General features: G+C 42.0%; 3 protein-coding genes across 3 annotated transcripts in view; 2 read left to right on the top strand and 1 right to left on the bottom strand.

Annotated features, from left to right (window-relative positions):
* Positions 1-188: 188 nt before the first annotated feature.
* CDKN2C (cyclin dependent kinase inhibitor 2C) lies at positions 189-6595 on the bottom strand. The gene is made up of 2 exons (XM_075832133.1): positions 4385-6595; positions 189-1463 (listed from the first exon to the last, which is right to left on the bottom strand). Exons 1-2 carry the CDS (start codon positions 4859-4861, stop codon positions 1086-1088), a joined length of 855 nt encoding a protein of 284 aa, XP_075688248.1. The 5' UTR covers positions 4862-6595; the 3' UTR covers positions 189-1085.
* A 33186-nt stretch (positions 6596-39781) lies between these two features.
* FAF1 (Fas associated factor 1) lies at positions 39782-237754 on the top strand. The gene is made up of 19 exons (XM_075832979.1): positions 39782-40080; positions 58584-58652; positions 79341-79387; positions 81366-81586; positions 83031-83122; positions 89920-90011; positions 98041-98146; positions 143875-143961; positions 163903-163998; positions 168782-168902; positions 169629-169692; positions 171500-171581; positions 176719-176873; positions 192989-193125; positions 197355-197443; positions 217564-217644; positions 217756-217833; positions 226574-226789; positions 237444-237754. The coding sequence occupies exons 1-19, from the start codon at positions 40036-40038 to the stop codon at positions 237525-237527; spliced, it is 1962 nt and encodes a 653-aa protein (XP_075689094.1). The 5' UTR covers positions 39782-40035; the 3' UTR covers positions 237528-237754.
* Positions 237755-274882: 37128 nt separating this feature from the next.
* Positions 274883-275026, top strand: part of DMRTA2 (DMRT like family A2) — a 4134-nt gene continuing 3990 nt past the window's right edge. The window contains exon 1 of the mRNA XM_075832132.1: positions 274883-275026. This exon is cut by the window's right edge and continues 1002 nt beyond it. The gene's annotated coding sequence lies outside the window, so the exon portion shown is untranslated.

The following is a 275026-nucleotide window of genomic DNA, read 5'->3' as shown; positions in this document are numbered from 1 at the left end:
TGCTACATTTGCATATTTGTGTATTTGCTGCTATCATTTAAAGTGAAACAATTTCCTTCGGCAAAAAAATATATAAAATCATGAGTATATAATTAAAAGTAACTTAAAAAAAAAAAGAGATAAAAAATAAGTGATTAAATTTGTTTATATTTGAGACATGAACCTGAGCACATAGGAGGACACTGCTGTTCTGATCATCGTACCAAGGTGATTTACTTACAGCAAAAGATACAGCGCATACAATGTACATAGACATTCCACATAACTGGATGATGAAGATGATGATGATGATGACAGTATAAGTGCAGATGACGGTGTAAAGTAGCATGGTCGCCAGGCTGCACGGAAAAAAATAGGGAAGAAGATATTGGGGAGGAGGGGTGCTGAGGTGGTTGAACTGTGTTTAACCATTTCTCTACCAGAGGCCGGGAGGATACAACGGGGCAGTTTCTGTGCATTTATACAGATTTGTAGACAAATCAATAAGTGCAACATTGAATCCGAAGTCAGATCCATCTCTGCCCAGTGACAATATGTCTTCATCACTGTTTGTCTAAAATAAAAGGGTGGGTACATGCAAAGAGGGGGCAACAGACATATCATACACGGGAGTACTAGACAGCAATGAAAGGTCTTCATGGACATTGGTTGAACATGGATTGAGTGCATATCTTAAGTAAATATAGCAAATAAGCCTAGCAATAGGACAGTCTTTGTGGGGATCCCTTCCCCAGCATAGTGCTTGCAGCCAGTCTGAGCCCTGGGACTGGTGTTCTAAGTGCTACAATTTTTAATAATATCCACCCCATTAAAAAAATAATAATAACAAAAAAATCACAGTAATATTTTATCAGGTGAAAGCAAACCCGATCAGCAGGTCCTTATTGAGGGCAGAATGATGACACGGTGACCCTCCCACATAGGTACCATTAATCCAGCAGAGGCCTGCAGCTTTCTGTCATTCAAGATAGTTATTAGCTTGATATGTCTCTGTGGTCCATGATATTTTTAGAAGGTGGCATATTGCTAATCACTTCCCTTCTCATCTGCAGGTTGGCTTCTGCGTTGCTGGGTGGCCCCTGACATCACTGTCCATTTCCTTGTTGGACCCTGGCATTTCTCTGCATCCACAGCACAACATGCTCCCTGTTGTACATCCTAGCCAGATCACAGGGAGTGTTCCCATTCCTGTTCCTATGGGTCACACAGGTGTCAGTGTGCAGGACCAGGTACTGCACCATGTGCAGGTGACCCTCTATGGCTGCCAGGTGCAGGGCTATGTTGCCATCGTTGTCCTGCAGGTTGACATTTGCATTGAAGTCCAGAAGGATCTGCATAGTGTCCTGGAAGCCGGCCCTGGCAGTATCATGAAGAACAGAGAAGCCGCTACTGTCCTGCAGGTTGGGATTAGCGCCTCTTCTCAGCAAAAGGCAGGCAATGGCAGGACATCCTAGTCTCATCACCTGGGGAAGATACACAGCCGGCCTATTAGAAAGTCTCCAGAAATATACACGTGTCTGTATATTGTAATATAACACACATACACACCTTATATTACTGTATAAAGTCTATACGCACATGTAGCCGCAGTAATTATATATATATATATATATATATATATATATAGATAGATAGATATAGATATATAGATAGATAGATATAGATATACATACACACACTGTGGTTACGTGTATGTATATATATATATATATATATATATATACACACATACATACGCAAATAAATATATATATATATATATATATATATAGAAACACACACACACATATATATATACATATATACATACACACACACACACTGTATGTAACTTCACTACATACTATATATCACATGCTCATCTAAAACATGTATACATAATTTATTTATGGAAGGCATGTCAATATAGATCTATAGCTATCTGAAAATATATACATAAATCTATATATTATAACGTTTCTAAAACATGTATCTATTGTATGTGTGCGGAATTAATGTACATAGAAAGAAGAACCTTTAATCATGTATCTCACAGGTTATATTTTTGTTTCTTTTTTTAAATATAACTATAAATAAATAGATTTTATTTTGATGAATACATCTATTATGTGATATATAAACGTTAGCAAAATGGATGGTTAATTTGCAAGAGGCCTTGATTTCAAAGGAGAGGATAATATTGGGGGCCTGTCCTTATAGATGAATACATGGCAGGTTTAATCCACATATAAGAATTATTTTTATATAAAATAAAAAGTTTGAAACTATATAAGATTGTCATATAACCGTGATTACAAAAATAAAATAGTGTGTACATCTATCTAATCTATCTATCTATCTATCTATCTATCTATCTATCTATCTATCTATCTATCTATCTATCTATCTATCTATCTATCTATCTATCTATCTATCTATCTAATAAAAGTACAACTTTTATAACTATTACTGGAAGATTGGAACTGGCACAGTCTCGGGTCCTGGATGAAGTCACCTCAGTAAACTAAGGAGTCTTATCTCAGTAAGGTGTGTCCTTGTGTACCAAGAAAACTGATGTCATTTACAATCTTAGGTAGACAATGAGATGCTCGAAGATGTTTGACAGTAAAACATTTCATAGTTTAATTCCCAGCGAACAAAGGGTTAAACAGACAGAGGGTTACACAGTGATGGAAATATATATTCTAGAAAACGAGCTCCCCCATCATTCATTATAACTAAAATTATGTTATTTACAGTCTGGAAAAAAGTCAACAAACGGCAACCATCAAGAATATGTATTCCAGAAAAGGGGGAAATAATCTAATAGAATCTTCATCTCACTCACATAGTAAAACAAAAGAACAGGAGAAATGTTGTGACTGAGGCTTATACTTAAAATGTTATAAATAACATCCACCATTCCCGATTCATAATATATGAAATATATCGAGATAGAATGAGCCGATCTCATCTGTCCAACCTTATCCACCTTAAAAATTAGCATGTGCTCAACGGGAAATAAAATACAAGCACTATACATTTCACATTCAGCAAATTGTACTCAGGCCTGTGTACATTCAATCGTATTATGTATAATAAAAATAATAAAAATCAAATATTTGCATCCTCCACCATACTTTACCTAAAAGACTGCAGCTGCTGCATAACAGGCAGACATTTTCTAGCTATAGTATATTGGTAACATCACATCTCTGCTGCTAGATGTGTGAGGCCTGACACACGTGGGCCCTGCTGTCACCTTCCCTCCCTTGGACAGAATAAACTGAGGCCTGTTTCATTCTTTTCTGCCCAGAGATATTTCTGGAGTAATAATTGAAATAAATTCTTACAAATCAAATAATAAAAATTCCGATTTCTTATAAATATCTATTATAAATTCTAATGCATGTACTTACATAAAAAGGTGGAGCACAGGCACTAGATCCAGGATACATTTATTTTGCTGGGTTTAATGTACCCAATTGTGCAACAAATGTATAAAAGTGATATGCACCAGTCACCAGCGTGTGCCCAATCAATGCCCACTTAAGATGGTGCAGGCATGATAGAAATGTAACTTTCCTTGTACTCTGAATACTCGAGATCCCTTTTATCATAGGTGTGTGATTCAGCTGACAGAAACCGATATAAAATAGAAACCGGACACGTGTGTGAACAGTGTGCAATCTTCTGCAGCATCCTGTATAGACATCCATTATACCCTGCGCTCTTCTAGAGAGGATTTGCTCCCTTTTTGCAGACCATTTATTATATTTGTGGCCTATGTGATACTTTTAGGAATCAGATCGTTTCTACTTCAAAAACGACATTTGCAGTAAGAAGAGGAGGGGTGGGAATAATATAACAATAATAAGGAGAATAAAAATCAGATAGCCAAGAAGTGATCAGGATCCACCCTGTCTGGAGCGCAGACTGCAGCAGACAGCAGAAGATTTGGGATGGGGTTTGCTCAGTGTGACTACCTGGCAGGGCACGTTAACCCCTTGTGCCCATTATCTCGGCATTAATAATGAATGGGGAAAATGCTGAATGAAACCTGGATTTATAAGATCTGTGGAATGTTTCGAGCTGCTGATCTTATATATAACAGAGGAGACTCAGCGATCTCCTCTACAACTTGCCCCTCTGCAGAAATTTTGGGGTTCTCATTTGTGCCAATTAGCTTTTTTTTTTTTTTTTTTTTTTCATTTAACCCTTCCGTAATACCTGAACGTGCGTTATAAAGGAAATGAGTGAGTGATACCTAAAGGTGGAGGCATTAACCCTTCATGTGCACAGGGCCTGCTATTATTATTGCATTGCATTATCTCACAATGGACATGTCATGAAGCCCCTATTGCCAACCTGCCCTATCCCCCCGATCTCCCGGGCTTACACCCACCTGTAAGGCTGTCCTGCCGAATCTGTTAAGTGCATCCACATTGGGCGTCCTCTGCAGCAGGTCCTCTAGTTGCTCCAGGTCCCCCCGGGCAGCGGCTGTTGACATCAGGTCCGCAAGTGGCTGTGCCATGCTGGGCTGGGGTCCTGGGCAGAGGTCCGGGGCAGGGCAGTGGGTTATTAGTGCATGGCATGAACAGGCTGACAGCCGGGGCTCTGAGCTAATAGGGGGATCGTAGTAAATACTCGTAAAACAGTTGTGCCAGGACCCGCCCCCGGGCACACGTGATGAGCAGATATTCCTGCAGCCTCCCCTCTTCTTCTTCTGTGCAGCCTCCCCTCTCTCCCTCCTCTGCAATATCCTCTCCCTTCCCTTATGTCTAGATCTCCTGCTCCATGCAGCAAAACTCCCTCTAGATCCAGACCACTCTCCTGCCCTGTCCTTCTCCATCTCCATCCAAACCCTCTCTCTCATAACCATCCTGCATCAACTGGCTCCATCAAAAGATCCCCAACCATACAGCCTCCCCTCTCTCCATACACTACCCCCTCATCTGCAATATTCCCTCTTTCTTTGGATCTCCAGCTCCATCCAACATCTCTGCCCTCACCTATCAACTCCTGCCTCCCCTCTCTTCTAGATCCATCCACTAAGATCACCCGTTCCCCCTCTTTCCATTCTCTATCACTCTTCTTGGATATCTTCAGCCCTCTGTTAAACATTCCTGGTAACTCTAGCGATGTATCTTCGGATCCAGATCTCTGTCCTCCTCAATTTCCCCTCCCTTATGAGATTTCCAATCCCCATCTCTGCAGTTTGACCACAATATCTCTGTAGGCCATGACTTGTATCCCCTTTCTAAGACTCATATTGTACCCCCTACATCTATGATCCTTCCTTATTATTGGCTGTCAACTCCACCTTACCCAGCAATGAATAAGGTGAGGTATTTGGAGATCTTGAAGCTGGCCTTGACCTTGGAGTAGGTGGATGGACAGGAACTAGAGCAGCATCCACGCTGCTAAATTGCATAATTCAGAGGGGATGCAGCCTCCATAAACTTTTGGTGTTGCTTGAAGCAGTTTGGCCACTACCGTCTCCAGTGTATTGGCCTCCAGATATGATGCAGCCTCCAAAAAGTACTTGTATGTTTGACAGAAGGAGCTCTTAATCCAGGGCCTGCATTATAGAGCAGGAAGGTCAAAGGTATAAACTCAAATCGTGCAGACCATACTCCACAAAAAAATCCATATTACACTATCAATAAAAATCCTCAACTGCATTTAAAGCAGTCTTAAAAACGGTGAGTAGACAGAACCTCCAAAAGAGTTGGTAGGAGACCTTAAAGAGGTCCTCCAAGACAGTGAAGAGATGAGAAAATGGCCTTGGAGGCAAGTAGACGTTTCCAATAGTCTCCAGGATTGACACTCAGAATCAGTGTAAAGCAGAGGACCCAGACGTTTGAGCTTCAGTCCAGGATGTCCTTCAAGGGACAAACTCCATGTGTCTCCATGGGGCAGGTATCTCTTCATTTATACTCACTTTCTATAACGTCCACAACCCTCTAGTCAGGACTTGTTCTGATTCTTAGTAGTGGCCGCTTCTTGTCCTCTTGCATTATTCCTGCATCCACCAAATGCAGACCATGTCATATCGCTGCTGTCACCTCAGCTGTCAGTGAATGCCCAGATTTCTAGTTACTACAGGTCTTCTACTCCACCTGTTCTCCCTCACGCTTTAATGCAAACCATGGAGTGACTGGATTTCTAGACCTCAAGTACATGCACGTCTACAGTCTCTACAAGTCTTCATATTCCTCCTCTGTTGCCTGATACATCTCTGCGCTCTCCTAGTGGCCACTGCATTATCCCCATAATACATGGGACGTCACACTGCACATTCCAATGCATGTCCCCAATCACTGCATCCTTCCCGCGTGCTACATCTCCTGTCACTGCTCTCCTTCATGTTATAGCATCTCTACCTCCTGTCAGTGCTTTTTCCTTGACGTCACTGTATTCTCTTCCATACTAACTACTCTACTGCAATCTCCGTCATGTCAACGCTCTTCTTCCGTATGTCCCTGCACTCTCCAGGTCACGACTTTCCCCCTCATAAATGCACTGTCCTCCCTTTACTGTCGCATCTCTTCTCCCTCCTGTCACAGCGCTATCCTCCAGGTCACAGCGCTATCCTCCAGGTCACAGCGCTATCCTCCAGGTCACAGCGCTATCCTCCAGGTCACAGCGCTATCCTCCAGGTCACAGCGCTATCCTCCAGGTCACAGCGCTATCCTCCAGGTCACAGCTCTCTCCCGTCACTGCACTCTTCTCAATGTGATAGATTTTCTCACTGCTCTTTTCAATCTTCCTCATGCAACAATTCCTCTCCGCCGTAACTATACTGCCCAGCATGCCACAAATCCTTTCTTTCCTATCGCTGCACTCTCCTCCATACAATCCTGCTATTGCTTTCCCTCCTGTCACTGCACAACCCCTCCCCCTCCTGTTACTGCGCTCTACATGCTACAGAAATTCGTGTTATTGCATTCCCCCCCACCACACAGTTACAACTGCTTTCCCTCCTTTCAGTACAATGCTCTCCCCTTAACACCTCCTCTCCCTCCTGTCACTGCACTCTCCTCAACGTCTCCTCTTCCTCCTGTCACCCCAAACTCCTCCATGTCTCCTCTCCCTCCTGTCACTGCACTCTCCTCCATGTCTCCTCTCCCTCCTGTCACTGCACTCTCCAACCTCATCCCGTCACTGCACTCTCCTCCAAGTCTCCTCTCCCTCTCTCCCTCCTGTCACTGCACTCTTCTCCATGTCTCCTCTCCCTCTCTCCCTCCTGTCACTGCACTCTTCTCCATGTCTCCTCTTCCTCCTGTCACTGCAGTCTCCTCCCTCCTGTCACTGCACTCTCCTCCATGTCTCCTCTCCCTCTTGTCACTGCACTCTCCTTCCTCCTGTCACTGCACTCTCTTCCATGTCTTCTCTCCCTCCTGTCAGTGCACTCTCCACCCTCCTGTCACTGCACTCTCCTCCATGTCTCCTCTCCCTCCTGTCACTGCACTCTCCTCCATGTCTCCTCTCCCTCCTGTCAGTGCACTCTCCACCCTCCTGTCACTGCACTCTCCTCCATGTCTCCTCTCCCTCCTGTCACTGCACTCTCCTCCATGTCTCCTCTCCCTCCTGTCAGTGCACTCTCCACCCTCCTGTCACTGCACTCTCCTCCATGTCTCCTCTCCCTCCTGTCACTGCACTCTCCTCCATGTCTCCTCTCCCTCCTGTCAGTGCACTCTCCACCCTCCTGTCACTGCACTCTCCTCCATGTCTCCTCTCCCTCCTGTCACTGCACTCTCCTCCATGTCTCCTCTCCCTCCTGTCAGTGCACTCTCCACCCTCCTGTCACTGCACTCTCCTCCATGTCTCCTCTCCCTCCTGTCACTGCACTCTCCTCCATGTCTCCTCTCCCTCCTGTCAGTGCACTCTCCACCCTCCTGTCACTGCACTCTCCTCCATGTCTCCTCTCCCTCCTGTCACTGCACTCTCCTCCATGTCTCCTCTCCCTCCTGTCAGTGCACTCTCCACCCTCCTGTCACTGCACTCTCCTCCATGTCTCCTCTCCCTCCTGTCACTGCACTCTCCTCCATGTCTCCTCACCCTCCTGTCACTGCACTCTCCTCCATTTCTCCTCTCCCTCCTGTCACTGCACTCTCCTCCATGTCTTCTCTCCCTCCTGTCACTGCACTCTCCTCCATGTTTTCTCTCCTTCCTCCTGTCACTGCGCTCTCCTCTTCCTCCTGTCACTGCACTCTCCTCTCCCTCCTGTCACTGCGCTCTCCTCCATGTCTCCTCTTCCTCCTGTCACTGTACTATCCTCTCCCTCCTGTCACTGCAGTCTCGTCACAGCCTAGCTGGATCTCTTGCCACTTTCCCAGCTTTGTTGCCCTTCGTCACTCAACCCATAATATGCCCAAATCAGTGCCCAGCACTCCATGCAAAAATTATCTAAGCACATTCATCTAGACCCTTTTTGCTACCCCCTCCTCGACAATCCTTCTCCCTCATACTCCCCAAACCCTGTACGACCATTACTCACCCCCCCCCCCCACTCTCTAGCAGTGACAGCAGCACCCAACTTACTAGTAATGACTGCGCCCAACTTCACGTACATGTCTTCGCCTCCCCTCCCTCTCCTGTGTGTAGTCCACCCCCCGGATCCGCACACATCTCTCCCCCTCTCTCTCACTCGCTGCCGGTTTTTCCTCTTCAGCTTTTTTTGAAAATAAAAAAAAATGAGCGCTCTTACAGGACTCCGCCCACACCACGCCCCCTTCAACGGCACAAATTTAAGGAAGATCGTGACAGATCCGCTCGTACTGTAATAAAACGTAACTTGCCGCTAGTAAATGTAACGCACCCCCCAGAATACTGACCACCATGCACGGAAGAAAAACGATTCTTCTAATGGGTCTTCATTTAACCCCTTATATTCTCGTAACTACGCTGCCGGTCTCTATGAAGGTGTGCGGTATCACGTTGTATTGGTAGTATCACCTTTAAAGACTTAACCAGCTCGTTACATAAGATCCCATACCTTCCAATAGATAGAATCCCGATACAATGTAATCTATCTGCTGTCAGTCAAGAAAGGGATACAAAGTATCAAGTCACATTCCGATCTCTATTAGTAGAAGTGTTAGATCAGCCCCCTGCTGTTTCCTGTGCGGCACTGCACCTGCTCCTGTACACAGCAGAACCTGACATTACACCGAGCACAAACACCTCGAAAAATGGCGGCAGATGGAGAGAAGATAAATATGGAGACTGATCCGGAGTGATAGAGACAGTTACTTCTATTAAAAAAAAAATTTAAAATGGTGTTTGCGAATTGTATTAGAATTTTGTGATTAAAAGAAAGGAGGTGGAATCCATTCAAAATGATTTTCTGGTATTATCTAGTATTTGCTTTCACTTTTTAATAGCATAATGATGGCACTTTTGATGAAGACGGAGTCCCCAAAATAAAAGGGGGAAGTAGCATGGCCTAATAATGCTTTTAGTGACCACCATGGCCTTATATATATATTAGCTACATAAATAGTTTACTGCGTCTTTAAAGTGTAGCTAAACGTTCGACAAACTTCTGACATGTCATAGTGACATGTCAGAAGTTTGGATTGGTGGGGTCCGAGCACTGAGACCCCCACCAATCCCTAGAATGAAGCAGCTGAAGTGCTCGTGTGAGCGCTCATCTGCTTTGTGTCTGTTCGGCTATTTCCGGAAATAAATGTATTGGTGTACGGACTCAATACAAAGTCTATGAGCCCGTACTCTGATACATTGGCTTTCCGGAAAAAGCCGAACAGAAACGAAGCAGATGAGCGCTCACACAAGCACTTCAGCTGCTTCGTTCTAGCAATTGGTGGGGGTCTCAGTGCTCGGACCCCACCAATCCAAACTTCTGACATGTCACTATGACATGTCAGAAGTTTGACGAACGTTTAGCTACACTTTAAGCGCTATTGTCCCGCAGTTATATTTGTTGGTGCGGTTATATTTTTATTCCTTCCACTACAGGTAAACCTTGTACATTGGTGAAACCGACCATTGTCTGACAAGTTGGGATAGAGCGTCTGCGATCAGGGCCGATTATAGCTTTTCTGCTGCCTGAGGCGAAAATTGAAATGCCCCCCCCCCCCCCCCCCCCAATCTTGATTGAGATCCTCATAGCTGTTCTACATCACTAGCAGCCTCACAAAAAAAAGGAAAATAAATCATACCACCCATTATCTCGCTGCAGATCATACAGTGACTACAGTACTGATTAGAGGCAGAATAAACATTTACATTGAGTGACGTCTCCATCCGGTCCAGACCTCTATGATGACTTCTCCCGGCAATGGCCCATTTCTGAAGTTTGACGCTCAGATGTCTTCAGCTTCCCACTTTTCAAACATTTCTGCACTTATAAACGAAGATAAAATCTCACGGTGCCACACACAACACCCGTAAATATAATGGCGCCATACACTGCAATTATAATTATAATAGAAGCATACACTGTGTACCCTAATTATAATAGAACCATAGACTGTGTCACACACACACACATACACACACACACACACACACACACACACACACACACACACACACACACACACACACACACACACACACACACCCCTGTAGATAGTGCTCCACATATAGCCCCCCTTTAGATAGTGCCCCACATATAGCCCCCCATAGATAGTGCTCCACATATAGCCCTCCCGTAGATGCTGCCCCACATATAGCCCTCCCTGTAGATAGTGCTCCACATATAGCCCCCCTGTAGATAGTGTCCCACATATAGCCCCCCATAGATAGTGCTCCACATATAGCCCCCTGTAGATAGTGCTCTACATATAGCCCCCACCCCCTGTAGATAATGCTCCACATATAGCCCCCCACCCCTTATAGATGGTGCTTTACATATAGTCATCCCTGTAGATAGTGCTCCACATATAGCCCCATCCCCTGTAGATGTTGCTCCGCATATAGCCCCACCCCCTATAGATAGTGCTCAACATATAGCCCCCGCCCCCTGTAGATAGTGCTCCACATATAGCCCCCACATATAGTCCCCACCCCTGTAGATAGTGCTCCACATATAGCCCCCTGCAGATAGTGCTCCACATTTAGCCTCCACCCCCTGTAGACAGTGCTCCACATATAGCCCCCACCCCCTGTAGATGGTTCTCCACATATAGCCCCCCCTGTAGATAGTGCCCCACATATAGCCCCCCCGTAGATAGTACTCCACATATAGCCCTCCCGTAGATGCTGCCCCACATATGGCACTCCATGTAGATAATGCTCCACATATAGCCCCCCTGTAGATAGTGTCTCACATATAGCCCCCCATAGATAGTGCTCCACATATAGCCCCCTGTAGATAGTGCTCCACATATAGCCCCCACCCCCTGTAGAAAGTACTCCACGTATAGCCCCCCGACCCTTATATAGTGCTTCACATATAGCCACCCCTGTAGATAGTGCTCCACATATAGCCCCATCCCCTGTAGATATTGCTCCACATATAGCCCCACCCCCTATAGATAGTGCTCAAAATATAGCCCCCACCCCCTGTAGATAGTGCTCCACATATAGCCCCACATATAGCCCCCACCCCTGTAGATAGTGCTCCACATATAGCCCCCTGCAGATAGTGATCCACATTTAGCCCACACCCCCTGTAGACAGTGCTCCACATATAGCCCCCACACCCTGTAGATGGTTCTCCACATATAGCCCCCTGTAGATAGTGCTCCACATACAGCGCCCCTGTAGATAGTGCTCCACATATAGCCCCCCTGTAGATAATGTTCCACATATAGCCCCCACCCCTTGTAGATAGTGCTCCACATATAGCCGTCGCCTCCTGTAAATAGTGCTCCACATATAGTCCCCACCCCCTGTAGTAGATAGTGTTCCACATATAGCCCCCTTTAGATAGTGCTCCACATATAGCTCCCAACCCCTGTAGATAGAGCTCCACATGTAGCTCCCACATATAGCCCCCACCCCATGAAGATAGTGCTCCACATATAGCCCCCACCCCATGAAGATAGTGCTCCACATATAGACCCCACCCCATGAAGATAGTGCTCCACATATAGCCCCCACCCCATGAAGATAGTGCTCCACATATAGCCCCTCACACTTTTAACAGAAAAAAACAAAAACTTTACATACTCACCTAAACCCGTTCTCTTGCAATGCAGACCTGCTCTTTTCTGAGCAGATCTTCTGAACGATGCAAGCTGCGCGATGACATCATTGAGACGCTCGTGCCGTTAAAGGCGCTGATTGGCAGGGCAAGTCATTCTGGGCTATCATTGTTACTATTGGGGGCCACTATTGCTAGTGGGGGCACTCTCAGGTAGCATTATTATTATTGGGGGCCGTTTACTAATGAGGCTCTCTGGGGCAGCATTATTACTATTGGGGCACTCTGGGGGAGCAGTGTTACTACTGGAGGCACTCTGGGATAGCATTATTATTGAGGGCCACTATTACTAATGGAGACACTCTGGGCTAGAATTATTATTATGGGGGGCCACTATTACTAATGGGGGAACTATGGGCTAGCTTTATTATTATTGGGGTTCACTATTACAAATGAGGGAACTCGGGGCTAGCATTATTACTATTGTCTCCCACTAATACCAATGGGAGCCCTGTGGGGGACCATTATTACCAATACAGGCACAATGGAGAGCACTATTACTAAAGGGGCACTCGGCTTCCCACAACAATTTTTGGAAGCATTGCTTGAGCAATGTTACTGTAAGGGGCACTATCTACTTGCCAAAATTATTTTCCCGGGGCACTTAGTGGCCATTACTACTATTTGGGGCACTATCAGCTTGGCATAATTATTTTTGAGGGCACTATGTGAGGCACTAATTACTGTAGGGGCACTATCTGTGAATTACTAGTATTTTCAGGGGGACTATTTGTATATCTCTATTATCTCTGCAGTACTGTATTTGGGGACACTAGGGAGCACTGCAGGCACAGTCTCAGGGGTAACAGCAGGGTGACACTGTTAGAGCACCAGGATGGGGAGTTTGTGTTGAGAAGGTAGGGAAAATGATGGAAGAGTGAGGAACCTAAGATATCTGGGCAGCAAACTCTGCCAAGACTAGACGTGGTTGTAAGAAGCATTCACGGCAGTCTGGGCTGGTGTAAAAGATGAGGAAAGAAAATGTCTACATCGGAGAAGACATCACCTGTGAGTCACTGGATGTCATTGTTGTATATTTTGCCTGTGACTGCATCTGATCAGTGAAGGATTCCCCTGTATGCTTGGTAGCACTCAATTTAATTAAAAAAGTAACAAAACATCATTAGACAGATCTCTGTACTGTCGCCCATTTATGTATTTCTACATAGTAATTAGATCGCCTTTAAGCAGTCTTTTTTTTCCAAACTGATTAACCCCAAGTTTGATAATTTTTCTTGGCACTGCAATAGACCGATTCCTGGTCGCCCTCCTCAAGACCCGCTCCAGTTCATCTATGTCTTTTCTATACACAGTTTATATAACTGTTTTGCATGTGCATCTAAGCCCTTTTTGATGCATCCCATGATCTTATTTGGCTTGGCAGTAGCTGCATGGCACGGGTTGCTCCAGTTCAGTTCGCTGTCCGCTAATATCCTCAATTCCTTTTCCATGCCCATTTTACCCAGTATTTTCCCGTGTAATATTGACAAAGGGGCTTTACTTGGCAAGCTAATATGTGCATACTCATGGTACAGAAGTCTTGAGTATGAGCATTTATTTAAAAAAGTGTAATATCTTTTTTTTTTAACACTTTCTGTACCATGAGCATGCATTATCCTTATAAAAAGAGAAATAGGAAGTGACCATAGAATTTACCATAGTTCTGAGTTGATGTCCGTTTCGAAGCCCATTCTGACATTGATCTGGATAACTAAGGCGGGATTCACACGACCGGGTCGTTCCCGAGCCCGAGTGTCGGCCGGTAAAATCGGCCATTTTGCCCGGCCGGTTTGCATAAAGTTATGCATCCGTGCCGGGCCGGGCAGATCCGGACAGTGACATCAGCGGCAGCTCCTGAAGGGGAATCCCCATGTGTTCGGGGATTCCGCTTCAGGAGTTTCCCCTGATGTCACTGCCCAGATATGGACAGAGACATCAAGCGCTCTGTCCAGGAGCGGATTCCCCGAAAACACGGGGATTCCGCTCCTTCAAGGAGCTAAAGTGCGGCTAGCACATAGCAGAGCGGGGAGATACCTCCCTGCTCTGCTATAGTGGCGTCGCTACAGTAGTAGCAGCCGCAGCAGCAGCAGCTGCTGCTACTACTACTACTAGCGGCGCCATCGAAGGTGTCGCCGAGCCAGGGTGCTTTTAACAAGCAGGGGAAGGGAGCCAGCGCAGCGCTCCCTCCACCTGCTGTACACCCCGGCCCTGCAACACAGTGTACAGCGATGCCATTCGTCAGAATGGCATCAACTCCTCCTCCTCACATGCACTCTGCGCTGTGAGGAGGAGGAGATAGAGCGCAAGCGCCGGGAAACCCGGCCATCACTCGGAACACATTCCGGTGATGGCCGTGTAATACCCGGCCCCATAGACTTGTATGGGAGCCGGGCGGCCGGGTGCCCGGGCAAAGATAGAGCATGTCCTATTTTTTGACGGCCGGATTTTCCGGCCGTCAAAAAATCGGTCGTGTGAATAGCCCCATTAGGGGTCTATCATTCCTAATGCAGCCGGGTGCCGGCCGATTTATGAACGGCCGGCACCCGGCCGGGAAACCCTGCCGTGTGAATGAGGCCTAAGTAGTATAATTTAACTGTACAAAACCTAGCTGCTATAATACTGCCCCCTATGGATAAGACTATGGACCTGAAGAAATAAGAGAATTGCAGCTTCAGAATGTTATTTGAGCTGCTTAAAAAGATGCTACAGACTTTAGTGATTTAATGGATGGCAGATCCAGACAATTTTGGTGTGATCTGCTAATATTGTACTGACTATGCCACTCTTGTTTGGTTTAAAGGGAATCTACAGAGCTATTTTGAGTACAGAGATTAATTAATATCCAATGAGACAATGAAAATGTTTAAAAATATGTCCTTGTTGCTCGAAGCAACCCCAGTTTAGCCGCTATATCCTATTGATTACTTTGGTTAACAAGGTCACTTTTTTTTTCTTCTTCAAGACGGCTTTAAAGGGGCTTTCCCATAAGGGACATTTATCGCATATCCACAGGATATGCTATAAATGTCTGATAGATGAGGGTCTCCCCTCTGGTACCTGCACCTATCTCTAGAACTCGACCAGTCGCAGAATGACATGCGAACTGGACGCTCCTCTGTTTGTGTAATTCCCATAGAACAGATTAGAGAGAGCCGCGGCCACCTCTTCATTCATTCTCCTCCTGGATGTGGCTAGATGTCTCATTTCTCCAGCTAGCTTTAGATTTCCTGATAATTAAAAAAGCACTTGAAATTAAGGGGATTTTACACTGGGTGATAATCGGGCAGACAAGCGTTCATAGAACACTCGTTGCCGATAATTGCCCAGTATAAACAGGGCAGTGATCAGTAGATGAACGACCAAACGCTCATTCATCTACTGATCGTATCGTTTTAAAAAAGTTAAATATTATCGTTGGCAACACATCTCCCTGTGTAAACAGGGAGATGCGCTGCTGACATGATAATGTATGGGGACGAGCGATCGGAGTAACGTGTGCTCGTCCCCATCCATAGCTCCGTGTGACCGGAGCAAACGAGCGCCGATCAACAATGTCTCGTTGATCGGCACTCGCTGCACCGGCCGATTATCGGCCGGTGTAAAAGGGCCTTAAGGCATTACTTAGAATGGAACTAAATGAAGTAAGATAATGTAATAATTTTGGAGTGGGTATAGTTAATAATGTAATTAAGTTATAATAAAATCTGGAAGCAATGAAAAGGAATTCTGCAGATTAGGTATGCACAGGTGTAGAACTATGTATTGAGACAGCCATTCATGAGGGAGCAGAGACCTTGCTTTAATTGTTTTAGGCCTGATTCACATGAACGCTGCGCATCTTGGACGTGAAAAACTACAGTTTTTCACGTCCGAGGTGCATCCACGCTCAGCACTGCGGGATGCGATGTCACGTAACCCCCATAGTTGAGAGTCTTATGGAGGGATACGTGATGCGTGAAAAGATAGGACATGGGACGGCCACTGTTTCAACACGTTCGTGTGAATCAGGCCTTACAGGCACTGGATGATGTGGTGGTTTCTTCTCTTCATTCTCAGAGGCTATAAAACATGGGGCTCCTACTGATTACTAGCAATGTCAAATGTCTAACCAAATCTAATTTCCTAGGAAAGACGAAATGGACTACCATGCTAGACAAAAAAATCCTAGGATAATTGGAGGTCATCCAGAAATCATACAGCGTAGAAACTTTGCTTAAAAGGTTATTCCTATCTGTAACATCCACTGGGCCTCTCTGCTGTAAGGGAGTAGCAGCTGGTCAAACAATATGGGAGAGTCACTAGTTGGTGGTACCTGGATGGCAGGCTGGTGCCAGATTATTGGTAGCTGGTTTGTGCTGGATTATTGGTAGCTGGTTGGTACTGGATTATCGGAAGCAGAACTGGTCTCGGACACTGGACCTAGATACTGGACTTGTCACCGACACTGGACTTGACATGGACACCGGACATGCATACTAAAGTCGTCACGGACACGGGACTTGACACGGACACCGTACATGGATATTGAAATCAGCTCAGGCACTGAGGAAGTGGGCAGAGTTCCTTATATAGTCCAGGATGTGCTGGGATAGGTTGGGAGCAATATTCCTGGTGCGCACGCTGGCCCTTTAAGAACGGGAACGAGCGTGCACACCCTACGGGCACAGAGCAGTGGTGAGAGCAGAACGCACTGGCGTCCCAGAGCAGAGAGACGTCGGTCCAGAGGGCATCAAGGCTGGCGCCAGCTGGGGTGAGTGAGCACCGCGGCCGCTGGTGCTAAACTATCTTAGACATTTATGTCATATCCACAAGATATGCCTTAAATGTCTAATAAATGCATGTCCCAAACCTATCTCGAGAATGGAAGTCATCAGACCCCTGCCCTATCTGTTGAGACAGCCACTGCATTCATGCGCAGAATGAATGTAGAGGTGGCTGCTTGGCTATTTCTGTACCCCCATAGAAGAGAATAGAGAAAGCTGTGGCCACATATCCATTCATTCTCCTCCTGGAGGCGGGCGCCTCACCTGGCTGGATGGGGGTCAGGTGACCGCCTTTGTGGAGATGAATGTGGGTTCCAGAGCTGGGATTCACATTTATCAGACATTTATGGCATATCCTGTGGATGTGCCATAAATGTCTAAGCTGGGACTAGCCCTATAATAATAAGTGAAGGAGGGGATGAGGGAGGTGAAGCTGCAGTTTCTCACTCAGTTTCAGTGAAACAGAATGCAGGGGAGATCTGGTGACATCTGATTGGCTCAGAGCAGCTAGCACAACTATATGTACTATACGCTTTTTCTTTCGCATTCCCTTTACATCTGTTTAAAGGGGTTGTCCAGGCACGGGACAACTGATGACCTGTCCATAGAATACGTCATCAGTATATGATCAGTGGGGATCTGACACCCGGACACTGGATGTTGTGCAGGGTATGCAGTATTCGGAGCCAGATGTAGATGCCAGATGCTCCGTACACTGCATAGCGGCCGTGCTGCAGAACAGCAACTCTGCTTCTATTCACTTGGATAGGAGCAGAACTGCAGCTCGGCCGCTATTCTGTGACCAGAGCCATCTGCTTCCGTTGCACATCCAATGCTCGGAGGCATCCAGAAAAGCTAATTGGTGCGGACCCCCACGATCATATACTGATCAGTGCCAGAACAACCCCTTTAATTTCTAGGAGGCAACAAAGGGATCACTATATGATTGCACAGTGGCAAAAAACAAACCATCTATGGATATTTTCTGCTATTCAGTCAAAAAAGGGCAATATGTGTGTGATAGCAGGGTTTAGCTATAGGAGATGTAGACGTAGTGGTCACACCTGGGATCGGAGGGCGCCCACAGGCCCCTATTCCACATAAGAAGACACCAGTATTATAAATGACACATGGTAGTTGGGGGGTCAGTTCGCACAGGTTTTTTAAGCTGATTTTGATTTAAAAAAACGTGTCGGAATCAGGGACAAAAAAACGTCCGAAATCGCCCCCATTGATTTCAATCGGAGGCAGAGGTGTTTTTTTCCACCTGCAAAAAACGCTGTGTGAACAGGGCCTTAGAGATTTTTAATTGGGGCCTAGGAGATTCAAGTTATGCTTCTGTGTGAAAGAGTGCATCAGCGATTCTAGCACCAGCCAACAAGCAAAATTCTGTCGTCACAACAGGCAAAATAAATTGTATGTATCCCAACCTTAAAATAGTTCAGGAAATGTGCAAATGTGTTTCAGGATGTGGAACCACCCAATTCTACAATCAATTGACAGCAAAAGATGGCAATCAGCATGCAATGGCCCGAGAATCACAATAATTGACAGTTATTAGGCCGGATTAATTCTAAAATCTAAAAGCAAATTAAACGTCAAGCTGTATTTGTTTTATTTAACATTTAATTTCAACATAATCCTTCTCTCTCCCTCTCTCTCTATATAAATATATATATATATGTGTATATATATATATATATATGTGTATATATATATATATATATATATATATATATATATATATATATATATATAAAATGCTCTTTAATATTACATATCCATTGCATGTTATTGCCAAATTGCATCCACAGAACAGTACCTCGCAGTGCCCACATACTATTATACTAAAGAGTGCCAACATAACGGTGCCATAAGGTGCACCTATAAGAGTGCCATACAGTGTGCAAATGACAGTACCATACAGTGTACACATAAGGGCAGATACAGACGAACGTTGCGTTTTTGCGCGCGCAAACAACGCTGAGTTTTGCGCGCGCAAAAACAATTTGACAGCTGCGTGTGTCATCCGTGTCTGATGCGCGGCTGCGTGATTTTCGCGCAGCCGCCATCATAGAGATGAGGCTAGTCGACGCCCGTCACTGTCCAAGGTGCTGAAAGAGCTAGCTCTTTCAGCATCCTCGACAGTGAATGCCGAACACAATATCGAAAAACCTGTTGAAAAAAAGAAAAAGTTCGTACTTACCGAGAACTTCCCGGCCGTTGCCTTGGTGACGCGTCCTTGGTGACGCGCCTCTCGACATCGGGCCCCACCTCCCTGGATGACGCGCCAGTCCATGTGACCGCTGCAGCCTGTGCTTGGCCTGTGATTGGCTGGAGCTGTCACTTGGACTGAATTGTCATCCCGGGAGGTCAGACTGGAGGAAGACGCCGGGAGTTATCGGTAAGTCAGAACTTCGTTTTTTTTTCTACAGCTTCATGTATATTGGGATCGGAAGTCACTGTCCATGGTTCTGAAACAGTTTAACTCTTTCAGCACCATGGACAGTGACTATCTCCTGACGTAGCGTACCGATAATTTTTTTGCCGGGTTCGGCCAAAACGAGTTCGGCCGAACCCGGTGAAGTTCGGTTCGCTTGTCCGGCTTCGCTCATCGCAAAGACACTCCGTTTGGATGTTCGGAAACAGAAAAGCACGTGGTGCTTTTCTGTTTACATTCATCCTTTTGACAGCTGGTGCGCTGTTTCAGACGGTTCGCAGGGAAGTGCTTCCGTGCAACCTGCGTGGTTTTCACGCACCCATTGACTTCAATGGGTGCGTGATGCGCGAAATACGCAGAGTTATTGAACCTGTCGCGCTTTTTGCGCAGCAGACAAATGCTGCGCAAAAAGCACGGACAGTCTGTACTGCCCCATAGACTTGTATCGGTCCATGCGTGCCGCGTGAAAACCACGCGGCCCGCACGGACCGAATACACGCTCGTGTGAATCCCCCCTAACAGTGCAATAAATTTCCCAGGTGACATAACACTCACTCCCACAAAAGAGCCCTATAAAGTCTGGAAATAATTCAATACAGTCTCCAAATATTTTTTTTCCAGATAATACCTCCCTACAGCCACAAATGAATGGCAGCGCCTTGTCCTCCATGAAATTGTGAACAGCATTTGGGGGGGGGGGGGAGGAGTTAGAGGGTGTGAAATATCAGGGTAAAACTCTCTGGCCAACAGAACAAAACGCAGAAAAGGAAATACAGGAACGTGACACCCCCTGGAGGCCCTGGTAAATAATGCACCTCTGATAAGCTTTTGTAGTATTCAACTAGGTAGACTATTATGCCGGGTTCCCAAGGGACGGATACGCTGCGTAAAAACCACACAGTGTATACGACCTGGAACACGTTGTGGTGCATTTTTTCTACCAGAATTTCCGCTGTGGAACGCAGCGGTAAAAACAGCTCATACATACGTAGGCCATTGTTAGGGCCTGTTCACATCAGCGTTGGCTTTCCGTTCCAGGATTCCGTCAGAGGTTTCCATTTTAACGACGGAATCAATAGCGCAGTCGACGCCGCTATTGATTCCGTAGTTAAAACGGAAACCTTCCGGAATGGTGACGAACGGAAACCATTAGCAATGTTTCCGCCACCATTGATATCAATGGTGACTGAAACGGAAGCTGTGGTTTCAGTTTGACTTTCCGTTGCGGGGTTCACCCGACGGAAACCTCCGACGGAACCCCAGAATGGAAAGCCAATGCTGATGTGAACAGGCCCTTATGGCGACGCGTCTTTCCTGTGCGGTCCGGTCCGGCCTCCCTGGATGATGCGGCAGCCTATGTGACCGCTGCAGCTTGTGATTGGCTGCAGTGGTCACATAGGATGCAACGTCATCCCAGGAGACCGGACTGCAGGAAGAAGGAGGGCGTTCTGGGTAAGGGTATGTTCACACGGCTTAGCAAAATACGTCTGAAAATACGGAGCTGTTTTCTGGCGAAAACAGCTCCTGATTTTCAGACATTTTTGTAGCAACGCGTGTTTTTCGCGGAGTATTTTACGGACGTTATTGAAGCTGTTTCAATGGAGTCAATGAAAAACGGCTCCAAAAACGTCCCAAGTAGTGACTTCTTTTTCACGGGCGTCTGTTTACGCGCCGTATTTTGACAGCGACGCGTAAAATAACACCTTGTGGGAACAGAACACCGTAAAACCCATTGAAAGCAATGGGCAGATGTTTGTAGGCGTAATGGAGCCGTTTTTTCAGGCGTAATTCGAGGCGTAAAACGCCCGAATTATGTCTGAAAACAGTGTGTGTGAACATACCCTAAGTATTTTTATTTTTTTCCCACAGTTGCACTTTTTCGCTGCGATTACGCCACAAGTCGCAACACTTAGCTTTCTGTTGCGGGTTTTGCATCCCCATTGAATTCAATGGGGAACACCTGCAACAGAAAATCAAGAAAAACGCAGCACAAATTGACAAGCTGCAGATTTTTTTTCCACACCACAGGTCTATTTATTAACGTTTACACTGCGTTTTTTTTCTAAATCTCATCCACTTTGCTGCTACTGTAAATGCTGCAGAATTTCCACAAAGAATTCCGTTGCGTAAATTCCACAGCGTTTACCCCACGTGGGAACCTGGCCTTAAATCTCACAGAAACGTTAGCGAAGTGTCAGGATTCTGAATAGACATCACGTCCTGGCTGGAGGTAATGTATATTCATTGTCAGGACACTGCAGTAACGTTATAGTGTGTGTGTATGTGGCTGCACATAGTAATATAGCTATATCGCTATGTGCTGTGTAAATGAATGGAGAGAAGTGTATGACGCTGATTGGTGACTGATTGGTCAGCATCATACACTCCTCTGTACAACGCCCACCTGGCCATATAGTAAAACACGCCCAGTTGTCCATTAAGAAAGTCATTAGCATAGAGCTAATATAGGTCATAACTCCGTCAAAAATGATCGTTTTTCTAAATAAAAAACACTGCTGTAATCTACATTACAGCGCCGATCACATCATGTACAATATAGGCCACTTATAATGTGGTGACAGAGCCTCTTTAAAGGAGTTTGCTGATCTTTTTTTTGCCTCCCTATCCTTGTCCTATGCCCAGAACACTGGGTACTTGGAATGCTGGGCTCTATATTATCCCATCACCAACACCAAACCACAGCATTAGTGATGTGAACAATTCCTGACTGCCTATATGGAGGTCAGCTACAGTTTTGTGGTGCAGGTTGGACAAAGAGGTTTGATGCACAATGCAGCCATTTTTCCATTAAACCGACTAATATGACGTGAAGCTTCCCTCTAAACTGTTACTAGAAGTCTCCAGAATTCTCCTCTTTTTAATGGTAACAATATGTCCCCAATAACAGTGATTCTAAAACTGTGAGGCGCCCCCCCCCCCCCCCCCCCCATTGTTGGTGAGGCCCAGGCATCATGGTCCCAGTGGAAAAAGGTTGAGAGGCCCTGTCCAAGTCATTTATTTTTTTTGTAGCATTTTTTTCCTCTCCAGTAATTTCAATAGTTGCTGCCTACTTCCAGTTTAGGTATTCCACAAGTTTCCTCACACTTACTCAGCATTCATCCTGACAAGCCTGAAGTCCAAAGTGCCTTCTCTTACCTCACTTCTCCTCATTAGCTTCCAGTTGTGCTCCACCTCTCACCTCCTGTCACTCAACTGGGTTGAGCCTTCTGATTGGTCACATCCCTCCCTCATGATTGTCCATGCCAACTTTTGCGACAAGGGAAGTGTGGCAGCTCAGACCTGACATGCTGGGGCTTGTAGTCCCACTTTTATTGTTTATACCTTTTATACACCAATTAATGTAACAATGTTCAGTACACTCAAAGAAAGATCACAATCGAATTTTTATGCCACGGGCAGTGCGACAAATCCGTGGCGAATCCACTCTAAAATCTGCGTGTTACATGTGCACCACATGCTCTGATTTCCGTACGGACATTTTCCAAAATTCTTTTTAAAACTTCATGCAAATCTATTGGAATACGCACAGAAAATCTGCAGCAATTCTGACGCATCTGAATGTGGGCTAAATGTCTGTCTCGTCTGTATTATGGATCTATGTTGTACAGATCCGTAAAGCTATATTCAGACCAGGTGCATTTGCTGTGGATTTTCTGTGCGGATTCTGCATCGAAAACCTGTTACAATTTTCAGTATAATACATGTGGATGGGATTTTCAAAACTTCAGCCGCACAGATTTTTAAGGCACTCTGTGGATTTTCAAACCCACAGCATGTTGTGGAATTGTTGCGGATTCCACTTTTAGCAATCTATAGGCAACATATTGCTTGTAGGGGAGACTATTGTGGCACACGACAGCTCACAGAGGGGTTAGTAATGTTGAACATAGAATCTACGGTGATCTAAGATCGGTTAGAGGGGGGGGGTCTTCTGGATGTTGCTACCGTTACAAGGACACTAAAATGCGTCCGTATTATGGCCATGTAAAGCTGGCCTTATAACTTATAATGTGTCACATGCCCAGCACGTTGCTGCCGAATTCTATTGTGCTGGCTGAACAAAGGCCATGCCTAAATGGATATACATTCTGAATTAATGCGAGTTAATGCTTAACTCAGTTATTGTTACTTATACGTGGGTCAAAAGAAAAATGTTTGGTATCGTGTTAGCCAGTTGAAAAAGGTTTTATTGTTTTTAATAACAAAAACAAAATAAAAGTTTTTCAGTTATAATTCCCTTTAATAGTTAGCTTAAATAAAATAAATTATGTTGAGACTATCTAGTTCTCTTCATCAGGCATTGTATAGCAAAGTATCTAAAGAAACACATATATCTGTGGGGGACACTAAGAGGACATCATTACTGTGGGGGGGCACTATGAGGGCACCAATACTTTAATGGAGCACTTAGGGTGCACCAATATTGTAAGGGGACACACCATTAGTGTGTGTGTTTGTGTGCGTAGGAGGATGGCACTATTACTATGTAAGGCACACAAAGGGGAGAAATTATTACTATTTGAGAGGGGAAATATGTATGTGGGACAAAGAGAGGAACTATTAGGGTATGTGCACACGATAGCTGCCTTTTACGTCTGAAATTACAGACTGTTTTCAGGAGAAAACAGCTCCGTCGTTTCAGACGTAATTGCTCCTCCTCGCATTATGTGAGGCGTCTTTGACGGCCGTAAATTTGAGCTGTTCTTCATTGAATTCAATGAAGAACGGCTCAAATTACGTCCAAAGAAGTGTCCTGCACTTCTTTGCCGAGGCAGTCATTTTACGCTGCGTTGTTTGACAGCTGTCAAACGACGACGCGCAAATTACAGGTCGTCGGCACAGTACGTCAGCAAACCCATTCAAATGAATGGTCAGATGTTTGCCGACGTATTGTAGCCCTATTTTCAGGCGTAAATCGAGGCATAATACGCCTCATTTACGCCTGAAAATAGGTCGTGTGAACCCAGCCATACTGTGTTAATGGTACTATTACTGTGCAGGGCACCTAGGGAGCACAAAGTGGGGCACTATTACCTTCTGGGGCACTATCTGTTTGCCATTATTATTTTTGGGGATACTATCTGTGTTGCACTGTTTTTGCAGCAGGAAGGCAATGGTAAAGGGGACAGTAGGATGAGGGGCTTGATAGGAGATAAAGGATCTGCTGGAAAAGCGAAGAGCCAAAGATATCTGCACAGCAAACTCTGCAGAGGCGAGTCATGCTCAAGAGAAGACATCATGGAGGTTTGGGTCAGATGAAGAGAAATAGTACAGTAAATGCCCCCAATCATAGAGGACGTCACCTGTGAGTCACTGGTTTTAACTGCACTGAACAGCGCAATTATACACTGCAGAGAGCCAGTGTAGAACTGATATTTTACCACTATTTGATCACCGTATGGGGATATTATTGGTCTTTATGCAAGCTATAAGTCATGGTGTGGAGGTATTGTTTGGTGACTGAGATATACTTCCTTATATACATTGTGCGTTATATGTACATTAGTGTTTCTTATGAGGAAAATTATTTGGGGGGGAGCAGGCCCTGATTTTCCAGGCTAATTTTCATTATACAGTAAAGGCTGGTTTACACAGGCAGAATTGGGCCCATAATAAGCACCGAGCGCCAATAATACCATAGTTTGGTCCCCATATAGTTTACATATTGTCAGCAGCACATCCCCTATTTACACAATGATTTTTAGGGCTGCATAAAAGATGCACTCAGCCAACGAACGAGTGTTTGCTCATTCCTCCCCTAATCCCTGCTTTGACAAGACAACGACGCACATTCGCCCGATCATTGGCCTGTGTAATAGCATGTCCTGTTGCGGGGGGGGGGGGGGGTGACGTATGGAGCAGGCTAACCGGGACTAACGGCCAGGAACAGCGATTGCATTGTTCCTGGCCGTTTAACCCTTAAATGTTTGACCGCAGCATCTAATGCGTTAGAAAGAGGGGGCACCCCCTCCAACATCAGGGTGCCGATGAGGGCCCCCAGGTCTGCCTTCTCTCTGCTTCTGTTAAGAACTGACTCCGGCAGGGCTTAATAGAAGCCTGTAAAAATGACAATATACTGTAATACCTCAGTATTTTATTAGGTGGACTAATAAAATGTGTAAGAAAAAATGTAATAACATTTTTAGTAGTGTAAAAAAAATAAAAAAAATATGAAAAGTTTAAAAAACCACCCTTTTCACATTTTTCCTCTAAAGTAATATAAAAAAAACAAAAATTGGTATCGCCGCGTCTGTAAAACTCCGCACTATTACAATATAACATGATTTAACCCGCACTGTCCGTAAAAGTCCGGACTGTTACAATATAACATTATTTAACCTGCACGGTGAAAATAAAAAAGTTATGGCTCTCAAAATATGTCCACAAAACACAAATTATATTTTTAACAATTCGTTTCTTCCTTGTAAAAGTAGTAAAACATAAAAAAAACAATATAAATTTGGTATCACAGTAATCGTATTGACCCGCAGAATAAATTTAACATGCCATTTTTCCTATTTCACCCCACAAATTTTTTTTGCCAGTTTTCCAATACATTATATAGTACAATAACTGGTGCCATGAAAAACTACAAGTCGTCCCGCAAAAAACATGCCCTCATACAGTTTTATCGACAGAAAAATAAAAAGTTATGGCTTTTGGAAGGTGGGGAGAAAAAAGCGAAAATGAAAATCCGAAAAATGGCTGCAGAGGGAAAGGATTAACATCCAGGAACAGCGCACTGCTGAGCTGATGTATCTAAATTGATGTTCGTTCAGAAAGCTGATGCCCCCACTATCTCTGGAGAAGATTCCTTAGATCTTGTAACATGACATAAATCCTTGCGACAAAGACCGTCATGAACTGTTATTCCCGGACTCTTCTGTCTATTTGGCATTTGAAATTGGCTTTTAATATATATATTATATATTTAATATTATAATATTGGCTTTTTAACAACTTTCATATATTTTTTTTCTTGCGTCCTGAGCTCCTGAGTAGAGATGAGCGAACTTATCAAAAGTTCGGTTCGGCTAGTTCGCCGAATTTCACAAAAAAGTTCGGTTCGGACCGAACTAGTTCTGACCGAACCTGTCACTTACGTGCGCCGAGCATGCTACTGTCCAGGGTGCTGATAGAGTTAATGGGCTGCACTAACTCTTTCAGCAACCTTCACAGTACATGCTCGGCGCGCGGAAAATACCATTTAAATGTAATAAAAAAATAAAAATTATACGTTCGTACTTACTTTCCTCCTGTCCGGCCTCCAGCGATGACGTTTCATCCCTTTCGCCGCTGCAGCCAATCACAGGCTGTAGTGGCGGTCACGTACGTCAGGATGACGCTTCATCCCACGTGACCGCCTCTGCAGCCAATCACAGGCTGCAGCGGCGACATGAATGAAACGTCATCGCTGGAGGCCGGACAGGAGGAAAGTAAGTATGAACGTATTATTATTATTTTTTGGCATGTATGTATGTTGGCATGTATGTATGTATGTATATCTGTGCATGTATGTTTGCATGTATGTTGGCATGTATGTATATATGTGCATGTTTGTATGTATATTTGCATGTATGTATGTATGTATGTATGTTTGCATGTATGTATTTTTGCATGTATGTTGTCATGTATGTATGTATGTATGTTGTCATGTATGTATATATGTGCATGTGTGTATGTATATTTGTATGTATGTATGTTTGCATGTATGTTTGCATGAATGTATGTTTGCATGTATGTATGCATGTTTGTATGTATATTTGCATGTGTGTATATATATATATGTATGTATGTATGTTGTCATGTATGTATGTATGTATATATGTGCATGTATGTTGGCATGTATGTGCATGTGTGTATGTATGTATATTTGCATGTATGTATGTTGTCATGTATGTATGTATATATGTGCATGTATGTTTGCATGTATGTTGGCATGTATGTATACATGTGCATGTTTGTATGTATATTTGCATGTATATATGTTTGCATGTGTGTATGTATGTTTGCATGTATGTATGTTTGCATGTATGTATGTTGTCATGTATGTTTGTATGTATGTTGTCATGTATGTATGTATATATGTGCATGTATGTATGTTTGCATGTTTTTATTTTTGCATGTATGTTTGCATGTATGTTTATATATATATATGTGCATGTATTTATGTTTGCATGTATATTTGTGCATGCTTGTATATATGTATTATGTATCTTTGCATGTTTGTTTGTATGTATGTTTTCATGTGTGTGTGTGTGTGTATGCATGTATGTATGATAGTTTGCATGTATATATGTGTGTATGTTTGCATGTATGTATATTTGCATGTATATATGTGCATGCTTGTATATATGTATGTATGTATGTTTGTATATATGTATGTATATTTGTATATATGTATGTATGTATGGCCATGTATGATACTGTCTGCTGGCGCCCTGTATCTAAGTCAACTTCACGGCAGGCTTCTATACATGGTATAACAGTCAGTATCACACATTAAACTGAATCTAAGCCTACGACATGTTTTATTTCATTATTTTATTTTTTTACAGGTTTGGTGTTTGGACTACGTCGGTTTCGAGGACTACTTCGATGACGTTTTTTTTTCTACAATAAAATGGTTAATGAGGGTTGTGTTGGGGGTGCTTTATTTCAATAAAATATTTTATCTATATCTTTGTCTTTTTCTTTTCAAATTTTATTATTACCACTTTAGTAATGGCCGCTGTCTGAGTGACAACATCCATTACTAATGCGAGGCTTAGTGTTAGCCGGTGCAGAGGCTAACACTAACCACCATTATTACCCCGGTACCCAAAACCACCAGGGGTGCCGGGAAGAGCCAGGTACGATCCAGTACCCGACCATCTGTTGTGATGGTCGGGCTCTGGGGCGGCCGCAGGCTGGTATTATGAGGCTGGGAAGGGCCAAAAACAGTGGACCTTCCCACCCTTGTAATGCTAGGCTGCTGCTGCTGTGTTGTATCTGGCTGGTTATAAAAGTGGGGGGGACCCCACGTCATTTTTTTAAATTATTTATTTATTTAAATTTTTTTTTTTTAAAAAGACATGGGGTTCCACCCAATTTATCATAACCAGCCACATACAACACAGTGTTATTAGCCTGGGAATGGACAAAACCAGTGGCCCTTCCCACCCATGTAATGCCAGACTGCTGCGGCCTTGTATATGGCTGGTTATTAAAAATGTGGGGGACCCGTCTATTGCTAAATTTGTTAAATTCCAAAAAAAAAACGACGTGGGGGTCCCCCCCATTTTTATAACCAGCCCGATACAACACAGCAGCAGCAGCCTAGCATTACAAGGGTGGGAAGGTCCACTGATTTTGGCCCTTCCCAGCCTCATAATACCAGCCTACGGCCGCCCCAGTACCCGACCATCACAACAGATGGTCGGGTACTGGATCGTACCAAGCTCTTCCCGGCACCCCTGGTGGTGGTGGGTACCGGGGTAATAATGGGTGGTTAGTGCTAGCCTCTGCACCGGCTAACACTAAGTACCGCCTTAATAATGGACGCTGTCAATCAGCCAACTGCCATTATCTAGGCACTAATAAAGTTTGAAAAAAAAACACAAAGACAATTCTTTTTTATTGAAATAAGAAATCCCCAACAAAACCCTCGTTAACCATTTTATTAAAATTTGAAAAAACGCAGATCTACGCAGTAGTCCAACGAATCGTAGATGTAGTCCAATCGGTACATCAAAATCTGCAACAACATAAAAAAACAGTTATCAATGTGAACAATACCAATACTTCTACTCTCCTACACACACATATATACACGCACACACACACAAACAACCATACACAGACACACATATATACACAAACACAACAAGATATACACACACACATAAACAGACAAACACATATACACGAACTCACACATATCCAAACACACACACACACACAGTTATACACACATACACGAACACATATACACAAACACATATACAAACAAAAACACACATACCCAAACACACATATACACAAACACATATACACAAACACACCCATATATACACACAAACACACACCCATATACACACATATACAAAAACACACACAAACATCTACACACAAACATATACACAAATACACCCATATATACACAAACATATACACAAAACACATATACACAAACACACCCATATATACACACACACATATAAAAACAAAAACAGACAAAGTCACATACCCAAACACACATATATACACAAACACACATACACAAACACAGTTTCTTTTAAATGCTGCTGGGGAACCCGCTCGATCCACTATATAAGGCTGCGCTACAGTGCAGCATTTAAAAGAAACAGGATCCTGACCTGTCCATAGAGTTTAAGGCAGCACAGAGTATTTCAGGAGATGAGCGTGCAGATTCAGTGCTGCTGCGAACTCTGCTCTTACCATTACGTAGCTCTCAGTCTGTTACCTCTCCTCCACTCCTGTCCTCCAGAACACCTTCACATGATTGGCAAGTCACCACGTAATGGTAAGAGCAGAGTTCACAGCAGCACAGAGTATTTCAGGAGATGAGCGTGCGGATCTTGTGCGGGGTGGTGACTTGCCAATCATGTGAAGGTGTTATTGAGGACAGGAGTGGAGGAGAGGTAACAGACTGAGCTACGTAATGGTAAGAGCAGAGTTCACAGCAGCACTGAATCTGCACGCTCCTCTCCTGAAATACTCTGTGCTGCTGTGAACTCTGTTCTTACCATTACGTAGCTCAGTCTGTTACATCTCCTCCACTCCTGTCCTCTATAACACGTTCACATGATTGGCAAGTCACCACCACGCACAAGATCCGCACGCTCATCTCCTGAAATACTCTGTGCTGCTGTGAACTCTGCTCTTACCATTACGTGGTGACTTGGCAATCATGTGAAGGTGTTCTTGAGGACAGGAGTGGAGGAGAGATAACAGACTGAGAGCTACGTAATGGTAAGAGCAGAGTTCACAACAGCACTGAATCTGCACGCTCATCTCCTGAAATACTCTGTGCTGCCTTAAACTCTGTGGACAGGTCAGGATCCTGTTTCTTTTAAATGCTGCACTGTAGCGTAGCCTTATATAGTGGATCGAGCGGGTTCCCTAGCAGCATTTAAAAGAAACAGGATCCTGACCTGTCCACAGAGTTTAAGGCAGCACAGAGTATTTCAGGAGATGAGCACGGGCAGCCGTTCGTTTTTCCGAGCCGTGCTCCCATCATGCACACGACCGTAAAAACACCCGTTATTGCGGGTCGTAATTACGACCCGCAATAACGGGCTCATAGACTTCTGTTACCCACGGGTACCTTTCCGTATTCTCACGGGAAGGTGCCCGTGCCGTTAAAAAAATAGAACATGTTCTATTTTTCTATTTTACGGGCCGTGCTGCTATAATTATAATGACAGCACGGTTCGCAAAAGCGGCCGGCTGCCCGTGGCCGGCCGGCCGTGCTCGTAGTTACGAGTCGTAATTACGAGCACGGCCCGTAAAATAAAAAAATAGAACATGTTCTATCTTTTTAACGGCACGGGCACCTTCCCGTGAGAAAACGGGAAGGTACCCGTGGCTAACAGAAGTCTATGGGCCCGCTATTTCGGGTCGTAATTACGACCCGTGATAACGGGTGTTTTTATGGTCGACTCGTGTGCATGAGGCCCCGTAATGACGGGTGGCTACATGTGTGCACCCATCATTACGGCAGCGTTGCTAGGTGACGTCAGTAAGGGTATGTGCACACACACTAATTACGTCCGTAATTGACGGACGTATTTCGGCCGCAAGTACCGGACCGAACACCCTGCAGGGAGCCGGGCTCCTAGCATCATATTTATGTACGATGCTAGGAGTCCCTGCCTCTCCGTGGAACTACTGTCCCGTACTGAAAACATGATTACAGTACGGGACAGTTGTCCTGCAGAGAGGCAGGGACTCCTAGCATCGTACATAAGTATGATGCTAGGAGCCCGGCTCCCTGCACTGTGTTCGGTCCGGTACTTGCGGCCGAAATACGTCCGTCATTTACGGACGTAATTAGTGTGTGTGCACATACACTAAATAGTCACTGTTCAGGGTGCTGAAAGAGTTAACTGATCGGCAGTAACTGTTTCAGTACCCTGGACAGTGACTACCGATCACAGTACCTGTAAAAAAAAAGACGTTCATACTTACCGAGAACTTTCTGCTTCCTCCAGTCCGGTCTCCTGGCCGTTGCCTTGGTGACGCGTCCCTCTCGACATCCGGCCCGACATTCCTTGATGACGATGCAGCCTTGTGAGCGCTGCAGCCAATCACAGGCTGCCGCGGCCTCTGCAGCCAATCACAGGCTGCAGAGGCCTCTGCAGCCAATCACAGGCTGCCGCGTCAGAAAAGGTCGGACTGGAGGAAGAAGAGGGACTCGTTAACAAGACAACGACCGGGTACGTATGAAATGCTTTTTATTTTATTTTTAATCAGCAGCCTCTTTTCTCTATCAGTGATTGATAGAGATAAGTGGCTGCCGATTTGTATAATGTTTTTGACCGGGTTCGGTCAAAACGGGTTCGGCCGAACCCGGTGAAGTTCGGATTCGCTGCGAACCGAACTTTACCGGAAGTTCGGACCGAAACCGGGTTCGGTTGTCCCGGTTCGCTCATCTCTACTCCTGAGTGTCAAATCGGCCGTGAAAAACTTCCATTTTTTACGGATCCCCCATAGACTTGAGTCTATTGAGGTATACAGGAAAACGGGCAAAAATAGGAAATGTCTTTTTTTTTCCTGGGCTGTTAACATGGTCCGTAAAAACAAAAATACGGCCGTGTGAATAGCCCCATAGACATGCATTGATTTCAATGCAGACGTGTGTTATATTTTATATTACCCTCGTACAATTTTATATATAATGTTAGAGCAATTAGATGTACACACTAGGTGTACACCACCAATTATTGATATATAAGTACAGGAAAGGGAAGTAGGAAAAGTAGTGTGTATTACCAAAATATAAAAAATACAAATAAAAAATATTTTATTGAAACAATGTTAAAAACAATGTTAGATGGAAATAATGTTGCACCAAGATCCACTAAATTGGCACAATAAGACAAATTATGTCTAGAATATACATGCTTCATATCAGTGGCGTAGCTATAGGGGTCGCAGCGGTCGCAACTGCGACCGGGCCCCGAGGCCTGGGGGGCCCGCGGCCCCCCGCACCACATCAATAAAAAGTTACTATAGTAACTCGGGCCGCGGGCCCCTGTTACTATAGTAACTGACAGTACTTACCTTCCTGGTTCCAGAGCGCAGCGGAGACCCTCACGTTACAGCGCTGTGCGCAGCTCATGACGTCACAGCGCTATGCGCCGCGCACAACATCGTGATCCTGGATAGAGTCAGGACAGAACTTCCGCCGCGGCTGAAGAGGAGGGTAAGATTAATATCCCTGTCTGCTGAAACTGATTGGCGGGGCCAGCCAATCAGCTGTTTTAAAGGGGCCGCAGAACTCGTACTGCCTCCCCTTCGTTCCGGTCACTTGAATGAAGCCACGCTGGGCTTAATTTTCAGCCCGTTGGAGAAACCTTTAGTATCAAATGTAATTTGACTGTCCCCTGACTATTTACTGTAGTTGACCGTCATAAAGAATTCATACAAACACACTTTCTGGACCACTGAAGGGATCATTTTAGATGTCCTATAATCATATCATCAGTGGAGGATAGGTCATTCAACTTCAATAAAACGGAGCATGTACAGTATATTCGAGACATCATTTGTCTTAGTGTGCCAATTTAGGGGATCTTGGTGTAATATTATTTCAATGCAGATGTGTGACTGCTTAAAAAAAACAGCAGTCACACGGCCGAGTTTCTCTGTCGTCTGAATAGGGCCTTACAGTAGATAAATGTGTCTTTCTGTCTTTCACCACTTTAGGGGACCAAGCCTATTTTGGTGTTTGTTTTTGCGTTGCCGCATTTAGAGAGCCATTGACTCAGCTGTTTGTGGGCTTAATTTTTGCAGGTTGAGATGTATTTTGCAATGGCACCATTTTTGGGGCTCTTATAACATTGATTTTGATCAACTTTTGGGAGGGGGGAATAAAAAAAAGTCCCAGGAATTCTGCCATTGTTTTTTGCAGTTTAAATTAACACAATTCATTGTGCGGCATAAATAACGTTACCTTTATTCTATGGGTCGTTACAATTCCAGGTCCCCGGCTGCCATGGCAACACATTAGTGTAACCACATAGATGACTGCGACATCTAATGGCTTAAACGGTCGCAATCAGAGGTTTCTCTGATCCCCGCCATTACAGAACTAGCTGTAGATCACACTGGCACAGCTCCTGTGCCTGCTCGATCACCACAACGTAACTGTACATCATGGTGGCTTTATACAAAGCAATTCATAATGTACAGTTACGTCATGGTGGTTTAACAGGTCAATTGTGTGGTGATGAGACCTCATCCTTCCTTTAAAATTCTGTCCTGTTTTCTCAACAAAAAGACCTCCAATAGGATATTTAATACACAGAGTCAGGTACACAACATTGGATATAGAACATGTTAGTGTCCCAGGAATCCTGTAGTCCTGTTGTGTGGGGGGAATCTGTATCCTGTCTGTAGTCATAATATGAGAACAGGTTTTGCAGCTCCTTACATTGCAGGAATAGGTTCCTTTTTGTGTATCAGAGGGCAATGAACTCGAATTTAGTGGTTGTCTGTAATATAGTAGGGGAGGGTCTTGGGATATTATTTTCAGATGGACATCTTTGTGTGGATATAGTTTTCCTTAGTACCTCTAGCTCTGAGTTGTAGGTCGCGACCAGAGGTACACGATTGTTTTCTTCTTTTTTCTCTGTTTTGGAAAAGTTGTCTTCTGAGTATCCCAGTGGCTCTAAAGATTTGATTGTCAATTGAAGTGGGTATCAAGTTTCAAAACCTGTTCTCATATTATGACTACAGACAGGATATGGATTCCCCACACTCCTAGGACATTTACATGTTCTACATCTAATGTCATGTACCTTATTCTGTGCAGTAAATGTCCTATTGGGGGTCTTTCTGTTAGAAAAACAAGACAGAAACTTAAAGCGTACTTAACCTTTCAGGAGACTTTTCAGAATAAGTTGTCATATGTGTGTAAATGAGGAATAACACGATTTCTATCCATTATATGACTTGTATATGGTATTTTGCAGCAGTTTTCCCCTCTGCAGGCTCTATTCCTAATTCTAAGTTTTTCCTGAGTTAGATGGTAGAGCTTGACTGCTATCGTGCCTTCTATACCATGCACACAGAGAAGAGAACATCCTGCTCCCCAAGCTCTTTGCAGCACACCCTTAGAAACAGCAAGGAGGGGATTATACAGCAGTAAAGAACAGTGCAGCTGTGAATCCAGCACTGGGGTGAGATATAACACTTACTAGAAGCTGCAACTGTGTCTCTGTGTGTGTGTCTCTCCTCTCTCTCTCTGCTCCCTCCTCCTCCTCCTACCCTCTCCATAGACTTCTTTGGGCAGCTGTAACTTGATCCCTCAGTGAGTTTATTATCCGTCTCGTCTTCAAGAGCCAGAAAAAGCTGAAAATTGAAAATCGTTTAGGGGTAGCGGAGAGAGGAGCCTGATAAGTGGAGAAAAAGGTATTTTTCTTTAATAAGATATATTACAATGTTTTCTATATTCACTTGTACTATTGATTTATCCAAAGTTTCTTGAAAGTTTAGTGACCATAATGAATTTCTGGGCTACATACCATCAAGGAGTCAACTCACCCCCATTACTGGGGGTAGGCAGTTTGTCAACAGAAAGCAGCAGGAGGGGAAGCAGTGGTGAGACGCAAACTAGCAAATGATATGTAGAGGGGCAAGGCGGAGATAGCAATGGGCATAGGCTTTGTCAGGGAACAAGACAGAGGGACTATGGCAAGGCTCCGTAGGGCAGAGGGCTGGGGAAACAGGAAGTGGCAGAGGCGGGAGAGGGGCCCGGAGAGATACATCTTGACAGGGGTTCTGTGGAGGGGGAGACAGGTAAGCAGGGACTTTGTGGGGAGTCAAGGGATGTGTGCAAGGGGGGGGGGGGCACATAAAAAACATTGCACTAAAGCTGCTGCCTGTACAGAGCACAGTCACTCACCAAGATGCATTGCTGGCTGCTACTTCTGGCTCCTGCAGGCTATAAGGTCTCACACCTGCGTAGACTTCAGACCAGATGCCAAGATTAATTCAGACCCATGACCAAATCCTTACATTAATTCAGACTCCTGAACAGACACCTAAATGTATTCAGACCCCAGACCAAACCCCCTAAATTAATTCATATTCACAACTAGACCTTTAAATTAATTCAGATCCTAGATCAGACCCCCGATTTGATTCAGACCCCAGACCAAACGCCTAAATTAATTTGGACCAGACCAGACACCCAAATTAATTTATACCCTGTACCAGACCCCCAAAAAAATTCAGACAACAGATCAGATCTGTATGCACTTACAGCTCCAGGGTCCTGCGTCAGGATGCCAGCATCAGGACCTTGTTAGCAGGGACCCCGCGGCAGCCATAGTTACTTCGGGACAGGAACGTGCCCTATTACATTGCAGGGCCTGCTTCTATCTCCAAAGTAACTACCGCGACGATGGACCGTACTGCCATGGTGTAAATGTGCTGTGTGCCTTCCCTACTCTGGGTAATGGTCCAAGATGTGTTGACAACCGCTTTGAGTGACATATTGTGCTCATAGTTGTCACTTCATTCCACTGTCACTGTCGTGTGGGGGAGTGGAAGTTTTCCTTTCCCAGGTAGTGTTGCAAAGCATCAATGTCCTGACTTTCAAAACAATGATAAAAGTATATGGGACAATTTTTTTTAAGCCATTTCCAAAAATGTGTTTACAGTATGTAGTGGTGAAGCAGTATGGGGTTAAGAGTTTGCAGTCATACTCAGGGCCTGATGCCTCAGGGGACCCAAAGCCCAAAGGGGTCCTGTAGATGAAGTGTGAAGAAGTGAGGTGTGATGACATTGCGGGATAATTGCAAAATTATGTAATAAAGTCAGACAGAGCTAAATTCCTATTGAAAAAAATTCTGAATTTAGAAAAAAGGTTCTGCTTTTTTTTTTTTTACCCCTGAAACATCGCCACTCCTGTCTATGGGCTGGGGCTGGTCTTGCAGCTGGGCCCCCTTCAGTTAAATTATAATAAATTGCAATGGACAAGTGTGGCAATGTTCCTGAAAAAAAAAAGTCTTTTTTTTTAATAATCTGATACAACCCCGTTAACCTTGTTGTTTTTTTTTTTTATAATTTAAAGAGATAGATATCTATCCAACGGGGGGGGGGGGGGGGCCCTCTTCAAGCTGCGCTTATGGGATGATGCATGCAGCCAAGCATAAGGTGAGGGCTGTCTTAGCCATCTTTATTGGAGCAGGGGGTAATACTTCACTCTTTAATAGAGAAGCAATGGAATGTCAGGTTAATGAGACACTAACCTTAAGGGCACGGCCAGACAGTGGCGGAATTGCTGTGGAATTTCTGCTGCGGACAGTCCGCAGTGGAATTCTCCAGCAGCCGTTTTTTACAGTTGTTTCAATACATTTTGAGGCAAATTAGTTCAGATGTTGCGGAAGGCTGGGTTCACACGTGGCGGAATTTCACTTGAATTCCGCTGCGGACACTCCGCAGCGTTAATCCGCAGCGGAGCCGTTTCTGCATTGACTTCCACTTCTATTTAGAAGTGTTCGTTTAGACGATGCGTAAAATTCCGCTGCGGAGCATAGGCTGCGGAGCGGAATTTGGTGTCCGCAGCATGCTCTGTCTGTTGCGGAGCAGTGGCGGACTGGTTGCGGACTCATGGCGGAATTTCTCCATTGACTTCAATGGAGATTCTAAGTTCCGCAATGAAGTCCACAGCTGTCATGCACATGTTATGTGTGCTGCGGATGCGTCTTGCTTTTTTGCCATATTTCTTCATTCTGGCTGGACCTATGTATTTCTAGGTCTACAGCCAGACTGAGGAAGTCAATGGGGCTCCCGGAATTACGGGAGCGTTGCTAGGTGACGTCAGTAAATAGTCACTGTCCAGGGTGCTGAAAGAGTTAAGCGATCGGCAGTAACTGTTTCTGCCCCCTGGACAGTGACTACCGATCCCAATATACAGCAACCTGTAAAAAAAATAGAAGTTCATATTTACAGAGAACTCCCTGCTTCTGTCTCCAGTCCGGCTTCCCAGGATGACGTTTCTGTCTAAGTGACGGCTGCAGCCAATCACAGGCTGCAGCGGTCACATGGACTGCCGCGTCATCCAGGGAGGTCGGGCTGGATGCTGAAAGAGGGACGCGTCACCAAGACAACGGCCGGTAAAGTATGAAATTCGTTTATTTTCACTAGGGAAAGTGCTGTCCCTTCTCTCTATCCTGCACTGATAGAGAGAAGGGAAGCACTTTTCCCGCAGTCCGCAGCAGCTAGTCCGCATCAATTTACTGCACATTTTGGGCAGATCCGCAACCCGGATTAGGTGCGGCATTGATGCGGACAGTTGCGGAGGAAATCCGCCACGTGTGGTCATGCCCGAAAACTCCGCTGCGGACCATAGACTGCGGTGCAGAGTTTTCCCTCCGCAGCATGCTCATGACGTTGCGGAGAAGAAGCGGAATTTCACTGCAGATTTCAGGCTATGCAATGCAAAAACTGAAATCTGTGGCAAGTCCGCTGTGATATCTGCAACATCTGAATTACCTGTCAAATATGCAAATGTTGGTGCCGATTCGTTGCGTAATTGCCCCAAATCTGCACCAACATTTGCAGCGGAAAAACTCTGCCACGTCTGGACGTGCCCTTAGGGTATATTCATACGCGGCAGATTTGCTGCAGAAATGTCTGCAACTGTATGGGGTTGTTTCTGCAGCAAGCACATGGATTTCTGCAAACCGCATTTAGATGAATTGGACAGTCGCAAAAATTTCTGCAACAAACCTGCCGATTGTGAATTCACCCTAAAATCTTATTCAAACAGTGCAGATTTTCCGCAGATTTTGAATTTTTTAAGTCAAAATCACAATTGTATCCAGGAGAGCAGACCTATAAGGTCCTACATTATATATTTCTTCTGTTTGGCTTTGTTCAATAAATACGCTGCGTAAAAGCACATAGCGTATTCGCCCTGGTCGCCGCAGGGAACTCCGGCCAAAAAAATGCATTCATCCCAATCACAGGCTGCAGCGTCACATGGGATGAAACGACAGAATTCTGGGTAAGAATAAGATTTTTTTTTCTGAGTTCCGATTTTTGTGGCGGAATCTCAGCTTTTCCGCCGCAAAAAATCTCAACATCTGCTTTTTGTTCTGGGTCTTACAGAAAACAGCGATTACGCAAATACAATTGACATGCTGTGGATTAAAAAACACGTACCGCAAGTCAATTTCGGAGCTTTTTTTCTACTTATCATTTATGCAGCGTGCGGATGTGGATGTATTATGCTGCGGATTTTCTGTAACAAGATACATTGCAAAAAAATCTGCAGTATTTCCGCTACGCGTGACCTTACCCTTTAGGTTCTGTTCTTGGCTTCAAAAATACATGCAAAATCTGCACTCTGTGAACAAGACCTTAATGTTTCTGTACTTAATTGGACCTAGAAAAAAAATTACACTATATTTATGTGAATGTTTATAAGTTTCACAACTGGAGATATAGAAGATAAGAGTGATCATAGGGTCAGGGATTTGTCTGGACTTCCTGCTAGACATCGTATTGAAGACAGCTTCTCCCCAACCTGAAAAGGGCTGATAGCAGGGAACAATAGATTGCACCCAACTGTATAGTAAATGTAGATATAATACTACTACGCACTGATCAGCCATATCATGACTACTAAAATAAAGCTATACCACAATATATACGGTTTTTTTGGTGTTTTTTACTGTGCCGCATTGCAGAGAAAAGCGTTGTATTTGCCGCTTCTCTATACGTTGAAAAAAAAAAAAGGTTTGCCAACGCTTACCGGCCCAGTCATTGCCAAATGGATAGTCTTTTGGCATACGCTTGGCACATACGGAAAACACTTCCGGCATATACCTCCAATGTGCCTCAAAACTGAGATGTTTATATAGTGATATATAACTCCAACAACTTCCAAAGCGGTTTACAATGAGGGGAAGCAGGAAATAATGGAGACAAATGAACAATGCAACAAAAAGAGAAAAAAACTCTGCCCCTAAGAACTTACAATCAAAATAGACTATATATAATAATGTACATAGGTTCAGGCTGGGTCACAGCTCGTCTATATACGAGGGGAGGCAGTGTAGGATATACCGCTCAATAATGCGCCTGTGGTTACCATGGTGATAGATGTAGCCAGGCTGGGACGGAGCACGTGACCACAGCGGCCGCAAAGCGCCCTCCTGTCAGCGCGACCGTAGTGACGAGCAAAATGTGCGACAGCGCCGTGCAGCGGCGGAGAGAGAGGAGACAGCGGTTGGGAGCGGAGACACAGAGCAGCTGCAGGCCTCGGATCTAACGAACGGGAGAAGTCAGCAGAACCCGGACTGTCCCCGTCACTGAAGCCTAGTACAGGCCCGGAGGGGCCCCAACTAGAGTCCATGATCTGCTAGCCGGGTCTCCCTTCACTGACACCCACAAAGCGGCTTCACCGGGGTGACATGGCTTCCAACACGGACAGAGAGATGATCCTGGCGGACTTCCAGGTACAAGGGGGCCGGGGATGTTGCTGGTTGTCACCTTTGGCCTTTCCCTGGTATATATATGATATCAGTGACATCTATAAGTTATAAGTCAGATTTTTGGGGGCTGGCAGTGACATTATATTAGTTGTGTTGGGTTATTTGGGGGGGGGGATTACATAGATTTTAGTCGTGGGGTCACACATGTGGTGATGTCACCGTTCATTGATCATTTAATGGTGCGATCTCGCTGTGATTGTGACAAGACCTCGGGGAGTCCGACCGCGTTGCGTTCCCAGCTATAGTTGTGTGAGGCGCGTCACAAGACTGGCGAGCTATCCCTCAGGCACAACAAAAGTTGCCCTGTCATGCCTGGTAGTTAGAATGGCAGAGCCCCCCCCAAGCTGCTTGCCTAGGCCTGAAGACGTCACTTCTGGGGGAGAAACCTTTGTGAGGATCGCATGCCCAAGTGGTTTAGAGCACCCCAAACTCCAGTTTCGGGGGCTGTGTTTTGTGCCCACTTAGGTATATACCACTATCATGGCGGTGTTAGTGGTTTTCCCGTGGCAGACTACTAGATATAGCCACTGGATAATAGTCTCATCAGTGGAGGTCCGATCAATGGGTCCCCGGTCAAAAACAGGATCGCCCGATTCCTGCTCCAAACTGAGAAGCGGTCATGGTCACTGACTGGACCCCTCGTTCCCCGTGTTGACCCCTGGGACCACCACCGATCAGGCATTTATGGCACATCTTAATGTCTGTCTATAAGATTTGTGATAAATAACTGATCTTTGGGGGTTTCATCACTGGGGTTCCCATATATTTGAAGAATGAGGGGGCTATGCTGCAAAATAAAGCACCGTGGCCGGCCACCCCTGCTTCTTCCCCATACAACGTCACAGAGCCGGTTTAGAATTACAACATAGACCCTCATACTCGGGATTGGTGGGTGACTCAGAGGAGGAACCGCCATTGATCAGACATCGATGACGTATCCTATCAGTATGCCGTCAATGTTATTGGCAGGAAATCTCTATAGAGTTAGGGAGAGATTTATCAAAACTGGGTGCAAATTAAAAATGAAGAAGTTTCCCTTTCCCAACCATTCAGATTGCTTCTTTTATTTTCAAAAGGTCCTGTGAAAAATGAGAGCTTGAACCTGGTTGGTTGATATGTGACTACTCCACTTTCCTTTTGCACCAGTTTTGATAAATCTCCACCATAGTGATTTTTTTGTGTTATATATTTTAAACGAATGTGATCCATAAAAATCCTAGAATTTATCAGACATGTATAATAAAGTTTGATTGATTTCCGATGGTACGGAGGCAGTCTGATGGGTCACAAATAATTTTGATATTCTACCCTGTAAGTATTGTTGCTAGGGGAAAGTATCTCCAATGTAAGTGAGGATGGAGCCCCCACATAGCAGCACAAAGGGTGCTTTTGCGGCTTTATAGTGCGGAGGCTCCATGGGTATGGGGCCAAATTCACATCATGGGCATATTCTGGTTTAATGTCAGTGAAACTTAGTTGTTCTATAACGTAAAGTTACATGGTGCTGGTTTTGGACGGAATGTCCACTACAGGAAGTAGAGGTGAATTAAAGTGGCTTTGCTGTAGTGACGCGTCCCTGCTCTTCCCGTCTGGTCCAATTTGCTGCAACTTTAGTACGCTGTAGATTTTGCCTTCCAATCTGCACCCCCTCCCCACTAGCTCATAGTGTCCTAATAAGGTACCTTACAAGAGATTGTCTGAACCAAACAACCCCCTGTAAGTGGTTTCCCCATCACAGAATATGCCATCACTTTCTCATGGGTGGGGGTCCACCTGCCAGGACCCCCACTGGTCTTGTAATGAAGAGGCAGCAGTGCTAGATTAGCATTGCGTAGACCCTTCATACTTTTTCCCTGCACATCGATGCTCCCGGCCCCCCGCTGTGCATGGAACTGCAACACCGCTCCATTTAAGTTAATACCCTTTCTTATTCAGGAGTTTATTATGAAAACAGAAATAAAGGGAAATGGCGCTCCTCTAAGGTGATCTCGTATGGATAATAAAGATGTTGAATTGAAAGGTGAATAGGAATGAACTCATCTGATTTAGTTGTGCAGTATCGTCCGCACAACTTCACTTTGTTGCTCGTCAGGTGTTTGAACACCTTCGGTCTCGTTCACACTGTGCTGGCCTCTGGAGCAGACCCACGGTTGATTTCTTCAGCACTGGAGCCTCTTTCTCGTGGTCTTGTATAATAAAGGAAAAATGCTCCTTGTATCGGGCGCTCTCGTGTGAATGATTCACTGAAGATACTAATTCCACACGGTCATGGATAGTATTAAACTGATTTATTGGTGAACATATAAAAAGGGGTTGCTGCAACGCGTTTCAACCTCGTACTGAGGTCTTCGTCAGGCATCTCTGACGAAGACCTCGGTACGAGGCTGAAACGCGTTGCAGCAACCCCTTTTTATTTGTTTTTATATGTTCTCCAATAAATCTGTTTAATACTATCCATGACCGTGTGGAATTAGTATCTTCAGTGAATCATTCACACGAGAGCGCCCGATACAAGGAGCTTTTTTCCTTCATTATTCAGGAGTGGTGGAGCTCCTGGCAGTCAGATCCCCGCCGATCGGAAAGTGATGTTGTATCCTAGTTTGTCATAGGAAAACCCCTTTATCGTGTGTTCACATAGCAGCTGCACTTCTTTTATAACCTTTGTGACTCATTGTCATCAAGATCGTGGAGGTTTCACACTTCTATAGATTATAGAATTGTTTTATGATGGTGTTTCCATAACATTCAATATTTAATTCTATGGGAGTTCTACTCAAAGAAAAACATTTAAGGGCCTGTTCGCATCAGCTTTGGGCTTCCGTTCATGGGTTTCCTTTCAACCTTTCTGTCGGAGGAGCCGATGAACGTAAAGCCAAATGGAAACCATAGCTTCCGTTTGCGTTCCCATTGATTTCAATCCTAATACTTCCGTTGCAATTGTTTTCCTTTTGTTTCCGTTCCATCTACGGCACTATTGTTTCCAATAAAAAAATGGAAACCTTACGGAACGAAAACCATTTGCAAAGGAAGCATTACCGTTGAAATCAATGGTAATGCAAACGGAAACTTTGGTTTCCATTTGTCTTTCCGTTCATGGGTTTCTCCGACAGAAAGGTCTAACAGAAGCCCAACGCTGATGTGAACAACGCCTAAGAAAGCCACATGCGACTGTTTAGGAAATACACCAGTTGTCCAATGGATTAATTATTGGGGGGCCATACACAGATGTTGTGGTCATGAGCGCCTGTCATCGTCCTACTTGCATAGATTTCGGTTAGCGTCAGCAGTACATTTCCGTTTCTGGTGATAAGAGTCGCTGTACGATCGTAGATACACAATACTTTTTCACGTTCAGGAAGTTCTACTACAAGTGAAAGCAATCCCAATAATCTTCAACTAACTGTTCATTTAGGGGTTTTTCACTTTGAAGAGCTCTTGTTCATTCACCACCTCCCCCGATGATGAGCTGATCACTGTGAATCTGCTGCTTGGCCGGTGATCAGCTGTTATGGGTGGGGGGTGTAAAGAAAACATTCATTCTACCCTGCAATGCCGATGACCACTCGTTGCACTGCGCCCATCGAAGTCCGAGTGTTATCTGGGTAATGTACAGATGTGCCAGGTCCTCCAGAGTACGGGCCACTATTTGTACTGGCTGCTCGTTCTGGCTAATATTATTAGAATGGGTGCTCAGCGTTTTGAATTAAGACTGCCCTGTTTCTCCTTCTTTTAGCGGTCGGGTTCTAAGGCCAAGTTCACACGTAGCAGATATCTTCGTTTGAGGAAATGCCCTGAACACCCTGAAAAATTGTTGTACATGCGGATTTGCACCATTTTTTATTGTAATGGGAGAAATCTGCAAAAGAGAGGACATTCTGCAGGTCTGAAATCTTGTAAAAGCCATTCATATACATTGTGCTTTTATTTTTTTGTATTTGTTTTTGAGGCTGTTCAGTGTGGAATCAATAAAAAAGACCGTGAAAGTGACCTCAGGAGCACTCTGCTGATTGGAGAGGGGGGGGGGGGGGTCTCATATGTTGTGCTCCTGGACATCCTTTTTAAACATTATGGGGGCAGAAATGATGAGCAGCTGCTATCACGTCTGGCACTTGTTATATCTGCGTTAAAGCGGGTGAACATAGTGCCAGGCCAATCACACTCAAGATCCAGCATCGTATTGTCATACATACACAAGTTCAGAATAGATTTCAATGGGAGTTTAGAGGCGGAAATCATGGCAAGGAAGGACTGGCCACCTTTTTTTTTTTTTCCCGCGAGCGCCCCAAAAGCCACCCGGGGAAAAAAACGCCTCTGCCTCCCATTAAAATCAATGGGGGTGATTTCGTCAGTTTTTTTAGCGTTTACTCCGACGCGGTTCCCGCGTCAAAATCCGCGCCAAGAAACTGTGTGAACTGACCGTAGGGAAACCTTTTTTTCTTTAAATGTATTCATTATTGAATCATATTAATTGTTTTAAACATCAGAATAACACCCAATTCCAATGTTATTTTCCTGTTTTATTGTAGTTCTGTGCACAGTGTGACATGACGGGTTGTGCTGACTTTTACGCCAGCGATTGCTATGACTCAGCTCGCTGTTCCCATGAGTAAGCAGAAAACAGCTTCATTTTCTGACTCTTTCATGAAACAGCTGCCGCTCCTTTTTCTTTTGTTCATCTTGCTTCTCAATGATCTATATTGAGCCGCGTCACTGACTAGTGAGGACTTTTCACTGCTGTTACAACCTTCATCCTAGGATAAAATAGTAACCGTGGATCAAAATCTGGGATCTCCAGTCCCTCCGTTTCCAGGTTACATTGTTTTACATTCTTGCTTGTAGTTCTAATTTATTTTATAATTGCTCCATTGTAAACTCCCCATGGACTACCTAGTGAGCTTGTATTTATGCACAGCAGCCATTCTGAACAAGCAGAGCTGCAGTGCAAAGCATAGGGGAGAGGCATAGCAGCAAATGGATTTATGGCCTCGTTCACATCGGCGTTCGGTTTCCGTTCATGGCTTCCGTTAGACCTTTCTGTCGGAGGAACCATAGCTTCCGTTTGCATTACCAGTGATTTCAATGGTAATGCTTCTGTTAATGGTTTCCATTTGTCTCCGTTATGTAAGGTTTAAGTTTTTTTTTTTTTTTTTTTACTGAATCAATAGCGCAGTCGACATGTAACCTGAGCCTACTGTGTATTACTTACAGTAGTATACCCCCGGACCCTTCCCCCACACAGTATAATTCCATCCGTAGCTACGCTCCACTGTTTAATGCCCTATAGCTGCCCCTTCACAGTATAATGCCTCATAACTGCCCCCACGCAGTATAATGCCCCCACACAGCCCCAATTGTACCCAATAAAGTACTCTCCTAACTCCATTCCAACTACGAGTGGAGGAGATCCCGTCTGCTTCTCCGGTTTGTGGGGCTCGGCGCAGACAGACGCGATGACGTCACTACCTCGCGCCTGTCTGTGCCGAGCCCTGATTGCTCAGCAATACGTAGTGAATGGCTACTATTAGATTCAACTGTATTTGTGTCCTGAAGATGCAGATACAGTTGCAACTGGGAAAAAGAAAAAAAAGAAATGTGAAAGATGACGTCCATTAATTGAGCTGAATTTCGGTTTCATTTTTTTCCCCCATTAATCGCCCAGCCCTACCATGTAGTATACATTATATAACTCTCAGCCGAATGCTCCTGATTACCCCATAAACATGAATGTTCAGCTGGGCCGAGCTTACAACCTTTAGGCCTTATTCACACGAACGTATTTTACGTCCGTGATACGGACCTATGTTAGGCTATGGGGACGTTCAGACTGTCCGTGATTTTCACGTAGCGTGTGTCCGCTGTGTAAAACTCACGACATGTCCTATACTTGGCCGTTTTTCGCGCATTGCGCACCCATTGAAGTCAATGGGTGCGTGAAAATAGCGCACGGCACACGGAAGCACTTCCGTGTGCCGTGCGTGATTCGCGCTACAGTTGTAAAATAAATAAATGACTGAAAACCTAAAAGCACCTACTGCTTTTATGTTTGTAAACCTAAAAACAGTGTCGTAACGATGCCATATGCGTGAAAATAACGCAGGCACGCACCAAATACTGATGCCACACGGAACTGCTACGCGCGCAAAACACAGCGTTTTTTGCGCGCGCAATGTGCACACGCTCGTGTGAATAAGGGCTTAGACACTGGACAACTTGGTGCCCCTTATCTTCCAAGGAAGAATCAGACTGGATATAATCCAACCGGGCTTAACTTTATGTTCCATACACACCCGGCTCCTCAGGATCTGCCTACAGATATCTAATGTGTATGACCGGCTTCAGTATGATCCCTGGTGCTGCAGATCCCAGTGACCCAGCAATACAAACCAGATCCTATGTATGACATACGACCCTCCGCTGTCCCTCTGTACATGCAGGTGGCTGCCAGGTGATCAGGATATTATTGGAGCAGCAGGATTAATGTCTGGTCTTTATGCTGCAAACATCCAGAAAGCAAGAATTGTCAGAGTGCATTTCCTGCAGATCTCCCGCTGATTATGTGTATAGACATCGGAATACGTAACATATGTGTTTAGGTTTCCAGTCGGTAAACATCTCGTGATGAGCTGTACACAAGCGAGACTTAAAATATCTCACGCACCTGCAGGATGTATTGTTCCTATTTTTATTCACCTACCCCATCACCAGCTCCCCAGCAAACGCCTTCCAGATGTGTTTTCCCACAAATCTCTGTAAATATAAATGTTTGAGCCGTCCTGGCCTCATGCACACAAACATATTTTTTTCCTCCCGTAAATGCGGGTCCTTGGTCACACGTATTCGACCCGTATTCACGGACCCGTTTTCTCTGCACTAATCGGCAGCCCCTTCCCTCTATCAGTGCTGGAAAGCGAGAAGGGGCAGCCCTTTCGGGCAGAGTTTCCACAGCGATTGAAAGTAAAAGAAGTTCATACGTACCATTGACTTGGTGACGTGTCCCTCTTTTGACATCCAGTCCGTCCTCCCTGGATGACGCGGCAGTCCATGTGACCGTTGCAGCCTGTGATTGGCTTGTGATTGGCTGCAGCAGTCACATGGGATGAAACGTCATCCCAGGTGGCCGGATTAGAGGAAGAAGCAGGTAAGTTAACTTTTAATACTATTAACTCCAGCGGTAGTCACTGTCCCGGGTGCTGAAAGCGTTACTGCCTATCAGTTAACTCTTTCAGCACCTTGGACCTGATGTCGCCTAGCAATGCTCCCGTAATTACGGGTGCACACACGTAGCCACCCGTAATTACGGGAGCCCCATAGACTTCTATGGGCCTGCCCGTGGCGTTATTACGGCCTGAAATAGGAATGTTCCATATTTTTCAACGGCACGGGCACCTTCCCGTAAGCAAACGGGAAGGTAACCGTGGCCAATAGAAGTCAATGGGCCCGTAATTACGGGCGTTTTTACGTTAGTGTGCATGAGGCCTCATAATTGGGCAGAATTGCTATTCTGGAGGTTAGAATTTAGAATTTGTTTTTGTCATTTCTTGCATTCCCAGAACCAAATACAGCTAAGAAATTTCTGAATATGATATTTACGCAAGTGATATTGATCTAAACATGGATGAACTGTCCCTAGGATATGTCATTGAAAAATTAGTAGGCTCCCTAAAGGCTCATGCACATGGTAAAACTGCATGCCAAAAACCTGTGGGGCGGAATGCCTACGGGTCAGTATCATGGAACTATAAGCACTCTCTGTGCCGATGTATGGCGCCTCGATCAGTCTTTGTTTCCCCCCTGTACAAAATCGGAGGCCGATTTTGACCTGCCTGCATTTCTTTTGCTGCGTTTTTTTGCTTCTTTTTTTGGTCATATCCATTGACTGCCACAGGCAAAAAACGCTGCGGAAACCGCTTTCTCTGCCTCCCATTGATGTCAGTGGGAGGTCAGAAGGAAACGCGGGAAGAAAGGGCATGACGCTTTTTTTTTTCTTTCCCCGCAAGGGTTTTTTTCCCCATTGAAATCAATGGGAGGCGATTTTGGATGGTTTTTGGTGCTGTCTACGATGTGGTTTCCGCACCAAAAACCTCATTATGCACTAGCTCTTGGAGAGTTTGTCTAACCTTACAACAATAATGTTGCTATAGGGGCTGAAAAGATTGCAGTCACCCAAAGGCCCCTCTGCCACATAAGAAAACACCGGTATTATAAATGGCACATGGTTGGTTGGTTCCCTTTAAATTACATACAAGTGAAATGGGTCCAGCACACGATGTAGTAAAATCACTGTTGCTTTATTGATCCCATGTTTAATATAAAATGTATAACAATCTCGGGTGAAGAATGTTTACGCGTTTCAAACCTGTTGGTTCTTACTCATAGCTGCCCTTCTAATGTGAAAGGTCCGATTTGTAGCACAAATGTGGGGAAACCACAAGACACATGATCATGAGGGAAACTTTAACGCATTAAATATTTAGATAAGTAATCCTCCCATGTGAGTGTATATAGTTGCATAATGTCTATATCGGTATATATCCAATCGCTTATTCCATAGTGATGGAGATTATGATGAAATAATAGTGTAGCAATTATTGTTGCGTGTACCGTCTTATTTAGGTTAAGTATCTAATATACCATCCTATTTGAGATGAGTATTATCTTATTTACTTAAGAAAGGGAAAAAAACAAACCCCCCCCCCCAAAAAAAAAAAGGCATATGCGTGAACGAGACCCAATGGTTTCAGTTTGTCTCCGTTGTGCAAGCGTTGTCGAACTGAAACCATTGGCACCGTATTTGTCACCATTGAACTCAATAGTGATGAAAATGAAAACCTCTGGTTTCCGTTTGTCAGTCAGGGCTCCGTTCCGACTGAAAATTTAGTCGGAACGGAGCCCTGACGCAGATGTGAACGCAGCCTAACTTTTTTTTTTTTTTTTTTTCTCAAGAATCTTGGAGTCCGTTTCAGCCACTAATTACAGCTGATCGCAGGTCGCAGCAACAAGAAACCCTGTGATCAGCTTATTTTCCCCAAAAAAAAAGAGATTGGCTAAAGCAGAAAATCTTTTTAATGACAACCAAACCTAGCTCAGCGTGTTTACCTACCGACCTTTGCTCTTCGTGAGGCTTTCTCCCTGATGTGATGGTATTTCATGTGTCCAGGGTCATTGTGAGGTACAGTGACCTCACAAACCGGAATCTACTGATGTGAAAGTTGCAATAATCCTGCAAGCATAGAGAGAAAAATAACACAATTTTTTATTAGGAACTTATAAAAGTTAATTTTTTTTAAAATTCTTTTTACCTGCCTATAATCACCGATATATGGGAACATTTATCAAGAGTAGTTGCACATTGCACCCAATCGGATTCCACCTCTTTTTTTCCGGAGGAAAATTAAATCTGATTGCTGAAGGCACTTTTCCTTTGCACTACTTTTAAAAAAAATAAAAATCTCCATAGCGTCTGGTATTCTGCTTTGAGAGGATACAATTCTGATCTTATTAACTTTATAATCTAGTAATGTAATGATGGTGACCATGACGTTCTATAGAGCCTATTCATTTATACAATACCCTTGAAGCTGCAATTCATGAATGTAGCAATTACCTTATTATCTGACGTACAGGCAACAAAAATAAGTTATATACAGGTTCAAATAGCGTACAAAGACAATTCTATTGTATAAACTAGGAATGCCTTAAAGGGTTATTCCATCTATTAATTATAGCGTTTCCCTAGGATATGACATCGCTTTATGATAAGTTTGGTTCCGTCCACTGGGACCTCCATCGATCCTGAGAATGAAGGGGCCGCAGCGTTGCGGCGCGTTTACTTTTTCTCCCTGCACAGCGGTCCCCTGGCCACCCACTGTGCAGGGAACATCAGCACAACCCCATTCAAGTGAATGGGGCCGGATGTTGTTCCCTACACAGTTAGAGGGCCGGGAGCGCTGCTGTGCTTGGAAAACTAAATCAGCGACTGCGGCCCCTTCATCTTCGGGATCGATGGGGGTACAAGAGGTTGGATTCCAAATTAATAGCATATCCTAGGGACATGACATCACTATACAAGATGGGAATAGCCTTTTGGCCTTCAGTATGGGATCTACTTTTTGTGCAGCCGGAGTTGAAGCGTAACCGTCATTTGACAAAACTTCTGACATATAGTGACATGTCAGATGTTTTGATTGGTGGGGGTCTGGTTGATAAGACCCTCACCGATCGCTAAAACGAAGGGGCAGAACCGCTCAGCTGAGCAATCTGCCCCTTCAGCTGTAATGGCATTACCTTTTGACGCTTCAATTTTTCTCAGAGAGGTAGAATTAGCTGAAGACGGGCTCATCGACTTCTGGAGAGGTGAGCCAAAATTATACCATTACAGCCGATGGGGCAGATCGATCGGTGGGTGTCTCCGTGCTCGGACCTCCACCTTTTAAATCATCTGACATGTCACTATGACATGTCAAAAGTTTTGTCAAATAATCGTTTCTCTTTTAAGTGATGTACCAGGGAGCGTCACACGTGCACAGAAGATGCTGCTGTAAACTTTCCTGCATGCATTTTTTGCAGATGCCCCAGTTTCCCCACCGTAGTGACCGCATTCCCAGTTACTTATTGCACCTGCTCCACAGCCATGTCTTCTTTATACGTGACCATGCTGCTGCTCTCCCTTGCCCTGTAGTATTGTGTATTATTATACTAGTGTCTTAGCCATCCATGAGTTTGTGAGATCCACTAGTGCAGACTCACTAGTCTCCATAGTATTAGCCAATGAGCCTTTCACAAGATATACACTGAAACACCAATCTCCGAGAAGGAAGCTTTCCATCTTCTCTGTTGAATCCAACAAAAAAAAAAACAGCCTGGTGGCCGAACCACAAGATTTACCGATCCCCACTCTGAGGTTTAGCGGTAGATCACATGCTACTATTTGGCCACCACTGGCATAGACTATATCTTCTGGTTTGTTTTTACCCATTTATTGTCTCTTTCTAGAGCCAATATAACAACGAGACCTCACTACTTGCCAAACAAAAGTCTATGAGGAGCCACCTTAGATTTACATGTAAAACTGCTACAATAATGCTGATCATTGGACTATTTGGTGACTTCTAATATCTTGCTGGTTGACAAGTTTGCGTGCCTTTATCTTGTACTATTCTGTTGCTTTCCATAATGAAACACTTAGAATGAGCCAAGTGACATTCCACTCCCCATTGGATGAATTGGAGATATCATTCCTTGGGAGAGGGTTGTCTAATAAGAATGGCGGTACCTATAGGTGACCATGCTTCAAGGTTGCCTTCCGGACATATGTGTGCTCTCCTGGGACCCCACTGAGGTGTTAGACATAGGCTGCTCTCTTTCCTGTAATATGTGAGCCCTTTTATTGCGGACCTGCATTTTTCTGTCATTGAAGTAGAGGGGCAATTGCATGCAAGTGTGGCTGGCACTAGTAGGTGGGTGCTGAGGCCGACACTATTAAGTAGGACCTAGCAATTTTCCTTGGGTTAACATATTTTTATGTATGCCCCTTAACTAGCATCCTAATAGCACAAAATATTGGAATGCTGTTGGATCAGGTGGAAATCTTCACGTGTTTTAGAAAATAGAGTCTATGATCCCTCATATTAAATTCAATATGTATGAGTTTTTTTGGGGGTGGCTATTTTATTTTCCTCTTAAATGCAATGAAAATGTGATCCAGTTTGTCATGAGTTGACCAATCTTTTAAAAGGTGACCTTTAAGGACCCAAGCACAAGGCAACGCTGTAGATGCCATATTCATCCTGCGTTGTATTCCCCTCTAGAGGCTATTCTGGGGTAGAAAACCTCCATAATATAGCGTACCGGGCTGTATAGTCACATGGAGCTACAGTATGGGCCCATTAGATAAATGGCAGCCTAACCTGCCACAGTGGGATTGGCGACAATTTATTGTGAATGGGGTTAATCCAACTTTTCCTTACATGCCATGCGGAGAGAACCAAATCTGGCATTTTCTATTTTTTTATAATATATATATAATTTTCTTTTTTACTTAATGTAATTTGAAAATCTTTCTATTAAAAATCAGAAAGTATAGGAACAAATATTCGCATAACAAAATATGCGTATGTCGACAGAGACAAACACAGAGAATGCAGATGAGCAAAAGAATGCACCAAAAAAATAAGCTTCTGAGCAATAGGAATAATCCAATAATGTGGCACATCGAGCAGATGGCATCAACTATGATATCAAAGCAGTATGTAAGATAGGTGTGCTACACAGAATAAGAAAAAAGAATGAAAGAAAGGAAGGGTTATAGGGTAGGTATTCCAGCTGCCAGATGGAGGACACAGTTCGGAGAGTAGCACTTACAGTAACATACAGGGGGGACAAATCTCAACGTAGCCATGTAGCGAAATGCGGACCAGACTTAAGAGGACAATGAAAGCCAGGGAAGCGTGACACAATCCGATTGGTCGTGATCATCAGCCATAATAGATTCCATTCTATGAGGAAGGTCCATCTCAACCACCCATTCTCTAATGGTGGGAGGCTCCGTGGACTTCCAATGTCTAGGAATGACCGCACGGGCAGCTGTCACTAAGCGCCTTAAGAAGTCACTCTTTTATGCCCGGTAGGAGACCAGGTATCGGGGACAAAAGTGCAATCTGAGTAGTGGGTAATACAATAGAGCCCATAACCTGGACGTAGATATAAAAAATAGCCTGCCAGAAAGTTTGCAATTCCGGACAGGACCATCAGACGTGAAGCGTTGTACCGGTCTCCATACCACAACCTCAACACAATTCGGACACCTCCATGTAAAATTTGTGTAAAATCTGAGGGCGGCAATAAAGGATCAGATTAAAATCGAAAAGGCATTGTTCCCTGGAAGATAAGCGTTGTCAGGCAGCCACTTATTCTCCTCTCACTATTGGAATAATTGTGCATGTCCGGCCATTCCATGCATGCTTATGGGGTAGAATGCTCCATATGCAGAGAATATCTTTCTATTTCACACAAAGTGGGTCATATAGAGGTGACTGGTAGTCATTTTTGCTAATTGTAACCTAGGTCTGAGTGCTCTGCATGTAGGTGTGCACCGTACAGAAATTAACTGTTACATTCCTTGATCAAACCACATTCCTGCCGCCACATCAGCTTCCTGGTTATTAACAAAATAAATCCTCCATATATATAATGTCTCCGTGTTGTTTTTGGATTGATGAATAAATAATGAGTCTGGTCGCATTCTAAAGAAACACCTCATACATGCCAGGCCTGCCAGACCGAAGCATTATTCTGGAAAGTAAGAATGTTCTGATAGGATAGTTATATATAGAGTACAATTCTCCTAATCCAACATCACCTGATAAATAAATGCCAGATTATCAGAGATCCGATTAACGGACTATCATACAAAAGTATATGGAGCTCCCTTATGGTAGAAAAACTTCAGGAGGCAGCCAAAAAGGTCACTGTGATGTATAATTCCCATGAATTCCTTTTAAAGGGAACCTGTCGTCACCTCTTTTTTGGCACTCAAACCACTTGCACTGGCATTTAGACCAAAGGAATGACGGTCAGTTCTCAGTTTTTCTATGTGCAAAACCATTGAAGTTTGATCTCCGTGTTCCACTTCGTATGTAAATGGGATCATATGTGTCCGCTGGCGTTTCATCCCGAGCGAGTCTGTCGTATTTATGTTTCAGCAAAGCAACCCCGCAAGTTGATTGACGTTACAAATCACTTCTGCCTTCAGGTTCTGCTCCAATAAATTTTGCACTACTGCCGTGATCATGGTTTTCGGCGACCGTGCAATATAACAACCCTGCGCACAAACCTAATATTCTCTGTGTGTTCCAGGAGCTCAGCCATGTCCCCTCCTCATCCTCATTGTCCTCTTTCTGTCAATAAGACAACTGGCTATAGCAGGAGCCTCCCCCTCTCTCCTGTCTGCAGTAGGACAGAAGAAAAAAAAAGCCATGTTCCTTGACTAAGCCCAACCCCTAGCCCTTCCACAGTTATATATTGAACAGATCAGCAGTAAATTAACCCCTGTGTTCTCTGCAGGATGTTTAGACTTTTTGTTTCAGGAACATGTAGAAAATCCTGCAGACAGAGAGCTTGTGGGCAAATATATCTCTTGTTTACTTTTATCATTCTTTTTTAGGTTTAGGCCTCATGCACACGACCGTGTTTTTGCGGCCGCAATTCCCCCGAAAATGCACGGGAGAATTGCGGCCCCATTCTTCTCTATGGGGCCGTGCACACGACCGTAGTTTTTGCGGTCCGTGCACGGCCCGGGAGCCCGGACCGCAGAAAGAACGGGCATGTCTTATTACGGCTCGGTTCTGCGGTCCGGGCTCATTGAAAACAATGGCCGCGGCCATGTGCATGTCCCACGACTTGCGGGCGGCCTGCGGCTGACAGTCCGCAGCCGGCTGACCCGAAAATCACGGCCGTGCACACGGCTACGGTCGTTTGCATGAGGCCTTAGTGTTCCAAGAAATTTCTTTTTTGTTTTTTTTCATTCCAAGAGTCATAATTTTCTTATGTTACTGTCCATGTAGCTGTATGAGGGCTTGTATTTGGCAGGACAAGTTGTATTTTTCAATGGCACTATTTTGGGGTACATGTAATTTTATTGATTAATTTTTATATATTTTTTTGGAAGGGAGGATGTGGAAAAAGCAAACGCATTTATTTTTTTTTTTTGCTGTTAAATTACGGGTTAACTTTATTTTACAGGTAAGTATGAATACGGCAATACCAAGCATGTATGTTTTAAAAAAAAAATAAATGTTTTTAGTACTGCACGTTCACAAGTCCTTTTCGTGTCGCTGCATTCAGAAAGCCATAACTTTTTTTTTTTTTATCCCCCTCGACATTGCTGTATGAGGAGTTGTTTTTTGCTGGAAGAGTTGTAGTAGTTATTGGCACCATTGTAGGGTACATGGCATTGTCTGTGTTTTTCTGTATGTTCTACGATTAAAGTGGGTATTTTTTTTTTATTTTTTTTATATACAGATAATGAAAAATCCAGTGTACGTGACCTGTGTACAGCATTACAAAACATGTTGGCACAATATAAATGCCCTCAGTCCTAAGAATTTAGTTAGTTTTCATATATTCTTCTCAAACTATACATATGTTAAAGGAGTTGACTCATCAGAGACTCATTGGAGAAAACCACCCCTTTCAATTTGAAGCCTTTCAGTCCCGCCACCCCACATCTTATTTTCCTGGGGAAGTCGCAGGTAGATGCAGGGTAAGGCCCCATGCACCCGACCGTGTTTTCATCTATTCCGAAATACTGTCCGTAAATAGGCATCCGTATTTCATCCGTATATACAGATGCGTACAAAAAAAGGGAGGTTGCAAATTATGTCATCAACATGTTGCCTAGCAATGCTTCCGTAAATACGGACGGTATACAGATGCACATCAGTAGCCGTCCGTATTTACGGAAGCTCCCATAGACTTCTATGGGATAGTTCTTGCCGTAATTACTGACAAGAATAGGACAGGTTCTATCATTTTTTTTTCAGCACTGACACCCATCAGTAAAAATACTGAACGGTGTCCGTGGCCAGTAGAAATGAATGGGTCCGTAATTACTGATGAAAAATACTGTCGTGCGCATAGAGCTTAAGGCCTCATGTACACGACCGTAGCCGTGTGCACGGCCGTGATTTTCGGGTCGGCCGGCTGCGGACAATCAGCCGCGAGCCGCCTGCAAATCGCGGGACATTCACATGGCCGTGGCCATTATTTTCAATGAGCCCGGACCGCAGAAGACGGCCGTAATAAGACATGTCCGTTCTTTCTGCGGTGCGGGCTCCCGGGCCATGCAAGGACCGTAAAAACTACGGTCGTGTGCATGGCCCCATAGAAATGAATGGGGCCGCAATTCTCCCGTGGATTTTTGGGGGAATTGCGGCCGCAAAAGCACGTTCGTGTGCATGGGGCCTAAATGTAGTATATATAAGCTGTATCTTGCTATCATAGCCGAGTCCGTCATGTCATCAGGACTTACTGCTTCGGAGAAAGATGGTCCTGCGTGTCTGTTATTGATCACATCTAAGTTCACACGTTGCATCCTATTGTGGTTTTTACAACTCCCTGCAAATTGTGGCAAAAAAATTTAAAAAATGACTGACGTGAATATACTCCCCAAAGAACATGCCAGTGAGTTTACTTGTGACATGGATAAGTGTAGAGGAGATGCTCGGTGCCCGTTGTTCATGTCTCCACCATGTGGTGTGGAAAGGGTAACTGCAGGCTCGCTTGGGTTGTGAGACAGTCATTGTCACCGGCTCTCATCTGTCTTTTCATAGGAGGTGTGAAATATCAGTTTTTACCCTGACTTGATTGACCGGTTGGTGGGACGGACGCCTGTTGTGACTTGGTCTCCTCTGATTAAGTGGGGAGTGGGGCTCAGGTTTGATTCTGACTCATTTCCAGCGTCTTGTAATCCTGATGAGGCTTTTTTTTTTCAGTCTGTGATGAGCTGCATTGGCTTCGTTGCGATGTCTACGTACAGTGCACCTTTTGTTTTCAGCATTTGGCAGCCCGTATTTTTCTCTGATTTGCAAAGTTTCTGCCAGAAAGGGTTTTTGATGTTTAAATCTAAAGAAAATAAATAAAATGTAAATGTCTTTTAAATTGTGTTGACTGTAGAGCTTTAGGCCTCATTCACACGGCAGGGTTTCCCGGCCGGGTGCCGGCCGTTCATAAATCGGCCGGCACCCGGCTGCATTAGGAATAATAGACCCCTAATGGGGCTATTCACACGACCGATTTTTTTTGACGGCCGGGAAAACTGGCCGTCAAAAAATAGGACATGCTCTATCTTCGGCCGGGTACCTGGCCGCCCGGCTCCCATAGAAGTCTATGGGGCCGGGTAATACACGGCCATCACCGGGATGTGTCCCGAGTGATGGACGGGTTTTCCGGAGCTTGCGCTCTATCTCCTCCTCACAGCGCAGAGTGCATGTGAGGAGGAGGAGTTGATGCCATTCGGACGAATGGCATCGCTGTACACTGTGTGGCAGGGCCGGGGTGTACAGCAGGTGGAAGGGAGCGCTGCGCTGGCTCCCTTCCCCTGCTTGTTTTAAAAGCGCCCTGGCCCGTAGACACCCTCCATGGCGCCGCTAGCAGCTGCTGCGGCTGCTACTACTGTAGCGACGCCACTATAGCAGAGCGGGGAGGTATCTCCCCGCTCTGCTATGTGCCAGCCGCACTTTAGCTCCTTGAAGGAGCGGAATCCCCGTGTTTTCGGGGATTCCGCTCCTGGACAGAGCGCTTGATGTCTCTGTCCATATCTGGGCAGTGACATCAGGGGAAACTAATGAAGCGGAATCCCCGAACACATGGGGATTCCCCTTCAGGAGTTGCCGCTGATGTCACTGTCCAGATCTGCCCGGCCCGGATGCAAAACTTAATGCAAACCGGCCGGGCAAAATGGCCGATTTTACCGGCTGACACTCGGGCTCGGGAACGACCCGGTCGTGTGAATCCCGCCTTAGATTTGTATACGTTTATTTTTAATTTAGTATTTTTGGAGATAATATATGGCCACATTCACACAAGTCTAATGCACAACTTCATGGAAGAGTCGAATATTGAGTAGCAAAAGCAGAATCTGACCCTTTAGATCCTGGCCATACATTGCCTATAAGTGACTGCCTTAGTCCCATACAGTACTCATAAGTGCTATTACTTTTCCCCTTAGTTCCACACAGTGCCCATAAGTATGATACAGTCCATTTCTCCATCATTAATTTACCTATTCTTACTCCCAAATTGGTACCAGGTTCCTAGGGCATCATCGTGCAAGTCCGCATCGGAAAATGTGGGTATTCTAACATCGGCCTAATGGGCACTCTTGCACTTGCCAAGAGTTTGTCTCTTTTTCAGAAACAGCACCACCTTTTGTCCATGGGTGCGGTTTGGTACTGCAGTTGAGCCTTATTCACTTGGATCTGAGCTGCAAAACTAGGCGCAGGCCGTGGACTTTTTTAAAAAAAAAATTTTTCCTGCTCTGGTTTGCCAAGTTCTCACATGACTGTACTGTAACTGTAACAAGCTGTGCACCTGTGTGATCATCACAGGACGGTTTTATACTCAAAGTAACCATTCAATGACTAAAAGCAGAGCTCTTGATGCACAGCGTATATTAAAAAATGACAACTTTTTTTTATACTGAAAATGGAAAACCCATGCACATAAACTTTTTTTATTTTTTATTAAAGCATGTAAAATATTTCTATTGTGCAGTACAACAGAGAAGGGCCGCCGCTGGCTGCATGTGGTTAGAAGAAAGTTCATGTGTAGTTCATAGTTTGGTAAAACATTACCTTGGACCACGCTGCGCAATAGAAGGTGACATAGTTACGAGTCCTGGTAATGCTGCCAGTCTGAAACCAGAGACCCTGCCGCTCTGTAACTCTTTGTATTCTTTTCCTCTCTTGTAGGCTTGTACCGGCATTGAGAATATAGATGAAGCGATCACACTGCTTGAGCAGAACAACTGGGACTTATTAGTAAGTTTATTTTTTCCTTTTTGTTTTCGGTTTGCTGTAATATGTGAAATAATAATAATTAGAATTTTTTTTGCTATTGTTTTGTCAGGTTTCTCTTTATACTGGGAAATGATGATAAGCATGTGGTGAGACTAAGGGGTTGCAGGAGCAGAGAGGGAGGAGACACAAAAGCTGCCCATAGAAGTTTATGGGGAGGACAAGATGGAGTAGGAGCAGAGAGGAGACAAGGATGCTGCTGCCCATAGAATTCTATGGTGAGGGGAGGGGGCAGGAGGAGGAGGGAGCAAAGTGAGAGCGACATATACAGATGTGCTGCAGCTTCTAGTAAGAGTTATCTCACTCCTGCTGCAGTTTTTTTTTAAATATATGTGATGATAGAGGAGAATCCGGCTTTCCTATGTGTGCAGTGTATAGAAGACATGATAGCAGTTCGGCTCCACCAACTAGCCCAGAGAAAACTGACAGTTAGAATTAGAGCCTGCAGAGGGGAAAACTGCTAAAAACAAATGCAGAATACGAGTCATATAATGGCCAGAAATAGTGTTATGTACACACGTATTACAGCTTATTGTGAAAGGTCACCTGAAAAGTTAGGTACACTTTTTAAATGGGGCAAATTGCAATACCGGTCACAATCCAGCGACAAGTTTGGCACGGCTTCTAGAAAAAAAAAAGTGCCTGAAGAAGGTCATTAAGACCGAAACGTTGCACTCTGCCACTGGCATTTAAAAATAAAAATTACATTTATTTCAATTTGTGTGCCGGATACTCTTTTTTCTTACCTCACTGCAATAGGCGGAAACAAATATCACTTTGAATCCGCCCATTTTAACCCCTCGATGCTGCTCTCAATCGCGACCAGATTGCGGTTTGTCGATGGTCATAATAATGGCAGCCTGGGGGCCTGATAAAGGTTTGCTATCTTTGTACACCTATAAAGCCTGTATTGCAGTATATAGTGGAAGCTATCCAATGATCACTGGTTCAAGTCTCCTAGAGATAATTTAAGACCTCACACCGCTAAATCGACAAAAAAATAATAGTTATGGCTCTCAGAATATGGCGATACAAAACAATTGTGTTTTAACCCCTTTAGGACGAAGCCTGTTTTGGCCTTGTGGCACAGCCGATGTCACTCTATGTGGTAATAACTCCGGAATGCTTTTACCTATCCAAGCGATTCTGAGATTGTTTTCTCGTGACACTTTGTACTTTATGATAGTGGAAAAATTTGGTCGATAAATTAAATATTTATTCGTAAAAACCCCCAAAATTTAGAGAAAGTTTGCAAAAATGTGCATTTTTCTAAATTTAAATGTATCTGCTTGTAAAACAGATAGTAACACCACACAAAATAGTCACTAGTTACCATTTCCCATATGTGTACTTTATATTTGCATAGTTTTTTGAACGTCCTTTTATTTTTCTAGTATGTTACAAGGCTTAGAACTTTAGCAGCAATTTCTCACATTTTCAAGAAAAATTCAAAAGGCTATTTTTACAGGGACCAGTTCAGTTCTGAAGTGGTTTTGAGGGCCCTATATATTAGAATCCCCCAATAAATCACCCCATTTTAAAAACTGCACCCTCAAAATATTCAAAACAGCATTCAGAAAGTTTCTTAACCCTTTAAGCGTTTCACAGGAAATAAATCAAAGTAGAGGGGAAACTTACAAACGTTTTTTGTTTTTTTTTGCCGAAATTCATTTGTAATAAAAAAAATTGTGTAACACAGAAGGTTTTACCAGAGAAATACAACTCAATATTTATTGCCCAGGTCCTGCAGTTTTTAGGAATATCCCACATGTGGCCCTAATGGACCGAAACACTGGCCTCAGAAGCAAAGGAGCACCTACAGGATTTTGGGGCCTGCTTATTTTTAGATTATATTTTAGGCACCATGTCGGGTTTGAAGAGGTCTTGTGGTGCCAAAACAGTGTAAACTCCCCAAAAGTGACCCCATTTTGGAAACTAGACCCCTCAAGGAATTTATCTAGGGGTATAGAACCCACAGGTATTTTGCTATATTTATTGGAATTAGTCTGTGAAAATGAAAAAACATAGACATTTTTAATATTTACAAGGAATAAAGAAGAAAATGCACCCCAACATTGGGGTGTAAAGCATCTTCTACCGATTACGGCAATACCACATATGTGGTAATAAACCTCTGTTTGGACCCACGGCAACGCTCGGAAGTGAGGGAGCGCCATTTGGATTTTGGAGCTCAGATTTTGCTGGATTGGTTTTTAGTGCCATGTCGCGATTGCAACCCCCTAGAGGGAACAAAACAGTGGAAACACCCCAAAAGTGACCCCATTTGGGAAACTACACCCCTCAAGGAATTTTTCTAGGGGTATAGTAAGCATTTATACCACACAGGTTTTTTGCAGAATTTAGTAGAATTAGGCCGTGAAAATGAATATAAACGTTTTTGTCCACTAAAATGTTGAATTTTTTCATTTTCACAAGGGATAAAGGAGAACAAGTTGCCCTAAATTTGTAACCCAATCTCTCCCGAGTGTGACAATACCCCACATGTGGTAATGAATTTTATTAATAGAAATTAATTAACCTTTGCAGGACTGATCCTTTTTTGCTTTTCCATTTTAGTTTTTCACTCCCCGCCTTCCAAACGCTATAACTTTTTTATTTTTCCATGAATTGAACGGTGTGAGGGCTTATTTTTGGCAGGACGAGCTGTTGTTTTTATTGGTACCATTTTTTGGTACATGCAACTTTTTGATCACATTTTATTTAGATGACCAAAAACAGTGATTTTGGCGGTTTAAATTCTTTATTTCTTACGGCGTTCATAATGCGCTATAAATGACAATTTTACTTTATTCTGCGGGTCGGTACGGTTACGGCGATACCATATGTATATCGTTTTTTATGTTTTGCAGCGTTTGCACAATAAAATCACTTCTTTATAAAATAACTTATTTTCTGTGTCACCATATTCTGGGAGCCATAACTTTTTTTTTTTCAGTCAAAAAAGCGGTGTAAGGGCTTGTTTTTTGCGGGACGGGTTGTAGTTTTTATTGGTACTATTTTCGGGTACATGCGACTTTTTGATCACTTTTTATTATATATTTTCAGAGGGGTGGTGACCAAAAAAATTGTGATTCTGGCATTGTTTTTAGTTTTGTTTTTTTTGCGGTGTTCACCGTGCGGTAATAATAACATTATAGTTTTATAGATTGGGTCATTACGAATAAAGTTAACATGTTGTTTTTACTGCACAATGAACGCTATAAAAATTTATTACCCAAAAATTTTGAAATTGCTGTTTTTGTTTCCAATCCACCTCACAAAATAATTTTTCAAAGTTTCCCGGTACATTATATGGCACAATAAGAAGTGCCATTGAATACTACAACTTGCCCACAAAATAAAAGCCCTCATATGGCTGTCAATGGAAAAAAAAAAGTTATGGCTTTTGGAAGGCAAAGAGAGAAAAACTAAAATGAAAAATGGCCTGTCATTAAAGAGGTTGGCCACTTTAAAATTTCTAAAAGCCCCTAAGTTGCTGTGCTCTGACACAGACGACTGTAAATACCCCCATCGTTTACCCCCTGCAACGGCTTAGTAAACGGTGGTCGGTGCGCTATTTTAGCCTTCTTAACTCCGCACCCCTGCTCAAGGTTGTTGTTGGCGTCCTATGCTTTGAATAAAATGCGAGCGGCGCAGGCTTGTGACGTCAATCCTGTGGAGCCTAAAATGGAGAGAATAGGAGCAATTGCGGGGGAAACGGAGCACCCGAAATGCATTTGCATATGGCAATAAAGTAGTTTATCTGGACATACAAGGTAATAAAAATCAAGCAAAAGGTAAGTGGGAACATAGTTTTACCAGACCTACCAAACGCTAGGAACAGTTTGGTAAGCAAATAGGAGATGACCTGTTCCCTTTAAGAAGTGAAACTGACCGCAGGAAATGTTCTAAAATCAAAAAACAAACATTACTCCTCTGCTAAATCCCTTCCGCGCCCATTCTCCGCCGGACACCGCCTGTCTCTGTTTACTTTCCTAGAGTGATGACGTGCTGTAGGTGTTAGGCCAGTGATTGGCTTCAGCGGTCACGTGCTTGTACCAGAAAAGTAAACAAAGACCGGCGGGGGCCATCTGCAGTGGGCGGCTTTAAAGCGCCGATCACATGCAATAGGAGATAGGAATTTGAGAATCTGGTGACCGAGCCTCTTTAAAGAGGCTCTGTCACCAGATTAGAAGTGCCCTGTCTCCTACATAATCTGATTGGCGCTGTAATGTAGATAACAGCAGTGGTTTTTATTTTGAAAAATTATCATTTTTGAGCAAGTTATGAGCAATTTTCGATTTATTCTAATTAGTTTCTTAAAGACCAACTGGGCGTGTTTTTACTTTAGACCAAGTTGGTGTTGTACAGAGGAGTGTACGACGCTGACCAATCAGTGACTAATCAGCGTCCTGCACTTCTCATTGTTCCAGCCCAGCATGATCCACAGCACAGTGTGATTGTGCAGTGAAAGAAGCTGGGCTGGAACAATGAGAAGTTCAAAATAAAAAACACTTCTCTACATTACAGCGCGATCACATTATGTAGGAGATAGGGCATTTATAATCTGGTGACCGAGCCTATAATCTGGTGACAGAGCCTCTTTAACAGACGTGTACGGTCGGTTTCTTAAACTTTTGGACAACCCCTTTACGGTGGCCATATACCTCTATAGCTGTTCGGCCGACATGCACGCTCGGCTCAGGACACCCCCATACACATTAGTTGCTCAGCCAGTCCCGCTAACGTGATGGGCACATTTACACCGGCAGAGCAGTAGGGGAGGGAGTAGGATGTAACTCATACATAACAATAAAGGACGGCCGACCCCGGTCACCGCTGTAATGTTGATCTCCCAGCATGAGGCACTGTGTACCAAGATAACTCAGAAATACGTCTCCTGCCGCCTATTTTTCTATTTATTTTTTTTCCTTGTTTTTTTTATTTTGTTAAAATGTGCTTTTACTTTTGTAACTCATATTAATAGCTTCAATCCTAATTTAATAATTTGATCTCCAGTTGCCGTCTGCAGGCTCGCACTGGATATCGTTCACAGCTAATTCATGAGTTACAATTCCCCCGCTTCGCTTTACTTCCTGTAGCTGTCATTGCCCTTTAATATTCCAGTTCTAGGTTTAATCCGTGATCCGAGTTGAGATACTGTCAGAAACAATAAACTGGGAAAGCTCAGAGAGTCCCAGGTGGTTGTGTAACACGTGACGTGGGTGTGGAAGGCTTTACATGTGTCTTGGTTTATAAATGACCTCAGCGTGTAGTGTGTGGCCTATTAGGGTGATGGTATCAGTCGTGTGATACGTGGGAGGAAGCATTAGAAGGCCGTCATGTGTAACTGTGTTTTCTATAGGAGTGCGTGCTCATTCACCCATGCAAAACAGAGACTCCCTATGGGCATTCTGCCCCATTTCTAAAACTTTTAACACAATGACTTAACTGCATGTCATCCTCTGCTCACCTGGATCTTACTTATTATTAATATTATTATTATTATTGTTTATTTTAAGCAGAGACCTTTTTCCTCTCTTTTTTTTTTTATTTTATTCAATGCCACCTTGTAGAAGTTGTGTATAGTTCTGCCAACAATTTTTTGCTTGTCGATAGAATATGTCATAAATGTATTCTCGGTAGACATCCGACCACTGGGACTCATGATTGCTAAAAAAAAAAGAGACCGTGACTCGCTCCGCTTCCCCACAGGCTTACACTTGACATTTTTTTTGGGGGGGGACGGGGACACACCAGTTCAGTCTAGATGCTGAAGGGCCACAGCACTCCTAAATCTTCTTGATATACATTCAGTTGGTTAGCAAGAAGTAGAGGGAAAATTGCAAGGAAGTGTGACTGCAGGATCAGGCTACACAGGGTTTGTATGTAGTTTTGAAGCGTTGACTCGTAGGAGCTGCAGATACAAAACGATAGATTTCTTATTTTTTTTATTTTTTTTTTAATGAAGACTATTGACAAAGTTGCATTTTTGTATCTCTTATTTACAACCTTTTCTTGTGCTGGTACTATTTCTAATGGTGTTCTTATTCTAGATTTGACCTTTTCGTACTTTCGGAATGAACAGTACATATGAAGAAGTGAAATATTACTTTTGTGTACGTAATACACAGAATGGAGATTTGCTGCTTCATTCAAAGTCCTCACTGCAGTCGAGCATTGAGGAGAACCGGGGCGTTCAGGATCTCTGTTCTCGCGAACGGTCGGGCCCCCCAGACAATTATCAGGTGATAATTGCCGATTCTGGTACAACCCCCAGTCTGACACTGATTGGATAGATTGTCAGACTGTGTATGGACAAGCCCCATTGATAAAAGGGAATTGCAATGCCCAGTTGTTAATTTAGTCATACATTTCCAGGCGGAATAACAGAGGAACAGCACAATACAGAGTAAAGAAAAGATGATCCAGAATTGCTTTTTTATTTCCTGTGTCAGAAGAGCTGACTAATACTCTTTAAAGCCCATTTTGCTTGTTATCCCTTTTGGTATACATTAAAAATTTATCTGGTTAGAGCTTTTTCCATGGAAAAAATATTTGATTAGGTGGCAAAATGATTATGAAAAATAGTGAAAGAAACACTTGAGCAATTTTTTTTTTGCCCACATCATGCTAACTAACCAGCATTATTCTAGCAGCGTCATTTGTTTCTTCCCAGTTCAGTTGCATCCATGTATTTTGAACTTTTTCAATATGGATAGCTGTGTCATGTGATCAGTCTGACCACCAGAATAGCCCATGCGCTCATGTGTAGACAGCAGGTCATTTCTCCTGTGTGCCTGACTTCCTATGAACTACAGGGGAACATAATCACCACTCTTTTGGCAGCTCTGAGACACCTCCCACCCCCCACCTGTTCCTTTGTATGTCCCCCCCCCTCCCAGGAGTGCAGTGATATTATATGTGAGTCCATACAATGATTCGCTGCAGAGTTGAAACCTCCCCTGACTCACACGGACTGTCTATATAATCTTTGTGTTGTGTGCAGAGAGTGCAGTGTATTTCTTTGAGCTGCTGCTCCTCACTGCATCCCGTGTAAGAACAGACCGAAAACTAACTAGCAGGAGGTAGAGGAGACAGGCTGAAGCTGCAGTTAGGGGACAGAAGTTCTGTGTCACCAATCCATCACTTGCAGCACTTCGATAGGGCTCCGAGCAGAGCGAGTGCAGTGTGATGAGGCTCCGCCCCCTCTTCCAAGCCAGAAGCATCATGGGAAATGTAGGCTGCATTAGGAGAACCATATATAAGAGGACGAATGGACCATGATGGCAAACAACCTGTAAATGGCACATCAACTAATCGAGCTATACACCGGAGCCTCTACATTGTTCCTGAATAATAGTCTATGCTGCACTTTATAGGCAAAAAACAAATCACAATTGCTGGAGTGCTCTTTTAATTTCTGGGATTCTCCTCCAAACTATCCCAGAACTGCAAAATATTTTATGAAGGAATAAGACTGTCCTAGTAGAAGTGATTAAGTCTTTATTGTATCTGGCAGAGAGACAGCAGAAAACAGATGGCAATGTCTTGTATTGGCTCGTGCGTTGTCAGGAGCACAGATAATACTGCGGTCTGTTCTTCTCATGTACTTGAATTACTCCTGATGCTGTGTACATTGGACCTAGGACAGGGACACTGCACAGATGTGCAGAACATGGAATATGTGCATCAGATGGTGAATAATCTCACTTCTGTTAGACTGAACGTATTTTACACTAAATTCGTAATTCTTCGTGCAGTGGACGTCTCATTTTGCTGCACAAGAAAAGGTTTAATTTTCTTGTTCCATACATTGCAATTATTAAAATGTACTTTGTTTTTTTACATGTCCTACAGTTACATTCATTGCCACGCTCCTCTTATGTGTGTTCATCCAGAACTATCTGATAAAAAAAAAGGGCTGTGCTGCCAAACTACTCTGATACTCCGTTATAGGAGTAGTTAGCAGGTCGAAATTGTAACTGCATAACTTTTCATGGATTGTGGTGCAAGAATGGCTGTCGTTGGCGCTTCTCATCCGGTATATGTTAGATCGAGGAATATTAAATGGATTTGTCTCATAAAGAGAACCTTTTTACCATAAGCCGGCGTCCTGGTGATCACTGGGAGAAGTTTTCGCCTGGCTACTGCGGGGGACATCTAGTATCATACTGTGCCAGATGAGTTGGGGACCATGTAATACATGACTGGATCGAATCCGACCCAGAAAGGGACTCTGGTATCCAATGTGCCTAAGATGTGCAACTGGTGCCTACCTTTTTAGAGTACTTTTCTATGAATGTCTATGTAAGGCTTCGTTCACATCTGCGTCAGGCCACCGTTATGGCGTTCCGTTGGAGCTTTCTGTCAGAACAGAACCCCGACTGACACAAACGGAAACCATAGGTTTCCGTTTGCATCACCGTTGATTTCACAACGGAGACAAACGTTGCACCGGATCAGTCACCATTGAAATCAATGGTGATGCAATCGGAAACCTCTGGTTTCTGTTTGTCGGTCAGGGTTCTGTTCTGACGGAAAGCTCCGACAGAACGCCAGAACGGAGCCCTGACGCAGATGTGAACGAAGCCTTAATTCTGATTACCCGGCTACTGAAGAAGTCAAATTGGCTCCTAAAGTCTACAGTATTTTTGCTAACTGGAGACCACCAATATGGTATCAAGCTGATCTTTACATTATGGTCTATCTGACTTTTTAATGGGGTTTTCCAGTTCCTAAAAATTGATGGCCTATCCTCGGGATAAGCCATCAATAGCTGATTGCTCGGGTCCTACTCCCGGGACCCCCTCTGATCAGCTGTTTTGAAGGGGGGCGCAGTGATCGTACGAGCACTTCTCCTTCATTTCTACTTGCTCACTCTCTAAATAGTCGACGCAGATGTAGCTTCAATTCACAGTATTGCGGCCTTCTTCTCTCATTCACTTCAATGGGAGAAGGCTGCAATACTGTGAATCGCCGCTACATTCGTGTCGACCTTTTACAGTGAGCAAGTGGAAATTAAGGGGAAGCATCGCTCGTACGAATGCTACATACTTCTCAACACGGCGGGGTCCCGGTAGTCGGACCCCAAGCGATCATCTATTGATCCTGAGGATAGGCCTTAGTTTTAGGGACTGCAAAACCCCTTTAAGCAGTATCAGCTGATCAAACATATTATACAGCTCGGCACAGAGTGATTTACATTGTACAGTCATTTCCTCCTTGGCAACAGCAGAATTATCTAATGTATGGTGTGTGATCTGTAGTACTCGGCTATTGTGAAGCTACAACTCCCAACATTCATAAAACTCATTCATACAGTGCTCTGTAATTTTTGGTAGTTGTAGTTTCACACCAGCTGTGGATCCGCTGGATGTGGACCATTGCTCTATGTGTGTACTCATGTGTATAGTATGTTATGAATATGCATGTCAAACCCGTGTACACATTCATGCGTGTGTTGTGTGTTTAGCTTTCGAGACACCGGAAACCGTTAGGTTTCTAACAAATATCAAAGTTCAACTCTCAAGATTTCTTTATGGAAATATCAGCAGTTTGGAGAGGGTAGAATTGGAGCTCCCCCCTCCCTCTGTTTTCTTTGCACGAGCGCCAAGAGAGCGAGACGTGAAAAAAAACAAAAACCCAGAACTGCAGAGTCATCGTTCAGGCTCCGAGTGATCCGATCGACTTCTTTGTGTGATGAGAACGGGTTTTATTTCTGGCCATAGAGAGCTCTTTGTCTCGTGTAAGAAGTGTCATCGCAGGTTAAGAACGCACACAAGGCTCGTATGATTACTGTCCTGATGTTACACGGGTGTGAGCTGCTCACCTGCCTGCTACATGGACTGTAATATCACATGCAAAGGTCTGAATGCGGCTCCACGGTGACCGTGCAAGTGACGTGCAATTGTACATGTGACTTATCGTTTTATGCACAAAATTGGTGAAACTAAAGGGTCAAAATATAGAACCCTTCATGATCCGACAAAGAAGTAGAGGAGATTTATCAAAACTGGTGCAAAGCAGCTAATCAAGTTGCTGCTTTTATTCTCGAGCCTCTTAAAAATTAGAGCTGATATCTGATTGGTTGTCTTGCTCCCTGTAAATGTTCAGAAACCTCCTCCGTCACCAACACATTCTGTCTGCATTAATACGCTGAATACAAAACGGAGGAGGGGGATGCTGCTGCAGTTTCTCACTGTCTGATGCTGCGAGTGGGGAGGGGGAGCAGAATTGAGGATAGGAGGGGCAATACTAACATCATATGAAAAGCCTATCTACTTAGCAGACATTGAAATAGGAATGATATCCAAAGCTCGGTCCACATATGTTGGAGGCTTCGTCAGATTTGACAGGTAGAACAGTGATTCATGCAGCGCTGATCTTTCTGTCAAAATGACAGACACCATGACTGTACCCGAAGGACCCCATTAAATGTCAATGGGGGTTCATCGGGCGCCGGTGTTAACCATTCTAAGACGGTCTGGGACTGTGTTGTGGCTTCTGTTATAAGCGTAAACCACGGCGGAGATGTGAACTTACGTTTTGCGTTTCAGCTGTACATTTTTTGCATATCCATACGGACAAAACGTGACTGTGGTGAAGTATTGTCATGACAGATGCGCTCAATTAATCTGCAGTTTGGTTACCAAGAGCAACTTTTGTACGACCCCAAAAATACAGGTTGATGGCATTTGTCATGCAATGAACAGGGGCACAAATTTTCACTTCTATGGGGATGTAAAAAATTAGATGAAACAACACGGGGAAGAAAATTTGCGCAACTCTCCCAAATGTCCCATGGAACACAAATGTTGCATCATCACAACTTACTGGACAAGTCATAGACAGGCCTCAACCTTAAAGGGAACCTGTCACCAGCATTTTACCTATTAACCCCTTCAAGACAGCCTGTTTTGGCCTTCAGGACACAGCCAATTTTTTAAAATCTGACATGTTTCACATGTTTCTATGTGGTAATAACTTCGGAATGTTTTTACCTATCCAAGCGATTCTGAGATTGTTTTCTCGTGACACGTTGGACTTTATGTTACTGGCAAAATTTGCTCGATACATTAAGTATTTAATTGTGAAAAACACCAAAATGTAGCGAAAAATTGCAGCGATTTCTCATATTTTCAAGAAAATTTCAAAACGCTATTTTTACAGGGACCAGTTCAGTTGTAAAGTGGATTTTAGGGCCTTATATATTAGAAAGCCTCTAAGTCACCCTATTTTAAAAACTTCACCCCTCAAAGTATTCAAAACGGCATTTAGAAAGTTTCTTAACCCTTTAGATGTTTCACAGGAATTAAGGCAAAGTAGATGTGAAATTTCTTTTTTTTTGTTGCAGAAATTCATTTAATATCTATTTTTTTTGTAACACAGAAAGTTTTACCAGAGAAACGCAACTCAATATCGCCCAGATTCTGCACTTTTTAGAAATACCCCACATGTGGCCCTAGTGCACTTATTGACTGAAGCACAGGCCTCCGAAACAAAGGAGCACCTAGAGGATTTTGGGGCCTCCTTTTTATTAGAAAATATTTTAGGCTCCATGTTGGGTCTGAAAGGCTCTTGCGGCACCAAAACAGTGGAAATCCCCCAAAAGTGACCCCATTTTGGAAACTATACCCCTTGAGGAAATTATCTAGGGGTATAGTGAGCATTTTGACCCCACAGGTTTTTTGCTGAAATTATTGAAAGTAGGCCGTGAAAATGAAAATCTACATTCTTTCAAAGAAAATGTAGGTTTAGCTAATTTTTTCTAATTTCCACAAGGACTAAAAGGAGAAAATGCACCACTACTTTTGTAAAGCAATTTCTCCCGAGTAAAACAATACCCCGCATGTGGTCATAAACGGCTGTTTGGACACACGGCAGGGCTTCGAAGGGAAAGAGCGCCATTTGGCTTTTGGAGCTCAAATTTAGCAGGAATGGTTTGCGGAGACCACGTCGCATTTGCAAAGCCCCCTAAGGGACCAAAACAGTGAAAACACCAAAAAAGTGACTCCATTTAGGAAACTACACCCCTTGAAGAATCCATCTAGGGGTGTAGTGAGCATTTTGAACGTACAGGGGTTTCATAGATTTTATTAGCATTGGGCAGTGAAGATAAAAAAAAATCCTTTTTTTCCAATAAGACGTAGCTTTAGCTCAAAATTTTTCATTTTCTCAACAAATAAAGGAATAAAAGAACCCCAACATTTGTAAAGCAACTTCTCTGGAGTACGGCAATACCCCATTTGTGGTCATAAACTGCTGTTTGGGCATATGGCAAGGATCAGAAGAGAAGGAGCGCCATTTGGCTTTTGGAGCACAGATTTTGCTGGATTGGTTTCTTGACACCATGTCACTTTTGTAAAGCTCCTAAGGTACCAGTACAGTGGAAACTCACCAAAATTGACTCGATTCACAAAACTACACCCCTTGAGGAATTCATCTAGGGGTGTAGTGAGCATTTTGACCCAACAGGTGTTTCATAGATTTTATTAGAATTGGGCAGTGAAAATAAAAAAAATCCTTTTTCTTCAATAAGACGTAGTTTTAGCTGAAAATGTTTCATATTCTCAACAAATAAATGAAAAAGAGCACCCCAACACTTGTAAAGCAACTTCTCCTGTGTACGGCAATACCACATATGTGGTCATAAACTGCTGTTTGGGCACAGAGTAGGGCTCAGAAGGGAAGGAGCGCCATTTGGCTTTTGGAGTACAGATTTTGCTGGATTGGTTTCTGGTCGCTATGTCGCATTTGTAAAGTCCCTGTGGGACCAAAACAGTTGAAACCCCCCCAGAAGTGACCCCATTTTGGAAACTACACCCCTCAAGGTATTCACCTAGGGGTGTAGTGAGCATATTAACCCCACAGGTGATTGCAACATCGAGTGCACACCAATTTCTGCCAGAGTGAAAATGGTTTATCAATAGATATGCCAATATGTGGCGCCCAGCTTGTGCCACTGGAGACACACACCCCAAAAACTGTTAAAAGGGTTCTCCCGGGTATGCCGATGCCATATATGTGGAAGTAAACTGCTGTTTGGGCGCACTGTAGGGTTCAGAAGGGAGGTAGCGCCATTTGGCTTTTGGAGCCTGGATTTTGCTTGTAGTAGTTTTTGTTTTGAGTCTTACTGGTGGTTCAGTTTATAACGTGGGGGTACATGTAAGGCGGGCGGAGTATATAAGGGGCATAGTCAGGTGGTATAGTGGGGTAAAAAAAACCACAATAAAATAATTAATAGATGTGTGTTACGCTGTGACACAATCCTTTCTGCACAGGCCGGTGTCGCACTAATAAATGGTCCTTTCTTATTCCCCTTTTGGTCCACACTCCGCACCTTTGACGTTTGGGGAATTTTACTGGGAAAGTGTTGTCCTGGTATAATACGGGCGCCCTCACTTCCAGCAGATATGTTTGGGCCCTCCCCTTCCTGGTTCCCTAATTTTAGGGGCCTTGATAATTCGCCACTTGAAACAGAAGAAACGTTCCCCTCGGGCCGGCACAACTGCATATTTTTATTTCCTGGCTTATTGGTGCCTTGACTAATTTTATTTTTTCATAGACGTAGTGGTATGAGGGCTTTTTTTTTTTGCGGGACGAGCTGTAGTTTTTATTGGTACCATTTTGGGGTACATGCGACTTTTTGATCACTTGTTATCCTTTTTTTTTGGGAGGCAAGGCGACCAAAAAACAGCAATTCTGACATTTTTTTAGTTCTTTTTATACAGCGTTCACCATGCATTATAAATTACATGTTAGCTTTATTCTGCGGGTCAGTCCGATTCCGGTAATACCTAATTTATAGCACTTTTTTATGTTTTACAACTTTTTGCACACTTTTTTTTACGGCGTTCACTGTGCGGAATAAATAACATAATATTTTTATAGTTCAGGTCGTTACGGTCGCAGCGATACCAAATATGTATGGTTTTATTATTTTTTCCAATAATAAATGACTTGATAAGGGAAAAAGGGCGATTTGTGTTTTGTGTTATTATTTGAAACTTTTATTGTATTTTTTACAACTTTTATTTTTACTTTTTTTACACTTTTATTTTACACTATTCTTTAGTCCCACTAGGGGACTTGAAGGTCCAACTGTTTGTTTGATGTTCTAATACATTGCACTACCTATGTAGTGCAATGTATTAGAGCTGTCAGTTGTTAGAGACAGCAAGCCGATCAGGCTCCGCCTCCGGGCGGGGCCTAATCGGCTAACATAATGGCAGATAGGAAGCCATTGTTAGGCATCCTTTTGCCATAGTAACAGTCGCCAGCCTTGCCATTGTTAGGCATCCTTTTGCCATAGTAACAGTCGGCAGCCTTGCCATCGTATGGCAGGGCTGCCGATTGCATACAAACCACTTTGATGCAGCGATTGCATTGAATCGCTGCATTGAAGGGGTTAATGGCCGGAATCGGAGCTAGCTCCGGTTCCTGCCGATAGATCGGGGTGTCCGCTGTAACATACAGCGGACACCCACTGCCGATGACGCCGGCTCAGCTTCTGAACCTGAAGATGAGCCGGCGCCATCTTACTGATGGTATCGGAAGCCTCCTTGGCCCCGCCGCCGACGGGGCATAGGAGGATTCCGTTACTGACGGACCGGGAGGTAAGCATTAGCCCTCCGATCGCCTTTGCAGCCACTGGCAACCCAGCGATCACGTTGCTGGGGTGCCGGCGGCTATAAACTCCTCACATGCTGCGATCTCTATTGAACGCAGCATGTGAGGGGTTAATCGGTCGGATCGGAGGCTAGCTCCGGTCCTGGCCGATACCTCAGGGTGCCATCTGTAACATACAGCTGTCACCCGGCGGTGATGTCGCTGGCTCAGCTCCTGAGCCAGCTCCATCTGTTTCACGTACAGTTACGTGGAGATGCGGGAAAAGGCTATCTCCCATCACGTAACTGTACGTAAAATGGAGGGAAGGGGTTAAACCAGCAATACCTGGTGGAAGCGGGTGAAGAGAATTTTTATGTAACCTATAATTGTCTTCTTAGTCGGCTCTGTACCTTTTAGTAATCGTTTTTTTTTTTTATTATTGTTCCTGCGCCGTAGGATAATGAGCATAAAAGAGTCATATCTTCATTTCTCAAGCCTTTCCGAGTTAACCCCGCCTCCTTACTTTTGATTGACAGCTCCTCGCCTCCTCCCAGCACGCATGAAATTCCACGCTTGTGCATCCATGTCCTGTTCTGGTGTGTACGCACAACGGGACACCATAGCGGCGCATGCGCAGTAACTAGATATGAGGCTCGGACGAAGCAGGGAAGGGTATCGGACGATACATGAAGAGATTTTGGCATTCAGGGTGGGCCAGTCTTTAGCTGTGGGCGGGCATAAGAAGAGGAACGAACAAGACTGCCGGATTATTACCATAAAAGGCGCAAAATGTTTGCAGACCGTTATTTACGGTCGGAGGAAGAGTTTAGGAGAGGGGATAACGGCAATGAACTTTTGACAGCAGCGGCCAGCGAGGGGTGAGGAGAGTTCAATAGGTGAAATGCTGGTGACGGGTTTAAAGGGAATGTGTCGCTAGAAATTTTTTGTAGTTTTTTTTTAGTTAAACTGTTAGTATATAAATGATTACACATTGTAATTTTTTTAAATTTTTTCAAAAGTCAGGAAATATTATAAATTAGATTATAATTTATACCATTTCCATGTGCTGGTCACTAGAGGGAGCAATTCCCAAAATTGCAGCATTGCCATGTGGTAAAGCAACCTCATTGCTTTATGCTGCAAATTGGATAAGACACACTTGCTCTAGTGTGCTCACACAATCCCCCCTCCTTTATCCTGGCTAGTGGCAGGAGAGAGGGGGTTGAATGTTCAAACCTCCTACACTGTGTGCCGCCATTTTTTGAGAGAATGTACAGTGTAGGAGGATTAGATACAGTGGTAATCAGACAGTATAACACGAACATACACAAACATAACTTACATGCTCCTGCTGCCGCTGCCTCCGCTCCTAGTCCTTTCTTCTGAACGTATGGACGGAAGTCATCATCTTACTGTCCGGCCGCGGCTTCCGGTCCACATGAAAATGGCGCCGGATGTCGCTCTGCCGAAGACCTTCCTTTTGGACTGTGTGGGAGCGGCGCATGCGCCGTTCCCACACAGACGGCGTACACCATAGTGAATGGAACGTCTCCCGTTCGCATTCACTATGGGGCTGTATGTGCCGTATTCCATCTCTGTATGTGTCGTTAATCGACACATACAGAGATGAAAAAAAAAATGGCAGCCCCCATAGAGAAGTAAAAGAAAGAAAAAAGTACAAAACAAAAACACAAATAAATAAAATTAATTATAATGACATACTAAAAGCAATAACATATAAAAACACTTTTTTTCGTGACAACTTCCCTTTATCGTGTGGTGGGAGAAAAGCTGTGCAGCTCCCCCCAAACGTCCCATGGAACACAAATGTTGCATCATCACAAGTTACTGGACAAGTCATAGTCTGGCCTCACCCTTAGTGGGGCTTCATCTACCGGAAGAAATTATAAAATATTTAGCGTTAAATTCCTTTAATCCAGCATCCAGTGAATGATCCGGTATTTCTATTGATCTGGAGCTACATGAAATCTAAAAATTTTCCTTAACCAATAGACTGAGAGAGAAACAAATAGGCCTCATTCACATGAGCATGCGCAAAAAACTGAACGTTTTTCATGTCCGTGTTGCATCCGTTTTTCTCGTCTGTGTTTCTCCTCTGCTGCCCTTCATGGTTTTATTTTGTTTCTCTGCTTTTCTTTAGCAACTGGTGCATGAAACACGGACAGCACATGGATGTCGTCCATGTTTTTCACGCACTCCTAGACTTGAATGGGCGACGGAGTTCACAAAAACTGACTAGAATAGGAGCAGTGAGTTTTTGATCTGTGAATCTGGAGAATATTTAGAGGGTAGGGATGTCCTCACTAACGCCTCATGCACACGACCGTGTGCGCCGTCTGAGTCCCGTCAGTGATCCGAGGAAAGATAGGACATGTTGTATCTTTCCTCGGATCGGAGACTCAGACCATTTTTCACGGACCCGATTCACCCGCTAAAGTGAATGGGTCTGTGAAGACTATCGGGTGCCACTGGGATGCCGCCAAAAATGGCCCAAGTGGCACAACGGTCGTGTGAATGAGGCCTTACACTTGTAGGGTAGCATTAAATTGAAGAAGTTGTGCAAAAAAACCACAAAAAAACAGCCCTTTTTTCTAATCTCCTGCAAACAGCGCCACTTTTGTTTATAGGCTACGTTTGGTATTGCAGCTAAGCACAATTCATTTGAATGCTGCACGATCTGAAACTGCCCTTGGACAAGAATGCCACAGTTTCTGGGGGACGGTCTGCTGTTTTCTAAACTACAAACCCTTGTCTGTCTAGTGACAAATACCACTGAACATTTTATAGAACTTGAAACTACAGTCTGCGACTCCAAAATATACTCCATTATCACTGTGTGTGAGTGTGTGTGTGTGTGTGTCGTTGTTAATGCTATGACTGGATTTATTCGCCACAAGTCACGGCTTCAGGGGGTTTAGAAGTTCCCTGTCTCAGAGCTGGAAGTCCAGGCGTGGTGGAAAAGATCAACATCATATCCTGATTTCCGATCAGATTATCAGGGAGTTTCTCTAAATAGGGAGAGCAGGCAAGTCTCCTGCAAAAGGCTTCTGGCAGCCGTCACTGGGGGGAGCTGACTGCATATGTTCATATATTGCTCCTATTGACTTCTGTAGGACATATACAAAAAATTTAAACCATGAAAAAAAAAAGTATAGATTTATTATGATTTAGGTGGCGGGGGCATTCTGCTGGCACGATTGTTTGCAGGGTTTTTTTTTAGAACATCTTTATTTTGGCTATGTTCAGTTTAGCTATGCTTGGGCATAGTATCAATGCATAACCGTCTGTACTCCATTCTCTAGTGCCGCACATTTATCCCACTAATTTTCATTCGTATGTTAAAGGAGAACTCCATTTTTAATTTTAATGACCCCTTTGAGAATGTAATCCTCCTTTCCTTAAAGCGTTCACTCTGGGAATATGTTGCTCATGTATTCTTATAGATGTCCCTACAATAACATACCGGTAGTATTGAGTAGTTTCTTCCTTCACTGGTTAATAGGTGAAATGAGGTCTTATTTACGCCCTCTTGTGGTTGTTTTTCAGTATTGCAGCACATTCAATATCTGAAACATGTTTGATATATATATATATATTTTTTTTTTTTAACTGATCCCATGCTTCCCTATGGAAGCCATTCTAGCATCAGTTGCATCCATTTTAATGCCAGATGTCTGCCTTTGCCAGACAGAAGAACGTTGCATGCAGTGTTGTCCTGTCCGGCTACAGACCGGAACGGTGAACAAAGTGCACAAAATGTCATCAGTTGTGTCCAGTTGAGTCTAATATCCAGAACCTATTGGGGACAAAACACGACCTTGTATAAACGATAAAAATATATATTTTATTGAATAATCGAGCTAAAATATACATTCTTGTACAGAGAGATAAAAATGCAACCTTCACAATGAAACCGAGAGAGAAAAGATGCAGTGGGCATAACAAAAGTACAGACTGTGTCAAGGTCCTATACAAAATCAGTACATAATAGAATAATTTTAATCCAATGTTTATAACGTATAGTTATAGAAAGAGGAAGGAACCAGCACGGTGTGCCAGGATATAGAAGCAATCACGATGGCAATAGAAGTCAATTGATGTAATCAGACATGGGGATAAGTAACCACACAGGACACCCCATAAATGAAAGGGTTTAGAAGGATCCTGATAGGAACAATACCTGCAAAATTCAGCTCGGCTGTAACACAGGGAAACCCAGAGAGGACCAGTCACGCACCACCACCGCGCTCCCAACGCGCGTTTCGCTTAGTCAGGGAATATATACTTTTAGAGTTTTTATACAAGGTCGTGCTTTGTCCTCAATAGGTTCTATAGATTTGTGTTACACGTACAATTATATCTAGGGTTGTTCTAGGTTCAGTCTAATATGCATTGCGTCCGGCCACTTGTTTTATGTGAACCCAGCCTTCTGGACCAGCTTATTTTGGGCCTTTAGGAGGCAGTGTTTTGTTTTTTCCGTTTACACAATAAAAGCATGTTTGTCTCTGCATTCCGAGAGACATCACTTCATCTTTCCATCGATGTAGCTATATTGGCTTGTTCTTATTTGTAGAATTTTGTGGTACATATAATTTATTGATTTACTTGTGTAACATTTTTTGTAGTGGAATAGTAAAACCACCATCATTTTTTGGGGATTGTTTCTTTTATTTATTTATTTTTTTTTCATATGAAATTTGCTTTGCAGTACAAATTATATGTTCTATGGTCATTATGATTGTGGCAATAGATGGTGTATTTTTTTTTTTTTTAGGGTTTCCTATTTTTAATAAATAAAAGTTTTTTTGTTTTTATTTTGGAGTACAATTTTTTTTATTTTTTTTATTTTTATTGCACTTTACAACTTCTTTTTGTATTATTCATTAGGGGACTTGACACTGTGATCAGTTGAACGTGAAGCCGGCTTTATAACTATTATATTGCAGGGCAGGAAGTAACGACATCATATTCTTCTTAATTAACTAAATCTTGGAGACTGTGTGTTTTTAATTTAACCTAATTTACTGAAACATTTCAATAGAGAGTGAAAAAACATCACCTGTAAAGTTGTTCAGTTTTTTTCATCGTCCACTTCACTAAATGCCCAGCGTTGTCTTCACGTTGAGGGGTTCCGTCGGAGGTTTCCGTCGGGTTAACCCCTCAATGGAAAGGCAAACAGAAACCTTCGCTTCCGTTTGCATCACCATTGATCTCAATGGTGACGGAAACTTTGCTAATATTTCAGCCTGGCCTTCCGTGGCCTTGTCCGTGGCATAATGCATTACCTTGGCTGATAGATGTTATGTATATACTTCTTTGTGGGGCTACCATTGCTCTGATACATTTCTCAATCCAGTGTATATTATTCCCTTTTTCTGGCGTTGTCCATTCACTCTGAATATACTAAACGTCTGATTTACACGCTGTATATGTACATTTTACCAGGGTGATCCATCCTCTCTTTATGTACTTGTGGGTCTGTGCGTATCTTTTCGTCTCGTGTATTTGATTCTTGGCTATTCATTCAAATGTTGATATTTGAAGCTTTATTTCTTCCTGATTGACTTATTGGCTTTATGTATTCATGCAATTATGGATTTCTATATTTGGGAACGTTAATTGGCATTGATTTAGAAAATGTGTAATAACTTTCTATATAGCAGGAAAGTTTTGTGCGCTTGTTAGTGACTGGATGTTCATGTAAAATGATTTGTTTAAGTAGCTGTGGATAATTTTCGCCTGTGCACCTGCAACCAGGATCCTCACTGCACCCCCATCATATAGACAGTCTGACAATCTGATTTGTAGCAGGATATGCCCAAAAACGACACCGAAGTAATGAAAAGGCGTTCTCACAACTGCAAGGCGCTTCAATAGGACAAATTCCAGTATATATATATTTTTTTTCTTGTGATTGGGAGTTGACATGTTACATTGGGATGAATGCGCTGCTGGTGTAGAAGACCATGTCACCTCTTCTTGCTTTACTGAGAAATGTTTTTTTTCTTCTTTTTCTGACAGGCAGCAATAAATGGCGTGATCCCACAAGAAAATGGCATTTTACAGAGGTATGTGTTTTATGGTCGTCCTCCCCATATACGTGGGTATTCAGTTTTGAATCCTAGAAGTTATAAATTATGATACACTTTACAACGGCTCCCAAAATGGCAAAGTTCAGGCCGCAACGCTAATTCTGCTTCACCTCGTTTTCACAGGGCTCCTCAGAGATGACATTTTGCGGTAGTGGTCTTCCTCTAGAAATCCTGCACTTGTGCACCACTTCTATAATTCACTTTTGCCTTTTCTTGATGCTCCTCTGACGCTCCACTCCCCCTTGTCCATTGGTGCCCTCAAGCCATCATCTATACCTTTTCTCCTTGATGCCCTAAAGGACTTCATTACCCACCTTCCTCGGTGTCTTATGGCTTGCCTCTGGCCTGTCCCTTGACTTTTGGTACTTTGAGCACTTGCCTATTCCATCGTCCCCTCCTGATGCTTTAAAGAAGACTTGTCACCTCTCCTGACGTGTCTGTTCTAGTAAATACTTGTATTCCCCATAAAATAACAATTCTGGATCATCTTTTCTTAGATCTCAACGTGGTGCCGTTCCTCTGTTATTCATCCTAGAAATGTATGAATAAATTGACAACTGGGTGTTGCTAGTTGGGGGGTGTGTCCCTACACAGCTGACACTGTCCAATCAGAGCTGACCGAGTGAGACTGTAGGGACACGCCTCTTTCACAAGTGGATTGTAACACCCAGTTGTCAATTTAACCCTAGATTTCTAGGAGAAATATCAGAGAAACTGAGAAAATATGTTCCAGAATTGTTATTTCAAAAGGAATACAAATATAAACTAAAACACGGCCCTATTCACTAGAATGGAGGTTTGTTGCAGTTCCCTGTGCGCTGGGGGCAGTGATGGGCAAGAGAGAAGCCTAAGGGACTGTTCACATCAGCGTCTGGTCCCGTTCAAGGGTTCCGTTAGACCTTTCCGCCAGAGGAACTCCTGAACGGAAACCATAGCTGCCATTTGCATTACCATTGATTTCCCTGATAATGCTTCCATTGCATTTGGCTTCCGTTTGTTTGTTTCGTAAGGTTTCCATTATTGTTTTGCGGAAACAATAGTGTAGTCAACTACCCTATTGTTTCCACGAAAAAAACTGAAACCTTACGGAATGGAAACCAATTGCAATGGAAGCATTACTATTGAAATCAATGGTAATGCAAAAAGAAGCTGTGGTTTCCGTTCATGGGTTTCTCCGACAGAAAGGTCTAACGGAACCCATGAGCAGAAGGCCGACGCTAACGGGAACACGCCCTAAGAGACCAAGGTCCCCTTGTTCATGTGATTGGCAGGTGTGCCAAAAGTCGGACCCCTACCGATTTTTTTTTTTTTTTTTTTTTTTTTTTTTTTTTATAATTTTGTGGCTTATCTTAGTGATACGTTATAGCACTAGAAAATGGGAATATTCCTTTGTTTCTGAAGAGGTCGTTTTGTTTGTTTCAATGCATCCGTAATGTCACAAGTGTTCTGCTTGAGGACTGGAGCTAAAAAACACTGCTCTAAAGGACTCCTTTATCCAACCTTCCTTGGGACTATTGGGCCTGCATAGACCTCCAGCCCAATCTACGGGACATTTTTGTCCCCCATCCCTTACTACCATCTTGATGTCCAAGGGCAAGTCTCTCCTTTCCCCTCCCTCCGGGGTATGGTTAAGATTTCCGTTGCCCTCTACCCCACAGTTCTTTGGGCTGGATTCAGTCTGCCGTCAGATAGTTGTTCTTCTTCCAATGTATGGCCCCATTTTCAATGTGATCTTCCTTATCCTCCATTGCTACAGCTTCTTGGTCTATGTAGTTATGTTGGTGTAAATTATTATTCCATCATATTAGGCAGGGTCATATGTTCTGAATGATAGAGGGTCATGTTATTAGAAGGACATCTATTGCTCAACCCATAGACTGTGACTTATAGAAGTGATGGATCTTTCGCTTGCTGTATATTTGCATTACTTTGATAATCTCTCTTGACATTTCAGTGAATACAGTTCAGAAACTATACAAAATCCTGTGTTTGGTCCAACTGCGTTGCCCAACACCTCTGCGTCCATTGCTTCCTCCTCTTCATCCTCCGGGTCAGCTTTTCGCCCAGTAGTTCCCAGCCGGCAGGTTGTGGAGCGTCTTTCCCGAATGTTGGACTTCAAAGTGGAATATAGAGATAAAACGGCGGATGTGGTTCTTGAAGACAGCCGCACTGTTGGTAAGATTTCCACGCATTTCACCCGGTTTATGACCCCCTCCTATGTTTTTTATATCTTGCTTTGCTTCTATTGGTATGTTTTAATACTTGGGAATTCTGATCAGAGAACTAGAGCTTGACATAAGCCTGACCACAAGCCAGTAACTACATATAGATCTCATACTCCGGGCCAGGCAGTAGCTGGTCCAAACTAGGAGGAAAAAAAAATTCTAGGAAAATATCTCGCTGGCATTTCTTGAAAGGAAAAAATCTAATTTATTTTTTGTTTAATTTTTAACAGCAATTGGCACAGTGCAGGTTTCCTTCCTGTTTGTATTGGGATATCATAAAAAGCGCTTTGTGTGTAAGCGAGATTAAAGGTTTTCTTTTCCTTTTAATGTGAAATAGAACTTTCCATTCATTTTGGTTGACTGATATAAATGACTTTTTTATCAAATAATAACAAAACAAGCAGCACATGCTTAATTTTGATTGATTCAAGCAAATTAGCTCTTCCCAGAAGAAAAAACTGCCTCTAGTCCCCCCTGTAGATAACTAACCTGTAAGCCAATGGCCGACCCTTCATAGAGCCCTGAAACGAGGCCTGGGTAAATAGCCAAACCAGAGACGCCCATTTGTAGAAAGCACTGTTTCGGAGTTGTTGCTCCTCATCAGTACAAAGTAGGGGAAGCTAAGTGAGATGCTACTTTTGGAAGGTACAGTACTGATTATCCTTCTACCTTCCAAGACCTGCTTCAAAGGCATCTCACCTAGCCACCCAGCCAGCACCCTACTTTGTACTGATGAGGAGCAAAAACTCCAAAATGGTTTTGGCCATTAACCCAAGTCGTGTTTCAAGGCTCTATGGAGGGTTGGACATTGACTTACAGGGTAGTCCTCTATAGGGGGCACTAGAGAGGCAGTTTTCTTCTTTCTGGAGGAGAGAGAATTTATAAAAAAAATTCCTCTTTCTTTGGTATAATTCACTGGATGTTTCTTCAAAGACTTTTTGGTTTTCGCCAAGGCTGATCAACGTATTCTTCATTGTGTCCTAGTATTTGATGTCTTGGTATATTGTACGTTCAAAAAGACAACGGTTTAAATATTGTCACTAACTAAAGGGTTTGCCGGCTGTATACAACTCCTGCCCATTTGCCCTCATAGTCCCCCCCCCCCCACTCCGTTATTAGACACGCAGCCTCTGGAGGGACCAGCACGTCCGTGTATTACATGAGTAGGTCATTGATTTTCATTTTCAAAACCTGAAAATCCAGTTGACCGCCAGTATTCGACCCTCTCATACATTTTGTGGGGTTATCTTTCCCTTTTATGATTTTTATTGTTTTTTTAATATGCAACTCTAAACCTTTCATTCTGGTTCGCTCTTCCTTTCTCTTTGTACAACTTCATAGTTTAATACAGTATTTGCTGTATATGTTAATATCGTATCTTGCTGTGTTTCTAGGGGATATAAAGCAAGTCCTAGAAAATGAGCTTCAGGTTCCTGCATCCAAAATGCTGTTAAAGGGCTGGAAATCTGGAGACGTGGAGGACAGTGTGAGTATACATCGCTATGGAAATAGTTTATTCTACTGAAGATTCCTTAAAGAGGCTCTGTCACCAGATTTTGCAACCCCTATCTGCTATTGCAGCAGATAGGCGCTGCAATGTAGATTACAGTAACGTTTTTATTTTTAAAAAACGAGCATTTTTGGCCAAGTTATGACCATTTTCGTATTTATGCAAATGAGGCTTGCAAAAGTACAACTGGGCGTGTTGAAAAGTAAAAGTACAACTGGGCGTGTATTATGTGCGTACATCGGGGCGTGTTTACTACTTTTACTAGCTGGGCGTTGTGTATAGAAGTATCATCGACTTCTCTTCACAACGCCCAGCTTCTGGCAGTGCAGACACAGCGTGTTCGAGAAATCACGCTGTGACGTCACTCACAGGTCCTGCATCGTGTCAGACGAGCGAGGACACATCGGCACCAGAGGCTACAGATGATTCTGCAGCAGCATCGGCGTTTGCAGGTAAGTCGATGTAGCTACTTACCTGCAAATGCTGATGCTGCTGCAGAATCAACTGTAGCCTCTGGTGCCGACACGATGCAGGACCTGTGAGTGACGTCACAGATCTGCACTGCCAGAAGCTGGGCGTTGTGAAGAGAAGTGGATGATACTTCTCATCAGAGCGCCCAGCTAGTAAAAGTAGTAAACACGCCCCGATGTACGCACATAATACACGCCCAGTTGTACTTTTACTTTTCAACACGCCCAGTTGTACTTTTGCAAGCCTCATTTGCATAAATACGAAAATGGTCATAACTTGGCCAAAAATGCTCGTTTTTTAAAAATAAAAACGTTACTGTAATCTACATTGCAGCGCCTATCTGCTGCAATAGCAGATAGGGGTTGCAAAATCTGGTGACAGAGCCTCTTTAAGGTAAGGCCCTATGCACATGACCCTGGCCCGTAATCACAGTCCATGATGACGGCCGCGGACAACCGTCCGCATTTGCGGGCCTTGCGCCCATTATAAAGTATGGGAGCACGGTCCATAAAATAAAAAGATAGGACATGTCCTATTTTTTTACAGAACGTACACCTTCCCGTAAATATACAGGAAGGTGTCCGTCGGCCAAAGAAATGAATGGGTCCGTAACTACAGGCGAAATCTATGGTCGTGTGCATGGGGCCTAAAGGTTAATTTTTTTTCCACTCAATAATTATATTTTTAGTTGCGCTATAGAGAACCTGGATGTTGAAAAGAGGTAATTTGTTTTTGCTTTTCAATCTTGATTTTTCTTCATGTTGCTCTTACTTCTACATTTTTGGGCTAGCTCCGCAGAAAAGAGCCCAGTAATACGTGTCGCACACATTCCCCTCAGTCCTGCCGTGTGGTCACTCTGCATTGTGGGTACATGCTACACACCATCCCCCTCCTGTGTGAGATCCTACACGGAGGGAGACACTTTTTCTTACTTCCGCTCGCCACTCCAGACTAATGTCTTCTCTCCTCTTTCTCTGCTGCTGAGATTCTTCTCGGTTACTGCAGCCTGCTGTGGGACATCTGAGGGAGGATGCAGCTCCTGGTTTAATCGCTAGAGAGAACATCCTGTATGCTCGAGAGCTTCTACTAATAGAGCCTGACTACATAGGCGACTGCTTGTAGTCAGGACCTACTATGGCCTATGTGCACACTTGAACCATCCATTTATTACATGACTGCCATGTAAAACTATATTTGCCGGTAGTGCCGAGGCGTAGCATGGTTTGTGAATGTATTATTTTTTTTTCGTGATGAGACAACCCCTTTAACCACCAGTAGCAAATACACCCAGGACTTAGGAGACACAATAGGTAATTAAGATATATTACAAAGTGGCAGATTGTTATATTTCATAGCTATTTTACAGATAACTTGTCTAAAAGGGAACTCGTGTTTCAAGCCATATCCAACTTTAAAATGCTTTCTTAACACATTAGGCAATTCTTTTTAGATTGAAAAATAAATCTTATCTCAAGTTTAGATGGCTCTCTAGGTTGGGCTCATATGACACAACGTCTATACATAAATAGTGTATTGTTAGGGAAAAGGCACATTCCCCGGCTTGGTACGTCAGAATAATTTATTTTCTTGCAAATCTGGAAATCCCCCTGAATTGACGTCCTTGATGTGTAAGACCTGCCTGAATGCCATATGTGCCCACAAGGCTGTGCCAAATCCTGTTCTGTCTGTGAATAGACCGTCAATAGGTCTTCCATCTGTCAACACTATTAGCCTAGGCCGGCGACCGTTGTATCTAGTCCTGTCCTCAGCTGAGTATTGGATATATGTATAGGTTTGCAGCCTATGAATGTAAATACGTGTTCCCATTCACTGACAGCAGACACATTATCTTGAAAATAATGAGGAACTGAAACACGAAGTATATTAGATAGTTGTAGAACTCTTCATGTGTACAGTGATTAATCATTATTTGCATAAAACGGGAAACCCCCTTTAAATTAAATGGAGGCTTTAAAGGGGTTTCCCCACGAGGGACATTTATGACCTATCCAACAGGATAGCTCATAAATGTCAGATAGATGCAGGTCCCACCTCTGGGACCCGTACCCATCTCTAGAACGGGGCTCCTAAACCCCGTTCTACCTCTTTGTGGCTGACTCGTGTGATTTCCGACCATGAAGGAGAAAATAGCGTAGCTCGCATGCTAAGCTGCTTCCGTAACTGCCATTCGCTGCCATTCCTGTGGATATGTCATAAATGTCCCTCATGGGAAAACCCCTGTAATGCAAATGTCTAGATATTCTTATACAGCTGGATTACCTGAAAGGGTCGACCCCATTATGTTCTCTGTTTGCAATAGATTAACACTAGAGTTTCTTATTTCTATAGCTCCCCCGTTGTGTTACCAGGATTGCATTGTAGACTATGCTTTAAAATTAGACCTGTCTGTGGATTGAGTCTTCTTAAATCGGTCCAGATTTAGGCTGGATTTACGCAGCGGTCTCCGACCTTTGTATCTCAGGCTGTTGTAAAATGACAACTCTCATCATGGAAGTTAGTTAAGCTGGACACTAGAGATTTCAGATGGCTGTTTTCAGAATGACTGGTCACTCAATAGCTGGTATGTGGCGGTTGATGTTCTGGACGACATTGCCATAAAATAGAACAATAAACATCCAATCCATCTCTGCCTTGATCTGTGACTCTATCGATGGAGCTCATCTAAACAGCCTTAATATATTGCCATAGAAAATACATGAAAAAATCCAGCATAGTAGATCGAGATCTCCACAGATTGTGACTCTTGGTCTGTGTCTATCCTGCTCATTTGTGTCACGAGGAGCCGCAGGAAGTCTTTAGAAAATTATCTAAATCTGCCTGTTTTTTTACCTTTTGAGACTTCTAGCATATGGCCAGCTTGATGATCTATTCTTTGTATGCCTGCCTGGGGTTGTATGCGAGCTGCACATAAAGTTTATACTTTCCTAGCAATGTGACGGGTCTCTGTGATCCGGCATTCCTCTTCTCGCTGGCTCTGCAGTAGGCAGGGGCTGGTGAATGACTTCAATAAATAATACAATTCTGGCTGCTTGCATCCACCACTAGGGGGAGCTTATTGCATACTTGTTTAAACATCTGACATTAAGTTCACTATCACACCCACTGAACCATCCCTGGTCCATAACAATGTGTGCTGTATTTAAATTAGTCTGGGGTGGACAGTGGACTCCCCCAGTGGGAGTTACCTGCCTATCAGTAGGTTTGTAGGCAACTAAACCCCTAACATGCTATTATGCAGCTGGGGTTTAGTGTTGCAAACTTTTAGGGACTAGATAGTACAGTAAATGACAGCTTACAAAGATTGGATCAGCATCGGGCGCAATTCACATGCACCCAAAGCCGCCGGACTCCTTTTCTAAGTTGTAATTACTTTGCTAACTATTCCCTAAATGTCAGTTTTTGGAGGTAGGCAGGTCTGGAAGACTAAAACCCAGCCGCATAACGGCATGCCAGTGGTTTAGTGGCTCCAAACCTACTGACTGTTTCCCTTTTGAGTTTCATCCGGTTACTCTATCTCCGAGCGGTCAGTTTATAATTCTTGCCTGTATCCCCCTCTCTTCTAAAACTTTAAGCTGTGAATTGGTTAATGAACTCTTGGCGCTGCCCCCACCGTTCGTGGCATTTCAGTGCGTGTGGAGGAACAGAGGCTTAGTGTGCAGGCCTATCATTTGAGCGGACAGTTGGACTATTTTTGGAAGGTGCGGGCTTTAAATAGCACCAGGCTAGTGAATAAAAACGCTGTTCTCTGCTAAGATACATGCTGTTCCTGAAGGCTTCTCTTCTCAGCACTGAACTGGTCTTAAGTTACCAAAAGAAAGAAAAACACTCATCGGGAAAGGCCCTTGAATACAAAATATATGAGCGGAAGCCCCGACCTAGTCCTGGACCTGAGATTCCCATACATTGTGTGTTCTGCTTCGTGCACAGAAATCAACAACCAGTCGTTTCAGCTCCTGTTTTCAGAATTTTACAATGCAAATGGACCCAAGTTGTCATTTCCCTTTTCAGTAAGCAGAACTTTGGTTTTAGAGCAAAAAATACCCTGTAAGGCGCTGGTCTGCGTAACTCACCATCTGCTGGGAAACTGCAGCCCGCTGGGAGTTGTAGTCGTAACAGCTGAAGAGTCTAAAGCAGATTCAAACAAGACCTGAAAACACAAGTCCATGATCAATAAGCTCGTGTGACACCTTTTATTATTCTATTTGACCCTTTGCGTTACCTTGGTCTCCAATGGTGGTCATTGCATTGCTCTATGTCGGCGATCACACGTATTGACACACATTCTTATACAAAGTTACATTGTCTTCCTTTGTTCTACTGCTCTGCCTGTGTAGGTGTCAGTCTGTTCTGTAATCCTGGATTTCTATTCATGAGCTAGGAAAATCACTATAAGTACAACACACACAGGTGGAGCGGGGTGCCCATGTACAGAGCTGAGTGGCATGGCAATGTGTACATGCAAGTAATAAATAATTGAAAAGTCCTCCTTGGGAAAAAAAAAAAAAGGCCCGCGGAATACCTTTAAGATAATAACGGAGGTTTTCGACATGGATAGACATTTCTGCAACAGTTTAAAGTGACTTTTTTTCTTCTCCATAGACCATAATAAAAGTTGCATGACTGTAACTATCATGCCAAAGCTACTTGAGTCACATTCGATTTTAAGGTCCCATGTACCCCTAGCCGAAACATTATTTTTAATATGTAATGCTCCTCCTAGGTATTCTGCATATTTAGATTGAGTTCACACGGGGTGGATACGCCGCGTAAAAGCGCCCAGTGTATCCGCCCTGTGCGCCGCAGGGAATTCCAGGCGAAAAACCGCACCAAACTGTGGTGCAGCTTTTTGCCAGGATTGTCTGCTGCGGAAAACTGCAGTATTAAAGCTGGCCTACTAGCGGGCCGGCCTCCTGGGATGACGTTTCATCCCAGGAGACTGTTGCAGCCTGTGATTTGCTGCAGCGGCGGTCACATGGGATGAAGCGTCATCCCAGGTGGCCGGCCCTCTGGTGTCATCCAGGCCGGCCTCCTGGGATGATTTATCCCATGTGACCACCGCTACAACCTGTGATTGGCTGCAGCGGTCACATGGGATGGAACGTCATCCCAGGAGGCCGTGCTGGAGGGCGGAACACAGACTCCTGGGTAAGTGAGTTTTTTTTTTGTTTTTTTTTTTGTCCTGAGGTGCATTTTTGTGCGGTGGAATCACTGCGAACCCGCCGCAAAAACCGACTGCTATTTGTGGCGGGATTTACCTCCCCATTGAATTCAAACCCGCAACAAATAAGCAGCGTTTACGCAATTACAATTACAGGTCAATTTCTGAGCGTTTTTTCCCGCTCCGTATTTACGCAGCGTGTGGAGGAGATTTGTTTTATCTCATACACTTTGCTGCTACTGTATTTGCTACGGATTTTCAGCAATTAATTTTGTTGCGCAAAAACTGTAGTATTTATGCAACGTGTTAATCCAGCATCTGATAATCTAGAAAGGTTCATAATTTGGCAGTAGTTTCTAGCACCGAACTACATTACCTTGAATTTCACAAAGCAGGAGACGGAGCCGAGAGAACCAACCGTTCTACCTCTGATTAAAAAAAACAAGTTTATAGAGGCCAATTTTGTGTTAAAATTAGAAAACAAGGCTTTTGTTTTCCATAACAGCGCCACACCTGTCAATGGGTTGTGTGTGGTATTGCAGCTCAACTCTATTAAAGTGAATGGAGCTGAGCTGCAATACCACACACAACCTGTGGACAGAAGTGGCACTGTTTTTCTAACCTTGGACAACCCCTTTGACATAATATTTTTATGCTTCGTTCGTGAAAGGTTCTCTACCCTTACAAGTGAGTTTTATATGCATTTATTTGACCTTCCAATAATCCCGAATATCTGATCAATAATAATAATTTATTATCAGGTGTGTGTGCGACTTATCATCTAGCATTGGCATAAAGGTGGCCATACACCTTAGACTAACGTTGGCCGAAACTGTCGACAATCTGTGTGTTAGATGTTCAGCAGTCATTCAGGAGATGTCGGAGGGAAAAAGGATCGGCATTACTGGCAGCGACTTATTCCCCTCACCAAGACTGCGCGTGTTTGGGAAGGTTGGGAGGAATAGCTGTCGGTCTAACGGTGTTCTTTGTAAATATTCCGTCTTGACTGGCATGTAATAAACATGAATTCTGTGTAGAGCTGATATCCTGGTCTGATGTAGTGTTTGTATTATATACGTGTACTGATGTTTTACTGATGCACTTATATATTTTCACTTTTTAGACCGTCCTAAGGACTCTTCACTTGCCAAAACACAATAACCTTTACGTCCTGACCCCAGACTTACCGCTTCCATCTATGTCCAGCCAGTCCAGGTAATGCGTTCTCTTCTATTATTGTCTTTTTACCATTCTGTCATCTGTTTACTGTGTTGGTCTGCACACATCGTTTTGTAGGCGATACACCAGCCTTTGGATATTGCATGGATCACCTTCTCTCAATGAATTTGGTACGTAGATATTTACCCAGAAGAGTTGTGTCCTACCCAGAGGCCACAATATTAAGAGAATCTGCCTATCTGTTATATTCCATAAAATACATTAGAGGGAATGACTCAGTAACTATAAGTCCTCGTGCGGGAAGTAAGCTCCCACGACAACGTATAGTTACTGAGTAGTGCGGCTAGGAGTTAAAGTGGTTGTCTCCTAATAATCATCACCTATCCACAGGATAAGTGATAAATGTCTGAGCAATGGAGGTCCGACTTCTGGGACCCCCATTGATTCACACTTTGTGGTCGAGTGGCTTTTTTATTTATTTTTTATCCCTGTGATTTTCACAAAATAGAGGCAAAACACACCGGCCTTGCTGCTTTATTTTCAAAATCTCTGCAAAGGAAAATAAATAAAAGATTTTATTGTGACTTGTGAACATACCCTTAGGCCAGGGGTCTCAAGCACGCGGCCCACGGGGGCTGTCATCTGCGACACGCGGGACACAGAGCGCTAGTATAGGCTCTGCTCCGGGACTCTGTGGAATTCCCTGACATCGCTGTCCATATATGGACAGACAGTGTGTCATGGTCTTCCCTAGAGCGGAGTCCCGGGCAGAGCGCTAGTATAGTCTCTGCTCCGGGACTCTGTGGAATCTTCTGACATCGCTGTCTACATATGGACAGCGATGTCTGGGGGCTTCCCCCTAAGCTGGAGTCCCGGGCAGAGCGCTAGTATAGTCTCTGCTTTGGGACTCTGGGGAAGCCTCTGACATCGCTGTCCATACATCGACAGTGATATCAGGGGCTTCCCCAGAGCAGAAGTCCCAGTGATGTCAGGACCACAGCTGGAGTCCCAGGAAGAGCCTACTAGCGCTCTGCCCGGGACTCCAGCTCTGGGGTTGCCCTTGACATCCATGTCCATATATGGACAGTGATGTCAGGAGCAGAGCTGGAATCCCAGGCAGAGTGCTAGGCACTGTGGCAGCATCTACGGAGGGCACTGTGGCAGCATCTACGGAGGGCACTGTGGCAGCATCTACGGAGGGCACTGTGGCAGCATCTACGGAGGGCACTGTGGCAGCATCTACGGAGGGCACTGTGGCAGCATCTACGGAGGGCACTGTGGCAGCATCTACGGAGGGCACTGTGGCAGCATCTACGGAGGGCACTGTGGCAGCATCTACGGAGGGCACTGTGGCAGCATCTACGGAGGGCACTGTGGCAGCATCTACGGAGGGCACTGTGGCAGCATCTACGGAGGGCACTGTGGCAGCATCTACGGAGGGCACTGTGGCAGCATCTACGGAGGGCACTGTGGCAGCATCTACGGAGGGCACTGTGGCAGCATCTACGGAGGGCACTGTGGCAGCATCTACGGAGGGCACTGTGGCAGCATCTACGGAGGGCACTGTGGCAGCATCTACGGAGGGCACTGTGGCAGCATCTACGGAGGGCACTGTGGCAGCATCTACGGAGGGCACTGTGGCAGCATCTACGGAGGGCACTGTGGCAGCATCTACGGAGGGCACTGTGGCAGCATCTAAAAAGGGTTATAGTAGATCAAATAACTAATTGATTAACAATAATTTTGTATTGTATCAAATTTTAAAGTAATGTGGCCTGACAACTTCCCATTTTTTTTCTATATGTGGCCCACTTACCCGGCCGAGTTTGAGACCCCTGCCTTAGGCTATGTTCACACTGAGTTTTTTTGACGAGTTTTTTGACGCGGAAACCGCGCCGCAAAACTCGTCAAAAAGGGCCCGAAAATGCCTCCCTATCTTCGGGCGTTTACGCCTCTGACCCCCCATTGACTTCAATGGGAGGCAGAGAAAGCGTATTTCGCTGCGTATTATGCCCGCGGCGCTCAATGGGCGCGAGCGAAAAACGCAGTGAAAATCGGCGTGCAGAGAGAGGAAAATCTGCCTCAATCTTCCAAACAGAATTTGGAGGCAGAAATTCCGCCTGTAAACAACTCCCTGTGAACATACCCTAAGGCTGGGTTCACACAGAGATTTTTGCAGGTGGAAATTCTGCCTCAAAATTCAGTTTGGACGTTTGAGGCAGATTTTCCTCTCTCTGCACGCCGATTTTCGCTGCGTTTTTCGCATTGTCTGCCACGGGCAAAAAGCTCAGCGAAATACGCTTTCTCTGCCTCCCATTGATGTCAACGCCCGAAGATGGGGCATGACGCTTTTTACCGCAAGACATTTTTTCCGGACTTTTTTTTGCGCGGTTTCCGTGTCAGAAAACGTGTAAAAAAACTCCATGCAGTCCATTTTAAAACCGTGCTGATCTATATGTTGGTTGAGTTTGGACGCGTGGTGGGCGCACCTCGGCAGTGATGCGTCTGCAAGATGAGAACCCGGCCTAGGACTCCTCTCCTGCCTGAGGCTGAATTATTTACAGTGGCAGCTGGGAATCTTTTGGGGCTCTGATATTCCCTATAGAGCAGTTTAAGTGAAAAGTACCAGATTTTTCAGGCTAACAAAAGCACTGGAACATCAGAAGCACCCACAGTCCGTAGCATAAAAGAGGAGAAAAAAAGTTGGTTTTTTTTCTGTATATTTCCTATTGGTAATATTCAGGCGATGTGGTGCAGATACATCACCAGCCACAGTAATACATCATATTGCCAGCTATAGAGCAAAAATGATGATCTGTGACCGCCTAGGATGTAGATGTGAACACCGTCCTACTGTGTTCAGTGAGCAAACAGCAGACGGATGTGTCTAGGATGTGAATGTTTAGTGATCAGATGACACAGAGATTCTTTACACTCAGGACATGCTGCTTCCAGAACACTGCGCATCCACTGAGCTCAGAGCGAGGCCCCATGCACATGACCGTATTCTTCATCCGTAATTACGGACCCATATTTTACTGATGGGCGTCAGTGCTGAAAAAATTATAGAACCTGTCCTGTTCTTGTCAGTAATTACGGCAAGGACTATCCCATAGAAGTCTATGGGAGCTTCCGGAAATATGGATGGCTACTGATGTGCATTCGTCAACCGTCCGTATTTACTGAAGCATTGCTAGGCAACATGTTGATGACATCATTTGCAACCTCCCTCTTTTTGTACGGATCAGTGAATACGGATGCAATACGGACCATATTTACAGGCACGCTTCCGTATGTACGGATGCCGACTGATCCGTATTTACGGTCAGCATTTCAGGATAGATAAAAATACGGTCGTGTGCATGGGGCAATAGAAATGAATGGGTCTGTAATTAGTGATGAAAAATACTGTCGTGTACATGGGGCCTCACCTGCGTCCCTGATTACAGCACGGACGAACCGAGGAGTGGCATCTGCGGGCTGTCAGCAGCGTATCCGTCCTCGAAGCCGCAGGGTATTCCGCCCGACAAACTGAACCAAATTGTGGTACAGTTTTTCGTGCAGAATATCCGCTGCGAAATGAAGCTTTAAAAAAAAAAAAAAACTTAAGCCTGGCCTTCTGGGATGTTGCTGCAGTCCATGTGACCGCTACAGCCTGTGATTGGCTTCCGCAGTCACATGGGATGAAGCGTCCTCTCAGGAAGGCCAGCCTGCACTCAGAACAGACAGAGGATCTCGTCGCGATGACAATTCCCGTGGTTATGTATGAATGGTTTTCTTATTTTTTTTTAACCAAAAATAGCTTTTTTTCGTTTTTGTTTTTTTTTTCTTCTGATTTGCAATTTTTTGGCGGAATCGCAGCTTTTTTTCCACAAAAATTGCATCATTTGCCTATTTGTGGATTTACCTCCCTATTGAATTCAATGAGGAAAACCCACCACAGAAGAGCAGCAATTAGGCAGCATAAATTAACATGCTGCGGATTAAAAAAACGCACAGCGGGTCGATTTCTGAACATTTTTTTGGCAGATTTTTTTTCTGCTGTGTTTGGATGAGGTTTGTTTCAATCTCTCCCACTTTGCTGCTATGGTAATACGCTGCGGATTTTTCGCAAAGAAATCCGTTGCAGAAAAATTTCCGTTTTTACGCTATGTGTGTCCTTACACTGGCAGCCGCTGGCATTTGGGTTATTAGATGCACCACAGGATTACAACCGTTTTTTGCAAAACAAAATGTGTGTCCGTAGTCTGAAAAATATGTCAAGTTTAACACAATCCTAAAATAAATAAAACAAATCGGAGAATTCTGAATGAACACAAAACATTCGGCAACATTTATATAATCTCATGGACGTGTTTTTTCCCTCCTCAAAATGATGTCCACGATGTGAAGAAACAGAAGGGAGCGAGAGGATCGGACATTTCCTCTTATATGGACTTTATTTTCTGTCCTTTTGTCTTTTTGTCTTCCACAGTTTTTTTTTTGTTTTTTTTTTTGTAAATTGTGTATTTTTATTAACGTTTTCCAAAATTATAAATACAATCCCCAAATAACCCACCCGCCCCTAACAAAAGTCCCTGCAAACCGAGAGAACGACCAGCGTGTGCACTGCAATGTCCATAAGAAGGAAAAGACTTCACATATTTTCCCACCTGCAAGAAAAAAATTGACTGTGCCGGACGGGTGAGAAGAAATACCCCAGACCACGATCACAACCCTACAACGGAGCGATATCCGTTCTTCCACAGCGAGGGTAGGTGCACACACAAAATCAAAAATGTCTGAAAATACGGAGCTGATTTCAAGGGAAAACCGCTCCTGATTTTTGAACGTTAAGCCACTCACGATTTTCACTGCGTTTTTCGCGACTTTTTTTACGGCTGTTTTTTGGAGCTGTTTTTCTATAGAGTCTATGAAAAACGGCTCCAAAAACGACTGTAGAAGTGACATGAGTTTCTTTTTCACTGCCGTTTTTTTACGTGGCCGTTTTTCCCATTGATTTCAATGGGCAGATGTTTGGAGGCGTTCTGCTTCCATTTTTTTCAGCCGTTTTTCGGGCGTTTACGGCCTGAAAAACAGCTGAAAACACTCCGTGTGAACATACCCTTACTCAGATTCTACGTCGATTTCCATATCCGTGTTCTGTACTATATAATATTTCTGCTCGGAAGGCTATTTCAACGCTTCTCTTTCTAATTTCTCATGATTTGTGATAGGCGGAGGATGACATGAATGAAACCTTCTGCTACCACCAGGGGGAGCACTGTATATATAAACTGAATAAGAAATAGAAGTTTATGCAATTCAGGTAGTTGCTGCTCGTAACGGATTTATTCTCTCTTTTCTTTTTTCCCCTTATTTAGCACATTTTTACGATCCGTCTCGTGTGTGTTTGTTTGTAGATACTTTTCCATACAATGGTCCACTGTCCCGCGGCCGTGAACGTCTGAGCTCAGGGATAGAGCTGTATACAGAATAGACCATGAGAGCTCAGCATGACTTGGTATCCATATTTATATGGTACCCCCAGTGAATAACTTATAAAAGCAAGCAAGCAAAACCTGATGAGAACCCCAAAAAAAGTCTGTGGCCATATATTGTCACCTGTGGGATAGCCTCTGGCTCACAGCAATGTGTCACCTGGAATCGCAGTGAACTTGTGGCACACAGTAATGTGTTTCTATGGGCCGGGACTATATGCTTGTTGTTATTACACATTAAAAATGTAAAATAAATAAGCAAAGCTAAAAAAAAATTAAACCACTAAAAAGCCATTTTACCCTGAATTCATTTGCGTTCCTATTGGATATTGGACCATATGGTAAAATATCTGTATCCAATGCAGTAATTCTAGCAGCGCAGGCGGCGTCCCATTGAATTGTTGCAGTATAATTTGAGTCGTAGTCTTTGTCCCATTCCATCATTGGGATTAGAGCCCCGTATTTGCTTTGCGTCTATAAGTCGGGGCTGGCGTGCTTCCGTGCTGCACAGGCTTCGGAGATTTGCATACCGTCCAGGTTTTTAAGTGGCGTCTGTTTGCAGCAAATGCGAAATCTCCGGCAGCATTAGCTACAACAAACATTACATCTACATACTGATTTCTTATTTTGTGTTAATGTAAATAAGCTGTAATTACTGTAAATGTGATCTGTAGCTGACATGAGCCGCTATAAATCTGCAAGCTTAAAATCGGCAGATTTAATTGACGACAGGGTTGGCAGTGTTTAATTTGAAATCCCATGACTCTTCTATACGGAAATAAAAAGCGAGTTTTCATGCGCATTGTTGCAGATGAGGCCACGCAGCCCCTCCAAGAAATGTTCCGGGATTTAGAGCGCGGAAACCAATTTTTTATTTTTAAAGCCAAGAATCGTATGAAAGGTTAAAGGGAAACGAGTCCTAAAGTGTTAATATTTCCTGCACGTAATGGAAGTTCACAAATGGCGCACACTTAAATAGAAATCTATACCCAATGTCTTTATCATAAGCATTAAATGAGTTTGCCCATCAGTGATATTTATAGCCGATATGGGACCTCCACCTATCTCTAGAACGGGGCCACCTAAACCCTGTTGTACCGTTCTCGGCTCCTCCGGCCACTTTGTAATTTCAGACCATGTAATCAGGAAATCTGCGTCGCTCGCTGGGCTATCCGGTTTCCATATCTGCCGTTCGTGTCTGCGGGAGTTACGAAAACGGGGTAGCTCAGCGATCTGCGCCGTTTTCCTGATTACATGGTCTGAAATTACAAAGTGGTCGGGAGGCAGCAGCAACCAAGAAAGGTAAAACGGGGTTTAGGTGGCCCCGTTCTAGAGATGGGTGCGGGTCCCATAAGTGGGACCTGCATCTATTTGACATTTTTGGCATATCCTGTAGATATGCCAAAAAATGTCCCTGATGGGAAAACCCCTTTAAAGCAGAGGTGAACCCGTGCATGTGTGTTAGTAATTCACCTAATTCAATCCTATAAGGCTGAGTTCACACACACTATTTACGGACGTAATAGACAAGTGGAAGATGTGGTTGGTAGAACTCGTCTGCTCTGAAGTCACTCATACAGCCTATTGCTCTCATAATGGACAAGACATGAGACTAAATTGTCCCATTTATCCAAGTTATTTTTTATCTCCTTATTGGAACAGCGGGGCAGATTTATTAAGACTGGCATTTCAAACGCCACTTAATAAATGTGTTGCATCTTTCCGCCACACTGTTAAGACTTTACGACCGGGGCTCATCCATCCCCCCCCCCCCCCACATCATCTAAATTAAAAAATAAATACATACTCTCCGCTCCTTTTTTCTTCTCCCCACCGGGTCCCCTACGGCTCCCTCTTCATGCCGCGGCTCATTCAAGATACTGACGCAAGTTCAGCATCAGTACCTATGTAAAGCAACACTGAAGACATAGTGGCGCGTCGCATTGGTACTGACGCTGCCGTTACCTCGCTACACCCCACAGCCTGAACCTATGCCAGCTAGGAGCTGGCGTAGATTGCTGCTATGATTTAGTTTTCTGGTGTAAATTATAATTTTGTTGTCTTTGGCAAAGCCCTATCCCCTCTTCTCGCCAATTTCTGAAAGCGGGGAGAAAAATTGTCGCAATTTTTAGCTCCACTATGGCGTACGTCTGATGTGGTTGGTAGAAATTCATTCTTATGTCGTACATGCTACAATTGCATTCTTCTTACTTTACAGGATCTATGCTGGTGCGTTACTGTAGAATAACACAAGTCGTTGAGGGCTCCTCCTCTGGGTGCGGACATTGTGCTGTGTGTGTTAGCACTTCTTGGTTGATTTGTGTTGTCACGGATTCTGTGGAGATGCTTCTTGTACGTGTTTAACTAATTTGATATAATAATGATGGGAGTGTTCGCTCTGTGTCTGTAAAGTAACCGGCTCGTAGGACACGTTCTCAATGTTTGGTCAGTACAGTCGCAGCTCCGGTGATGGGGGTCAGGTGTGCCCGGGCTTGTCTGTGGGTCTCCCAGAAGGATGAGCGCTCTAGTGGAACATGCGACTACTTGTCTTCACTGACTCTCTGTCTCTATTTCTATTCCCTCAGCTCTCAACAGGAGTCATTAAACCAGAACTATATGCTGATCATCACTCACCGTGAGGTCAAGAGGGAATACAACCTACAATTCTCTGGGAGCTGCACTATACAGGAGGTGAGAGAGCAGTAACCAAGACTTGATAACGTTTATTGTAAAATTAGTAAGTGTTCCAGCAAAAAGATCTGTTGGGCTTCGTTCACATAATGCATCAGGGCTCTGTTCATGGGTTCCATCGGACCTTTCCGTCAGGGAAACCCATGAACTTGAACCCTGACTGAACCATAGGTTTCCGTCTGCATCACCATTGATTTCAATAGTGAAGGATCCGGTGCAAATGGTTTTCGTTTATCACCGTTGTTTAAGGGTTCCATTGTTTTGACGGAATGTATAGCGCAACAATATTGATTCTGTCAATGCGATGGGACCCTTGCACAACAGAGACAAACGTAAACCGTTTGCACCGGATCCTTCACTATTGAAATCAATGGTGATGCAGACGGAAACCATGAACGGAACCCTGACGCAGATGTGAACGAAGCCTAACCAGTCATCTACGAGTGAAGCCTTGTGAGTCTCCTGCATTCACATAGGCTCCTATGACTATGCACATAGGCGTCATGGGGTTCTGTGTAATTTAGTACCTAATACTCAAATAGTGAAGTATTTCTAGTGCTTTAATGTCCTATTATTATGCAGCAGATTTATTGGTGTCACAGCTGAAAAAGTAGCATGGAAGTCCTGAAAATTGTCACAGATGAAAAACATCATGTTTACCAAAGAGCTCAAAAACGTATGATTGTTTTTTCAGAACGGCATCTAAGGCCACGGCTACATCTAGACTTTTTGTGGTGCTACTGATTGATTTTAACTCTTGAGTGACAGCTGCAGGTTTGAATGCAACTTGATGTATTCATTTGGACTGCAGCTGTAGCTCAATAGTTAAAATCAATCCGTAGCACTACAAAAAGTCTAGATGTAGCCCTGGTCTAAGGGTCGGGCTTGGTAGTCACAGCCATGCAACATATTTATTAATGTCTAAAGAGACTTAAGATCTTCTGAACTATCACAGCCTGTACTGTTCCAGCCGCATAGTCTCGGGACAGACATTGATGGCATATCGCTAGTATATCTAATAGGCAGGGCTTCGCTTGGCTTTTGCATGTTTGGCCTATTATAGTCTATGGCTGACCATCCATTCTCCTGAGGAAGTCGAGTGGAGTTGACCGGAGACATAGTGACACGCCACTTGCATAGCGCCGCTGCCACTTGCATAGCGCCGCTGCCACTTAGTTCTAGAGATCACAGTGATTGTACCCCGGCAGATCGGACACTGATGGCATATCCTAGCGATACGCCATCAATGTCTGTCCTGGGACAACACCTTTAATTACCATTTTTCATTGGAGGGAGAACGTGTTCGTGTGACAGTGATGATAACTCGGTAAAACTCTGTCTTCTAGTTCTCCGTTCTGGGAATGGTACTTGTTCTGAGTGATCGTAGTAGCTTCTAGTCAATAATACAGTGGGGTAAACTTATTAAGCAATCAACGACAAAAAATGTTGCGACTTTAAGTTTTTCCCACCACTTTTTAAAAAAGTTACACCAGAAACTGGAGTAAATATAGCGGAAATCTATTCCATCTCATGGATTTCCCTTTCTGGCGCACAAACAGTCGAAGAAGCGACAAATTAATAGGAGTGCACCTCTTAATACATTTATTGCGTTTTACCTCTGCTCCATTTATTATAGACTGTTCGCCAAGAGCAATAAATCTCCCCAGTGTGTATTGATGTATGAAAACAATCTGTGACCCCCCCCCCTGCAACAGTGGTTAACGTATCTAGCTCTTGGCACTTTTTTGTTTTTGTCCCCCCCCCCCCTCCATAATCAAAACAAAACTCCTGCTCTAAACCAGTCCATCTAAGGCCTTGTTCACACAGTTTTTTTTACATGTTTTTAGATGCAGAAATCATGTCGGAAAATGCGCCAAAAAACGTCAGAAAATGCCTCCCATTGGTTTCAATGGGAGGTGGAGTCGTTTTTTTCCCACGAGCGGACAAAAACTGCTCGCGGGAAAGAGAAGCGACATGCCCTATCTTCGAGCGTTTACGTCTCTGACCTCCCATTGACATCAATGGGAGGCAGAGAAAGCGCATTTTGCGGCGTTTTTGCCCCTGGTGCTCAATGGGCGCGAGCGAAAAACGCCATGAAAAACGCGGCAAACAGCGTGCAGGCAGATCAAAATCTGCCTCAAAATTCCAAACGGACTTTTGAGGCGGAATTTTCTGCCTGCAAAAAACTGTGTGAACAGGGCCTTATAGTGAGATGCTCTGGTCTAATGGGTCTCGATCCAATGACATTTCACCCATCACTGAATTTTCTCATGACCACTTCCTTTTTTGTTGTATAAACTGTTCTGAAGGAAAATCTAGTTTACCAAAATGAATCCTGGTTAAATGACAATTATTTGACTATAATACCATATTGCAATTTTTACTAAATACATTTCTTCTATCATTTTTTTTTTTTATGCAAGTACACAGCGTTTATAGGGATTGTCCAGTCTCCTGTAAATAAAGCTTAAAGAAGTTCCCCACTTTGGACAATCCCTACTTGTTTTAGAAGGGCCCCTTGACAATAAGTTGATCACAAAGTCTCCCCCTGCTGAGACCATCAGTGATCATCTGTAATCGGTGGGGAAACCTGGCAGTAAGTGTTTAATTTCCCTGCAGTGCCTCCATAGGGGAAATTAGGCATTACATAGTGTCAATTCATATGAATGGGTTGTCTGTGTAATGCAGGACCGGACAGGTCCTCCAAAGCAAGAGACGTTCTTTGTGACCACTTTTTAGTTTTCTGAACTAATCAACCCCCTTGTTCTTTGTATAAGAATTAAGCAAATTTCTAATGTATTTTGTATTATAAAATGTAACTATTTTTCTCATCTCTGCTTACACCTCTTGCACAAACAAAATGCACTTAATATGATACAGTACGGAGCAGCAGTTCCATGGGGTGACAGAGACTCCTAGCATTAGAAATGTCTATGATGCCAGGAGTCCCGTTCACCTGTACCGCGGTCAGGCCAGGAAATCAGGCCGACACACGGACCGTTTTTCACGGCCCAATCTCGGTCATGTGCAAGAACTGTAACTGACCGTGAATGAAAATATTCTTGTTTACATCCAGAAATAAAAAAAATAAACCCTGATCTAGTCCTGCTTTACACGTCTGCCGGTTGTTACAATGTGTCAGTGGGGATTTTGAAATGAAGTCTAGCACAGGAGAGACATTTGTTTTTCTGCTGTGTTTAGCCCATAGAGGATTAATTGGACTCCTACATTTTTGCAAACCCATCACCTGTGTGAACAGGACCAATTCAGGACTTTTTATACTGCATATGAATGAACCGTATGTTTCTACTGACCGCAGGCAGGTCTCTTGGAAATGATGAAGAACTGAAACACTAAAAATAGTTATAAAGAGGTCGTCCAGTCCGCTGCAAAGTAAACCCCAATATGATGCATCTCTACATTGCTGCGTGTTGTCGACCGTCGCCTAATCCTATTATGAGTGCATTTCTTACGCTCACTATGGACGTGCACAAAGCAGTGACTAGGAGCACACGTGATAGGGACTTCTGAGTAGATGGTCCTGTGATGGAAGAAATTCAAGCACCTATAAGGTTTACGTTCACATTGGTGTCATGGCCCACATTTAGGACAGAAGCCTTGACGTTGTGCCCGATCCCTCGCATGACGGACCCAAATGGCGCACAACAGACCCCATTGACTTATAATTAGGCATATAGGGATTTTGTCACGTTTTCCGTAGTTTTGACACAAGGATAGTGATGCACGCAGCGCTATTCTTGCCATCAGAAGTGAAGGGACCCCCTACTGTGCTCCGAACGCCTGTGTGAACCAGAGCCTTTCTGTTACCATCCCAGGATATTGCTTCTCTGCAGCGAGAAACTTCTGCCTGCCAGGGAGTAAGGAGGAAACTCGTGACATATTCCTCTCTCCTGGGAACGATGCCTCGTATACAAAGCAAAGCAAATATAGTAAGGATCTGCTGACAGGTTCACCTGAAACACAGCGCAGAACACCTGCCGCTGAGGCATGGCTGGAAAATGTGCAGGAGTGCGAACTAGCCAATAAAAAGGCATCCAAACCGGGAATTTTTGGTCTTTTTTTTTTTTTTATTTATTTTATTTATTTATTTTTTTTCTACATTGTTTTGGAGAATTTTGCATTACCATATTATTTATACATCCTTGTTCATACCCACAGTTTTCATTGGGGCCTCAGGCACACAACCGTAATTTTCATCCATAATTACGGAAACCTCAATTACGGATGAAATTGCGGATTCATTCATTTCTATCGGTCACGGACGCCTATACACGTGTGTAGAAATGATCCGCAAAATATAGAACATGTCCTGTTCTTGTTGAGACCTGGACTCCCCCAAAGAGGTCGCAATGGCGGACGGCTGCGGATGTGTATCTGTAGCCGTCTGATCCGTATTTGTGGACCGTAAAAACTATTAGTTGTGTGCACGAGGCCTCATCCTTTTGGTAACACAGATCACCCCGTTTTGCAGGTAGATGACTATTGGGGCATTTGTCTATATAACAGTCGGCATACTGCATAGACAGAATTCATAGCCTTTTATTCACATTTATTTTTAGTTTTGTTTTATATCCCTCACACCGGGTGGACACAAATGCAGAATATCATTCTTTTTTTAATTTTTCCTCCCCCTTTTCTTCTTATTATAATACTTACTTATCCATGGAGTTTTCCCCATTGACATGTCTATAAATAATTTGTATAAACCTCACATGCTGACAATCCTGACTAGTATATACAGATGTGCGGTGCTACATAGACACTACTTATCTCTTCCCGCGTAAGTGGTCTGTCGCAGATACCTTTTCTACAAAGTTCCTTCTCATGTGTTAGGCCGTGTTTACAAAGGGCGGATACGCTGCCTAGAAGTACACCGCGTACTCTCCCTGGAACCCGCAGGGAATTCCGGCCCAAAAACCGCACCAAAACAGTGTTTAAAGTATAAAAATAAAAAACAAATACGTATACTTACCCCGTTCTCTATAGTCATGGCGACGCGTCTTTCTGTTGTCCGTGCAGCCCAGATTCCTGGGATGGCGTTTCATCCTATGTGACCTCTGCAGCCTGTGATTGGCTGCATCAGTCACATGGGATGAAACGTCATCCGAGGAGACCTGCCTGGACAGAGAACAGAGGGACGCATGGCCATGTCTATGGAGCACGGGGTGAGTATAAGCGTTTTTGGGTTTTTTTCAGCGGAATCGCAGCTTTTCCGACGCAAAAAAAGGCAACGTTTGTTGCGGGTTTTACCTCCCTATTGAATTCAATGCTGTTCCCCAAAGTGTGTCTAGCTACTTGTCAAAGACCTGCTTATATGGTTACACTACCATATTGTATTGATGAGAGCAGGAGAAGCATCTTCTAAGACAATGCCGGTGATCAGACTAAAAGCATAGGAGTGGCGATCCTGTATGATTTGCTGTTTTTGTGACTCCTAAAATGATTTATTTTTTATTATGATAAAAAACGATGATTAAAGTAGGCATATTAGTTTGGCCATAATTAATAGGAATAACTAAAGATTTCTTAATCCATTCTCCCATTTCTATTCAGTTAAGTCACAATTTGCAGACATTCTATTGAAAGTTCTGCGTATGCAATACATATTTCAACCACAAGAGGGCAACATTTGACATTCTTTTACAACTCCTGCAGGGCCCATTCTGCAACTCCAAATTAGCTTCTGAAATACAAACAGACCGCGGTATAATGGCCGGGTTATTGTTTGATCAGGAGATAATTGGCACATTGCTGGAAGGAGACTTAATTTCACCCTTTTAAATTAAACAATGAGATTTAAAAAGATATAAAATATTCATTAATGTTTAGTGATTATAAAATAGAGGCACATATTTATTTTGCCATTATTACTGTTTCGACGGGGAAATACTGCAAATATATCAAAAATGGAGTTAGCCATTCTGACAAGTTGAAATGTTTAAGCAGTGTTAATGCAATCCACTCACACATGATATTCTATGCAGAAAGATTCAAAATGACTACATCAATTATTAAAAAACAAAATTAATATTCCACAAATGTCTTCTGGCTCCTCTCCGTTCTGCGCTACTGTCTCTCGGCACAGATCTGTTTGCATAGGAAAATATACACGGGGAAAACACAAGGCAACAAATATAACGACCATTATATTTCATGCCGACTGCAAAATTGGCTTATAAACCCTTTAATTGCCAATTGCCATTTTCCACGTATATCATCACCCCCCCCATCCTTTGTCCTGTAGACTTACTACATCTGCTTTTGTTAGAAGTCAAAGATTGAAGTGGATTTGCTCATAATAGAAACGATCAACTTGTCTGCTTCAATACTCAGTCCATAAATTGACAAGACTCTATATAGATCTAGTGACTATAAAAAAAATAATAATAATTTTATACATATAAATATATATAAAATATAAAAGTATTATATATTTTTTCTAAAATGTATCTATACATGAAAATTTGCTTTGGAAACATCATTAGCTTTAATGATTTAATTCTAGTGCAAAAAAAAAAAAAAGTATATGAAAAAAACTCTTACTTGTTGCTATCTGGGGAACCCCCCCCCCCACATATAGCCATATGTGTTCATAGTATTCGCAACGTGCTGAAAGTGATAAAGTAGGGTGTGTATTACAGGAATAAAAGAGTTTGTCATAAAAAAAGAAGAAAAAAATCTGCAAATAGATAGAAAAAGAGAATCGAAAATAATTTTCAGGAGGATAGTGTCGGTGTTTATTAGTCAGTTTTAACTTAGTACTCTGATATAATAATACAACGGGCTACATCAGAGTTTGATCAATTTAATAGCGTGCACAATTAAAGTGTAATTTGGTCCTACGAAATTTTTTCTGTATACATTTTGATGCCATATATATTGTACGTAGCTGTGGGGTGTGTATGATCTAGATAGAAAGTATATACTGGTGTGTGTATGTGTGTATATAATAACTATTATTTATATATAATATTTAAGCACACAATTTAGTATATGCTACAAAAGTGGAAAATGTAATTTAGAATTTATTTTTTAAATAAAAAATTTTTTTTTTTTTTTTTTTTATTATTATTTTTTTTTTTAGACCTACTGATGTGGGATAATGGATTATTTTGCTATTATAAAATAAATTATAATCAGCAAATGTTTAAAAATTACATATTTTAGTCATTTAGTTGGTTTAGACGTGAAAAATATTTGAAAGAAAAGGTTAATTTCTGTTTTGTATCTTGAACAACAACGTTTTATCTTCTGTAAGACCCTTTACTATAGACCAGGTTTTTTTATTTCTCTCGTATTAAATAGTGTTAAAATGAAAATACTTCAATTTTTTTTTTGGGGGCAATCCAGTTTAAATAATAAACAAATAAATAAAAAATAAAATAATAATAAAATAAATATATATATATATATAATTTTTGAATTAATTTTTTATACATTTTTTACAAAAGATTTTTCATATTCCAAGAATAGAAAACACAATAATTTTTTTTTGTTTGCATATGTATCAAAAGCATTTTTCGTTTACATTTTATCAGCAATTTGTTTTAATAATTGGATTGTCCATTTTTTTTTTATTACATTTTTTTATTTTTATAATCACGTAATCCACGTACAAGTCCTGAGAACAAATATGAACACTTGCAAATCCACTGATGCCTTCCACATTCTTAAAATGACTGCCTGCAGGAAAACCACGTTCAGTTATGACATCCCGGACTGTAAGAAGAGTAAAAACCTCTGCTGGAATAATTGCAAAGACCAGTACTGTAATAATCCCACTTAACAATATGTACTTGACAGGTTGTAATCGTGCTAATTGAAGAGGCTAATTCACACTTGCTTCATTCCATTCAGAGACAGAATCAGCAGCTTGTTTTGCCTTTGACCAGATGGTCGTGATGAACACCTACTGAGCACTTTAAGTGCTTTTGCTGGGATTACAAAGGCGGTGGGCTGAACTCATCTCAAAATGATTTGAGAATAGCGAGGAGAACAGGAGAAGGGGGGGGGGACGGGGGGACCAGGCGCTCAATGGATTTGGAGAAGCTAAATTAATTCTGGAGGAACCATTGCACACGGAGCCCCCTTTTGATAGCACTCTTCCCCCTTGTTTGTTCTGTATCAATGAGAATGTGAAGGCAGATTACAACAAACAGTCGTAGGCGCTGTGAAAAGGAGAAAAGGCCTGAGAAGCCTTTCATATCATGTGTTGATTTTTTTATTTTTTCCCAAAAAAGTGCATTATTGTGTGAGAATCGCAAGTGTGGAGAAAGCCAATTGGTGTGTGTGTTTTTTTTTAAAGAGCGCAATTAAAGAGGTATGAATATTTAAGCAAGAGCAACAGTTGACCGAGTTTAGTTTGGTGAGGCATTGTGCCCAGGGACGAAATGCGTTGATTAAAAGTGGCGCCCCCCATTTTAATATGAATGTGGCCGCAATTTCTCCAGCCGGCTTCTGTTTACTTTGGATAATTAGAATATACTTTTTCTGTTCAACTCTATTATTACTGTAGATGCTTAAAATTTTAGCAGAAGGCCGGGTCCCCCCTCCTCCCTTCCTTCTGTGTAATGCTTTAGATTCTTCACTCACCAGGACTTCTGCTAACATGAAACACTTGCTCTGAAAGAATGCGGGAGGCTTCAGATTGATAAGTGGCAAATTGCACCCGGACATTGACCGTGTACACGTTAGAGTGGCCTGAGTTAGTGGCTGTATGGATAAAAGCAGTGGTAGCCAACTTGTGGCTCTCCAGCTGTTGCAACACTACAGCTGCCTGCGGCTGTGAGGGCATGCTGGGAGTTGTAGTGTTGCAATAGCTGGAGAGCCACAAGCGGTTAAAGACCGCTACTTTAAAGTGGACCTGTCGCCTCTCCTTACATGTCTGTATAAGTAAATACTTGCATTTCATCTTTTATTAGAACTCTACCTTGTACCGTTCCTCTTTAATTCCTCCTGGAAATGTATGAATAAATTGAGTGTAAAGGCTCATGTAAAGTCCTTCGTACTGAGACGTGTTTACGGAGATATTTTAGCATTTCTTCTAGAGGAGAATATATCTGCACATACAGCATCCAATAGAACATGCCACTATATTATTTTTTATAGAATAAAACCCTCTGTATGCCTCCGAATAATATTGTTGGTGCAGGAGAGAGGTCTCATGTACCTTTACAGAAGCTCTATTACGGTTCCATACAAAACAAAGCTGTCATTCGGCCTTGTGTGTGTATTTACTCTCAAGTCAGTGGGATGTGTCCCCATACAGTCCAACACTGATGAGACACAACCTGTTGGCATAAACACACTATAACATTACTGCAGTGTCCTGACAATGAATATACATTACCTCCAGCCAGGACGTGATGTTTATTCAGAATCCTGACCACTTCTCTGTGATTTACAGCATAGCAGGCGTAGTCTCACACAGACGCTACAGAAGTGGTCAGGATTGTGAATAGACATGACGTCCTGGCTGGAGGTAATGTATATTCACTGTCAGGACACTGCAGTAACGTTAGTGTGTTTATGTGTCTGCACATAGTGATATAGCTATATCGCTATGTGCTGTATAAATTAATGGAGAGAAGTGTATGACACTGATTGGACAGCGTCATACACTTCTCTCCACAACGCCCACTTGGCCAAAAAGTTAAACACGCCCAGTTGTTCCTTTCAGAAACTCATTAGCATAAAGCTAAAATTGGTCATAATGATCGTTTTTCTAAATAAAAAACACTGCTGTAATCTACATTACAGCGCCGATCACATCATGTACAATATAGGCCACTTATGTGGTGACAGAGCCTCTTTAAATAGATTTTGGGGGGTATTGTAGCATTTGATTTACACAATACCCGTACCACTTTTGAAGGTTCAAAATATTTTTTAGTATGACACAAAAGGCCAAAAACAGACCTTTAACCCCTTAACGACCGCCAATACGCCTTTTCATGGTGGCCTTTAAGGGCGGCGCTGTGTCATAAGCCCGGCACAGGTATCCTGTGTCAGCTAAAGCAGGTGTCGGGCAGTCTGAAGACAGCCGGGCACCTGCTCTAACAGGCGGGATCGATATCAACATTGATCTCACCCGTTTAATCCCTTAGATGTGGCGCCCAATAGCGAGCGCCGCATCTAAGTGGTTTTGGAGGGAGGGAGCTCTCACCCCACCGGGACCCTGCAATCGCAGGGTGCCGATAGCTTCTATGGCAGCCGGGGGCTTAACAGTAGTGGTGCCTGTAGTGGATGCCCGCTAGGCCACGCCAGAGGCATGACCTAGCAGGTGCCTGTCAGTTTTACTCTGGCAGGCAGTAATACACTGCAATACAGAAGTATTGCAGTATATTATAAAAGCGATCAGCAGATCGCATAGTGAAGTCCCCTAGTGGGACTAAAAATAAAGTTTTCAAGAAGTTTAATAAAGTTTTCCCTTCTAAAATACCTTTTAATATGAAAAAACTTTATTTTGTATTTTTTAAAACCTTATACATTTTTAGTATTGCCGCGTCCGTAAAGACCCCACCTATAAAGCTATTACATTATTTAACCCGCACAGTGAACGCCGTAAAAATTAAAATAAAAAACAATGCCACAATTGCTGTGTTCTATTCATCCTGTCCAAAAAAATGTGATTAAAAGTGATCAAAATGTTACATGTACTCCAAAACTTTACCAATAAGAACTAGGAGTTGTCCCTCAAAAAATAAGCCCTCATACAGCTGCATCGGAGTAAAAATAAAAAAATATTGGCTATTAAAACATGGCGACACAAAAACAAATAATTTTGGAAAAAAAAGTGTTTTTACTGTCTAAAAGTAGTAAAACACACAAAATCAATATAAATTTGGTATCGCCACAATCGTAATAACCTACTAAATAGAGTTATTTATACCACACAGCAAATGGCGTAAATCTAAGACGCAAAAAAGAGTGGCAAAATCTATGGTTTCTTTTTCCATTGCCCCCCCCCCCCAAGAAAAGTTAATAAAAGTTCATCAGTCAATAATACGTACCCCAAAATGGTGCTATTAAAAAATACAACTTGTCCCTCAAAAAACAAGACCTTATACAGCTATGTTGACGCAAAAATAAAAAAGTTCTAGCTCTTGGAATGCGACGATGGAAAAGCTTAAAAAATACCTTGGTCATTAAGGGGTTAATGTGTATTCACCCCCTGAATGTCAATACTTTGTGGACCCCTCATTTGCTGCAATTGCCGAAACAAGTCTCTTGAGGTACGTATCTATTAGCTCAGCACATCTATCTACACCGTGTTCCAAATTATTATGAACATTGGATTTAAGTGTCATAAACATTTAATTATTTGTTTTTCAATTAAACTCATGGATGGTATTGTGTCTTAGGGCTCTTTGGATCATTGTAATCAATCTCAGACACCTGTGATAATTAGTTTGCCAGGTGTGCCCAATCAAATGAAAACTACATAAGAAGGACGTTCCACATTATTAAGCAGGCCACAGGTTTCAAGCAATATGGGGAAGAAAAAGGATCTCTCTGCTGCCGAAAAGCGTGAAATAGGACAAAGTATGAAAACATTGGATATTTCAAGAAAACTTGGGCGTGATCGTCGTACTGTGAAAAGATTTGTGGCTGATTCAGAGCACAGATGGGTTCGTTCAGATAAAGGCATAATGAGGAAGGTTTCTGGCAGACAAATTAATAGGATTAGGAGAGCAGCTGCTAAAATGCCATTGCAAAGCAGCAAACAGGTATTTGAAGCCGCTGGTGCCTCTGGAGTCCCGCGAACCTCAAGGTGTAGGATCCTCCAGAGGTTTGCAAGTGTGCATAAAGCTATTATTCGGCCACCCCTAAACAATGCTCACAAGCAGAAACGGTTGCAGTGGGCTCAGAAATACATGAAGACTAATTTTCAAAACGTGTTGTTTACTGATGAGTGCCGTGCAACCCTGGATTGTCCAGATGGATGGAGTAGTGGATGGTTGGTGAATGGCCACCATGTCCCAACAAGGCTGCGATGTCAGCAAGGAGGTGGTGGAGTCATGTTTTGGGCTGGAATCATGGGGAGAGAGCAGATAGGCCCCTTTAGGGTCCCTGACGGCGTGAAAATGACCTCTGCAAAGTACGTAGAGTTTATGACTGACCACTTTCTTCCGTGGTACAAAAAGAACCGTGCCTTCCGTAGCAAAATTATCTTCATGCATGACAATGCACCATCTCATGCTGCAAAGAATACCTCTCTGTGATTGGCTGCTATGGGCATAAAAGGAGAGAAACTCATGGTGTGGCCCCCATGTTCCCCTGACCTCAACCCTATTGAGAACCTTTGGAGCATCCTCAAGCAAAATATCTATGAGGGTGGGAGGCAGTTCACATCAAAACAGAAGCTCTGGGAGGCTATTCTGACATCCTGCAAAGATATTCAAGCAGAAACTGTCCAAATACTCACAAATTCAATGGCTGCAAGAATTGTGAAGGTGATATCAGAGAAGGGGTCCTATGTTAACATGTAACTTGGCCTGTTAAGTTTTTTTTTATTGAAAGAGCTTTTGATTTCTGTAAATATGACCTCCTGATGCTGCAAATTCAACAAATTACCATTATAGTTCTCTTTACAACCTTTAAAATGTTTTGATCTCTGTTGTGCATAATAATTTGAAACAGTGCATTTTGAGTTTTTTACTTCTAAAAAAAAAATCTGTTATCATTAGGAGATTTGTTCAATAAAATTTGCATTATACTCCAACGGTTGATGACTTGAAGATTATACTGACTGTCATTTGCATCGACTATTTAGGAAAATCAGCAAAAAATAACATTTGCATAATAATTTGGAACACGGTGTAGACACTGGGTTTCTGCCATTCTTTCAGGCAAAACTGCTCCAACTACTTCAAATTAGATGGTTGTGTTGGTGGACAGCGTCTTCATGTCATCCCACAGATTCACATTCGGATTGAGGTCTGGACTTTGATTTGGCCGTTTTAAGAAATTTTAATGTTTCCTTTTAAACCACTACAGTGTAGGTTCAGCAGTAGATTTAAGGTCATTGTTCTGCTGGAAGGTGAAACTCTGTCTCAGTCCTAAAGGATACAGGCCCTCTTTCCTAATTTTGGACAACACCTTTATGCACCATTTACATGACCGTAAAAATCGTCCGCAATTACGGACCCATTCCCTTCTATTGTCCACAGACACCTTCCCGTATATTCACAAGAAGGTGTCCGTGCCGTAGAAGCCTTCCGCAAAAGATAGGACATGTCCTATCTTTTGCTTTTTACGAACCGTGCTCCTATACTTTGTGTGTGTGTGTGTGTGTGTGTGTATGTATATATATATATATGTGTGTGTGTGTGGGTAGGTATATGTCTGTGTGTATATGTGTGCGTGTATGTAGGTATATACATATATATATATATATGTGTGTGTGTGTGTGTGTAGGTATATATATGTGTGTGTACATACATACAATTTGGAGGGAAAACCCATGGAGGAAAGAAAACTTGTAATTTCATTTATCTAGTACATTTTGTTATCCTTTAGCCATAGATGCGATTGATGGGAGACCCATGACCCAAACTCACTCGCCCTTTGCCCGACTGCACTTAAGCCATGTGAAAATCTTCATCACTGGTTGGAGGTTCACCTTACTCTCTGATACAATGTTCATATGGTAGTGCAAATGATTTTATGCATTTCTTATGTAAAGTGATGGCCAATTTTGGAATCCCCCATTAAGTGTCTTGATACGTACGGCACTATTAATTAAGACCAGACTAATTATGGAGTAGCTCCTCCTGGTTTTGCTTGGTGCTACAGCTGTCAAAGGCAGGGGAATGTGTAATGTATTGCAGGTGTAATCCCTGCTTCCGGTTACTACTCTTGTTTGAGGGGGGGGGGGTCTCACAATGTCACCATGACAATTCTTGAAATCAAGCTGACGATCAGCGGATCACCACGGGTCCAGCTTTTGAAAACCCCCAGCGATCAGCTTTTTGGTTGTGACCTGCTATACATTTCCCCTACTGCAGCCTCTGTAGGGGAGATGTAGTATCGCATGCCAGCCATTCAAGGTATTGTAATACATAGACGGGCCAGGTTCCCCTGGAGAGGGAACTACTGATACTTAGGGCCTTTTTACACCAGCCAATTATCGGGCAAACGAGCATTCACAGAACCCTCGTTCCCGATAATTGCCATGTGTAATCAGGGCAACGATCGGCCGATGAACGAGCAAGCGCTCCATCGTCGGTTTGTATCGTTTTAAATTACCAAAGTATTATCTTTGTCGGCAGCACGTCTCCCTGTGTAAACAGGCAGACGTGCTGCCGACATGACAGAAATGTATAGGGACGAGCGATCGGAGTAACGAGCTCTAGTCCCTGTACAAAGCTCCTTGTGAAAGGAGCAAACGATCAACGAGCTGTCTCGTTGATCGGCGCCCGTTTACACGGACCACGTCAGGCCGTGTAAAAGTACCCTTAGTGGCTCTCTGCTTTGGCTCATAGAGAGGGGTTCTGCTTAGTGGACACCATTCTGAGATCCTTATGCCCTAATAGGTCATATGGTCTGACAAGGTACATATAGTTCAGGGGAGCTTTTCAGTCTCTGTAATACCAGGATCAATGATGGGGAGCAGGGTACACTTTGAGAACTAGCGAGCCGAAATTCTATAGAAGGAAAATATTATCTGATTTTCGTTGTCCATAGATGGGTTGTATTCTTCTTTCAAAAAGGGTCCACTGAAAATGTCATTGCTATGTATGAAATAAAATGTTATTGTAAGCTCTGTGGACTCTTAGGATCTTCTGTTGTATTAAGTCGCTCATACTGCACTCTAATAGAATTACATGTCTCTTTCCCTATCTAAATAAATCTCCCTTAGTGTTTCAGGCCAGCATATGAGTCCGCATTGAACACAACTGCAATGAGTGTCAAATCATATGCTGGGATTTGTGTAGCTTCCGTGACCAGACACAACCGACTAGGATTTTTCCAAGTTTTTACAGCTGCAAGGGAAAAAGCATCTGCTACCAGCAAAGACGCTATTGTTCCATTCTTGATACTTGCTCTTCTCTCCTCCTTGTACCAGGCTCAGGATTAGATGCAACAGTGATGAAGTGCGGTTTTAACTTGTCCCCAGTGCAGCTGTTCCCATGCAAGGCCTGGGTAGCTTAAGTCTATCAGACGGACCCAAAAGGACATCTATGATCAGAGGTCATCTAACTAAACCGTCTTCTCTAGGGGGAGATGACTTCTCCATGTGTTTAGCAGCTTCAGGCTGGAAGGTCTTCTGTTTGGAAAGGACTACGATTTGCATAGTAATGGTCAGCTCTTGTCCTGCTCCTGTAGTAACACTCTTCCTAATTCCAAACTTTTCTTATCTATGTGAATAAAATATAAGACTAGTCCCTGGACCTGCAAAATATACGATGATTGATCTGGCAAAATTAGAAGACTTCTCACAAATTTTCCTCTATGGTAGAGTTAACTTTTTTGAATTTTTGCGACTCCGCCCTCATGGGCCCAATATCTTTCCTGCTGCCGATGCAAGTGATGCTTATACAGTAGGTGTCCCAGGCATAACTCCTCTTATCCTATTTGTCATGAGCTAATGTATTCCACATTATCTGTAGGATTACTTATCTGTCGGAGAATGGTACAAATAACACCCAGTGAAGGCCATTTCTGTGAGCATAAATTCTATGTTAATAGTTTGTCTAGTTTAGAAAACCCATTTTTATATACCCTATTAGGGAATTCTAAATTGAGAGGGGTTCCTCTGTTCATGATCCTCATTTCTTGACCAGAGTGGAGGGTGGTTACAAAGAGCGTTTCTTGCTCTGGAAATCCTGTCCGGACTTGAAAGAATTTATACAGAAATCCTATTGATAAGAATGAGCACTGTGTAATGCTTAATTTCCCCTGTGATGGCGCTGCAGGGAAATTGAACACTTACTGCCAGGTTTCCCCACAGATTACAGTTCATCGATGGGGATCTTTGCTACGGGACACCTTGTGATCTGCTTATTGTCCAGGGACTCTTCTAAAAAGTAGGCGTTGCCCAAAGTCGAGAACCCGTTTAATGAGAGACGGTTCAAGCTTACAAAAAGGTGACAACTCAAATACATATCTCCCAATTGTTCCGGTTTTCGCTGGATTGTGCTGCAAATCCAACCACCGAAGGGATGAAGCTTATGCAAATGTGAACCAAAATGGGCGTTTCTGTGATGTTTTGTGGCGTTCCTGAGTTGATTGGGGCAGGAGTTGGGCGGTATGAAAAACAAAATTGTGTTACCTCAGAGATATGCTGAGGAGTATCTCTTAGGACCTGGAAATGGATTGTCATTCGCAGTACAAGACTATGTCGGGTTTCACACTTGTCCGCTAAGAACAGGAAACTGAGTCTTCATCCAGCACAAGCGCAACAAAACTAGACCCATTACAAAAACATCCTCTGATCTAGTGAGCCTTGATGTCTGCTGCACGAGATGGTAGGGATAGAATTTGTCATAAACTAGATGAAGTCATTCTGCTGTTGTAGCCCATCCAGTGTTACGTTTTATTTCGTTTTTATCACAGTTGCCTCAAAAATAGTTATACGTTTTGAATTCATTTGTTGGATCTTTTTGCCTTTTTTATTCCCCAGATGGATCCAAAACAGGAATGTGCAAATTAATGCCATATCTTTTGGCTCTGTTTTCCTGTGATTTTTTTTTTTGTTTGTTTTTTTGCTCGTGAAGGTAAATCGTGTAATATGCTGTGCTATTCAGTACCTCCATAAGAAACTACATACATGTACATTGGATGTATAGGACCTTAGGTTCCAGAAGGCTTCCCAGACCAATAATGTCTTCATCACTAGGGCATGCCATCAATATGTCACGGCTGCAACCATTTAGTTTTCAATGAGACACAGAGCCATCTTCACCAGTGTGTGGAGTCTGGTATTGCTTCCCAGCCCCTTTTGATGGCGCTGATCTGCAATACAAGACACAGGTCAAAGGTGGCGATGTGTCGTGTAAAAACTGAAGAGGTTGTGACCATACTAAGATCACAGTGGCCCCTTCTCATGATTTCGGGGGGTCCTAGAGTGAACCCACGCTGATAACATATTGATGGCATATTTAACAATGTATTTCTCCCACAGAGCTGTTGTTCACTGGATGGTTTTTGCTTTGCTTTGTAAACTCAAGAGATGGCTATGCATCAAAATCCCAGGAGAGCATCAGCCTCTGAGATACTTAAACCATCCCGCCTGGCATCAAAAATCAATCCGTGTTCAAAGTTGTCCTAAATACATGTCGTTCCTCATTGTGTTGTTTGGTCTAATCAACTCAAAGGGGTTGTCTACTTTAGATAATTCCCTTCTTGCTTGAAGAGTTCCCTGATGACTATCTTGCTACTGGGACCCCCAGGAATTAACTTATCTGTCGGGCAACCTGGTAGCAAGTGTTCAATCCCCCTGCAGTGCCACTTCAGGGGAAACAAAGCATTACACTGTTCTCACTGAAATCAACGTGATGTGCATGGATGATCCAGCTCCTCCAGAAAGAAAGACACTTTTTGTAGTCGCTAATGGATGAGGATCCTAAACAGGGCACCCCTTTCTATTAACGCAGAATTCCCTAATAGGGTATTTGAAAATGGGTTATTCCACTATAAAGTTCATTGCTGTGACCAAGAAAGAGTTACTTGGTGAGAACGGCACGTGTATATTGCTCTTGGTTTTCTGATAATTGTGGCATCGCTGTGTATTCTTGATCATGTTGCTTTTCCAGGAACGTAGTCCGTGCCGCAGGTGGAGTTTGTCACATGTAATATTAACTGCACATTTATTTGTGTTTGTTTGCATTGACAAAGCTAATGAGAACTTGCTCTTTGTGGGTACTGCGTGTCATCGGATCTTAATGTAATTATCTCGCGCTGCATAAAGTGACAGTTCATCTGCTGTAAAGGTGACTGAGACGGCGAGATGCAGATAACTGTTAGCATTCACTTAGCAGGGATCACAGCTGGAGAGGGTGTTATCAAGACCTTTGTGTCATGTCTACATCATCATGTACCCACAAAATGTTGATTTTACTTAAGTCGTCAATTTTAGTTTTCGGTCCAAAATTAATTCCACAGAATACAGACAATGTACTGACTTACTGATGTGAACGTACTTGGGGCCAAATGCACACAAGCATAATTTTTATTCGCAATTATCGATGCGTAATTCTGGATCAAAATACTGATCCATTAATTTGTATGGCCCATGGACACCTTCCCGTATCGTTACGGGAAGGTGTTCGGGCCATAGAAATTACTCGCAAAAAACAGGACAGGTCCTATTTTTTGAATTTACGAACCGTGCTCCTTTACTTTATAATGGGAGCACAGCCCGCAAATGCGTCTGACAGCCCGCGCCCGTGATTACGGTTACGGCCATGTGCAGGAGGCCTTAATGCGTTACAATTTGGGAGAGAGAAATGGAAAGATGCCATCGCTCTTCTTGGCTACATATGTAGCGAAGGTTTAGAAGACGATCCACTCTTCATTAAAGCGGTGTCACGATGATGAATTTAATTTCACCATAGGGGATGTCTGAGGTTCCCCTTCCTCCAGAAACAGCGCCACTCTTGTCCATGGGTTATATCTTCTATTGCAGCTCTGCCCCATTCGATAATGACTTTATGTAGAGACAAGTTAATACAGCAAGGTGCACAAAGTTCTGCACAATTCACGTTTAGTGACAGGCCCCAGTAACTTGCTGCATGACAACACTAAGAGTCCCCTTACAGAGCCCAACCTGGACCGTGTAAACAAGCACCGATCAACGAGACAGCTTGTTGATCAGCGCTCGTTTGCTTCTTTCACAAGGATCTATGTAGGGTGACGAGAGCTCGTTACTAGGATCGCACGTCCTCATACATTTCTATCATGTCGGCAGCGCGTCTCTCTATTTACACAGGGAGATGTGCTGCCGACAACGATAATATTTTCGGCTACAATCAGCCGATGAATGGGCGTTTGCTCGTTCATCGGCTCCCTGTTTACACAGGGCAATGATCGGGAACGAGCCTTGTGTGAAAGCTTGTTTGCCCGATTATTGGCCCAGGCAAAAGGGCCTTAACTCTGCCATGTTTTAAGATTTATCCTCCAACTACGTCTTATTATTCCTAAAGTGATTACCTGAAGTGAGACAGGAGACGGCGGGTGGTCTCACGTTCTGTGACTTGGTGTCTATGGGGTTGGAGAAAAAAAATCTTGTATACCCCTTTAAAAAAAAAAAAAGTATATATCGCTAATTATTGCCTCAAGGATCAGCCAATAATTCTTATAGGCCAATGGGAATAGTGTGAATGTTTGTGTGTATATACTGTATGTTTATTTTTATATACATTAGCAGCCTACTATAACTTCTTAGTGGTCTACAAATTGGAGAATTTTTGCAATAGGTTTTTATCATACACCATACTAAAATCTGACTAAATATGTTCCACTTAACAAATCTACATCATATTACCTATTTTTCTTTTCATGATGAAGATATAAATAATGCACATTAATTTAATTTCAATTTTTTTTTGTTGATATAGGGTTAAGTCCATATATTTCTTTACAGGCTAAAATAATCGGCCCAGGGGGGAAAATGTGTTAAACCGCAAAAATCTTTGGATGTCTGTACATTCGTATACCCATTTCCCTGGCTTTCTTTGTGTTTCTCAAGGGGGAGGAGGGTCCCTAGTTAAAGATGTAAAACATGAATTTCTTGGTCCCAGTGCACTTACACAGAGCCTTGCTGAGATTAGAGGAACCCTGTTGAGCTACAAATGCTTCGGGGCATCCCCAGCTCGAGAGGCATGTGAATCTGGGCATGGGAGGAAGGAAGGATCTGCTTTACTTTTAGTTCTGGGTCAATGGCTCCTAATGATAGATTAAACGGAGGCCCCCGAATAATGAAGAGGTTTGTACAGTGAGTAGGGCAAGCACCAAAAGTCCATGGTCTAGATTGGTTGCTTAAACTTCTAACACCTCGGAAGAACATGCCAATTACTTAAAGAATATGTGAGTAACTTCAAAACACATATATAATATCTTACCAACTTCTCATTGTGGACCGACAACCAGAAAGTAGTCATCGAGAATCCTAAATGTAATAAAGACTGAATGGGCTGCAATCTACCGACAAGAATTAATACGGTTTGTGGGTAAATTCTGTTTTTTATGGACAGAAAAACTCTGGTTGAAGTTTATTAAATTTAATTTATAAGATGTTCAATGTCAAGTTTTTCCTTAAGAAAAACAGTCGGGAAAAAAAAGTGGGGAGGCTTAGATTTAGATTTTTTTTTAAATTAAAATAATTTACCAAAATTTTTTTTTTGCTTTCTATTCTTAGATGCAATAATAACTGAGATGTCACTGCACATTTACATTTCAACAATGAATTTGCTGGACTCTCTCCCCCCCCCCCAACAAAAAATAGTAATGCATCTCAGTGCCTGCAAATTGTTACGGGTGCCGTGATGCCTCCAATCTTTAAATGTCTACTCCCTTTGGCCTTTCAAAATAAATGGCTGTAGGAATGTGATTTTTAGGATGAGTTTTGAATGCCCCTTTGGACTTCACGTAATCTGTAACAAGCTTTTCTGCTGGAAGTACATAATGATTTGGTGTGTTTAATGGATGATACAATTCAGAGTAGGTAAGCAGAAGTTAGACTTTTCCGTTCATAACGGAGCCATGACAGCTGTGGTGGATATCCTGACAAACCCCATTAGCCCCTAATCAGCTCCGTCTGCTCTTCGCAAGTGCGTACAGAGCGTAAGGTTGCGTTCACACTGCGTTTAATGGTATCCATTTGAAGTATATTCTGGGTAAAGCTCCCAACATATACGTTAAACGGAGGCTTTGACGGATGTCTAAAGGCACTTTTACGCTGGCGTTGCTCGATCATCTGCTGGTCGTATAGTTTTAAAAAAAATTAGAAAAATTATCGTTGTAGGCAGCACATCTCCCTGTAAACAGGGACATGATGTATGGGGATGAACGATCGGAGTCCCCATACATAGCTCCGTGTGACAGGAGTAAAAGAGCGCCGATCAACGATGTATCGATCGGTGCCCGCAGCACCGGCTGAATATCGGCAGGTGTAAAAGGCCCTTAACAGTGGCATTCGTCACCCATAATAATAGATACGTCATAAACTCTCATGACCCTTTTTTATGACCTATCCATTAAATGGATACCATTATAGCGTATGGGTTACACATTCCATTGGTAGGAATCTGTTTAAAGAATCAGTCACCCTTAAAGAGGCGCTGTCACCACATAAGTGCCCTAAATCTAAAATCGATCATAATTCCGTCAAAATTGATTTGTTTTTCTAAATACAAAAAACACTGCTGTAATCTACATTACAGCGCCGGTCACATTATGTAGAAGATAGGCCACTTATAATGTGGTGACAGAGCCTCTGTAAGTTATAATGGCATCTGTTACGTCATGCAAAGCCCATGACATATCATTTTAAACGGATGCCTGTGACGAATTCCATACAGTGGCATCTGTCACCCATAGGCTACCATGTTAAAAGTATACGTTTAACGTATACATTTTTAGTATTTTTTTTTATTGAATGCTTCTGGATAGAATAGCATAGTCTACTACGCTATGCTTTCCAGCAAAAAAATTGTATGCCCGACATATGTACCACCCAAGAGAGTCCAAATGAATACTCTAATAGGAGCCTAGGGGTATGTTTGACGTATGTGCTGGGACCTTTTTCTGATGCACATGTCAAACATGTAGCTAAAACTCAGTGTGAAAGGTGCCTTATTTCTTATGCACACGACAGTGTGCCGGTTGGGTTCCGTCTGTGATCCGTGGAAAGATAGGATAAGTTTTCACGGACCCGATTCACCGACTAAAGTGGGTCTGTGAAAGCTATCGGGTTCCTCTCGGATGGCGTGAAAAATGGCCTGAGTGTTACTCGGTCGTGTGCAATGGCCATTACAGTGTTCCTTCATACAGGTAGGTTGTGAAACACTTGTGGACAATTGGGAGAAAAAAAATTGTGCAATTTCCCAATTTTTGTTACCATCCGACCACTTGCCTAAAATTTTACTGAGATATGTCTATAGACCTCATTGTATAGATCTTTTTAAAGTGGCAGGTGAATGGAAGAGAACTTGGATTACAGAAGTGACATGTCTATAGACTTATTGAATCAGTTTTTATTGAAATTCTCCCCCGAAAAAGTCACCTGTAATTTTTCTAAACGGCTCCCAATAAATTTTTGACACCACTTTTAGGATTTGATGAGTAATCTGCACCTATTTCAGACGTCTTTCAGTTGCAGCTTTGTGCAATTAGCCGTGTCATGTAATTGTACTGATTTGACAAAGGAGCCCCCAAGGTTAATTATTTTGGCTTCACTTGATACTTTTTATTTTTCTCCACATGAAAACTGGGCAGGGATTAATTCCAGGACACAATCTTGAGCGTATTACGAATTTTTCTATCCCAAGTTAAAATTCCAATCGATATAAAATAGTAACTGGTCACCTTAAAGGATAATACATGATCAATAAGTGGGGTTCATTTCTTTTTTTTTTTCTGTAGATATTATTTTTAAGTAAATACATTTTTTGATTTGTCTCCTAGACCAGGTGGAAGCTTTGATTGATACTTACGATTGTTGCAATAGGCCAACATGTGTTATATATACTTCAATGCCACTTTAAAAAAAATAAAAACATTTTAGATGGTAGAATTTGCCCCATATTTAATTTTCAGATAAAATATTTTAACTATAAAACTATCCATGTACAAGTCTACTTTAGTGGCTTCCTCTGAGTGTCGAGCATATGATATGTATTATGTCTTAACCAATATGTAGATAGAATAATGTAGATGTATCTGTTGATACTCGGGTAGATTGTGTTATTTAGAAGTGACTGCAAGTGCCCCCTCTACCTCACCCCAAATGTTACACTCTCCGGGGTGCTGAGAGATAGGAATCCTCTTGGCAGGGTCCTTACTTTGGAGAGCATTTGGATGTCCGAGCCTCTTAAAATCATTCATGTTTTTGTCTTTTGGCAGGTCCAAGTAAAAAATGTTTCCACCACCAAGAAAAAGGAAAATTTTTTAAAAGAATTTTCAAACACTTTTTCAGCTTCTTTATATTAAGATTTAAAAAAATAGAGTAATAAAATCTAAAATGAAATAACTCCTAAAATCCGATATATATATATATATGTGTGTAATCAATCAGATCTGCGCTGTTAAATAAACTCCCTGAAGAAGTGTGTAAAGCCATGTACATTTACGACATTGTTAAACCGTCATTCCCATCTTGTTAAGTGATGGCATATTGCTAGGACTTTGTGATCGGTGTAGGTCCGCTGTGGCCCGTTCATTCTTAGGATCGGTAGGGGTCTCACAGGTCGGAACCCAACCAATCAAAAAGTGAGGGCATAGCCTAGCCATATGCAATCACTTAAGAAGGGAATTCCGCTATAAGCCAGCCAGAGATCTGTCAATACTGTCGATCCAATTATTATTTTTTAGAGTTGAGTCTCACGGCAACATTTGGTTGTCTATCATTCGCTGTAAAACCCAATGTCCCAATGGCAAAGTTGCAATCTACCTAACAACCATTGTACAGAATCAGACTACGGGCTGTAACTTTCTTCTCCTTAGTGTAACATTGCAGTCACACGCAAGTCATGGAAATGCCACAATTGTACAGAAAGGCCGTTGGTAAAAAAATTTTTTGCTGTGGATCCCATCGTAAACATCGTTGATAACAATTCATGAAAACAATTGATCATATACGTCATTTTATTAGACTTGATGGTTTTGGTTTTTTATTTTCGGTATTACTATTTTGATTTTATTGTCTAGAAGGATGAGCACAAAAATATTTTGCAAAGGTTTTTCTTTTGGGGGGATGGGCGGACGATAAAACCACAAGTAGTTAAACAGGAATGTATGAGAAACTTCTCCTCCGGCTCCATCACTCATCACTAACCATACACCAGAGATTTTGGACGGCCGATTTAGAACGTTTGCTGTCGAACGTGACAGATGACTCAATATCTGTGGAAAAGTTGATCTGCCATGTTGTATTTGTTTAGTCGTGTTGGGTGCAATACTGTAAAGTCGTTTATGCCAAACAATAGAAGCCCAGATCATGCCACAGATCAAGACCGAGATCGATTGGCAATTTTGTCATTTTTTATTTATGGCGTTGTCATCCAGAACCACAACCTTGGACCAACCATAACCAACAAGTCATTCAAAAAACGGCCCTCTGAAATTCCTAATGGATGGCCGGCTTTACTCCTCTGTGATCAACCACATCCATTTTTGCTTAAAAACCCCAAAAGATGTTATCAGTGTCCGTCCTTCCAAAAACAAACCATGGGCAGTGGAGAACCTTTGTGATAGCTGTAGTCTAGGTAGATGTGTGTTGTCCACTAGGTTTTCCTCCTTTACTTTTTACACCACTTTTACCTGTACAGCAGCTTCCATAGTATTACTCTTGTGGTCGCACGCTGTTCACACCTGTCTCTGCGAGACCAAGAGTCCAAGATCAGATCTATCATTGCCGTTCTCACCAGGTGCTCATTAATGCTATCCTGAATGATATAATGATAGGTTAGAAAACCACTGGATTAGTGTGTAATATCGTGATGCTTTGGAATGACGAGGCTGAGACCCATCCAGATCTCGCTTCCCACCACAGGGATGAGGAAAAAGATCTCAAGTCGTCTAAAATGACAATTTGGCCTATTAATTGTTGTACGTTTCTCGGGGCTGGTATTAATATATTAACAAAATTACAGTGTACTGCCATTCTGTCCATAGCATTCCTCGGGGGCTACCTTAACTGCTGAAGTTTCCGTATTTCTTTAATTAACATGTAATTAATCAGCTTAAGGTTTAGCAGTACCAGTAGCAAGCCCAACTAATTACCTGCATGCTAATTAAAGAAATCCTTAGTCTGAACAGTCAGCGCTGGAGAGCTGGTTTGGCAAGCTTTGTATCCAGTAAGGGAAAAAAGAATGCCCTAAGGGTATGTTTACATGCGTAGTTTTTTGTTTTTTTTTGTGGCGATTTTTGCCGCAATCTCAGTAATAGGCACGGTTTTCCGCTATTTTTAGCTAAACTGCCTCAATTGCCCTAAAAAAAAAGCCACATAAAACTACTCATGTAAAAACAACTTTAAATATTAGTCTGGGGGGCACATATTTTCAGGGGATCTCTTTTATACCCTTAAGAATAAGGCTGGGTTCACACTTGTGTCGGTATTTCCGTCGTTCTGTTCTGCTTGAGGAGCAGAACAATGGTAATATCGGACGTGCCGGTTCCGTTGTATTACGAACACCAACCGCAACCGACAGAACCCAGGTCTACAGGTTTGCTGGAAACAATAGCACAGTGTTCTGCGCTATTGTTTCCGGTATTTTCGTTCAGATGCTTTTAGCAGATGTGAATGAGGTCTAAGTTGCAGCTTCAGACCTTCCATGTGTTTGTATTGCACATCTGCAGTCTTATTGGGATGTATGGTGTGTGAAGAGACCAGTATGGCGGCATTTAAGGTAATGATTGTCCTGTAGCGCAAACCCTGATTTTTAATATTAGGGCCTGTTCTCATCAGCGTTGGTTTCCGTTCGTGGGTTCCGTTGCGGCTTTCCGTCTGTCACGTTAATTTATTGTTGCAGATTCTACATGGAAAAGCCGAGAATTAGTGACACATCCGCAGCCGTAACATGCCATTCTTTAAAAACGTATGTATGTATTTGTCATAGGCAAATCCTGAGCGTGTGAACACAGCCTTATAGTGAATGGGACCAAGCTGCAATACCAGACAGGAGTACCGCCAATTATGGACACAAAAAGCGAGACGGGATTTCTAATTTCAGTAACTTTGCAAATACTTTTCTGTACTGAGTTTTCAATTGTTTTTCTCCATTTTATATACAAAGCGGTTTCAAAATTCTGATGGTGTACGGTGCCTCAATGCAGTGCACGGAGCCCTCTGCTTCCGACTCCGTACATAGCGTTATGTGCAATAACATCCGGTGCCCACAGGCCACCGGAGCAGCTTTTGCGTGGTTTTATGTGCCGATCAATCTAATGATAGTGGCATCCATCTGTGCATGTATGTGATCTAACCGTAAATGACCTGAAGTTCGAATAATGGCGCAATATCACAACGACTTGGGGATCAAGGTTAATTTTTTGCATCTAGTTAGCATGTGCTTACATTGTTTTGCTCTTGTCTGACTTTATTAGGTCCTTGTTAATATAAATATATATATATATATATATATATATATATATATATGAGAGAGATGTGTATATAAAATATAATTTCTATTTCTTTTGTATTTTCTTCGTTTTTTTTATACTGCTCTATAGCTTAACTATCTTTTTGGTAGTTTTGGGCTGTGTTCATTCTAGCGTAATTACTTCCATATATACGGAGCTATTTTTTCCGTCAAAATATCTGAAAGTTTATTGGAGATCTCGACAGAACCCACAACAGATGATTCTGCACATGGTTGACTACTATCCATACTTTCACCAGTCCTGTCTAAGAAGAAATAATAATAAAAAAAAAACACAACAACCTAAAACCACTTATTCTTCAACGTATCTTAACTTGCAATGAATAAAGGGCCAGTCAATTTGATAAGAATCTCTCCGGGTACCAGGGGGTTAAGGATATTCCAGGGTTAACCATCACCAATTAGTACGCTCTCCGCATCGTGTCAACCTGCGCTAATGTTTTTCACCAATAATTTCTTAAAAAAACAAAGTTCTTTGGGAGAGCGTTGCATTAAGGGGACGTGAATGAGCATTGGCATAGTAAGATAGTTCTATACCCCCCTCCTCCGCTCTCATTCACCACTCAGAACAGATAAAAGTTTAGCCTTTTGTTATGATTGAATGAAGTCCTCCGATATCTGGGCACGTTTCTCCAATTCATGCGCAGCAGCAAGGCCTCTTCCAAGTTCTTTCACTTTGACCAATTGGCCATATAGTGTGAATTTGCAGTTTTGCACTTCAGATCGTCGGATAAATAATACCGCTGGACTCCATTTTCTGGCACTGAAACAGGAGCCGCAATTAAAACAACAAAACAAGCCCAGGTCGCTGTAATTTAGAGAGTTTACCGTAGTCCAGCTCCGAGCCTTCCACGAATCATTAAAGCCCAAGTATTGGAAGAGAAGGCTTGTAAGGAAAAAAAAAAAAGTTGCATGGCAATACTGTCCTTTTTGGTCTCCTGAAGGTCTGGGAGCACAGATGACCACATGGGGGCAGTAATAGGCCTAATAAAGCAAGTTGTGGCTTCCTAGAATAAACTTAGATTTGTTTGGTTTTTCTAAATTGTAGCTTTTTTTGTTCTGGGCTATTACTAAAGTATTTTTTTTTTTTATAACGATTGTGAAAATTCCTTCGAACTTTCTTTCATTGTTCAGATTCCAGCTGCCTTTTAGTTTCAAGCATTTGTGTGTAAAGACTGTATGACAGAGCGACTCTATAGCACCGTTCACACCTTCCATAACTCTTTAGGTCACGTTCGCACTTGACTTTTTACTTGTGTTTTTTTTTTAAGTGATCATTTTTTATAACTGGTTCAGTACCAGGCACCGTTTAACCATTTTTAGCACGCGTTTAATAAATGGTGATAACTTTTTTTTATGTGACTTTCGTGATTTTTCCGTTATCAATGCAGGTTTCTTTTCTTAGCATTTCTATGCACATCATTTTTTATTTTTTTTTATAGCAAATGAAGGTCCTGTTCACACAGAGTTTTTTGCAGGCGGAAAAATCTACCTTAAAATTCCTTCAGGAATTCTGCTTTCTCTGCCTCCCATTGATGTCAATGGGAGGTCAAAGATGGAAATGCCCGTAGAAAGAGCATGACTCTTCTTTTTCCTGTAAGCGGTTTTTTTTCGCTCGTAGGAAAAAAACGCCTCTGCCTCCCATTGAAATCAATGAGAGGTGTTTTTCGGCACGGTTTGTGTGAACAGGGGCTTAGGCTTATAGTTTGAAAAATAATGGGGGGAAAAATGCTATCGTTACATTTTAGCTAATTTTTTTCAGGTAACATAGGGTTACCCTAAAATACTTTTTATTTGTGATTGTCATTGTCTACCGTAAATTTAGATATTTCATGAATATTGTAGGATAATTGTGTTAGGGCTATCGTTACAACAAGGATTGGCGGAGGGGGTGTTTTGGTGGGTTATTTTATGTCATTTTTATTTTATGTCATTTTAGTTTGGCCTGTCCCTTAAAGGTCAGAGAAGATCTTTTGGGGGACTTTATTATTTCGAAAAAAAAATGTACACTAAATTTTTCGACTAGAACTGCAGGGAAATCAGCCCTGTTATAGTGACTATTGTAATTGTTAGGGCTGTGCCGGGGTCTAGTTAGCGGCCTCTCTTCCATACACTGCACTCATTGAGCACTGTGTATGTGAGTACAGAGAAGTCAAAAGTTGTGACAATCGCTTCTGTCTTTTCTCTAGGGTTCCTTACAGTCTCTGACGGCCGGGCACACGACATTCAGCGGACTAATCGCTCAGACAGCAAGCTTAAAACTGCTCCGTCCGTATATATACAGTAGGCAGTACTTAACTGGTTAATAGTCCTGTTCACATTACTTTTACCTTATTACAGTGCCAGTATAGCTTTGAGCGGAACAGTCATGTGATGGAGATTGATTACTAGAGTTACGTTATTTTAGAAGGATTGGAATTGCTGCAGATTTAAAGGTGCATTTGCACACAGAAAATCCCATAGCGGATTATAGTACCAGTCGTGTATGAGATTTGAACAAGTCTCATCCTCGTGCTGCTGATATTCAAATTGCTGCAGATTTTACCCTATTCAATGTAGAAAGGGTGAAATCCGTTGCAAAATTTGCACCAAAAGCTACACTTGGCACTTATGGGTTTTGCTGCAGAAAATCTGCAAGAAATTAGCCACGTGTGTGAGTACCCTTAAAACCAATCTGCCCTGGTGTTCAGCTGATCACTTCAGGTCCGACGGTTAATACCCCTGCGATTGCCTGTTTTTACCTGGAAAAACCTGAAGGTGGCCGCACCATTTTGCTGGACTTGATGACGTGGTTTAAGTGGATCTTAAAGTCTACAATTTGTCCACCACTGCCCTTGCCATCGAATGAGGTTTTCAAAGTGGTCTGTCAATAGGGTATTATCATCCCAGACATTTTATAGCAAATCCACAAGATATACCATAAATATATGATGGGTGCGGGTGCCGCCTCTGGGACTCGCAGCTATTTGGAGAATGGGGGTTCCTTGGCCGCCACATTTAAGCGGAGAATAAATGGATAGGCAGCTGCACATTTTCTCAGACACCATTCATTTCTATAGGGGTTATAGAAACAGCTGGGCATGCTGTGGACCCCCATTTTTTTTATGAGTGCGGGTCCTGGACCCACACCTATCAGCCGTTTATGGAATAGCTTATGGATTTTCAATTTTTAGGAAATGGATACGCCATAAATGTTTGAGATGGAAATACCCCTTTACCTTGCAGCACTGAGGTCTTGGGCTTATACCACACGAAGGTCAACATCTGCATGGAGTCTGTCATGTGTCTTCAGTTCAAGTGTGTGTGTGTGTGTGTGTGTGTGTATATATATATATATCTGTTCAAGGAGACTTGACTGGCCTCAAACCAATCTTGCTGGCCGATGACAGGCCACCATTGGTGAAAATAAGAATGAACTTCTCTTCGCACATCTTTTGACTACTTTTCTCATAAGCCGTAGATGATACAGTGTTCATGAGCCGGCCGAGCTACAGCTGTCTCTCTGTTTTGCACCTGAAGCAATTTTTCATACTTGAACACACTGTAGAGATGTAAAATTACTTTTCATGTAAGTAAATGTATATACCTAAAGTATGAAGAAAATGTCTACAACGCCTATGGGACAGTAACACTGAGGTCTTTGACATGTGTGGCGTGATTATCACATGTTCTTCATATGAATTGGGGGGCAATTCCTCATGAGCATCCTGTGGATAGATACTGTCATCTCTGTTTCATCTAAAAGTTACTGTTGCAGATGAAATGGTGGTGAGAGTTTTCTTGCTGCTTTTTGTTCATCTGCCTTTTTTTATTTTTTATTATAATGTTATAAAGTTGTTTAGTGTCGTATACGAGATCAAATGCACCATATAGGTCTCCTCCAGGTTTTATATTTCATAGGGGAGGGAGGTGCTGACGTATTTTTGATTTGCGAACTGTACCAGTGTCCTCCTTCACCATGTATGCAGCTAATACTCCCAATGCAGCTGATTTCAGGATATATATTAGGACGGAGTATAAGGCTCGGTTCACATTGTGCGTTTTTAAAATGCTGGAAAGAAAAACGCATTAAAAAAACGCAAGTATTTTTTTTAAATACCCATGCGTATTTACTAAGCGTTTTTCAGTTATAATCTGGTTTTCAATTTACTAGTCATATGCTTACAGCTGAAAGTTTGTAAAACGGATGGGTAACTAAAAAAAACGTGTGTAAATACGGGGTAGAAATTACCTAGTGGGGGAAAACCCACGTGTATCGCCGCGCAAAGTCGACTTTTTGTAAATTTTTTTTATGTATGCTCGTTTTTTGATTAAAATACATTTTGAGATTACTCTTGAGGTTAAGTGCCCTGTTATTTGAAAGTCCACGTTCTCTTTTTACCTTTCTTTGCCCAGTCTACGTAAAGTCCGATGGTGACGACTTTATTCGTCTATTATTCGTTCATCATCCAGTCGTATGATGGCTGCTTTGCTTGATCTTCTTACTTCATCTTGATATTGTCAAATCTTTCACTTGCTGTTCCATCTAAGCAGCAGGAATGTCTGGGAGATCTTGGATAAGGTGTCAAATTCAGTAACGGGGGTCTCCTCTGGTCATTGGAAAAGATTAAACTTAGAATATGTTGTGTGGAGGGTAGCAGACATGAAATCCAGTTTTCATTAAGAGTTATACTTCAGACTCTCCGGTTTCCTCTAGAACTGTTTACTGAAGTTAAATATATTTGTGTAAAAAATACTGTCCATATATGGACGATGACGCCGGCAGAGCAGTACTGGAGTCCCCGGGCAGAGTATCAGCTGATGCTTTGCTCGGGGACTCCAGTACTGCTCGGTCGACGTCATTGTCCATATATGGACAGTGACAATGACGTGGGCATCAGTTGTGGAGTCCCCAGGCAGAGCATCATTTGCTCGGGGACTCCTGTAGTGCTGCTTACATCATTGTCCATATATGGACAGCGACCGTGACATCAGCAGAAGTTGGGGAGTCTCCAGGCAGAGCATCAGCTGATTCTTTGCTCAGGGACTCCAGCGATCAGAAACCCCTGAATTGAACAAATATGGACGTCGGGAGCAGTGCTGGAGTCTCCCTAGAAAAGCGCTAGCTGATGCTCTGCTTGGGACTCAAGCAATAGGCAATGTGACAGCCCCTTGCGGTCATGTTCATGAACAGCACATGAAGCAAGAGCTCAGTCACGTGGGTCCCGTGTCGGAGCGTCATCATTATTAGAAAAGCTCCAGCACTTACTGAATAATTCATGAGGTTTGAACTGCACCATTTAGTACAGAGTTTTTAATTCAAGTATATTAGTAAGTTACTTAGTTTCACATAAATATATTATTGCAATGCAATTTTTGTTCCCCGGATAACCCCTTTAATGTATCAATCATTGTCCGAGAATCTAGCAACGATTCATTTAAATGTCTAGCTTTGGTACGTCTTCTGCCCTTTGCTGCATCTTCGCAATGACTGGAAGGGAAAGATGCCGTCTCTGACTAGAAGCTGTGGATTTTGATCCCCTTCTTCCCCTGGAATTTTCTGGGGGAATTGTGCTATGAAGTAATGGTTGTACAGGTGAGGTTCATTTTAGATGATCTGAACCACCATGCGACTTTTAGATTTCCGTCACTTATTGTAGGTATAAAGTTGCCTGAGTTGTTAAATATCTTTAAAACTTGAACTGATTGACAAGTTGATTTTTCAACGAAGAAGACGCCTTTGTCCTCTCTTGTGTCCTCTCGAATATTTTCGACACGTCTAGAACCCTCCAGCAAATGGATACATGAAATTCCCATCCTTAATGCCGTGCCGTACCCCTGAATCCGGCAACAATAGCCTGTTTTCTTTAGTAGGTGATAAATGTGAAGCGAGAGCGGGCAGTGTTGGCATCTCCTCAAAACAAACTAGTTATCCTCATGAATTGATTTCATCAAACGTTACCTAAAATGTTGTCGATGGCATGCTCGCAGCGGGGGCCGCCTGTGATAACTCGTTTTCTTTGAGATAAGCTGTTAAGCAGGGGTCACTGTGCTAGAATAAGCCCGGAGAATACATGTTCGCTGGCAAACATGAGTGAATCTTTGATCACTTTTGTGCGGCACATCAGTCTGGCATTGTGCTTTATACCAACACAACACTATAACAAGATGCGGCCTCTCCGCTTCTCGATAGACCAGGAATGTTATTGAAATCCGTGCAGTTGCCGATAAGTTAATAGAAGAAGCAAACACTGTTCATTTCATAATACGGCGTGTTGTGATTTCCAGCTGAAAGGAATGCGGGGAATCCATGCTTCTTGGTGGTGGTGTTTTAACTCTTCCATTGCCAAATTGAATATTAAGGGGTAGCTTATCTTATCGGACCCCAGTACACATTTTATAACTTGTCCCTGGATAGTTTATATAGATCCTGTAGAGCACAGCGTCATTGGACAAGTTCTGCATGAAGTTTGTAGGCTCTCCTCACGTGGGGTTTTTCCACACTCCAAAAACATACTGATTTTAGGTTTGTTGGCTTTCTATGAAATTGGCCCCGGTGCGTGTCTGGAATAGGGAAATTAGATTGTGAGCCCTTTTTGGGGACAGGGATGATCGGAGTTATTGCAATGTGTTAACAGCACTGCAGAATATTTTGCCACTAAATCCATATATATGTAATGAGATATCTTTTTGGAGCTATGATCACGCTATTGTAGAATGATGTCACTACTGATTGCCGTGATTCCCAAAAGCACCCCCCCCTCCAAAAAAAAAAAAGTTTCATCCTTTACTGCCATTCTTGCCCCCAAGTAAGTTTGGTGTGAGACCTAATGCACCATGACCATAGTTTTTTGTTCGTGAGCTATCCGCAATTTTGCGAATTGTACACTGACCCATTCATTTATATGGCCCCATGCTCACGACCGTGACGTACACTGATCCGTATGGGGGATGCGATTCTGGTTTGCGAAAACTCAGAACATGTCATTTTACGAACCATATTTGTGGATCATGTGACCTACTCAGGATGTTGGGACCTGTTCCAGCCTTCCCTTTTTTTTTTCTGCGAATATGTTAATACTCATGACACACGGATGCACCACGGAAGTTTTGTTTTTTTTTGCTGTCAAATGGACCGCAAGGGATCCATGGTTTTGCGTACAGCAAAATCACTACGGTCGTGTGCATTCGGACTAAGGGTGGGGAAAGCAATCTATATTGCTGTTATTATTGCCAGATTTGTTGGTTGATTTATATTTTTGACTGCCCCCATGGCAATCATCCGAGCAGGTTGAAATCATTTTGCCTCTCCTACAATGCCTGCTGCTATCTTGTGGCCAACCCCTGACCAGTTCACAAAGATCCCTGGGGAAAACTCTAACCCCTCCTATGTCCTCAATTTAATATGAAAAACTTCAAAGTATAATTCCTTGGTCTGGAACTCCTTCTACGCCTCCTTCAGCACGAAGTAACTTATCAAATAATTCATCTGGTGTTGTCAGAGGGTCCTGACATTTTTAGCAAACCCAATGTAAAAGCAAAAATTTGGTAGAATGCAAAAACGGACTGGGAGGAGAAATATAACCAAATTATACTACTCTTCTCTTAGGGATGTGCTTCCAGGCAGTCCGCAATGGTGCATGGGGTAAATGTGTCCTAAGGGTATGTTCACACGGCCAAATTTCAGACGTATACGAGGCGTATTATGCCTCGTTTTACGTCTGAAAATAGGGCTGCAATACGTCGGCAAACATCTGCCCATTCATTTGAATGGGTTTGCCGACGTACTGTGCAGACGACCTGTTATTTACGCGTCGTCGTTTGACAGCTGTCAAACGACGACGCGTAAATTTACTGCCTCGGCAAAGAAGTGCAGGACGCTTCTTTGCCACGTAATTTGAGCCGTTCTTCATTGAAATCAATGAAGCATGGCTCAAGGTTTACGAGCGTCTCAGACGCCTCGTAAATTACGAGGAGGAGCTTTTACGTGTGAAACGAGGCAGCTGTTAACAGTCTGTCTTTTCACACGTAACTGCCTCTCAGCGTGTGAACATACCCTAAGAGTCCTCTGGAAATGGCTTGTAAAAAACTTACAACAAAACTGCGACCTTCAGAAATGGTCAACTCCTACCGTTTTAATAAGATGCCACATAAAATTTACAGCAATCCATCGTTTTATTACCTCTAAACTAAGCTTATCCCCTTCCCCTTTATTTTATATAATGTGGTTTTATCTCCTTAATAGTCAGAGTAGATGAGATTGATATTTTTACCAGTGTCTTCATTTTCGAGCTTCATTAGGGGAGTTCTGCAGCGGCGGGAGCAATGATTGGTGATCATCCTTTTCTCTAGTCCTGATTTCCCAAAGTTAATGCAATAATCACGGATGACCCAGGAGGGAGCTCACAGGTGTCTGCTAGGGAGAGACACAGTCATATTGCGTTGCTACTTTTTGCACTTATCATTTTGTTGGTGGATACGGTATGAACGTTGCTCACCAGCCTATGATGAGCTGCAGGACAATCTCCGAAACACTAACCGCACCATAGATAGAAACTGGGAGGTCTGCTATTGCGTCGACTGCGCTATTGATTCCGTCAAAACAGAACCCTGTCACAAACGGAAACTATTCGCAAAGTTTCCGTCACCATTGAGATCAATGGTGATGCAAATGGAATCTAAGGTTTCCGTTTGCCTTTCCGTTGAGAGGTTCCCCCGACGGAAATGGAAAGACAACGCTGATGTGAACACAGCCTTTTAAAATAGTGGGCGCTGGGAGGAAGGGCCGGTCTTAGGCCTTATTCACACATTGATGTGCACCCAGTTAATCCGCTATGGTGCATGGTGTGAATGTACCCTGAAAGTCTTCTGGTAATAACTTAATTCACACATACACTCCAGATTTGGTCAGTATTTTGCGTCTGTATTTTGAAGCCAAAAGTAGGGAAAAAATAATGAAAATATATATATATTTTTTTTTCCATCCACTCCTGATTTTGGTTTTAACCCCTTAAGGACACCCTGTTTTCGCTTAATGGACCAGGCAATTTTTTTTAAAATCTGACGTGTCATTTTATGCAGTAATAATTTTTGGATTGCCTTTTAATATTTTTTTAAGCGATTCTGAGATTTTCTCGTGACACGTTGTACTTTAATTTAGTGGGCAAATTTGGTCGATACATTGTGTTTATCTGTGAAAAACACCAGAATTTAGAGAAAATTTGCAAAAATGAGCATTTTTATCAATTTAAATGTATCCGTTTGTAAAACAGATCGTAATACCACACAAAATAGTTGCTAGTTCACATATCCCATGTGTCTACTTTATGTTTGCATTGTTTTTTTTTTTTATTATATATTTTTATTTTTCATATGAACAAAAACATACATGGTATCAGTTCAATACAATACAGAGTATAAGTCATGACAGGGGTAATGCGAAGTTACAACATGCTAAACATCAAGAATGTCAAGAATATTATACATTCTACCTTGACCCTAAGGACAATCAGTCCTGCAGATAACAAGTACTTTAGTACAATGTAAACTCCTTCTTTTTTGCATCGTTTTTTGAACGTCGTCCTTATTTTTCCAGTTACAAGGCTTAGAACTTTAGCAGCAATTTCTCACGTTAAGAAAATTTCAAAAGCCTTTTTTTTTTTATGGACCAGTTCAGTTGTGAAGACTCTTTGAGGGCCATATATATTAGAAACACCGTATAAATCACCCCATTTTAAAAACTGCACCCCTCAAATTATTCAAAACCGCATTTAAAAAGTTTTTTTTTTAACCCTGAAGCATCGGCCTCAGAAGCAAAGGAGCACCTAGTGGATTTTGGGGCCTCCTTTTTATTAGAATATATTTTAGGCACCATGTCAAATTTTGAAGACGTCTTGTGGTGCCAGAAAAGTGGAAACAACCCCAAAAGGACTCAATTTCGCAAACTACACCCACAAAAAAATTATCAAGGGGTATAGTGAGCATTTTAACCCCATAGGTTTTTTGCTGAATATAGTAGAATTTGGATGTAAATATTAAAATCTAAATTTTTTCCAATAAAACAACACATTTTCAATTTTTACAAGGCATAAAGGAGTAAAAGTACACCAACGTTTGAAAAGCAACTTCTCCCGATTTACGGCAATACCCCACATGTGGTAATAAACTGGTGTTTGTACACACGGTAAGGCTTAGAAGGGAAGGAGCGCTACTTGGCTTTTGGAGCTCAAGTTTTGCTGGAATGGTTATCAGGTGCTATGCCTCATTTTCAATGCCCCTGAGGGACCAAAACAGTGGAACCCCCCCAAAAATGACCCTATTTGGGAAACTGAATTTATTGATGGGTATAGTTAGCATTTTAACCCCACAGGTGTTTTGCTGAATTTAGTGGAATTAGGCCGTGAAAATGAAAATCTACGTTTGTTTTTTCTAATAAAATGAAGTTTTAGCTCAGATTTTTCAATTTTCTCAATAGATAAAGGAGTAAAAGCACCCCAACATTGTAAAGCAAACTCTTCTGAGCACTGTGAGGAGTACATCAGGGTATATGTAAGCTGTGCAGAGTATATCAGGGCATATGTAAGATGTGAGGAGTACATCAGGGTATATGGACAGTTTTACTTTATTCTGGGGTGGGGGCGATACGATTATGGCGATACTAATATATAGTGTGTGTATATATAAATATTTTTTTTATGTTTTGCAGCGTTTGCACAATAAAATAACTTTTTTTTTTTACTTTTATTTTAATTATGTATTTGTTGTCACCATATTCTAAGAGCCGTAACTTTTTTTTTTTTTCAGTCAAAAGAGCTGTGTAAGGGCTTGTTTTTTGCGGAACGGGTTGTAGTTTTTATTGGTATATTTTTGATCACGGGAAAAATAACATAGTTTGGGTTGTTACGGACGCGTTGATACCAAATATGTGTACTTTTTTTAACGTTCATTTGTTTCCTACAACAAAAAGGCAGTTTTTGTTTTTATTAACGTGAAACTTTTATTTTTACACTTTTATACAACATTTTCCTAAACTTTTTTTTCACTTATTTTTTTTTTTTTTGTCTCACTAGGCGACTTGAAGGCCTGAAGCCCTTATCTTTATTCTAATGCATTGCACTTCCCACCAAGTGCTTGGCATTAGAGCTGTCAGTTATTCACTCTGGGCGGGGCCTAACAGGCTTCCGTACTTGGCAGACAGGAGGCCATTGTTAGGCCTCCGGTGTGCTAAAGCAGCTATGCGATTGCATCGTGGGGTTCTGATTTGCTAGTAAACCCCATAGATGCAGCGCTCGCTTTTGAGTGCTGCATCTAAGGGGTTATTTGACCAGATCGGAGGCTAGCTCCGGTCCTGGCCTTGCCTCAGGATGTCCGCTGTAATATACAGCTGACACCGGCTGGCGATGGTGCGGGCTCAGCTTCCCAGCCCGCACCAGTAACACTATACGTTGTGTTGCGTTAAGTACTTAACGACAACAACGTACTAGTACGTTGGATGTCGTTAAGGGGTTAAAATACTGAACATATCTGCACTGTGTGAATGAGGCCTCAGGGGGTGACAAACTGGGAAATAGTCCTGGGCCCCTATCTCCTAGAGGACCCCAGGATAAAACTAAAGCCACACAGTATTATTGAACGGTGTATGGTAATTATTTGGGAATTAAATTGTAGTATTATGTGGTAACCTATCACCTCTATGACATTGTGGGCTGTTTAAGGGAGTATTATTTGGGTGCTGCGTATTATTTGGGTTCTATATGGTAGAATTATGTCGGCTGTATATGGCAGTATTATCTTGGCACTATATGGTAGTATGTGGGCTGTGTATGGCAGTATTACGATGGCACTATATGTTAGTATTATGTGGGCTTTGTATGGCAGTTTTATCTTGGGACTATATGGTAGAATTATGTGGGCTGTGTATGGCAGTATTATGTTGGCACTATATATTCGTATGTGGGCTGTGTATGGCAGTATTATCTTGGCACTATATGGTAGTATGTGGGCTGTGTATGGCAGTATTATCTTGCCACTATATATTAGTATGTGGGCTGTGTATGGCAGTATTATCTTGGCACTATATATTAGTATGTGGGCTGTGTATGGCAGTATTATCTTGGCACTATATGGTAGTGTGTATGGCAGTATTATCTTGGCACTATATGGTAGTATGTGGGATGTGTATGGCAGTATTATCTTGCCACTATATATTAGTATGTGGGCTGTGTATGGCAGTATTATCTTGGCACTATATATTAGTATGTGGGCTGTGTATGGCAGTATTATCTTGGCACTATATGGTAGTATGTGGGCTGTGTATGGCAGTATTATCTTGCCACTATATATTAGTATGTGGGCTGTGTATGGCAGTATTATCTTGGCACTATATATTAGTATGTGGGCTGTGTATGGCAGTATTATCTTGGCACTATATGGTAGTGTGTATGGCAGTATTATCTTGGCACTATATGGTAGTATGTGGGATGTGTATGGCAGTATTATCTTGCCACTATATATTAGTATGTGGGCTGTGTATGGCAGTATTATCTTGGCACTATATATTAGTATGTGGGCTGTGTATGGCAGTATTATCTTGGCACTATATGGTAGTATTATGTTGGCTGTGTATGGCAAGATTATCTTGGCACTATATGGTAGTATTTGGGCTGTGTATGGCAGTATTATCTTGGCACTATATATTAGTATGTGTGCTGTGTATGGCGGTATTATCTTGGCACTATATGGTAGTATGTGGGCTGTGTATGGCAGTATTATCTTGGCACTATATATTAGTATGTGTGCTGTGTATGGCGGTATTATCTTGGCACTATATGGTAGTATGTGGGCTGTGTATGGCAGTATTATCTTAGCACTATATGGTAGTATGTGGGCTGTGTATGGCAGTATTATCTTGGCACTATATGGTAGTATGTGGGCTGTGTATGGCAGTATTATCTTGGCACTATATATTAGTATGTGTGCTGTGTATGGCGGTATTATCTTGGCACTGTATACTGCTTTACTTGTTGAGTAGGGCCCCATTTTATGTAAAAATGTCCCTACGGGGAGGGCCTGGGTGTGCTCAATAAGACGGTATGGTGTATCGGGTGTAGATATGCTAGAGAAGCTGTGGTGTGATGATGGATGATCCCCTTTGTGTCTCATTTGTCTCGAGGAACTTGGATAATTTATTTATGTAAACTTCTGAAGATGTAATCACTGGCGTAGCTATAGGGGTCGCAGCGGTCGCAATTGCGACCGGGCCCCGAAGCCAGGGGGGCCCACGGTCCCCCGCACCACATCAATAAAAAGTTACTATAGTAACTCGGGCCGCGGGCCCCTGTTACTATAGTAACATACTTTACTTACCTTCCTGATTCCGGATCGCAGCGGAGGTCCTGACGTCAAGCGCTGTGCGCAGCGCATGACGTCACAGCGCTATGCCGCCGCGCACAGCATCGAGACTACAGAACTCCCGCCGCGGCCGAAGAGGAAGGTAAGGTCAGCACTCAGCCCTGACTGGCAGGGTCCGACTCCCGGGACCCGCCAATCAGCTGTTTTGAAGTGGCCGCAGCACTCGTACGAGGGCTGCTCCCCTTTATTCCTGTCACACTGTGAATCCGTGTCGGCGATTCACAGTGTGGGCGAGTAGTGAAATGAAGGGGAAGCAGCTCTCGTACGAGTGCTGCGGCCCCTTCAAAACAGCTGATTTGCGGGTCCCGGGCGACACATCAGCTATTGATGGCCTATCCTGAGGATAGGCCATCAATGTTTAGGGACTGCACAACCCCTAAGCCTACGATGTAGCAGGCTTAGGGGGCCCATGAGACAGGATCACAGATTGTGTGATCCTGTCTGCTGGGCCCTGTATCTAAGCCAATCACATGGTAGGCTTAGAAACATGGCCCATGCGAGATCCTGTCTGCTGGGCCCTGTATCTAAGCCTACCACACTGTAGGTTTAGATACAGGGCCCCAGCACACAATAATCTTATACTGTATAAGATTACTGTCTGCTGGACCCTGTATCTAAGCCTACCTTGTGGTAGGCTTAGATACAGGGCCCAGCAGACAGGATCACGCATGGGCCCTGTATCTAAGCCTTAGGGTATGTGCACAGACACTAATTACGTCCGTAATTGACGGACGTATTTCGGCCGCAAGTACCGGACCGAACACAGTGCAGGGAGCCGGGCTCCTAACATCATACTTATGTACGATGCTAGGAGTCCCTGCCTCGCTGCAGGACAACTGTCCCGTACTGTAATCATGTTTTCAGTACGGGACAGTTGTCCTGCAGCGAGGCAGGGACTCCTAGCGTCGTACATAAGTACGACGCTAGGAGCCCGGCTCCCTGCACTGTGTTCGGTCCGGTACTTGCGGCCGAAATACGTCCGTCAATTACGAACGTAATTAGTGTGTGTGCACATACCCTAACACATGTGTTACTAATCGTTTTTCTTGTGTGTTTTCTTACAGGTTCGGTCGTTGGACTACGTCGGATTCCAGGACTACTTCGATGACAGCTTTTTTTTATTATCAATAAAATGGTTAATGAGGGCTGTGTGTTTTTTTATTTCAATAAAATATTTATTCTATGTCTTTGTGTTTTTTTTTAAACTACATTATTACCGCCTTAGTAATGGCCGCCGGCTGATTGACAGCATCCATTGCTAAGGCGGGGCTTAGTGTTAGCCGATGCAGAGGCTAACAATAACCGCCTTTATTACCCCGTTACCCACCGCCACCAGGGGTGCTGGGAAGAGCCGGGTACGATCCAGTACCTGACAATCTGTAGTGATGGTCGGCCACTGGGGTGGCCGCAGGCTGGTATTATCAGGAGGGGAAAGGCCAAAAACAGTGGCCCTTCCTACCCTGGTGATGCTGCCTGCTGCTGCTTTATTGTATCTGGCTGGTTATGAAAATGGGGGGGAGCCCACGTCATTTAAAAAAAAAAAATAATAATTGGAAAGAACGATGTGGGGTCCCCCCCAATTTTCATAACCAGCCAGATGCAACACAGCAGCAGGCAGCATTACCAGGGTGGGAAGGGCCACTGTTTTTGGCCTTCCCCAGCCTAATACTACCAGCCTGCGGCCACCCCGGTGCCTGCCCGTTACTACAGATGGACGAGTACTGGTTCGTACCCGGCTCTTCCCAGTACCCCTGGTGGCGGTGGGTACCGTGGTAATAATGGGGGTTAGTGTTAGCCTCTGCACCGGCTAACATTAAGCCTCGCCTTAGTAATGGAGGTTGCCAATCAGCCAGCGGCCATTACTAAGGCGGTGATAATAAAGTTTAAAAAGATACAAGCACATAGAAAAAATATTTTATTGAAATAAAAAAACACAACCCCCATTAACCATTTTATTGAGAATAAAAAAAACGCCGTCATTGAAGTCCTCGTATCCGAAGTCCAACAACTGAACCTGTAAAAAAACACAAACACACAAAAATAATCAGTAAGACATAAAGAAGCAAAATTATTATGCTTACCTGTCCTGGGTCCAGCGCTGGAGACGCAATGTCAGCGAGCTGGGCCCTGTATCTAATCCTATCATGTGTGATAAGGTCTGCTGAGCTGTGTATCTAATCCAACCATGTATGATACTGTCTGCTGGGCCCTATATCTAATCCGATCATGTGTGATACTGTCTGCTGAGCCACTGTATCTAATCCTATCATGTGTGATACTGTCTGCTGAGCCACTGTATCTAATCCTATCATGTGTGATACTGTCTGCTGAGCCACTGTATCTAATCCTATCATGTGTGGTACTGTCTGCTGAGCCACTGTATCTAATCCTATCATGTGTGATACTGTCTGCTGGGCCAATGTATCTAATCCTATCATGTGTGATACTGTCTGCTGAGCTGTGTATCTAATCCTATCATGTGTGATACTGCCTTCTGAGCCACTGTATCTAATCCTATCATGTGTGATACTGTCTGCTGAGCCACTGTATCTAATCCTATCATGTGTGGTACTGTCTGCTGAGCCACTGTATCTAATCCTATCATGTGTGATACTGTCTGCTGGGCCACTGTATCTAATCCTATCATGTGTGATACTGCCTTCTGAGCCACTGTATCTAATCCTATCATGTGTGATACTGTCTGCTGAGCCACTGTATCTAATCCTATCATGTGTGGTACTGTCTGCTGAGCCACTGTATCTAATCCTATCATGTGTGATACTGTCTGCTGAGCTGTGTATCTAATCCTATCATGTGTGATACTGCCTTCTGAGCCACTGTATCTAATCCTATCATGTGTGATACTGTCTGCTGAACCACTGTATCTAATCCTATCCATAGTTTATAGGGTCGTAGTGCTATAGATATGCTATGCTGTCTCATATACACACTTTTTTTTGGGGCGGACACATATGTATTGGGGCTATTTCCCGGACATTTTAAGCCCTGAGGGTATGTTCACACGGCAGCGTCCGTTACGGCTGAAATTACTGTGCTGTTTTCAGGAGAAAACAGCACCGTAATTTCAGCCGTAATGGCATGTGCAGGCGTCTTTCACTGCGTCCATTACGGAAGTAATTGAAGCTGGTTTTCCATGGAGTCCATGGAAAACGGCTCCATTTACGTCTCAAGAAGTGACAGGCACTTTTTTACGCGCCGCCTTTTGACAGCGGCACGTAAAAAAAAATGACCGTCGGCACAGAACATCGTAAGACCCATTCAAATGAATGGGCAGATGTTTGCCGACGCTTTTGAGCCGTATTTTCGGACGTAATTCAATGCTAAAACGCCCGAATTACGTCCGTAAATAGGGTGTGTGAACCCAGCCTTAGTGACGCCCGGCTGCTAGTGCTGTATTGTTGGGTTACTTAGGAGACCCAGCGATGCAGCTGAAAGCGGACCGTCGGCCATGAGAAGTTTGCGGGGGGGGGGGCCCAGTAAGAATTTTTGCATCGGGGCCCATGAGCCTCTAGCTACGCCCCTGGATGTAATAGTTGTTTTCTAACCTCTATCCAGCCCTACAGCTCAGGCAGGATATCAGACTTGTATGATCTTTCAATAATGAACACGTTACTATTCCTTATTCCTCTAAGCAGGTGAATCCTGTAGTATTCTGGTATAGTCTCTCGCAATGAATTGGTCATGTAATTTCTGTGGTGAATGTCCCCTGGCTTTTCTTTATTCTCCAGAGGTCAAGCAGGACCATATTGGTTGACCTTTCTCTATATACATGGACTCCATTGAACTTGCCTCTGTCAATACACTGGTCAGGAAGGTTTATCCGCAGCAAAGGTCAATCCGCACATATCCACAGAAGCGCGCCCGCTCGGCTGTAATTGTGTTGTCCACCACAGATAGTGTTAAGCATACTACTCCTCCATCTAAGGTGACCTTCCTCATTTTCCATGCATCCAATGAAGTGCGTGTATGTGTATATACAGTCGTGGACAAAATTGTTGGTACGCTGCCGTTACTTAAAGGAAAACCCACAATGGTCTGTGAAATAACTTGAAACTGACAAAAGTAGTAATATATTTTAATTTACTGGAAATCAACTAATGTGAATCAGACATGGCTTTTGTATTGTGGTTCTACTGAAAAAACTAACAAAAAACATGAAACTGTCCTGGACAAAAATGGTGGTTCCCTTAACTTAATATTTTGTTGCACAACCTTTTGAGGCAATCACTGAAAATAAACGATTTGTGTAACTCTCAATGAGACTTCTGCACCTGTCCACAGGTATTTTGGCCCCCTCCTCGTGAGGACACTGCTCTAGCTGTTTCAGGTGTGAATGTGCCTTCTCCAGACGGCAGGTTTCAGCTCCTTCACAGATGCTCATTAGGATTTAGATCAGGGCTCATAGAAGGCCAGGTCAGAATAGTCCAATGCGTTGCTCTTAGCCATTCTTGGATGTTTTTAGCTGGGTTTTGGGTAATTAACCTGTTGGGGGACCCATGACGTGCGACTAAGACCAAGCTGTCTGACACTGGGCAGCACATTTAAGTTGAACCAGTTATCTGACTTGAATAGCGCTATCTCCTTGATTCCAGTTCTGTTTTCTTTTCCTGGACCCCCGTGTTGGCTTCATATACCCTGATTTGCTGTAAATAGCCGACAGGGTAGAGCTAGCTTCTCTGTCTCTGATGCTAACCAATCGGAGCAAGGCAGCTTGAGGGTAGCTCACGCCCTGTTGGCTAACTACAGCAAATTAGCATAGAGGGAGCCAACACAACAGTGGGCCATATCTCTGAAATGGGGGGGGGGGGCAGGATAAAAAGAAAAACAGTTCTGGAATCAGGGAGGCAACACTATTCATATCGGATAACCAGTTTAACATATATGACCTAGTGACCGATCTCTAGTATTCTAGTTTCAGAAAATTCAGTGTATAATGAAATGTTCTGCAATTTTCGAATATATTCGGGGGGGGGGGGGTTATTGAGAATGGCGTTTCCTACACCAGATTTAATATACAGAAAGTTCGAGTAAGATACGATAAATTTATTAAGTGGCGCTCATCTCGTATTAAATTTTTTCTTTTTCGGCTTTCCGTGTGTGACAAAGTCAAATGTACGCCAGCTAGGAGCTGGCATAGATTTTTCTCTCTAATTTACACCAGTTTCTGGCGTAAACTATAGTGAATGTGTCGGGCCGTGGGTGGTCCCATCCCCTTCCACTAAGCTCCATTCACTTTTTGTCGTGAGTGGTGGAAGCAGCACAAAAGTTGCAATTTTTCCCACAAATTGTGACTTTTGTGCCATTTGTGACTTTTCTATGCTAGAGAATTAATTCCCTCCTTTGGCATGGCTTTCAAGATCTCTGCTTGTAGTCATTGAATGGGAACCTTCCTTGTTTACTTCTGCACGGCTCGTTACAATTTTATCCTCAAACGAAACAATTAGGGTGGATTCACGCGCTGCCGATTTTGACTTTGTTTCCATTGGAACATGCAGAAATCCATGTAAATCCTGCTGCCGAAACAACCACATTCAAATGAATGGAACTGAATTTCAGTCGCAGAAATTGTTGCAACAAAATCCGCCAAATTTGACTGCACCCTTAAGATTCCCATTCAATGAGTACAAGCAGAGATCTTTAAATTGATGTGGATTTGATAAACAATGGGGGAGATTTATTTAGATTGGCGTTTCATACACCAGTCTTAAACTGAGGTTCGTCGGAGTGAAAAGCGCCAAGCTTATTAGAAGGTGCACGCCTCTTCATAAATTTGGGGCTTCTCAGGCAGTCCTAAAGACAGAAAATGAAATTTGCGCCTGCCCAAAGCATTTGCGCCATTTTCCGTCTTTAAAAGAATGCTAAATCACTTGCAATCTTACAGGCCTCACCCTGACACCACTACTCTGCTCCAATGTTTTCTGTTTAAGTTGTGTATCCGTTGTGTCATTTGACTATTTTTGTTTTATCCACTAGGTAAAAAGAAACGTCTATGATCTCACCAGCATCCCTGTCCGCCATCAAGCGTGGGAAGGTTGGCCTCCGTCTGCTCAAAGTGACAGTGTAAGTTGCCTGCGAACTGCATTATAGGTTTGATCGTGATTCCCAGATCAAATTACATGTGATTGACAGCAGGGTATTTTTAACCTTTAGAGAAATAGTAAGTGTTAATGTCAAGTTTATGCTTGTTCGCTCCCTTCGTTACACAAATATGAACTGTATCCTACGTATAGTAGAGGCCGTGCCATATGGGCCTGTAGCCTAAGAGAAAGGGGGTTGTATGAGCGGAGATTAAAAAGGTCACTCTTGTTCATGGGCTGTGTCTGGTATTGCAGCTCAGCCCCATTCAAGCTCATTATTGATGGCCAACTTCGTTATTTGCTTCCAGTAGATTGAGAGTCTTTTCGGCTCATGTGATGAATGGTATTTAGTCTTGTAATGAGCTATATACCTGTATAATCATCACATGACCAAGGCAATAATAAAGTTTCTGTTTCTGTTTAGTAACAGCAAGCAAAAGTACTTAAAGGGGTTGTCCAGTCCCTAAAAATTGATGGCCTATTCTCAGGATAGGCCATCAATAGCTGATCGCTCGGGGTCCGACAATAACTTGTACAATAACAGGAACTTGCAAAATTAAATATTTTTTTTTATCCATTGGAACAGTAAAGAAAAAAATGGTTGCAGTGTAAATAAAAATAAATAATGACGTTTTTAATTTAAAGTATTCTTCCCATTGCTAGGTAATGCCATTACTTAAAGAGGCTCTGTCACCAGATTTTGCAGCAGCATCGACTTACCTGCAAACGCTGATGCTGCTGCAGAATCAGCTGTAGCCTCTGGTGCCGATGTGGCCGTCACGATGCAGGACCTGTGAGTGACGTCACAGATCTGCACTGTCAGAAGCTGGGCGTTCTGAAGAGAAGAGGATGTTACTTCTCATCAGAGCGCCCAGCTAGTGAAAGTATTAAAAACGCCCCGATGTACGCACATAATACACACCCACTTGGACTTGTACTTTTAAACACACCCACTTGGACTTTTGCAAGCCTCATTTGCATAACTACAAAAATGGTCATAACTTGGCCAAAAATGCTCGTTTTTTTAAAATAAAAACGTTACTGTAATCTACATTGCAGCGCCGATCTGCTGCAATAGCAGATAGGGGTTGCAAAATCTGGTGACAGAGCCTCTTTAATGATCGGTCGTGTGTGACATCTGGGAACCCCCTACAGTGAAGGGGACACCGTGCTAAATCAGCGCTTCGGCCCCTTTTATTCTTGGGATCGTTGGTCCCAGAGGTCAGATTTCCACTGATGAAAAAGTGATGGAGTACCCAAGCGATATGTCATCACCTTATAAGATGGGAATATCACTTTAAGTTAGGAAATACATTACAAATTATGGACTCCTGCCCCTCTCCTCTCAGCAGTATTTGCTTAGTCCCTTCTCGGGGTCTTCCGCATGCTTGCGTCTGTAAACTGCCCAATCACCACATATTTAGCAGATCTTGTTTGAATAAGACACAAGCCTTGTTTTTCATGACCACATTCTATGCCGGACAAACATAGAAGAGCGTTTTATGTGTTATATCTGTTCCGCACGAGAGCTTCTCTAAAGCCACAGCAGCCGTGTACGTCCAAGTAAGATGTAGCTAGCCCCGGGGGACATTGTTACTGTGCAAAGTACTTACGTTTCTTATGTCGAGTGCGTTGTGGAAATAATAGTTCTTAATATGTCTAGTTTGTGTGCGATTTATAAGATTTAACTTTTAGGCTACATTCACACGAACGTAGCCCACCTTGGACGTGAAAAATGGCAGTTTTCCTCGTCCGAGGTGCACCCGTGCGGGACGCGTTATCACGGATCCCCCAAAGACTAGGGTCTATGGAGGGATGCGTGACATGCAGTAAAACAGGACTTGTCCTATTTTTCAACGGACCGTTCACACGCTGTGTTGAAACAGCGGTCGTGTGAACGGCCCCATTGAAATAAAGAGTCCGTGTGACGGCCGTTGTTTTAATGGCCAACACATGGACGAGATTCACGTTCGTGTGAATGAGCCCTTCTAAAGTACATTTTTTTTTTACAGTCATGCAGACAGGAATTTTCCAAGCTAACTGGATAGTGTAGTCACCTCTGCACCCCATTTTACAGTTTGCACGTAGTATTAATCTTTTATCTTGTTCTGATCCTAAGTTACAGTCTGTATTATAGTACAGGGCTGTATTTACAATTCTGCCGGCTTCAGAGCTGAAATCTCCCAGCAGCCCGTACTTTCTCAATGTTTGCAATATGTTTCTCTGGTTAATTGTAATCTGCGATGTGCACTCTTTGTACCAGGCACTGTACAGTAATCTGATGTAGAAAACAGTCCCACTACATTAAAGGAGCTAAACTGTTAGGGATGTGTCTGTCGACAAACTTGTTGTCGGTTTCTAATAGCAACTAGCAGAATTGTGAATGCAGCTCAGGTCTCTACTACAGGCTATAACTTAGGCCCAGTTGATTAAAAAAATAAATACTGCAAGTCGCACAGTTTATAATAATTATAGCATTCTGATAGAATTAGTTCACATTTACATCTGCGTTCTTGCGGTTAACGGTTTTATGTTGGCATAGCTCAAAAAGTGTTTTGCCTGTGTGACTATAGGACTGGACTTGTTCACTCTGTGCAGGCAACTTGTATAATTATTTTTTTCAGTCGTATGTAAATAAAGCTTAAGCATAGTATAATAAGTTGTGCTCATTTTTTTATATAGATTAATTTTGTTTCAATTCCTCACCATTTTTAACAACTGCATACTGTCAGTGAATAGAAATAATCTTGCTTCCATCCAGAGGATAAAAACCTCCCTTTACCACCGTGTCCAACTGACCCATGTACACCTCTCATTACAAGAGATAGTTTGGATGTACTTTGTGAGCCATGTAACTGTGGAAGTCGGACAAAATCACGACTGGTTTTCAGCCTCTGGGTTATTTATATTCACTAACAGGAAGCAGAGATCTTGAAAATAGTGAGTCATTTGAATACAATTCTAAGTCTACCAGAAAGTTTCATAAATATGCAATGAGTGTGCTTTATTAACACAAAGCTAGAAACCCCCTTAACTCCTTAAAAGGGTGGTCTGCTTTGGATCTCATTTTTGTTACAAAGCTCCCCCAGAAAATTAAGCAGATTACTGGATTTTCTGCTGCTGGAACCCCCAGTTATCAGCTGGTACTTGCAGGCGAACCTGGCTGCAAGTGATTAATTTCCCTACAGCGCCATCGCAGGAGAGGTGAAGCATTACATTGAGTCCTCCAGCCAGAGAGTCACTCTTTGTTGCTGCTCTCCTCTTCTCTGGCTATATTCCCTTCTACGCTTTTATATTAATATATACATTTTTGTTGGACTAAGTCGTCATATTGTCGCTGCCTACCTATCATGGTGTATAGCGTTGTGCTCTGCTGTACGCTCACACTGTGAGTTGGGTGCGTATTAATATTAAGCAGGTCCTTAGGTCTGACAGTATGTAATAAACCGCCTGATATATAATTCATATATTGTTATAAATCATTTAAATAATAACTGTGACTGCATTTCCCCGTGGACATGACAACCTACCTTCCCTTCTACAGTGAAATCTGGTGCTGTGCAAGACTTGTCAATAGCACGTCTCCTCGGGGGGGAGGGGGGCTTCGTCGAAAGAATATTTTCAAGCTGTGGTAGTGAAGCTGAGATTCACACAGAGGACAAACCCCCAGAAATCTCATTTTGCACATTAACAGGGGCACTTTTTGGTTTATTTAGTAAAGGAATAATTTTAACACTGTGAATTAATATGCCGGGTCTAATTAAAGAAGATGTTTATTTTAATCCCCGCAGATTCATCGCTGTTTGTAACCAACTACGTCTCGGGACAGAGCGTCGTCTCCCGTAATGCAGTTTTCCAATTATTATTCTCCAAAATCCAGTGGCTGACGTTATTGTTGCATGTGTTCTAATTATCGGGGGTTGCTTAAATTGTTTTCAGGACTTTTTAAATGTATTTTATTTAACCTGATCCCTTTAATCCATGTTTTTCATCCTCTCTCAGAACATTGTGTTACTTTATCCCATAAGATCCCTCTTTATTTCAGAAGAAAATGCAGCTATTTCACCTGGAGAGGAATGGAATATAATTGTATCTGAACATGTTTGTATTTGCGCTGTCGCCGTGGTAGACTTTATTCTTATTTTTTTCATTCTTTAAGGGGATGTCTCACTTAAGACATTGATAGCGTATCATTCGGTTCAGTCATCATTGGAGGGTGGTCCCTGATGATCGGGTTAATAAAGTGTCAGCTCTGCTAGGAAAGCCTTTTTCGGAGGCCGCATGGTTGACCGTCGACTATAATAGCCACAAAGCCTCCATAAAAAGCTAAGCCGAACCATAGAGAGTGTTTTTCTAGCCGATCACAATGATTGACTCTGACCGATCCGACATTGATGCGAAGTTAAAAAAACCTGAATGCAACCTGCAGAACATACTAATTGAAGGCCATGACCACAGCCTATAATATATTCACCCTCTATATTGTAGTGTAAGGCCCTGTTCACATTAAGTTTTTTCCCTATGTTTATGGAAAGCTCCCGTTGTACACACTAAACGTGTCCATATGACTCCATTAGCCCGACAGAGACCAATAGTGTCTTTTTGACCTCTGTCGGGCTGTTATACGCCGTTATACCTTTTTTTTTTTTAAGGTATGGAATAACGTAGTAGACTGCTATTCCATACAACCGTATCTCGCAGAAATCGTGTACGTTTTGTTTTGTTTTTTTAACATGGGAGCCTATAAGTGACCTAATCCACTTTATGGCATACATCCAAGGTATCTATTTACACGTACACGTCATTACCTTTTCAATAGCTTTTAATTACGTGTACATTAAACAAATGCCATAAGAGATAATGGGTAACAGTGGCATCAGTCATCCGTAGGATACTATGGTATATGTCATGAATAACGCATGCGTCATGAGGTTAACGGAAGCCGTATTAGCCTATGGGTGAGGGATGACTCTTAGGCATCCGTCACAGCCTACACTTAATGTATAAATCAGGAGCTTTTCCCTGCGTATACGTTAAACGTAGGCGAACGTTTTAAACGTACACCCCCCCACTTCTTGTGAACTGCGTGTCAGTCTTTACTGAAGTCCTGTAATATTTTCTCGTACCAATAAACTGAGAATGAGCTGTGGTATACGTCTCGTCTAGGTAGAAGCAGGGGCGGACATACCGCATGTGCAGCCGGTGCAGCTGCACAAGGGCCCCGCGTGGGAAGGGGGCCCGTTCCTCTGCTGGCCGACTCAGTTCTCAGCTGCGCGATGCTGAGGACTGAGACAGAGGCCCGTGGACCACTGGCGTAGCTATAGGGGTCGCAGCGGTCGCAATTGCGACCGGGCCCCGAAGCCAGGGGGGCCCACGGCCCCCCGCACCACATCAATAAAAAGTTACTATAGTAACTCGGGCCGCGGGCCCCTGTTACTATAGTAACATACTTTACTTACCTTCCTGGTTCCGGATCGCAGCGGAGGTCCTGACGTCAGGCGCTGTGCGCAGCGCATGACGTCACAGCGCTATGCCGCCGCGCACAGCATCGAGACTACAGAACTCCCGCCGCGGCCGAAGAGGAAGGTAAGATAGCCCTGACTGGCGGGGTCCGACTCCTGGGACCCGCCAATCAGCTGTTTTGAAGGGGCCGCAGCACTCGTACGAGAGCTGCTCCCCTTCATTCCTGTCACTTCATTCCGGTCACACTGTGAATCGGTTTCGGCGATTCACAGTGTGGGCGAGTAGTGAAATGAAGGGGAAGCAGCTCTCGTACGAGTGCTGCGGCCCCTTCAAAACAGCTGATTTGCGGGTCCCGGGCGACACATCAGCTATTGATGGCCTATCCTGAGGATAGGCCATCAATGTTTAGGGACTGCACAACCCCTAAGCCTACGATGTAGCAGGCTTAGGGGGCCCATGAGACAGGATCACAGATTGTGTGATGCTGTCTGCTGGGCCCTGTATCTAAGCCAATCACATGGTAGGCTTAGATACATGGCCCATGCGTGATCCTGTCTGCTGGGCCCTGTATCTAAGCCTACCACACTGTAGGTTTAGATACAGGGCCCCAGCACACAGTAATCTTATACTGTATAAGATTACTGTCTGCTGGACCCTGTATCTAAGCCTACCTTGTGGTAGGCTTAGATACAGGGTCCCACAGACAGTATCACACATGGGCCCTGTATCTAAGCCTTAGGGTATGTGCACAGACACTAATTACGTCCGTAAGTGACGGATGTATTTCGGCCGCAAGTACCGGACCGAACACACTGCAGGGAGCCGGGCTCCTAGCGTCGTACTTATGTACGACGCTAGGAGTCCCTGCCTCGCTGTGGGACAACTGTCCTGTACTGTAATCATGTTTTCAGTACCGGACAGTTGTCCGGCAGCGAGGCAGGGACTCCTAGCGTCGTACATAACTATGACGCTAGGAGCCCGGCTCCCTGCAGTGTGTTCGGTCCGGTACTTGCGGCCGAAATACGTCCGTCAATTCCGGACGTAATTAGTGTGTGTGCACATACCCTAACACATGTGTTACTAATCATTTTTTGTGTGTTTTCTTACAGGTTCGGTCGTTGGACTACGGCGGATTCCAGGACTACTTCGATGACAGCTTTTTTTTTTATTAATAAAATGGTTAATGAGGGTTGTGTTTTTTTTTTTTTATTTCAATAAAATATTTTTTCTATGTCTTTGTGGTTTTTTTTAAACTATATTACTACCGCCTTAGTAATGGCCGCCGGCTGATTGACAGCATCCATTGCTAAGGCAGGGCTTAGTGTTAGCCGGTGCAGAGGCTAACACTAACCCCCTTTATTACCCCGGTACCCACCGCCACCAGGGGTGCTGGGAAGAGCCGGGTACGATCCAGTACCTGACCATCTGTAGTGATGGTCGGCCACTGGGGTGGCCGCAGGCTGGTATTATCAGGAGGGGAAAGGCCAGATACAGTGGCCCTTCCTACCCTGGTGATGCTAGGCTGCTGCTGCTTTATTGTATCTGGCTGGTTATGAAAATGGGGGGGACGCCACGTCATTTAAAAAATAATTGGAAAGAACGATGTCGGGTCCCCCCCAATTTTCATAACCAGCCAGATACAACACAGCAGCAGCAGGCAGCATTACAAGGGTGGGAAGGGCCACTGTTTTTGGCCTTCCCCAGCCTAATACTACCAGCCTGCGGCCACCCCGGTGCCTGCCCGTCACTACAGCTGGTCGGGTACTGGTTTGTACCCGGCTCTTCCCAGTACCCCTGGTGGCGGTGGGTACCGGGGTAATAATGGGGGTTAGTGTAGACTCTGCACCGGCTAACATTAAGCCTCGCCTTAGTAATGGAGGTTGTCAATCAGCCAGCGGCCATTACTAAGGCGGTGATAATAAAGTTTAAAAAGATACAAGCACATAGAAATTTTTTTTATTGAAATAAAAACACAACCCTCATTAACCATTTTATTGAGAATAAAAAAAACGCCGTCATTGAAGTCCTCGTATCCGAAGTCCAACAACCGAACCTGTAAAAAAAACACAAACACACAAAAATAATCAGTAACACATAAAGAAGCAAAATTATTATTCTTACCTTTCCTGGGTCCAGCGCTGGAGCCGCAATGTCAGCGAGCTGGGCCCTGTATCTAATCCTATCATGTGTGATACAGTCTGCTGAGCTGTGTATCTAATCCAATCATGTATGATACTGTGCTGGGCCCTATATCTAATCCGATCATGTGTGATACTGTCTGCTGAGCCACTGTATCTAATCCTATCATGTGTGATACTGTCTGCTGAGCCACTGTATCTAATCCTATAATGTGTGGTACTGTCTGCTGAGCCACTGTATCTAATCCTATCATGTGTGATACTGTCTGCTGAGCCACTGTATCTAATCCTATCATGTGTGGTACTGTCTGCTGAGCCACTGTATCTAATCCTATCATGTGTGGTACTGTCTGCTGAGCCACTGTATCTAATCCTATCATGTGTGATACTGTCTGCTGGGCCACTGTATCTAATCCTATCATGTGTGATACTGTCTGCTGAGCTGTGTATCTAATCCTATCATGTGTGATACTGCCTTCTGAGCCACTGTATCTAATCCTATCATGTGTGATACTGTCTGCTCAGCCACTGTATCTAATCCTATCCATAGTTTATAGGGTCGTAGTGCTATAGATATGCTATGCTGTCTCCTATACACACACTTTTTTTTGGGGCGGACACATATGTATTGGGGCTATTTCCCGGACATTTTAAGCCCTGAGGGTATGTTCACACGGCAGCGTCTGTTACGGCTGAAATTACTGTGCTGTTTTCAGGAGAAAACAGCACCGTAATTTCAGCCGTAATGGCATGTGCAGGCGTCTTTTGCTGCGTCCACTACGGAAGTAATTGAAGCTGGTTTTCCATGGAGTCCATGGAAAACGGCTCCATTTACATCTGAAGAAGTGACAGGCAGTTTTTTACGCGCCGCCTTTCGACAGCGGCGCGTAAAAAAAAATGACCATCGGCACAGAACATCGTAAGACCCATTCAAATGAATGGGCAGATGTTTTCCGACGCTTTTGAGCCGCATTTTCGGATGTAATTCAATGCTAAAACGCCCAAATTACGTCCGTAAATAGTGTGTGTGTGAACCCAGCCTTAGTGACGCCCCGGCTGCTAGTGCTGCATTGTTGGGTCACTTAGGAGACCCAGCGATGCAGCTGAAAGCGGACCGTCGGCCATGAGAAGTTTGCGGGGTGGGGGGGGGGGTGGGCCCTGGCACATTATCTGCACAGGGGCCTTTTGCAGTCTGTGTCCGCCACTGGGTAGAAGTATGTGTAATATTGCTCATCAGTGTTTTATAACCTGACCCTATAGTGGTAAATTTAGTATTCCTCCATGATGCTGCTGGATCTGCCTGGCTTTTGAGGTTGAGTTCACACATCGCAGATATTCAATGCAGACTTTATCCTTTGCCATGCAAAAAGTTGAGATCCCGGTCAAATCTGCAAAAAATGTTCGACGTGTGGGTTAGGCTTATTTACATGGCTGTATTTGAGCTGTGGGTTTGCTGCTGTGTTTTAGCATTGTAGTCGTTCTATAACATACCGCGAGTTTCCAGGTTTCGTGCGGTTTTTGGGATCCTGCAATAATGGGCTATAGAATAAGTTTAGGCTGTGTACACGGGGTATAGGCTGCAGCATGGCCATGCGGGCAATGTGGGGGGCCCTTTATTGGGTACGGTAAGCGGTTTACTAAGTCATTGTTGACAGCGCTCTCCCCTATTGCTGTTCATAGCCACTTGTCAGTCAGTAGCAATGTCCTCGCTGTTGACACAAGCGTGGGAAGTATAGACCTCTCCTCTTACTGTCGCTTTTGTTGACCATTGTGATCAGCATAGAATGAGCAGCCTCCGACTTTATTACTTTTCAAAGTACAAAATCCAAAAGCTGCAAACCAGGGCGTCCAAAAGAGATAAAATTACCGAGAGGCTTTGAGTGGCAGACGCACATCAAACCTCGCGGGGGTTTGACAGGCAATGGATAACGTTATTAGACGCTTCTCGCCATAATTGCTGACATTTATCCAGTGTTTCACAGTATTTGCTAATGTATTAATGCAGTCAATCTCTGCCAGGCTTCACATGCCTCCTTAGCCCCGGCTTCTATGGGATCCGCCAATGCGTGGATACGGGATGCGTTTCATCGACTGGTTGCCGTAGTGACAGAGCCCAAAGATAAGCCAAGACAGAGCCCTTTTGTGATTGCTTTTCAGGTGACATTCAGCGGCAGCTTGTGTAGAGTGTCCTTTTATAGTTCCAGTAATTCAGAAAATGGTAACCACTTTCGACTTAACACTTTCTATTCTAGAGGAGAGGCTTTTGTTTCGAGGGTGGTGAAGGATCAGTCTCGTATCCGCCAAATTGCTTTTCATGAACATTTCAAATGAGTTGTTCTTGTTGCAATTTATTTTTTAGCTCGTTCTGTATTGGGCTCCATTTACAGTCGTTAATAAAATGTTTCAAGTGCTTATTGGTACTACGATGGCGTTTAGAGGGAAAAAGGCTTCACGGTTTTTGTTGTTTTTTCCAGTATTTTATTTAGGCTAACCCTGGATGAAAATTATGTACGTAGATGATGAGAATTGTAGTTACATGACAGAAACTGATCTGAATAGGCTCTGTTCACACCAAACGTATATCCGGACAGCATCAAACATCTTCCCTAAAAAACGGTATACAGCGCGGTTTACTGCAGGATGCTCTTGCGTTGGAAATTCGACTACATTTTCTAAGGCCTAGTTCACACAGTTTTTTGACAGACAAACAGTTATTTTTTTTGCCTGTGGCCCTTGAATGTAATGCAGAAACCCGGGCAAAAAAAATGCTCCAAACGAGTGCTGCATGTTTTTTCTGCCTCCTATTGATTTCAATGGAAGGTCAGAGGTGGAAACCGCTCAAAGAGAAGAGCATGCTGCTTTTTTTTTTTCTCCGTGAGCGCCCAAATTAAATGAAACCAATGGGGGCAGTTTGGGGCGTTTTTTTGGTACTGATTCCGACATGGTTACCGCATCAAAAACAGCACCAAAAAACTGGCCTTAATACAGTGAAGAAAAGGTCACGCTTTTGACTTTCGTCCGTTGCATTATAGGCTATGGAGACGGTCAGTGTACATGTGGGAAGCATTCACTAGCGTATGTGCTGAACGTACATTGTGAACCGAGTGTGAACATAGCCTTAGGATTCATGTACTCGAGTGTATTCCAGCTCCATACCAACTCCTATACAAAGTAGAAATACAACAGCCATAGATTCCTATGGGGCCTTACTGTGACTCTGTGCCTCTGATTTCAGGTTTTTCTTGTCTGATAGGATATGAAAAATTGTGGAAAGGGAGAATAGATCCGTTATATGGATTTTGATGGCGCATGGCACATTTTTTGTTGGTTTTATACCGAAAAAGCCTCTGTATGAAATTGTATGCGCACAGAAGGGCCTGGTAGAAGTCATAGAGCCGCAATACACCCGTGTGCCGGAGGTCTCATCTAAAGATTAGGTCAAGAATTCTTCATACTGGTGTCTCTCGACACATACCAGCTAGTCGAGCACTATAGGATATCTCCATTCAGCATTACAAAACAAACGTGCCATTGCAGAACATAATGAGCATGAAAGGATTATACTGATTGCAGGTAACACTGATCCATTTACATAACACGTCCTTTTTGCAGCAATATATTGGGAAAAATTGGTAAAGATTGAGCTAGACAATAATTTCCGCCATGTGCTAGTTGTGTCTCATGCATCGTGTCGCGTCATTTGCGCAGCTTCGTGTATGTGCCATGCAGTGACAACCAAAAAGGTGCAACACCAAACCTTAAAGGGTAACTAAGCTTTTAAAAACCTTTGACATGTCCTAGTGGCATGTCAGAAGTTTTGACTGGTGGGAGTCCGAGCACTGAGCCCCCCCACTGATCGCTAAAACGAAGCGGCAGAAGCTCTCGAGCGAGTGCTGTGCTGCTTAGTTTCTGATCGGTTTTCCTCGGAGCAGTGTACGGGCTCAATAGAAAGTCTGAGTCCGTACACCGCTTGCTCGGCTTTTCGAGGAAACTAAGCAGCACAGTCTTTGCCTGGGCGCTTCTGCCGCTTCATTTTCGCGATCGGTAAGGGTCTCAGTCCTCGGACCCCATATATGTCAAAAGTTCTTTAAGAGTTGTTAACTTTTAATGCTTAATATTTATATACACGTCAGTACCTCTGGATTATGCTCGCCTGCTATTCCGCTCCATTAAAGCACATGTATGATATTCAACTGCAGCTTTTCTACATTATCTAAAGGGAGTCTGTGGTATACCTGCCACGCTTCATAGTGAGGAAAAAGGGGCAACGGTATTTGATCCATGTAGCACTGTGCAGTAAATATTTAGACATTAGCCCCACTTTAGTAAATATGTTGCTATAGGGGCTTTGGCCTAAGGCTCTGTTCACAACTGCGTTGGGGTCCTGTTCTGACGGAAACCTCCGACGGAACGTCAGAACGGGACCCCAACGCAGATTTGAACAGAGCCTTATTCAGACTAAAGTTGAAATCGACCTTGTGATGGACTTTTTTTTTTTGTAACGGCTGTCGCACGTCTACATAAAAATCAATGCACTTCTATGGAACTATTCACACGGCCGTTGTTTTAACTGACTATTTGAACGACCTGTGAAAAAATGGGACATGTCGTATTTTTGTCTGTTTTCCCGGATCCCTCAATAGACACCAGTCTGAGGGATCAGTGAAAACGGGCCCCGCGCGGATTTAAATCGGCCGTGAAAAACTATTTTATGTATAAATAATGTTTCATTTTTTATTTTGTTGAGAGTAAAATTCTTATCTGGCTTGAAAAAGGAATCTTACTCTTCTAGTCAGGAGATATGATTTTGGTGATACTTCATTAAATATGAGGAGGGGAACATACTGTGCCAAAAATGCTTCTGGTAAGGGACGGCAGGTGCTCGGCATCTCTGCTAAGCTCCTGCTTTCTGTTGTTAATTGTTTCTGTCAGTACATCCACTGGAGGAACACAAAGCCAAACCACTCTAAATGTATTTACTTTAACAACCGAGCACATCGCCAGCATCCATGTTATACGTGCAGCCTAAAAGTAATTATGACAGCTAGCATTTTTATTATATTGCAAGCGAGCTGAAAAGAAAAGTTTTAAACTGTTCACTGCTGCTTCAGGGTTTCCATTGTTCTGCTCTGTCATAGGAGCCAAACACGAAATAACCAGAAGCGCCGGACATAAACGCAAACCGTCCGAATTCTTTGACTTTAAAGGGCTTGTCCGTGCACGGGACGTTTTTTCATACAGTGTATGATCGATGGGGGTTCAACACCTGGATCCTGCACCGATGAGCTGATCCGGCTGCCTCCAGATGTTATGCATTGTATGTAGTGTTCGGTGCCGGAAGCAGATGGCTCCGTAGACTGTAAAGCGGTTGTGCTGCAGTACTGCAGCTCTGTTCTTATTCACTTGAATAGGAGCAGACCTGCATTACTACAGCACGGCTGCTATACTGTGACCGGAGCCACCTGCTTCCGGTGTCGCACCCCCACCGATCATGTACTGATAACCTATCCTAGGTCATCAATATGAAAAAACGTCCTGTACCCGGACAACCCTTTTAACGGGTTCCATCATGGTGTCCGTGTTTTTGCCGGAAGCTCCTAACCGAGCCTCCGACGCAGATGGGAGCACAGCCTTACAGGCCACTTGTAAGTGAAGGGATTTACCAAACCCCTTTCACACAGTTTGAAAAAAACCTGCATGGATTTTAGGGAATGCTGTAGATTTGGAAATCTATTGCATGCCGTATAGGTTGTAGATTGCTTGCTGCAGATTTTATACTTTGCAGTGCAGAGGGTAAAATCTGCATATAACACACAGCAGATTTTGCTGCAGATTTAGGACTATGGGGGGGGGGGGAATAATGTTAATGGATGTACTCCTCTTTTATGGCGTTAAAAGTTCACAAATGATGGCACATGCCATATTTGCACAATAATTTGTGTTTCTTTGCTGTTTTTACGCTATTTTTGCAACTTTTGAAAAGTGATAAGAGTGGGTGGGCTTTAACAGGAGGGTGCGTGGCCGGCCTGTGGACCAACAGATTTACTAAAATTTAAGCCAGAAATTGGCATACATTTTAGCTCAAATCTACGCCTGCTCATAGCAGGCATATATTTGATCATTTCTGGAGCACGGGCAAGCAAAGATGCACCAAATTCATTTGGAGGTGGGGTGCCTTTTTCTCCAGCATATGAAACATCAGTCTTAAAAAATTCCTCCCTGTATTTGCAGTAGAAATTTTCCAGAACTTGTGAACGTGGCAATAATGGCCTCTTCATGGTCCTGAAATTTGCGACGTTGATACTGAAAAAGAACAAACTTCTGTGCTTAAAGTGAAATCTCCTCCTTCAAACCCCACCTTTTTAAAAAAAATCTAATTAGGTCCCAATTCTGTGCTGATTACTTTTTTTTATATAACTTATTGTGTAGTGGTTGGAGCTCCTTTATGATTTTTTTTTTTTCTTCCTTTTTAAGACCTGTAGAGAGGCATGTCCCAATCAGAATTCCCCTCTACTTGCTACGGCATCTCTGGAGGACCACCATCCTGTAATACTTCATTTTTCCTGTTGTTGCACTGTAGGGAAAATTGGCAGTTTAATGGGGTTGTCTCGCAACAAGAACCTTCTGGACAAGGAAAACATCATAGAGGGGGGGGGGGTCATCACAGTGGTCGGGACCAACAGAGGCAGGTGGAAGCGGGCTAGAACAGAGTTTTAAAGAGTAAGTATATTGCAAAGTTTTATTTTATTTTTTCTATTTGGGGGATGCTTTAGTATGTATTCAGATGTTTACGAAACACCCTGAAATGGTTGTAAACAACAAATTGAAGAATCTTAGGCTGGGTTCACACAGCGTTTTTTGCAGGCGGAAAATCTGCCTCAAAATTCAGTTTGGAAGTTTGAGGCAGATTTTCCTCTGCCTGCACGCCGATTTTCACACCGTTTTTTGGTCGCGACCATTGAGCGCTACGGGCATAAAACGCAGCAAAATACGTTTTCCCTGCCTCCCATTGATGTCAAAGGGAGGTCAGAGGCGTAATCGCGCGAAGATAGGGCATGTCTCTTCTTTCTCCCGCGAGCCAGTTTTACCGCCTCCCATTGAAATCAATGGGAGGCATTTTCGGACGTTTTTTGGCGAGTTTTGCGGAGCGGTTTCCGCGCCCAAAAAATAGTCCAAAAACTTTGTGTGAACCCAGCCTGAAGGGACCATTGCCATGTTGTATTTTTTTTTTTATGGTTATCCTATGAAGAAGACTGCTACAGTAAAATATAGCTATACGTATGATCCACCTCTACACGTTGGCAAACTATGGGCTGAGAATAAGTGTGTCAGTAACCGTTACCACAAGACATGATCGATCACTTCACGCCTCCTGGAGAAAGATGAAGAGTGACAGCTATGGAGAATGGGTGGATATAGGTGTGTTCTGGACACATTCTGCTGGATTTGATATTTTCAGTAAACATGCTTCTTGCTTGTATTCACTGTATATATTGGCAATCTTCCATAGATATTTGAAGTGAACATATCAGCTTGATGGTTAGACAATTCTATATTCCTTATGTGAACCAGCGACGGCTGTAGCTTCCGCAACAGCTGGGGAGCCACATGAAGGGGGCACGGGAGCCACATGTTCTAATCTATTCACCTTTGGTAATTTGACAGAAGAGGACAAGTTAGGAGCGTATATTTTCTAATTATTTTATCGGAGCTGGTATTTTAACCTGCCCTTGAATCAGTATGACTTTTTTTTCAGTGATATGTATTTAATATTTTCTAAACTATAAATGCCTGACCAAGGAAAAAGGCTCTGTGCCGGACTTGTCACTGGTAGATCGCCCCCTTACATTGAAAAATCAGGGTACCCAAGTGAGGAAGGACTTTTCAGAGAAACCATAATTTATAGTTTTTCTGAGCGCTATGTTTTATCAGGGAACATAATACTTTTTAATTTTTGTAATGACTGGGGTTTACTATACTGACATCTCAGCCATGAGGCGTTTACATTTATGGGATAGCTACATAGAGTGCCTCTAAAGCAAGCTTATATTAGTGCAGCATCGGGATTATATGGTTCCTGCAACATGTCGAAATATCAAGGCGCGAAATGGTGCGGACAGAGGAGCAGCTGACCTCCTGCTGCAACAGCCAGGATCGGAGTGGACTCAGATTCCGGCCATTTAACACCTCCGATAATGTGGTCAATAATGATAATTATAATAATTATTGACCGTAAAACCTAAGTGTCTTTACAGAGGGAGAGGGCACCCTCTGTAAGCCCATCCTCGCCCACGTTATGTGGTTGCAGGGTTGCCATGGCAGCCAGTGGCTAAACAATGGCCCCCCAGGTTTACCATGTCCCAGATCCTATTAGCCCTGTGGGTGGCAAAACTTAATGGGCTGCCTGTAAGTGTAACACTGACAGGCAAAATGCATTGCAATACATAAGTATTGCAGTGTATTATTTGGACGATTTAAAGAATCATTGTTAGTGGAACTATAAAAAAAAATATGTAAAAACTCAAATGAAGTTTACAGAAAAATAATTTAAAATAATCCTAAATGAAGAACTTTTTTCCCTGACGCAATATTTCATTATTGAAAAAAAATTACACAATTGGTATCGCTGCATCCGTAACAACCCATACTTTAAAATGACCTGGAATGTGGCATAACAAATTATTTAAAAAATAAATAAAATGATAGTTAAAAGAAGTACAACTTAAAACAAACTATATAAATTTGGTATCGCTGTAATCATACTGACCCGAACAGTAAAGTTATCATATTATTTATAATGTAAGGTGAGCGCCATAAAAATCCCCAAAAAACAATTGGTGAAATTGCTGGGTTGACTTCCATTCCCTTCCACCCCAAAAAATTAATAACTTCTTTAAATCATTATGTGTACCCCAAAATGGTCCCAATTGGAATACAACCGATTCCGCTAAACAAAAAAAAGCAATCTACGTTGATGGAAAGAATAGAATAGTTATGGCTTTCAGATTGTGAAGATGAATGAAACGGAAAAACGCTGGTTTCCACAGGATATGTCAAAAATGTCAGATAAATGCGGGTCCCTCCTCTGGTACCCGCACCTATGTCTAGAACGGGGCCCCCCCCCCAAACCCCATTCCAGCTTATTCTGCTGCAACTGCTTCCCGGCCACTTCCTGACTATATGGTCGGGAGTATAAAAACGCGTAACTAGCTGAGCTACGCTCTTTCCCTAACTACCATTCAGTTCCATGGGACTTAAGAGAAATTTTTTTGTTTTCGTACTCCTGACTATATAGTTAGGAAGTGGCCGGGAGGCAGATGCAGTAGAACAGGGTTTAGGGGGCCCTGTTCTTGAGATACGTGCTGGTCCCAGAGGTGGAACCCGCGTCTATCTGACATTTCTGACATATCCTGTGGATATGTCATTAATGTCCCTGATGGGATAACCCCTTTAAGGGGTTGAAATTAAAAGATAAGTTGCCCAATTTCAGCCATGGTGCCCAGGAACCTAAAACATTGCACTTCTTTAACTGTTCAGATTCTGTGTCTCCAGCCATTCGATGTATGGCATTCCTTCAGTAGCTTAGCCCAGATCTGCTCCGCACCTCTCCGGATTCTTCACGCGGCCTGTGTTAACAAGTTCGGATTTCCTACTCTTGACACTGTAGTACAGGCTAAATTAGAAACTTTTTTTTTTTCTTTACCTCCCTTTAAACCTGTGATAAGTAATTGCCACTGTTATCGACTCAGCACAGCGCTAATTTGAAGTGACATGCCCAAACTGGCCTGTAACATGAAGAGCCACAACAGGTGTGAGAGGTGCGGCTTTGGGGACCGGCTGAACCCTGAGCTGGAGAAAAATAGCACAGTGAAATGAACCTTAAGTAAAGCTGTCAGGAGCAATTATCATCGAATTGGAATAATGCTGGCTTTATAACCTCCCGGAGATACGCCCAGCTCCTTTTATCCGTTATTCTGCACAACTAGAATCCCTTCTACCTACTGGAAGTAGCTGCTCAGGACTGTCAGACGTTCCAGCAACATTAAGCCACAGTGCAGGTGTTTACTAGTTGATGGAAAAGACAAAAATGCAGAACAAAAATAAAAAGTTATAAAAAAAATCAAAAAAACAATCATACGCTTTTCTTTTTTTGTAAAAATCTTAACGTAGTACAAGTATTGACATAAGGCCTCAAATGTACTATGGCTCCATACAAGCTCTGAGTTATACTTGGCCATAATTTGGCACCCATAGTCTTCAATAGGGCCCTACTTCTATCTTCGGATGCCTCTCATTTCATATTGAAATCTTGATGTGTTCCATCGGATGCCGTATTATGAAGGTCTTATCCCCTAGACGCATTGCATGCCTTTGTACACATGCAGGAGGCCTACCACAAAATGTACCTGCCGCCATTTTTTATATAGTCTGCTTACTAATAGAGATATTGCAAAATATTAATGGGTAACGAAAGGTTAACATTTTTTTGAGAAGTCATCGTGACATGTCAGAAGTTTTGATCGGTGAGGGTCCGAGCACTGAGACCACCACTGATCGCTAAAACAAAGCAGCAGAAGCTCTTGAGTGATTACTGCGCTGCTTAGTTTCCGATCGGCTTTTTTCGGAAAGCTGAGCGATGTGTACGGGCTCAATAGTCAATCAATACGTCTCACAGAATTGGGGAAGCATGATGGCTCCGGGCTTAGCATTATTGCCTTGCAGCACTGGGTTTGAATCCAGACAAGGACCATATCTACATGAGGATGAGATATTCTCCTTGTGTTTGTATAAGTTTCCTCCCACAGTCAAAAAATACAGACGGGCCAATTTTATAGGCCGCTAATTAACCTTCGTGTGTGTGTGCATGTCTGAGATCTCTGCAAAATATGGTGGCGCTGTATAAAAGAAACCGGAGTCCCGAATGCAGAGCTGCCTAGTTGTCCAGCCATATGGAAGCAGCGGGATGTAACATGACATAACTAGGCAGGTTTGCTGTGGTAACTGGCATTAGAAATGGTGGCCATATTGGTTGTAACCCAGCTTTTCAGCAACAGAGATATAACCGAAATGGCTGAATAGAATTTTTCACAACTTCACAGAAGTGCGAAATTTGGGAATTTTTTATATATTTTTTTCTAATGACGCACCCATTTCACAGAATGTCGTAATGTAGGTTTCCTGCAGCATTTGTCTGCAGTTCTTGGTCCATAAATCAGGAGTGTTTATTGCTTGTGATCTGCATCAGTTTTAATTCCCTGTTTCCGTGACCAGTTAATAGATCTTGTACCGCTGAGTTGTAATTAGGGAAAGCGAGAGGAGCGCTGTGCGCCCGCTGGAGGGTGAGCCTTTACACTGGGCCAGTTCTAACAGGTCCTGCTCTAGCTTGTAACCAGAACTGATAATCTGCCTGTTTCGACCTGTAAAATGATGACATCCTGTGATTTCCTTCTTGCCACAAGGCATTCATATTACGCGGTGGTAAAACCTGTCCATATTCTGCATGTCCGCTGTATCATCAGCTGTGGGTAATCGGTACTGATGGCTGCATGGGATCTATTGGCAGTCTTCAGATAAATTTGTATATTACAATATTTCATAGAAATATTCGTTTTACCAATTGGGATGTAGTTTCAATAACCTTAAAAATCGACAGTGTTGTATATTAGAGAGAATGTCCCTGTAAAATCAGAGTATCATTATTTCAACTCATTTCCAAATGTCCTGTTAGGGCGTTTGGACATCATATATAGGGGGTCGCTCCACTTGGGATCCCCCTATTAGAGTGAAAAAACGCTCACAAAAAGCGTCCATCTCTGGCGGACTCGGCTCGTCTATGTATTACATGGGCAGCCATTCATTTGAATGCCGGCATGTAACGCTGCAGATTAAATGTATGGCTGGCTGTGGCTATGACAGCTGATTGATGGGACGGTTTCAGTAAAAAAAAAAAAAACTATTTGTATTGCCTATATGTTGGGTATATTGTTTTTATTTTATTTTTTATAAAAAAAAATTTGGCGGGGGTGGTTAAGCTGGGTGATTTACCATATGGTTACTTGTACAGTTCACACAGGGTTTCGTCATCAAGCTTTTACAGAATCCTTGAGGTCTTCCAAGTTATACCATGATACGTTTTAGACTTTGTAGATTTGCAGTGGACAGCGATTAATGAGGATTACCTGGCGTAATGGAAACTACATTCTGCAAATGATATAATAAATAATAATAAAATGCTGAATCTTGGAGATCATGTCAACTGCAATTCTTGGGGATGCATGCGTGATCATTATATTCTCTCATTGCCTTTTTCTTCTGTCTCTTAGATGACACTGGCATCTTCAGGACTTACCTTTCCATGTCACCGACTAACAGTGGGTAGAAGAACGTCCCCCGTGCAAACCAGAGAACAGTCAGATGAGGTAATGGCTTTATCAGAAACCAAATTCTACAGGCGCTCAGCCCTTCAGATACTGAGGATTTTGCTCAGCCAAGTCTTCTTGAACCATACAACTTCAATGTGATGAATTACTTAAAGAGCACCCCCAAATCCCCACCATCCAATGAATTGTCCTCTTGTCAAGTTGTGAAGAATTCTATTCAGACATTTCTTAATTACGTTTGTTTGTGTTAAAGCTAGGTGACCACTCTTATGGCCGCCATAACATTTGGCTTTCCCAGATTTCTTAATGGTGTTGGCATTTATCACTACATTATTAGATTTCCCAAGTGTTGTATAGTACAAATCACAGCTACTGCAGAACCTGCTTGTTCATGGGTACATCAGTGTCTGACATGAAGCCCCCCCCCCAATAGTGCCTGCCTTAAAGAGAACATTGACCTCCCCATAAATGTGCAGCATGTAATGGGGAGGGCTGCATAAACCCTGGGGCACTTTACATAATTTTTCTACCTCCCTCCGTTATTTAGATATCAGTGCCGTTAGATTTGGCGCCCGATATTTAAATAGCCCCCTGGACAGTCAACGGGGCGTGTACTGTCAAGGGGGAGTGTTACTATGGCTGTGAGACTGTCCAATCAGATATGGACAGTGTTAAAGCGAAAGAGAGGAGAGTGTGTGCGCGCACGCTGTCTCACTCTTCAGCTTTGAAGCTCAGTATTCTGCCGAACTGGCAAGGGGGCGTGTCACTGCTACGGACGGTGTAAAGAGCTGTGGAGAGGAGTGCGCGCGCTCCCTTCTCTTCAGCTCTTGTGAGAGATCAGTCTTGGACTTTGTCTGCCGTACTGGCAAGGGGGCGTCTCACGGCTACGGACAGTGTTAAAAGAGCTGGGGAACGCTTACACTGTCCGTAGCAGTGACACGCCCCCTTGGCAGTTCGGCAGAAGACTGTTCTTCAAAGCGGAAGAGTGAGAGAGCGGGCGCGCGCACACTCTCTCTCCTTGCTTTTGATGTAACACTGTCCATATCTGATTGGACAGTGTCACAGCCATAGTTACACACCCCCTTGACAGTACACGCCCCGTTTGTGCAGCCCTCCCCATTTCATGCTGCACATGTATGGGGAGGTGAAAGGTTCTCTTTAAAGGCTATGTATTCCTCTTGCAGTGATTTTTTTTTCACAATTCATTAAAATTGTCCTACCATTTTGCTGTTGTACTGTCTGTGCAGCTTATTCACCTAGCTGGTTGTCCTGCTGCTTCTGACATTGATCCGATGGCCCACTTTTCCTGGCTGTGTTGGCTCTCTGCTGTCAACTCCCTTCTCCCAGTGTTAAAGAGAGTAGCAGGGATGGGAAAGAGATTGTATGTACACAGCAGATCAGAGTTTGGAGCGTGAGGAAGACAACCAAGTGCTTAATGGAGGGCAGATCACAGAAGTTCTACTGTATAAGGCCCCATGCACACGGCCCTAATTTTGATCCACAATTTTGGACCGTAATTGCGAATTAAAGTATGGACCCATTCATTTCTATTGCCCATGGACACCTTCCTGTATATTTATGGGAAGGTGTCCAGGCCGTAGATAAGCTCCGCAAAAAATAGTCCTATTTTTGGATTTAACGGGCCGCGCTCTCATGCATTATAATGGGAGCACGGCCTGCAGATGCGGGTGTCTGGGTTTAGGGCTACGGGCGTGTGGAGGGGGCCTAAGAGTGTGGATAGTGGGGGGGGGGGGAGAGCAAACAGACTGTATATCTTTGTAAAGCAAGAGGAGATCACCCATGGCAGACTATGCAGGGGGAGGTGGACATCACACACACACACACCTTCGCATCCGTGTCTGTCAGCACAAGAAAGAAGAGATCCCTTATGGGCTGTAGAAGGAGAAAGCAGTACAGGAATGAAGCTGTTCTAATACATGAGATTAGTGAAGGCAGCAGCATCCTGGACACACAGACATTAAATGTAGGATCTATTATGGGGTGGGGACACATGAGAAAAAGTCTGAAACTACGAGCAGGTTGGAAACTGCATTTACAGGGATCTGAAAATGAATAAAGGAATGAAAATTACCACCTGAAACTTGGTGAAAGTTTTCTTTTAACTCTGGGTAACCAATAACATGTAAAAATTATTTTTTCCATGTCAAAGGTTTCAACAGCCTTTAATGAACTCAACACATCGTCAGCCAGTGCCCCAATAACTGTTCACCAAAAAGTGCCAGCCTTGGTGCCCCCCTTTTACACTATACGCCACAAAATCTAGCCAGCCACCAATACGCCACATTCCCTTGCTGCTATTCTCCTACATGTAAGCAGCAGCTGACATGAAATGTTCTCTTCTGTGCTCCAGGTCAGTGTGGAAGATCAGATCTGCGGGAAACGATCTGCTTATGTATGGTCACACATCATTGTATAATCAGCAGCTTCTGACATCCGATTGCCCTTATTATTCCTATTTTCACATGTCAATGAAAATTTCCTCTGCAATTTTATATATAACACACACTATTATGTGGCAGAGTAGAAACATGATTCATTCTTTTTACTGTACACTTAACACTTACACAGGAGTGAACTGATCCTCCATTTACTCGAGGTGCTTATATTCCTCCTGGCTTGAATCACATTGCTCCGGTTGAATTATTCTTTGTAAATAACAGGAAGTAACCTGGCCATTTTATCTACAGATTATTTCTCTTCTGTAAATGAGCACTGTAATTTTTATCCTATTACTTGGCATTCTTCAGTACTTAAAAAGGAATTAGCATTGTCACAGTGAACATTACATTAATGCAATCACACATGAGCCAAAGACGCTGAGAGCTAAGATGCAATATAAAACCTTTTATTTGTTTTGTAAATGTTTTAACCCGTCCCGCGCTGTATATTGTAGTACTGCGGTGAGCGAGCACAGCAGGTTTGAATTGTGTAGGAAGTAGAAGTTGTAGCTCTGTTACAGTTGTTTTTTAGAAATTTTTTTTTTTTTTTGGGGACTTGAGAGATTCCATTATTAGACTTGATTCATCAAAACTTTCTAACAGAAGAACTGGCCTTGTTGCCAATCATTACTTCACTTACGGTAAATTTTTTAAACTGCTCTTCAAAAATTATTGCCCTGATTGTCAACGATCAGCCGATGAACGAGCAAACGCTTGTTCATCGGCTGACAGTATTTTTGGCTGCATAAATGATACAATCGTTCTGGGCAGCACATCTACCTGTGTGAACATAGAATGTATTGTCGAAATGATTGAAATGTATGCCGACGAGCAATCGGAGTAAAGATCGCTCGTCATCCTACATAACCGATCATTGCTCCTTGTAAAAGAGGCAAACGAGCGCCGATCAACGAGTCTTGTTGATCGGCATTCGTTTACACAGCCCACGTTGGACAGTGTAAGAGGACCCCTAGACCATTTCAATAAATCAGACCTATTGTTGGTTTGATATGTTATTTATTTTCTTAAGCGTTTTTGTACGAAATTGCTCCGGTTATTAGTGGAGACACCAAATACATTTTATGTACATACAAAATAGTTGGCATTATTGTATTTTTGTTCTCTGTACATATTGTGGCGGTTTTTTTTTTTATTTTATTTTTTTTTAGACTTTTGCTAGGACTATATGTTTGTGTGCCCTAACAATAGGCTGTCTGTAAAAACAGCTCTGTCCGTTCTTTGTACCCAAGGTTGACTGTATGGGGTTCCTTGTTCCTCAATCATGTAATTGGAGTGCCCGATCACAAGGGGGAGATCACTATTGACAAGTGGGACCAAGGCTGTCCCTCTCTCCAGGGCTGCATGGAACATGCAAGGCTCAGACTACATTAAAAAAAAAAAAAGTGTATTGGTTTTAAAACAAAACCCATATTGTATCATTGGTCATTAAGGGGGTTAATGGTTTTTCCATATGTAAAGTGTTTTTGTGGGCGGTAGGGTTGGAGGAGGCTGTGAGCAATCCTGTATAGATGCATCATTTAGAGCAATTCAAAATTAATATGTAAATACAGAAAAGTAAACAAAGCCCCCAATTCCTGTGATTCTTAACCGCCACAAAATGGCAGCCAACATGATTGCCCTTTTTTTTTAGGTTTTAAAGGGGGAGTTCAGTTTTAGCAGTTAGGACATATGGATGCTTCGGAGCCCCCTCTATATGCCAGCGCAGAAGTAGCTCCCGCACTCATTTGAATGGCCAGCATGTAATTCTACATCTCCCCTGTAGTGGCCGCCGGGGAGGGGTGTGAGAAAAGGCTGTCCCGCAGCGATCAGCTGATCACCGCACCAACTTCTTTTTGAAAAGAGGGCTGTTTTCATGAATCAACCCCTCTAAATCTATTGTGTAGTGAAAAGTTATGCTGTCTTATATCGTTTTTGTATCAATTCCTTCCTTTTTTTAAGATCTTTGCTTGTCGTTATTGAATGAAAATTGGATGAGATCATGACTGAGAAATTGATTTTAGAAAACCGAATAGCTTTTCAATATGCGATCAATAAGCTTTACTTGCTGCAAGCTTGAAAACTTGTTTACATTGGGGTGTCTTAGTTGCTGCTAAGAAATGGAGGTCGCATTGATTCTGCACGATTTGCTTTGTGGTGAAAATCATGCAGCTGGTAATTGAATGAAAGTATGCTGATGTAGCAAAGCAGAATTTGTCGTTGAACTGTTTACTCAGCTCCGCTACATCCATCAAAAATTTTTGTACAGGATTGCGGCAGCCAAGATCAGTTTCTGCTGGTTTCTATAGAGCTGTTAGGATGCTGAAGTCCGATTGTTAAACCTGTTCTCCTTATTTTCCTTACAGTGTACAGATATTCACATGATCAGTGACAGTGATGGGGATGACTTTGAAGATGCTACAGAATTTGGAGTGGATGATGGCGAGATCTTTGGCATGAGCAGTGCACTTAGAAAGTCTCCAATGAGTAAGAAATTGGTTTATGAAACTGGACATTCACAAACGGAGATTTATTTAATGAAACCCTAAGCTTATCATTTCCAAGATCTCTGCTTGTTGTGGTTGAATTGAGACATTATTGACGTCTATGTTTTGCTGACACAGGTACATGGCGCATTACAAGACAGAGCTCTGATATACTTTACAAGCTGTGCGCTTGTGTCAGACATCAGGACATTATTTTCTGCCTCTGGATGTAAATAATAATGTACCAATTTAAGGAACGCAAGCAGAGATTTTAAAAATTAACAAAAATTACATCTGTATGTTACGTTACTTTACTTACATAAAACCATGATCTCTAGGAGTCTTGTTCTGGCGGACTTGAGCCGTGCATGTTTTTACGTGGATGGCCATTTATTTAATTGGTCACATCTTAGTACTACAATTCCTCTGTAGCGGCCGCAGAGAAAATATCTGCATGGCCGCGACTTTCCCTGGCAAAATCGGCTGCGTGTCTGGGGTGTGAGGAGCTAGATCTGTGGTGATCTGCTGATTCAGCACATTGATGCACTATTTCCCATATTAGAGGGGGTTGGTGGTGGTGAGACCATCCCTTTAAGGATCAAATAATTAATAATCAATTAATACATATATTTTAGGCCCGTATAAACATTTAATGTAATTTATTCAATCTCCATGTTGTTTCTCATGTTCTTCAAGTTGAAATTTGTATTTCCTTCCGTTTTCACAGTGCCTGAAAATGCTGAAAATGAGGCTGATGCTTTGCTGCAGTTTACGGCAGAATTCTCCTCCAGGTAGGTTAGAGCATGATACCGCTTTAAAAATCATTTCACAATTATATCTATGTAGCTCTTTGCTTCACTGTTTTTGCACTGATTTTGAGTTTCTTCATATATAATATAATACACGTAGCTGATATCCGAATTCTCTTGAAACACCCTTGGAAACAGACAGCAGATTATCTTCACTCTGTTGTCAGACATGTGACCTTTTTATCTAAATGCACTGCTCTCAAACTAGAAGAATTCTGAATTTAGTTTTAGCCACGAATAGAGAAGAGAATTTGATGTGACTTTGGAAGAAGTTGTTGAGTAAAGAAAAGTTGCGCAACTTTGCAAGTGGATTTTAATTGTGGAAGACTGGTCAAGAGCAGACTTTTCCTCCAAGGGCATGTCATATTATAGGGGTGTTCTTAGCCTAAATATTTATGGCATATCCACAGTAACTTCTTGGGACTTACGGAAACAGCCGAGTATAACCAGCTCAGCTGTTTCCATAATTCCCAGCAAACTCTACATTGGTTCTATCATTGGCCATCTCACCAGGTGGGACGGGGTCAGAGGACCCCGTACTGGAGATGAATTTGTGTTCCGGAGTTTGGACCCGCATCTATCAAACATTTATGGCATATCCTGTGCCTATGTCGAATATGGGAATACCCCTTGAAGCATTTAGACGATTCAGTTTATCCATGTTACGTTCGCTCTAGGAAAGGTTTTATCCCCCACCAAGGATATAGAATTAATGTGTTTTGATCAGTGCGACTCCAGACATGGTTTTATCAGACACAACGCCACTCTTGTCCATGGTACTGCAGGTCAGCCCAATTCACATGAATGTGTCTGGTTAAATTATGAATGGGCCACAACACTCTACCGAACGTTGCAGCCCTTTTGTTCTAGTGATTGTGGGGGGTCTCTGCAGTTGGACCCCAACTGATCACATATTGATGCTATAACCATGGGAATGTGCCATCGATTTTAGGGCTACTTACAAAATTTTTCTTTATCAACCACCATTTTTAAGCGGTTGTCTACTTTGGACAATTCATTTGTGTTAAAATGGTTTGATCGCAGATTGCACCTCAGCAATCCGTTGCAATTTGTGGCAGAACCAGATGTTCATTTTTACTTCAGTGCCACCGCAGGAGAAATGAAGCAATTACACCGTTCCCATTGAACTTGGTGAGCTGTCTGTGTAATGCATAGACATTCTAGGTCCTCCAGATCGAGAGAGACTCTTTGTAGCCGCTCTCTACTCTGGTTAATAGATGAGGATAGTGAATGGGAGACCCCTATTTAATAACTCAGCATTCCCTAAAAGATTATTTGAAAATTGATTTTCTAAATCCGACAACACTTTTAAGTACTGAAGGCTTTTTATAAGGCCCCATTCACGCGGCCGTAATTTTGATCCGCAATTACGGACCGTAGTACAGAACCATTCATTTCTATTGCCCACAGGCACCTTTCCGTATATTTACGGGAAGGTGTCCGGGCCGTAGAAAGGTTTCGCAAAAAATAGGACCTGTCCTATTTCTTGATTTTACGGACCGTGCTCCCATACTTTATAATGGGAGCATGGCCCGCAAATGTGGGTGACTGTCCGCGGCCAGCTGTAGCCGTGACTACGAACCGGAATTATGGCTACGCCTATGTGAAGGGGGCCTAAATTTGTAAACCGGACCAACGCTTTTCACAGTTATTACCAGTGTGCACAGTAGAGCTTATTCAGTCATAGCACATCAAGGCAGCTCATAGATTAGATGGAATATTATGAGGATAATTATTGATAATGATCGAAATTCTCTTACTATTTTAGATATGGTGAGTGCCATCCTGTTTTCTTCATTGGTTCACTGGAGGCCTCATTCCAGGAGGCATTTTATGGGAAAGCCAGAGAGGTAAGTAAAAGTTACTATAAGAAGTTCTCATTTAATGACATGTAACCTGGTTCGGTCGTGTGACTGTAGTTGATCTGAACTTTTTACTGATCCATAAGCTTCACTTTTGGTGAGCCTTTGTTCATAAATTAGGGAATAATATGGATACCTACTTACTGGTTCACTCATTTTGCAAGTAGAAGCAAACCGGTTAGTAGGTAAGAGGGGGAGCGGCAAAGTCAAACAAGTTTTTTACCCACTTAATTTTCCCCCTGAACTCATTTGTTTCATATTTGTTCGTTGAAAAACAAGAGCATTTTTTTTTATATACTAGCTATCTATTCCCCATATCCCAGGACCATATTGTTATAATAACGGATCTGTCATTGGACTTTTTTTTTTCTGTTTGTTTTATTTTGTATGGTTTACCCCAACATAGGATTTGATGTTCTCTTGATAGACCAGATTACAAGTGTCACCATAATTAAGAATTTTTACATCACTAACATGAACCAGCTCTAATTTAGGAACATCTTCATTTGCCTTCTTTTTGCTGCCCACGTTAATCCTTAAAAAATTTAATTATTCCTTGAATCTGGGATTGGGAGTAAAGTGAACAATAATACAAAATATCACAGTTTACAGATTCATATTATTAAATTCACCTAGCACATTCATTCTTATCGGCTACTTTTATTTACTTGGCTCAGACGGGCTACGTATCGACTTCTCCAGCCACTGACACAAGTCGTCAGAGAATATTTGCTATTTCAATGCCCACAGCTTCATATATGTTGAGGCTAGACCAGAAGATTGATCACTTCAGTCTCAGATTGCAAGATATTTCCCGCTTGCAAAATAGGTTTTGTTCTACCTACTAAGATCATTGCACTCTCAAGGTCTTATTAAAGGGGTTCTCTGCTTTTAACAATCCATATTTGCAAGAATGGTCCCTTGACAATAAGATGATCACAAAGTGGTCCCCCTGCTGGGACTTCCTGCGATCAGCTGGGATCTGTGGGGAAAACAGGCAGTATGTGTTCAGTTTCCCTGCAGCGCCACCACAGGGAAAACTTAGCATTACACAGTGCCCATTCATATCAATGGGTTGCCAGTGTAATGCAGGACAGGAAAGGTCCTCTAGAGCGAGAGACTATCTCTGCTCTCCACTCTGTCCTAAAGAAGAGGATCCTGAACAGAGGATGCCTCTCTATTAACTTAGAATTCCCTAATAGGGTATCGAAGTGCGTTTTCTAAACTGGACAATCCCTTTAAGCTGGTCATAGAGAAAACTATTTCCAACTACCTGGAGAGTCTTGTGATGGTTTTCATTATCTGAAGGCTTGTTAGGAAGGCATTTACCTACAACAGATATTTCCAGTTATTTAAAATGACCTTCAATACACATGGGCGCACTTTTACGTTCTCCGCTATTCGCTTTATAAACGCAACAGTATTCTTAAACGGATAATAAAAGGAACAAAAGAAGAAGCTGGAATGATGTTCTGACAAATGGATCATATAACTATTCAGTTACTCATTGCATATATAATAATCACCTAAACTATGGGTGACTTTGGTGAAACAATAGCGCTCATATAGTCCGGTCATCTGTTCATTGGTGCTCAATCAACACGCTCCACCTATTATGGTCCGTTACTAATTGGTTTCTTGGGCAAAAGGTTTTTTTTCTGGTAACGCTTTCAGAAATATATATTTTTCTCTGTTTTTAGCAATTCAACCAATGTTTTAAATCTTTCAGAAAAAAATGTTAACGCAAAATTGAATTCTATTCAATATTCTCCATTAATTATGCATCGGTTGTCACATGTTGTTCGTCACTGTACGTCTTCGCAGCCCCTAGTTATCTCACAGCAGGCATTTTTATTTGTCCTTAGGTCTATTTCTATCCATGTAGTTTCACACTTCTAACGTTTAATATAAAAATCTGGAGAATCGGCAGAGCGCAGATGAATCGGAGTTGGAAATTGAGTTTCCACAGTCAATAAAAACAAGATTGAAGGTTTAAATCCCCCGCCAGCCTTTTTGAACTGCTCTGCTCATTAAATGTTTATTGGAGTGCCTGGATTAGGGGGGATTTGGAGACTTCGTGAACTGGTATCTTCTTAATCACTAAGTAAAACACTCTATTTGATAACGTGTTTCTCACGATATCACACTCTGCCCCAATTTAATGAAATCCCTTCAAGACCAGCTCACTGGGGGCCACTTTGCAGTCATAGCCCTGCATTGCGCTCATTGAGTTATTCCCCTCCACATCCTCACATGTGATCTTTTCATACGCTACGTGTGCGCTGTAGATAACTGTAGAGCAATCGACACTGTGATGGACAAAATCAAGATTTTCTAGTGAATACATTGAGGTAAGTATTTTGCAATATAAGCCAATGGAATATGGCGGTTTTTCTCATCATGCCTATAAATATTTAAGGATTTAGCCAATTGAGACAACTAGTGGCCTGACCTATTAGTATAGGACATGTAATTGGCAGCAGATTTACATGATGTCCTATGGTAACGTACACGTAATGTGATGTCCCATAATGTTAGATAGGGACGGATCTCAGTCAAGTAGTTGGACGTAATCCATCCCAAACAGTGGTTTATCCTATCCTTCTTTATAATTATATTCTAGCTCAAGTGAACAGATGAGTCTAAGAGATACCTGAATACCACTTAGGCTGTTCTGTACTCGAGTACTGAATCAGAATTCTGCAGCATTGCTGGAAGTGGGTCTAGGTAAAATCTAGGCTTATTTCCCTACTTTGCTTACACACTCATAAAGGAAGTCTCTGGGCCTTGAGGTCCTGTTCTAGGCCTAGCACAGTGTATCAGTTCTGCAGTGTGTTCCTCTAAGGAATCATCTGCCATAAAACCTGTTTGTTTTTGTTTTTTGGATTTGTTTGATTAAATAATATAATAAATATTTTTATGCATATGAGGGCACTTTTACATACAGTGTGGTCAGCCTGAATTATTTCAGAAGTTTTTGTTATCACAGCATGTGAATGTATTTTTTCCCTCCTGTAAATACTGGCGTAATTACGGGTCCTTGGTCACGCGTATTCGACCCGTATTGCACCAGTATTTACGTGCCCGTAAATACGGGTCCGGTGTCGCCAGTATTCCACCTGTATTTACGGGCACGTTTTCGCTGCAAAATTGCACTGCAGTAATCGGCAGCCCCTTCTCTCTCTCAGTGCAGGATAAAGAGAAGGGGCAGCCCTTTCCGAGGTAAAAGAAAAAGTAATTCATACTTACCCGGCCGTTGCCTTGGTGACGTGTCCCTCTCGAAATCCAGCCCGACCTCCCTGGATTACGCGGCAGTCCATGTGACCGCTGCAGCCTGTGATTGGCTGCAGCAGTCACATGGGCTGAAACGTCATCCCGGGAGGCCAGACTGGAGGAAGAAGCAGGGAGTTCTGGCTAAGTATGAACGTTTTCTTTTTTTACACGTTGATCTATATTGTGATCAGAAGTCACTGTCCCTGGTGCTGAAAGAGTTACTGCCGATCAGTTAACTCTTTCAGCACCCTGGACAGTGACTATCCACTGACGTCGCCTAGCAACGTAGTCACCCGTAATTACGGGAGCCCCATAGACTTCTATGGGCCTGCCCGTGCCGTAATTACGGCCTAAAATAGGACATGTTCTATATTTCTTTAACGGCCCGGGCACCTTCCCGTAAACATACGGGGCGGTACCCATGGCCAATAGAAGTCTATGGACCCGTAATTACGGGCTATAATTACGGCCCGTGATTACGGGCGTTATTATGTTCGTGTGCATGGGGCCCAGTTAGCATGTAATAACGATCCCTCTCCTCTCCTTATTCAAACAATTGAGGCGCCTATATTCTGCTGACCATGCCGGGAGAGCATGCAAATTGTTCCGTAATATTTTAGGAGATTTAGTAAATGAGGACCTTCACTTTCACCTCGGGCTGCGTTCATCTCGGGCTGCGTTCACGCGTTGTGGTTGTGGCTGTGTTTTTGTTGCAGTAATGTGGAAAAAACAGCAATGCTTCTGCCATATGTGAACACCGCTCAAGACTAGTAAACGCATAATGGTACTTATGCTTCCTGTAATTCTGTAATTTGCTTGCTACAATTTTCTCATTGTATAGGATAGGTGCTTGATTTTTTTTAGTCTGATTTTATAGATAAATACACTGACTATTTGGAATTACTGAAAGGGAATCAAATTGTTTGGCCAATGCATCTTAATGGTGGGCAGAGGGAAAATCCAGTGATACTTGAAGCAGGCGGACATCTCTTATGCAATAAATTGTAATATAGCGAAGTTCTAGGAAGTACCACATTGTCACCGTAGGGTTTCTCGACATTAAATCATATATGTATGTATGGTCTGTGAATTCAGAAATCCCCATGTTTGGGATGTGAGCTTTTCTCTGTCTATAGGTTTCTTTCACACTTTATATTTTGTCATTATTTTTACTTTTTTATGCTCTTAAACAGCATGGGGGGGGGGGTGGAAAATGCCAGCCCCCGGCCACAAAGCGAGTCTATGACAAAAGACAGATTAAAGGGTTTAGAGCAAGGTCAATGTGGGTTTTTCTCTAACTAAACACTTTTCTGAGATTTACTCGCAGGGGAAAATAATGAAGGGCGCGCAAGGGGTTTTCAAGGAGTTTCTATCCTCTTCACCAGCCTGCATTCGCCTGTCCTCTCAGTATGGGTGCTTAATATTCACCAGCTTTGTGAATTGGTCCAGATGAATAATTGTTGGGCTCTCACTGCAGGAGTTAGGAGCTTATTCTAAGGGCCTAATCATTGTGTAAACAGCTCCTTACCCTGCACTTCTAAGAATGGGGAGATTCTCGCACAGTAACTTAGGATATTGCATGGAAGTTGGGCTTTGAAATGCAGAGCGGATGAACCAGACTTTCGCTTGATCTTTCCTAGACTTTCTTTCCCCCTAAATTGAATCCAGACACTTAGGTATTTCCTCTCCACGATAAACTACTTTTTGTATTGTCTTGTTCAGCCCTATTAAAAAAAAAAGATTTTGTATTAACACGTTCAGGACATTTATCACAGTTTGCTAGGGGTTAGTTTTTCACTGCTTTTTGATTCTCTTATGTGGTTTTATGTACCTGCTTTCTTATGTCTTGCAGAGAAAACTCCTTGCGATCTACCTCCACCACGACGAGAGCGTCCTCACCAATGTTTTCTGCTCCCAGATGCTTTGTGCAGAAACCATCGTTTCTTACTTGAGTCAGAACTTCATCACATGGGCTTGGGATATGACCAGAGAGGCCAACCGAGCGAGGTGAGTCAGAAGAGACCCTTGTCACTTAAAGGAGTATTCCCATTGTAGGCTTTTATGGCAAATCCACAGGAGTGGGACCCACACCTAGCAGGCATGTGAGGCATATTCTGTGGATATATTCCATAAATGCCGAAGATGGGAATACCCCTTTAAGAATGTGCAGAGAAGACGTTACAGTAAATTACTAGCTATTCCAGGTAATGGGGATGTTTGTGGTACTGGGGATTATTTGTTAAAAAAAGAAAACCTGTCTTCTCTTTCATGCTGCCTTATCGGAGTGTAGCATGAGGTAGTGACAGGTCCACTGAGCTTAAGGGTAATTCAGATGTTGCAGTTGAGGTGCGGTTAAAACTGCATTGAAAAAAACTGCATGCTCTGTTAGTGATTTGCTGCATTTTGTTTTTAGATGCGATGCATTTTTTTTTTTTTTTTTACTGCCACTGCATCAGAAAACGCACCAAAAACGCATGCGGATGAGATTTTAATGCTACCTAAACCGCAACGTCTGTATACACCCTTAAGTTTATGGTAGAATGTTCGGAAAGAGGACGGGGTAAGGAGCAGAGGTTCCCAGCGGACTCTTCTTCTAGTTCTTGGCCAGGGTGGGTGCTAGAATTCTCTCCCACTTGTAGTAGTATTTTCCTTCAGCACTTTTGGAGTTTTTTGGAGTTCTCTTTCAACCATTGGGCTTATAAGAAGTTGCACCGTTTATACAATTTCTTGCTTTACGTAAATAAAGTTTATTCATTGTATAACGAAGAGTTCTGTCATTTTCTGATCTACTTATTCTGTCAGTCCCTTGTCGGTTGTAATGTCTCTGCTTGGTTTCAGTGAATATAAACTTCTTATTTACAGAAAATGCTGAACATTATTGATTACATTTAGTGGATGAAAACCTGTCCTGATCTCCTGCTGCTCACACGGGTGCAAGGCTGGTTGCAATGCACAGATACACTAATGGAGCCATGCACTGATGTAATGAGGACTGTCAGAATACGATTTCAGCCACTTAGAGTATATTGAGAGATTTTATTTTTTTTCTTTAGCAGCATACGAGGTAAAAAGTACAAAGGAAATATCTCGAGTAAATTTACCCTTCAGGTACAATCACCCAGGGCAGCAATGGTGCTGCAGAGTAGCACCGTAGCCAAAACCATGTTTATTTACGTGTGATTGTACCGAGGTCTGTTAATGGTGTGGTTATTGTATAATAAAAGGTTATACAATTTTCCAATATACTTTCTGTATCGCTTTCTCACAGTTTTTAGGATATCTGCTTGCTTTCAATTAATAGGAACCCTCTTTTGTTTACCTTTATAGTGTATAAAAGATCTGTCCTGGTCATGTGACGGCTGACTACAAGATACAGCTCTGATAACTGTATTGTAATGAGCCACGAACCTGTGTGTCCATCACACGACCAGGACAGATCTGTAAACCATAAAGGTTCCTATTCAATGACAACAAACAGAGATTTTGAAGAACTTGAGGAATTGATACAGAAAGTACATTGAATCATTTTAGAACTTTTTCATTAAACCATGAATAACCATTATTTCCTGAAATTCGGAATACCCCTTTAATCATCAAGAATAAAATGTTCAGCGTTTTATCATTACTATAAGTAACTGCCCGGATTTTTGTCTTTTTGATCACAATAACATTTTCTAATCACAAGTCACTTTGGCGTGATCTGCCGGCCTTGTTTCAATGCACTGCGGAGCTTTTCCTTTGATAAAGCAGTGGAAGAAAGCCGGGCAATGTTTTGCTGCCTCTCTGCACTCAATAGAGATTATCAAACGGAAGGGAAACCTTTCTAGAATAAAACACGGGACCCTGTTAATGAAAGTAAACTTCATACTTTGTTTGATAAATTATTACATAAGACTCTGAACATTTACTAACCCCACAAAACCCCCCTCCAAGCCTTTTATCCATAACGCCCTTTAGAACGAAGGGCTGTCCCATAACCATCTGTAGCGGCTCAATTCAGAGGGTACCTGCTGTTGCTTTGTCGCTCTCCCTGTTTGATTCCGCCGCCCCTTTTATTTTACAATAACAAAAATTGCGGTGTCGTTTTATTAAGAGAAAAGGACTTGTATCGCAGGGTTTTCTATGAGCGACCATCGGTGGCCATGTAATTGCTTTGTAATGTTTTACCAAAGGACTTTATTAAGTAGCAGAACATGGATACACTGGTAATAGGCATTTACCAACTGCACAGATACCTGCGGTGAGCTTTGCTGCGCGAGCGGATCCTCTTGTACTCTTCACAGCTGTTCACTGATGTCACTTGCCACATGTTACAGAATAGAGCGCTGGGGATCCAGGTACGACCGGTCAATCTGTAGACCTTTATGATGCCGCAGACGTAGCCCCGTGGCCTTGTGTTCTAGTATAATGCCACATAAACACTTGCACATTGGAGCGTTATTTAAAAGTTGCACATACTATGAAAAAATAAAGCGCCTATGTCAGGGGTAGTCTGCATTTTGTTTGCAATTTGGTTTTTCTCTTTGATGGTTCTGGGGTACATGGCAAAATCAACAATTTTTCTGATGGGTCTACGCGTACCAAGAGTTTTTGGGCACCTGATCCTTCTGCAGTTTATCTCCAGGTAACAGAACTTGGAAACCAGATGGCAAGTTAAGTTTACAGATCACTATGATGTCAGATTTGTTATTTAGCTGGGTCGAAAAATAAATATCTAGAAATAGAATAAAAATTAAATACAGAAACAAAGGCAACCAAGTTAGCAAGAGTGCAAGAACTTCATCCATGTAATGTTTCTGGGAAGAAAAACCAGTGCCCCAGATTGTAGGTTCGGGTTCGCTCATTGAAGGACGTCTTTTATTAGGATGAACTCAGGACACATAAGATTCCTGAATAGACAGGATCTAGTTGGTACATCTACCAATATAGCAAGGACTGTATTCAGTATCCTGGTTGGCCGAAAGAGCTCAATTGATTATCTTCGACTAAGGCCTCTTGCACATGGCTATACTACGACTCCGTATGTTACGGAGCAATAATAGGGCACCACTAGTGGGGCATGGGCCGCCTTATAACACTGTATGCCTACGATTGCATACAGTGACATACAGAGGTTTTGTTAGTTTTTCTTTTTGTTCGGAGATACAAAAAAATGTGGCATTCTCCAATGCTGTACGGCCTTCATTTGCTGCCGTATAACCTCATGCCCATGTGCGTGAGACTTTTTTTTTTTATCTTCGTGAGGGGGGGGGGGGGAGCATTAGTGGTTGCAGAATCACTTTGTGACGATGATATGTCTGGGGAGAGAGATTTGACATGTGCAATATATACTATATGATGTTCAGGTTCTATGTATGAAACACTTTTTGCTTTGTTTTATGGTAATGTTTCCGTGAGGGTGTTTTCTTGTTTTACCAGAAGAAATATCGCAGCTTGGATTTTTCACCGAAACTGCGACGGAGGCCCCAAACCGAGCCTCCCTCACAGATGTAAACCGAGCCACTGATACCACCAATGCCACCTAAACACTATAAATAGATATGCGTTGCTGCTGAATCTACTTACAATAGTGAGTTACTTAGCGCACATTTTGATCAAATTGTATGAGCCCACCTGCCAAAACAAGGTGACCTCTATAAGGTGGGTGCCTACGCTGCTCATTCTGCCCTGGGTGATTTTAATTCGTTTAATACTGGTTACTACCATACCCAGGTAGGGTTGTCACGATACCAGAATTTGGACTTCGATAGCGATACTTTGTCTAGATTTTCGATACCAAAACGATACTTTGCCAACAGTGACAAGAAAAAAAGAAGAAAGTTCTTCCATTTTCTGATGTGAGGCACGTGGTGTGATGAATTTTGAATGTACCTCTCATTAATAGTAATTACCCCATCATGTTTCTCAGTCATAATGGACAACATTGGGTTAATGTGTAAGGTACATGATGGGGTTAATTACTATTAATGTGAGACACATGAATGTTAAAATCATCACACCTCGTGCCTCACATTAAGAAGTGAACACGTTTTTGTTTTTTTTTACAGCGTACACATCATAAATGACGCAAAAAAATTGTTGTGCAGGTTATTACGGCCGAGCCAATACCGAATGTGTCTATGTTTATTGTAAAAAAAAAAAAAAAGTGTATGTGTATTTTTTTAATTTAACATTACTTTACTTTTTTACTTATTTGTTTTTAAACTTTAATGTACTGACATATTTCTATATACAAATAGTACACAGGCAGTTGTTAGGACATACCTAGGTATGCCCGAACAACAGGAAATATGGTAAGACAGCCCTGGGGTCCTTCAATGGACACTGGGCTGTCTGCCCATATATGGTATGTCCCTCAGTCAGGCGATCCAAGGGGCATCCCCTCTTCTAATTTTTCCCTTGAATGCTGCGGTCAGCCTTGATTGCAGCATTCAGGGGAATAGCGGCGTAGATGAGCGGTTTCTCTGATCTCCGCCGTTAGAGAGGGGCTGCGGCTGTGTAACAGCCATTGCCCCGCTCCTGACAACAAGTGAGCGCGCGGTCAGCATGAGGTGATGCAGCTGGCGCTGCACTAATGAGCGGCGGCGCAGGCACTGAAGGCAGAACATGGGGGTGTTTTTGTAGTGTGCCCGCCATGTTCTGTCATCAGTGCCGCCGCTCATTAGTGCAGCGCTGGTCGTATCGCCTCATGCTGACCGCGTGCACACTTGTCAGGAATCCGGAGCGAGGCAATGGATGTATTAGGCTGCGTTCACACCTGCGTCAGGGCTCCGTTCCGAATTAATTCAGTCAAAACGAAGGAACCCCTGCACAACGGAGACAAACGGAAACAGGATCTGTCACTATTGAAATCAATGGTGATGGAAACGGAAGCCCCTGGTTTCCATTTGTGTCAGTCAGGGCTCCGTTCCGAGGGAAAATTTTGACGAAGTACCGGAATGGAGCCCTGACGCAGATGTGAACGCAGCCTTACACAGCCCCGCTCTAACTACATTCATGTGTTACAATGCTAAGCGGTGCGGCGGTACAGCTTTGTACTGAAATACATGAAATAACGGTATCGAACCGTTTGAGGGTGCTCGGCATCGAAACAGTATCCAAGTTTTGACGCATCGTGCATCCCTATCCACGGGTATATGTAGGCTTAGTCCCAGTTTTGATAGGGGGGGGGGGGGGGGGGGGAGTTCTACACTTTACTTTCGTCTTGACATCTTGGAGTGCTGCCAGTTTATTTACTTTATACATAGAGGATCTATAAGCCTGCATCCACAGTGCTGCTTTGGACTGGATGGATTGATGGATGGAATCTTTCGCACTGTGTATAAAAATGCTATTGGTTTTCTTCGTTTTCCCTTGGCTGGAGCACCAGATGTGCATTATCTCCGCAGGAGCTTGCAATGATCCTTTTTTTTTTTTGCATGGTTTCTCCCAGTCATAGTCTCCCTTTCTACTCGGCGTTTGATTATAGTGTCAGCCTTAACCAAACGTCAAGATCAATTTGCAGCCTGGTTTAACTGAAGGTTTGCATTCCGCCAGCAGTGATTGTCCCGGCACACAATGCCGTGTGTTCCTGTAACTTCAGACAAGGGCAGCGTCTAATGACTTTATTAGTGTTCAGTTTCAAAAAGGGCTCAGTAATTGTTCCCATCTCTTTGTCCGACGGCCATAATTGCTGCATGGGATCGTCAAGAACCTCACTTGTGAATACTTTATTAATCGCTGCAAGAAGATTTAAAGGAAAGAAAATCAATAGGGCCAAGAGGTGAACGTCTTAGAATATGATGAACAGACCGGTCTGGATGTGCTAAGGGTTTAACTGTTTAAAATGCCTTTCTTTTCCCGTCACAGAAACAGGTAAACTAACCTTCTCAGGAAACACTTGATAGGTTGATAACATGTGACCGGCTTAGCGAACCCTCAAGGTGTCCATTTTCTCTTAATGATACGTTTGCTGCAGTTTCCCATTCCTCTAGTAAATGAGTTAAATGGGCATTAGGAAGATTTTCTTTTCACAAGGTGTTAATCCTATTTTTGAATGCCAGTGGTACAGTAAAAAAAAAAAAAAAAAGAAGATAGCGCTTTTCAATCCTGTTCCTTTCCAGATGGCAGGCCGTGAGAAATTTAAGCAGGAAACTCCTGAGATCTTTGCTCATTTGGGCGCTTTGTTTTCATGGGAAAAAGAACCCGTTTTATAGATCGCACAAAACGTATAGAATTCAAATAGCAGTTATGTATAGATGTAGCAGTTGGGGTGAATTTTTGGAAAAATGCCCCTAAACGGAGTTTGCACGTCACAAAATTAGACACTATGATTCATTGAGGTTGGGTGGGGTGGGTGTTTTCTTCCCTTTACTATCACATGCTTCTCTATCTTCACCAACGTGGTACCATGTAGAGTGAAATAACATTGGTGATCAGAACCTAGTCACTGGCATAGACTTTGAATATTTTTGGAGGTGTCTAGCTATTGGGAGGTCCAGATATCTGATTCGGTTCCAGGCTTAATGGATTTTATAAAGAAAATGTATTGTCTTTTTTTGTTTTTATTTTTGAGTTTGTCTCAACACTTTTATAAATTAAAATAATACATGTCATGAGAGACCAGCAAGGAGCAGTTACCACATCTAGACTTATATGTCCTAGTGATCACATCACTCGTTTCATTAGAAGCCGCACTCCCGCAGTCCGGATCAGAGAAATCACGATCGAGATTGAGAAAGAGAGCCTCCCTTGACCTGTCAGGCCACTGTCAACCCTAGGGAAGCGTTCACTCCAGTTCAAAGTAAAAGTTCTTCAACTTGAAATAGTGTTAAAAAATTGTAAGAGAAAAAAATAAACAAAAAATATAAACAATTTGCAAAAAAACAAACAAAAAACCTTAAAGGGGTTTTGCCATCAGGGACATCTAGGACCTATCCACAGGATATGTCATATGCGGGTCCCACTTATCTCTAGAACAGGGCCCCCTAAACCCCGTTCTACTGCTCTGCGTTGCGGCTGAAGCGTGTGATTTCTGACCATGAAGAAGAAATCGGCATAGCTCGCTGAGCTATGCTGTTTCCGTGACTCCCATAGTAGTGAATGGCAGTTACGGAGCAGTGTAGCATGCGAGCTATGCTGTTTCGGTGACTACCATGCACTTCTATGGGGCTTACGGAAACTTTGTAGCTCAGCAAATGACGCGGTTTTCTTCTTCCTGGTCGGAAATCGGGTCCCAGAGGTGGGACCCGCACCTATCTGCGTTTATGATATATCCTGTGGACATGTCCTAAATGTCCCTGATGGGAAAGCCCCTTTAAATAAATTTGACATAACGATGCGTAAAATATATTTGATTTCCCCAACAACAACAAACATTATAATGCATTTAAACAATGTAAGAAGAAGAATAATGGTGAAATACCTATTTTTAAGCATATCTCCTATATTAAAATAATTATTACAAATTGAACACAAAATTATGTGTACCCTCAAAGTAAATCAAGCTCTTCTGAAGTCTGGAAATGGGTGACGCTCTGCTCCATTAGGACACAGCTTTGTTCAGCGACTCCATTCTAGTTGAACTGTCTGTCGGGAGTGTACGGGCTCCTGCGCATGTTGTGTAAATGCTGCCGAGTGTCCGGGAGGGATGTCCACAGCGTATTACAGTAGCAGCAAAGTGGATGAGAATAGAAGAAATCTCATCCACGCACTGTGAAGAAAATGATGCAGAAAACACGTCCGGAAATGGATTCTCAATTTGCGGCATGTCAATTTATTTTGCATAAACAACGCAGACTATCCACACAGTGTATTTACGCTACGTATTCTGAGGAACTAAAGGTACCTAATAGTTAATTCTTATCATATTTAAAAAATTCTGTTCTGTTACTTTAAACTTTTCTCGGCCATTACTGATTAAATTGTGCACAAAAACGATATTTGCAACAATGAGATTATAAATGTAATTGTTGCGGATCATCTTAAAATGAATTTACTATAATGGGGCAACCATGCAGCCCTTGAAAAATGTAATTGGGACATAGGAGTCACAGTGGTCAGACCACCCACCAATTAGACATTGATGGCAACCAGCAACCCCGTAGTGGGGGGGGGGGGGAAAGCTGTCCATAAAGTAGTGTTCTAAACATTTAGGACATTCAACAGCTTCATAAAGACCCCAGGTAAAATCTTGTGATATGTTCTTGAGTGAATAAAGGACGTTTTTCTTCTGACTTGCGGTCTACCTACTCATTTTGTATATCCTAAACTTTGTGTACGCAGATTTGTGACCGCTCTTGCACCCTCCATTTGTTATGGAAATGTTAGGGTTGTACTGCGGATATATATCCAACAGATATGTGATTTAAATGTCTGATAGGTGCAGGTTACAACATTGGGACCCTCACCTGTCGTGAGAATGGGTCTGGTGACCTCTGTTCGCCGATTTGCTGAAACATACTACATAAAGTTCAATGGAGAGGTGGCCGTGTTTGGGCTTAGCCCTCTCAATCAAAGTCTATGGGAGTTACAGTAAGTTGCACAACTCTTTCCGCAACTTCTATAGATGTCAGTAAAGAGGGCCGAGCACAATCATGGCCACCTCTCCATTTAACTCTATGGAGACTGTGGCGGCCAAAACCGGGGCAAATTGGATATTCCATATATGCTTTAAGAGTCTGAAATGAATCTCCTGTCTCAACAGTAGCGCTGGCTCCTCTACGGGGTTCCTCTCTCATTTTTTTACTCTGCAGCTCTGCTTTCTTAGATTGGCTCCTGTTTTTAAACACAATCCCACCAGGAGCTTTCAAAGAAATCTGTGCATAGAGGGTTTTTATGGTGATTATAAACTACAAGCGACTAAACCTCTAGTGATCACAAAAGATTTGTCAGCTGACTGCCACATATAGAGCAAGTCAAAGCAGCTTCAAGCTACACTTCCACAATCCTGTTATATATTAGCGTGATAGATGTCTCCTAACCATTCATTCCTTGAATAGCAGGAAGGGTTAAAAGGGGCTTCCTCTTTTGTCACTTTTAGGGCTCTTGAATCGCCTCTCATGGTTGAACCATTTGACACATGTTCGCTGTAAGTGCTGGACTTTGTAAAGCTGAAAATACCGCACTTCCTTGAGGGCTCTTCTGGATGCAATCTCTCCGTATCTGTGTTGGAGAGCACTCAGCGCCTCGTTGAGACGGCTCCTTTTCAGCTCTGCCTCTTCAAGAAATCCAACATTTTAATATTTCTCCAGTGAGAGCTTTCCTTGGTTCATTCCTACTGACCTCCGCACCCTCCAGTAATTTGTTAAGCATCCGTCTGCTGATCCTTGCCGTCTCTTGTCCCGCACGCAGCTCAGCAAGACGATTAGGGAAATTTTCTGCACTTGACATCAGCCAGATGTAGGAAATTAATTTTACTTAATGCTGCCTCAAGTCTTTTTTTTTTTTTTTTTTCCTTCTCAGCTGTGTCAATGCCCAGATGAAGTAGAGCGTTTTCAACAGGAAAGTAGTAAAAGAAAAGCTGTATATATATAGTGCCTACGAATGCTTAGACATTTATATTCAGGATATGGCATAAATGTCTGACAAACGTGGGTCCACCTTAGGGACCTGCACCTATCTCCCAAATAGGGGTCCCCGGACCATCTCTTGCCAGTTAATTAACTGTGATTGCCCTGAATTTCTTCTGTGTTTTTAATCAAAATTAATTCTCATTACTATTCATTAGGGGTCCTGGCCCTCTTAGAATACATAATTTATTAGCTTTCTCTACATGCTGACATTAGACTGGCCTGTCATTTAGTCTGTGTCACTGATGAATGTGATTGGATAAATCGTCACTGAAATGAAGTCTACAAGCTCCACCCCATAGACTAAGAGAGAGGCAAGTTTCTTAGACTCGTTCATATCTAATATGTCCTGAAAATAACAGGACCAAGAGACACTTTAGGTTCCCATTTTTTGGATTAGAAGCAGAGATTGTGAAAACCGTGAGATACTGAAAAACAAAGTATATTAGGAAGCTGCAAAACATAAAACCCCTTCAAAGTGCACCTATGACCTTTTTTAGATTTCACTTTTATTATGGTACCAACTTGGAAAGCGATGTTACTGCTAAGCCACCCCTGCATATTTGCCATCCATAATGTCTTGCTAGATGTCAGGATCTTGTTTGCTAGGGTCTGTAGCATTTTCAAAACAATGTTAAATCCAATGTTAATTACAGTTTCTTTATAGAGTGTTTTCCACTCAAATAAAATTTTCCCTCGTCTTTGAATCATCCTCTTCCAATTATTCTAAGGTGCCAGAAGTATAAAGTATCTAAATATTCACAATAAACAGGTGTCTCAACTTAAAAAAAAAATGTGCATCTGCTTATGTCTGCACAAATCGTACACTTTAAATCCCATGCGGCTGCAGGACCGACGGTTCCATAAAAGTACATAGTTTATATTACTGACTGTATTAAGTGAACTGAACGCACTGGTTGCCTAGAGCCTGCCACTAGTGGGAGCTTTCTTTACTGCATACAGATTTATACAGCTCCTCTTGAACTTATTATATCTGTTTCATTAAGCTCCCCCTAGTGGTGGCTGCAGGCAGCCAGAATTCTATCATTTAACTCTGGCATTGCGATGAAAAGCAGCTGTTTGGAGCTCTGTATGAGAAAAAGAAGTCCAACTACTATAAAGGTGCACAGGTACACAGAATTTTGAGCCTAAAAATAAATTAATGCTTAAAGTTGGGGATACACCTCAATTCTCAGCACCTTACCATAATACGGGGGGCAGGTTCAGCCATGTTGAGTGCCTTTACATAAAAAACGAATGTCTCCTGTGAACAACACTTTGATGACCCTTTCATGCATGTAGACGTACTTTTCTTTCTACGTTTTGTCCTGATCTTGAACTATAAGATGTCTTGCAGCCCTTTTTGCAGTATTGTTTGTTTATGACTGTAACCTGTCATCAGTGTCATTATAATAGTGTATATTGTAGTTCTGATACATTTCTCTTCATATTTCCCTGCTATCAGTCACCAGCGCAGCAACATAGTATTTTTTCCTCCTCTGTTACATTTCCAGTTGCAGCCACAACAAAGCCTGGCATCTAATAATGAGAATGACTCTGTTTTGTAACACAAGCATTTACTGAACTTCTCAGTATTGGGTTTTAGCAACATTTTTGCAACTGTCAATTAATGAACAGACAGAGAAAGCTGAAAACCCTTTGTAGAAATGCCTGCCATGTTTCTTTATCCAACTAAATATTTGTATAATTGAGAGAGACGCAGGAATGGCGGGGTGCCGGCTGCTCTGTGTTAGTTACAATTCACCTCCCTCTGTACATAGGAGGAGACCTGGATAATCCAGATTCTGCATTGTGAATGGAGCCCTGTTCCATACAGCGACATCTGGCTCTTTTGATGGTCTCCACAGGTCGTTGTGTCGCCCAGTCCAGGCCGGACTTGACCGGTGTCTCTACTGAGCTCTGTCTAGTCTATAAACAACCCCCTTGTATCGATCAGTGCCATAATACACCAACCCATTATTTGGTAGTTTGGTTTTTTTATCTTCTGAATGCAAAACCATTTATTATAAAAATCAGTTAAGACGTAACAAAATATTTTATTTTCTTATTTTATTTGTTCTCTAATTTCCAGATTTGTTCCACAATCATAGAAGGTACCACACACAACATAAAGTAGAAGAAATAAAGATTTTTGTAACATTTTAATTGTTAACCGTTTCTATGGGAAAAGTCATCAATGAAATGACTTTTCCATCATCTGTCCCCTATTTCTTACTAACTTACATTTTGTAGGTTAGCAAGAAGTAGATGGCAGTATGATTTCAGGATCAGACTACACGGGTATTTTTTTGTAGTCTGTTACCATAGAGACCCAAAGGACTACAAAGGAGCTGTAGACACAGGACAACAGTAGTTTTTTTTTGTTTTTTTTGTTAAGTCTATTTGCTACATTTTACATACATTGGAGCAGCAATAAAGAAAAAATGGTTGCGATGGTGGACCGTCACCATGTTGCAAAGTATTTCATTCGTGCTATGTAATTATCTATTATTTCATATGTGTATTATATTTTTTTTATATGATTTATTTCAAATAATAGCCAAAAATTAGTAAATTAGTACCCAATAAAGTATAGCTCATTGGAATGTCTAATAGAAAGAAAACAAGAATCATGAAAATATATTTTAAGATGGATGGCTTGTCATGACTCTGTAATTGGTGGTGAGAATTAGTGCAATGATCTCCTTTCCATTGGTCCTGCAGGAAGGGTGTAAAACATCATAGAAAGGAGATGGGGAAGTCCAGTACAAAGTCCTCCTATCCCAGGTGGTTAGGTGGTGTGGGAGTTTTTGCAACCATCAGAATGGAGCCCCATTTTAATCTTTGCCATTAGGCCCCCTCGCCATTGTGTATGCCCCTGAGCAGAACGATAAAATACAATAGAGCGTTATCTGTTTTAAATCGGGTAGCGAGCAGCGCATACACTGCATCTTAATCATGATGGATTAAATGCATATAATACTGACCCACTTGTCATGGCAGATACTAAACAGATGACAAATTCTTGAAGTATATTATACAGAAATATCATTGACCGCAAAGTTCACTTTAAGTTGGACACATGGTTTCCATAATCTCTATTTTGCAGTAAATGTCCAGTAATCTGGAACCCAGCAGTCCAGTTTTCTTGGGAATCCAACATTTTCCATAAATTGTTCCGGTGCCAGATTTCCAAGTTATCACTTGATGTGCCCAAAGCTGATCCTGGGTTGGAGACCAGTGGAAAAGTTTGGTCGGCTGTCTCTTTTTCACACTGGGTCCATTCTGAAGATCAATCTGTCCAGTGTGGAACTCAAGTGTAGGGCAGGAGAACAGCACAGAGAGTGGCTGAGTGAGTGTTTTTCAGTAAATCCTGACCTAAATACTTAGCCAGGCTCTCTCTGCTCTGTCTTGAATTGGCTTTACTAGCAAATTCCTGTAATCCATTAGTTTTATATAATCCGCCACTTTGGTTTTTAGATCCTATGCATGGTAGACTATTGAAATTGGGGAGCTTCCTCTGATCATTAAAGAGGTTTTCTCATGAGGACAGACCCTGTTTTTAAATCAAAGCCAGCCCGGTGAACAGGGCGGTTACGACCATCCATGCATTTTCCCTGCAGCGACCACTACAGGGGAAATATAGTATTACATGATGTGTGTGTATATATAGTAATAACATTAAACGGGTATTTAAATGAATGGAAATATGGTATTATATTAAACAAGTATTTTGAGTGGCCGATCATATAATACATGGATGGGCCGGGTCCAGTTCATAAAAGGTGGTCCCAAGCGGGAGACAACCCACTATTTTGTCCATATGTACTAATCTTCAGAAGACAACCCCTTTATTGTTTGAAATGTTTCTAAAGGACATTTAAAGTGCACAACAGATGGTCTCTCTTTTTATCCCAGTATGGGCACGGTCCAGTTTCATGTCCCATCTGAGGCCTCATTCACACGGCCGTGCCTGTAGGCAAAGAATGGGAGCATGGCCCGTAAAAAACGAAAAGTAGGACATGCTCCATAATTCTATGGCACGGACACCTATCCATAGCGGTATGGAAAAGTTGCCGGCGGCTAATAGAACCGGGCGGGTCTGTAATTGCGGACCATATTGCAGTCCGCAATTACGGAGTTTTTTTTTTTTTTACGGTCTTGTGCATGGGGCCTTAACGTGATAAAGCCGCCTTTACCCTGGCATAACTTGCAAACTTATCATCATCAAGGGCATCAAAGACTTTATATCCACTTTATTTGTTTACATGCCAATTTGCCTAATAATGAAGTTCATCATTTGGGGTTAATAGAGCATTAACAATGCATTATTATATTCTGTTTATCATTAATTAGTCATGTCATCCTCTCCACTTCTCTCTACATTGATATTCTCTGACATTAAAAAAAAAAATACTCAATTTAAATTATGTTTCATGAAAATAATTAAGTATTAATAGACTTCATTCAGTGGCGAGTTCTCAGAAATTTCCACTGTTTTGCCTTTTCTGACCCATGTTATTAAAACTCTATTATTTTTACAGACTTTATTAAATTGGATCTTATTAAAGCATTCCATATTTGCATTTGGTCTTTCATAATTCATTATTATTATGACATTTACTTTTACCTTCACATCTGAAAACATATCATAAGCTACCCTTTTCTCTTGAAAGAAATGCTAATTTCAGACTGTCCTCTAATGGAAGTGAAAAGCTTTATCAGTTTTTTCATTTATTCTAGATCATGGTAAGAATACTAATGCTCGGCTTTTATATGCAAATCTGGAAGTGCACTTTTTTTTTGCTAAAAAAAAAAAAAGCTTTATTTTACATTTTTATATATGTAAAATGGATGGCGCCGAGATACATTTATAGTCCATTATATATATATATATCTTTATTGAAATATTAACTAAATAAAGTTATTGTTAATGGTTTCCTTGAGTTGAGGACTTTTTCCATCCATGCCGGAGCCATGACCGCTGTAATAGATTGACTTATAATGGGCAAGAACAGACTGCACTATTCTTGCCATTGAAAATGTAAAAAGTCCTTGACAGAAAGCGGAAAACGCTATCTCAAGCAGATTGTTGTGTTTGGGCCTTGGCATGCTGAAGTATCAAAAAATCTATTTTTATAATTTTGACTTTATTGAAGTCAAATTAGGCCAACCCGGTGATCAGCTGATCGCCGTGGGTCCAGTTTCTGAAAACCCCAGTGAACAACTGATGTCATCAGGGGAAGCGGCCGCTACATGGAGGCAATTCATTACATGGAGGCAATTCAATTGAATGGCCAACCATGTCATATATGCACTAGCCAAGTCCTACAGAACAAGAGCTGTTCTTTGAGGCTAATATAGAGGGATCTCGAGCAGGGGGCCTGCCTCTATGACGTCACTATTTGATAATAGGACGTATGGAAAGAGGTTGTTGTCATCAAAGGTAGAAGGTATTCTAACGTTTGACATTTTCGGAAAGATCTTTTCATTTTCTGTCTACAAAGAGAGGTTTCCTACAGTTAAAAATAAATTGTGGAAAATAAGGGTTCCGCATTGCAATTGCTCCTTTAGACTCCTACAATATTTTTTTTTATGTCCATGTTTTCTAAATGGTAGGCCAAGAATGTTCAGGTCTCCGCTTAGCAACAGACGTTCGTCTGCTGACACTGCTGATTCTCATGTCATACTGGAGGCGCCTGTCATTTCAGTATACCTGAGAAGGGCTGCTCTAGTTTACTAATGTGAGGTCTCTTCTCGCTGTTCGTTTACACCTCTGGATAAAAAAATACATGCTGAAATCCTTATGAATGTGTCCCACGAAAGGAGATGTCATTAATCAAACTGTGAACTGTGACAACCCCCATCATTCACCCGCAGCTGAGGCCTCCATAATCCATGCTCTGGATAGACTTTTATAGTAGAAAGTTAGTGCATTCCTAAAATCTGATTGACAATATTGTTCTCTTAAAGAACCCATGTTAGATTATTTATGCTTATAATCTGAAATAAATCAAAATGAGAAGCGCTCATGGTGCCGAATCCCAAAACAATGGTGAATGGGTATACAGGTGTAAGAAATATCCTCACCTGGGAAAGTTGTGCAATATCCAGGCACAACACTGTTTGAAGGCATACAATTGATGATGAAGTTGCTGCTGCTTCCTGGCCAATGGGACCACAAGGCTCCACCACGAAATATTGAATCAGTTTAAAAAATAAATAAATATATATATATATTTGTCAGAAAGCGCTACTTCATCCAGAGGGTGGAAAATAAATTAGTTAGGTATTAATAAAGTATTTATTGAGGTCATGCGTTTCAGCGCCGGACTGGCGCCTTCATCAGATCTAATACCACACTGATTCATGTTAGATTATAGCTTTTGATACCCCATACTTGTCGCAGATGGTTAAACCAATGGTCTAGCCAGGTATTCCTCTACGTTTTCTTTTACGAATACCATTAGTATGTTAACACTCGATTTTTAGAATTTACAGAACATGGGGATTGGAAGTTTATGGTGAATTCCTCAGAGTATTTTTTTTATCCCGTGTTTTTCTGTTTGACAGGTTCCTGACGTTGTGTACTCGGCATTTTGGCAGTGTGGTAGCACAGACCATACGAACACAGAAGACAGATCAGTTTCCACTTTTTCTAATTATAATGGGAAAAAGATCATCCAATGAAGTGCTTAATGTTATCCAAGGTAAAGAACTTTTATGTGATTTATAAAGCAGTCTGAATATTTAATCACAATGTAGATTTGTCTAGTGTACTGTGCATTTCAGAATATATACGCTCGTAGCAGAGTAAATCGGTCAATTTATACAGTTACTAGATGTTGTAAACGGGGCTATATTATAGTAATGTCGGCATCTTCTCGTTTGTGGGGTTCTTTATTTTATATGAGAAGATGAATGTGATGTGGAACCGACTAAAAAGGGCTGACTAGATGATGATATTGATCTTCCTAGGATAGCCTATTAACTATTGCAGAAGTTATCTAACAAGCTCTCAGCTCTTCAAGGCCAGCACATTTACTGGCACTAGGGGATTGCTAGAATCAAAACGCCCTTATATAATTTTATTCTCATAATTTCTCTATTTAAACTGAATTTCAATTATCCCAACCATTGCCATATAGGAGCCATCAGCAGAATACAGGTAGGTCACCACACTACAACACCCTGTGTACCCTTCAGATAAATTAAAAAAGTATAAACTGTTGTAAACCGTACCCTGAGTAGACTTCTGCTTTTTCTCATAAAAATCACATCTTGCTCAGCCATGTTAGTGTGGGAGTGAAGGACACACCATCACACAGGCTAGAGCATTGAGAGAAGGCAGAGGGAAGAGAGAGCATTCTGTACAGGGAACACCCACTGAGCTCTGAACATGCAGCTCCACATGCAGCTAAGCTAGAGAAAACAGGTCTTAAAAATAATAAAAACAAAGTAGAAATCAGCCAACAACATAGTGTAACTTGAACCTCTCAAAGTATACAGGTAAATTTTTTTCCATGACAATGGTGCACATACATGTTAATGAAGCCGTTTTGCATGAAAAGCTGCAGGAGAAAACTAGGCAAAAGGCTTCACATTCAGACATACACTTAGGCTAACCATACACATTACCTAGCTATTGGCCGACCACTATACCTTCCGATTCTCCCCCCATACACATTCACGCTCGGGTGAGCTTGCATGTATTTTATATGTGGAAAGGGGGAGTCCCTGGAGAACGAAAGGATCGGGTATGTTGAAATCCAAATGTCCGATCCTTCTATCCCCCGACATGTGCCATTTGTTTCCATTACATGAGGTTTACGTTTTTTCCGTGGAAACAATATTACAATATTATAGTAGACTACGCTATTGTTTCCAGAAAAAAATGGAACCTTACAGAACGGAAACCAACCGCAACGGAAGCATTACTATCGAAATCACTGGTAATGCAGACGGAAGCTTTGGTTTCCGTTTGGCTTTACGTTCGTTGGTTCCTCCGACAGGTCTAATGGAATCCATGAATGGAAGCCCGACCCTGATGTGAACAGGCCCTTACACGTACATTGTGGTCCTTCGCACTTCTGCCAAGTTTTTTTTAAAAAAGTTGAACTTTCTGTATCTGTTCACTGATCTCCTGCCTCTGAAATGAAATCCTTTTATGCATGCTTAAGTTACATAACCTTTGAACAAGTAGGAAATGTCACCACAAAATTAACATTTAAAACTGAAATAATTCTTCTTTCCCTGACCTTGCTAACTTCGCACCCAGTTAATTATCCCCTTCGCTTTCCAAGAATCCTACGAGTGATTAGACTTACACTTCTAAATGATTTAGCTTGTTGCTTTCTACGGAGGAGTCTGGGCAGAAGCAGGAGAAAAACTTTGTGCACTCTCGCAGATTGTCAAGTGATGTGCTCTATCCGCAGTGTTTGGTCCACCTGATCACCGTCTGTGTCATTGACTGTAAGAACTCACATGTAATTCAATTCTTCATTTTGATCAACTCTTAGGCTGCGTTCACACGTAGCAAAAATGCTGTGGGTTTTCTGTCCGGATTTGCTGATGGAAAATCTGCAGTGGGCTATAATACAAAGTTGATGATATTTGAACAAAAGTCATCCACATTTTGTGGGAATTTTTTCGCACAGAAATCTGCGGCGTAGATTTAAAAATTCTTGCTGTGAAAAGTGCACAGGTTTGTAGCAGATTACCCACGGATCTGCAGAAAAATCTGCAGGTCCGGATAATTTAACCCCTTTACAACATTTGATGTATCTGTGAGTTCTGGCCCGCTCCATATCCAGCAGGTGTCGACTGTGTATGTTACAGCGGTCCCTTTTACTGTAACAGTCTGGATCGAAGTTGACTATGATCCCGGCCATTTAACCACATAGCTGCTCTTAGCCATTAGAAGAGGTGGGCCCCTCCTTCATCCCATCAGAAAATAGTGAAAATGAAAATACGATAAATGGTTGAGTGGGCAAGGCCTTAAAAAAAAAAAAAACACAATACCCACCGTACGATCTTGTGTTGCTCCCTTGGTAATGCTAGCCTGGTCCCCTGCCGCTCTCTGTGTCCTGGCCTTGGTGGTGACGTATTGAGTAGACACGTGTCCACTGGAGGGCAGGATGCGGGGAGCGGCAGGGGACCAGGCTAGCATTACCAAGGGGGCAACAGAAAATCGTATGGTGGATATTGTGTTTTTTGTTTAGCCAGTCTGCAGAGGCAAATCTGCATCCAAATCTGTACGATTTGGTGTGGATTTGCTGCTGATGATTTCCTTGCGACAATCAGGATTTGCTGCAGAAAATTTCCGCCGCAAATCCAGTACATGTGGACGTATCTTTTACGGGTTATCCAGTCTGTTTACTGTGTTTCCACCCTTGAATGCCTCTAAACTCTCCATAACACTTAACCTGCCGCACACTAATCTGATTTCAGTGAGAATGGTGCGAAACTCTGGCATTGATTCCAGGTGTGTAACCTTTCATAGCTCTGGTGGGATTCCAGGATTGGATGTTTGCAGACATTAAAGCCTGGATTCTTGTTAGAACACGTTAACATTTACCGGAAAAAAAAGGAAAAGAGAGTGGTTTATGAAGGTCAGCTATACTGATACAGGGTAGGTTCACTTCTGCTGAACCTACACCCATACATTAAGGAATTGCATAAAGAGCAGTTCTGTAATATATGTATTTTATCAGAATTGTTCCCTTCATAAGGGACAATCATATGAGAATAGAGCAAGTCAGTCGTCAGTCGTCAGTCGTCAGATTTTCTGTGGCAGTCTGAAATAGACGTTCACTTTGTTTATATAGGTCCAAAATTCTGTGCAAATTAATTTCTTCATATATCTGTATATGAGTTGAAGCTTGATTTTTTTTAATATTCAGAGATCCAAATGTCTTACAACAACCCTGTTCACAGAGAGTTTTTTGCAGGCAGAAAAATCAGCCTCAAAATTCTGTAGGACGAAATTACCGCTCGCTGGAAAAAAAAACCGCCTCCGCCTCCCATTGAAATCAATGGGAGGCATTTTTTGCCGCATCTTATGACGCGGTTTCCGCTTGGAAAAACGTGTACAAAAAACTGTGTTAACTCCCCCTAATGCTACAATTCTGGCAGCCTGTAGCCACCACTAGGGGGAGCTTTGCAGCTTACTGAATACTGCATTATTATTAACTACACTGTATAACCGTATGCAGTAAGCTCTTAAGCTCCCTCTAGTGGTGACTGCAGGCAGCTAGAATTAAACTCAAAGGCTGGAATCACAAATGCCGTTTTTGATTATTTTTTTTTGAGCCAAAGGCACTCCTGATCCAACAGGGAGGAAACCTATAAGTCCTTACTTTTATATTTCACATTCCTTTTGCATCCAAAAGTGGCTTTTGCTCCAATAACTTCATTATGTTATTCAAGCCCAATTCTATGCAGGACATTTGGAGCTCTGTATCACAAAAATAGGACCTTTTTAGATTGAGATTAAAACCAACAAAATGGTGTTCCAGTTTTAGCAAATTAATGTTGTTTTTTTTTTTTGTATAATTAAAAGTTAGACAATTTTCCAATATATTTTATGTATTATTCATGGTTTCAAGATCTCTGCTTGCTGTCATTTAGTAGTGACATTCATTGTTCAGTTACAGTGGATAAAATTCTGTACATGGTCATGTGATGGACACACAGATGCACGGCTCGTCACAAAAGCCATGCAAAATAACATTCATTTTCTGAAAGTGGAATACCCCTTAAGCCTTTGTCTTCTCTCCACGTGTAGCAGACAGGCTGCTCTAAACGGTGTGACCCCTTTAAGAGCGGAATACAGACACCATTTTTTGTTCGCATCTGTAAACATCGGATGTAGTTGTTATAATTCCCTGCCATTGCCTGAATCTTTCTTTGTTACTGAATCTGGATTATTCACTGACAGGCAACACATCGGTGGACGAGCTGATGATGAGGCTTATTTCAGCAATGGAAATGTTTTCGGCACAGCAGCAGGAGGATGTCAAGGATGAGGTAAGCACAAAATTCATCAAATATCTGAGGTAAAACCGCGTAGATATTTCAATTTAATGGATTTTGATGTCCATAGCACACGGCTGCACTCACAGTAGCAATATGTATTTTAAAGGCTATGTAGACTTTTGAAATAGTTTATTTTATTTTTTATAAAAACGTCTATCAGTGTGTTTGGTGCAACTTTCTAAGTACTTTTTATTAGAAATTATTTTTACTTTTTGAGATACAGCTGCATTGTATCCTGTATACAGAACAGCTGTATCTTACGCTGAGACCGGAATCCGTCAGGTCAGCGGCACTGACCAGTTCAGTGTCAGTGGGTCCTGCGTGTCTCTGACACACAGGATCGAGCTATTAGCGATCACATCTAAGTTCATAACAGGACCTGCTGTCAGTGCCGCTGACCTGACGGATTCAGATTTCAGCGGCAGATACAGCTGCTCTGTATACTGGATACAATGCAGCTGTATCTCAAAAAGTAAAAATAATTTCTAATAAAAAGAATTAAAGTTGCACCAAACACGGATATATATATTTTTTTTTTTAAATATATTTTTAATAAATATATTTCAAAAGTGTACAGAGCCTTTAACACTGGCAGAAGTTATAACTGCAGTACTGGGTGCATCACTTATGTCAGTCCTTCCTGGTTGAATGGCATACATACTCAATTTGCAGCAAACCCGTAGCCAAGCCGCATGTAGTGCATGTGCAGTTCTGCCGTCCACACCACTATTGATTACACTGTGACTACACCAACATCCACCACTTTCTATAGAGCTCCTCCAGTTTATAGTGACAATATCGCAGTAAAATAAAATATCTAATGATTGCTTGGCCTCTCGAAAGGCTCCTCTGGGATTCTGAGCTCCTGATTTTCTCAAGAGCAGAATTTGGTGATACAGTTGCACCGTTACCTTACTATTCATTTACATTATAAATATATTAAAGAGGTCTACATACAGCTAATAATGGATGTAAAGAACTGTACGATGGGTCACCAGGATTTACACAGCACATCAGGTGCCCAATTCAACTGTACAACCTGCAGAGTGGTAAAGATACTATTACATGGACTGATATGGGTCGTGAAAACGAATGCCAATCGACGAGACAGCTCATAGTTTGGTGCTCGTTTGCTCTTTTCACAAGCGGCTATGATCGGTAATATATGGACACGAACTTTCATTCCTACGATCGCTCGTAGCCATGCATTTGCATAATGTGGTCAGCACATCCTTCTGTTTACACAGGGAGATGTGCTGCTGACTAGCCGATAATCGAGCGTTTCCCTGTTCATCAGATGAGTGTTCCCCTGTTTACAAAGGGCAATGATCAGGACCCGTTCACCCGATCATTGGCCCATTTAAAAAGGCCTTTACCTGAAGCTCCAGGGGTCCAATGCAAGATCTGTAACAGGGCGCCCACCTACCATGTGCCATTTATCAACATGTTTGTATTGTAAATATTTTATAACTTTTTGCAACCAGCCATGGAGTTTCACGGCATACAAGAACCGAACAGGAGGGGAGAACAAAAAAAATAAGTGGATGGGGAGGATTAAAGCGTTCAGAAAGAGAAAAGTCTCTAGGTCGTTTAGGGGTTATTCCGATGAGGGGGCTCCGAGGAGCAGGTCACCCAGGGTGAGTCCAAATAAGAAGCTTTCAGAGATACAGGAGGGGGTGTTGTCCGCTTAGTCTTAATGTACAGAATTCCAGATTACTGGGCTGCAGTTGTGTATTAAAGGCTGGTTTTTCAGCGGTAGCGAGGCGAAAAAAATAATATAAAAAATAAATATGGGGGGTGGGTCGATGGGAATAGGGATATGAGGATGCGCAGACCATGAACACCCCAGCGGAACAGACCGATGAGAAAAAAGAAAACGAATCACTGTGTGTATGATTATACCGGGCCACTAAAGAGGATCATCGCCAACTAACGTCCGTTCCAGGAACCAGACGGTGGAACAAAAACAATCTCGTATTCTGGTGTTAATGTCTGTGGGGAGGATGTGGATTATGGGTTGCCAGGTCTCAAAGAAACTACGTACTATCGATTCTTTTTGCAGGAAGGCGTTGACCTAATCCATGCGTAATAGCAAAAATAAACGGAGGGACAGAACGTCTGGGCCCAGCTAGGCCTGCAGGATAGATTTTCACGCAGCAGCGGAAATGAAGAAAATGAGCCTCGTGTAGATCCGGGGGACAGAAGTGATGTCAGGCAGAGGACCAAAAGGAGCCCAGCTGTGGGTTAGGGAAATCTGTTGCTTTGTGTGTGGGTGAAGAGTAGTATCCTAGTGTAGAACGAGTGGGACACTGGGCAGGTCCATAAGCAGTGGTACAAGTCAGCCACATCTGCCCCGCACTTGGAGTAAGCCAGGGTTAGGACGTTTCCCATATGGAAGTTTCGTAGGGGGGAGATATAGCCTCTGTGTGATTTTCAAGAACATTTCCCAATAGGAAATAGCCAGTATTTATTTCAGTGCCTTGCCGAGAGTGCGAAGGATTACACTTTTATATTTTTTCAGATTTTTTTTTTTCTTTCTTAAAAAACTTCTAAAAAAGGAAAAGTTTATGACCTACAAATCTTTTAATACTTATATAGTTAGAAATGGAAGACAGGTGTGTTGAAAGCGTGGGTATATCTATGGTGAAACTGTCAGAAAACACTAATAACAAGGCGCTTTCACACATCGTGGTCAAAATGCGTTTCTCGCTACGAACCTGTTTTGCTGCGCTTCGTGGAAAATAATCCATTTTGACCGTGATGTGTAAACACAGGACATATGTCTTGCGCCGTCCTAGCTATAGGGGTCCAGAAGGTAGAATCACAACCCGACCTGTTCGCTTAGGGGGATTCTTCTGGAGGTGTGACAACACTTCATGCTAAATGTATAATAAATACAATTATGACATGAGTTTATCATTAAACAAATATTTCACTATTTCAGTGTACTGTATGTAGTGCATATTATAGAGTCGTTGTATATAGTGACGTGATATCATTTACAAATAGAGGGATGGGGCACAAGTACATATTTAGCTCCAGGGCCCGGGATCTTCAGGCTGCACTTTTGGACTTGTATGTGTGCGGAGAGGGATTTATTTGAAATATTTATCTTCTTATTAACTCAATACGTTTAATAGGTTTTTATCCAAAGGCAGAGACTCGATTTAGGAAAATGGATCCTTTTAAGCTTAATCCCTCAGCGCTCTTGCAGGGCATGTTAACGCACTGTAATTGGAAAGTTGCCAGTTTTGCAGGAGACACAGTTTTACAGTAATCGGAGATGAGTGAAGAAGGGACAGTTTATCTAATGCCCTTTGTGATGTTGACACTGAACGTTTGACGGGAATCAGTAGGAATGTGTAATGCATGGTGTGCAGAAGCCGACACTGTCCTGCTAGGACCTTTGAATGACAGACGCGCTTCGCAGCCCTCAATCATCTACGTACCTGGAATCCCTAAGGTGGAGTTCACAAGGGTTAAAGATCGGTCAGGGCGTCGTTCATATTTTTAATTAAGGAAATGCTCACAGGAATGTATAACATTTAGCATCAATTAATGTGCGGGATTGTTAATAACCTCAATGTGTTCATCTTCGTTACAATTGTATGACGGAAATATTTGAATTACGTTATTATATTATAAGTTACATGCACCTTGTGTATATTACACACACATGTATTTTATGTTAAATTTGTATTACATGATTGTGGCACAAGGGAGAGGACACCTTTCCTTAATATTTCCTTAGGGACTTGTCCCCTCTTCTTTTGAGGTGCGCTATGATCCACATTTTGATCTAAAAAGATGTAGTGGAGAATGAATCGTGATGTAAAAGAGGACGAAGTCTGGCACACGTGGGACTAAATAATATACTTTGTAATGGGGATTATAATTGAGTGGAGATTTTCTGATTCTGAGGTTTTGCAGGAGAGGTTTCCACTTTGCCTGGTATTGAAATCGAAGCCCTATTCCACAAAGTCCCATGGACAAGAGTGGCGCTGTTTCTAGGGAAAAACAGACACTTTTAAAAAGCTTTTAAAAAGCTTTTGACATGTCATAGTGACACATCAGAAGTTTTGATCGGTGGGGGTCAGATCGCTAAAACTAAGTATCCGTATCACCTAGGTGAGTGCTGTGCCGTCTTGTTTCTGATTTGGCTTTCCTCGGAGCGGTGTACGGACTCAATAGGAAGTCTTAGAGTCTGTACACCGCTCGCTCAGCTTTCCGTGAAAAGCCGATCTGAATCGAAGCGGCACAACGCTTTTACCGCTTCTTTTTAGCAATCAGTGCTCGGACCCCCACCGATCAAGTCTTCTGACATATAAAATAAAACTTTGACATGTCATTGTGATAAGTTTAGTTATCCTTAAAGGGGTTGTCCACTACCTGACAACTGATGACCTATCCACCAGATAGGTCATCACTATATCATTAGTGTGGGTCCGACACCCAGACCCCGCACCGTTCAGCTGCTCTGGATGCCTACGTGCACCGGATGTTATTGCACATTATGCGATATACGGAGCCGGAAGCAGTTGGCTCCGTACATTGCCTACGACCGTGCTGCATAACTGCAGCTCTGCTCCTATTTACTTGAATGGAAGCAGAGGTGCAGCTTGGCCGTTATTCCGTGGCTAGAGCCAACTGCTTCCGACATGTATGTCCGGTGCCCGGAGGCAGCCAGAGCGGCTGATCGGTGCGGGATTTACGGGTGTCAGACCCATCAAACACTGATAACCAATCCCGTGGATAGGTTATCAGTTGTCCAGTGGTGGATCTTCAAACCCTGTCAAATTAGGAAAGGGAATACATTCTCTCACATAGTGAATGTAATTCTGTCAGAAACCATTAGTTCCAGCATGCCTACAGGTCCCTTCCGGTTTGTGTATAGGGAGAGATCTGTCAATCAAGCTAAGCCGGGCACGGAGAAGCCGGAGGGGAGCCACCCAGGGAACACTTTTCCGCGAGCCGGGCACTTATTAAAACTATGATTCCTTTAAAGCGCTGCATCGGATACAGTACAATGTAGTTTAGTGTAATCACGGCTCCTGTCGCCATGTTACGGCAGCATTAATGTATGGACAGGTTCCCTTTAAGACTGAAGAAGAACTTCACTCTCCTGAAACTTTGCATCATCGTTTTACAAATCAAATAATGGAAAGTCTAGGGTGGCATTGCGGACGGTCTCCATAGCTGTAGTTTTCGACTATGATGATCTACATTGCTAGTAAATGTTTAGAAAGAAAAAGTTGATCTATTACTGAACCTTATGTCCCTGGAACTGATTCCCACACTTGATCTGAGCTAAAAGCGGATTTTCTTTCAGCAGATAGACATGAGAAAAATCAATATTTTCCTTTTTTGCGGCTTAGTGTTTTAACACAAGTCAGATTCCTAGAAATCCCATCCTATAGTCTATTGTTCATACCAACCTGGCCCCTGGAAGATCAAAATGTATCTAAATGCACGTTCCTTTATGCCGCTGACAATAGAAAGCAGGAGACAGATTTCAGCTTCTGTTACTGTTGTTGTCTCAATAGTTACATGCTGTTAATGGAAACCACAAGACGATCAACAGAATAGCTTTGTGCCGTACGACAACAGTATATCATGTAATGTTTGCAGAGCTTGCATAGGGCATTGTTTTTGTTCTTGTAGCTTGTTTCCTGCGAAATATATTAAGAATATTTGCAAATGTACAAATCTGTGGTTTGAGCGGAGGTAAGTCTGTATCATACAAGACAGCAGGTCATACCCATAAGAAAGAACCCGCAAGTGGGAGAAGCAGGGGTGTTTCAGGCTCTATTGAAACCGAAGGGTCCAAACCCAGTATGTAGGCAAAATGAAACCTATCAGGAAGATGGCGATAAGTCCTTGTTCACATCACGTTAAATGGTTTACGTTTGACGTATACGCCAGGAGCTCCCGAGGCAAACGTTAAACGTAGGCTGTGACGGATACCTAACCGTTTTCGTTAAACGTATACGTCATGAAATCTCATGACCCTGTTCATGACTGTTAAACGAATACCATTATAGTCTATAGCCATTGGATGCCACTGTTAGGCATTCGTATGACGCATCCGTCTCCCTTAGACTAATATGGTATCTCTTTAATGTATACGTCATGAAGAGCTATTAAAAAGCCCATAACATACACCTGTGATATATGCCATACAGCAGGCTCCCGTGTAACAAAAAGTGTACCGCGCCACTGAGGGATCCCTCAGAGCAGAATAGCATAGGCTACTCTGCTATTCCATCCTTAAAACAAAAGATACCAGCCAGACGGAGACCAAAACGACACACTATTGGCCGCCTTTCGAGCTAATGGAGCCCTATAGACACGTGTAGGTCGGAAGCTTTTCTGTTGTACACGCTAAACGCAGAGCATAAACTTAATGTGAATGAAGCCTAAATGGATTGTAGCTTTATTCAGGTGTGACCGTGTTTTATTTTGTACTGACCCCTTCTATAAGTCAGTAGTATTTGAGAAGTTAGATATATTGAGGCCTCATGCACACAGCAGATCCGTGTGCTCGTAGCCTGTACGGTGTCATGCAGTAGATTTATTTATATTTTTTTCGTTTCATATTACAAAGCCATAGGCGCTCTGTGTGTCACTGTATAGAGCCTCCGTACGGAGTCCTATATTATGAAGGTTTTCTCTGTAATATGGTATCCAATGGACAATGCTACAATTTTTATCTCTCAAAATTCCATATGCATCAGTGAGAAAAAAAAAATGAAATTGGAGACATATTGACGTTCAAAACTGGCCCATAGATTTCTATAGGTGCCGTATTACAGCTACATGTAAAGAAAAAAAAATTACAGCTCGTAAAATGGTCACGCGCATGAGACGGTAAAGCGAATGTTCACCTTTTAACACCATTTTGTATATTGGTGTAAAAGTTTGTGCTAATTAATTATTTTTTTTTTCCAAAAGGGCATTAACTGTCTAGCTCAGTTTTTTCTATACAGCGCTCCAAATCCACTGCATAGACATAAATGTAATGTTTTGTCCACTTTTAGCCACCACTAGAGGGAGCTTAGGAGTAGACTGGATACAGTCTTATTATTGAGTTCAGTGTGTATAGTGTATGCAGTAAACTCCTAAGCACCTACTCACCATAATGTTTTTAATCTATGTGTACACAAGGAAAAAAGGAGCTCCAACCGTTATTAGGAATTATTAAGAAATTAATGGCCACAGGATTTTTAGCCCTATTTAGATCATTATAATTTCTTAAAAGTGGACGTTCACTTCAAAATGTAGAAAGTTGTAACATTTTAAGGAGTTTTCCTTCCTGTGCGGTAGCAGGGAGGAGATGGGGTTAAGGCTTCTTTCTCACACAGTGCATTGGCAGTAACTTCTTATGGTGACGGACATGTTCAGCCTTGAATAACAGACATGAATAACACTTTAGGTTGTCGCTTTAAACCTAACCAGATCTTCATTTCTGAGCAGTCAGAGTTTAGCTTTTTGCACCTGAACCGTGCCGGAGGTTACAATCTGACAGGATTACAGTAACACTTAGTGACAAGCTTGCTGCGGGTGGGGTTGCCATATTGTGACTCAGCCGATCGCAGAATTTCTTCCTCATACACATTTATTTTTCTGCTGTCAAACTGTATTACTGTAGACTGGCTGGATATTGAACAACAAGGACAGACATGATGCACTAGCCGAGTACAAGACCTGTGGTAATTTTCTGGCCTGTTCTCCTTGTAGTATTGTTTAACTCATTAATGACCACCCATGTTCTTTTTATGTCAAGCAGCCAAGAACTTTAAGGGTGCGTTCCCACAGGCAGGAAACGTTGCGGATTATGTAACGGATTATGAAGCCGCGTTCACATCTGCGTCAGGGCTCCGTTCTGGCTTTCCGTTGGAACGGAGCACTGTCTGACACAAACGGAAACCATGATTTCAATGGTGACGGATCCGGTGTAAATGGTTTCCGTTTGTCTCCGTTGTGCAAGGGTTCCGTCGTTTTGACGGAATGAATAGCGCAGTCGACTACGGTATTGATTCCGTCAAAACGACGGAACCCTTGGACAACGGAGACAAACGGAAACCATTGGCACCGGATCTGTCACCATTGAAATCAATGGTGATGGGAAAAAGAAACCTAAGGTTTCCGTTTGTTTCAGTCAGGGCTCCGTTCTGACGGAAAGCTCCAACGGAATGTCAGAATAGCGCCATAACGGATATGTGAACGAAGCCTAAATCGGTCACCGAAATCCGCAACAAATCGTGTTTTTCCTGCGCATATTGCTGCAGATTTAGTGTGAAGCATTGATTATAGCAAACTTTATGTGCACCGGTGGTTTTTACAACGGAATCGCTATGCAAACTGCGACACAACTGAACTTGTGATTTTTTTTTTAGTGCAGAATTTCTGCTCCCCATTGAAGTGTAGGACCCAAACATGCAGCATCTCCGCACAGAAATCATAGCATAAAGTGACATGCTGCGGATTTGAAAGTCGCAGCGCAGGACGGTTTCCGCTTAACGTTTCTGCGATTTATCTCTGCAGTGTGGGCCTGAGATTCTAAAAAAGTCATCCACTTTGCTGCTACTGTAAATGCTGCAGAATTTCCGCACACAATTCTATTGCAGAAATTCTGCAGCGTTTATGCTACGTGGGAACCCGGCCTGACACCTTTTTACAGTTTGGCTAACCGGTCTGTGGAGTCGGTAACCTAAACTTCTCTACATTTCCACTGTCCGACTCCTTCATAAATTGCTCGTGTATAATAATTAGTAATAATAAATTTGCTGTAGTAAAAAGGTCACGTCAGGCTTTTCATCCCCATCATGTGAATAATTAGAACATAAAACATATTTATTGGAATACAATTTCTAAACAAAAAACTTTCTCAACACACTCTGCAATAATATTCATCATATTTAATATTTTTATTTCTATTTCTGCTGACTCCAACTCCACATCCCCGATGGCTTCATAGACAACTCAGTGCAGCTGTAGATTGAGGACTGTCAGAGACTCTAGAGAGAAGTCTGACGCTTTTTGCGGCTTCTGTCATTTTGATCTCATTGTATATAATGCAATTCCTGCATTCGTTTGTTAGGTAATACGTAAGATTCGTTCCTAAAAGCGGAGAAGTATCCACCCATGGTTTGGACTGAAAACACAAATCTTTGCTAAAGCTGCTGTGACCCCTATGTGTCACTAGATTGCAGAGGTTGCAGAACCTGAAGCCCATGACTTCTACTGCCCCCATTCAGCGTACAGCGTGACTTCATCACAAGATCGGTACTATTTGCCCCTTCTCTGACCATTGATCTGCCTTGTGACCCTTTTATGCCTTTTTTTCCCCTCTCTCAACATTTGATACATAGTCATTATAGTCATTCATAGTCCTAAATGTATTCATAAAAAAAAATCAACAATAACATAGACTAAGGTGACAAATGGCATTTTGCTTTTCTTCTCTGCTGTCACTACAGAGTAATTTAAGACAGACTGGTTACTCTGGATACATTTCTTAAATGAGTATGTCCCTACGCAGTCTGATATTGTCCCATCAGTTCTAACCGTGTCAGATTGAGTAGGGACGTGTGCTATCAACACACCCTATGGTTATTCCTCTTTTCCAGGAGGAATAACAGAGGAACAGCACAACACAGCAACTTAAGAAAAGATAGCATTTACTAAAACAGACATCTCCGGAGAGCTAAGGGTCCTCTTTAACCTCTAGGCCGAATTCATACTGATCATTTTAAGCAGATGTTTCTGAAAATGATGGTTTATACAGTAATTTTACCTCTTCTTTTTGAAGCCTTCCATCAAATGGCAATAATGAAGATGAAACTCAAGATTGAGGGGATGAAAACCACAACAGCGGGCGCGCGGTTTTACCATTAATCAGAGCGGTTTTGCAATGTGCTATATTGACGCACAATTTTGCAGGTTAACACTTTAAACACCTGCAGAAATTGTGTGCATAAAAGCGCTCTTTGCAAAACTGCGCCAATTTGTGGTAAAGCTGCATGCCGCGGTGGCTTTTGACTGTAGCGGTGCCACACGTTGGCCGAACATCTGCCACTACGTCCGGCCCTCACCCTTGGAGATCTATCCACTATGTCGTCGTCTGAGATTGATGGGTATTTTAGATCGAGCACAAGAACAGTTAACCGGCAATCATTTGGTTTCTTCGTTTAATGTCTTGAGATTCTGCTCCGTTTTCTTACCCGATTGCACGGATGTCCTTTCTATTCCAGGCCTCATGCCGATAACCAACGGCACATTAAAAATTCATTAGCCTGAAAGTTCATCTTTGTTGTGTTAAAGTAATAGGTGGCCTTTTTTGTTTATCTGATGCCAAACAACATTCAGTGCCAGAGAGCAGATCTGTCTATTCTATCACAGCTGTACAAGGTGAGAAAATAAAAGGGATCGGAATGAAACCGTAGATCCAGGCAGATGATAAAATGGCAGAATATCATCCTCCCGGTTATTATGCCTCTTGATAAACGGCGAGCCTAAGACAGGTAAACCCTGAAGAAGACCCAGCCGCTTCTGCAGATTGATGGCATTAGGCTGGAGCTTAGAAGAGAATGTGATTTGCCGGCTGACATTTGTATCTGCTTCTCTCCATCTCTGTAACCTCTTCCGTAATGCGGCAGCTGACAGCAGCATCTGGGCGCTCGCGCTTTTTGAGAACTCGTTTGCCAAGGAAAAAGATTAAAAGGTTACATTTTGCTTTATGACGGAGGGAAACAAATTGAGGCATAAATATATATTTATCACTTATATTTGGAGTGAAACACGACTCGTTATCAAAGTGCTCAAAAACTACAGAATAAATCTAGCAGGATGTGGGGAAAACGTCAACATTTTAATAATTTTGTGAATATTAAATAAGCTTCAATAAGAAAATGTTATGTTTTTCTTTCCTTAATATCCAGTGTCTCCACGATCCTATAAACATTATTCGTTCGTTCCCATTAAAATAAATATATTTAATGTATATATAGTGCGTGTGTGTATATACCAAGTATGCAGGATCATAATTTTACTGTATATAAAACGTATATGTTCTATCTGGCATAGATGAAACCTTATTGGTTCAGGTAAAAAAAAAAAATATACATATATATACCATGCTTGAGAAAGGTCCTATTGTAGGACAGAAACGTTGCATCTTTGCTTGATGTGGACTGAATAAACTTCACGGTTTTGCTTATTGGAGTGCTGCAAGACTTTCTTTATTTATATCTGTACTTAGTCCAAGGATCGGGACTACTTGCTGGGCACCCAGATATATATACAATTCCTTCCTAAAGTGAGTGCTGCTGTTTTTCTTCGTTGTGTGTGTGTGTGTGTGTGTGTGTGTGTGTATATATATATATATAGATAGATATTGCACTTACAGGTATATACACATTTAGGTTTGGAGGAAGGCAATATAGATTTGGGGTTCGTATACAGGATTCATTCAAATCACAACCTGGACATTATTGAAGGTCACATGCCACTGAGCGACCATATTCTGTATTCTGCGCAGAAGTTTATTCAGCAACAATACCAAAATCTATACGATTATATAATGTTCTTACTTCTATATATTACATACAGGTGCCTGTGCACATTTAACGAATGTCAATCGAACCCGCCAATTTCGGGGGGGGGGGGGGGGGGATATGCCCACACGTAATGTATATGTGGGTGTCCCGACTCTCCCCTGGTGGCAGATGTCGGGGATTGGACATGTTGGATTTTAAGATGCCCGCTCCTTGGTACTCACGGGAGATTAGCCACCTACAAACGTATCAGGCGGTGGCTTATTCCCCTTTCCCCAATGAGTACACACGCGCTCAGCTGAGCCGTCCTTGCATGGATGTGGGGGGGGGGGCCTATCACGAGGAATAGCTGTCAGCAAAATGAGGGTTCGGCTGACCGTTATCTAAGGTGTGTGGCCGCCTTAATTCTAGCGCACAGACCGGGTTGTCCACATACAAGCCACTGTCCTTTAGAAGCTCTCTAAGCTCGACCAAAAAGGTGAGCTCGAATTATCTGTAATGTGGTATGGATTTATTTATAGGCACATCCTCAGTAACTAAGTAGCGCAGTTGACCCATAGCTCATAGAACTTTGACCCATAGCCATAAAAGTTTCTTAGCTTTTTGAAGCCAGCGGTCGGCAGATAACAGGCCAGCGCTTATAAGGCGTATTCTGGATCCACCTGCACCGAAACCGTTAACTGCTCACAAAGTGCTGTGGCCCGGCACGCTCGCAGTACATCGATTTTTCCCTCGTCTTTCCTTTACTGTAAGCAGAAAGTAGTTATTGCATTTTACACTAAATGCCAGACAGGTGGGTGAGGTTCCCATAACATCTTAACAGCCAGAAGGTCACAGATTCAAATCCCAGGGAACCTGCAAAGCCTTTCATCCAGCAGAGGTAAACAAAATGTGGAGCCGTAATAACTGAGAAGATGTATTCATTACTGTGTAAAGCGCTCAGTGATCTGAGGATAAGAGGAGGCGGATGAGGGAAGATATTACTTTTATTACTAGTATTCTGCTAACTGTGCCATTTGTAAGAAATAAATTGTATTGCAAGGAGCACTGACTGATGGGGATCAGCTCCGGGCAGCTCTGCCGAGAGAAGATTTATTGTGAATTACTTGTATACACACAATATTCTTCCTAACAAGTGCACAGTTTCTTCCTTGTTTATTGCTTGAAGTGCAAAAGCCGCCCACGTTCAAAAAATTTGTATTTTTTTATTTTTTTTTAGAAAATCAGAATCATTGATGAGAATTTCAACATCTCCTCAAGGGGTTGTTATAGTCTAATGCAAAGCATTCTCTATAGAACTAAGTTGCCTACAAGTTTCAATCTGAAAATTAAAATTATCCAGCAAGTATTTTGTCTAAATAGATTATATATGTCTAATTTATTATTATTATAATAGATTAGCTAAAATTTTATATAGCCCCTTTCTTAGAATAGGTTTGGTGTCATTACAGCTCCCATAGGGGTTGTCACTGAGCTTTCCTAGGGTGAAGCCAGTCAGGGCGGATTCCACATTGCAAATCCGCAGCAATTTACGGTATAATACAAGTAGATAGATAGATTTTTTTCAAAAACCCATCCACATGTAGCCGATAAAATCCGCACTGGAAGCAGAGCATTCTGCAGATGTTTACGTTCGCTGTATGCTCATTACTGAGCTGAGAAGCTGTGGATTTCATCCTATGCATTTCATTGAAACCCAAGGCACATCCGCTTCTAAAGCTGCGTCAGGATCCGCATGTAAAACAAATGCCGATTTTGCTGTAGAGTCGGGGTCGATTTGTTGTAGATTCGTTGCAAAATCTATAACGGAAATTGTCTGCTACTTATCCTCATGGCCCCAGAGTCCTGAATGACCGGTCAATCTGCTTAAATTCTGTGTCCTGGAAGTCAATGGCTCAAAATATATATTACACTGAAATTTAGATGAGTGTTCCAACAGACACTCACGCCAGGAACTTTATCCAGCATCCTAATCAGGAGATTTCATACCGATATGTATTGATACAGGAGAAATAACACACAGACGCTGCTGGTATGCTCAAAATACACCTCTGGGGGTTTATTGCCAAACTCAATTAGAATAATATCATTATAAAGGGGTGTAGGCTTGAGGTTAACCAATCAGAGGCAATGTGACAATAACTCTTATTCTGCCAATAGCAGACCATAAGAATATTTCAAATACATAATTCTAATTCTTCATTAAAATGCTGACATCCGGTAACACCTGGAAACAAGCATACAATGGGGTGGTGTTAACTGTTCTTTCCCATCAGGGACTGTGTTGCGATAACGAAAATAGTTGCATTTTAGGTCTGGGCATTCGGTCAACCCGCTAGCCATGGATACATGAAGGCTACACGTTGAACTCATAAAGATAACACATTTCTTTGAGACTTGAGCAAAACTATGTAGAGGAAAGGTCATTAAAATAATGGAGAGTACATATTTTAGTAATTCGGCATCCTGCTTGATAAATCATAATATAATCTAATACAGATAATATAAGCAAATAGACCATCCTTCACATCTGCTTATATGTGCAGGAGCCCGGGCTGTATAACTACACAGATATGCCATTCAGGAGTTTGGTAAAGTTGTGTAATGACCACTAAAGTGTGAAGAAGTGAAATTCTGGCTGCTTGCTATAGGCTGCGCATTTATATTGCCCAACTTACTTAAAAGGAATATTAGACCTGGAAGTGAATACATATGAAAGCTGCTATTTGTCTGCAAGACTAAGTAGAGCGTCTTGTTTAACCCCCGTAAGAAATTGAACATGGAGACGAATGGGGTAAAGAATGTCCAAAGCGCTGCCTTCTAGAATATTCAGGATACTGAGCTGACGTGAGTTTTGCGATGTTTTTTCTGTAGACAATGCAGGTTTCTTTTTTTTTTTTTAATCCGTTTTTATACACATTCTTTTTGCTATTTTAGAATTTTTATTCTTAAAGTTTGAAAATAATAGTAAAAAATAAGCTTTTTTACGTTTCAGCTATTTTTTGGGGTAATATAGTTTTACCCTAATATAGACCTTTTATTTGTGATAGTCATTGTCTACCGTAAATTTTAATATATTACATGTCCATATTAGGGTAATTGGGCTAGCGTTACAACAATGATTGGCTGGGGGAACGTTTTTTTTTGGGGTGAGTATTTTATGTGTATTTATAAAAAAAAGACCTTTGGGGAACTTTATATATTTTTTTCTTTTTTACACCTTTCTTTTCCACTGTAACTGGAGCTGCACAGCAGCCACAGTTACAGGGGAAATCAGCCCTCTCATAGTGACGATTGTCACTAATAGGGCTGTGCTGGGTCTAGTAAGAACCAGCAGCAGTCTGTCACTAACGGCACCCGGCGATCATATGACCAGTCACATGATCACCGGGAGCAATAGATACAGCGGGGTGGCCGCTGCCTCTATTCCTATACACAGCATTCATTGAGCGCTGTGTAAAAGAGATCGGAGAAGACAGAAGCAGCGAAAGCTGCTTCTATCTTCTCCTCACAGTCCCCGGCAGTCACTGACAGCCGGAGACCCGACATTCAGCTGTCTGATCGCTCGGGCAGCATGTTAAAACCCGAGCCGTGAAAAGTCTATGGCTCGGGTTTTAAAGGGAATGTGTCGCTAGAATTTTTTTTTTTTTTTTTAGTTAAACAATTGTTTTTTAAGTGATTACACATTGTTTTAATTTTTTACATTTTTTCACAAGTCAGGAAATATTATAAATTAGATTCTAATTTATAACATTTCCATGTGCTGGCCTCTAGAGGGAGCAGTTCCCAAAATTGCAGCATAGTCAATGTGGTAAAGCAACCTCATTGCTTTATGCTGCAAATTTGGGGTAAACACACTCTCTAGTGTCTTCACACAATCCCCCCTCCCTTCTTCTGGCTAGTGCCAGGAGAAGGAGGGGTTTGAATCTTCAAACCTCCTACACTGTGTGCCGCCATTTTCTGAGCGACTGCACAGTGTAGGAGGATTAGATACAGTGATCAGCAGACAGTATAACACGAACATAATACACACATCACATACACGAACATAAATTACCTGCCGCCTCCGCTCCTATTCCTTGCGCCTTCGCTTCCTTGAACATATGGCCGGAAGCTGCGGCCGGAAGTCGTCATCTTACTGTCCGGCAGCGGCTTCCGGTCCACAAGAAAATGGCGCCGGATTTCTCTCTGCGAATGAGCTTAGTTTTGGTCGGTGTGGGAGCGGCGTATGCTGCAGTGAATGGAACGGCTCCCGTTCGCATTCTCTATGGGGTTGTATGTGCCGTATGCCATCTCCTGTATGTGTCGTTAATCGACACATACAGAGATTTTAAAAAAATGGCAGCCTTCATAGAGAAGTAATTATAAATAAATAAAAGAATATAAAATATAAAACACAAGAGTATAAATAAATACAATTTGTTATCATATTAAAAGCAATATAATAAAAAAACAAAAAAACATTTCATGACACCTTCCCTTTAAGGACCCTGAACGCTGGACTTAAAAACACAGCCAGCAGTCGGGAACCAGTTAAATCAAACTAGTCCGCATAGTCTGGCCTCTATATAAGACAATAATAGATGTGATCAATTATTCCCGTGATGAACGATCATTTAGTGTGAATTCTATTTTGATTTGTGGCCACTTCCCTATTAAAAAAAAATAATAAAGAATGGATCGTGGCCACATTTTTACATCTATGGCCAGCTTTATTCCGTTAATGGCCAATGGGCTTGTAGTGTAATTGCAAAAAAAATAAAAAAAACTTTTCTGATCCTTATTTTTTCTCTTTTATTAATAAAAAAAAATATATATATATATATGAAATCGTTCTAATTGCGATCACAAGTTTAACAACATTATTTTGTTATGGTAATTTTTTATTTTAGATTTTGTTTATTTGAATAATTCAGTAAAGAGTTCTAACTTCTAAATTTTTCTGCTCTACAACAATTATTAGTGTTAATACAATTTATATCATCGGCTCCAGCACAGAATAGCTACATGGGCGACGTGTGAGGAGGTGCGAAATAATTTTTGTTTTTCTTATTTAGAAACGTAGCTATTCTTGCTCATTATTTTAAAGCTTTTTTTTTTTTTTTTTTTTTTCTCGTTATTCCCCTATTTTTACCTAACAGCAGCCGGCTCTGTAGGTTGTATTAACAATATATTCACATGACCTCATTAAATGAGATCTTGAACTGTTGAACAAAACTGAAATTCATCGGAGAAGTATACAGTGTATATATCTCTCACTCTGTTTTAGTCATTACGCACTCCCCCGTCTCAGATTAATTCCAAGGGTTTGGAGCCGGGCCCCGCAGCGAGAGTCATGTAGCAGTTCCGCTGTCATGCAGGGGAGCCACAGATTCCACGTTTAATTAAATGGAAAAAAACCACAGGACCTTTGTTACTGTCATCTCCCAGCAAGGAGTAAGCTGGGGCGAGCAGTGGGACATGATCTGGCAGTGACAACTGTACCAATACACACTTGTATGTGACAGTGGTGAATAATACCTAATTGTGGTGTTATCCTGAGCAGCGTTACATACAACATTGGAAGCTGGGTCCCTGTAATGTCAATCACAGACTTGGAGCCAATGTTACTTTCTACACAACCTTCGTAAAAGACACAACTTTGGAAAAGATTCGGAAATATGTACCGTTGTCCTTTCAGGTGATACAGATTTTTATTTCATCATGTAATGATTTTATTGTAATGTTTATGTAATCAGGAAGCGGCATATTGTTTTAGGTTAAAAGCCCATGCCCACAAAAGTAGAATAAATGGGGAGGTCTAAGTAACTAAATAAATCAAATTTATAAAGCAATTACACATAGTAAAGTAATACAATTTGTCGAGAAAAATCAATGTATCTGCCTTGACTAATCCATAAAAGTAACATCATAAACGATATAAATAACATAGTAAAATTGTTAATTTTTCCATGATTCAGTCATTAATGATAATCATCACAAGAAAGATCAGTACCGACTAATTGGTCAGAAACTGTAATCAGACTTCATCGTTTTTCTCTGTTGGTCCTTTACTAATGAGAAATGAAGCAAGTTTATGAGAAGTTAACATAAGAACGATTTTCCTAGAAAAGCAAAATACAGTTACGGTATATGTATGCCTTTTCAGAACAGCCACTCTTAGGAGAAAATTCGGCAACTCAAAATCGGTACCATTCATCTAAATGAGTTTGTTTCTAAAGCAAGCACATGGATTTTTTGCAAGTTCCATTCAGATGGAATGGATTTTCGGTCGCAGGAGTTTCTACAACAAAATCTTCTGCGTGTGAATCCGCCGTTATAATAAAACAATATCTTACTGCGGATCTTGCAACTGAATATGCTGCCCTAAGTAAGGGCAGCATATTACAGGGACCGGTCCGTCGACCTATTATCCAAAACGAAACCAAAAAAAATATTGTGCCGTTTGGCTAATCGTGATCAAAGAATACACTGGACTCATAATTTTATATGGGGTATTCATGAGGCGGAGCACTCAACCCCCGCTTCCTCACAGTGATTTGATGGATACAGCCGTCCGTCAATCCCTGCTGATAAGGGCAGGCGGAGCGCTACCCTTAAGAATACACCGGACTCTCATAAATATGAGTCCGGTGTATTCTTTGACTGCTCTTATTAGTCAAAAGGCTCAATATATGTTGTTTTTTTTTTCTGCCGACCGGTCCGCTTTAAAGCTTATAAGACTGAGCATAATATCATGACATCGACCTTGAAATATGGGTGATTAAAGTAAAGTTTAGCTGGATACTTCTTAAGGTGGCCGTATACTTTAAATAACGACAGATTGGCCGACAGTTTTTTCTCTTAACACCCCCATAAACCTGCGCTCTTGGCACCTGTGGGAAGAAAGGATCGGGCATGTTGTATTTCAACATGTCGATTGTTCTTTCCCCCATATCTGCCATTTGAGCGGGAGGTTGGGGGACACCATACACATTAGGTCGTCGGCCAATCCCACCAAAATAGTCGGGTTCAGCGCGACCACCTTTTAGGCCACATACACAGGAACGTATTTCTGCGGCCGCAATTCACCCACAAATCTGTAGGTGAATTGCGGCCCAATTCATTTCAATGGGCCCATGCACACAACCATGGTTTCAACAGTCCATGCATGGCCCAGGAGCCTGGAACGCAGAAAGAACGGACATGTCTTATTACGGCCATGTTTTGCGATCCAGGCTCATAGAAATTAATGCACGCGGCCATGTGCATGGGCCGCCATTTGCGGGCGGCCTGCTGGAGACACTCAGCGACCGTGCGACCCGAAAATCACGGCCGTGCACATGGCTATGGTCGTGTGCATGAGGCCTTAGTGTTTTTCTCAATTAGTTGAATTAGTAATTTAATTGCTAAACTGCTGTGCATGCCCTGCTATCAATGGCAGAGAACTTGACAGAACCCAGAAGGATCCAATCATCAATGTGGTCCAGTGGGGGACATTTGGATCTGTCGTACATCTGGCTTTGGTTTCCGTTGTGAACAGATGTGAACAAATCCTTAAAGTGTAGCAACCTACAAGTGGCCCTGGAGAAGACCATTTTCTTCCTTCTGGATGAGCGTTATGTTGGATATTTTTCACTGGGAGCATTGCCCTAAATATTCTCTATCTGTGGATGTCGTTCAAACGAATGGTCCAACATGATTGATCAGTAGCATTGCAGCCATCCCTAATCTTAGAGGGGTCGTCCGGTTTCAGCAAATTAATGCTATTTTTTTGTATAACTAAAAGTTAACCAATTTTCCAATATGCTTTCTGTATTAATTCCTGACAGTTTCCAAGATCTCTGCTTGTTAGTCAGTAGTAACATTCATGGTTTACTTCCAGTGGATAGAATTCTTTCCATGGTCATGTGATGGACACACAGGTGCACAGCTCGTTACAGTATGTGTATCAGAGCTATGTCTTCTAATGATCCCAGCACCTGTGTGTCTATCACATGACCATGGACAGACTTGTTTCCACTGAAAGTAAACCATGAATGTTCCTGCTGAATAACAACAAGCAGAGATCTTGGAAACCGTGAAGAATTAATACAGAAAGTATATTGGAAAATTTTAGAACTTTAACTTATACAAAATATTACCTTAATTTGCTAAAAAGGGGACAACCCCTTTAAGTGTATGGCCAGCTTTAGTGTAGGTGACCAGAATGATCAGATCAACCCACTAAAAAAAATCCTTGCAATTTTATCACAAGGATATTCTTGATTTGGTAACCGTGTTCCTTAAAATGTATCCTTGTATGTAAATGAGCATCTCAGACCTATGTCCCGGTAAGGTTTCAGAATATTTACTGTATCCAGTTTAGACCAAATATTCACGGGTGTAAATGCAGTTTTATTGGGACCGGATGTCCCCTTCTAATGTTATGTAAAGTGATCCACTGTGCGAATGTATTTTTGATATGAACAGAGACAACTCTTCGTTTACAATCTTATGTACAGCCTGTTACTGGCTATAGATGAACGTGACCTCTCCAGACTATAGTCCTCATTTTACTTCATATATTACTCCTAGGATGAGCGAGAAGCTAGAGAAAATGTAAAACGAGAGCAAGATGAGGCTTATCGTCTGTCTCTAGAAGCTGACCGAGCCAAGGTGAGTGCTCCCCGTTTCTGTATGACTTCATGATGACAATGGAAATATGGAAATCGATCATTCCCAGTGATAGAATATGAGTTGTTCATCTGTCTCCTCTTCCCGTCACAGAGGGAAGCTCAGGAGAGAGAAACGGCTGAACAGCACCGGCTGGACCAGATAAAGAAAGAACAGGAGCAGGAAAGAGAGGTATATTATCTTCATTGAGTGAATTGTTTCCCCCAGAAACAGCGCCACCCTTGTCTGTCGGCTGTGTATTACAGCTCGGCTCCCTTCACTTGAATGGGGATGAACTGCAATACCAAATACAGCCCATAGACAAGAGTGGCACTGTTTTTGGGAATAAAAATACTTTCTTCTCTAAACCTGGACAATCTTTTTAAATATTGTGAATGTATAGTATTGATTTTAGGCTATTTTCACTAGAGCGGACTATACACATACTGTAGGATACATGTGGGCCAACAGCTATGTTTCTCAACACCAGACACAATAAAATTCAACATGCCCGATCCTTCTTTTCCCAGAGGCAGGCGTTGGGGGACAGTCAGACTGCCTCTATGCACATTAGATGGTCTGTCCACATTTGTATAATGTGTATGGCCATCTTTAGACAATGTTTATAAGTGCCGTTTTTTTTTCTTATTGGCTTTCCTCAGCGAATTACGGGCTCAATAAGAAGTCTATGAGTCCGTACACTTCTCACTCGGCTTTCCGAGGAAAGCCAATCCGAAACTAACCGGCACAGCGTTCATCTTGGCGCTTCATCTTCTTTATTTTAGCGATCGTGGGGATCTCAGTGCTTGGACACCCACCGATCCAAACTTTTGACATGTCAAAAGTTTTTGAAAAGTTTAGTTACACTTTAACATGTGATCTGCCTATGATCCGCCCGACATGGTAACGCTCTCCTTGATGCTTCAGTAGGCATAAACTGAGTGTCATGTACTGCCTCTTGTCCCATCCATGTAGAAGACCTATTCTCTTGTATATAGAGAGTACTATATGTCGAATTCATAACCGGGTAGGATTCCCTGTAGTCATTTGTAATACTATAGATATCTCATCATGGATATGAAGATGAGCCGAGTACTCGATACTGCTATATCAGGCTAACTCAGCTCTGCTACATCTTCCAAAGAAACAAAATAAAACCTTCTATTGCTTTCAAAGTATTCTTTCTGTGCAGAGATACATACTGAAAATGTAGTTGTGGTGTCTTGAGTTTAATAAACCTCCAGCACCAGACAGAAGCGGATTCTCGAGGCTGCTCGTACGCTCTCCAATTGTATACATGTATTTTTCTTTGTGCCTCTGTGGATCTAAAGCAATAGTTCCCAGTAAAACAAACAGGTATTCTTTCTCTCCGCATTCATTCTGTTACCCTACCTTTTCATTCTAGAAGCCGCTTCACAATAGCTGTTTGGAAACTATATTTTCCTACAAAAAAATAAGCTCCCGGTCTGGGTTTCAGAGTGCGGCCAGCGCTCCTTTCTTTTTAATACAGTGTGCAGTACTGAAAATAATAGATATTTGCTTTGCAAAACAAAAGCCGTTTTTTAACAATGCTGTTTATTAGAGAATGCTGCAGTTGAAGTTCAGGGATTACACATAATCTATTGTTGTCGGACTGTTTGCTTACATAGAGGGGTTTTGTTCAGCGCGTATATTTGTAATGTGGCTATTGATCTATTCACAGGGAGCCGACTCCTCCCTTTTCTTTCGAGCCCCCGAGTCGGGTTTTCAGATTGGGGTTATGTGCTCTATGCATCATCTAATTGTTTGTTTTTTTTTCCTCTAAGTTGGTCCATTGCCTAGGTATAGTCATTGTGAGTCTCCGTCCTGTGACAACGCCATCGGGGGAACTGGTTACATTGGGGAAATAGGAATTCTTTGCACAAAGGAAAGGGACTCTAATGAGCTACTGTTTATCCTTCTGCGATATAATTGAGCGGGTGCAGTAAATAAAATGGCATCTGTTATTGCAGCCGGCAGGAAAATGTCAAAACAACAGAAAGAAACAGGTGCTTTAATAACAATGGAAGCGGCAAGTGAAAGGAGCGCGGATTATAGAATAAACATGAAATGTAGAAATCAGGAGAGCGCTCAGCGGCACGGTTCTGCAATTCCCATTCACATGCGTCTACCTCTGGGGGCTGCGATCATTGTTACGCGCAGGCTGAAAAAAAGACTTTGGGTTGTTTTATCATTTTATATCGTTTTTTGTTTTGTTTTATCATTGCATTCTGTCATTTATATTTATGCTTTTGTATCCAGGTTCCAAGTTTATGGCACAGTAATGCAAACCGAAGCCTCTCTTGGAAAGCACATAGTAATTTGCAGGTGCTACGTTTAGGGTAAACGCTGTCACTATTGTATCAAACAGTATATGACATGCACGACTTGCTTATTACCATGTTCTTACTGACACGAGCAACATTGGTTAATTTTTTCTGATATTTCGTTTGCTTCATGTCGCATGTATATGTGATCTTATGTGGCTCCATGAAAATACATTGCGTTTAATTTTGCACTGAGGACCTGGAGAAAGTCCTTGAGTTGTCATTTAGCCCTTCCCTTAAAGGGGTTGTCCAGATTTAAAGGGTAAGATTTGTTGGGGTTTTTTTTTCTCCCTAAAAACAGCACCACTCTTGTGTCTGTTATTTCAGCCTAGTTCTATTCGCTTGAATGGGGAAGAACTGCAATACCAGACACAGCAAGCACATAGGAATATGCCATGTATCATAACGTTGGAATCAGAAAAATGCAATTAAACAAATTTTGCAATGGGGGGAAATAACTGATGAATGACTCTCCTCAGGCAGAAGTCATGTATGACATGGGGTGTGGATTCAGTCTGCCTGTAACAATTTGTATCCCCCAGGGATAGACAATGGAAATGAGAATTAATTCTTAAAATAATACTTAAATCGGATCTGTCAGTTTGATATGCTGCCATTAAGGCCAGCATATTACAGCTTCAGGTCCATATTCCTAGTAGCCAAAATGGCACCAAATATTTTAGTGCCGTTTGGCTTCAAGGATTGCTGAAAGAATACAGCGGACATATATAAGTCCGCTGTATTTATGAGGGGAGTGCTCCCCTGCCCCTCATGCCGGTGATTGACAGAATTTTCTCAGCCTGTATGAAAAGTAAACCTGGCCATACACTAGAGATTTTGGATGGCTAATTTAGACCATTTTCCACTGACTGAAGGCACCTTTTTCAAGACACTGTTGAGTGGGACCGACACCGACTGAAGACCGATATCGGTGGAAAAGTTGATCGGCTGTGTTGGCTTTTCTCAGTTGTTGGATACAGTCCTCGGAAAGCCATTCATGGCAAAGTCAGATCTGCTCCCCATCAATAAAAGCTTCGACCAGGCCACAAATCCAGCCTTCTAGTGTTGTCACAGATCAACCATTAACGACAAGTCGCTCAAAAACATCCATGTAAGGCTTTGTTCACATCTGCGTCAGGGCTCCCTTCGGACGTTCCATCTGAGCTTTCCCTCGTAACGGAGCCCTGACTGACACAAACGGAAACCATAGGTTTCCGTTTCCATCACCATTGATTTGACGGACCTGGTGCCAATGGTTTCCATTTGTGTCAGTCAGGGCTCCGTTCGGAAGGAAAGCTCCAACGGAATGTCTGATTGGAGCCGTGACGCAGATGTGAACAAAGCCTAAGATTGCTAATGTGTGGTCAGCTTAAGTTTCTGCTGCTTTTTTGTTTTTTGTTTTTTTATATTGAAGAGAATTTGAGAACTGATAAAGACTATCAGTATTTCAATTCAGCTCTCGCTATTAGTTAACAAATTGCACTTCCTAAAAATGTATTCTCTTTTTTTTAATGTTATATTTTTAAATTTAAAGTCAGTGGAAAAGGAGATAAAAGGAACACTATGTAAAAGAAAAGATGAAAAACATGGTCTCCTATTACTCCATTAACAAAAATGTAAAGAAAAAAAACAACGGTATGACATGTTTTTTCTTTATTTGGCCTTATGCACACAACCGTATCCCGTATCTACACAAGTTCTGAGTTGTACTGCGAAGTGTTACGCCACCCCGTTTTTTCTCATGGGTTAGGTGACATGCTCCATTGGATGCCTTTTTACGGAACTATGCTCTGCTTGAATCATTGCTTCATAGGGAGAATACCTCTATAATACAGAGTTGTACAGATGCACCAAATGACGGCACACAGAGTTCCTTTTGCAGAAAACAGTTTTTTTTTTCTTTTATATATATATATATATATATGTATGTGTGTGTGTGTATATATATATATATATATATATATATTTATATAATATTTTTTTTACAGAAACACATTTAATTTTTTTTTCTGAATGCCCAACACTAGTATGAAGATGCCCTTATTCCTGGATGAATTCACCCATCACTGTGTCCGCCATCTCTTTCACTTGATTAAACTGGCAGGGCAGTTGTCTTTCGCTAGAGAAGCTATAGAGGTGATTAACTTTCAGGAAACAAGACGACACTTGTTTCTTTGTTGACAAACGAGCCTGGAAAACATGCGAGGTGTTACATGGAGGAGATGTAATACCAGTTAAAGGAGGATCAGGTTTAAGATTTATTTGATTGTTTTCGCACCTATTCATCTTCAAAGAAAGAAGAAGGACCTGCGTGAATCGGGGCTAGTAAGTAATTACACTTCCACTCTGAAGCCTCGTTAACCTTTACGTCCTGACAATTGAATCAGGTGTCCTCTCGGGCAGGGCTATCTGATCTAATTGGGATTTGTAAAAAGAGGATTTCTTTTAATTAGCTGCACACGGTCATTAAGTGGTGGGAAATAAACAGATTTGTCACCTGGCACTCAGATGACAGTGACAACATTGTCTCTGGATCTTTGACACCTGTCCCTAAATCTATTGAAATGGCAGTTAAAGGGAAAAAAACAAGGTATAATACACTGTTCTATAAGTGCACGCTCTTGTTTATCTGTCGTTACACAGTGATCACTGGGATGTATATGATGTTTAGTTGAGTGCAATATCATAATTGTGGTTTAGTGGCAGTAATAAGAATTGGATTGTCATTTCTCAAGGTCTAAAAAATTTTAAAAATCATATGGACTATTATATGACCAATAGATAAATTTGACGGATCAAGCCAAAAATTAGGATCTATGGTTGAGGTTAGACCTTTGAAACGAATCCATTTATTTGGAAATTTTTTGGGGATATGTTGTCATTTTATCTCCTTCATCAGAAAATAGATCAAATGATAGGAAGAAAATTATACATTCATAAAGATAATCCAGAATGGTCGTTAAGATCGCAACTGCAGAAAATGGGGAAATTTTAAATTTAGACAGGTGGTCTAGGGTAGTTTAGTTATTAATTTAGTGATTCTCTTGGTGGTCTAGGGTAGTAAAGAGATTGGCTTTAATATAAAAGCAGACAATGTGTCACCGACTTTATTTTTATCTCTCTAAGGGCGACATGCAGTAGTGACGGGTATGCTGATTTCAGCTGTGTGTATTTTATGTGTGAATTTACTGTATGTTATCTTAACTTTCAGTTTATTAGTTGCTGTGAACTTGAAGGCCTGCATATTCATGAGCTGCGGGCTTCAACTACTTAGCTGCCAATAATTGACAGTCTTTCAGAGGGTTAATGCCAGCTACCCTGGTAGTCTAGGGAAGTAAAGGCGTTAATACCAACTTCCCTAGTGCTCAAGGATAGTAAAGGCGTTCATGCCAATTTTCCTTGGTGGTCTATGGTAGTAAAGGCATTCATGCCTGCTTCCCTGGTGGTCTAGGTTGTAAAGGAGTTAATGGCAGCTTTCCAAGTGGTGTACGGTAGTAAAGATGTTCATGCGAGCTTCCCTGGTCGTTTAGGGTAGTAAAGGCGTTAATCCAGCTTCCCTGGTGGTCTAGTGTAGTAAAGGCGTTAATCCCAGTTTCCCTGTTGGTCTAGTGTAGTAAAGGTGTTAATCCCAGTTTCCCTGGTGGTCTAGTGTAGTAAAGGTGTTAATCCCAGCTTCCCTGGTGGTCTAGGTTGTAAAGGAGTTAATGCCAGCTTTTCAAGTGGTGTACGGGAGTAAAGATGTTCATGCGAGCTTCCCTGGTCGTTTAGCGTAGTAAAGGCGTTAATCCCAGTTTCCCTGGTAGTCTTGTGTAATAAAGACGTTAATGCAAGCTTCCCTGGTGGTCTAGGGTAGTAAAGGAGTTAATCCCAGTTTCCCTGGTGGTCTAGGGTAGTAAAGGCGTTAATCCCAGTTTCCCTGGTGGTCTAGGGTAGTAAAGGCGTTAATCCCAGTTTCCCTAGTGGTCTAGTGTAGTAAAGGCGTTCATCCCAGCTTCGTTCATGGTCTAGTGGAGTAAAGGTGTTAGTCCCAGCTTCCCTGGTGGGCTAGGGTAGTAAAAGCGTTAATGCTAGCTTCCCTGATGATTTAGGGTAGTAAAGGCATACATGCCAGCTTCCCTGGTGGTCTAGGGTTGTAAAGATGTTCATGCCGGCTTCTGTGGTGGTCTAGGGTAGTAAAGATGTTCATGCTATCTTCCATGGTGGTCTAGCGTAGTAAAGGCGTTAATCCCAGCTTCTCTGGAGGTCTAGCGTAGTAAAATCGTTAATTCCAGCTTCCTTGATGGTCTAGTGTAGTAAAGACGTTAATCCCATTTTCCCTCGTGGTCTAGGGTAGTAGAGACGTTAATCCCAGCTTCCTTGATGGTCTAGTGTAGTAAAGGCGTTAATCCCAGACTCCCTGGTTGTCTTGTGTAGTAAAGACGTTAATCTCATTTTCCCTAGTGGTCTAGGGTAGTAGAGACGTTAATGCCAGCTTCCCTGGTGGTCTAGGGTAGTACAGGCGTTAATCCCATCTTCCCTGGTGGTCTAAGATAGTAGAGGCGTTAATGCCAGCTTCCCTGGTGGTCAAGTATAGTGAAGGCGTTAATCCCAGCTTCCCTGGTGGTCTAGCATAGTAAAGGCGTACTTTCGAGCTTCCCTAGTAGTCAAGGGTATTAAAGGTGGTATTAAAGGCGTTAATGCCAGCTTTACTAGTGGTCTAGAGTAGTGGAGGGATTAATACCTGGTGTTCAGTGTTTGTCACCTCCCCTGTGTCCACCAATATCTTCTGTGTCCTGTCTTTGACAGAAAGCTGAATGTGATTTACTCATCCTTCCTGTCCTGATCTTCATGACCTCTCCGCCAGATCAGCATGGAAATGGGCGGGGGGGGGGGGGGGGGGGTGTTGCTGACCTCAACCTCATACTATAAAACGCACATGGACTTTAGCAAGATTTTTTTCTTGCTTTAGGCTGGGTTCACACGACCTATTTTCAGACGTAAACGAGGCGTATTATGCCTAGTTTTACGTCTGAAAATAGGGCTGCAATACGTCGGCAAACATCTGCCCATTCATTTGAATGGGTTTGCCGACGTACTGTGCAGACAACCTGTAATTTACGCGTCGTCGTTTGACAGCTGTCAAACGATGACGCGTAAATGGACTGCCTCGGCAAAGAAGTGCAGGGCACTTCTTTGCCACGTAATTTGAGCTGTTCTTCATTGAACTCAATGAAGCACAGCTCAAGATTTACGAGCGTCTCAGACGCCTTGTAAATTACGAGGAGGAGCATTTACATGTGAAACGAGGCAGCTGTAAACAGTCTGTCTTTTCACACGTAAATGCCTCTCATCGTGTGAACATACCCTAAGTGTCTTATAGTCTGAAAATACAGTGGCCAAGTCCATTTGCAATTGGTTTGAGATTTCCATAGCTTGAAATCTCTAACATAGAGAGAGAGAGCGCAACTGATTTCAGTTCTATATAGAGGGTGTTGTATTGGGGATTTCCAGTGCCAAAGATTATGGATTGTCCTGTTACACTATGAACTATATACTGCATTGTTTTTAGTTACAAAAACATTATCTTTTAAAGTATACATGCAAATAAATCTGCCTCCACAGATGATTAAATTGCATAAATAATACGGACCCTTCTAAAAGAGTGTCAAGGGGTCCAAAGACAAGGGGTTTGGGCTTCACTTAAAAGGGGTTCTCGCATGACAGACAACCACTTTCATATTGGAGCAGCTGATTACTACTGATGGCTGATATTCGCTGGAGGCCACTGCAAGCCAGAAATGTAGATGATTATTACATGGCAGCCATTTACGTTATTGTCCATTTATGTAATAGATGGCTGGAGTCTGCTAGAGTGACTCTCCGCATCTGACTATTAGAACGGGGTCCTAAGCAGAGGATCCCCTCTATGATGTCAATATCCACTAATAGGGCATTTGGACAGGGGATATTTTCATGAGACAACCCCCTTTTATTTAGGGAATCCATGGAGGTCCCAGGCTATGGACCCTGACCAATGTTGTATATTATGTCTATATGACGTCTCAGAAGATAAATTCATTTAATATTTATACAAGTAAAACTTATAAAATCTAAACCTAATTAAAATGGGATAGTGGTACCTAGGGGGGTAGTATGGGCTCAGTAAATACATATGTGCCATTTTAGATGACTATACACAAAAAAAAAGTAAAACTAAAGTAAGAAAAGCAGTTGTTTTCATGATGACACTGGTAAGTGTGCGGCCAGCATAAGTTAGTAGAGTTGAACAGAAATACGGTGCAGTCTCCAGAAAAAAGTACGTTTCTTTATAGTATTATGTTAAATGACTTAAGACATTTTTGTCTAACAATCTCCTTTTGTATCCATGTGCTGCTATGGCTCCAGTGACTTGGAAACATCCATGCTTTCGGCTAAGAACATCTTTAATACCTTTAGAAACAATTAATTGCAAAGAATTTAGGTTTTAAGAGAGGTTAAAATAGGGTTCGCCAATTCAAAGCGATGGGATGCATTTGCAACTTGTTTAGTTTTATTGTAGTCCAATAAATGACCATGGCCTATTGACCCCCCCTTTATCTCATTCCCAGGCTATCAGGCTTTCCCTGGAACAGTCCCTTCCTCCGGAGCCACCAGAGGAGCTTAGTGATCCACAGAGCAAGCTGCGAATTAGGACACCGAGTGGAGAGTTCATTGAAAGGCGTTTCCTGAGCTCCAACACATTACAGGTGGTCTTCAACTTTGTAGCATCCAAAGGATTCCCTTTTCAGGAGTACAAACTGCTCAGCACCTTTCCACGTAGAGATGTGAGTATCTCAGGGTACCTAACGCTTCTCCTTCATGCTATAAAATTACATGAAATATTGGGCTAGCAATTGGAAGACTGTTTATCAAACCAATGAATGATGCAGTTACAAAGCATGACCGGGGCTCTAGATGGTCATGTTATATGTGATCACCTTTTATCCATAGACCTTTCTAGACGGCTGCAATAAAGGCTGAGGTACCTTGCCATGCAAATGATGTTTTACCTGCAGCTTTATCCTCAAATTTCCTTTCTGAGTCTTGTGATTTGCTAGTAGCCACTTGTTGGTAGTAGTGGCGCTGCAGAAGAATTGGACACTGGTCTCCACCAACAGATTACAGATGAGGCCCCAGTAGCCAGACACAATGTGACCAGCTTGTCGGGGGATCCTTGTAGCAAAAAGGGATTATCCAAAGTGGAGAGCCCCTTTAACAATCTGACTATTATGTTTCTGGGACTAAAAAACGTTGATGTTTTTTCCATTGGTCTTTAATTGATTTAGGCATATGTACAATTCAGTTATTAACAGGGGTGCGGGGGGATGGCTAATATTTTCATTGACCATTATGACAGGGGCTCCATCACCATTTCCTCCATGTACTATTATATATAGTTAAACCATACTGACATCCCTAAGTAATAATATTTAGGAATGAATGAATGAATGTTTAATGCGCTTTATATCCAGTCCTGATGAGGATAATACTTGTAAGTGGGATTGGTGTAAAGCAGGGATGTCTTTAACAAGGATTCGGCAGATACATGGTTAATCCGGTTGCCGTCTGACCTGCCCACTTTAAACTGATCAGCTCCATAAACTCGGATGAGAGGAAGCGACTCATTTGTAGATCATTTTATTAATCAACTGTTTACAAAATATTTACAAGCCGCATACAGAACCAAACATCGGGGGCTTAAAAATGACTAATACAGCTGAAGCTCCGAGATGTCTCTGTAATATATTCTAATCTCCTTAGAGCCAGCGATAATTAAACTGGAAAGAATACAATTTCCAGCAGGCCAAGAACTGCAAATGCTTATTGTGTGGTTTATATAGGACACTTTAACCCTTTGCCTGCCAGAGGCCTCTGTAGTCGTTTTGTTGGGCCTCATCATAAGCCGATGTCATGAACTATATAAAGCTGGTCTATTATTGGACTCCTCACCGTTATAACATTGGATAGACGTGTGATTCAGGGGGTCTGTGGTTCGTAGATCAGGTTATCGCAGTAGTATATGCTTATACGTTAACACAGGCTTTAGGCTGGTCATCGTTACGGATGTTTGCGTCATCACTCAGATGTTGCTTTGCCTTCATGGAAATTTTACAGAATTATTCATACTGAGCGTTCAGATGACAAAACATCATTAGGTGTTTGATCAGTGCAGTTTATCATTGTAAGGACTCTTGCACGTGGCCGTATTACAGATCCGTGTTGTGTGGATCTGAAATACGGCACCCATAAAAATCTGTTTGCACATACTGCACCTCCGTACCATTGGTCAGAACAAAAATTGTGCCATATTCCACCGCATGCAGTATAACGGAGCTATTCTCCGCTAGAAACATCGGGAGGAATTTATCAACCTTTCTAGCGTAGAAAAGTCGCAAAAGGAGCGAAAAGTCTTATGGCCTTTTTATTCCACCCTCAGAAAGGAGCATGGGTTTGGAAATCGGGCTTTGCCACAGCAGCCCCGACAAATTTGTTATAATTTATGCTCCTAGCTGGCATAGATTTCACTCTGTAGTGCTCTATTTTATGGCCGACGTGGGGGAATGGAATTTGCATGGCTGTGGTCGCTGTGCCACAATTGTGGTGCGCGACCGGACAAAGGATGAAACACTTTTATTGGGAGGCGTACGCCTTTTAATAGCTTTGTCACATTTTACTCCAACTTTTTTTCCTATTAAAACTGGTGTATAAAACGCCAGTCTTAATAAATTCCCAGATTGCGTCTAGAGGAGAATGCGGTGCCGTCCAGTGGCACCATACAGCAGCACACAGTGTCTATGGCTTCATAATCAATGACCGAGATGACCAGCTAACTTCTTGCTGTCGTTCAGGAGCCTCCGCCATGAATGCATAGAAGCACAAGCTTAACATTTTTCAGACTTATTATCTTTTATTACCCAGGTCACCCCCTTGTTGTTATGTCAATGCTCTGTTCTCTGAGTGCTAACACCAAGTGACCCCAATTCTGCACCTTGCCACATTCTTCCTACGCTGTGGTCCCGTGTTGCAGGAACGAACATTTGATCAGCAAATAAAATGCAATTTTTTGAGAATTCCATAGGGCGTAAGTGAATATAGTTCATCTCTTCCATTAGGGGCAGATGCATGGCGTTCTAGAGCACTGCCAGGAGCCCATGACTGTCTCATAGTATTCTGGATATTTGTTTATTATGAACATCGGGTGTCCGATGCCTCACAGGAGGTTCTTGTGAGCCACGTGGCTCCCAAGCCGCATTGTGACCACCCTAGTTGTTTACCCCTCTGTCCCCTGGATATAACTAGTGCCAGTTTTTATTCTTTGTAGTATTAAACGGTGACAATCATTTTCCAATAAGACTAAAGACAAGTGTTCCCCTTCTTAATCCACTACGTGGCCAAAGAATTAAGTAAAAATAATCTCACTCTTTGACAAAGACTGTTTGTTCTGTGCATTATACAGAACGCTTGTGTGTCACAATATAGTCATATAACTGTTCTTTGTCAAGCCTATCTTGTTAAACTTTAGAAAGTAGACTTGCAGCATTTTACTGTATCTGCTACGGTTTACACAACATTCTGCCCAACCAGCGTGGTAGGATTAAATGGAACACGAGTCCCTTAAGGTAATCCCACAGCTGAAGGCATTGCTTAATCATTTAAAACCAGTTTGCTCTGTTCAGTATGGTGTGATTTGCTTAAATCTGTTTAATTGGCCACTTTCAACAAACAAGTGAGATAACATTCTGGCAACCATGTAACCGAGACAAAAAAGAGGAAACCGTACAGTGCATATTTCAGTTACGTTCATCCACTTGTATCAAATAGGCGGAATCTATGGAGTGAGCTAATCCATTAGTCATCCTATTGATATCCTATGGTCGCACTCGCTACTTGGATTGTTATTCCTTGTGTTGCTGTGTGCAACTTCAGATCCATACTGCCCAGGAAACCATAATCACAAACCCGATGGGTTCCATACGGCAGTTTTCCACAAACTCAGCCTGAAGAAGGGCCTTGCACCTGAAACTTTGCTACAGTAATCTTTATGGAACGCTGATCATAATGAAATGAACATCTGGAGTGCAGTTTATTTTCTTTGCTTACTATTATCCACCTTATTCATTTACTAAGCTCTAGTGACATCTCAAGGGTGCGACTAGTTCTTAAAGAGAACCTGTCACCTTACCCAAAAACCTGCAATTGACTTCTCAGTTAGATTACAGGCGTCTCACAGATTCTGTTGCTTTTTGGTTTTTTTCTTCCAGCCCCCACCGTTGCTGGGATATCGGTGCCGTTTGTTCTGGTGTCCGATATGCAAAGGAGGCCTTTGACCGTCAAGTGGGTGGGTAACACCTGTCACTCAACCGCCCACTTGACAGTCAAAGTCCTAATTTACATATCGGACACCAGAACTAATGGGCCCGATATCTCAGGAACGGTGGGGTCTAGAAGAAAAAAATAAAAAGCATCAGAATCTGAGGTGCCTGCAATCTGAGAAGTCGACTTCAGGTTTTTGGGCAGGTGACAGGTCCTCTTTAAAATTGTCCTAGGGAGCACAATCCAACAATCTGGTGAGAAGCCGGCCTTGTATGGCAGATAACCAGTACAGCCTAAATGTTGGAACATGCATGACTATACGATCCTTCCCTTTTCATAAAAAAAAATATTGACAAGTTGGTAGATGTCTCAGTTATTACATCGGCCAATCAAACATCTGGCCACCCTTAAAGGGTTATTCCCACCTTAGACATTTGTCATATCCATATGCCATAAATGGCTAATCGATACGGGTCTCAAATTCTGGTACCTGCACCTATGTCAAGAACGAGGGACTCAATTGTGTCTGGTGAGTCTGCCCCCAGGCGCAGAGTGAAGGGAGAATTGGCAGCGCATGTGTGCAGCGGTTTACATTGATTTTTCTGGGTGTTTCAGAAACAGCCGTCCACGCTTGCTTAGCTATTTCCGTAACTCCGATAGAACAAAACCCCTGTTCTCGACGTGGGAGATGAGCTGGGCCTGCATCTATCAGATATTTATGGCATATCATGTGGATATGCCATAAATGTCTAAGATGGAAACTTCTCTTTAAGGCTTATTTACACTGGAATACTTTTTAAGTCTTTTTCGAGGATCCGATGAAAGTTTCCATCAGTACAATCCTTGCAGCCGGCATGGAAAACAAACTTTGAAGTTGTCAAAGAAGAATCTTCTCCCCCCACTGGCTGAAGAGCACCGTTGTTAAGCGACGGTTCTCCCAAGGAAGTTGAGAGTTCCACCAAGCATGGCAATAAATATTGTTTCAACTTGACCACCTGTAGCCTCTCTTACCATCATCCTGCCAATACAGTAATGGGCTTTACTGGACTCTGTAATGATGAAGCTACTCAAACTTACCGTAACTGGTGGCCTCATGTAATACTGATATTATTCTATAATAACCAGTTTGGTCCCACAGTCCGACCATGTTTGGCTTGTACTACTTATTTCTGTATGAACACGAGGAACAGGAAGTCTTCTCTTTTCCTACATAGGGTTATAGTCTAATTTTCCCTGGAATTATATATCTCATGAAAATAATATCTAGTAGTAGAATAAGATGACTTTAGGCTTGTATCTATTGCATTACAAAACAAGATAATCCTACACCCACATCAGATATTCAAGGCATGATGGTACCGATAAAGTTCTCGAAAGTCTTGGAATCCACAGGTTGCCTGTCCTTGATCTACGCATAAGACAAACTTCTCTGTAGTGTGGGGTTTGCTGAATTTTATTTTCACAATCTGGCAAATTTCACTGTCTATAAATTAAATTAGAAGAGATGAGCTTATTTTGGCCATCAGTTACTGCAGCATATGGCAATTTCAGTTCATTTAATACCTGTGCTGCAAATCTCAACTCAATACCAAAATTCAATTTATTGTCAGTCTGCTGCATCTGTGCAGGTGCGGGATGAGCAGAGCGCCATCTGTGCAGTTTTCTTGCTGGCTGTTTGCAGATATACAAATATCCTACCTTCCTGGCTTCTCGTGTGTGTGTGTATAGATGATGAAGCGTCCATCCACTGTATTATTGCAGCAATGTCTAAAGCCTTTATGAATAAAGAAAGTATATTCATATAACTGAAGATTAGGAACCAGGGGTATTTTAATTTTACTATATGTTGCATTCTGGCAGATTCCGTAGAACATGGCAGGATCATTTCCCACTGGCCAAATAAGAGCAATGATTACCGCTAATTAAAATTGATGTACTTAATTAGTGTAGTAGCACTAAATGTTCTAACGCAGCAGACCACTCACCTTTCCCAAACAGAGCATTGGAACAACCAGGACCCCCACCAACCAGGCATTGGGAAAGTGTAAATGCTATTTTCCCTCCTCAAGGAAATGCCAATTTTGGCAGAATAATTATAATAAAAATACTATACTAAAACAATTTTATTTTGTTCCACTGATGTCATTAATTTATAAAACATTGTGTGTACGATCATCCAGTAGTTTCAAACGTCTGTGCGCCGCTATTTTGAAGCTTGACCCCAAGAACCATTTGTGCCGCAACACCTCTCGTGTAACTTTCAGTGTGTGGATACCATTAATCCCCTATTATATTTCTTCCATCTCTAGAGTTCCCCTGTTAAAAAGCAGTCATGTCCTCTTGAACTTTATAACTAGTAGGCTAGTCACTTTCCACTACAAGATAAGCACTCTCCTCTTCTGCTGCTGTCATCATTCCTGTGATTTTTATTAGCTACAGGGTCATCTGCACATCCTCTGCATAACCGTGCCCTTGATGTATGTAGCCTGATACTAACATAATCATATGAGCGCACAGGCCACTTCCACTCATATAGTCAACACACACTTCTCCTGCTGCTGAGACCTTTTCCATGTTCTGATTAATTACTGGGTGTTCTCACGGCTCCCACTTGATAACACTTTGACAGTAATCTGCATGTAACATAATCATGTGATTGAACAGGTCACTGCCTCCCACCGGGTCAGTACACTCCTGTCCTGCCGCTATGATTTGCTACCATTGCTACTCCTACTCATTTACACCTTATAGAGGACCTGTCACTAGGTCATATAAGTTGAACTTGTTTACTGACCTGAATAGCGCTGTCTCACGGATTCCAGCGCTGTTCTAACTTTTTTCTAGACCCCCTCCATTCCAGAGATATATCCTACTGTTGTGTTAACTCCCTCTATGCTAATTTGCTGTAGTTAGCCAAAAGGGTGTGAACTACCCTCTAGCTGCCTCGTGCTGATTGGTCAGCATCAGAGTCAAGAAAGCTAGCTCCACCCTGTTGGCTAACTACAGCATATAGGGAGCCAACACAACAGTGGGCCATATCTCTGGAACGGGGGGAGTCCAGGAAAAAAGAAAAACAGCGCTGGAATCAGGGAGACATTGTTATTCATGTCCGATAACCAGTTCAACTTATGACCTAGTGACAGGTCCTCTTTAAAAATGAATTCTTAGACAAGCAGAAGAGTCTTCAAACTGCATCTTAAAGTATATGCTTAGTCTGTTGGGTTTTGTTGACCACTTGAACAAGACTTATACCAGCCTCCGAGTTGTAGTGACAGTAGTTATTTATACAGGATCACATTATAGGAGGTGTTATTTTACAATATGAACTTCAGCGGTACGCACTGTTTGTTCCCACAATTGTCTCTATAGAAGGTGGAGTATACAGTTACGGAGTTATGATGTAACAGAGTGAGAGGGGAACGGTACAAACTGTCCTGTATCTCTTGATTAAAAAAAACAAACAGCTGTTTGGTGGCTTGCTGCTCTAACTGCTGCCTGAAACATGCCTCTTTATTTTCTACTAATTGCTACCTAACGAAGCTTATGTTTTTAGCTTGCTGCTTTCCATGTGGAATAGCATTAATAAGAGGTAATGAGACCTTGCAGTATTACAGGACACCCAGGAGAACCGGCGCCCCCCCCCCCCCCCATGGACCTGCAGAATTGGTTACGAAATGGTCTGCGTGAATGTCGGGCATATGTCTTACTGTTTCCTTTTCCTTTTTACAGGTGAAAGTGAATTTATTTGGTCACGGTGGTGATACATTGAGGATTAATATCTTTGTATAGTGGCAGTTTGATTCTCTCATTTTGGCATTGCACATTGCAGAATTGTGTCCACTGCTTGTTTATACTTTTAGCCGTTGTATTCAGTGTTTTATTCAAGATCGTGTTACCTGCAGGTCATTGTTGAGGTTAAGAAATTTGGAGATACAGGATAGAGATTGAAAACACATTGTTTCAAGTATGATATATAAACTATATAGTTATCAATAATATTAAAGCAATTCCACTAGGTATTTATTTCCCATGCTTATATAGTACCAGCATATTCCATAGTGTTGTATAGGGATTGTCGCCATCATGTATTAATGCCGTAATATTGTACAATTTAGGCCTCCTTCGCGCACACTATTTTTCTTAGCGTTTTTAAAAAATTTAATGAATTTAAAGTTTTTCATGGTGTTTTTTTTAGATGCATTGATCGTGGCATGTTTTATTTTGAAACGTTTTGCACATCAGTGAGTTTGCTATCTTATGACATTGTGGGGGTACTTTATACCAATGTGGGTTGTACCCAACCATCTACCTGTCCCTGCGAGACATCTGTTTATAATTAATTTTTTTTGTAGCATTTTTTAAGTCCTATGAGGAAAATGCCAGAGACCTCATTCACATGCTGATGTGTTTTTCTGCACTAAAATTGACCTGCATTGCAGGTTTTAGAAAGCACGGATTTGTTGCAGATATTTGCTATTGAATTCAATGGGGAAGAAGAAATCTGCAATCAAGTCCTAGTGTTGCAGATTTTGTTGTGGATTCGCAGCACCATCCACAGGTGCGGATAATAGTTTAAAATAGGGTCACGTGTGTTGACGCTTCATTGCTGGAGAACAGTTTATAGAGAATGGGGGTGTACCGGGCAAGCGTCGGTACCGGGGAGCCAGTGGGATTGGTGAAATGAGTGTACACATTCCACCAAATTAAAATCTGTACCAAATTCGCTTGAGTTGGTGCTGATTTATCTGCGAATTTGCTTCAGATCTCTTCCGCAGCAAATCTGTTACGTCCGAGCCTAACCTTACAGTAGACATCGGGTATAGTTGCTGGAGTTTCCTTATCACGGACAATTTCTCATTTTGTTTTAGTTAATTGTAGTGTAGAATGAGTTATGAGCCATTTCACACCCGTCCGAATGGCAGAACAATAAAAATACCCTAAGCGCAGGTTCCATCGTACGACTGACACCACCGGCGCCCAATGGAAACCCATTGACTTTAATGGGTTCTGTCGGGGTGTTCGTGGTTTTACCGGAAACAGTAGTGCAGCATGCTGCGCTAATGTGCCGGACCTGCGACCTAGTCCCCATAACGGAGCCTCCAATGCAGATGTGAACAGGCCCTTACACAGCAGCAAGAAGTAGTCTCATAGCAATGGACAACACTGTTGTGTGGTCAGCATATAACTTATCGGCAGAATTATGCTTCTCAGTCTGAACAGACCATGCCGTATTGAGAAAATTGCACAAACTGCACCTGCACAAATACATGTAACCCTACTCGGAGAGCGGTCCGTGCGTTGCTGGAATGTATAGGTGAAGCTCAGCAGTTCGTCCTCTGCTGATTTAGATCTAGATTTTTTCCTGCACAGTTCAGACGGTGCATTTCCTCCATTTAGCTTTGGCATTTTGTGCTCCATGTCAATCAAACTTCCTTTTGTAAGGAGCCTCTTTTAAGTGTAAGCTGCTTATTGATCCGTTTTAGCAGCAAGTAAACGGTTTACAGACACCAAATCTGAACGAGGATGCAGAAGGTTATTGGATGCTAATTAAGCAGAACGATGAGCCATACGAAGAGGAGGAGGAGGGGGAAATCAAAGAGCCGCTAAAACAAAGCGACAACAGCTCTGTTTGTTGACAGATGCAGCAGGCGCATATTCAGTAATTGGGTAATGGTGTAAACATTGGCAATTCGGCAAATCCCTTCGTGCATTGGAAACAGAAGGCAAGCTGAAATCAAGGGTATAAACAGACCCAGCCCTTCTCATGTCACCCACAATCCTCCGCCTGAAACTGTTCGAGGATCTCCGAAGTGTAAGAAAAGATTGACAAAAGGGCATCCTGAATTTGATGATTGCCACCGGATCGGGCGGAGGTTCTGCAGATCTTTAATTAGCGGATGCCCCATCTGGCTGCAGTGCCGCTCTTAAAGCAGTCATAGGTATCTAAGGCAGTGAAGACGTCTCGCCGTGTCTCACCTTTCATGCATCTCCAAACAGCTGTAACATGTAAGGTTAAGTATAACAGTATGCTCATTTAACCACAATCCCACATAACACAACAAACAGACGAGAACAGGCAGAACACAGATAATTAGGGCAACAATTCCCTGGTTGTGTAAGTGCTTGTGCTGAATTGTGCAGTTTTATTTGCAAAGAGTTGTTAAAATTTCTCAAAAAGTAGTGAGTGCTGCAAAACGGGGTTAAGAAAGTATCATATGTTATAGGTGTAATAAACGGTCCTGACTAGAGGCCGTCTGCTATAATCCAGACAAGTTACAGTATAAACCAGAGGCAACAAGATAATGTGAAAATAATTTAATCCGGCAGCCGATAATCCAGAACGACTCCTAATCTGGCACAGTTTTTCAATATAATGTGTAATTTAGCAAGAAGCTGACGACTGAGCAAAGGGAATCGAGTATAAAACGCCTCTGAATAAGTCTATTGTGTGTTAACAGTTTATTTTGGGATTTATTTTAATTATTTTTTTACCCTCATTTTATATATTTTCTATGACTGTCCGTTAATCCAGAATATTTAATAATACTGTACCTTCTGATGCCAGATTGTTGGAATTTTACTGTGTATAGATAGATAAATGACACGTAGATTACATATATACAATGCTAGGGATTTTGCAGCTAGCGCAGACTGTATGCCAGCAGTCACATGACTCGTTTATACTGCTCGCACTATTGGTGCACATCATACAAAGTTACCCACTGACCTAATTTTGTTGGCTTCAAAACATATATGCCATAGTCCATTCACCTAGGTGAAGATAATGGTGCCAGGATCAAAAGGGGGATGTCCAGCACTCAATAAGGCTGCCCGAAAACGTAGCGTATTGCGCGGTCAAGAAATACGGGGCTTGTATAGCCACTGAAGCACGTGGTTTCATTGTGTTGCATTGCATTGTGCAGTGTTTGAGGAAATCTCTACATCTCCAACAATACAAATGAACAATACACGCTCTGTGCAGACACTGAATCAGCAGCGGCTTGCTAGAAAATCGGAAGTCAGAGATAAGAAATGGCGACTCATCGTTATATTTACATTGCATTTAAATGTATTCCGTTCAAATGTGTTTTTAGTATTGATATATTTTACCATTTTGTTTTCTAGGTCACCCAATTGGATCCCAGCAGGACTCTCATGGAACATAAGCTGTACCCTCAGGAAATACTTTTCCTGGAAGCCAAGGAATAAGTCTCCCTTGGAGTTGACTGTGAAAGCAGTGGAGGGGGTTCTGCTGTATTCACTGTGTCACCTCCCCACACCCAGAGTGCACACATGCGTCATAGGAGCGTGAGCCTGTAACAGACCACTCTGGAGGCTTTCCGCCTGGGCAGGAGATCATCACCAATACAAATGTCTAATATCACCAATACCTTTCATCCAGCTCCTGATATAAAGAATGCTCTGTTCTCACAAACATGTTAAAGGAAATACAATCAAATTGCTTTTTTGATATGTCATCGCTACATGTGAGAAGATCACTTTGGTGACGTCTGAAAATCTCGGAGCACCCCTAATTTCCAGAATGATAGGGCTCCAAAGAGCACTCAATCCCCTTTGGCACTACTCAGAGATTTATATGACTTAATTCGAAATAAGTGAACCAACATTCAGGTCAATGGCAGGTTGCTTAGAATATGGTGTTAGATTTTGGTGAGACATTTGCCTGTGTATTGGTGTCCTTTAAAATGTTTTATTTTGATTTCTGTTAAATACTCTGTATCTGAGCAGTGCCAAAGGGGGAGGGGGGATGTTGGGCGTTCAATAGAACTTTTTAGTTCTGGAAATCAGTGATGGTCGGAAATTACGGACTTCAAGGGCGAGATCTCACGTTTCGGTAACAGTCAGAAGGTCATTTTGGCTGGATGCTCCCTTTAAATGTCTCCTAATTCTAGAGCTGGAAACACGTGACCTACCTGGTGATGCTGAGTGTCTGTATACTCCTGCTGTATCCATACACTGTAGAGTCTTCAAGTCTTACCAATTTGTTTAATGGGGGCTTTGTTCACATGAGTAAAGGCCAAACCCAAAATAACTACGAGATTTTGCAGAATTTTATAAAATCTGTGTATGATTTCCCCATCCTACTCTTTTTTTCAAAATATTTTTGTGCGTCCTCTGATGGCATCTTCTCCCGTTTTTGGCAAGAAATATATATGACCCCAACATGAACGCAGAATTCTACTATATTTATATATGGAGGCTGATGTCCTTCATGTATAAATACAGTAATGTGGAACTGCACTTTAAGGGATGTTACACCTATATGCTGTGTCAGCCAAGTTTAAAGATGCAAGAAGACTAGAACGTCATTAATCCGACCGTAACCAATTGGTGTTAATGGCTTCTTCAAGATCGTTTTTAAAGGGGTTAGATTGGAGTAAGGGGTCTGCTTATTTTTCAGGTAGTGCGCCACTCTTGTCTATAGGCTGTGTCTGGTATTGTAGCTCTGCCCCATTCATGTGATTAGGATTGAGCTGCAATACCAATAGGTAAGAGTGGCACTGTTTCTTCAACCTAATGTCATACAACCCCTTAAAGAGACTCTGTCACCACATTATAAGTGCCCTGTCTCCTACATAAGGAGATGGGCGCTGTAATGTAGGTGACAGTAATGCTTTTTATTTAAAAAACCGATCTTTTTATACAACGTTAGGAGCGATTTTAGTTTATGCTAATGAGCTTTCTTAATGTCCAAGTGGGCGTACTTTTACTTTCGACCAAGTGGGCGTTGTACAGAGGAGTGTATGACGCTGACCAATCGGCATCATGCACTCCTCTCCATTCATTTACACTGCACTAGCGATATAGATATATCACTATGTGCAGCCTCATACACAAGCCCTAACATTACTAGTGTCCTGATAATGAATACACATGACCATCCAGTCTGGACGTCATGTGTACTCAGAATCCTGACACTTCTGACTCTTTTTTTGTGAGATTCCGGCAAGTGAAACCAAATCTCGCGAGATCACAGAGCTAAACGAGATTTGGTTTCACTTGCCGGAATCTCACAAAAAAAGAGTCCGAAGTGTCAGGATTCTGAGTACACATGACGTCCAGGCTGGATGGTCATGTGTATTCATTATCAGGACACTGTAGTAATGTTAGGGTTTGTGTATGTAGCTGCACATAGTGATATATCTATATCGCTAGTGCAGTGTAAATGAATGGAGAGCAGTGCATGATGCCGATTGGTCAGCGTCATGCACTCCTCTGTACAACGCCCACTTGGTCGAAAGTAAAAGTACGCCCACTTGGGCATTAAGAAAGCTCATTAGCATAAACCAAAATAGCTCCTAACGTTGTGAAAAAAGATAGTTTTTTTTAGATAAAAAGCATTACTGTCACCTACATTACAGCGCCGATCTCCTTATGTAGGAGACAGGGCATTTATAATGTGGTGACAGAGTCTCTTTAAATAATTTGATAGGAGGCCAAAAACGTCTGCACGTGATACACCCTGTTCTGTAATTGGAACGATCACAGAATTTCAGATACTTAGCATCACTATATTGCGATATTTTTCCTCTTACTAGAATTTCTCAACCATATACTCATCCAGCATTTTATTACTTTTTAATTCATTTCCAAATCCTGGACATCCCTTGTCTGAATTTTCTACATTGAAATCTTCAGGAAAACAAAAAATGATTCATAGACACATTGTCTAACATGAGACCTGGTAAGATGAGAAGAGCAGAACTTTCCATAGAGATTTTACAGTATTACAGTGGACATTGCCTGATGCTTTGATACAATGTGAGGGATTATTTGAAGAATATACTTTGGTCAAGATGCCAGTTATTTATTTCTGATTTAAGCTTTTGGTTGCAAACATTCATATATATTCCTTTATTTTTTATTTTATTTTTAGGCAGGGGAGGTGGGGTGCATTTATTTTATTATTTTTTTTTGCAGTGTGTGCCTCTTAAATATATGCATGATGTGAATATTTAACTCTGAATAAATAACAGACCAAGACGAGATACTTGAAATCCTCCAAATAATTCAGAGCTTTCCTACGCCGGTCCAAAAAGCTCTAGAATCTGTGACTGGTTTAATGTAGACTAAGGGCTCATGGACACGGCCGTATTATGACTCTGTACAACCTGTGAGTTGTACGGGGCTGTGATACGCCAGCCGTTGAAGTCCATGGTGAAAAAAACCCACAGGATTTCGAGAAAACAGGGATTTAACTTCGATAAATTTAATAAAGCAAATATACTATGGGTTTCAGGATTCATCAGGTGCTTAGTGTATCTACATACGCCTCCGATTTCATACAGAGGCATACAGCTGGTTTTATCTGTTGGATTCTTTATCAATCCATGTTCCATCATATGACGGAGATATTCTCCAGTAGACGCTTTACTGGTGCACCATACGATGGGACTTGGTGTGTCTACGTCTCCATGAGCCTCTGTATGGGCTCCGTGCATGTTGCTCTGCCATGTGCATTAAGCCTATGGCTCTAAATGGTACAGGTTTCATTAGACCCTAACATACTGGAATCTGCCAGGAAACATGTTTCCACTTTGTCGCGGCCACATGCGGATGAAACCACCTGCATGCAGTCGTTGCATCGTGGGAACGTACGCTTACAGTTGTGGAAAGTTCAGCTTCTGTTTATTGTGGAAACCTCCCTTCTTTTATTTCAAGCCTACAATTCCTTGTTCACCTGGTGTGATCTGCATCAAGCCCAGGTCAACAAAGAATGTCCAAGTCTGTATCCACACATGCAGTTTTTGATGCCGTGTTTTGTTTTTAAGCCAATGCCAGAAAACTGCACCTAAATTGCTCCAGAAACTGCCAGCTGTGATGCCAGGTTCACAGATGCAATGTAGTGTTGGTGCGGTTTTTGGGCTCAGTCTTTTGAGCCTAAGGGGGAGTTTACACTTTTTTTTTTTTTTGTCAGGCAGTCAAAATCTGCCTTAAAATTCCTTCGACAATTTAAGGCAGATTTTGAGTCTATAGCATTTTTTGCCTTTTTTTTTTTTCTGCGTGTGTTTTGTTTTAGCTGTTGAATCTAATGCAACAACTGCAAACAAAAAACGACGCAAAAAAAGCGACAAACAAGTACCGCAAGGTTTTTCTGCCTTTTTATTGATTTCAATGGGAAGTCAGAGGCAGAAATCGCTCAAAGAAAAAGCATGCTGCTTTTTTTTTTTTTTTTTTTTTTTTTTTTTTACATGAGCGGCCAAAAGACACCCAGGGAAAGAAAGCCTCTGCCTCCCATTGAAAGGAGATACATCAGTCTTTTCTTTATACCTTTCCTTCCTTTTGGATCCACTTCTGCTTTGGGCTCAAAAAGCCAAAAACTGCATCAAACTGCGTGTGTGATTCCAGCCTAATTCATAAAAAAGGACTATAATGTGACAATATAGTCCCGGAACTGCGTGGAGGTTTGCATGCAAATACATACAGAACTCTCAATTCAAACCGCATTTATAGGCCATAGACCTCTACTTACCTCTAGAGCTGAATCGCAGCACGTTATATATTAGAACGTTTCTGCGCCTTTTAACTCCCGGAGAACTAGCAGTCATGATTATATATTGGAGCACACCAACCTATACATGTCTTATATACCTAATACAAATTTACATAAGCTTTAATAATGAACTCAGGAGCCCAAGACGTAAAATCCAGCCAGTCTAGGGTTCAACAGAGTGAGCCACATCTGCCATGGTTCGGACCCAGACTAGGAAAGCCCGAAAGGTTTGAGGAATGAACCACACGATGCCAATCCAGCTAATGTCTCGTTTTCTTTCCCCACAGTTGTTTTCTAGAATTAATATAGTAGCGCAGATCATGGATGGAAGTCATGTGCTACAGGTACAGGCGTTATTTGCAGTGGCCTTCCTTTATTTTATATCTGTCTTTACAGCGAAATGTGAACTGTTCAAGTCTCCGATTGTACCTCTTGATGCTGATGTAAAATTGTGATCCCCTTCAGGTAGCCGAGTTTTGCTTCTTTTTTATTTTCTTTTTGTTTTTTTTTAGGCTGCTGATTAGTTTACAGACTTCAAATCTCATACGTGTAAGGGCAAAATGGCAGCCAACGTGTAAAAACGAGGCTTTTGTGAATGGCTCCAGCCAAACACAAAATGGATTTATGAGGGCGCAAGTACCTGAAGTGAAGTTACAGCCCGCTACATACATGTGTATTATTTTTTTTAAGCCCCTTTTATTTCATGACATTGGGGTGTAACTTCATCGGCCAAAGCTTTTCAGAGAAACTGATCTATGTTCTTACCTTAAAATAAATCATAGGAGCCTTCACCTCTCTGCTCCCACTCCCCAAATGTCTGTCATTGTTTGTATATTGTTATTCTGATGTTTTTAAGAATGTTGTACTTGTCACGCCACAAAAAAAAATGAAAAATGCAAAATGTGTGGAAAAAATTGTTTCATTTATTGATTGGGGGGTGCATTTTTGGGGTTCCTCTTATAGCTCACAAAACACAGACTACATTCATTAGAGGTATATTAATAACGCCTCATTCAGATCCCTAAGATACTGTTAGGTAGGTCTTTGGACCCATGGTCGGGACGGATGGTAAAATGCGGCGGAATTATGTCCGTCTGAATGAGGCTGAACACTAGATGCTGAATTGGATCTAAACTATGTCATGAAGAACACCAGCCAGATATAGAATTATAACTGCGTGATTATTTACATGGGGAATTAAAAAATTTGCAAGGAAGAATTTTTGGGTAAATATATTGCACATCTATAAATACAACACTGCTATCAAGGATGATTTTTTTTTGGTAAATATATTACACATCTTTAAATACAACACAACAATCAGCGTTATGCCCCCTGATTATCACATTTGCAGAGGTGAGCATTACCTTATGATAATCAGGATACAGTAGTTGTCTCAGAACCAAAATTTATATAAAAAGGAAAAGCAAAAAGAGGAGAAATCACAGTAATGTAAAAAAATATATTTTATTAGCCCAAAGTTGGTGCTACCCCCCCCCCCCCCCTGAAAAACAGTTAAATTCTTGGTACTAGTAGTGGGGATGCCTTTGATCAGGGCATACACCCGCCCAGGTAAAGGCTAGTTAGACTGACTATTTACATACAATATATAAAAATTACCACATATACTGTAATTATACAAAACGAATTATTAGTATATCTGAGAAATCCATTATAATCACATAAAAAAACAACCAATAAATATAGTAATGTATACACAAAATCCGTAAGAGATGAGAATTGGGCATAAGTGCTGCACAGGAGCTGTGTGGATAAATATATTAAGGTCTTGCATATCTTGGAAAACCTCCCAACTTTGTTGTGGCCCCGTAAAGTTGCACCAGGCATATCGCTCATCGTGTTGGCTTCCTTCCTCGGCTCTAATCCTCCACTTGATCAAAAAAGACAAATGAGAGAAAGTCTCTTCCGAACTTGATGTGCAAGGGGCTAACCCAGAACTTAAGTAGCATACTTAAAGAGGCTCTGTCACCAGATTTTGCAACCCCTATCTGCTATTGCAGCAGATAGGCGCTGCAATGTAGATTACAGTAACGTTTTTATTTTTAAAAAACGAGCATTTTTGGCCAAGTTATGACCATTTTTGTAGTTATGCAAATGAGGCTTGCAAAAGTCCAAGTGGGTGTGTTTAAAAGTACAAGTCCAAGTGGGCGTGTATTATGTGCGTACATCGGGGCGTTTTTAATACTTTCACTAGCTGGGCGCTCTGATGAGAAGTAACATCCTCTTCTCTTCAGAACGCCCAGCTTGTGACAGTGCAGATCTGTGACGTCACTCACAGGTCCTGCATCGTGACGGCCACATCGGCACCAGAGGCTACAGTTGATTCTGCAGCAGCATCAGCGTTTGCAGGTAAGTCGATCTTACCTGCAAACGCTGATGCTGCTGCAGAATCAACTGTAGCCTCTGCTGCCGATGTGGCCGTCACGATGCAGGACCTGTGAGTGACGTCACAGATCTGCACTGTCACAAGCTGGGCGTTCTGAAGAGAAGAGGATGTTACTTCTCATCAGACCGCCCAGCTAGTGAAAGTATTAAAAACGCCCCGATGTACGCACATAATACACGCCCACTTGGACTTGTACTTTTAAACACACCCACTTGGACTTTTGCAAGCCTCATTTGCATAATTACAAAAATGGTCATAACTTGGCCAAAAATGCTCGTTTTTTAAAAATAAAAACGTTACTGTAATCTACATTGCAGCGCCTATCTGCTGCAATAGCAGATAGGGGTTGCAAAATCTGGTGACAGAGCCTCTTTAAAGAGACCCGGTCACTAGGTCATATAAGTTGAACTGGTTAACTGACCTGAATAGTTCTGTTTCCCTGATTCCAGCACTTTTTTTTTTTTTTTTTTTCCCCTTGACCTCCCCCGTTCCAGAAATATGACCCACTGTTGTATTGGCTCCCTATGCTAATCTTCTGTAGTTAGCCAACGGGGTGGAGCTGGCTTCCTTGCCTCTGATGCTGACCAATCAGTGCAAAGCAGCTTGAGGGTAGTTCACGCCCTGTTTGCAGCAAATTAGCATATAGGGAGCCAACACAACAGTGGGCCACATCTCTGGAACGGGGGTCTAAAAAAAACAAAAAACGCAACAAACCGTGCTTAAATCAGGGAGACAGCGCTATTCAGGTTAGTAAATCAGTTCAATCTTTTTCTGAAATCTGCAGCTGACATTGCCGCTGTCTGGCCAGAAGATCCACATGAGGGTTAGCCCCATTGTGATTCATTGTATCTAGTCGCACGCTTTTCAGCACGGAACCCACAGCAATAATGACCATTCTGCAGATTTTATATTTCACAGTCTGTTCATTATTCCACGCTGGTATTTTCCTGAGCACCTGCATGGGGTATGAAATATCCCCATCACATGCATTGCCAGCAGAATGTCGTCAGATTCTGTCAGGATTTAAACACGTAATCCGTGCCTATATCCTGAGAGAATCCTGAACGTGTGAACATGACCTTACAGGTAATGTCTGGGTCTGGGATACAAATTATATGGTGGGGGCAAAATATTTTGAAGCTGCAGAATTGACATGGTTTGAATGTAAATGGAAACATAAGAATGTTCTGTTCTCTGTCCACCATTGTCTATTAGAGGTCAACAATATAATATTTCACAGTCTTTTTGTGCAAAAATTAACATTGTAATTCTAAATACAGCGGCTTCAACAATGTAACACTTCTCTTTTTGGTCCAGATCACAGGTTTGCCTAAACATTTTTTAACTAAATTTATTAAACCGTTACGCCACTTCAGCAGCGTAGATTTCCATTTCTGAAGCACAGACAAAATAAGATGTGCTAAATTTATAAAATTTGACGCATTATACTCCAGCGCACCTCAGTTTTAGGCCGGATTCACACGAGCGTGGCGTTTTTGCCTGCGCAAAAGCCACTTAGCAGCTCCGTGTGGCAGCAGCATATGATGCGCGGCTGCGTGCTTTTCGCGCAGCCGCCATCATTATGACACTCCATTTGGATGTTTGTAAACAGAAAAGCACGTGGTGCTTTTCTGTTTTCATTCATCTTTTGACAGCTGTTGCGCGAATCACGCAGTTCGCACGGAAGTGCTTCCGTGCCGCATGAATGGTTTTCACGCACCTATTGACTTCTAAGGGGTGCATGATGCGCGAAAAACGCCCAAAGAACGGACATGTCGTGACTTTTTTGCAACGGACCGACGAATAACACTAGGGATTGGTGGAGAAGGGGGACAATTAAATTAATGATTTTCCATCTATTAGCTATTATGCTGAATGTCCAGGACTAATGGTGGTGGGGCGCATTCTGAAACCACCGTCTTGGGCACCATGAGAACCCCTGCTCTGGAGCATTGGCGTGACCATGCATTACATAGTTGTCCATCCATCTTAATGGATGCAATGCTACATTTTTGCTGCAGTGGCCTTCACACGTATTCCACCAGCAATAATGGCTGATCACAAAGGGTCAGAGCAGCCAGACCCATGGTAGTCAGCTGATCGCCAGGGTACTGATCGGGAGGAGTAAGCAGGACTCACAGGCTTTCTCTGATTTCTGGCCGCGTATGAGCCTTTTACATGAAAAAACTGAATCATGACAAGTGATACACCCCCACGCTCAGCATTTTCCCCTCTATAATATGCTGCTCTCATATAGGAGACCTTACAGATCCATTTTCAGTGCAAAGCATTGTCACAAGCAACATTGCTTTCAATATTTTAAGACACAAGTTGACACAAGCTTCTCAAGTTCACATGGCTTTTCTCAAACCAATATAGTTAACACCCTACGGATATTCGCTAGGCAACTGGTGGGAAGAGGCATTATTTCTAATAATAGAAAAGTCGAGCTATGATAATTAGGGCGTGTTCACATCAACGTCGGGCTTCCGTTCATCGGTTCCATTCAACCTTTCCGTTGGAGGAACCGTTGAATGGAAAGCCAAACAGAAACCATAGCTTCCGTTTGCATTACCATTGATTGCAACAGTAATACTTCCGTTGCGGTTGGTTTCCGTTCCGTCAGGTTTCAGTTTTTTTTTTCAAAAACAATAGGGTAGTTGATTCCGACGGAAAGGTCGGACGGAACTGATGAATGGAAGCCCAGTGCTGATGTGAACAGGCCCTTAACAAGTTGGCCCCTGGATTGGTGACATTGAATAATAGAAATTCAGAATGGTCAAAAGTAACGCATGCTATTCTAAAGTGTGGTGTGGTATGACAGCACAACCAGGCTCCTCTACTGTCAGCAAGAACGATCTTGGACGATGCTTCATATTAGGTGAGTAACATTGGAAGAGAATTTAACGTAAAACATAAATAAATGTAGCTGGTTGTCTTACAAAATCAAAACTGAATTTCCCCTGCCCGTACGATCATGTCATAGCACTAAAGTCATTGGATATTGGTCTTTGGTCCGGAAGTGTCCTCTGACAGAATACTAAAAGTGTCCCTTACTGTATGGTGGTGTGAACAATCATGAGGTCCAAGAGTATTTGTTTGATACCTGAATTTTTTGAGTATGAATAAGAGTGTAAGGAAGTTGTATAAGACCCACCACCAAGAAGATTGATCGAGGTTAGATCTTAGAATTAACGTTGGTACAGCAGGACATACACCTAATCCACCTATAGCCTGGCTCCTTGATCACAGACCCAAAGGGATTGCAAGGGCAGATGACCTGTATGCTGGAGACCACCACCATCAAGTAGCTGTGTAAATTGTGTGGCCTTTAATTGTTTTTTTTAGGAGTTGGGTTTGATTTGATCCCTCCAAAGTATTATTATTTTGTCTGGTTTAAAGACCATGTCCTCTGTAGTCGTCTTGAAACCAATCTGCTCTTCTAATACGTGTAGGTCATCTTCTTACTAACGCAAGTCTGGTCTTCAAACTCGTTGTTTATTCAGGTTCAATAACATTCAGAAAGTAGGGGGGAAATGTGGAGGGAGACGATTCAAAGGGATAGACACTTATGACGGCACTCGCTCATATAAACAAGTGGAGAGATAGCTTTGTGGTTGTTCCATCGTTGCTCAATGTGGAAGAAAGTGGTGATGTCCATGAGGAGACCGGGTTGGGCTTTCTTGGGGACAAATGCAGATTTAAAAAAAAAAAAAAACAGATCAGTATTGCCAAATCCAAAGAAAAAACCTCTAGGAATTATATAAAATGTCTGCCTGAGGGATAGGTGCCAGCATGCAAATCCTGTTTATTATAGTCAACTTGTTTTAATGTTCTATACAGAAATATAAGAACTTTTTTTATGCACGTTTTTATTATTGCCCACAGTGATCCTGCCTTAGGAACTTTCAGACATTACTCATCTTGGGAGATCCATGTAGTTCTTACTATCATAAGTCCCTGTCTTCCACAAGGTTAGAGGGGTAGCAGTCTTAGGAGCTTGTGTTTCGGGTGCTGGGTGCCAGGTGGAGAACGAACAAGACATGGCCAGAGTATGCAGATAGAGGGCAAGAACCGCAAATATAGGTGAAGAGTCGGCACTAATATTTAGTCCTGCTTTGCCTGTGATCACTGCGCTTGCAATCCCATAAGAGAGTAAAATAAATTAAAGCTCACAGGAACGTCTTGGTGCAAAATACTTTTTATTCAATCGCAGCCGTACGAAAGTGCAACATTTCGTCAGAGAGACTTCCTTTTTCAAGAATGCTTCAAGCCTCTATTTGGTCCTCATACATCAATGTTATTCTCTGCCCCTTCTTGCTAACCTGCAGTCAGATAGAAGAGAGTAACACATGCAGGATCGGACCATACAGGGCTTGTTTTTAGTCTGTTACTATGGAAACACAGGCCTGCAGGGGAGCTGTATACACAAAACGATAAAATATATTTTTAATAAGGATTTTTTTATTTTAGATACATTGAAAAAAGGTTGGAAAAATGTACATACCCTTTAAGTTAAATTTTTTTTGTAAGGTCACTCAAATTTTTAGCAAACCTCCCCTATCATTTTTTTTTTTAGATCTGTTTGTTTTCTTAGTGTTGTTTTTTTTTGTGTGTGTGCCGAAAGTGACTGCTCGAAGCAGAAACAGGTCCACATTTACCTGTAATCGTCCTTGCGTAGGATATAGTGAGCCAATATGGCAGGAGGTTAGGGGTCAAGTAAAAAGGAGGTAATTGGGATGGTTAAGATGCTTAAAATCACTTGTGTCCAACTCACTGCACAGATAGGGATTTAGTTCCTGCTAGGGTGTCGCTCATGAGGTTAAATACCAGAGTCACCCCAGTTCTTAAACTAAGATGAGCCCCCGCCAGCCCCTCCTGAAATCTCAGGATAAACTCCTATGAGGTCACGGAGAGTTTACTTTCTCAGAGTCGCTGTCCTGCAGGTGGAAGAATCGTTGTCACTATGTCCCTAACACTGGCCGGGTCTTGGAATGTAAATCCTACAATCCTCTTACAGGGAACTTGTGTTTTCTCTGCAGGATCCAATTCACAGTTAAGAATATGCCTTACAGCTCGGCAGACTTAATCCCTGTCACTTGTGTCATTTAAAAAAAAGACACAAGAAAAAACTGTCTGATCGCTGCTGTGATTTGTGATCGCCAGTGTCCTGTCCGAGAAATATGGAGCAATACGCTCACAAAGACGTGCGACATAATGGAAAGCACACTACAAGTAACAGTCATGTTACAGTGTGATAGACTCTTCTTCAGGTCAATTGCCTTGTAGATTTTTTCCACTGAATTATTGGGTCACATATTTTCTTTTAAATTGGTCTTCGTTGAAAATCAACGGTTTACAAAGTTTGATAAAGTCGTATTTGGATTAAATGTCATACTTTAATAAATTTTACCCCTGTGTCTCGGAAATTTTTTAGATATTCCGCTGTGTGTATCCATAACACAAGTTCAAATTTAAGAAATATAAGGCTACTGAAGGACCAATACACTGAAAAACACATTGATAGGAGAAGACCCTTCGGCCGGGTTCCCACGTAGCATAAATGCTACGGAATTTCCGCAATTGAATTCTGTGTGAAAATTCTGCACCATTTACAGTAGCAGCAAAGTGGATGAGATTCTGAAAATCTGATGCCCACGCTGCGGGAAAAAAACGCAGCGTAAACGTTAATAAATTGACCTGCGGTGCAGAATTTAATTCAGCTACATGTGAATTTATGCTGTATTTTTGTTGATTTTCCGTTGAATTAAATGGGGATGCAAAACCCGCAACAAAGCCCAGTGTTGCGACTTTTGCGCCGTATTTGTAGCGATTACGCCGCAAAAATTGCAAATACGGAAAATAAAGTAAAATCATACCCAGAACGCCATCCTCCTTCCTGCAGTCCGGCCTCCTGGGATTATGTTGCATCCCATGTGACTGCTGCAGCGTCATCCAGGGAAGCCGGAGTGGACTGCGATGGAGGGATGCGTCGCCATAACAACGACCTATGTAAGAGCGTTTTTTTTTTTTTTACCACTGCTATCCACAGTGGAAAAATGCACCACAATTTTGTGCTGGTTTTGGACGGAATATACTGCTGGTTCCAGGTCGGATACACTGCCTCTGGCATGGCCTAATAGGCAAATGCTGATGGCGGATATGGGGGGCTCTGACACTTCTGACTCTTTTCTTTGAGATTTCCAGCAAGGGAAACGAAATCTCGTTTACCTCGTAATCTCGCGAGATTACGCGTGGCTTGCTGGAATCTCACAGAAAAGATTCAGAAGTGTCAGGATTCTGAATACACATGACGTCCAGGCTGGAGGTCATGTGTATTCATTATCAGGACACTTGATTAACGTTAATCTCTTTGTATCCGGCTGCACATCGTTCTAGTAAGAACACTATGTGCTGCTGTGTAAATGAATGGAGAGGAGTGTATGACGCTGACTGGTCACTGATTGGTCAGCGTCATACACGTAAACACGCCCAGTTAAAAACACAATACACGCCCAGTTAGACATAACGAAAAAAAAGCCCAGTTGTCCATTTCAAAGTTCATTTGCATATATATATAAAATAGCTCATAACTTGGCCAAGAATTAACGTTTTAAAAAAAACAAAAAACTTTACTGTTATCTACATTGCAGCGCCGATCACATGCAATAGGAGATAGGGATTTGAGAATCTGGTGACAGAGCCTCTTTAAATGATTATTAATAACAAAGCAAAAATATGCACTTGGCAGAAAACAAATAAGAGACTTAGACATACTAATTAAAAAAGTATATGTGTGTGTATACATGTGTAAATATATGTATACACACACACACACACACACACACACACACACACACACACACACACACAAAGTGGGGCAGATTTACTAATACTGTCTAAGACTTAGCATAAACTTAGACAAAGCAGTTAGAAAATGCACCAAATTTGTCACTCTGATACATGCTATATGATAGATTTGGCGCATTTTACGAGACATGTCAGTCACTTTTCTCTTTCTAATACCAGCTATTAGTAGGTTTAGTTTATGCCAGAGTTTGCATCAAGTCTGGTGCACTGTGTCACATATTAAGCCACGCACCCTTCCCACTATGCCTCGCCCTTTTCTGGCTAAGCCACATCCCCTTTGTCACGTGTGTCTGAAACAGTTCATAAATATGGCTCAGTATGTGCACCAAAATTCTGGTTAAATTTGTGCCTGAATTTTGGCTCATTTTGAATAGTAAATCTACTCCAAGATCTGCGTTATTCTGGCAGTAGGGTTTGTGCTTTGACACTTTATTGATGTTAAAGCAGAACAATAAAGAAACAGATTAGGAATAGCATTGTTGCTTTTGAAGTTAAAGTGAATGTCAACCTTTGAATACCATGCTGTGTTTAGGTCCAACAATCTTTTTTGCTTGGTGCTCCTAATCCCCTTTATAGACATAGCGTTAAATGATAAAATTCTAACCATCTTCAGCTCCCACTAGAGGGAGATGGTGAGCTTACTGCATACTGGTTTATCATGATGGTCAATGTCTAAATATTCTCCCTATAGTGTTGGCTGCAGGCAGCTAGGATTTTATCATTTAACTTTTTGTCTATGGCAGAGGATTTGGATCTCCTGTATGTGCAAAAATAAATCAGAATATAACTTTTGGGCCTATTTTGATTTAAAAAAATAAAGGTTGGACATTCACGTTAAAGCGTACCTAACCTTTTTAGGTGACTTTTTAAAATAAGCGGTCAAAGGAATATAAATATTAATGGCCATTATATGACTTGTATTCTGCATTTTTTTTTTTGGCAGTTTTCCCCTCTGCAGACTGCCTCTAAGGCTGGGTTCACACACACTATTTACGGACGTAATTCGGGCGTGTTAGCCCCGAATTACGTCCGAAAATGCGGCTCAATAGCGTCGGCAAACATCTGCCCATTCATTTGAATGGGTCTTACGATGTTCTATGCCGACGGTCATTTTTTTTTTACGCCCCGCCGTAAAAAAGACGCCCGCGTCAAAGAAGTACCTGTCACTTCTTCAGACGTAAATGGAGCCGTTTTCCATTGACTCCATGGAAAAACAGCTCCATTTACGTCCGTAATGGACGCAGCAAAAAGCGCCTCAACATGCCAATACGGCTGAAATTACAGAGCTGTTTTCTCCTGAAAACAGCCCCGTAATTTCAGCCGTAACGGACGCTGCCGTGTGAACATACCCTAATTCTCAGTTTTCTCTGAGCTATTGGGTGTAGCCTAACTGCTATTATGTCTGCCATACACAGCACACAAGGAGAAGAGAACATCCTGCTCTTCTATCACATATATAGAAAGAGCAGCAGCGGAAGGAAATTATGCAGCAGCAATGAGCAGTGTAGCTGTGAATTCAGCACTGGGGTTAGATATAACACTTACTAGAACCGGCGGCAGTGTCTGTGCGCCTCTCTAATTGTGCTCCCTCCTCCCCATAGACTTCTATCGGTAGCTGTAACCTGACGCATCATTGAGCTAATAGTCCGTCTCCTCTTGAGGAGCTGGAAAAAGCTGTAAATTCAGGGAGTAAACAATTAGGACAGGGGGGAGCCTGGTAAATGGAGAACGAGGCATTTTTCCCTAATAAGATATATTATAAAGTTTCTTTTATTCGCTTGTATTATTGATTTATGCAAAGTTTGTTGAAAAGTTAGTGACCATTTAAGCAATAGTGAAGACTACTGAGAATACCTTGGTTGGCATGGAAAACTAGTGGATACTTGACCAACTCAAACCTAAGCTACTTGAATCACATATGATTTAGACTGAAACGTTATCTCATGTTATCAGAAGATTTAGCTCCTAAAAAAGGACAACCAAGAACACAAAGAGTCGATGCACTCTCAGCACATTAAGAAAACCCAAAGACCCAAACAGGACCACATGTTGTGAAGAAACCTTAGGCGAAGAAACCATGGGGTCCCCAGGAGTTGACAGTGACTTGACAGCACTTAATAATAAACTTGCTGAAATAAAATAAAGTCTATCAAAAGAGAAACATGAGGTTTTAACGAATAATTATCCAACAAGCAAAACTGTAACCATTAAGTAACATTGTAAGAAGCGTTACATACTATATATAGATCCGATGCAGTCCATGCCTGAGGTTCCTTCTTTCTGAGTTCATTCTAAGTACAGCTCAGCATGGGATAAGAAGATAAACAAATAAGTGGAATACCCAGAGATTGAATATAATGTTTATTTAACTCCACTTCTGGATATTATCTATGAGCGAAATGACAGACAGACACGGATCCTTTTTCAGGGAGCAGCATTTTCCCTGCAAGCAATAAATTTATTTGGCAGAATAGTTACAATCAAAATCCCAGAGCGAGTAAATCCGTTTAGTTCCATAATGTTATGGGTAATGTCACTATACTGCATTGAAAATAAACCTGATGTGGAAACTTTGAGTTTTACACAATAACGTTAAATTCTGTTAGTCCGGCATCCTTGGCATCTCCAGAGTGTTCAATTTAATTATTTTACTTTCCAATAAAACTTGAAGACTCCGTGACTACCCCGGGGGTTCCAACCTTCCCAGAGTGACTTCATAGTCTTGTCTTGAAAGCCATTACTGTACCTGTAACTTCAGTTCCAGATTGAGAATGTTCTGGGCACATTCATGCAATGTAGATTTTTTGATGGGCTCCTCCTTAAATAGGTTTTTGATGATGCCCTATTAATGGTCCTTCATCAACTTGCTCAAAACTAAGAATTCGATTTCATTCCTTTTTTCTTTTAAGACCTGGAGTTATCATACAATCTCTAATGTTGCCCTTGATCAAATTTAAACCCAGGACATAAAAACATAATACCCTGTACATAAAGTTCTTTAAAGTGCATATTTAGGTAGAATCATAGTTTCTAAGTGACAAAGAGGCTATACAGCCATAATTCATACATAATTAGTGAATCATAAAAACATTTAAACACATGTTGACAATTAAAACGAAATACCTTACTCTATGGAGATCTAACATAGTCAAAGTGCCTCATGCATTGAAAAACGGTGTCCAGCTGACAGTACTGCGTATGTCTATGCAGGTGATTCAAAACAGAGATCACCAAACTATGGATGCTTCCAATCCATGTAGGTTTGTCATAGTTATGTGTGCACGTGCAGAGAGGACATCGCTACATTTTCAACCATCTTGGAAAAGGGCAAAAGCGCCCATACCATAGATGTAAAGCAGGTAATGTGCATGTCCAAAGCAATACAAACAGGATGCTTCCAGTTCATGCAGCCTCTGTAGAGGTACAGTAAAATAGGTTCCCCATTTCTACATCAATCTAAATTGGATCGACTAGTCACTATACCTAAGGAACTTAATCTTCACAATTCCCAAAGACACTTAACAGTTTTAGAAATGTGCTATAGCACACCCCGAACTGCAAGTGATGAGGTTAGGGGTTCAATCCAGGTCACCATCCAAAATGCCACTTTTGGTACCCAATTGTATAGATTTAAATAATTGACAAAACCTGCTATTTGATATATTTTTTTTTTCAAAAGATTATTTTCGAAGAGAAAAAAATGGTGAATTTTGGAACAACTTTGCTTTATTATAGGAAAAAATCCCTATATAGATATAGACACAAATGAAATTTTTACAGTGTAACCATGACGTGTATCTACCTCCATACACAGTGTTCCAAATTATTATGCACATTGGATTTAAGTGTCATAAACATTTAATTATTAGTTTTTCAATTAAACTCATGGATGGTATTGTGTCTTAGGCTGGGTTCACACGACCTATTTTCAGGCGTAAACGAGGCGTATTATGCCTCGTTTTACGTCTGAAAATAGGGCTACAGTACGTCGGCAAACATCTGCCCATTCATTTGAATGGGTTTGCCGATGTACTGTGCAGACAACCTGTCATTTACGCGTCGTCGTTTGACAGCTGTCAAACGACTACGCGTAAAAATACAGCCTCGTCAAAAGAAGTGCAGGACACTTCTTTCAGACGTAATTTGAGCCGTTCTTCATTGAACTCCATGAAGCACAGCTCAAAATTTACGGCTGTCAGAGAAGCCTCGCAAAATGCGAGGAGGAGCTTTTACGTCTGAAACGAGGCAGCTGTTTTCTCCTGAAAACAGTCTGTCATTTCAGACGTAAATGCATGCTACCGTGTGCACATACCCTTAGGGCTCTTTGGATCATTGTAATCAATCTCAGACACCTGTGATAATTAGTTTGCCAGGTGTGCCCAATCAAAGGAAAACTACTTAAGAAGGACGTTCCACATTATTAAGCAGGCCACAGGTTTCAAGCAATATGGGAAAGAAAAAGGATCTCTGCTGCCGAAAAGCGTGAAATAGTGCAATACCTTGGACAAGGTATGAAAATATTGGATATTTCAAGAAAACGTAAGCGTGATCATCGTACTGTGAAAAGATTTGTGGCTGATTCAGAGCACAGACGTGTTCGTTCAGTTAAAGGCATAATGAGGAAGCTTTCTACCAGACAAATTAATAGGATTAGGAGAGCAGCTGCTAAAATGCCATTGCAAAGCAGCAAACAGGTATTTGAAGCCCCTGGTGCCTCGAGTCCCGCAAACCTCAAGGTGTAGGATCCTCCAGAGGTTTGCAAGTGTGCATAAAGCTATTATTCGACCACCCCTAAACAATGCTCACAAGCAGAAACGGTTGCAGTGGGCTCAGAAATACATGAAGACTAATTTTCAAACCGTGTTTACTGATGAGTGCCGTGCAACCCTGGAGGGTCCAGATGGATGGAGTAGTGGATGGTTGGTGAATGGCCACCATGTCCCAACAAGGCTGCAACGTCGGCAAGGAGGTGGCGGAGTCATGTTTTGGGCTGGAATCATGGGGAGAGAGCTGGTAGGCCCCTTTAGTGTCCCTGACGGTGTGAAAATGACCTCTGCAAAGTACGTAGAGTTTATGACTGACCACTTTCTTCCGTGGTACAAAAAGAAGAACCGTGCCTTCCGTAGCAAAATTATCTCCATGCATGACAATGCACCATCTCATGCTGCAAAGAATACCTCTGTGTCATTGGCTGCTATGGGCATAAAAGGAGAGAAACTCATGGTGTGGCCCCCATGTTCCCCTGACCTCAACCCTATTGAGAACCTTTGGAGCATCCTCAAGCACAATATCTATTAGGGTGGGAGGCAGTTCACATCAAAACAGAAGCTCTGGGAGGCTATTCTCACATCCTGCAAAGATATTCAAGCAGAAACTGTCCAAATACTGACAAATTCAATGGATGCAAGAATTGTGAAGGTGATATCAAAGAAGGGGTCCTATGTTAACATGTAACTTGGCCTGTTAAGTTTTTTTTGATTGAAAGAGCTTTTGATTTCTGTAAATATGACCTCCTGATGCTGCAAATTCAACAAATGACCATTTTAGTTCTCTTTACAACCTTTAAAATGTTTTGTTCTCTGTTGTGCATAATAATTTAAAACAGTGCATTTTGAGTTTTTTACTTCTAAAACAAAATCTGTTATCATTAGAAGATTTGTTCAATAAAATTCGCATTATACTCCAACGGTTGATGGCTGGAAGATTATACTGACTGTCATTTGCATCGACTATTTAGGAAAATCAGCGAAAAATAACATTTGCATAATAATTTGGAATGCAGTGTAGAGTAGCTTCACATTATGTTGATTCCATATATAGGCTTGAATAATGCATTTTTCTATATATGTACATAGACAAGGATTTTTTGCCTACAAGAAAGGAAAGAGAAGTATTAATAGACCATACATAAACAATCGTCTATAGGATCAATGACGAATCAAGATACAAAAGACAGACATTGTTACTTCAATCCTATGCAGATTAAAATATATAATCAAAATCCCACAAATATACTGGAGATTAACCCCCCATCTAAGTAAATATTGCCAATTTATATTCAATGTTTAGACCATGAGGTTTTAAAGTGTGTAGCCTAAAAATCCATTCTAGTTCCTTTTTCTTTAATAAACGTATTCTGTCTCCACCTCGTCTCATTGGGGGAACTGTGTCTATTACACGAAAGCGCAATGGTTTTTCAGAGTGTTTTGCCTCAAAAAAATGTTTAGGGACCGGTAGGTCCACACGTTTGCACCGTATTGTGTAACGATGTTGGTTAATCTTATGTCGAAGATCTAATGTGGTCTCACCTACATAGAGTGGATTGCAGGGACACTGTAACAAGTATACCACAAACTCGGCCTGACATGTCAAATAGTGATCAATATGAAAAATCTGAGGGAACAGTTTATGCAATTTAGGCATGGAAAGCGGCCCTTTTTCTTTGGACCCAGAAACGTCTGAGACGGTTTCTTTCTAGAACCCAAATCCGACCTCACCAATTTGTCACCCAAATTACAGGGACGACGGTATGAAAAAAGTGGTGGCACCCCAAATTCCGGAATATTGCAAAAGGACCCCCCTAGGATAGGCCAATGTTTTACGTATGATCTGTGCGATTGGTTCACTCAGTTCACTATAGGTGGACACAAATGGTATTCTTTTGGTTTTACCCTCCTTACTCCGTTGTGTCTTCTTTAATAAATCTTTACGTTGTATTCCACTAATCCTACTCCGATGATTCTGTAGAGATGTATTAGGGTAACCCCTTTCTCTAAATTTACCTGTAAGTGTATCTAATTTAATATCCAGTGTGTCCTCCTCAATAACTATCCTCTTTACTCTAATAAATTGACTGTAAGGCAATGATTAGATCATTGAGCGTGGGTGGCTACTGTCAAATTTAAAGGGAATGTGTCGCTAGAATTTTTTTTAAACAATTATTATTTAACCCCTTAATGACCAGCCTATTTTGGACCTTAATGACCAAGCCATTTTTTACGTTTTTCCATCGTCGCATTCCAAGAGCTATAACTCTTTTATTTTTGCGTCTACATAGCTGTATAAGGTCTTGTTTTTTGCGGGACAAGTTGTAATTTTTAATAGCACCATTTTGGGGGACATATTATTTATTGATTAACTTTTATTAACTTTTTTTTTGGGGGGGAATAGAAAAAAACCTGAAATTTCGCCACTCTTTTTCGCGTCTTAAATCAACGGCGTTTACCGTGTGATATAAATAACACCATAACTTTATTCAGCGGGTTGTTACGATTGCAACGATACCAAATTTGTATAGTTTTTGTATGTTTTACTACTTTTACAAAGTAAAAACGCTTTTTTTTCAAAATTATTTGTTTTTGTGTCTCCATATTTGAAGAGCCGTAACGTTTTCATTTTTTCGCCAATGCGGTTGTATGAGGGCTTTTTTTTTTGCGGGAAGACTTGTAGTTTTTATTGGTACCATTTTTGAGTAGATGCGACTTTTTGATCACTTTTTATAAAAAAAATTTAAAGTCAGGATTCACAGAAAACAGCAATTTTTCCATATTTTTATATTACATTTTTTACGGCGTTCACCGTGCGGGTTAAATAATGTTATAGATTTATAGTCGGGGTCGTTACGGACGCGGCAATACCAAATATGTGTAACTTTTTTATTTTATTTTGGTTTTTTAATAGTAAAGCATTGTGTAAGGGGAAAAGCTGGGTTTTTCATTTTTTTTCACATTTTTTTTTTCATTAACTTTTTTTTTACTTTTTTACTAGTCCCACTAGGGGACTATAATATGCGATTCTCCGATCGCTATTGTAATACACTGCAATACTTTTGTATTGCAGTATATTACTGCCTGTCCGTTTAAAACGGCCAGGCATCTGCTAGGTCATGCCTCCGGCATGATCTAGCAGGCAGTCGCTCCAGGCAGACCTGGGGGCCTTTATTAGGCCCCCGGCTGCCATTAGAGACACAAGACACTCGGCGATCGTATCGCCGGGTGTCGGTGGGGGAGAGAGGGAGCTCCCTCCCTCTCTCCAAAACCACTCAGATGCGGTGCACGCTATTGCGCACCGCATCTGAAGGGTTAAACGGGTGAGATCGATACTAATATCGATCTCACCCGGCAGAGCAGGGACGCTCCCAGCCCTCAGCTGCCTCTAGCAGCTGAGAGCAGGGAGATTTGACACTCCCTGCTCTGTTTACTTTATCCTGATGCAGTGCCGTAAAAAGGCACATGCATCAGAATAAAGCCCGTTAGTGGCCGCCGTTAAAAGGCGTATTGGCGGTCACTAACGGGTTAAGTGATTACACATTGTTTTTTAATTTTTTCACAAGTCAGGAAATATTATAAATTAGATTCTAATTTATAACATTTCCATGTGCTGGCACTAGAGCGAGCAGTTCCCAAAATTGCAGCATGGTAGATGTGGTAAAGCAACCTCATTGATTTATGCTGCAAATTTGGGGTGGACACACTCTCTCTAGTGTCCTAACACAATTCCCCCTCCCTTCTTCTGGCTAGTGCCAGGAGAAGGAAGGGTTTGAATCTTCAAACCTTCCACACTGTGTGCCACCATTTTCTGAGCGACTGCACAGTGTAGGAGGATTAGATACAGGGCTCAGCAGACAGTATATAATACACGAACATAATACACACATAATACACACATAATAACAACATAATAACAGACGAACATAATACACACATGACATACACGAACATAAATTACCTGCCGCCTCTGCTGGTCTACGATCCTATTCCTTGCGCCTGAACATATGGCCGGAAGCTGTCATCTGACTGTCCGGCAGTGGCTTCCGGTCCACATGAAAATGGCGCCGGATTTCGCTCTGCGAATGAGCTTCGTTTTGGTCTGTGTGGGAACGGCGCATGCGCCGTTGCCACAAAGACGGCATATGCTTCTGGGAATGGAACGGCTCCCGTTCGCATTCTCTATGGGGTTGTATGTGCCGTATTCCATCTCTGTATGTGTCGTTAATCGACACATACAGAGATGAAAAGAAAATGGCAGCCCCATAGTGAAGTAAAAGTAAGAACAATGTAAAAAGTAGAACATGAGAACACAAATAAATAAAATTTCTGTTACTATATTAAAAGCAATATGATTAAAAAAAAATTCATGACACCTTCCCTTTAAGTAGATTGGTTTTATCCGTTGGTTTTACATATAGACTATTAGAGAATTTCCATTCGGACAATCTCACCTCTATGTCTAGAAATTGTATTGTCTCCTTAGATGATACTAATGTAAACTTCAAATCAGGGTCCATTTCATTAAGAAACCCATGAAATTTGTTCAGTCCTTCCAGATCCCCCCGCCAAATCAGAAAGATTTCGCCTATGTATCTCCACCACTACAGCACATGTCTGCAGTGGTGGGACACATAGACGCACTCTTCCCCAAGTATACTCCTAAAGATATTTGCGTAAGTCGGTGCTACGTTCGCACCCATTGCCGTACCACGCAATTGTAGAAAAAAAATCATCCTCAAACAAAAAATAATTTCAAGACTGTGCAATATGCAACAAATTCCACATCAATTCTCGACTAATGAATAATCTGAGGTCTGGAGATTCTTAGAGACCACCGAAATGCCCCTCTCGTGATCTATGGATGTATACAAACTTACAACGTCAAACGAGGCCAGATATACCTCATCGATGCCTACCAAATCGACCTCTTCCAATTTATTTAGAAAATCCGTTGTATCACGTATGTATGACTTCGTTTGTGAGGCAAAGATACCCAGGGTCTTTTCCAGAAATATGGCGATGCGGCTCAATATTGAGTCACAACCCGATACGATCGGATGTCCCGGGGGATTATGTAAAAACGTATGCACTTTTGGGAGAATGTACAGAACCGGAGTCACCGGGTTCTCAACTTTCAAAAACGTACATAAATCGTCATCAATAAGGTCAATGGCTTTAGCGTGATCCAATATATGTCTAATCCTACGGGCAATATCGAATTTGGGATCACATGACAGTTGTTTATATACATTAGAGTCACTAAGTTGTCTGCGAATTTTGGACACATACATGACCCTGTCCATGACCACCAACGCACCACCCTTATCAGCGGGTTTGATGACAAGGTCGTGGTCATGGACCAAGTCTGCCAGTGCCCTAATCTCATCTTGTTTCATATTGGGATGTTTAAATCTATCAGAGTCATGGTTCTCCCTCAAATCATTAATCTCATTCTTAATTATGGTCATAAATGTATCAATTGCTGGTATAGTGGTGGGGGGGGGGGGGGGCAAAAAAATACTCTTATTGTAAAGACCAAATGGTTTCAATGCCATATCAGTACATACATTTCTGACAGGAGTATCCTGTTCACTAAACCAAGTTTTAAGTTTAATCGATCGGAAAAATCTGTATTGATCCCGTTCAATATCAACCAAATTAGTTTTAACATTTGGACACAATGAGAGTCCCTTATTCAGTAAATGTATCTGTTGTATGGGTAACTGTTTAGAGGAGATATTTACCACTAAATCCTTTCTTTGCTCCTCAAATTCAGAGTTCTGCTGGAGTTGTATCTGCTCCTCTGATTTTTGGATCTTACATCTCCTGTTGTGTCTTCTCCTACCGCGTCTTGTAGGTTTGGGTTTAAATCCACCACACCATTTGTTGCCCCTAAAAAAGGAATCTGTCTTGTTCTCTGGTCTCGTTGTTCCTGTTGTTGGGGTTCCACTTGTTTGCGTCTCCGTCGGTTGGTTTCAAAAGTAGTCAGGTTCCTATTCCCTGGGTCATCCATCTGCCAGTTATATATCTGACCTTGCTGGTAATCGTCTAGGTCCCGATACCATTTATTGCGCTTAGTATCCTCGATCTCTGTACAAAATTTCTGAAAAAAAACTGCACAGCCATCTTTACATTTTCCATATTCCTCATCAGACATCACATATTTCAACATTTCATCAGTACCATGCAATTTTTGTTGAACTTTTGTACATTCAATCTGGAGGTGTTCAATATTTAAGAGCATCACATCCCTGGCATATCTATCAGATAAATGCTCAAAGCTGGTACAAAATGCTGTACTTTGTGCAAAAAGGTTTGGTTGTAATTTTGATCTCATTCCCCATTGATTGTTATGTGTCTGCTCATCAGTAGTTTTAACATAAATTTCTCTATTCCCTCTGTGGAGAACCTGTTTGATACAGTCCATAAATCAGGAAGTGAAGTGGCTGACTCTCAATTACATTAACTGCTGTAGATTTTATCAGGTCAGAGTGAGATCACATGACCCAACTAAGAGAAGAATTGCCATAGAAAGTAATAACTAAATAAGCTAATACTGAGGTGTATATATATATATATATATATATCATGCTTGATAAAGGTCCTATTGTTGGACAGAAACATCGCTATTTTCTTGACTGAATAAAACCACAATTTTTTCACACATTGGAGTGCTGCAAGATTATTATTTTTTTCTATATTGTTCAGTCCTTGGATAAGGACGACCTGCTTGCCACCCATACGTCTTTGTTTTGTGAGTGCTGCTGTTTTCTCTCTCTCTCTCTCTCTCTCTCTCTCTCTCTCTCTCTCTCTCTCTCTCTCTCTCTCTCTCTCTCTCTCTCTCTCTCTCTCTCTCTCTCTCTCTCTCTCTCTCTCTCTCTCTCTCTCTCTCTCTCTCTCTCTCTCTCTCTCTCTCTCTCTCTCTCTCTCTCTCTCTATATATACATATATATATACACATATATATATATATATATACATATATACACACACATGCACACACATTGGGGGGATATGTATGTAATGATAGAAAACAAAATTTCTTCATTTCAAGCCATTAATGGTAGAGCGTATCGGACTGGTGTTTCTTAAGGTCACCCGAGGAATTATTATCTAAACAGGACATGTGCACATCCACTCTTAATTTCATTGTAATCTTTTTTGTTATCATTGCACACACAGGGCATATCCTCAATAATATCTAATGGCTATTTATGAATAATCCCATCAAAAATAGACCCTAGTGGCAAATGACTGGCTGCAAAGTCGCCTCCAAATGGGGTTGCCTTCTGCTGGACCTTAGGTCCCTGTTGTAATGGGAGCCCATTATTGTGCCTGGTCCCATCAGAGGATCATCTGGTACTTTGATGGGCCAGTCGGACCTTGGTGGTACAAATGTGGGTAGACTATTATGAGACACCAAATCCTGCATTGCTTTAAGTAGACTTCGTTAATTTTTTTTTACATTTTATACCTTTTTGTCTCCATTATGGCAATACAATCCTCAGAGCTGTGTGTTTTCCATTCTATAGAATGTTTATATAACCTCGTAACACATCACTAGAGTATCACAGTATATCTATTTATTATAATTAATTTGGCATTATGCAATGCTGAATCTGGCTGATTTGTAATTAGTACATCATGTTTAATTAATAACCAGAGTAATACAAAGTGTAATTGAGGAGATGTAAAGTGATAGTCCATTCAGACACTTTCAATATGTTGCTTTATTTATCCTGCACATTCCTGGAGGGGTTTTAAGCTCATGGGCTACTAAGGCAACAAACATCATTCCAATGAAAATCCCAGCAAATCCAAGAGGAGCTGTCAGGAATGATGAATAAAAAATACAAAGATTAATTTGCAGCTTTGCTCTAATGCAGTTGTAGGCAACCTACAGATTTACAGCTGCCGTGAAACTAAAAATCCCAAAATAACCTGACCGGCTTTAATGGATTCGATTTTACTACAATCCCCATCAGCTTCCGAACATGCTGAGAGTTATAGTCCCACATAAATAGGAAAGACTAAGTTTATGAGATCTTGCTTCCCACAGAAATAACAGATAGAGTAATGGTCCCTATCAATCACCCCTCCCCGACTTCCCATGGCTAAGGTGACCAATAGACATTAGATGATTGGCTGACCCAGCAACTCTCTTACGTCTATCACACTTCCCTAAGAGAAACTGGTCTTAAAGAGAACCTGTCACTAGGTCATATAAGTTGAACTGGTTTACTGACCTGAATAGCGCTGTCTCTCTGATTCTAGCGTTGTTTTAACGGACCGTGTGAAGGGCCCGTAAAAAAAAAAAAAAGAAAAGTTTTATTTTTGTCAGTTTCCACGGATCCCTCAATACTCCAATTAGGGGTTCGTGAATTTGGGTCCCACATGGGTGCCAATCTGACGTTTTTCATGGCCGATTTCACACACGTTCGTCTGAATAAAGCCTTATAGAAACACATTTTGATTGTAGACAATAGTGATTCTCAAATTTCTTCCAAAAACCTGCACCTGAATAGTTTCTACCTGAAACAAAGCATCTCTGAGGTTTATTTAAAACTGTTCAAGAGATTATTAAACTCCGCTCTAGAATTTCAGTTTCATAAGCAGCACACAGTCTACAGTCAGTGTGTGTATGTGAATCTCATAAGTACATGCTCATTTTTTTGCGCTGTTACGTTATGTCTGTTGAAAGATTGTTAGGCTATGTTCACACTGAGTTTTTTGACGCGGAAACCGCGCCACAAAACTCGTCAAAAACGGCCCGAAAATGCCTCCCATTGATTTCAATGGGAGGCATTGGCGTCTGAAGCGACATGCCCTATCTTCGGGCGTTTACGCCTCTGACCTCCCATTGACTTCAATGGGAGGCAGAGAAAGCGTATTTCGCTGTGTTTTATGCCCGCGGCGCTCAATGGCCGCGGGCGAAAAACATCGCGGAAAACTCCGCGAAAATCGGCGTGCAGGGAGAGGAAAATCTGCCTCAAACTTCCAAACAGAATTTTGAGTCAGATATTCCTCCTGCAAAATACTCCGTGTGAACATAGCCTTAGGGTATGTGCACACGACCTCTTTTCAGACATAATTCCGGCGTTTTACGCCTCGAATTACACCTGAAAAGACGGCTCCAATACGTCGGCAAACATCTGCCCATTGCTTGCAATGGGCCTTACGATGTTCTGTGCAGACGAGCTGTCATTTTACGCGTCGCTGTCACAATACGGCGCGTAAAATGACGGCTCATCAGAAGAAGTGCAGGACACTTTTTGGGACGTTTTTGGAGCCGTTTTCTCATAGACTCTGAAAATCAGGTGCTGTTTTCCCTTGAAAACAGCTCCGTATTTTCAGACGTATTTTGTTAATCGTGTGAACATACCCTTACTGTATAAGCAGAATTATAATTTTATTTATGTAGGGGAAACATGTTCCATAGCATCGTACAAACAGGCAAACAATAAACCTACAGAATGATAAGGACACCATTATATAACAAAAAAATACTAGCAAGGCTCGCCAGTCTCTGTCCATTGGGACAGCGGGGACTTGTAGTCAAGGGCAGGACAAGGGGTAGGCACCTAGGGCACCATTGAAGGGGGGTGCAATTTGGTTCGGTATGATTACGGCGATACTGAATATGTCGAGTTTTTTTTATGTGTTCCTACTTTTGCACAATACTTACTTTTAAGAGAAAATAATTTGTTTTTGCATCGTTGCATTCCAAAGGCTTGTTTTTTGCGGGACGAGATGTAGTTATCATTGGTTTCATTTTGGGACTATTTGATTAACTTTTACTACATTTTTTGGGGACGAATGATGGAAAAAAAACAATTTCCATCTTTGCTTTTTGTGTTTTTCTTTTACGACAATCAACTTGAGGTTTATAATGTGTTTCATTTATTGTTCGGGTCGCGGCGATACCATATTTGTGTATTTTCATTTTCTTCTACACTTTGACAAAATAAAACCACTTTTTATGGAAAAAGATTGTTTTATTATTTCTTTTTTTATGGTGTACTATTTTTTTAATGAAATTTATTTTACAATAATTATTTTTTCAGTATGCGATCTACTGCTCACAGATATAATGCTTTGGTATACTTCGTATACCAAAGCATTAGTGCCTGTCCGTGTTAAACTGACAGGCAATCTATTGGGCCTTGCTTCTGCCATGGCCTAAAAGACAGGACTGGGGGCCAGTATTAGGCCCACTGGTGCCAGTACAACACATGGGCGGCCCGCAATCACATTCAGGAGCCATTGATGGCTGACAGAGGGACTCCCCTCCAACTGTAAACCAATTAGATGCTGCGTTCGCTATTGACCGTGGCATCTAAGAGGTTAAACAACTGCAATTGATGTTAACTGCAATCGCAGCCGTTAGAGCAGGAGCCCAGGTATGATCAGACAGGCGAGCACCCGCTCCTCCCGGCACAGGACACCCATGCCGGGCTTATTCCGAAGCGCCATATAAAAGGTTAATGCATTGGAATAAGGCCCCTCAGTGACATCTATGAAAAGGAGCATTGGCGGTCACTAAGGGGTTAAAGCAATTATGCCTTTACCAATCAATGTTTCCTTGTATAAATAATACTAGGGATTGGTAGGGAAAGGTGGAAATTAAATGAATGATCGTCCATCCAACAGCTTTTCTGAAACCACCACCTTAGACATCAAGAGAGCATGTCCCGCCCCTGCAAAACAACCATGCGGGGTAAAAGGGATTTAACATTGATGATGTACCCCTAGGATAGACCCTCAATGTGTTTCTATAGGAGTTCTCTCCTCGGTATCCCCAGCGATCAGCAGAATAAAGGCCGGAGTGAAGTACCCGACACAGTGCCATCCATATGCCTGCAGCTGTTTCTGGTACTGCAGTTTAGCCTGTTCTGGTCAATTGCTGTGGCCTTTTCATTCTGTTGATTACTGGGATGTCAAATCCTTTTGCATATTTTATCAATATATCTATTTAGCTTTCTATCTATTTAATCCATCCATCCATCCATCCATAACAAATGGATCCAGCCGCACCGGTATAGTATGGGTGCAAGCCAACGAGATCAGATCAAAATCCCGATAGTATACAATGCAAAAAGTAGGCAGCACTCCGTTCAAGTAAAGGTGAAAAAGAGGGTACTTTATTGTCCCATAAACAGTGGCAACGTTTCAGCTCCTTCCACTGGAGCCTTTCTCAAGCTTGAGAAAGGCTCCAGTGGAAGGAGCTGAAACGTTGCCACTGTTTATGGGACAATAAAGTACCCTCTTTTTCACCTTTACTTGAACGGAGTGCTGCCTACTTTTTGCATTCTATCTATCTATCTATCTATCTATCTATCTATCTATCTATCTATCTATCTATCTATCTATCTATCTATCTATCTATCTATCTATCTATCATCCTTCTATTTATCTATCTCTCCGTGTCTATTTAGCACTCTATCGATATATCTGTCCAATATATTTTAATAACCATCTATCTGCTGTTACACTTTTACCTTCCATAAGATGTAGTGTGACTTTTCCTGCTGACTGTTGGGGAGTGGGCTGCAATCTCTTGGGCGCTGAGGGGTCCTGTGTTACTGGAGCTTGTGTGATGGGATTAGTGTAGGGAGCAGATCACAATTCATAATGCGCTATTTCCGTGTTATTCTACTAATGATGCCACTTGTAAGAGCCATAGACGAGTTGTACTTTGAAGTGAGTCCTGATCTAAACGTCCTGCTGCTGCCTGGCCGGGGGGCTTTGTCACTAGAATACTGTACACATACAACTGTTACTGCTGTCTCCAGCCCCCTACTGCATCCCCTCCTGCACCCATTGACCAGTGCAGCCAGTATAGACTGGGGACAGGAGCAGTAATCCCGGCCTCAGGGTGGACAAGGGGAAGGAGGGAATCGGTTTTAAATTACCTAAAAAGCTTTACAATGACGTGTGATGCAGGGGGCACAGATCACTGAGTGGGCAGAGCTCCTGCAATGGAGGGGCATTAATCCCCCAGACCACAGGAAATCAGTCAGTAGTTTGTAAGTAAGGATGTAAAAAAAAGAATGAAGATTAATGTTAGGTGGACCCTGGGATGCTTCCAATACTAGAGGACTTTCTCCATTGACCACCATGCTGTTATCTTTATATGCTACTAGACTTCTCCTTATGTAGATTTTTAATGATGCCCCAGTAATGCCCCTTCATCAATTTGCTCAATAATTATAATAATATTCAATCAATCCTCTGCATTCTGTTATTCACGTAACCCATATAACAGGTCAGATCTTACATACAAATCTATAACTGGTTTACCAGTGCTCACTATGCAGGAGATTTATCAAACCAGTGCAAGCGAAAAGTGGAGCAGTTACCTATAGCAACCAGATCCTGCTTTCTATAGCTCTTCTGGACCTTATTGGTTGCTATGGACAACTGAACCCCTTTCCCATATTTTTTTTTTTTTTTATAAATGTCCCCCCTAAGTGTTTATAATCACTGGTGTGTAGTAATACAAGTTATTAGTAAAATACAATATGTTGCCCAAAAAAATAAAAAAAAGAATATATATATATATATATATATATATATATATATATATATATTTTTTTTTTTTAATAAATATATTAATAATGATGGTGGTAAAGGTTATTGTTGTTGTTATTTTTCTAGTAATATCATCATCATCATTCTCTATTTATATTAATACATAATATTCGTTAGGACAGTGGACTCCAACCTGTGGCTCTTCAGCTCTTGCAAAGCTACAACTTCCAGCATGAGACAGTTTGGAGACCACTACTATGTAACATTTCCTTTCAAAACTAGAAATCCGTGATCTGTATTCTCCAAACCTCCAATATAATTTGAATGTATCTCTATAATTCCCCTCTCTATAGGAAAAGAGAAAAAATATATATACAATTATGGCTAACCTAAACAGACGCACGCAAATCGCGCCAGCCTGGTCAATGATCAATCTTTTGATGCGCAATACTGTCTTTCAACCTGCTACAAACTATATATATATATATATATATATATATATATATATATATATATACACACTCATTATTGTACTTTATTCTGTAATAGCCCAAACCTCAGAATGTTTGTGTGTTATAAATATTGTATTTTTCTTCTTTTTTTAAATTGTATTACATTTATTTTTTTCCATTACTAGTATCAATTTTAATATATAATTTTTTTAGGACTAGAGCTCCCTATAGGTCTATGGTCAATGCCTCTTGTGGTACACAATATTGTCGCTGCGACCTGTCATAAATGACTGAATATCATGTACAAAACATTTTGGATCTTGAATTTTGGTGAGCCAGTGGATCTCGGGGGCTACAAAGTATATGAGCGACTTGTTGTAAACTACTGGTATATAATATGCTCTACACATGTTATTAATATAAATGTATCCTGACATTGTTGTGTGTTCCTAATGTGTCTTTTCAACCTGTTGTAAACTTCCTTCTGGTGTAACATAATTGATGTTCTTCATTTTTGCTTCTTGACCCTGATGATTTTCCTTACAGATTTAGTTACGGAATGGATAAGAACTCCATAACGATATTATGTGGTTTACAACCTGTACTATCTGTTGCAAAACTACAACTCCCAGCATGCCCTGATAACCTGCGACTGTCAGGGCATGCTGGGAGTTGTAGTTTCGCAGCAGCTGGAGCGTCACAGGTTGGAGAGCACTGCTATATATCTGCGTTTGTCTTTTAGTGCAATATATTACAAATGAGTTGTACAATCTGTCATTAGTGTTTAAGTCATTTGTACATATTTATTTGTTCAGATATGGATTTTTTTAAGGGGCGATAACAGCTTTACAATAGCTTGCACAATTGCAGAACTGAACTGTCTATCTACAGAATTTGCGCAATGAGGACCGTGGACTAGAGAACTTCTTAAGAATTAACTGATGGTGATTGTCATAGATCGCTATGGACAAAAAATGTGATAAATAATATTATATGATAACATAGGAACATCGGGGGCTCTAGCTCGTGTAAAATGACAGCTCCGAACATTCTCTGATCGCTATAGTAACACAACATCTGGACAGCCACAGGATGCAGACCACTTCTTCCCATAATCGATATTAAAGCAAAAATCACTGCTGAATATCTATTCCCAGCATCATCCCATCCATCCCTCTCGGGAAGCAATGCTGTGAGTTGTTGTCCTCCCTCCAGGTAGGAATTGGATCTCCTGTATAGAATGCATCAGCCTGATTCATACGAGAACTAAATGTCGGGGATAAGATCAAATTCTAATATAATAATTATAATGAATAGCTTTATGTTCCAGGAAACATTCTTAATATTAATATATTACATATTATATATATATATATATATATATATATATATATACTGTTTGTGTATGTACCTATCTCACATCTTTATCTACAGTATAATTATTTCTATGTACCTCATGTCTATCTATCCACAGTATATTCTTTCTATCTTTCCACCTCATATTTATTTACCTACAGTATATTCTATCTATTTACCTACAGTATATTCTATCTATCTATCTATCTATCTATCTATCTATCTATCTATCTATCTATCTATCTATCTATCTATCTATCTATCTATCTATCTATCTATCGTCCAAATACAATGTCAGCCGCACAGCCTTGTAAATCATAGGTGGGCGCCGACCAGACCAGGTCAGGGCTAACAGACCTGCTGTAGTAGAATCCAAAAATCAGGCAGCACTCCAAGGTATAAACAAGGTATAAAAAGGTGCTTTATTGGTCCATATACACACGACGTTTCAGCTCAACACAGGAGCCTTTCTCAAGTGAGAAAGGCTCCTGTGTTGAGCTGAAACGTCGTGTGTATATGGACCAATAAAGCACCTTTTTATACCTTGTTTATACCTTGGAGTGCTGCCTGATTTTTGGATTCTATCTATCTAATCTATCTAATCTATCTATCTAATCTATCTATCTAATCTATCTATCTAATCTATCTATCTAATCTATCTATCTAATCTATCTATCTAATCTATCTATCTAATCTATCTATCTAATCTATCTATCTAATCTATCTATCTAATCTATCTATCTAATCTATCTATCTAATCTATCTATCTAATCTATCTATCTAATCTATCTATCTAATCTATCTATCTAATCTATCTATCTAATCTATCTATCTAATCTATCTATCTAATCTATCTATCTAATCTATCTATCTAATCTATCTATCTAATCTATCTATCTAATCTATCTATCTAATCTATCTATCTAATCTATCTATCTAATCTATCTATCTAATCTATCTATCTAATCTATCTATCTAATCTATCTATCTAATCTATCTGACTACATTTAGCAGCATATATTTAGACATCAGAGGAGGAAATAACTACAGATCTACGCTTGTCCCTTCGTCTCTGTCATATTTCCATCACCCAAATCCATAGATTTGTCTTTTCGTTATCGCGTTTATTACAGGTTCAGTCATGGATTACAATGGGTTAAGTACAGTTTATCAATATATTATATAATTTATCAGGAGAAATCCACTGGCCTCCTGCAGACATCTATAGTGACATTTGTATCGAATATAGAGGACTATTACAATGAGAGCGATTTAATCCCCCAATCACATCGATAACGATTTTTCAGTCGTCGTCTCAGTCTCATACGAGTTCAGTATCTAAATAAAGACTTGTTTAGCCCTGACATCTGTAGCACATAGACTTGTACTTGTTTCCACACAAACCTTGTGTCTATTGCTAAATCATAAATGAAGATACTAAATTAATAAATATTCTTCTATTAACAGCACCAACAATAAAAACATTAACCCTTCAGTCGCAACAGTTCTATCATTATGAAGAATAAGTTTGTATGTCTCGAACATTGGAAGAGTTAATTTATCTGTGGGGGGGGGGGGATTTATTTCTGTGATTCTTATTCCCTATCACATGTAACTAGGGGGGTGTAGAATATTCATTATTGTAATATTGGTTTGGAGGTAATTACTTTTAATGTCAGAAAGATTAAGGTTAATATCATCTCTATTAGGCTGCTGCTTGGTAATTAAAAGTGGCGCAGAGGCTTCTGGGAACAGATGGAGGTTGCTCTCTGTGATTCACTGAGTAAACAGTGGGAGTGACAGGAGGTAGAGGCCCGGGGATCAGACAGCCCCAGCTAGTGCGACTATTGTGTGCAGAGCGGATCAGATGCTGCGACATTGGCTGCTCAGAGCCATGGACAATCTTTGTCTGTGGTTCCCTTTAAAATTCGTGTATATATATAAAAATTTAAGAAAATTAATATTTCTTTTTTAAATTCGCGTTGAAATTATAGTGAAGAATATGAACGTAGTGCAGATTTCAGGCCACTTTGTAATCTCATTATATTTGGATCGATATTTAATGTAGAGTCTAACCAAAACTTAATATCGTAAATACGTTTCTCGGATGGTGGTCAGATATACTCTGTATTAGTAAATAATAAAGAGAAAAACATGAAAAACTGAAGTGAGATAAATTAAAAAAAACCCTATCATATAAAGAATTCAAATGAAATTGTAATAGATATCAAATTGTAATAGTGTATTATCTAGGTGATGTATTATAACTGTTACTACATTAGTGTATTTATTATTATTATTGTTGTAATAATAATAACAATAATAATTAATAAGGATAAGAAGAAGTGATAATATAAATTAGTAACCACAGTTATAACTTCTGGTTTATGCTGGGCTTGTTATAACAATATATTTAAATAGTTTATTTCCAGGGAAGGTATATACTATACATTAATACAACACAATATACGGACTTTCTGTAATGTCCATAAATGTATCTGGTCAGTTTTTCATCGTTTCCACTGATGATCCCAGATCGCAATCTTTTTCTTTTTGTGCTGGGGATCTGATTCTGTTTTCCGATGTTTTTTTCTGATTTGTTATACCTGAAATAAAGTAGATTATTTAAGAAGGTATTACATCTTCCTGATGGGGAAGGGGGGATTATAGGACTTTTTTTTTGTACAGGACAATGATTTATTATACAGATTCATTTCAATGGTAAAGAATAACATGTAGAAATAATATTGAATGCCTTATTTTTGCTTTTTAATGACGCAATAGTGTTGAATTTGTCGTGAATTTATTATTAATCTATATATTCAGTTGTATGATAGTTAATATGATAGATACAAGTATAAAATATCTATAACGTATAGACAGTATCACTCTACTGGAGGGCTTTAATCTAACTCATAATTTAAATGTATTCATTATTAGTCAGATTATACACATATATAAAGAGGTTAGCATGAGTTTCTATCATGCAGACTTCAAGAGAAATCTATGAAACAAGTAATCAGTGTCTTGGATACATTTGTGTGTTAGATAGATAGATAGATAGATAGATAGATAGATTCTATTCAGTATCTATCTATCTATCTATCTATCTATCTATCTATCTATCTATCTATCTATCTATCTATCTATCTATCTATCTAATCCTAGCAAACTCACTTCGTTAACAGAACTCAAAAGTTGCAAAACCACAGATGGCATATTGGAATATCATGGTATATTATGCCACAAGACAAGCTCCTCTCTGTGATTTTATATATATATATATATATATATATATATATATATATATATATATATATATATATATATACACACATATACATACACACACATGTATCGTTTTATGAATTTTTGTTGTGCTTCAAAATAGTTGGACCTTTTGTGTAGATTGTCTTTAATAGTTGCAATCGTCATCATCATTATTATTACGTCCTAGACTCAGTTTATTTAAAATGGTTGTAAAGCAGAACATAACATAAAATACATTTAAGAAACCTATAAAGACAAAAATCCGCAGCAAACGGAAACCTTCATAACTTTACTCCTTGTCTAAATATATCTATAGATGAGTGATAACGTTATAAATAATCAATTATAATAAATATAATGTATATGTATTGAGAATTTAAATTACATCAGCAAGTGTTTAAAAGTTATATTTAGATAGGATTGAAAATCGTGAATATACTAAAAATACTGGGAATAGTAATATCGTATAAAACAAAATAATATATCCAATGCTATAAATAGAAAACAATACATTAACATAAATGATAAATAATATAAAATATATTTATATAACCTTATCTATATATATATATATATATATATATATATATATATATATTATACATACACGTAAAATCATGTAATAAGATAAATAAAAAAATTTTGAATATTTAATCTTAACATTAGTCAAATAATATCTAAAGTTATGAAATATTATAAATAATCATATAATGTGATATCTGATACAGTAAATCGGTGTCCCTGGTTAACTTCCAGATAGAAAAAATACTCACCTTTATACTAAAATTCTTATATTGTCCATTTCCCATCCACAGACAGAGCATCTTAGATTTATTATTATTATTATAATAACAATTGGAACAGTTGTAAATTAAGCAATAATAATAATAATAATAGCAACAACAAAATATAAAATAAAACGACCATTATAATAGTATACATTATAATTACATTACAATTAAATAAGAATATAATGAATCGCCTGAAGACTGTTGCAACATAGTATTTATTATAATGACTTGTAATTATTTTATAATATGTAGAGTATTCTATTGTACTATTGATGTATCAGTAATGGGGATGTGATGTATTTAGAATATTTGTGTAGTAGTAATAATAATAATAATAATAATAATAATAATAATGTAGCTGCTATGTGTATGTGTGGAGTTGGCTGTGAATAAGGCAGGGGGTCTCCTTAGGATCATAAACCAGAATCTATACAAGTGTCTCTCATTCTTCCTCCTCCTCCTTTCTCTGTTATCAGCTTGACACAGTAGTACAAGTCATTGACCAATCCGAAGTGAGCTTCTCTACTGCCTTGCCCAATAGGAAGCCAGACATTGTTCATAGCATTTGTCTAATGAGTGATGAACAGTTGAGGATCAGGAGCTGTTGCCTGGAGCTGGAACTTTGTCTTTTACTGACTGAAACTAGTTATAGCTTGTGCTGCAAGGACTAAGCTGGAAGCTGAGAGCTGGAGCCTGGGAGGGGGATTCATGTGGGGATCTGGGACCATCACTCTCCCCAGATAACAT

Source organism: Rhinoderma darwinii, chromosome 7, assembly GCF_050947455.1.
Source record: "Rhinoderma darwinii isolate aRhiDar2 chromosome 7, aRhiDar2.hap1, whole genome shotgun sequence".
Taxonomy (NCBI): Eukaryota; Metazoa; Chordata; class Amphibia; order Anura; family Rhinodermatidae; genus Rhinoderma; species Rhinoderma darwinii.
The sequence above is the reverse complement of the archived record's forward strand: the minus strand, read 5'-3'. Positions and strand labels throughout refer to the sequence as shown.

Coding starts and splice junctions, on each gene's coding strand:
- FAF1 (XM_075832979.1), top strand. CDS start 40,036: ATGGCTTCCAACACGGACAGAGAGATGATCCTGGCGGACTTCCAG. Junction 81,587..83,030: donor TGAAGACAGCCGCACTGTTG/GTAAGATTTCCA, acceptor CTGTGTTTCTAG/GGGATATAAAGCAAGTCCTA. Junction 98,147..143,874: donor GGAGCTGCACTATACAGGAG/GTGAGAGAGCAG, acceptor TTTATCCACTAG/GTAAAAAGAAACGTCTATGA.
- CDKN2C (XM_075832133.1), bottom strand. CDS start 4,861: ATGGTTATGAGAGAGAGGGTTTGGATGGAGATGGAGAAGGACAGGGCA. Junction 1,464..4,384: donor TCGGCAGGACAGCCTTACAG/GTGGGTGTAAGC, acceptor TATCTTCCCCAG/GTGATGAGACTAGGATGTCC.